Here is a 288,358-nt window from a genome sequence, read left to right on the forward strand (position 1 = left end):
TCCTGTTGGAACAGCAAGTTCCTTTGCCGGTCTAGGAATGGTAGAACGATGGGTTCGATGACGGTTTGGATGTACCGTGCACTATTCAGTGTCCCCTCGACGATCACCAGTGGTGTACGGCCAGTGTAGGAGATCGCTCCCCACACCATGATGCCGGGTGTTGGCCCTGTGTGCCTCGGTCGTATGCAGTCCTGATTGTGGCGCTCACCTGCACGGCGCCAAACACGCATACGACCATCATTGGCACCAAGGCAGAAGCGACTCTCATCGCTGAAGACGACACGTCTCCATTCGTCCCTCCATTCACGCCTGTCGCGACACCATTGGAGGCGGGCTGCACGATGTTGGGGCGTGAGCGGAAGACGGCCTAACGGTGTGCGGGACCGTAGCCCAGCTTCATGGAGACGGTTGCGAATGGTCCTCGCCGATACCCCAGGAGCAACAGTGTCCCTAATTTGCTGGGAAGTGGCGGTGCGGTCCCCTACGGCACTGCGTAGGATCCTACGGTCTTGGCGTGCATCCGTGCGTCGCTGCGGTCCGGTCCCAGGTCGACGGGGACGTGCACCTTCCGCCGACCACTGGCGACAACATCGATGTACTGTGGAGACCTCACGCCCCACGTGTTGAGCAATTCGGCGGTGCGTCCACCCGGCCTCCCGCATGCCCATTATACGCCCTCGCTCAAAGTCCGTCAACTGCACATACGGTTCACGTCCACGCTGTCGCGGCATGCTACCAGTGTTAAAGACTGCGATGGAGCTCCGTATGCCACGGCAAACTGGCTGACACTGACGGCGGCGGTGCACAAATGCTGCGCAGCTAGCGCCATTCGACGGCCAACACCGCGGTTCCTGGTGTGTCCGCTGTGCCGTGCGTGTGATCATTGCTTGTACAGCCCTCTCGCAGTGTCCGGAGCAAGTATGGTGGGTCTGACACACCGGTGTCAATGTGTTCTTTTTTCCATTTCCAGGAGTGTACATTGATTGATCTCTATCAAAATCTTTCATTTGCTAGCTATGTCTATTAGTAGTTAGTGCCTTCAGTAGTTTGAATCTTTTATTTAGATGGCAGTAGCGGCGCTTCATGTATTGCAGTAGTTCGAGGAACGACGATTTTTGGTGAGGTAAGTGATTTGTGAAAGGTATAGGTTAATGTTAGTCAGGGCCATTCTTTTGTAGGGATTTTTGAAAGTCAGATTGCGTTGCGCTAAAAATATTGTGTGTCAGTTTAAACACAGTCATGTATAATTTTTCTAAGGGGACGTTTCAAACACTGTCACCGTTCCCTTGCCAGTTGACTGACTTCCTTTTTCGGTAATGGTGAGTCCACATGATGCCACAGCTTGCTTTGCTCTTTTGTCCATGGGTCATTGTGACACACTCTACCCTTGTCCATGGTACTAACGAAAACGTCTAGTTCGGCCCAAGGGAGTTGAAACATTTTTGCCACTGCCTTAGTTCAGCAGGCTTTTTAAGCAGCTGTTAGCAATCATGATACATGGAGCAATCATGATAGATGGAGATCATTGTACTAATGTCGCGCAAGACGTTGAAAGCTGATCCACGACTGAATTTCAGCCCTTCTATTGTCGGTTAGATTCTGATATGATGATATTCGAGCACCAAGGCTCCCCCTTTTCTTGTGATTCTCTGATCTTCGTAGATAGATGGTCTGCCGTTTAATTTCTCGTCGTCAGACTTGTTTGACAACAATGAAAGCGTCTGCGCCACCTAACACTTTGTCATATGGTGGTGCATTCATGCTGTTGACTGCCCTTACTGCAGCACTGTGACGCGAGGATTTCAAGCTGTACCAGGGTTGCAAACATGTACTTGCAAACAGTTACGTCATTAAATCTTCATTATCACCACTCGAAGTGCCATCATTTGGGTCCATCTGCATTAACTGTCCATTCGAACTAAATACTCTCAGTAGACTAAATACTCTCAGTAGACTAATTACGAGAGGATCCCCATATGCGACACTGATAGGTTATGTCTACATTTTCAAATGGTGCTATATAGCCTCACTCCACACAGAGATGATTCTATTGAGCCTTCTCATATCCTCGTCGGGTAATGTACGTCACATTTAAAGATCCCCATATACTCTCCGATAGGTCCGTCAGTTATGCCTGAACAGTGTCGGAAGACCTGGAGCCGGAACGTGTGTGAGGTCCGGCTGGTCTGTGCAGGTCGACCGATCCGGCGGCCAGGGAATCAACAGCAACTCTTGCGTTCATCCAGCCGAACAAAATGGTTCAAATGGCTCTGAGCACTATGGGACTTAACTGCTGTGGTCATCAGTCCCCTAGAACTTAGAACTACTTAAACCTAAGCACATCACACACATCCATGCCCGAGGCAGGATTCGAACCTGCGACCGTAGCGGTCACGCGGTTCCAGACTGTAGCGCCTAGAACCATATGGCCACTCCGGCCGGCTCCAGCCGAACTGGACAGTCCGCAGGCACCCAGGAGCGTGTGTGGGTAGTGACAGGGTGAGAGGCTGGCAGGTTGCCTGCCCTCTTTTGAAACGTCCCCTTTGAACAATTATACAAGACTGTCCTTAAACTGACACACAATATTTTTAGCGCAACGCAATCCGACTTTCAAAATTTCCTACTAAAGAATGGCCCTGACAAACATTAAACTATACCTTTCACAAATCACTTACCTCACAAAAATCTTCGCTGCTCAAGCTACTGCAATACAGCGAGCGCCACTACTGCCAGCTAAATAAAAGATTCAAACTACTGAAGGCACTAACTACTGATAGGGATAGTTAGCAAATGAAAGATATTAATAGAGAACAAACAATGTATTTACCTTGATATCATCATATATAAATATATCAGTTCATGAAAAATTACAAAACTCCGCCATCTCTCTCCCCACATCCACCACTGCTGGCGGCTCACCTCCAACTGCGCAACGCTACGCGCTGTTCACAGCCAGCTGCCTAACACTACAATGGCGAGTATTACAACAATGCAAAGCAGACACAGACTGCCCACAGCACAGCCAGTGATTGTCATACAGAGGTGGCGTTACCAATAAAAAACCTAAACAGCCTACTTACATAGAGAAAACATAAACAGCCTACTTACATAGCCCCCATGCTCCCCACAAAAATTTTTACAAATGGTGTTGGGCACTGGCCAATACAGATTTGACAAAAATTTTTCACAATTACAGTAACAAAGATATAAAATGCACACACTTATTAATATTATGTTGGTCAAAAGCTAAAATTTCTCACAGTCCATAAAGACAGTCCACATTGTTCATTACGGTAATCACAGGTTTTTTTTTTTTTTTTTTTTTTTTTTTTTTTTTTTTTACAAAGTCTCATTAGTAAAAGAAAATGCACACGGAAGTAGTGGATTTCCATGCAGTCTTGAAGAAGTAGTGTTGTCCTTCCAATGGAAAGACAGTGCTGACTCGACATGCAGACAGGTAATGGGCCACAATGGAGCAAACCCACAGCAGAGTCATTCGAAGTTTTGAAGAGTATTGGTAGGTAGGTCATCACAGAGCAGACCCACTGGAGTCCTGGTAGAGATTGTGGTATTGGTGGGCCACCAGAGGTGCAGACCCACTGCAGTCCTTGTAGAAATAATGGCGTTGGTAGGTCATTATAGATGCAGACCCACTGTAGTCCTTGTAGAGATAATGGTATTGGTGGGCCACCAGAGGTGCAGACCCACTGGAGTCCTTGTAGAGACGGCCAGCAGCCATCTGTTGCGACTGTGCAGGTGCACAATCACCCTCGAAGAGTCTTGCGGAGAATATAGCAAGTCCATAAACCACCACTTGTGCACTCACAAAGTTTTTGGAATTGTCCTTAGAACGAGCAATGCTGTTATCCAGTCCCTTGCTGAATTATCAACACACGTGCAAACACTAACAGTCCCTACTTCTCACATATTGTCCATATACTATGACCAACAGAAACGTGTGCAGTGAAATGTAACTTACAAATTACTTAATTTGATGAACTGGTGTCAATTACAATTTTATAACATAAGAATACAATTACAAAGGTACAAAATACATCATTAAAGAACATAACAATACAGATAACATTTGTAGTACAGGCTTTACAAAAGAATAGATATAGACATATACATCAGTGTTACAGGAATTATGACATGAGTACATACATAGAAGATCCGAATAATTACTGAAACATCAACTTCACACATGAGCATTTAAACAGAATAAATAATGTGTAAGCATATTTATAAGGTAAATAACATATTATGAATGCCAATTATATTTGAGGATAACAGTATTCCTCATCATAGTGAATGTAGCTTAATATTAATAGAAGAAAAAATTCTATGAAACTGCACAGAGACAGGAAGAAAACAAATACACAAGGGTACACAAACATATAGTGGGATAACACCAATAGGAAAGGACAGGGTTCGTTTTCAGTGTAACATTTGGTACTGCAGTCCAACCCAAAACTTCATATATCTTTCCTCTTATTTCATCCTTTGTTTCCACCAAAAAAATCCTATCCAAGCATGCTTTCTGTATTCTGTTCATATTTCTTTCAAAATAATTATTTCTGATTGTACAATACTCATTTGGGCCCAAATCCTTTTTATATAACTTCGCAATGCATTCTTTACCTATTCTCCATAGTCAGTTTCTCATATAGTCTACCCCCTCTTAAGCAAACTTAAATCTACTGAGCTCAGATGCTAAACTAAGGAACGAGGCAATGCAGCAGCACAAAACAATTAATATAAACAGCAATGAAAAAAATGGAAAATTGCAAAGCAAGCTACAGTATAAATTAGCAAAAGTCAAATTCAATAACACTATGCCTGGCAAACAGCAGCAACTTATACCTAAACATGATGACATAGCGCAAGCAGAAAAAATATTACAGTAAAAACAACAATGCAGATAGGGGAAATGTGTATTCACATCTTAATATCTATGTAATTAAAGTGGTGCACCACAACAACTTATTGTAAAAGAAATATTACCATGTACTTGAAAAGAAAATTATGTGTTACTGTTACTAGTTCCTTCTTATTGTTCTTTCCTTTCCAAGTGCTCCTTTTTTAAAGAATGTGGATCATAAAATAATTATTTAATAGATCTGTTGACAGAAAGTGTTCACATTAGCAAATGCATTTTATTTTATAAAAGCAATGCTGCAACACAGCTGGAAAACAGATGTCAAATGAAATAAGCAATTATGAAAAGCAAAGCATAAAAATATCATTCAGTAGTCATGTGACATTTCATAAGTTAGTAGCTCTCAACTCTCGTAGAAAGACGCTTGTCGTAATCAGGTGTGCAGATGTAAAAATATTTCTTGTCATTTTATTAGGCATTTCAGTAAATATCGTAAATTAAGAGCTAGTGTAATCATATGTTTTCAAGTTCGACCGTGTCGTTTTTGCATCTCTAAAGGGATGACAATGGCCAGGATAATGGCCTTCCCTTTCTTTTTTTTTCTTTCTTCCTGTGCTCTGAAAGGCACGCGCTAATGACTTTTTCTCCAGGGGTCTGACACAGCTGGGTGCCCGCGACGCATTACGTGCAGGTGGTCACTTAACTTTCGTACGGAAATATTTACGACAGCAATTTTCGCTAAAGTGACAGTCTCACATAAAAATACTTCACAGGTCAAGAATTAGCGTTGCAAATCTGTAGAAACAAAATCCTATAAATATAAGTGTCCAAAAAAAATATTCGTCAGCATTGTGATACAGTCACACATTTCATAACTCTTAAAGTACGATTCTTGGTTTCCAACAACCTTTTCCACAAATCAGAGTCCCTAATCACTACTCATTATTCCTTACCTTATTACACATATACATATTCGTATTCATCAACACATAATAACTACATAGCATAATCGGATTCCTCATATAACATCAGCTTAGTGACCATAAACATACCTCAACAGCATAGTGCACATCGTCGTCGTAAAAATAACATCATTACACCTCAGTCAAATCTCAAAAACGTCGTAGCTTTCTGCAATAATTTCAAACCCTAAAAAATTCTCTGCTCATGTCAAAAGTGTCATCTGCCTCAAACGTACTTTAAAAATCATGAATCCATACCAAATACATCATTCAAAGCTCTCATAGTATCACAATGGTTCCAAAAAAATATGAAGAGTTCACACAGTACAGACAAAATACAATTTCATAAGTTTGAAGTTACCCAACTGTGTAATTGCGTAAACCTCTGTCACTGATATAGTAAAAATAAATGTTTGTCTCTCTCAGTTAAATGATCGGATAGCTGTGTAATTTGTGTGTTAGAGAAATATGGTACCGATGTGTAAAGTTGTATAAGCAAATACCATATTAGCTAGGGTTCCTTGTGGTAGCCACACACATGGTACACAAAGTAAACGTGTACCCCCCTGAGGATAAATGTAATTATGCCCTCAGGTGTTACAAATTACAGCAATGGAATGAAATGTATCACGGAAAACTTTCTTTGTAATTAAAAAATCTTTAAAAATAAATGTTTCAAGTACAAAATTAATCACTCAAATACGTGTACTGTAGCGCTAAATGTGCGTCTTGTTGCAACATAATCTGTGTGGAAGTGTCGTAGTTATCGTCCTCTGAAAGCTAAGTGATTGTCATACAGAGGTGGCGTTACCAATAAAAAACCTAAACAGCCTACTTACATAGAGAAAACATAAACAGCCTACTTACACTTTCAGTATGGATTCTTCAGTTGTTTGACTTGTTTTAACGATTGTTAAGGATCATTTCAAGCAACACGACAAACCAGAAGAATGTTTCGAAGTGTTATGGAATGTCGCTATGAAACTCTGCAATTTAGATGCCAGCCGACTATGGTTTGCTGAGAAATTGATTAAAGATGTGTTGTTTAAAGCCTTCCACCAAATATTACCGCACGTTTCTCCAGTTCTCTCACATCTTTACGTCAACTTATGCTTCTCCGAACTAAATGAGTCCACAACAGTCCGTGGCCATCACCACGCCAGACAAACTCAGTACGTTCAGAATTCTCTCTCTGTAAGTTAAACCAAGACAGTTCTCATAACGAACAGCACCAAAGAAACTGAAGGGGCTTTACACCTTTATGTCTGCATACAATTTTTTTTTCTTTCAAATTTGTATTTTTCTTTTTGTCATCATGTCAAAATAAAAAATGGACAGGATGATTATATATGCATTTCCTTACTAGCAAGTGATAGTTATGTCATCATCATTAGTCGATTGTTGTGTGTCGTGATGTCTTTCTTCATTCATTTCTTACGTAACGTCACAAAAATCTTCAGTTTTTCTTAATATATCGTGAAGACGTAGATCTTCGTTTGATCCAACCATCTTCTTTCTCGTGGTCTTCTGCCTTCAGTTTTGCCTTGTAATTTTTTTGCTCTAAATTATCCCCTTTCATTCTCGGTTCTTGTCACTAACTTTCGCCGTCCAGGTCTCGCAGCCGTGTAAGAAAACAGGGAGCACCAATGTTAACACGGAGCGCATATTCGTCGTTCTCGATATTTCCCGGTTCTTCCAGATCTTATCTTAATGGTCAACGACGATTCGTCGTTTTATTTATTGTAGAATCATCACAATCATTTACTACTTCCATACCATTTAAGTAACCTTTAAGTTGAATTCATTCTAAACATTGACGAACAATAACCATCAATTTGGTCTTTTTAATTATCTCTAGAACGATATTTGAACTAATGGTCTTCACACTGCAGAAAGCAACAAGAAGTTTTTTCTGCAACGAGGGTAGTATATTCGAAGCGTAGATTGTTGATATCCCTACCGCCATTGAAATCCATCATCCAAGCTATCCAGTGCTCCCCTGATGACACCCGCTTCATACATGCTGTCATGCAGAGATGACAATGTATGTAGAACATCGAAAATTGTTTCACGTTTTAGGTATAGTTTTTCCAAGTGCCACGGTCAATATGAGTGTAGAAAACTTCAGATTTTCATATCTCCCCGTAGTTGCTGGAAGTCGACCATAAGGAGATTGGGACCAAACAGTGAGGTCATCGGTCCCATTGGGTTAGGTGAGGATAGGGAGGGAAATCGGCCGTTTCGTTTCAAAGGAACCATCCCGACATTTGCCTGAAGCGATTTAGGGAAATCACAGAAAACCTAATTCAGGATGTCCGCACGCGGCTTTGAAACGTCGTCCTCCCGAATGGGAGTCCAGTGTACTAACCACTGCGCCTCCTCGCTCGGTCCATGACGAGAGATCACATTTCTCATCAGCGTGGTTTTCCTATCAGACTAACTAGAAAAGTTCTACATATGTACTTTCGTCCTTTCTAAGATAACTGTGCCAGTCTTTCGGAGCCACTTTCAGTTCCTTGAGCAAACTCACGTGTTTGATGATGATTTTTGGTTAGTGGGGCGCTCAACTGTGCGGTCATCAACACCCGTAGAAAGTCCCAATTGTGACACAGTCTAATTTTCTCACAGTCCATTCAAGCTACTGCCACAAATGATGGTGATGAAATGATGATAACAAACACCCAGTCCCCGGGCAGAGAAAATCCCCAACCCGGCCGGGAATCGAATCCGGGCACAACTACTTCCATTTTTTCTCCAGTTGTTTCTTTACTTAGCAAAGAAATTAGAGCGTCTTCATTGCTGGAGGACATACTGATAGACGATATCGCCAGCTTGCCGGCAGGTTGCACTCAAGGTGCACGGTGCTTTGACTCCATTCAGCTGCTTACCTTCCGGTGAAATGTTCAGGCGCAACTGACGCTCCTAAGGACACTACGGGAGAGTGAAACTTCACTTCCGCTATTAGTCTTCGGAGAAAATGGCAGGCGCCTGACCTCCTGAGCTGATACAGACTGTGGACAACCTCCCCAGTGTGCTCTTGCATCCGGCGTTTGGCGCGGAACTTTCTGCCAGCTCGTATCGGCGCCTGAAATCTGAGATAGCCAGCCAGCCGCCAGTAAATCTCGGCGCGGCGGCGGGGGACATATTTTTACATAATTCCTCGCTGAACGGCGCGGCCGGTCTGTAAACACACGTAATAGGCCCTGCAGGTGGCGACGCACCGAACCCACGCCGCCGCCTGTGTCACCGCCGCCTCCGGGGCGAGCCTCTTTATTGAAGGTCGCGCTTTTAACAAAATGTTTAAACGCGTCCCCTTCCCGGGACGGACGTTTATCGCCGAGAAAAATGAGCGGACGTTGTTACGACGCGAAACTACGATCCGAAACGACTTGTTCTGTCCCGCCTCAGTACCGTCCCGCGTTTTATGCCACGAGCCGAGAGAGAGTCGAGCTGGCATCCACGGCCTATCGTTCTGCTCACTCTCTTCGCACACCTGACTCGAAGTGTTAGCAAGTCGTCGCTACCCGGAACAAGATAGCGTTCTTCGTGGAACTCTGCTTAGGTTTCGAAAACGTTGATCATGGAAAAACTCAGCTTGTGGCACTTTGTTTCCAAAATGGTTGCCTGACACTGTCTAAAAAGTAATGTAAATGTACAAACTGCTACATACAAGGTCTTCCGCCGACCACTGGAGGATCGCTTCCCATGTGACACTGTGGATACAGGTTTTACAGTGCACGTTACTATTGTACATTGATGGCAACAAGTTGTGGTCCGAGGAAAAATGTAACTCATATGCACATACCAAAAAAAGTTCTGAATCATCTCGGTTCCGAGAGTTCCGGAATCTGTACAGAAAACTGGAATGTTCCGAGAGTTCCGTAATCTGTACAGAAAACTGGAATTGAGACCAAGATAAACATCATTTCAGCCCGTTTTATTGCTCATGAAAACCACACATTGCATGTTGTACCACCATACAACTAGACCTTCAGAGATGGTGGTCCAGGTTGCTGTACACACCGGTACCTTCAATACATAGTAGCACGTCCTTTTGCACTGTTGCATGCCTGTATTCGTCATGGCAAACTATCTACAAGTTCATCAATGTACTGTTGGTCCAGATTGTCCCACTCCTCAAGGGCGATTCGGCGGTGATCCCTCAGAGTGCTTGGTGGGTCACGTCGTCTATAAACAGCTCTTTTCATTCTATCCGAGGCATGTTCGATAGGGTTCATGTCTGGAGAACATGCTGGCCACTCTATTCGAGCGAGGTCGTTATCCTGAATGAAGCCATTCACATGCACGATGGGGGCGCGAATTGTCGTCCATGAAGGCGAATGCCTCAGTAGTATGCTCCCGATATGGTTGCCCCATCGGTCGGAGGATGGCATTCACGTATCGTACAGCCGTTACAGCACCTTCCATGACCACCAGCGGCGTACGTCGGCCCCACATAATGCCATCCCAAAACATTAGGGAACCTCCACCTTGCTGCACTCGCTGAACAGTGTGAATACAGCTACAGGTCGCCGTGTTAAGACTCAAACTGTACGCAGTAGGATGGTTGAAGGCTATGCGACACTCATCGGAGAGAAAGTTATGCCAGCCCCTGCGGTCCATCCGGCACGTTGTTGGGTCCATCTGTACCGCGCTGCATGGTGTCGTGGTCACAAAGATGGACCTCGCCATGGACGTCGGGTGTGAATTTGCGCATCATGCAGCCTATTGCGTGCAGCGTATGGCGTCCTGTAGCTGTATTAAACACATTGGCGTTGCTGTCAGGGTTTCTCCGAGCCATAATCCGTAGGTATCGGTCATCCACTGTAGTAGTAGCCCTTGGGCGGCCTGAGCGAGGCATGTCCTTGACAGTTCCTGTCTCTCTGTATCTCCTCCATGTCCGAACAACATCGCTTTGGTTCACTCCGAGACGCTTGGACACTTCCCTTGTTGAGAGACCTTCCTGGCACAAAGTAACAATGCGGCCGCTATCGAACTGCTGTATTGACCGTCTAGGCTTGGCTGAACTACAGACAACACGAGTCGTGTACCTCCTTCCTGATGGAATGACTGGAACTGACCGGCTGTCGGACCCCATCCGTCTTAGGCGCTGCTCATGCGTGGTTGGGTTGTTTTCATCTTTGGGCGGGTTTAGCGACGTCTCTGAACAGCCGAAGGGACTGTGTCTGTGATTCAATCAATCTCCACAGTCAAAGTCTATCTTCAAGAGTTCTGGGAACCGGGGTGATGAAAAACTTTTTTTGATTTGTGTAAAACATTATGAATATCGTAAAATACGAGATTAAATGAGGTGGCGTTTCGGGCGCATGACACGGTAAGGAAAATGTAGTAGAGCAGAGACTAAGAGGGAACCATTCTAACGATGGTAAGGTCCACAAATGGGGAAATCCACCGACATTAGCGAGTTCGACATAGGGCATATTGCTACGGCCTGGCGCCAGGGAACTAGCATTTCGGGAACGGCGAAGCTGCTCAGTTGTTCGCGTGCCGCTATCTCGAACGTCTATGGAAACTTGTTGAAGGACGATGAAACAAAGGCGACAAGCTGAACGTCTGCGCCTCACCGCGGGATGTGGAGGTCTGAGGCTTTGCCGATCTGTAAAGCGGGTTAGGCAGCGATCTGTGGTTGACCTGATCACAGTGTACAATACCGGTGCACATACAAATGTTTTGGAGCCATGCATTCAGCGCACTCTGTCGATCATGAAGCTCCACAACAGAGGACCCGTCTGTGTTCCCATGCTGACATCGTCAGTTACTATGGAGAGAGCAGAGGATCATCGACATTCGATCATCGATCAATGAAACGTGTCCCCTTGTTGGATAAGACAAGTTTCTCGTTGCGCCAGTCGATGGCTGTGTCCTTATAGGCTGTCATCCAGGCGGACCGTTTCTAGATACATGCACCACGCCACGGACGCAGACTGGTGGAGGCAGGTATTAAGCTACGGAGGGCATTTACCTGCATCATTGGGTCCTGTGGTAGTAACTGAAGGCACCACGACAGCTGTGGACTAAATGTAGACCGAAGCGACGAATGAAAATTTGTATCAAGGCCGGGATTCGAAGCTAGGTCTCCTGATCATTAGACAGATTCGCTAATCTCTATGCCTCAGCTGCATGGACTGCTCTAGAACGTCTCGCTCCTCAATCCAAAATACCCTTAACGCCTCAGTTCACGTGGTATTCCACCTAAACTCGAAAAGCTTTGCAGAGGCTCTCCTGTTCTATTGGAATAGCGCCTTGACATCTAACGTAACGGGAGATTCTGCCTGAAATCGAGGCGTAGATGCTTTAATCAAGTAAACCTATATGGTTCCAGAGACCTTTCAAGACTCAGACCTCTATGACGTCCATATTCAAACTGAAGCGACGCATGAAAATATGTACCATGGCTGGATCTCGAACCCTGGTCTCCTGCTCACTGGCCAGATGCACTAACCACTACGCCACCCTGGCACAGTGACTTTGCTCAGCTGCACGGGCCATCCTAACATCTTTCCCTCCCCAGTCCAATTACTCGTCCGTCTGATTATTCCAGACGCCTTGAATCTCTTCATCCTTGATGTCTTTCCCAACGGCGATGGTATCTTCTAGCTGATTGACTGTGCTCATGTTACGAGACCAGAATCGTGCTATAGTGAGGAGCATTGTAGTGAATTCATGTTGACGTCTTGGACACCAGATCTCCAGATCTGAACCCGACGGAACACGCCTATGACGACGATATCGGGCCACAGATCCACGCCCACAAACTACCTACCCGTAATTTAGGGAATTACATCAGCTGTGCGTAGACATTTAGTGTCCCCTACGTCCGAAAACATACCAAGGACGTCGAATCCAATCCACGCAGTATCGCTGCTGTATTTAGTTGCAAAGGCGAGCCAACGCGCTACTAAACAGGTGGTCATAATGTTTTGGCTCATTAGTTTATATTTGTTTATAGACGTTTGTGACGTTTCTGGTCCTTACAGCCCAAAAGTGTTAAATTACGGACCTGGAATAATTGCGCCAGTCAGTAGGAGATATATTCTACCAGTGATGTACAATATTATTCAGTTTCTCTGCAATAGGGAGGCTTCCATTGGGGATACCTCACCATATTAAACAGTCACAGAACTAGAGTTTTTTTAAACCTTGAACAATGGTATCAACATTTAACCAATGTTGCTCAGCTGCACGGACCATCCTAGCATCTTTCCCTCCTCATTTGATTATTCCAGACGCCTTGAATATCTTCATGCTTGATGTCTTTCCCATGGCGATTGTATCTTCCAGCTGATTGACTCTGCCCATGTCACAAGACCAGAACCGTATTATAGGGAGTATAGTCAACACATCAGGGTAATATTGCCAGCATCGTTTTTTTGAATCTGCCCCTCAATAACTGAGCTCAGGTGCTCTCCAACTCGACTGATATTCTTCCATGAGCACTGTGCTCATGTGAACGCGGTGAGCCGTCATCGATCTGTAGCAAGAATTGATGTTCTCCTTTAGCGCGCACTTGTTCTGCAGTCGTAACGCCGTTATTTAAGGCGGACGGCGAGTAGCGCTGGCAGAGTAATGCTCTCGTACACCGGCTATTTACAAGCTGCCGCGGCCCGTATACGGCCAAACTGCTGCTACTATGCCGGGTGTCCCACCGTGGTTTGAGCTGGATTTTAGTTAAGTTTTTCAGATTGCGCTCACTGTTAACGAGCTCTGCTTGCAACCTGCGCACGGTGCTTTCATTGATTTAATAATTACTGCGCGGTTAGCGTTATTTCTCGCTCAAGACTGCTGTTTTCTCTAAAAGAAAACAGCAGACGGTACAGGTAGTTTTATTGAGCGGACAAGGCACTTTTCAATGGCCGAATGCTACTGCTCTTGGAATGTAAGAGAGCCGTCCTCTTTTGGAGTACTGCTGCGCGATGTGGGCTACTTACCAGATAGGATTAACGGAGTACATCGAGAAAGTTCAAAGGAGGGTAGTTTTGTATTACCGAGAAATAGGGGGAAGAGTGTCTCGGACGTGATACTGGATTTGAGGCGGAAATCATTAAACCAAAGAAATTTCAGTCACCAGCTTTCTTCTCCGAATGTGAAAATACTTTGTTGACGACGATCTACATAGGGAGAAACGATCATAATGAAATGTGGGAAATCAGAGCTCGCATGGCAAGGTGTAGCAGTTCGTTTTTTATTTACGTGCGGTTCGAGAGTTAGTGCGAAGCTGGTTCGATGAACACTACGTCGTACGAACACTCATCAGTCGTTCACACGACAGAGATATACACTATACACTTCATAAGAGGTGAGAAAACGCAATGGTAAACCACCTCCACTACGATCTTATTAAGGACGGGGAGGGATGATTCCTGCATTTGCTCCCCTACCCTCATTCCCAGGGTATGAGAGTACTTTGGCGTTATGTATCTTTCTGAATGTTTCTTCTCTTTAACAGCTTGTTGCTCAACCGCGACAAGTTTGCGCTGAGCTGTCAATACGGCTCAGTTATATTCATATTACGTGGATTTTCTGTGATATGAACAAATTAGCTTTATGACCATAGTATATCATTTCAGCGGAAAATATGTCAACATGGTGTCCATTAACTAATTTCTTATTTCTAATGTTTTGTCACATGCATACATCGATTTGTAATGCGCTATGTTTAGTGACTCTCTCTCTCTCTCTCTCTCTCTCTCTCTCTTTGTTCTCCCTTGTTTCTTAAACACACACACACACACACACACACACACACACACGACACACACACACACACACAGAGAGGACATTTATGTAGTTGATAACAAACTTCATAATGGAGTAAATGCACTGTTACGCTATTGTCGATATGTCAACTGTTTAAAGAACTGTCTAAAAGAGATTGTATATCTAGAAGGTGTAGCACAAACTATCCTTATTACACGCTCCTGTGGAAGAAACACATGTTTCCTAAATGAAGGGTTATCCCAGAATTTGACACCACAAGACAATAGTGAATGAATATGTCTTCCACTGCAGATTACAGACATCTAAGAATTTAGAATATTTTGTTTCAGTGGTAGATTTTCTCTCGTGCATTATTTCTTATGATGTGGTCAGACCTTGTGCAGTACCAAGTTTCATGTGTTGTGTTTTATATAAATTCAGTGAGAGCCGATTTGCAGAGAACTCACTTATTAATTTTCAAGAAAATGTTATATACATACTCGTGAGTTGAATTTATTCCGATAGGCATGATTCGTAAAACACTGCCATCATCAGGAAATTATTTCTGCTTCTTGGATACATAATGTAAGATCATATATGTATAACAACAATAAGAATAGACCCAATATCGAACCTTGCGGTACACCTTAGTGGTTATTCCCCATACCGAAGATATCCCTCTGTTTACACTCCGTGCGTTACCTAATGCAGTATTCTGCATCATTTTATTTAGACAGGATGAAAACCCGATACCAGCGAGAACTCTGATGCCATAATATTAGAACTTCTCTAGGAGAATTAACAGTCAGATGTTGTTGACAAAACAACAATAGATAAGAAGATAGTTTCTTCTTGAGACTCACCAACTAAAAGAGAAACAGGTGCTTGTAGCAGCCTGTTAGCTGATTGTGTGAACATGTTCCACTACACACGCGGGCAAAATTGAAGTGCAACTTAAGACAGGCAAACCAACTTACATTGTGGGCGCTAGATGCGGATGTTGTAAAAGGGGTCGCCTATCTTAAAGTGCTTAAATATGCTCTGGACTAGTTTCATTTCATTCACCCTGTACTTAAACGCCGGCCGCGGTGGTCTCGCGGTTCTAGGCGCGCAGTCCGGAACGGCGCGACTGCTACGGTCGCAGGTTCGAATCCTGCCTCCGGCATGGATGTGTGTGATGTCCTTAGGTTAGTTAGGTTTAAGTAGTTCTAAGTTCTAGGGGACTGATGACCACAGATGTTAAGTCCCATAGTGCTCAGAGCCATTTGAACCATTTTTTTGTACTTAAACCGTGTAATTAATGAAGAGCGTGAATAGGAGATTTTCTCATAGAACGTGTTGCGAAAATCATCTGACGGTATTGGAACAGGTAATCGCACCTCAGTCGGCGCCAGCAAATGCTGTTGAGTGGGACTGTACCTCGAGTAATTTAAAACATCATTCACTATTAAAGGGAACCACAGCTTTATTTCACACTCAGAGTTTAAAAGGATTGACATCTACCATTTCTGACTTTAAGAAAGTTTAAAAAAAATGTTTTGCCTTACTGTACAAGAAACACGGAGTAGATTCAACTTTAAGCAGCCTGAAATTACATGGCGAACCTTTTAACTGCCCACGTGAACAATAGATGGAATCGAATTTATAACAACTCGAAATTACATAAAACAATAATTGAGTCCTAATAAAGCCGCACAAAATAAATTAACCATATTGAACAATGAAAATACTAATCCGTGAAGAAAAGCAGTCTGTAAAACTCGAACGAGTGCAAGAACCACAGAAACAGTCTTAAAATTACAAGAGTTTTAAAACTGATGATGTCATAACAATAGAGCAGCCAAAAAATAATAATTTGCACAATACATGCAGTCCAAGTTGCCTGAAACGATGGATGACCCTACTGTTACATTTGATGCCTGTGCCCAAACATGAAGGTGTTGGTCTAAACTGGATGGTAGCACAAAATGTCGACGGTTTTTGAGAAACAAAATCCAGTGCTGAGACAGGTGAAAACACAGCAACAGCATAACCTTTATCAAGTCTCTAAATAACAAATGCACGCCCAGGTGCACTTATAGTACTAAAAAGACTATTAGTTAACATATAATGATTATTCAGTACCAGAGTCGATACGAAATTCTGAGTAGAATTGTCTGGTTTCAAGAAAATCAATTAAAGAAATCTGCAAATAGTTTAAATAAAGTAGCTTTAAAATTTACTCCCTACCTTTCAGTACTGTGACAATAGCTCATTAACCACATTTATGGCCGAATTAAGATAAAATGTATCAGTTAGAGTTGGCCTAAGTACAAGCTGCACCTTGAATGAGCTGTTAATGACACATATCATCATATAATACACATAACAGTTGTGCACTGTAAAAATCTATGGCCTCGGCGACAAAATAAACCAACGAAAGCGATTTGATACAATAGATAAAGACGGGTACACAAAGCAAACACACCTAATGATAGTATTGGTTAAAAACAGTGTTGGTTTCAATTTTATTTTTTTATTTTTCAACGACGCGTTTCGCCTTATTTAGGTATCTTTAGGTTATCTTAATTTGGTATTTCTTAGAAGAATCCTTTAGTCAGTGTAGCCAAAAGGGCATCGTCGAATACATCAGGCCAACATCGCCTTCGATAAACTCAATGAAAACTTTTCTTACTGAGTTTAACGAAGGGGATGTTGGCCTGATATATTTGACGATGCCCTTTTGGCTACACTGACTAAAGGATTCTTCTAAGAAATACCAAATTAAGATAACCTGAAGATGCCTAAATAAGGCAAAACGCGTCGTTGAAAACTAAAAAAACTAAAATTGCAACCTAGACTGTTTTCAACCAATATTGTTAAGCACTGGTTTGCTGTATGCCACAAATGGATTGGAAGAACCTCTAATGATACTAGCGCTGCGAACTAGAGTTCACCTTCAGAGGACCTAAAACACTGAAATTGAAATAAATAGCATTTAAATAGCCAAAGGCACATAGAGGCATGCTACTTTTAATGCCAAGATTGTTTACAGTTTTCAGCGCGCTTACTTTCACCCAATCCACGGTCGGGTACAAACAAACACATGTACAAATCATCAAACGCCGCAATCGGATCGCGCCCCAGTACGCGGCGATTCTTAGCGGCGCTCGTAGAAAAAAAAAAACTGCTACTAAGACGCATTAAAGTTTATAAGGAGAGGTGACATATATCAAAGTTGGAACCTCATGTAACAACTTAAAATGGCCCTTTCCAAATCACTCAAGTTACAGCACCACAAGTAAAAGCAATTCCGCCGCGCGGGATTAGCCGAGCGGTCTTTGGCGCTGCAGTCATGAACTGTGCTGCTGGTCCCGGCGGAGGTTCGAGTCCTCCTTCGGGCATGGGTGTGTGTGTTTGTCTTTAGGATAATTTAGGTTAAGTAGTGTGTAAGCTTAGGGACTGGTGACCTTAGCAGTTAAGTCCCGTAAAATTTCACACACATTTGAACATTTGAAAACCAATTCTAAATCATGGAGTGAGAGAGTACCTACATAATAGTCCGCCAGCTTTCCAATACGAAACACTTGACTTTCTGTCTAGCAAAGAAGGCGGAACCAAGCCATCTTCCACGACTCGGGAACGCTCAAAAAGGCGCTACGGCAGGACCACTGCTAGCCCGGGCACATCACAAATCCAAGAAAACGCCAATTACAACTGTCCAGCCCTAGGGAGAAGCACTCCATATCTCTACGCACTAGGCGTCCACTCTACTCACTAGCCGCCCGTACTCGACATAACACTCCTTCCGCCGCCGCGCTCCATCTACTCGGGCAGCCGGAGACACAAGAGCGCTACTCGTATTAGACTCTATACGAGCCGCCATAGTACAAGCATATTTTCAGAAAATAAATTGAATATCTTTTTAACAAAGGTAGCTAAAAAAAATACATATAGCTTAGAAGATGAATTAAAAGTATTAAGACTTAAGCTAGATACAGTTAAAAACTGAAACCAAACACTAATGACTGTTTCGGCCTTAGGGCTGTTCTGATGGGCTGACTGTTGTCTGAGATTCAGTTCGAGGAATAATCTATGATACTGCGACATGAGGTCAGCATGTCGCCAATCTCTGCAGCTGTTACTGCCAGAGAATGAATCCTGGCGATGCTGCTGTCTCTTTATTCAAGCAGCTCTTCATTTGGCCTCACAGAGGCTGAGCGGATTCCGTACGAAATACAACTGCTTCAAAAAAATCTGAGGAAACTCCAGAAACTGAACCCGGGGCTTTCCGCAACGAAGGTAGGAACGCTAACTATTCATCTGCAGAAGCGGTTTGCTAAATAAAATTACATTCACGAAAAAAATACAATTGGATTTCATTTTAAAGAAGAAAGTCTGTCTTGCCTTAACATACAAAATACTTATAAATGAAATTTATTCATTTTTCTGGGCCCTGATATTCCATTGGCCCTGTGATATTAGCTGTTTTTGGCTTCATTAAAACAGCAAATAGTTAACATTTTCAGCCAGAGGGCGAATACTTGTTTATAAAGAATGATTAATGTGTATCAAGGCGTCGCATAGCGACGTTGGGATTTCCTAAATAACGTAATTCGTCGTCTTTGGGCGGCTATATAAACAGAAGAATACGGATCGATATGCGATCCTTCACTATTTTGTTCGCTGGAGAACAAATGAAGCCTTCACCGCTAAACACTTGTACTGTGTAAAGAGAAGAACTGTTATTACTTAGCCGGCCGCGGTGGTCTCGCGGTTCTAGGCGCGCAGTCCGGAACCGCGCGACTGCTACGGTCGCAGGTTCGAATCCTGCCTCGGGCATGGATGTGTGTGATGTCCTTAGGTTAGTTAGGTTTAAGTAGTTCTAAGTTCTAGGGGACTGATGACCACAGCTGTTAAGTCCCATAGTGCTCAGAGCCATTTTTTTGTTATTACTTATCATGACGACGCTCGTGCTACTCAATAGGACAATGGCTATATAAAAGAGCGCTCAATGGACATGAAACGGACATAAAAATCTACCGTCATTGCTGTACTAAGCATAAGGTATAATAAATATTTGTTATGGAAATATTGAATCATTTAGCAGTGCTTATTTCTATGATCTTCTCAGTATTATTTTCATTTTAATTATGCATTTTGCTAAGATTACAGACACCAAGATCAGCAGTCCAGTGTGCATGTTATACTAAAAAAAATATATTTGATCGTCCTCTTGCAGCAGCTTTAATATTAAATTCCCCTTTTGTGTGATGTTACAGTTGTTTTTGCGCCCTTAAGAACTTTCTGGTCCCTTAGGAAATTGTTTTCTCATAACAATAACTTCACGACCGGGTACGGTCGTATCTACGATCATGAAGTATTAAGAAGGACGATAATGCAATTTCTTAATCAGTAGCACTGCTTCAAGCCACGCGAAACTGAAAGTAAACACTACTCACATTTCATAATGCAATATCATATGACAATGGTCAATCCATGATTCTTAGGCCAAATATGATTGATAAAACAGTAAACGAAATCTCAAATTCCAACTTTTCCATTGAATAACAACATCACTATTATTATATTACGTCACAGCCCAAATATTAATGAAGCAGTATCAAACTATTCACAATTTCTTCCCCTATCACGTGGCTGAACTGACCTTGGTACGCGTGAAATTCTTGGCAGTATTCTAGATGGAGCCAGTGTGTACAATCTGACAGTCTCGCTGAACTTATATTTGTGAGAAGGGTCACACAGTCATCGTAGAACGAAACAATGACGTCATAAGTGCCGCCGTAGACACAATGTTCAGTACCGGCCGTTGCGAACGGAAACTGCCGCATCTTACGCTCCTGTAAACGGGTAATGAGTCATTTGTCGTTCGGTTGTGAAATATCGCACGCTGCGAGGCAGGAGCGAGTAAAAAGGAGCGAGCTCATAGCTCGTTAGTGTCTGGCGGATTTATGTGTTTGATCCTAATACCGGAGGATCACTTTGGCACCCGGCGGACAGCAGGTCTGCGTCGCGAGGTAACAACCACTTAGTGCGGCAGCCGCGCGGCTTACTCGCGGCTTAACTGCAGGAGGTTGACGATGCGGCTTTATGCGCTCTGGAAATTAATTGGGAAGCCCGGCTGTATATGAGCGAGTTCATCAGGGCTCGTAAATCTAGCGCGCGGCCGGCGCGGAGATTTATCGGCTGTGGCGGTGCCTGCTGCAGCGCGGCCGTTACGCGCGGCCAAGCGCCCACGGAGGGAGTCAGCCCGCTCCCACGTACCTCCGCGCCGCTTTCTAGCCGCGGAAGAAAGGCCGCGACTTTCGTGTGTGTGCGTGGAGTCTGTGACTGGTGTAAGCTTCGCTCTGTGAGTGCTTAAGAAGGAAATGCTACTGTCCGAGTGTGGTGTAGAGCAGGCGGAAGCAATCTGTCTTCCGGTGAACTAGGCTTTTAATAAGGCATGAGCAATACGGGCTCCACCCTAGAGTGGTATATTTAGGGGTGTCACATTTTGGGAAAATGAGTGAAACGCGTCATCGTCATGATCCTCATTCTCATCTTCTTCTTCACCACCATCATCATCATCACCATCATCATCATCACCATCATCATCATCATCATCATCATCATCATCACCATAATCATCACCATAATCATCATCATCATCATCATCACCATCTTCATCACCACCATTACTATCATCTTCTTCGCTATTTTCGTCCACGATACCTAGACAGCAGCAGATACCAGCACCCAGGCTGATGCCTTCTTGACTTCCAGAAGGCGTTCGACACAGTTGTTCACTTTTACCTAGTGAACAAAATACGGGCGTATAGAACATGATCGGACTGAACAGTTCCTAGAAAACAGAACAAAGCGTGTCATTCTCAGCGGAGAGAAATCTTCAAATGTAAAAGTAAATTCGGTGTACCCGATGCCGGTGTGACTGGCATCCCTTCTGACACCCCTTAGATTTCGCAGGCTATGGTTCAAATGGCTCTGAGCATTATGGGACTTAACATCCGAGGTCATCAGTTCCCTAGAACTTAGAATAGTTAAACCTAACTAGCCTAAGGACATCACACACTTCCATGCCCGAGGCAGGATTCGAACCTGCGACCGTAGCAGCAGCGCGGTTCCGGACTGGAACGCCTAGAACCGCTCGGCCACACCGGCCGGCCGCCCGCTATGTCAGCGACATAGTGCCACTAAATAGAGCGTGAGGCATCAGGGAATCGCTGTCTCTGTACAGGGGCATTTTTAAAGTGCCCATCAATGGTACCAAGGTGGCGGTGGTATCGAGAGCGTTGCAGAACTGCAGAAGGGTGGGGGAGGGGGGGGGGGGGTTCTAGGCGCTTCAGTTTGGAACCTCACTGCTGCTACGATAGCAAGTTCGAATCTTGCTCGGGCGTGGATGTGTGTCCTGTCCTTAGGTTAGTTAGGTTTAAGTAGTTCTAAGTCTAGGGGACTGATGACCTAAGATGTTAAGTCCCATAGTGCTTAGAGCCAAACTGGGGGGGGGGGGGGGGAGGGATCGCACAGGAATTCGGTCCCAGGTTCCATTTTATTCACACCAGAGGAGGGCCAGAAAAAGCACACCCTTTGCTGCTTCGTATCACTTTCAAATTTCGTATACCAGAGCAAAAACTGAGGGCGTCATTTTTAACAAGGAAAACTCCCCCAAAGCACCCGTCTCCGATTTTGTGGTAAGATGGGCCAATAGAATGGCTGTTGGACACTGAACACAGATTAAGCATTAAAACAGGAAGAAGCTGCACTGAACTGTGAAAAAAGAAGCAAAATAGACACAGTGAACGGTCAAGGTCAAGATGTGCAAAATTGAGCGAAATTGAATATCCACGTCGTCGTGGTTGTGTGGTCATCGTGTTGGAGTGCGAAGGGGGAGATGAGCGTTCAAACCTGTCCCGTGCCCCACTTTTTTTTTTTCTTCACAAAATTATGAACTTTCCGTCCGGTCATTGACGTGTCTGTTATTTTTCTGTAGTCTTTGCGATTGTCATAGTATACATTGATTATAGAAAATGAATCATGTGGTAAGAATTTATTACCGTTGCAAGTAAATGTTGTAAACAGTGAGAGCATGTGAGATGCTGCGCAGGCCTCTCACAGAAATTAAAATAATAAATAAACGGGTGTGAATTATGTTACAAAAATGATTGCAAGAGGCAAAACAATCAAAACGAGACGCGAGAGTCATAACATGTGGTAGTTGTGTAGAACAAATAGGAGGTACGTATCGTCAGGAAGTCACTTTCTTACAACTCGCTGTTGCAGATGGACATTACACCACGACACAGACACAAATCTGAATACAGCGAACAGACACGTCAATGACCGGACGGTCAGTTCATAATTTCTCGTAAAAGAAAAAGAATAAATAAATAAATAAATAAATAATAGCGGGGCACAAAGGAGATTTGAACACAGATCTCCTCCTTCGGAGTCCAACAGCGTGACCACACAACAACGATGCCAATTCTTGCAATTCACTCGCTGTAGCAGATCTTGAGTCTGGACCATTCACTGTTTCTATTTTGTTTCTTTTTTCACAGTTTAGTACACCTTCTTCCTGTTTTCATGCTTGATCTATGTTCAGTTTTTCACGGGCTGTCCACGGCACCATCTTACCAAAAAATCTGAGAGGGGGTGCGATGGTGAGTTTCCCTCGTTAGAATTGCCCGGGGGGGGGGGGGGGGGGGAGGGAGGATGGGCGGAAAGAGAGAATCAGCAGTGTCAAAGGTTGTCAACAATTTCACCTTCTTGCTCATCGTACTGTGTCGTTTCCAACCGTGAAATTTGTTACCGACACCCGAAATGAATGAAAATTGACAGCTTCATCCCACCTGCAGAGATTGAAACATCCCCTTGAAAAATTATGAATGACTGTGCTGGTAAACTTCTACGTTATTAGATTTTCAAACAGCTGAGCAAAACTCAACGTACTCAAACAGTTTTCTCTTTACTTATTCTGATCATCGCTAAACTGACAGGCAGTATTTTATAGCGCAATGCAATCTGACTTTCAATAGTCCCTACAAAAGAATGGCCCTGACTAACACTAACCTATACCTTTCATGAATTACTTATCTCACAAAAATCGCAAACGTGCATTCTGTGGCTGGTTGGGCTCATTGTTGAAATATTCACTATTGGAGTGTTGAGAAGTTCAATGTGAAAAGCGCGTAGCGTTTGGCTGTTGGAAGTGAGCCGCCAGCGGTGGTGGATGTGGAGAGAGAGTTGCCAGAGTTTTGAGAGGTTTCTATAAGTAGACGACCTGGACGTGTGTCCGCCAGAAAAAGGAAATTTGTGAAGATGGTTGTCATGAATTGATAGATATATATGATGAATTTTGAACATTATTAAGGTAAAGACATTGTTTGTTCTCTGTCAAAATCTTTCATTTGCTAACTATGCCTATCACTAGTTAGTGTCTTCAGTAGTTGGAATCTTTTATTTAGCTGGCAGTAACGAAGATTTTGGTGAGGTACGTGATTCATGAAAGGTATAGTTTTGCTCAGCTGTTTGAAAATAAGATAACGTAGAAGTTTACCAGCACAGTCATTCATAATTTTTCAAGGGGCTGTTTCAAGATCTTTTCGTGTCGGATCAGAACATCGCTGCGTCTGGAGTTATTTCCTCGACCACCCGTAAGAAAACCGCGTGGTTTCAGTACTGGGCCTCCGTACCAGAGGCGCCGAAAGAAGGGTTGAACTCTGGGTAAGAAGGGCTACGACGACGCTCCCATCGTATGACACGCCCACAGTTGCGCTGGGTAAAATTGTGGTAAAAACGACATCATCAACCCAAATGGGTCAAATGACTCTCAGCACTATGGGACTTAACATCTGAGGTCAGCAGTCCCCTAGAACTTAGAACTACTTAAACCTAACTAACCTAAGGACATCACACACATCCATGCCCAAGGCTGGATTCGAACCTGCGACCGTTGCAGTCGCGCGGTTCACGACTGAAGTGCCTAGAATCGTTCGGCCACCACGGCCGGCCATCATTAACCCACATCATACGTCACATAAATTACTCATCTCTGGCTTTTTTTTCGCAAGTGTCGAGACCTTGCTGTTTGAAGGGTCGTCAGGCCAGGGGGTGTCGCCTTTGACTGTAACACTCTGTACGTAGGGCAGTCGAAGCATCCCATGTTGAATAAGGCAGACTGTGCGACTGTTTAAAATCGTTATTCAAAGGCACAATCGATTTTGAAGACTATATTTGCATCATCAGGTGCTTATCTGTATACAAATATGTAAAATAGTTTTTCAAAATTTTGTTAATGGCACGTAATGGAAAATAAAAGCGATTAGATGTATGTGTACTTAGTCATTCCATAAAAGCGGTCTGTTTAAAAGCCGGGAAAAGAACATTCACCAACAATCTTACCAGAGTATTTAAAACTTTTAACTCGCTAATGTGCAAACGTCTATAAATAAGAAATAGGAGCTAAGACCACCCCGAAGCCCTGATAAGAACGCGGTAAAAACGTCAAGAGCAGATATAAATTTAATTGCTTATAAAGATATTCTGCAAAAGAACAGCATTTTAACCAATGATGGCCAGCCGGGTTGGCCGAGCGGTTGTATTCGCTAGAGTCTGGAACCGCGTGACCACTACGGTCGCAGGTTCGAATCCTGCCTCGGGCATGGATGTGTGTGATGTCCTTAGGTTGGTTAAGTTTAAGTAGTTCTAAGTTCTAGGGGATTGATGACCTCAGAAGTTAAGTTCAGATGGTTCAAATGGCTCTGAGCACTATGGGACATAACAGCTGAGGTCATCAGTCCCCTAGAACTTAGAAGTACTTAAACCTAACTAACCTAAAGACATCACACGACACCCAGACATCACGAGGCAGAGAAAATCCCTGAGAAGTTAAGTCCCATAGTGCTCAGAGTCATTTGAACCAATGATGAATAAACCACTGTTAGGATAATGTCACAATTTACTTCCAACGTAGACGATCTGGGGAGGAGTTTCCTGTGTTAAACCAACCGTAAGCTGTACGGTGCGGTCTATGGGGAAAGCACGAGGAGCACAGTGTTGCAAACTAGATGTAACTAGGTTACCCCGACTGAAATGTTGGAGACTGGACGTATAATAATTTGGACATAAGCGACGCAAATAGAATATAGTGTTTCTAATCACTATAGTTTATTTTTGAAAAGGTAGTGCCAGCTCCTGACATTTGGTACATGGCGGAGGGCACCTTGTACCACTACTAATTTCCTTTCCCGTTCCACTCGCAAAAAGAGCGTGGGAAAAACGACTGTCTGTACACCTCCATAATTTCTCTTATCTTAGTGGTTCTTATACGAAATATACGTTAGCGTCAGTAGTATTGTAACTCAAAATACCCTCAAGAGTTCTGCTGCAAACCGATGAAAAGGATATTGGCCCGCAATTCTACAGGTCCGTTCTTATATACAGGAGTCACCTGCCCTTTCTTCCAGTCGCTTGGAAGTTTGATCTGTGCGAGAGATTGCCAATAAATGCACGTTCATACATTATTCCACACAGCTCTTTCCTTCTCGACTAGATTAAACACTTCTTCATTAGTCATCCTATCTATGCATCTTATCTACAGCAATCTCCAGAAGTTTCAATCGTCTTCTTATCCGTTCTGCTTATCATACCCGTTTCATTTTCATATAACATTGCTGCCCAGAGATGTACTTCCAGAAACTATCACTAACTCTTACAATTCGATGTTAATATACTTGTGTCTATGTGAGTACAGGCAAAAAAATAAATCCGTTCAAGGGTATGGGAACGGAAGCGTGATTATTTAGTTTGACGAGAAAACGAAAGAATTCCAATTCAGACGAGCGTGGTGGGAAAAATTGTGAATCAGAATAATTAGGTCAACTTGTGAGTGACTTGTTACGAAATAAAGTGATGGATGGTATTGCTAGCCTTCATTTTCTACAGCACACTGTAGACGCAAAAGAGTATAAACTACAGCAAACTGCTTCGTGTGTTTACTTCAGCCCGTCTGTCCATCTGCACTATGCCTCGTAACGTATAGGGAGTGTTACAATTTAAAATCCAGATTTTGGCGTGTCCCGACCATTTTGTCGGCGGCGTTTTCTCTCTTGTGTCGTCTGTTTTATGAACCACTATTTTCATACTACCCAACTTTAAAGTTTTCCAACTGACATGTTATTGAGTAGACCGTGAAGTTAAATGCTTTTAGGAGTAGATAAATCCTGATGGGCTCTAAAGAAACGGATGACATCGTCGTATTCAGATTATGTAGTCAATGGCTTTCTATGCATTTAATATCCGCAATAAACTTCTGAGACATGCCACAAAATTACAACAGTACGAACGTTGGCGCAGTAATAAAAAAGCTGGATAACGATCAGAAATTATAGAGAACGAGTCAGAAAACTGAATATTACAATAAAAAAAAAGAGAATAGTTACGCCACTTTCGTAGTATAAAGTTTCATTTCGGCTGTTTTTTTTAAATTTATTGCTAAAATGCAGTTGAACATACTGCTACACATAGCTTACTGTTTTTATTAGTTTTATAAAATACTATCAATGACTAAATAAAAAACAACTGTACACTGTATGCCATTATTGGCTGATATGTCGCTTAAGGGTTCAACCGTCTAAATTAGTTAGTAGGTCACTTTCAGTCATCTCAGCAGTAATGACCTCCAGATAATTGAATGGTTCAGGCTCCGGCAGTTGACCCGCAACGTAAATAAATGTAACATATTTCGCATATATATGAAAAGAAATACAATACTATATAGCTATACTATTGAAGACAAACCGCTGGAAGCAGTATCTCCCGTAAATTATCTAGGAGTAACTATCCAGAGCGCCCTTAAGTGGAATGACTACATAAAACAAATAGCGGAAGATGCGGATGCCAGACTCAGATTGAGAGGGAGAATCTTAAGGAAATGTAACTCATCCAGGAAGGAAGTCGCTCATAAGGGATTGATCTACCAGTTCTTGAGTATTGTTCATCTGTCTGGGATCCCTACCTGATAGGACAGACAGAAGAGATAGAGAAGATCTAAGGAAGAGAGGCACGTTTCGTCACGGGAGTGACGAGAGTCGGTACGAGAGTGTTACGAAGATGCTCAACAAACTCCCTTGGCACACGTTACAAGGCAGGCGTTGTGGATCACGGAGATATTTACTAATGAAGTTTCGAGAGAGCACTTTCCTGGAAGAATCGGACAAGATATTACATACACCCACATACGTCTTGCGTAATGACCATGAGGAGAAAATTCGAGAAATTATAGGTAATACAGAGACTTACCGACAATCATTCTTTCTACGCGCTATTCGCGAATGGAACAGGGTTAGGGCTCAGTTAGCCATTAAGTTTGCTTGCGGAGTACGATGTAGATGTAGATGTCAATTTTGACCATACGAACGTAAGGACAACACAATAGCCAGACCCCGAGGGAAGGAAATCTCCGACCCTGTCGGGATTCCGTTAAACCATGCCATGAGTCTCACTACAGCTACCGAAGGTAATACAAATATAAACGTGTACCATATGAGTGAACAGTGTCGAAGATTAATTTTCAACATCTGTCGTAATAAGATGCTTTGGTGTCCTGAAACTTATTGCAGCGTTCGGTGAGTTAAGGTGGGACTTGGTCATACCTTTGAACAAACTTCTGGTTTATCTTTTACTATGGGTCACGGTTTTTCTCGGGTATCATCCTGGTGAAGCTGTTATACAGAGAAATTTAAAGCTGATGAAATGGCGTTCAGTATTTTTCTAAATTCTCTCTGGTTACAGAATATTTAACAAGACACGTTTGTCTTGCGGAATACTGAAAGTATGCTGCCAATATTTCATTTCTTATTTGCTTATTGTAGTATAACAGGTCTTAATATATTTGTACCGTCAAAGTTTAGGCGCGTATAATTAAATCGTAATGCAATTTCTGTTAATAAAGTGAGTTGTTAACTGATGTATTGAAGTATTTTCATAATAATTTTTTGTGTGTTGCGAAGAGAAAGAGATAGAGTAAGAGGTAGAGAAAGAGAAAGTGATAGAGAAACAGATAGAGAAAGAGAAGAAGATAGAAAAGAAGATAGAGCAAGAGAAGGAGAGAAATTAGATAATATATTTCTTTGGGTATAGAAATATTTTTGAGTGATGTTACTACTCTCAATTTATGGTTATTAATTTTCACTATAATGGTGATGACAGATATGTAAGAAGGATGTCGGCGTGAGCTCAAGGAAACCGCTACTGGGAAGAAATTGGTGTATATGATCGTGAATGGCAGCGTAACATATTTGTAAAGTTCCTTCGTAACTCGCTAGTAAAACTAACCTAACATTCTGTAGAAGCGTTCATTGACGGTGCAAAAGGAAGTAACGCCAATGGCATGCTTTTTTATGGCAGGGACCATTCTTTAAATAGGACCCAAGCGGATCACACATTCTCACATTTCTTGTTTCTCTGGAGCAGCCAACACGTAACTTCTGCGTCGTACAGTCACTGTTCATCACAAAGGACCTCATTCTGCGCAACATGTGGCCAAAAGTCTTGTATTGCGAGCTCACGCACTCAGAGGAGTAGAAAGAGCCAACTAGTATAATAAAGTGTTCATCGTTCAACAGGTGGAAATTACCTTCGTGGTTTACGCTATCGCAAGATGAATCACATACCCTTTACTTTACTAAAACGACCAGATATTACGTCGTGCACACTTGGTACCATGCCGTCATGTCCCAGAGTTGTTTCTCATTGCTCACATGTAAATCTTTCTTTCGTCTCAATCCTGTAGAACCTGTAATTCATTTATAAATATCAGAAGATATACACTTTGAAACGTTTTCTTAGCTGCTGTTGTAATTATGCAATGATATTTGACAGCCACGACTTTTTTTCGTATAATTGTAACGCAAATTATTTGTTGTAGATATCATTGGTGTAAAACATCTCTTAATTATCGAGTATAATTTGGACTTGGTATGTTTTCTGATTGGGTACGGCCTTTTTCACCACATCCTCAGAATTATCCTTGATTAATCAATTTACCAATTGGCTGCTTGATTCACACTTGTAAGTTGGCTCCTGAGGCAATAGGGAATGGAATCACTCTTTGGGTTTAATTTGTTGGTGGAATTGGTGATTAAGTTGAGTGCTCTCCTATAATATCTCCATCCTATTAGTTTATAAAATCCTTTTGCTGTTTCCCTGAAATATATCATATACATTCACTGTACCAATTACATTTAATAAAATTAGTACATTACAATGGTTATTTTCAAAGTTTCATTTTCGGTACAAAGATTCATCAGTTTCCTGCTCCATTCCATGAAAATCCACAGTCCCTACACACAATTTGTATCTTAGATGTCTAATGTACCTATATTAACTACTCAGGTCGCTAAACGGAACCGGATTGAGTTACGGAGATTCTGTCTTCTTTTTCGTGATCCTTCAAGGGTCAGGCTTTTTCCTGTTGGCTTCTCTTATTACATGCCTCATTTACAAGTGATTAGCTGCTTTTTCGGTTTCTCTCTCCCTTTCTTAATCTAGAAAATGATATTCTCCTTGTAGATCGATAATTCATTTTCTTTCGTCTTTGTGATCTGATAAAGTGTCTCACGTGATTAACAAAAGTGGTACAGTCGGTACTAGTCTTTTCTATTATGAGCTGGTACCAACAAACAACAATAAAAACAAAAATTTACAATTAAAAGTGAATACTTGCGGGTTTCTTCTTCCGTTTAATAATTTTCTCATAAAACTTCGCCATGTAACTAGCAATCCACTCAACCAGGGTTTACCACAATTTTGAATTTAAAACAGAGCACATTACTGGTATGCGCCGCAAACCGTCTGTTCAACCGTAGAAGACGGTGCACGACATCCTTTTAACATAAAGACTATAGTAGTCAGTGTTCGAATAGAAATATTGCATAGCCTTTCAGTGAAATTTCCTTTCGTAGTCTGATTAGATAATACAAAAATTGTAACCGTTTCGCAAATAAAAGTAAAATTAAGCTTTACTTTGTCTTAAACATTAATAGATAGGAGAAACATTCAGAAGCTATGCATTTAATTGACTATACTACGCTTTTCAATTAACTACAAAGGGCGTTAAAACAGTTTTGCACAGCCGTCTCTATTTTTTTTTATTTTTTGCAGGAAGAGAATGAAATTTTTTGCGAACATATTTCGAACATTTAGTTATACACTGAGCCTAATCAATGCAGCCTCCATCAGCTGTGACACATCTGGCCCGACGTTCTTTCCATGATGTAAATGCACTTTAGTAAAATTCTGGGGATTGAATTTTGCATCATCGCTTGACACAGTGAGAAAGATCTTATTTCCTATCAAATGTTTTACCGTGCAGGTGAGCCTTCAGACGAGCAAAGAGGTAAAAGTCAGACGGAGCTAAGTCCGGGCTGTAGGGAGGATGAGGAACAATTTTCCAACCAATTTCCCTGATTTTCTCCTGCGCCATAAGGTCTGTATGGGGCTTGGCATTGTCATGGTGTAGTCTGATGAGAACTTCGCATAACTTGTATTAAGCTACAGCTAAAGGGTCTACAAATCATTATACTAACACGTTATTTCAGTACAACCAATAATTCGAGAAATATAGACGTTCAAAGCCCACAGTTTCTCTTTAGACTATCGAAAAAGAAATAGTCACCTAAACAAAGTGTCAACCAAAACCAAAAGTTTCACCACGTGCCGGCAGAGAAAGTCAGGTTAAAACAACAAGATAGGGGTGAAAAATGCGGCGTTACTGACAACCTCGCTTAGAACGATGCTGACAATGTAAAATACAGAAAACCTCTTCCTCAATATTAAATAATTATTTTTTTATAAATACAGCAACCGACCACTTTGTTACACATTTTTAATCAAGCTAATATGGGTTTCGGGTTTTCAGCCATCTTCAGTTAGCTTAACACATATGTTTGAGTCTTAAGCCAGTTCATAGTTAACACATCGCCAGCAATTTGGATGCTATAGCTGCCCTGTGCAAAATAACGATTTTGTTTCGCTACTACATTCCTTGAGTTGTATCTCTACGGTGTATTACTGTTTAGGTGTTCTTACATTGTACTCTGATGTTAAGCCGATTTTCACCTTATGAGTCAATGGCTGCTTGGTTCAGTGACCGTCTATAAATTAAAGACGAACTAAATAAGCCCTCGGACACAATTTTTAGTCTTTTTGACCAGGTTTCAACACTTCTATGAGTGCCTTCATCAAAAATTAAACATTTAAAGTGGCCTAAACATAAGTACAAATTTATGGGAAAAATTGTTTATACAAAAGTGTACGTACTGACTAACAGTACAAGAAAGAGACAGTACTTACATGTCATGTATAAAATAAATATCAAGCCATGAAACCTTTCTGGCTAGAGATTTCACTTGTCAGCTGGAATTGGTTTGTATTTTCTTTCTCTTTTTGCTTTGAAACTCCTTGTGTAGCTTTTTCTACGATGAATCACTTGCTGAACTTCTCGGTGAAGTGACCAACAGTAGTCCCCCATCATGTTGGTGTTCCAGAGGCCTTGCTAGCGTTTTTCCATCACTTTAATGTCCTGGTGAAAATGCTCTCATTGGTCCTCACTAACATCTCCCATATCGTTCGAGAACTAATCAAGGTGACTGCTCAAAAATGAAATTTCAGGCTAAAGTTTTAAACTTCTTTGTAGCTATAACAGAAACATGCTGGATCCAGAAAGAGAATTTCACTCTGCAGCGGAGTGTGCGCTGACATGAAACTTCCTGACAGATTAAAACTGTGTGCCGTTCCGAGTAGCACTTGCCGGCGAAAGGCAAAGGTCCCGAGTTCGAGTCTCGGTCTGGCACACAGTTTTAATCTGTCAGGAAGTTTCATATTCTGGGTCTTTTTCATGTCCTAATAACTTTGTATCGACTTGCTTATATGATACCCATGCTTCTGTCTCATTTAAGGTGATTGTGGATTCAAAGTTGACATCAAAAGTCAATTTTCTAATGTCAAGTCCGACAAAGACGCCTTCTTTTAGTTTAGCTTCTGAAAGGTGTGGAAACATTTGGCAATGATACTTAAAACATGGTCCATCTTTAGGCAAAGCCTTTACAAACTGTTTCATTAGGCCTAACTTTATATGTAGAGGTGGTAGGAGTACTTCTTTTGCATCTACAATGTTTTTGCGCAGAATGTTCTTCTCACTGGGTTTTAAAGACTCTCTCACAGGCCAGTTCTTCCTGTACCAGTGTTGATCCCTAGCCCTACTGTCCCATTCACACAAGAAACATGGAAATTTGGTAAAACCATCTTGCAAGGCCGGCCGGTGTGGCCGTGCGGTTAAAGGCGCTTCAGTCTGGAACCGCGTGACCGCTACGGTCGCAGGTTCGAATCCTGCCTCGGGCATGGATGTGTGTGATGTCCTTAGGTTAGTTAGGTTTAAGTAGTTCTAAGTTCTAGGGGACTGATGACCACAGCAGTTAAGTCCCATAGTGCTCAGAGCCATTTTTTGAACCATCTTGCAAGGGGCTTACATGTTACTTCTAGATCGCCACATATCATCCAACCATGAGCAGAATAGCCTATATTATTTAGCACTATTTCTAGGTTTTCATAGCTTTCTTTTATATGTACAGAATGACCAACAGATGGAGATGCATACATGTCACCATTATGTAGTGAAACAGCCTTTAAAGTAGTTATGGGTGAATCAATAAACAGCCTCCAGTCTTCCTTGCTGTTTTCAATACCAAACTCATTCATCAGACTGGGAACGTCTGAACAGTACACTAAGTCACCTTCTTGTTGAAAAAACGTGGAAAATTGCTGCTCTCTCTTTCTATACTTGTATATGCTGGTTACAACTGCCAATAAGTTCTTTTCCTTTTATCTAGAGCCACGCAATTCAGCTTTTTCTTTCGTTAAGACCAGATCCCTAACAAAATCGTTAAGCTCGGTCTGACTAAACAATTTGGGTTCTAGACTTTCTGTATTACAATGGAATTCACCATCATATGGTTCATGTAAAACAGATTGTACATCAGAAAATACGTGTATTGGAATAGAATTTAAATCATCTGTTGGTTCAGGAACCGGCAAATCTACACCATATCCTACTGGTCGGACAGCGGACAGAAGGTTAGGGTAGCTTATTACCTTCTTGTTTTTCTGATATTATGACCAGTAATGTCAACACTGCAAAGGTAGCAACCATCGGAATGAATTCTTGGCTCCCTGCATATCATAGGACCAGCAAATCTAAAGGCTTTTTTCTCCTTTTTGGAGCATTTTCTCAGATCTTCAACGCACACGTAACATACCGTATGTGGCGCCCAAGATTAGTCTTGATCACCAAGTTTAGTTCCAAAGTATGATAGATAAACATTTTCACAAAGTCTGTAGTGTTTCTTTGGTGATTTTTTTAATCACAAAGTCACCACAAATATAACAAAAACTATCAGCAGAGCTTTTACAACCACGATTAGACATTGTACTGAGCACATATGCAGGAAATGTGAAAGTGAGGTTAGTTTGACAGTAAACGAAACATCATCTGTTAACACAAAAATACTCTACCTTTTTTTGCCAGCAAATGTTTTTCAGCAGTGCTACCAACATCATCTACATTCATTACACCTCCTTTTTAAATTATTTTAACTATATAAAAACTGTTAAATTCTTTTAAAAAATCGCTTAATTTAATAAATTTAGGTGTACAATGTGAAGAAATGGTGGGTGATACAGTTTTTTAAGTATCATATTTGGATTTCCCACCCTAAAAAAGACATAAGAATAATATATATTCAGCAAAAACGTTTTTCCATCGTTACCCTGTGTTACTGGATGTCCATCCTATTGCATGGACGAGGGTCTTCAACTGATGATATGTATGAGAAAAAGTACCTCCACAGCTGTATCTTGAGAATGTCTTTGCTGTATCATACGACTAGTTTCGGCGGCACATTACCGCCATCCTCAGGCCCCACCAATGCCAAAAGAGTGTTCGATTTTCTTGGCGCATTTATTATGGAGTCCTTGTTACTAGTACACATGGGCTAGCTTTCCTCAGGAGTCTCTATTTGACACCGTGTTCGTTCGAACACTTGAGGATAGAGATAATGTGCCGTCAAAACTAGTTGCGTTAGAGAATAAAGATATTCTCAAGGCACAGCTATTGTAGTAAATTTCCTCACGGATAAGTTATTGTTAACATTAACTAAACATAAACTGCTAAAGTTATCGAGAGGGTTGTATATGCAAGGTTACTGCAGCATTTAAATTCACATAATTTGCTGTCAAATGTACAGTTTGGTTTTAGAAATGGCTTAACAACTGAAAATGCTATAGTCTCATTCCTCTGTGAGGTTTTGGACGGATTAAATAAAAGGTTGCGAACGTTAGGTGTTTTCTTTGATTTAACGAAGGCTTTTGACTGTGTTGACCACAAAATATTACTGCAGAAGTTGGACCATTACGCAGTAAGGGGAGTAGCTTACAATTGATTCGCCTCTTACTTTAAGAACAGAAAGCAGAGGGTAATTCTCCGCAATATTGAGAGTGGTAGTGGTGTTCAGTCCCAATGGGGCACTGTTATGTGGGGCGTTCCCCAAGGGTCGGTGCTGGGGCCACTGCTGTTTCTTATTTATATAAATGATATGCCTTCTAGTATTACAGGTGATTCAAAAATATTTCTGTTTGCTGATGACACCAGCTTGGTAGTGAAGGATCTTGTGTGTAATATTGAAACATTATCAAATAATGTAGTTCATGAAATAAGTTCGTGGCTTGTGGAAAATAATTTGATGCTAAATCACAGACTCAGTTTTTACAGTTTCTAACTCACAATTCAACAAGAGCTGATATTTTAATCAGACAGAATGGGCATGTTATAAGCGAGGCGGAATAGTTCAAGTTCCTAGGCGTACGGATAGATAGTAAGCTGTTGTGGAAAGCCCATGTTCAGGATCTTGTTCAGAAACTAAATGCTGCTTTATGTACCATTAGAACAGTATCTGAAATAAATGACATTTCAACACGAAAAGTAGTCTACTTCGCATATTTTCATACGCTTATGTCATATGCTATTATTTTTTGGGGTAATTCTTCTGATTCAAAAAGGGTATTTTTGGCTCAGAAACGGGCTGTTCGAGCTATGTGTGGTTTAAGTTCGAAAACCTCTTGTCGACCCCTATTCAATAGTCTGGGAATTTTGACATTGCCCTCACAGTATATATTTTCCTTAATGTCGTTTGTTGTTAGCAATATTAGCCTATTCCCAAGAGTTAGCAGCTTTCACTCAGTTAATACTAGGCAGAAATCAAATCTGCATGTGGAATGCACTTCCTTGACTCTTGTGCAGAAAGGAGTGCAGTATTCTGGTGCATCCATTTTCAATAAGCTACCACAAGAACTCAAAAATCTTAGCAGTAGCCCAAACGCTTTTAAGTCTAAACTGAAGAGTTTCCTCATGGCTCACTCCTTCTATTCTGTCGAGGAGCTCCTGGAAGAGCTAAAAAATTAAGCAAATTTCAGTGTTACATTCTTGATTTTCTTTATTTAAACTAACGACGTGTCGCCTGAATATGTTTCTTATATTTCATTTTATCTGTTTCTACAATCGTGTTATAATTTCATGTATTGACTCGTTCCATGACCATGGAGACTTCTCCTTAATGTGGTCCCACGGAACAATAAATAAATAAATAAAATTTCCTTCCTCTTCTTCTGCATCTTTCCTGAAATAGTGAAGCCTTTGGAAATACTTGTAGCTGTGTTTTCCTCCTCTTCCTTCATTATCTTTATTGTGCACCTGGAATAGAGTCGTTTAAAGCACGCCATTTAATGAGATTTCCGCATCCTCGTTTGACTCTTGCGACATAAATTTAACGCTGTGGCATATAATCATTTGTATGTGACTATGAGGTATTACCCTGTACCTAAGGTGCCCGAAGACTGCGGTGTCATGCTGTGTAGTAAAGACGTTGCAACAAGAAAATGCACCGCTCGGCAGATCCTTCTGAACAGGATACACTTGCCCAAGGGCCAATAGGAGAATGCATTTTCATTCAGAAACCTTCGTTTCTCTATGGCATATTTTATAGACCTTTCTCCACGTCCTTTTAGCCGTCTTCTCTTCCGTTGATTGGGATTAATGTGTCGGCGTTTTTAAATCTTCTCTTTGTCTTTGTTTTCTACAGTTCTGATATGGGCGCGTATGACCCTAGTTGTTTTTGCGACCTAAAACAAAACAAACAAATTATTTAGGGACCAAATGGTTTTGCACGAGTTCTGCGAAGAAGAATCATTGAGAATTAGCGATAGTAAAGCCAAGAAGCAAAAGAGCGATAGGGAATAGCTGCTTATGGATGGAAGCAACTTAAGAGAAACTATTCTCTCACCCAAAATTAAGTATATGGCGTCACATGTGGGGAAGTAAGTAAAGGCAAGAAAATACCTGAGTACAGCTGAAAGGAGAATAAAAGACGAAGGCTAACGTTGCATAGTACTGCATAACTTCGATCTACAGATTGTTGCTTGTATGATAATTTATAAGACTAACACGGAATTTATTATGTAATGTACAGAAGCCTTAGAAACTCGCTGTGTATTTCCCTTTCACATTATGAAAGTTGCGAATTTAATACGCGAAGAGGCAGATTGAAAATAAAATTGCATATCTAACTAAAGATTGGAAAAAATCTCTAGGTTCCTTTTTCAAAAATGGTTCAAATGGCTCTGAGCAATATGGGACTCAACTTCTGAGGTCATTAGTCCCCTAGAACTTAGAACTAGTTAAACCTAACTAACCTAAGGACATCACAAACATCCATGCCCGAGGCAGGATTCGAACCTGCGACCGTAGCGGTCTTGCGGTTCCAGACTGCAGCGCCTTTAACCGCACGGCCACTTCGGCCGGGTGGTTCCTTTTTGACGAGTACGAATAAATTATACATCTGAGTTAGTATTTCAGATCCCAGCGAAATATTTAACTGGCTAAAAATTTAATAGAAATTAAAACAAGCCTCAGGTTTATGTGCCGGCCGGAGTGGCCGTGCGTTTCTAGGCGCTACAGTCTGGAACTGCGTGACTGCTACGGTCGCAGGTTCGAATCCTGCCTCGGGCATGGATGTGTGTGACGTCCTTAGGTTAGGTTTAAGTAGTTCTAAGTTCTAGGGGACTGATGACCACAGCAGTTAAGTCCCATAGTGCTCAGAGCCATTTGAACCATTTGAACCCGGTTTATGTAACAAACATCATATTTCCTTTAAAATACCACAGTCTTTAGTCTAATCGTAAGTTTGAATTCCCTAAATGTCCAAATCGCTTCCACTGACGCCCGAGAAGCACCCTTCTCCGATCATATTTCGAAATCGTTGGCCACGTTGTAACAGTCGATATTACATTTAGGTAAGACAACTAATGACGTCAGCTCCGTATGTACCAGATAGACGTGCATGTGTCAACACAAGACGAGCTGTCGTACGCTTTTGTGAGTGCATTGTGATCTTCTTGATGTGTTGTTAAATAATTGGTGCATTTAAGGTGAGAAAATTGTGAGAAAATAAAGTGTTGACCAAAGAATAAAACTGAGGACGACGATTCCAGACATTATGATCCTACATTTATTCATACATAAAAATAAAATGTAAAAAACAGAAAAATAGAATATTCTAAACAAAACAAAGGCAAATGAGACTATTGGTTCAAATGGCTCTGAGCACTATGGGACTTAACATCTATGGTCATCAGTCCCCTAGAACTTAGAACTACTTAAACCTAACTAACCTAAGGACAGCACACAACACCCAGCCATCACGAGGCAGAGAAAATCCCTGACCCCGCCGGGAATCGAACCCGGGAACCCGAGCGTGGGAAGAGAGAACGCTACCGCACGACCACGAGATGCGGGCAAATGAGACTATTCTAAAATTTAAAATAGACTATACGAATAACTCTACTTGTCAGTATGAAAACAGTGGAGGGAAGCTCTGCTAGGATGATTTAAATGAAAACATTAAATAGTTATCGAATAAAGTGTATCACGAGTGTATCATTTTCCGACATAGCGTCCCTGGCTTTCAACACACTTTTCCACCGCACAGGAAATGCGAGGATTCTGCAGGAAAAAAATCTTGCGATTGTTTGCGCTACCACTCTAACACCACCTGGTGCACCTCTTCTTCGGAACGAAATTCTTTCCTCCCAAGTCTCATTTGAGCGGTATAAACATCTGGTAATCATTAGAGGCCAGGTCTTGACGTGGAGGAGCATTAAAATGAAATCAACAATAATTGCAACTGCTTCACGGTCAGTATAAGATCTAGCATTGTCTTGTTGGAAAATAAAACCACCAGATTGGCGTCAACGTCGATTTGATCTGACTGCAGGCCAAAGAAGATTATTCAACAGATCAGGATTGGATGCACTGATGACTGTTTCTCCTAGGTTTACAGAGTACTACGACAATGCCTCGTTCATCCAAAAGAAGGTTCAAAATAATCTCCCCTGCAGACGGCTGCGCCCGGAATTTCTTGGGTTTTGGTTGTGGGAATACCTTGATTGCCCTCTTGGTTTCAGGTTACAGGTAGTGGCCGAGGGTTTCATCTCATGTGGTGATTCTCACAGGGAAGCCACCGTCTTCTGCTCAAACACACCAGAAAAATTTTCACAGATATCAGTGCGACGCTCTTCCTCTTCTGGTGTGATTCTATGGCACCTACCTTACAGGCATTTCGTGAAATCTAAGCATATCATGAACAACGTGCTGAGTCATAACTAATGTTCATATATGGGGCAATTTGATCCACCGTAACAGGACGATTGTCTATTACAATGACTTCATCTGCTGCAATAGATTCTGGTGCCACAAAGCAGTGTGTTTGACCTGGGCAGGGAATATCTGCCACAGAAGTTGCGCAGTTTTCTGAAGTGTCGTATACTTGCCGCAGTGATAAACATGCTTCACCACACTGCGCTTCCTTTCTCCGTTGAATTTTGATAGATTTCTTAATACACTACTGGCCATTAAAAATGCTACACCAAGAAGAAATGCAGATGATAAACGGGTATTCATTGGACAAATATATTATACTAGATCTGACATGTGATTACATTTTCATGCAATTTGGGTGCATAGATCCTGAGAAATCCGTACGCAGAACAACCACCTCTAGCCCTAATAACGGCCTTGATACTCCTGGGCATTGAGTCCAACAGAGCTTGGATGGCGTGTGCAGGTACAGATGCCCATGGAGCTTCAACCCGATACCACAGTCCATCAAGAGTAGTGACTGGCTTATTGTGACGAGCCAGTTGCTCGGCCACCATTGACCAGACGTTTTCAGTTAATGAGCGATCTGGAGAATGTGCTGGCCAGGGCAGCAGTCGAACATTTTCTGTATCCAGAAAGGTCCGTCCAGGACCTGCAACATGCGGTCGTGCATTATCCTGCTGAAATGTAGGGTTTCGCAGGGATCGAATGAAGGGTAGAGCCACGGGTCGTAACACATCTGAAATGTAACGTCCACTGTTCAGAGTGCCGTCAATTCGAACAAGAGGTGACAGAGACGTGTAACCAATGGCACCTCATACCATCACGCCGGGTGATACACCAGTATGGCGATGACGAATACACGCTTCCAGTGTGCGTTCACCGCGATGTCGCCAAACACGGATGCGAACATCATGATGCTGTAAACAGAACCTGGATTCATCCGAAAAAATGACGTTTTTTCCATTCGTGCACCCAGGTTCGTCGTTGAGTACACCATCGCAGGCGCTCCGGTCTGTAATGGAGCGTCAAGGGTAACCGCAACCACGGTCTCCGAGCTGATAGTCCATGCTGCTGCAAACGTCGTCGAACTGTTCGCGCAGACGGTTGTTGTCTTGCAAACGTGCCCTTCTGTCGACTCAGGGATCGAGACGTGGCTGCACAATCCGTTACAGCGATGCGGATAAGATGTAAAAAATGGTTCAAATGGCTCTGAGCACTATGGGACTTAACATCTTTGGTCATCAGTCCCCTAGAACTTAGAACTACTTAAACCTAACTAACCTAAGGACATCACACACATCCATGCCCGAGGCAGGATTCGAACCTGCGACCGTAGCAGTCGCACGGTTCCGGACTGAGCGCCTAGAACCGCTAGACCACCATGGCCGAGGATAAGATGCCTGTCATCTCGACTGCTAGTGATACGAGGCCGTTGGGATCCAGCACGGTTTTCCGTATTACCCTCCTGAACCCACCGATTCCATATTCTGCTTACAGTCATTGGATCTCGACCAACGCGAGCAGCAATGTCGCGATACGATAAACCGCAATCGTGATAGGCTACAATCCGACCTTTATCAAAATCGGAAACGCGATGGTACGCATTTCTCCTCCTTACACGAGGCATCACAATGTTTCACCAGGCAACGCCGGTCAACTGCTGTTTGTGTATGAGAAATCGGTTGGAAACTTTCCTCATGTCAGCACGTTGTAGGTGTCGCCACCGGCGCCAACCTTGTGTGAATGCTCTGAAAAGCTAATCATTAGCATATCACAGCGTCTTCTTCCTGTCGGGTAAATTTCACGTCTGTAGCACGTCATCTTTGTGGTGTAGCAATTTTAATGGCCAGTAGTGTATAATGCTCTGAAAACGAGTGACAGAACGCTGAGCTCCACTGGCTGTAGTATCCTGTTGGGCATTCTATACAGCAGATATGACTGTAATGCCAATTTAAAGAATAATGCAGAAAATCAAATGTTTATTACGTTTTCTACGGTTGTAATTTGAGTCCCTCGTATACTTCGATTTTCATTTGCCGTAAGCAGAATGTGACTGACATAAGATGCAGGCCTTTTGGTTTGTAGATGTTTTCTTGTTGATGAGTAAACAGATTATCTTTGAAGCCACCAGGAACAGTACAATATGTAAACCAAAAGAAATGGAAGCACATGAATGTGGATGTTCACATTATGTGAATACGATAGAATCGTCATATGTATGGCGGTAAAATACGAGGGGCGTTCAGAAAGTAAGCTCCGATCGGTCGCGAAATGGAAACGACTATGAAAATCCGATAAAGCTTTGCACAGATGTGTTGGGTAGTGTCTCTAGTATAACCCCAGTTAGCATCACGTCGCTCTTCTCATTTCTGAGCTCGCAGTGAGTGCGTAAAGATGTCTAGAAAATAGTGTCTGCCGCCAAGTACGAGGGCCTGGTGAGAAATTTCGCCTGAAGCTACGCAGCTAACATTGCATAACTGTCGTGCTGTTTCTTCTTCAAGACCATTCTCAGCCGCATTCTGCAGGGGCAATGAAGATGCTCCTGCATCGTTTTCAAATGGAAATGTGAGATTACCCGCAATACAGTCCGCAATTGTCTCCCCCTGGGTTTCATGTTTCATCTCTGGTCACATGAACCGCTGTCTTTGAAGACAACATTTTGACACAGACAACGAGGTGTAGGCCAGCGTGGAGAATTGGCGGAAAGCACTGGCGGCTGCCTTCTATGATGAGGCTATTAAAAGTTGGTACAACGCTATGACAGAAGTCTAAGTCAGAACGGCGACTACGTAGAGAAGTATCTGAAAGGTGTAGCTAATTGTTACAAGTAAAACATTTCTGATGTTCACTGTGGTTTCAATTTGGCAATCAATCGGAGCTTACTTTCTGAACAGGCCTCGTAGTTTGTTATTTATGCAGCTAAATACTCTGTAATGGCTGAGAATCTAGTTGTGTAACGAGGATGAGGTCTAATTAACACAGTGGTAATGGAAAAATGGCGTCATCATCTTACAAGTTCATGTCTATGGTGTGCAGTACGAAGAAAATGTAAAATTTGACAACGAATTTCTACGTGCATTACGCTCTGGTATGTGCTGTCTTGTGTTTCCTGCATGTATTCTAATGATTCAAATGGCTCTGAGCACTATGGGACTTAATATCTGAGGTTATGGCTCTGAGCACTATGGGACTTAATATCTGAGGTTATCAATCTCCTAGAACTTAGAACTACTTAAACCTAACTAACCTAAGGACATCACACACATTCATGCCCGAGGCAGGATTCGATCCTGCGACCGTAGCGGTCGCGCGGTTCCAGACCGAAGCGCCTAGAACCACTCCGCCACACCGTCCAGCTGTATTCTAATGTCAATTATCGACCTTCCATCGGGTCGTCGCCTTTATGGTACTAGGTAGTTTAGTAAATTCAGTGCGTCCATCTGAGGTTTCCATAAAATCACTCCGGCAACAAGAATATCCAGAGTCCCTCCCACAAAAAAATGGTAGTTATACCCTCGGGTTCTCTTCTGGACTGATGGTGTGCGGACGTTTGCCACGCCGGAAATTTGCCACGTCGGACATTTACCACGATTTTACCTGCTCCGAAGGGTTGGGTCCCTTGTCTCCCCCTCCTCCACTTTATCGCTGTCGCGCAGTAAAGGTACTTACTGAGCCTTTCCGCTGGTTTACTTAACATAGGACCAGAATCTCTTTGGATTTTCTGCCACATTTTTAGAGTGTCTTTGGTTGTGGAAAATATTAAATGCATCTCGCATTGAAATCCGCACCAAATTTCGAGCCTTAGTAAAACTTCGGCAATCTTGGAGATTTTGCGTTCGTCTAAATTATACGTGCCTTTTTCGGTGCTCCTGTAGCAGCTTTGTGACGTGTTTAGTGTAGCATGGGGGATTACTTCCGCCTGTTACTAATTTATTTGGTATTAATCTCTCGAGTGCTGTTAATACTATTTCTTTGAACTTAAGCCATATATGGTCTTCACTTATACAGTTTGGAAGGATTTCTCTTACAAAGACGTCAACCGAATTCTTAGCTGCTTTTATAAATAGATATATTTCGTGTTTAGTTTTGGTGAATTTCTTTGTTACGGAATTGAGTATCGCTCGACTGTGTGTTCACTAATCCCTGTATCCGTCGTGATGCTCAGGATTATTTGTGGCTAAGAGGTCAAGTGTGTTTTCGTAACCATTTACAATTTCAATGACCTCATGAACTAATAGTTCACTAGTTTTAAAAAAGCATTTATAACAATTACGGGAGTTGTTTTCTATCTACAATAGGGTCTGAAAATGTATTTTTGTCAACATAGGGAAGGTATATTGAAGTCACTGCCAACTATAATTGTATGAGTAGCGTACCTATTTGTGATGAGATTCAAGTTTTCTTTGAAATGTTCAGCAAATGTTTCATCTGAGACCAGTAGTCGGTAAAAGGAGCCAGTTATTAATTTATTCCGGTTGTCGAATATAACCTCTGTCCATACTAAGTCACAGGAACTATCTGCTTCAATGTCTCTTGTGAGCTGAAACACACATTACATTATTTTTCCTTAAGTTGTGTTTCTTGTTTCTGTTGTAGTGCAGATCATTGCAATTACTGCTTTTCCCTCCAAAACCCGGGATGTGACCCTGTAAATACCAGAGCTGAACAATGTAGAACAACAACGTACGTTACAAGCATAGCATTCTGTATTACTTCACTTCCTTATTTCTAACATTTTGAAATTGTACGTCGACTTTGGATAACATGTCAATCATAGATGTTCTTATCTCTATTTAGTGAACGTATTTTCAGTCATGTTTTGAACATTGTCACGCTACACATTATTAACTAATGTTTCGCAGCAAGGGATATCGGATTTTAGAGAGTAAATTAATATGGATTATGTCGTTCTTCTTTTCAAACATTCACATTCCCACTTCTTCTTTCCATATTGTCTTTTGGTCATGCAGTTGTAGTAATTAAAGTAGCCACAAACGCAGTGATCAAAAAGAAATGATTAGCTTACATTTGCATTCTCTTTACATCGTTCCTTTCTTGTTGCTGCCATGCCGATGGACTGTTTCTATCGCAATCAGTAAGCGTGAAAGGAAGCTACCCTACAGACAGAGGAATCTATATTTATAATTGGCAGAACTAATTACATACTGACATAACCGTCGGTATTGCTTTCGTTTCTGAAAAGTTATAAATATTTCTATTTCGGAAAAGAAGCTCTGCATTTCTCCAAGATGTCGAAGAAGGAGGTCCCTTACGTACTGGTTGTATCGAGTAAGATGTGGAGACGGCGGTTTGAAAGAAGACAGAAGTACGAGGAAGGGCGTCCCTTACCTGAGGGATCGCTACCTGGTGAAGGGGCAAGTGTGGCAAATGTCCGGCGTGGCAAATGTCCGGGATTAGGACTGATGGCTGTGGCACACTGTGAACAGACTTTGTACGGGCTTGGGACATTCAAAACAATCTGTGAGCATATGGGGTTCCAGAGACACTGATAAACGTGAACACGGTGGATTTCAAAACGTGACGCACCGTCTGAAGTGATCGTTAGCGCACGCGCGCAGAAACTGCACTCAGGAGGACCTTATGAAATACAATGACACTGCTCCAATATACACTGTTTTCTGAGCGAGCGAAATATACCTTTTTAGCGGTTACACATACATTGTATGTTTTACGTTTGATTATTTTTCCCATAAGACACGTATATTTCACATAGAAATGCAAATATTTTTTTTTACATAATTCGTGAGTTATGTTTTTCCTATATGTCAGTTATGCTGTGGTAAAATACATACTACACTTTTTATATGAATCTTTGGTTCTGCTGTTATATTTTTAAGATCTGGTCTGCACACGATTAATTTCAAAGAGCAACTGACCTACGTAAGTATAGAGCAACAGAAATATTGGCTGTTTCTGCCTGTGTGTCACATAATGGAAAAAAGGGCAGGTTGCCCTTTATTACTGATGTAATATATTTCTTTGAAGAGCCAAAACGAATCGTGGAATGCTACTCGTGGTAAAGAAGGAGAAAGAGTAAAATATATGTATTCTCTGTAAGGAAACAGAACGGGTCATGGAACACCACTCGTCTCTTGTGGCTAAGAACTAGTATTGTTACAGTAATCGGAAGTTTTTGCTATTAAGCAGTTGTCTCCTGAAAGACTTAGACCAGTGAGCCATAGGTTAAAACCACATCTCCCATGTGTAAAATATATATCTAAAATAAATTGGACAGCTGTGAAAACAATACCTGTTTATACCCCCCCCCCCCCCCCGCCAAGCTTCTTACGGCATTATGAAAGGGCCACCCAGAATTCATTGTAGCTCAAGTCTTGCCTGCAGCAAACGGAGACGCGACGGTGGCACTGACGTATTGTTATTCAGTATACTAATGCTTTCAATACTAATGCTTTGTTTTTCGCGCACTGTTAAAATGTATTTTGCTGTCCCTTATTTCAAAGATTTCTCATTTTTAAGCTGTACATTTTTCGTTTTAAGCCGGACTTTTTGTACTAATGACAAAGCCCAAAATATATGTTAAGTACCATTCCAATAGATTACTTTAGCAGTGAGTGAGCCTAACAGTTGCTGCACCGGCACATTGCTGCTCTCACTTACGAGTGTCAGTCAGCGTGTACCACGTCAGCGGGATCTACATTGCACTAAGTAGTGCGACATCGCTTAAAGAGCGCGTTAACAACGAGTGTCGTCATTAATAAGCATGAGCTTGTCTTCACTTAACATACAATACATTTAAGCTCCCCTGCGCCGCCTATGATTTGTGAGCTTTCCGAGATGGAGCTGATAAGTAAATGAGATACCAAAGCGCTGTTAGCTGTATTGTCCGTCACACAAATTCTAGAGCGGAGAAGGCACTTTCGCTGTTAAACTAGTGCGTCATGTTTACAAATAGGAAATATAGAGGGTGAGAGGCACAACGGACAATAAGCGATCTTAATATTTACCGAAAGGATAATTATAGGACACAGATAATTGGTGTGGCTGCCTTGTTTGGTACTCTCAGACGCTCACCATATGACACGAATTTTAGTATTTTGAAAACGTTGCGGTGCAGCCAGTAAGAAAAACTTCCCCTGTTTTTGAAACAGGCAGGCGAGCGGAAGCTGATAACTACGAATATGTGACAACCGTGCTTCAACTTCTTCCTATTTACTTCGGATATCCGTCAGGCATAGCACTTTCTGGAGAAAGAGGAAGGAGACTTGAACCGCTCGCACTTAATCTGCTGTTTCTTCTAAGCACAGTGCGGCGCACCCCCGTCGGAGGTTCGAGTCCCTAGCATGAGATAGTTTACGTCAGATTAAGTAGTGTGTAAGCTTAGGGACCGATGACCTCAGCAGTTTGGTCCCATAGAACTTACTACAAGTTTCCTAAAAAAACTTCTAGGCACAGAAAAACAGGTTACAGCAAAATCCTTCGAAAACAGTGCCCTTCAGAACACGGACTCTACTTTTGCTGTGCAACGAAGATAACTCAAATACGCAAAGCCTTTTTGGATTTTATAGAAGGTGGTGGACAAGATAGTTGATTGTGGCGAAAATTCGAAACGAAAGGGATGGAATAAAAGGACGACGAAAAATGGATGGTATCGAATGAAAAACAGCCCACAGCTGCACTAAATTATGTTTATTTTTCAAACCTTGACCATGGTTTCTGCAATAATAATACAGCCTTCTTCAGAAGTCATACACACTAATGAATGAAAAATGTCTGAGCCCAGCGGCTGCGTCAACACCAATAAAATAACTTCAACAGACATAAGCCTGTTTCGAACATAAATAAAAGTTACTTATGTTCGAAACAGGCTTATGTCTGTTATTTTATTGGTCTTGACGCAGCCGCTGGGCTCAGACATTTTTCATTCATTAGTGTGTATGACTGCTGAAGAAGACTGTATTATTATTGCAGAAACCATGGTCAAGGTTTAAAATAAAGATAATTTAGTGCAGCTGTGGGCTGTGTTTCATTCGAGACAATTTGTAACGGTTGCTGTTGCCGCTGCCATGATGAAAATAATGAAAAAATGGATGGATTAATGAGGTGGTTCCCACAGAATAGGCTGTGAATGGACATATACAGCAGTACGGAGAACACTGACAAGGTGAAGAAAAAGGATGATAAGCCATGTGTTGGGACATCGCGAAATAGCTTCCATGATTTTTGAGTGAGCTGTGGCGGTAAAAACTGTAGTAGAAGGGAAAAATAGGAGTATATACAAAAAATACTGTACGTCGTATGGTATAAGCGCTAATCGAGGATGAAGTCTGTGTCACTGGAGAGGAAGTCTTGGCGGGCCACATCAAACCAGTCAGATGACTGATGAACCCACCTCAAAACAAGGTAATAGTGTTAGTCTATGAAATTTTGCTAACAGCTGGTTTTGTGACAGGATTATACTTTGCCTGACAAATAAGGAGACTCCCAAAAGACATGGTGAGATGCCAGTGTAACTTAATACACACACACACACACACACACACACACACACACACATATACATATATATATATCATCAGTGAGTATGTAGATATTTAGAGACGCAGCTCTTTGTACGGTACAGAAAGGTCAACACAATGCAATAGTGTTTAGTGTTGTTAAAGGGCCTGGTATGGTATATAAGGTGCGTGTGCAGCGTCAGATAATGATGTCTCACTGTGGAGGTCGCGGAGCTGCCGCATACTCGTGCGATACAGCGTTATCAGCACCTGACAAGTCCGAAAGAGGCCTCATCGTGGCTCTTCATTTGGCCGGCTGGTCGAATTGTGCAGTGTTTGTGGGGCATTTCGATGTGACAGTGCCTAGTGCCTGATGGAGTTATGGGAACGCGTGATCAGACACAGTCGTCGTCAAGGTTTCAGTTAGTTACGAGGGAGACTCGCCGTTTAGTGCACCAAGCACATCGGAACCGATCCACATCAGTGCCTGCCATCAAGAACGAGTAGTACAACGTTCTGTGTCATCCCGCAACACTCTCCTGCGACAAGCAGCAGCCGGACTAGGAAAATATCGTACAGTGCGTGGGCTGTGATTATAACGATAACACAGACTGCGTTTAGAGTGATGCCGTGATGGGGGCTTGGGCACCTGATGAACACCGTTGACACTGTGATCAGAGATGAATTGCTGGTCTGCTCTACCTCTGATGATGACGAGAATAACGGCGATCAGGGGAGAAATTTTGTACTTCTAATGCTTAGGCGAGGCACAGTGGTCTTAGTCCTGGCGTCATGTGTTTGGACGACTTTACGTCACGGCAAGTGATGATTCAGGGAACTAAGATGTTGCATCTGTACGTCACGGCCATTCTGCGTCATGTATTACGACTCAAGCAACAGTATCGTGGTGCCCTTTTCAACAGAATAATGCTCTTGCACACGTGGCACACGTCTCTATGACTGTCTGCTTAACGCTGAGATACTCCAGTGGCCAGCAAGGTTAACAGGTCTGTCAGCAATAAACACGTGTGGGACCATTTCGGCTGCCAACCATGTCCCAGTGTCAGTATCCAAGATATCATGGTTCAAATGGCTCTGAGCACTATGGGACTTAACATCTGTGGTCATCAGTCCCATAGAACTTAGAACTACTTAAACCTAACTAACCTAAGGACATCACACACATCCATACCCGAGCCAGGATTCGAACCTGCGACCCTAGCAGTCGCGCGGTTCCAGGCTGAGCGCCTAGAACCGCTCGGCCACCGAGGCCGGCCAAGATATCAAGGATCAGTTACAATAGTTGCGGGCCAGGTTGCCTCAAGAGGGTACGCAACAGCTTTATGACACATAATCAGCGAATACATCTAGGTAAAATAGGTTGCAACGTCATAGTCATAAAAGGGCTCATCTACTATATACTTCGTAAATCTCACAAGATTTTGTAATCACTGAAGTTTTTTGTATTAGGCAGTACGGTCAAGGTGAATACTGTAGTATAATAAATCATTCTTATAGTCTTTATACAATGATCAGCCAGAACATTATAACCACCTACCCAATAGCCGACGTGTCCGCCTTTGGCACGGATAGTAGCGGCAACGCCTCGTGGTATGGAAGCAATGAGGCCTTGGTGGATCGCTGGAGGAAGTTGTCACCACATCTGCACACACAAGTCATCTGATTCCCGTAAATTCCAGGGTAGGGTGGGGGTGGGGGTGGGGGTGGTGGTGGTGGTGGTGGTGGTGGGGGGGGATGAACTCTGACGCTGCATTGTCGCATGTGTTGGATCAGGTTCAGATCTGACGAGTTGGGGGGGGGGGGGGGGGCAGCACATCAATTAGATCTGGCCACTGTGTTCCTCGAACCTCTCCAACACATTGTTGGCCTGGAAACAGTGTCGTCAAGAAGGGGTGTACGTGGTTTGCAACCAGAGCACTATACACCATGCCCGTCAAGGTGCCTTGCACGGGCTCCACTGGACCCAAACATGCCTACGAGACTGCTCCCCAGAGTAGCTGCTGCCACCTTTTGTCCGTCGTGTGGTACGGCTGTCAAAGACCTTTCCCCTTGCAAGACGACGGATTCGCGTCCCCCCATGGTCAAGACGAAAAAGGTATCGGGATTCATCATACCATGCAACGCTCTCCCACTGCGCCAACGTCCAGTGCCGATGGTCACGTGACCATTTAAGTCGTAGTTGCCAAACTCGTGGTGTTAACATTGGCACATGCATGAGCCGTTGGCTGCGGAGGTCCATCTTTAGGAGTGTTCGGTGCACTGTGTGTCTAGACACACTGGTACTCTGCCCAGCATTAAAATCTGATGTTAATTCCGCCACAGTTGGCCGCCTGTCCTGTTTCACCAGCATTCCCGGCCTACGACTTCCGGGACCTGTAATGAGAGGTGGACGTCCAACTCCACCACGTCTGGACGTATTTCCACCTCAGTTTTGCCACGTATTGAAGACACTCACCACACAACTCCTCGAACACCAGACAAATCTTGCAGTGTCCGAAATGTTCGTGCCGAGGTTCCGGGAAATTGCAATCTGACCTCTGTCAAACACAGACAGACCGCGCGTCTTCGCAATTCTACACACAGGCACCACGCCCACTGATACTACACGCAACGTGCCTGTGTCTGGTTAGCAATCATTTCGCCCCGAATGACGCTACCATCGCCAGGACGGTCTGATATCGACAGCATGTCAGTAGTCATAATGTTGTGGCTGATCTGTGTATTGTTATTCTGGTCATTAAACATAATTATTGGTACAAACAAGTGAAAGAAAGTATTACCAAAGTACACCACTCTTGACCAAAATCTTCTATCTTCAGTTGCACCCAGCGTCGCAAGCAGATCATCTTCTGCTCTGGATGTGGGACATAGTTGTCAATCCAGTAGGTGCTCCTCTCAGTCACAGATCATGATATCCACAGGGGAAGTGTCATTTCTAGAGGAGATTCCTGGATCTTACAGTCTTGCAACTCTAGAACGAAGACAGCTGAGTGAAGTTCACACGGTGCAGTTCTGTTCATGATCAGGTGGGGGGTTTCCGGTCATGGGCTGTGCGGCTGGTCCCAGAGGAGGTTCGAGTCCTCCCTCGGGAATGGGTGTGTGTGTTTGTCCTTAGGATAATTTAGGTTAAGTAGGGTGTAAGCTTAGGGACTGATCACCTTAGCAGTTAAGTCCCATAAGATTTCACACACATTTGAACATTTTTTGGGTTTCCGGAGACAGACGCCATGAAGAGTTATTCCTGAGAGATCAACAGTGGTTTTCTTGCTGTTGTTCGCAAGACTCATGTGGCCTTGAGAACACGTCTTCTGGACCTCAGCCATGGGACTGCTGAAACGTGTTTTCCAGATAAGCCTGATTTGTTCTCTACATGTTGGCACCTACTTCACGACGAATATCTGATGATGTTATGGCAGCGAGTTGGTAGAGTTTTATAAGTGGCATGGTTTTAAGACAACCTGTATTAAGCCTACACATTTCATTTAGAACCTTGTCCACTGTGTTTGCAAGGGCTGTTTGTACCAAACTGGGCACGTATACTCTGAAACACTTAAACATGTAATTTCTCTGTATATGTGTTTCTGTATTTGAATGTAGTTATTTGTGTATTTGAACCAATTTTCTCTACGTAAGTCATCATTCCCAAGTGCTCCTTTAGAGACAGAAAGTGTTGACCATTCAACAGTAGCAGAGTCCCAAATGATGCGTCGGTCTCACAGGAAAGTTTGCACTTGGCGTGGAGTGAGGGAATTCCAACGGGTAGTCACCCGGCCAGGGCACGCGCAGCGCTAGCGGGTATCGCGTGACGGAGAGCGGCTATCGGGTGTCTATTAGCGGCCACCACGCCACGCCACACGTACGGCCCGGCGCTCCACGGTGGAGCAGAGATAGCCATCACGCCCGAGCGCCCGCCCCAGGCGCTGCGGCCGTCGACGGCGACGACTCCCGTCAAGGGCCCCTCTCGCTTTATCTCCGCTGTTCATCGCTATGCCGCTACTGCCCATCTGCATACATTGCTGACGAGCCGGTAAACGGATGAAGTTATTACGTACACTCCCACCCTATCTCACTTTGCGCTCAGCGGATTCCGTACATCAAACTCGGCAGTTGCCTGGCTCTGCTCTCGTGGAATTCTGTATTGCGCACGGTGCATACTATCGCTACTGCAGAAGCTAAAGGTCTGATAAAAAGTCGTTCTATTATACACTACTGGCCATTAAAATTGCTACACCAAGAAGCAATGCAGATCATAAACGGGTATTCATTGGACAAATATATTATACCAGAACTGACATCTGATTACATTTTCACGCAATTTGGGTGCATAGATCCTGAGAAATCAGTACCCGGAACAACCATCTCTGGCAGTAATAACGGCCTTGATACGTCTGGGCATTGAGTCAAACAGAGCTTGGATGGCGTGTACAGGTACGGCTGCCCATGCGGCTTCAACACGATACCCCAGTTCATCAAAAGTAGTGACTGGCGTATCGTGACGAGCCAGTTGCTCGGACATCATTGATCAGACGTTTCCAATTGGTGACAGATCTGGAGTATGTGCAGTCAAACGTTTTCTGTATTCAGAAAGGCCCGTACAGGACCTGCAACATGCGGTCGTGCATTATCCTGCTGAAATGTATGATTTCGCAGGGATCCAATGAAGGGTAGAGCCATGGGTCGTAACACATCTGAAATGTAACGTCCACTGTTAAAAGTGCCGTCAATGCGAACAAGAGGTGACCGAGACGTGTAACCAATGGCACCCCATACCATCACGCCGGGTGATACGCCAGTATGGCGATGACGAATGCGCGCTTCTACTGTGCTTTCACCGCGATGTCGCCAAACACGGATGCTGATAGTCCATGCTGCTGCAAACGTCGTCGAACTGTTCGTGCAGATGGTGTTTGTCTTGCATCTGTTGACACAGGGATCGAGACGTGGCTGCACGATCCATTACAGCCATGCGGATAAGATGCCTGTCATCTTGACTGCTAGTGATACGAGGCCGTTGGGGTCCAGCAAGGCGTTCCGTATTGCCCTCCTGAACCCACCGATTCCATATTCTGCTTACAGTCATTGGATCTCGACCAACGCGAGCAGCAATGTCACGATACGGTAACCCGCAATCGCGATAGGCTACAATCCGACCTTTATCAAAGTCGGAAACGTGATGGTACGCATTTCTCTTCCTTGCACGAGGAATCACAACAACGTTTTACCAGGCAACGCCAGTCAGCTGCTGTTTGTGCATGAGAAAACGGTTGGAAACTTTCCTCATGTCAGCACGTTGTAGGTGTCGCCACCGGCGCCAACTTTGTGTGAATGCTCTGAAAAGCTAATCATTTGCATATCCCAGCATCTTCTTCCTGTCAGTTAAATTTCGCGTCTGTAGCACGTCGTCTTCGTAGTGTAGCAATTTTAATGGCCAGTAGTGTATGACCAACTAGCTGTTTATTCGGCCTTACCCGGATATTTACGTGTCACAGTCTTATTTGGTTGCTTCGTTTTGACCCTTTAGCATCACGGGTGATTTACCAGTATGCACGTCACGGCATGCGCACCTAATATGTACCAAAACACCGCAAATAAAAACGGGATTTTCCGGTTCTACTGATGATGAAAAGGTAGGGTCAAGTGTTCTCGGTAGCTCTTGCGCTAGGGACAGTTCGCATACCCAAAATCGTCTTAGTGTCACCATTCCATAGTAGAGGGTGAAAGTATGAATATTACACACTTCCTGCTGCTTAGGCAAATGGAACAAATCGGTAGGTTCTTTTTGCATCTCATGTGGTCTACGGTAGACTTGTTAGAATTTACGGAAGCACCATTAGTTCTTAGGTAGTTCCTCGCAAAATCCTAAAAAAAGTTTATTCACTGTATGTTCGCTGCCGCCAGTGGAGCAAAAAAAAAAAAAAGATTCAAATGGTTCTGAGCACTATGGCACTTAACATCTGAGGTCATCAGTTCCCTAGAACTTAGAACTACTTAAACCTAACTAACCTAAAGACGACACACACATCCATGCCCGAACCTGTGACCGAAGCGGTCGCGCGGTTCCAGACTGAAGCGCCTAGAATCGCACGGCCACTCCGGCCGGCGTGCACCAAAACCCAGCCGAGGATTTCAACACAGCTGTGCACAGGCAAATCGCTGAAATTTTTACCATGTATTACTAAGATTATGATTTCAAACCTATTTGAAAATTTTCTTTTTATATCTTTATGCATTTTCGAGATACAGAGGTTGAATGTTATCCTACGCATACGCGTAAAACTCTGCTTGAGGCGACATCTAAATATTAAATAATCGCAGCAAATTACACAAATTTTAACAGTATATGCATTTATCTAGAGTCATCTTCCCGTTTCCAAAAATTGTTATCCGCTTTCGAGAAACACCCAAAAAACATGCTTTTTGAGTATCAAAATCCAGCCGCGGATTCCGAGATGGTTCTGCACAGCAAAAGATCCCGATCTCTAACAATTCTGAAAATTTTCTTCATGTATTTGACATACAGAAGTTCAAAGTTACCCTATTTGTATACGTAAAATACGTACCTAAAATTTGGTGTGATGCGAAAACGTATTTTATAGATGACGTAGTACTGAGAAATATGCTGTAAGGTATCAAAATCCTGTCTGAAGTTTTAAAGTAGTTTCGCTTTATTTCAATTTCACGTACGTAAATTTTATTGACCAATACATTTCTTTACATACATGTTACAGGCCATGCTGTTCCTGTTTATTTGAAAGAATCTTACTGAAAAGTGATGTACCTGCTGCCGTATTCTACCTTCCTCAGCACCTTTAAAAATTTTAACAAAACGTTTGGCTTGTGAACATTTTTCCGCTTTTTTATGCTGAGAGAGAAGAAAACAGTGACAGAGGCAGAGAGACGGAAAAATATTAAGTACTGGAAGATAGTAGACGACAGTGTGAGAGAAAGAGATGGACACAGTGACAACGAAACATAGTTAACAGTGAGAGAATAGTGCTAGGAAAAGAGTGAAGGAAACAGTACAAGGGTGGGCCGTGTGTGTGTGTGTGTGTGTGGGGTGGGGGGGGGGGGGGGTAGGAATAAAGAGAAAGAAAAAGTGGAAGTAGGTGAGAGCCAGTGATAATGAGAGACAGAGTACATGTCAGTGACAAAGAGGAAGAGAGAGGTAGTAACAGCGAGAAGAGACAGGAGGAGTAGGAAGAACGGAATGAGATATTAGCTGTAAGAGAGTGACAGTGAACGGAAACTATAGAAGTAGGAGAGAACGAAAAGTACTGCGGCTGTGACACAGGAGACATTGACAGCAGGGCACAAAAGAGATAATTACAATGAGCTCGGCTGAGTGAACGAGAGAGAAATGGCAACTGGGAGTGGATGGATATGAGCGACTTACAGCGTTGGAAGCTTAAAAAAAAGTACGAATATATTCGTATGCCAAAATTTTTGGGAAATTTTTTAAAGATGCTGAGGAAGGTAGGCTGAAGCAGCCGGTACCACACTTTTCAGTCAGTCTTTTAAATAAACAGGGTGATATTAGCATTTTTTGTACTCCGATAGTTCATTTCTGCTTTCTTCCCAGTACCTTTTCGCTGCCGCGTTCATCTACTGTCGAGATGTTGATTTTCATTCTGTTATCAGTCGACTTATGATCTCCCCCTGTATCCCTGTAGCTGGACATATCCTGCATTTCTGCGTACGGATTTTTTTTCACTTATTCCAGTCCCTCCTCCGACGTCTTTCATCCATTTGTTCCCTGATTTAAAGAATATTGCTTGCTATATCTTCTTGGTTCAAATGGTTCAAATGGCTCTGAGCACTATGGGACTCAACTGCTGAGGTCATTAGTCCCCTAGAACTTAGAACTAGTTAAACCTAACTAACCTAAGGACATCACAAACATCCATGCCTGAGGCAGGATTCGAACCTGCGACCGTAGCGGTCTTGCGGTTCCAGACTGCAGCGCCTTTAACCGCACGGCCACTTCGGCCGGCTATATCTTCTTGGTCAACGTACTCTCATTTTACCCGGAAAATCTTAGTCTCCTCTACTGTACCACACTTGAAACTGGTTCAGAACTCTTGTACAGCTACTGCCTTGAGCTAAGTCCCCACACTTAACTTTCTTCGTGCATCAGATGTCTATCATGATCTGTCGTCCCTCCTCCTCCAGCCGGATGCAGGTTGCCCAAGGTGGTACAATGCGCCATGACTTAACATTCAGTGTCACTTCGTAGTACTTTAATCATAGGAAACACACACATAAGGAAACTCAGCGCTATGCCGGTGCGACCTGTTCGCATACGTCTTCCATGACGTCCAATGTAGGGCTGTAAACACACGGAAATAACATGTTTATCTCTTTCATGTGCGAGGAAGTGTCGTAAAGTTTGGCCCCGTGGTATGTTAGAAAGCTGGCTAAATGGATGAAAATTTAGCGACCGAAAGATTCTACATACTTATACGGATATGGTGTCCGTTCTTTCGGACACATCCATATAAGTACACTCCTGGAAATGGAAAAAAGAACACATTGACACCGGTGTGTCAGACCCACCATACTTGCTCCGGACACTGCGAGAGGGCTGTACAAGCAATGATCACACGCACGGCACAGCGGACACGCCAGGAACCGCGGTGTTGGCCGTCGAATGGCGCTAGCTGCGCAGCATTTGTGCACCGCCGCCGTCAGTGTCAGCCAGTTTGCCGTGGCATACGGAGCTCCATCGCAGTCTTTAACACTGGTAGCATGCCGTGACAGCGTGGACGTGAACCGTATGTGCGGTTGACGGACTTTGAGCGAGGTCGTATAGTGGGCATGCGGGAGGCCGGGTGGACGTACCGCCGAATTGCTCAACACGTGGGGCGTGAGGTCTCCACAGTACATCCATGTTGTCGCCAGTGGTCGGCGGAAGGTGCACGTGCCTGTCGACCTGGGACCGGACCGCAGCGACGCAAAGGATGCACGCCAAGACCGTAGGATCCTCCGCAGTCCCGTAGGGGACCGCACCGCCACTTCCCAGCAAATTAGGGACACTGTTGCTCCTGGGGTATCGGCGAGGACCATTCGCAACCGTCTCCATGAAGCTGGGCTACGGTCCCGCACACCGTTAGGCCGTCTCCCGCTCACGCCCCAACATCGTGCAGCCCGCCTCCAGTGGTGTCGCGACAGGCGTGAATGGAGGGACGAATGGAGACGTGTCGTCTTCAGCGATGAGAGTCGCTTCTGCCTTGGTGCCAATGATGGTCGTATGCGTGTTTGGCGCCGTGCAGGTGAGCGCCACAATCAGGACTGCATACGACCGAGGCACACAGGGCCAACACCCGGCATCATGGTGTGGGGAGCGATCTCCTACACTGGCCGTACACCACTGGTGATCGTCGAGGGGACACTGAATAGTGCAGGGTACATCCAAACCGTCATCGAACCCATCGTTCTACCATTCCTCGACCGGCAAGGGAACTTGCTGTTCCAACAGGACAATGCACGTCCGCATGTATCCCGTGCCACCCAACGTGCTCTAGAAGGTGTAAGTCAACTACCCTGGCCAGCAAGATCTCCGGATCTGTCCCCCATTGCGCATGTTTGGGACTGGATGAAGCGTCGTCTCACGCGGTCTGCACGTCCAGCACGAACGCTGGTCCAACTGAGGCGCCAGGTGGAAATGGCATGGCAAGCCGTTCCACAGGACTACATCCAGCATCTCTACGATCGTCTCCATGGGAGAATAGCAGCCTGCATAGCTGCGAAAGGTGGATATACACTGTACTAGTGCCGACATTGTGCATGCTCTGTTGCCTGTGTCTATGTGCCTGTGGTTCTGTCAGTGTGATCATGTGATGTATCTGAGCCCAGGAATGTGTCAATAAAGTTTCCGCTTCCTGGGACAATGAATTCACGGTGTTCTTATTTCAATTTCCAGGAGTGTATATAGTTCTGGCAACACCGGCCATGACCTCCTTCTGTGCGAATGTACACACATTCCCCGATCTCTTACGGGACTTGGTAAGAATGTCTTCCACGAGTAATGAGTGTGTTGGGTGGGAACACTACGAATGAAGTGTCTGGACATACAAGGTGAGAATGTGGGTATCGCGGGAGGCGTGCGAGGGATAGTCCCTGCAGTCGCGCTATCCTCTATGCCCTCGGTGGCTCAGATGAACGCCGCCACAGTAGCTCAGCGTGTTCGGTCAGAGAGCTGTTTGGGCTCTGCAATAAAAAAAAACTGAGTGAGAGGATCAACAACAAACTTGAACAGATGTCATGTGACGTCAGAAACGACGAAACAGAACAAAAAGAAAAAAAATGTTCAAATGTGTGTGAAATCTTATGGGACTTAACTGCTAAGGTCATCAGTCCCTAAGCTTACACACTATTTAACCTAAATTATCCTAAGGACAAACACACAAACCCATGCCCGAAGGAGGCCTCGAACCTCCGCCGGGACCAAAAAGGAAAAAGATGGATAGAGCGCCTGCCATGTAAGCAGGAGGTCCCGGGTTCGAGTTCCGGTCGTGGCACACATTTTCACTTGTCCCCGTTGTTAGCAGCTGAAGGTATTAATATAATTCTAATTTCGAAAGATTCTACAGTTGGAGCACAGTCGTGACACGGAGTACTGCGAAAATAGTTACTATACGCCAGCTGGAGGGACACTGGGGCCTCAATCGTCCAGAAAGTCTTGACTTTGTGTTTCTAAGTAATTTACGGTTTATTAAACCTTTTCATCCAGAACATGAATGAATATAAGACAAATAAAGCAGGGCCAAAATAACAAACTACGTCTTTGTGTGGAAATACTTGTGTCCTTCGCTTTATCCTCATGTTTTTCCTTTGCTATCATGATCGGACGTAAGTGTTTTTAGCGCTAGTCCAATATTTTTTGAAATATACTTATCTTTATGCATTAGTTTCTATGATTTTTCTGTGACTTTGCTTGCCACAGAATAATTTTGGATGAAGTGTGGTGGTTTGCACATTCTTTTGTCTATGACCTGTACTCGTATATCCATTGTGTATATTCCCGTACAGGTGAGACAATTTATTTGAAAGTCGCTTGCTCCGTGTCGGCGGATAAATTCGATATTGCAGAGCCTGTGTTAATCTGAATACGATACAGTATTCCTTTGGACACGCATACATGTCGAAAGGAACTTTACATCGTAAGTAGAGTTACACAGGCACTGTAGTATCGTATTTATCTGCCGATACCGGGCAAGCGCCTTTCAAGTACAGTGTCTGACCTGTACGGGAATGTATGTATGAGCACAGGTCGTAGACGCGTGGTTGACGACTTATGGAAGTTTGGGTCGGGTCGTGAGTCGTGCACGGGTAGCCAAATGGTAGGGCGAGAGGTCACGATAACCGGGAAATCTGGGTTCGAGTCCCGGTCCGGTACAAATTTTCATTGTCGTCACACCATTCTTCAGCTGGTGGTTGCCCTTATTCGCAATTGCGAATTCATTTAATGTGTGTTTAAGTTAATGATGTTCATTGGTTTGATTTTTCTGGCTCTGTTGTAACAATAATTATTGAATTGATTACTATCGTTTTGGGAAGCAGTTTTATTGCCGATATTCTTCACGGGTTTGCAGCCGAATCATGTCGTCGTCCAGACACAATATTTCGGCGGACCAGCTAGGCCGTCGTCTTCAGGTGAGTTAATGCTCGTGCACTGCCTCGCCGGAACTGAATTCCAGCCACAACGACGGAAACCTTTATACACAAACGGACAGAGCACCGCGCGTGCGTGAGGTGATGGGCAGCGCCGGTGAGAGAAGACGGCAGAAACGATGAATCGCAACAGCACTAGTTTGAAGAACCCAATGATTGAAAAGAAGACCGTTGTTGTTTAATGTCGGACAAAATCGAATTCCATATCTTACTTAGAGGAAAACTTTTATCCCTGTTAATAATGATACTTGATAATCTAATTTCAATGGATTCTTTAAGAACACAATCCCAATAGCGAGAAGCAGGAGAGATCAATTGTGTCTTGTCATACATCACCCTGAGTCCTTCGTTAAGGCGGTACTCCGCCACTGCCGACTTCTCAGGCTGGAACAACCGAGTGTGCCGATGATGTTCCACACACAGGTCCTGAATAGTTCGAGCAGTTTGACCAATATACTTCTTTCCACAGTGACACGGAATTTCATAAACCCCGGGCATCCTCAAGCCCATATTATCTTTGACTGAGCCAAGAAGGGCTCTAGTCTTGGCAGCCGAAATATTTTGTCTGGACGACGACATGATCCGCTGAAAACACGTGAAGAATATCAGCAGTTATTACTCTGGGAAAGTCAACGAAATCAGTTTTATTGCTTTTCGCATTTTGTTATTACGGGCGTTTGGTACTTCTATTTTAAGAGATTTTTGGCAGCTTATTTGTCACATTAAGTAATGTAGGTCTAGGTACAGCATTCTATACCAGTCTCCTAATTTTGGCTTTCATGAAGTTGTTTTTCTTTAAGGTTATGGAACAAAGCTCCACATAATTGTGTAGGCGTATGCAGTTTTCCTGCAAAACCTCATGTTTTCTCCAACTTTATAACCAGCTTGTGTTCCTCAAATGAAACGTTAAGCGCCATTAAACGTCGATAGGTTACTTCCTTCTTTCCAATCCGGTGCTCTTTATCTAGCCAGTGACGAGTCAAGACTGGTACAGCGCTTCCCCAATTTCACGAAGATACAAACATATTCCGAAATAGTCTACTATTACGATGGGGTCGCCATTCACAAAGGGATTTAATAGCTACTGCCAGCTTCCACCAGGAGAGAAATTTATACTGATACGGATGTGGTGTCTGTTCTTTCGGACATGTCCATATAAGAATAAAGTTCTGGCAACACCGGCCATGACCTCCTCCTTCTGTACTGATACACACATGTTCCCCGAACTCTTACGGGACTTGCTAAGTATATCTTCCAGGAGTAATGAGTGTGTTGGGGTGGAACACTACGAAGGTAGTGTGTGGATATACAAGGTGAGAATGAGGGTCCCGCGGGAGGCGTGCGCGAGATATTCCGTGCAGTCGCTCTATCCTCTATGCCCTCGTTGGCTCAGATGGATAGAGCGTCTGCCATGTAAGTAAGAGATCCCGGGTTCGAGTCTCGGTCGGGGCACACATTTTCACCTGTCCCCGTTGATATAGATCAACGCCCGTTAGCAGCTGAAGGTATAGGTATTAATATAATTCTAATTTCGTTGCAGGGAAATCTGTGTATTCCTTCTGTCTCCGTGAATCGACTTGGTCAAATACAATACAGTTTCTCGAAGTGTTTTTCCATCGTGCATCTGAAGCGGGACGTGGCAACCAGTTCAGTATTTGCCTTGTTGGATGTGGAAAACCACAGAAAAGCCACATTTCATCAGGCCGGTACACCGGCCTTGCCGTTAATCTAGGAGACGGATCCGATACGGGGTCGGCGCGCCTCCCCGTGTTCCAGAAGCGGACACTTTAAGGCGCTCGTCTATCCGGCGGGTCTGTAGGTTACTACAGAATCGGAATGTGATGTTTCATGCCTTTGTCGTTTCTAAGAACTGACAATTCTGATGTTTCCTTTCCGGTATTGCTGCAAGGTCATTGCACTACACACGGTAACTTTTGTAAAACTGTGTTACAAATGAGTACACTACTGGCCACTAAAATTGCTGCACCACGAAAATGACGTGCTACAGACGCGAAATTCAACCGACAGGATGAAGATGCTGTGATATGCAAATGATTAGTTTTTCAGAGCATTTACACAAGGTTCTCGCCGTTGGCGACACCTACAACGTGCTGACATGAGGAAAGCTTACAACCGCTTTCTCATACACAAACAGCAGTTGACCGGCGTTGCCTGGTGAAACGTTGTGATGCCTCGTGTAAGGAGAAGAAATGCGTACCATCACGTTTCCGACTTTGATAAATGTCAGGTTGTAGCCTATCGCGATTGCGGTTTATCGTGTCGCGACATTTCTGCTCATGTTGGTCGAGATCCAATGACTGTTAGCAGAATATGGAATCGGTGGATTCACGAGGGTAATACGGAACGCCGTGCTGGATCCCAACTGCCTCGTATGACTAGCAGTCGAGATGACAGGCATCTTATCCGCATGGCTGTAAGGGATCGTGCAGGCACGTCTCGATCCCTGAGTCAACAGATTAGGACGTTTGCAAGACGACAACCATCTGCACCAACAGTTCGACGACGTTTGCAGCAGCATGGACTATCAGCTCGGAGACCGTGGCTGCGGTTACCCTTGACGCTGCATCAGAGACAGGAGCGCCTGCGATGGTTTACTCAACGACGAACCTGGGTGCGCGAATAGCAAAACGTCATTTTTTCGTATGAATCCAGGTTCTAAGAACCTTCAACATCGCAGCGCGTCAGCAATCGTTGGTTAATATATTATGGCAGTTTATGGCGATCTTGGTCCATCGAACATAGGCCGGTGTAAGCTGCAGGTTACACCATTAAGTTAAGTAACGGTTTAGACTTTGTACATATGTACTGTTTGTGTTTCCCTTTTTATAAATGTATAGCAATGGTGATCTTTTAATCATTGACAAAGGTCTTTTTAGGCACTTGTGGGGTTTATTGTTCTGAAGAAGGTGTAGTTATCTACGCCGAAGCCTAGGTTAACACTAGGTGCTTTTCTCGCAATAGAGGCGGGTTTATAGTTTTTTAATAAATCCAGGTTCTGTTTACAGCATCATGATGGTCGCATCCGCCTTTGGCGACATCGCGGTGAACGCACATTGGAAGCGTGTATTCGTCATCGCCATACTGGCGTATCACCCGGAGTGATGGTATGGGGTGCCATTGGTTACACGTCTCGGTCACCTCGTGTTCGCATCGACGGCACTTTGAACAGTGGACGTTACATTTCAGATGTGTTACGACCCGCGGCTCTACCCTTCATTCGATCTCTGCGAAACCCTACATTTCAGCAGGATAATGCACGACCGCATGTTGCAGGTCCCGTACGGGCCTTTCTGGATACAGACAATGTTCGACTGCTGCCCTGGGCAGCACATTTTCCAGATCTCTCACCAATCGAAAACGTCTGGTCAATGGTGGCCGAGCAACTGGCTCGTTACAATACGCCAGTCACTACTGTTGATGAATTGTGGTATCGTGTTGAAAAAAATGGTGCAAATGGCTCTGAGCACTATGGGACTTAACTTCTGAGGTCATCAGTCACCTAGAACTTAGAACTACTTAAACCTAACTAACCTAAGGACATCACACACATCCATGCCCGAGGCAGGATTCGAACTTGCGACCGTGGCGGTCTCGCGGTTCCAGACTGTAGCACCTAGAACCGCTCGGCCACTCCGGCCGGCTATCGTGTTGAAGCTGCAAGGGCAGCTGTACCTGTACACGCCATCCAAGCTCTGTTTGACTCAATGCCCAGACGTATCAAGGCCGTTATTACGGCCAGAGGTTGTTGTTCTGGTTACTGATTTCTCAGGATCTATACACCCAAATTGCGTGAAAATGTAGTCATATGTCAGTACTAGCATAATATATTTATCCAACGAATACCCGTTTATCATCTGCATTTCTTCTTGGCGAAGTAATTTTAATGGCCAGTAGTGTATAAATGATATTATTCAACAGTGTCGCTTTATGGACATTTGGGGCGATGGTGTTGGAGTATGATTACCGATGACGTCTCCTAGATTTCATCCTGATCAGTATTGTCAATGGCGTTCATAGTTTCCTTGCCGATTAAATCTAAAATAAAGGAAACTGGAGAAGATCCCCCAGAGGACGAAAGTGATGGCAATGTGACTTTCTATCTTGCCTTTGTGTTGCCGACGCGGTAGGAGGCAGAATGGCGCGTCCTTAAAGGCGTTGCCAAACGCCGCCTTCCGGCATCGCTTTTCTGCACGGCCGCGTCGCGTCATCACGGCTTCCGACGGATATTCCGTCAGCGCCCGTCTGCTTCGCGGCCGCTTCCGTCCCTGCCAGACGCGCCCGCCAGACGGCGTCCTACCGCTGCGTCACCGCCCCCACGTCCTTGTTTAGAATTCTGTCTGAGACGGCGAAGCTACTGGAACATCAGCTGAACGAAGGGGGGTAGCGTCTTGTAAAGAAGGTTGTAAGACGAACAAAAAAAAAAAACATGGGTAATGTAGTGCAATCTAATAAAGTCAGGCATGTTGAAGGAACTAGATTAGGAAATGTGAAACTAAAGGTATTAGATGAGTCTTGCTACGTGGGCAGCAAAATAGCTGATGAAGGGTGAAGTAGAGAGCATGCAAAAAGCAAACTGGCAATGGGGAGAAAAACATTTCTGAAAAACTGAAATTTTGAAAGACAGTTGTACGATTATTTTTATTAAGCTTCTCACGCTCGCAGAGCAATCCAGTGAAATGGGGGATATGCACAGGATGTATTTCCTAAAAGCCGTCAGTCGCGTTTTCTCTGGTGTTTCGGCAGAAATGTACAGTTTTGTGTTTTTAGTGTGTGGCTGGAATCAGCCCAAAGTGGTGTTTATTGTCTGCAGAATGAGATTTTCACTCTGCAGCGGAGTGCGCGCTGATATGAAACTTCTTGGCAGGTCCAAATGGCTCTGAGCACTATGGGACTTAACTTCTGAGGTCATCAGTCCCCTAGACTTAGAACTACTTAAACCTAACTAACCTAAGGACATCACACACATCCATGCCCGAGGCAGGATTCGAACCTGCGACCGCAGCGGTCTCGCGGTTCCAGACTGTAGCGCCTAGAACCGCACGGCCACTCCGGCCGGCCTTCCTGGAAGATTAAAACTGTGTGCTGGACCGAGACTCGAACTCGGGACAGGCTAGCAGAGCAGTTTCATATCAGTGCACACTCTGTTGCAGAGTGAAATATCTCATTCTGGAAACATCCCCCAGGCTGTGGCTAAGTCATGTCTCGACAATATTCTTTCTTTCAGGAGTGCTATTTCTGCAAGGTTAGCAGGAGAGCTTTCTGTAAGGTTTGGAAGGTAGGAGACAGGTACTGGCAGAAGTGAAGCTGTGAGGACGGGGTGTGAGTCGTGCATGGGTAGCTCAGTTGGTAGAGCACTTGATCGCGAAAGGCAAAGGTCCCGATTTAGTCTCGGTCCGGCACACTTTTTTAATCTGCGAGGAAGTATCATACCACTTGTCTGGTCTTTCATGCGTTTTTAAAACGGAATTTTACATGCCAGTTCGATAAAGCGGTCCCAAATTAGTCTACTGTGATGAACAGGGACAGCAAAACTCGAAAACAACGAGTACTCCAGCAGTGAAAGCTTTGCTCTGGCCTACGCTGCTGGGGTAGGTCACTCGTCGTGGTACCTCTTAATACATATCTATAAAAAATATCACAGTGGACTAATTTGGGACCGCTTTATCGAAATGGGTAGTAAAATCCGATTTTAAAAATAGTTTTATTTGTAACTTGGAACAAATCGACGCTTTCCGACGACGCTGAGCCTCGCATGAAAGACGGGGTGAGGAGTGTTCGTTTTGGCTGCAAACAAGAAATTACAGATATTTGCCAAAGCACCACAGAAGGTGGGTCTCAGGCCTCTTAGGAGAGAGACTCTGTGCATATATAACTTTTGCTGCTGTTCGACAATAAGCTTATTCATACTCGCTGTGCAAACAACGAACGGTGCTGACGCACTCCATGTCCTACGCACCCCAGTGAAAAGAGTGCTTACTGATGTGCAATGTACTTAACCACATGGATGGGAAGGTGCAAATTACAAAGACAAACCTATTAAAAACATCAATTCAGGCATTCATTCTACAGATACACAAAATACGTAAATACTAAAAGCAGAACCAGAAGCTTTGATGCATGGGAGAAAGGCATGGGAACGACAGCCCGCATCACACGTTAACATGCCTGAACATGAGTAAATTTCGCTCTTTAATTTTCGTTTGAGAATTGGGATAGAACCTTACTTTTAAGATTAGTAGCGTCAGTCTGATCTGAGGGCTAACTGTGAGAAAACACGTGTTAACTAAGATGAACAAAACACGTGGGTTGCAAACTCAGAAAACTGCTATCAGTCACATTTTGGAATATTTGTTTATTTCCTTAAAGCGGTTTACGATATTTTCTGGTTCATCTTCACATTGTCGATAACTATATTGCCTGACGAAAGAGAAAAAAAAAAAAATAAGCAAGCCGACGGGGTATGTAAATGATTAGATCACATTTTCCTGTGACAGATGGAACGGACACCAGAGTGGACCAGCGTGGTTGGTGTCTAATGTTGTTACCTGACTAATGCGTACATAAGTGGCGTGAACAGTGTCACACGTTGAGTGATCACTATGAAGATGACGGAGATGGAGCGAACTCCTGTGAGACAGGGGCTCCAAAGGGGCTCCAAAGGGGCCTCATCGTGGGTACCCATTTGCCAGGCTTGCTGGATTGTACGATATTCCAATTAGTAGGGCTTTCGGATGTGACGAATGTGAGGGTAGGCACATTCGTCACCAAGGTTGCGGTCGATCACGTCTGACCACAACATGAAAGGATCGCCCTCTTTTGCGCCAAGCATGTTGTAACCCCTTCACATTTATCTGCCATTCGAGAACAAATAAGATTGCCTGTAACATTCCGCATCACTGTTCTGACACTGGCAGCATCCGGACTGAGGAATCAACTACCCGTGCGTAGACTGCCGTCAGCATCAAAATACGTGCAAACGGCTGCGTTTGGAGAGGTGCCGAGACAATGAAGCATGGACTGTTGATGAATGGAGGCACAAGGTGTTCAACGATGAATCGCGGCGCTACGGTACCCCGGATGCTCGTTGCCGAGTACGGCAGCGGCCTGGGAGGTGGTGTCATTCTACCGTTTGCAGAGGCACCAGAGGTGTTATTCCTGACGTCACTGTGTGGGAATCCAACAGGTACGATTTCGGGTCATTGCTGGCAGTGATCGAGGGAACTCTGATGGTACACCAGTATGTCACGAACATTCTGCGCCCGTGTTACCGCTCATTAGGTGATATCGTGATGACATTTTTCAGCAGGACAACGCTCGTCCGCACGTGGCACCTCTGTATATGACTTGTGTGGGTGATGGTGAGGTACTCTCAAGCCCAACAAGATTCCCATACCTGTCCCCTATACAATGTGTATGTGATCTGCTCAAACGTCAACTCTGTTTCAGTGCAAGTATCCGGGGTATCAAGAATCAGGTACAGTATTTATGTGCCAGCTTACCTCAGGAGTGGATACAGCGAATTTGACATCCTTCTCAACCGAATCAGTGCACGCATCCAAACCAGAGGGGTTTCAGCGTCAGAGAGATGAGTCGGCTTATATTGCCAAGTTCGTCCTAAATATGACTCGATTTTATAATCACCGAAATAACATCAGATACCCTTTCAAGACGTGAGGTTTCATTTCATTTCCTGCTCTACATCTGGGTGCTTCACTTTTATTTTGTCAGGCAATGTAGTTTACGGATCGCAGCTTGCTGTATTTGTTTTCATTTACACTGAAGAGTCAAAGAAACTGATTCATCTGCCTAATATCGTATAGGGCCCCGCTCGAGCAAGCAGAAGTGCCGCGACACGACGTGGCATAGACTCGACTGATATCTGAAGTAGCGCTGGAGGCAATTGACACAATGAATCTTGCAGGGCTGTCCATAAATCCTTAAGAGTACGAAGGGATGGAGGTTTCTTCTGAACAACACGTTGCAAGCCATTCCAGATTTGCTCAATAATGTTAATGTCTGGGGAGTTTCTTGACCAACGGAAGTTTTGAAACTCAGAAGAGTGTTCCTGGAGCCACTCTCCAACAATTATGGATGTGTGGGGTGTCGCATTGTCCTGCTGGAATTGCCCAAGTCCGTCGCAATGCACAATGGACTTCAATGGATGCAGGTGATCAGACAGGATGCTTACGTACGTGTCACCTATCATAGTCTTACCTAGACGTATCAGGAGTCTCGTACCACTCCAACTACGCACTCTCCAGATCATTACAGAGCCTCCACCAGCTTGAACAGTCCCCTGCTGACATGCAGAGTCCGTAGATTCATGAGGTACAGATTCATCCGCTCGATACAATTTGAAACGAGGCTCCTCCGACCAGGCAACATGTTTCCAGTCATAAACAGTCCAGTGACGCTATTGACGGGCCCAGGCGAGGCGTAAAGCTTTGTGTCGTGTAGTCATCAAGGGTACACGAGTGGACCTTCGGCTTCGAAAGCCCATATCGATGATGTTTCGTTGCATGGTTCTCACGCTGACACTTGTTGATGGCCCAGCATTGAAATCGGCAGCAATTTGTAGTTGGGTTGTACTTATGTCAAGTTGAACTATTCTCTTCAGTCGTCGTTTGTACCGTTCTCGCCGCAGCGATGTCGGATTCCTAATATTCACGGTACACCTCACTTAATCGCAACCTCGAAGTGCTGTGTTCCATCGCTCGTGCGTCGACTATAACACCACGTTCAAACGCACTTAAATCTTGATAACCTGCCATTATAGCAGCAACTGCGCCAGACCCTTGTTGTCGACTGCAGCTCCGTATTCTGCTCGTTCACATATCTCTGCATTTGAATACGCATGCCTATACCAGTTTCTTTGGCGCTCCAGTGTAATACAGTCACATATTCTAAAATATCTGTAATCAATAATCCTGAAAAAATTGGAAATGGCTCTTGTAAGCCCAGCATGTACTACCGAGAAACAGAGCTTTCGTTTGTGAAGAAACCGTACCAGTGTTGCACTCGTTTGCAAGTGGAGCATTCCAAGCGGAACAGGAGTGGGTAATTTATGTGGTACAGATCTCCTTCGGCTATCTGCGTATTCTTGGCGTACTTGCAGGTTTCCAAGTAATTCATCTTCATTATCACAGTTGTACGTGTACGTGTGATAAAAAAATGTAAGGTGTTGAAACAATCTCGCTCCCAACATTGTTCTCGCATTAGCGCTGCCTCGTCTCATTATCTCCTTTTCCAGACATTGACATATACTTATAGCTGAATTATCTCTCGTGCTGGAAGGAGATGCAACAAAAAAATAGTAATAATAACTATAATAATAATAATAATAATAATGGAAATATGTGGTTTTATTTCATCAAAATTATATAGACAGAAACGCTGATTGTTTATTTGCTAGTCACTTAAAGGGCACAGGAAATTTACATCTTAATTCCAATGCAAAATATGTTCTCATTTCGGTGCATTGTTAAGCCGTTATCTTTAATTTTAAAATTAAATAATTTTATGCTACAGCAATGCATGAAATTACGCAAATCATTAATCCGTAATGTAACATTCTTCAAACTCTTCGACATAATAATGGCAAAGTTCAGAAGCTTTCTATGATAGCTAACGTATTTGTCAGATAAGAGTTGCAAAAAATGATTTATTTTTCCCAAATTTAGAGTGACCAACGCACGTGGTACTCTCTGATATGGTTCAAATGGCTCTGAGCACTATGGGACTTAACATCTTAGGTCATCAGTCCCCTAGAACTCAGAACTACTTAAACCTAAGGACATCACACACATCCATTCCCGAGGCAGGATTCGAACCTGCGACCGTAGCAGTCCCGCGGTTACGGACTGCAGCGCCTAGAACCGCACGGCCACAGCGGCCGTCACGCTCTGATAATACACAACTTGGCAGTTTTCATATAGTCTCACTGTACGTACAGTTTATACATAAATGTAAAGCATTAATACATCTTTCCGTGCAGTAATTAACGTTGTTTCACCAATAGTGTCAAAATGATATTGCATGAGCATACCAGTACCGAAAACCACGGTGTGAATTGTTTGAATTTCATTTCATAATTGATGTGTGACTATGAAATGTGCAGGTTAGGTTTACATTATTTACCACATGTTACACGAAACAGTCAAAGATCTGAACCTGGTTGCGCTGCAGCAATTGTGCGTCAAGGAGCTGCAATGCATTCGAAATAACAGCCAATCACTTGCATAATACAGGTTTATTAAACTTTGAACATGAGTTCGACGGATTAACCCTTTCAGTCATGGCGTCCTCATATAAGGACACAACTAAATAAATGCTTAGTACATTAAAATTCGTTAAATTCAACCATTTGTAATTGTTGTCCTCAAATTGTCACAAGGAGAGAGTTTATTTGAGAACGGTGTCGACATTTCCTGTTAATCTGTAGTACCACAAAACAAAACTGAATGTGTACATTTGCATGGTCGCTTCCCAGTAATGTTTGTACCTCCCGTCAGCCGGTTAGTATCTTCTGAGTCTAGGTAAAAAAAAATTATTTGTGCGTAGAAAGGTGCGTTCTTGAAGGTGAAAACTAAAAGTGTCTTTTAGAACGAAAGGTAAGTGACATATTTATAACTTTATACATGTCTCCAAATGAGGACATTGTGATTGAAAGGTTGTAATAGCATAGAAATTTAGGGCATTATTTCGCTTTCTTTTTAGCCACCTTACGGTGATTTCACAATGCCCCGTGTCCAAGATAGAGGAAGGCCACTTATACAAGAAGTTACAGAGCTCCTTAATTCATCTGAAACTGACAGTCCATCTGATAAGCCTGCGGATAATTTTGAACAAGAGGACGATGATGGAGGTAATGTTAGGCGTTTTATACCATTCGGTATATCGAAAGCTGAGTAGCCTAGACGCAAAGCCCGCTAACAGCATGATAAGTGAGATAATCACCAAACACCCGTCCTATTTAAACGACAATGCATTGGCAGCAAGAATGTTATTGTTGCCTAAGATTTTGTTACAGCGCAGTCAACCTAAAGCGGAATAAGAAAAATGTCCATACTAATCGTAACAGAGTAAAAGGTAGCTTTGATTGTCCAGATTAGCAAGTCTGATGTCTGTTCACGTGATTTGTATCAGGACATGGCAAGGCGACAGCCACGCCTATTGCACATTTAGCAAGCTTTGCACCCGAAGACAACAAACAGATGGCTGCTTTTGAAACCGAACACGATTTTCAACAGCCATTTTCGACGGTTTAGAGCCGGTTGTGCAACCTGAAAGTGGATGCATGTTTGCTCATGCAATTGATATTTCACGTGTAAGCGCATGGATCGAGTACAAAAAAAAATGCATCAGAATTAGCTGCTCCTAAAAATAAGACTCCTGACGTGCTTCACTTTAGGGCAAGTGTGGCCAAAGTCTTGACAAAAATAGATCAGCCAGCTGCCAGGAAAAGGGGGCATCCCACTAGTGAGAGTCCAACAAGTACTTCAAAACGAGCCAACGCAGAAGTTCGTCCAGAATCTGAAGTTCGTTTGGACAACGTTGGGCATCTTCCAGTAGTTAGTAAAAAATAAAAAAATTGACAGGCGCAGGAAATCGGCTTGCAAAGGCAAAACTATAGCTTTAGTCACAATGGGAGTCGTTGACTGTCTAGTACATGTCATCCACTATGAAAATACCGTACATTACGTAATAGTAGTAGTCGTCTGCTATACGGCTTTTTACAAATATTCGATATTTTTTTTAAAAAAATCAAAGTTTTAAGACAGAGGCCCACAGCATATAGCCAATACTTTTATGTAATATATTTAAATGTCACTAAGTGGATGATAAGTAGTAGACAGAGTCCACGCTCTCACTTTGACTACAGATAATGTGGTTTTACGTCCTACATATTCTGAAGAGGATGGTTTTAAAGACGTCTTAAACATGTTCAAGGTTTAATGAAGCCATGCGTTGCAACTGGTGGGCTGCAATTTCGAATGCACTGAAGCACAAATTAGAGCATTATAGACGAAAATTATGAAGTATTTTAAGTTGAAAAGCTGTTTAAGTTCGTACATGGCACTCACTCGGATAATATAATGTGCAAAGGGAACGAAACACTTGACATTTATGCTCAGCTCTCCAAAAGCGACTTAGTTTACATGGGAGTGAAATTATATTAAAATATATGTGTCACCATTGTGTTATGGGAGCTATGCAAACAGGAACCATCCTCAGTTGTTTCCTGAAAAAGGAAATAGGTTCGAAACGTCTGACGGATTTCAACCACTAATGAGGGAGTGTTAAGCCTCTGTGTCTAGGAGAAAATCTTAAATGTAGGTTGAACATTTGAAAAATATCGTTTAAACTATATCTCTGTAAAGGCAAGAAATGGGAAAGCGTATCAGAGTTATACACTGAAGTTCCAAATAAACTGGTACACCTGCTACTATCTTGTAGTGTCCCTAAGAGCAACCAGAAGTGACACAAAACGACGTGGTGTGGCTTCGACTAATGTCTGAAGTAGTGCTAGAGGGAACTGATGCCATGAAACCTGCAGGGCTGTCCATAAATCAGCAAGAGTACTAGGGGGTGGAGATCTCTCCTGAACAACACGTTGCAATGCTTTCCAGATATGCTCAATAACGTTCTTGCTTGGGGAGTTCGGTGGCCATTGGAAGTGTTTATACTAAGAAGAGTGTTCCTGGAGCCACTCTGTAGCATTCTGGACGTGCGGGTGTCGCATTGTCCTACTCGAAATGCCCAAGTCAGTAAGAATGCACAATGGACATGGATGGGTGCAGGTGATCAGATAGGATGCTTAAGTATGTGTCACCTCCCAGAGTCGTATCTAGACGTATCAGGGGTCCCATATCACTTCAACTGCACACCCCATACGCCATGCAGGGTCCATCGATTCATGAGGTTGTCTCCATAGTCGTACACATCCATCCACTCGATATAACTTGGAACGAGTCTCGTCCGAGAAGGCTACATGTTTCCAATCATCAACAGTCCAATGTCGGTGTTGATGGGCTCAGGGGAGGCGTCAAGTTTTGTGCTGAGCAGTCATCAAGGGTATACGAGTGGGCCTTCGGCTCCAAAAGCCCATATCGATGATGTTTCGTTGAATGGTTCTCTCGCTGACACTTGTTGATGGCCCAACCTTGAAATCTGCAGCACATTTCGGAAGGTTGCTTATCTGTTACTTTCAACGATTCTCTTCAGTCGTCGTTGGTGCAGTTCTTGCAGTATATTTTTCCGGGCGCAGCGATGTCTGAGATTTGATGTTTCACCGGAGTCCTGATATTCACGGTACACTCGTCAAATGGTCGTACAGGAAATTCCCCAGTTGATTTCTATCTCGCAGATGGTGTGTCCCATCGCTAGTGCGCCGACTATAACACCACGTTCAAACTCACTTAATCTTGATAACCTTCCATTGTAGCAGCAGTAACCGATCTAACAACTGCGACAGTTGTTGTCTTGTATAGGCGTTGCCGACTGCAGTGCCATATTGTGGCTGTTTACATCTCTCTGTATTTGAATACGCATGCGTATCCCAGTTACTTTGACGCTTCAGTGAAGGTTTGTTGCGACCGGGAGGCAGCAACTCGTTTCGCGGCGTACGCTATCTGATCAAAAGTATCCGGACACCTGTTAGTGGACATCAAAATTGGGTGACCACCTTTCGCCTTTATGACGGCACGAAATTTCCTGGGAATTCTTTGAGTGAGCTGTCAGAAGGTCTGTGGGGGAACGACAGCCCATTCTTCCTTAAGAGCCGAAACAAGAGAACGGAGTGTTGTTGGAAGCTGGTGTCTGTGGCGAAGTCAACATCCAGGCTCATCCTAAAGATGTTCCATTGCATTCAAGTCGGCAATATGGGAAGGTCAGTCCATTTCTGAAATGATGTTGTCAGCAGACCATTGCCTCACATCTACATCTACAGGTACATGGATAATCTGAAACTCTCACTGAAGATCCTGGGAGGAGATGCATCGAACCACCTTCACAGTAATTCTCTATTATACCAATATCAAATATTCTAATATGATGATCGTTTCTCCCGATGTAGGTCGGTGTGACCAAAATATTTTCGTAGTCGCAGGAGATAGAAATTGAGAAGCGTCTTACTTTTAATGATGTTTTAATGGCTCTGAGCACTATGGGACTTAACATATGAGGTCATCAGTCCCCTAGACTTATAACTACTTAAACCTGACTAACCTAAGGACATCACACGCGTCCATGCCCGAGGCAGGATTCGGACCTGCGACCGTAGCAGCAGCGCGGTTCCGGACAGAAGCGACTAGAACCGCTCGGCCACAACGGCCGGCTTTAAGGATGTCCACCGCAAATACTGTATCATGTCTGTGTCACTCTCTCCCATATTTCTCGATAATTTGAAACGTGCTGCGCTTCTTGAAACTTTCTTGATGTACTCCGGTAAACTTACCTTCTAAGGATCTCGCACCGAGCAGGAGTACTCCGAAAGAGGGCGCACAAGAGTAATGTAGACAGGCAGTAGATCTGTTAAATTTGCTACGTGTTCTGCCAATAAAACGCAGTCTTTGGTTTGCCTTCCCCACTGTTTTTTTCGATTTAAGTAGTGCGTAATTGTAATTTCCAGGCATTTAGTTCAATTTATGGCCTTTAGATTTAACTGATTTATTGTGTATTATCGTGAAATTATTCAGGTAGTGAAGGGAGACGAAAATTTAATAGTCATGGGTGACTGGAATTCGAGAGTAGGAAAAGGGAGAGAAGGAAACATAGTAGGAGAGTATGGATTGGGGGAAAAGTGAAAGAGGAAGCCGTCCGGTAAAATTTTGCACAGAGCATAACTTAATCATAGCTAACACTTGGTTCAAGAATCATAAAAGAAGGGTGTACACATGGAAGAATCCTCGAAATAATAGAAAGTATCAGATAGATTATATAATGGTAGACAGAGATTTAGGAACCAGGTATTAAATTGTAAGACATTTCCAGGGGCAGATGTGGACTGACCACAATCTATTGGTTATGAGCTGTAGATTAAAACTGAAGAAACTGCGAAAAGGTGGGAATTTAAGAAGATGGGATCTGGACAAACTGACAAAACCAGAGGTTGTACAGAGTTTCAGGAAGAGCACAAGGGAACAGTTGTCACAAACGGGGGAAAGAAATATAGTAGAAGAAGAATGGGTAGCTCTGAGGGATGAAGTAGTGAAGGCAGCAGAGGATACAGTAGGTAAAAAGACGAGGGATAGTAGAAATCCTTGGGTAACAGAAGAAATATTGAATTTAATTAATGAAAGGAGAAAATATAAAAATGCGGTAAATGAAGCAGGCAAAAAGGAATACAAATGTCTCAAAAATGAGATCGACAGGAAGTGCAAAATGGCTAAGCAGGGATGGCTAGAGGAAAAATGTAAGGATGTAGAGGCTAATCTCACTAGGGGTAAGATAGATACTGCCTACAGAAAAATTAAAGACATCTTTGAAGGAAAGAGAGCCACTGATATGAATATCAGATGGTAACCCAGTTCTAAGCAAATCAGGGAAAGCAGAAAGGTGGAAGGAGTAAATAGAGGGTCTCTACGAGGGCGAAGTACTTGAGGACAATATTCCAGAAATGGAAGAGAATGTAGATGAAGACGAAATGGAAGATACAATACTGCGTGAAGAGTTTGACAGAGCACTGAAAGGCCTGAGTCGAAACAAGGCCCCGGGAGTAGACAATATTCCATTAGAACTACTGACGGCCTTGGGAGTGCCAGTCCTGACAAAACTCTACCATCTGGTGAGCAAGATGTATGAGACAGGTGAAATATCCTCAGACTTCGTGAAGAATATAACTATTCCAATCCCAAAGAACGCAGGTGTTGACAGATGCGAAAAATACCGAACAATCAGTTTAATAAGCCACAGCTGCAAAATACTAACTCGAATTCTTTACAGACGAATGGAAAAACTAGTAGAAGCCAACCTTGGGGAAGATCAGTTTGCATTCCGTAGAAATATTGGAACACGTGAGGCAATACTGGCCTTACGACTTATCTTAGAAGAAAGAGTAAGGAAAGGCAAACCTACGTTTCTAGCACTTGTAGACTTAGAGAAAGCATTTGACAGTGTTGACTGGAATACTCTCTTTCAAATTTTAAAGGTGGCAGGGGTAAAATACAGGGAGCGAAAGGCTATTTACAATTTGTACAGAAGCCACATGGCAGTTATAACCCCAGTCGAGGGACATGAAAGGGAAGCAGCAGTTGGGAAGGGAGTGAGACAGGGTTGTAGCCTCTCCCCGATGTTATTCAATGTATATTGAGCAAGCAGTAAAGGAAACAAAAGAAAAATTCGGAGTAGGTATTAAAATCCATGGAGAAGAAATAAAAACTTTGAGGTTCGCCGATGACATTGTAATTCTGCCAGAGACAGCAAAGGACTTGGAAGAGCAGTTGAACGGAATGGACAGTGTCTTGAAGGGAGGATATAAGATGAACATCAACAAAAGCAAAACGAGGATAATGGAATGTAGTCGAATTAAGTCGGGTGATGTTGAGGGTATAAGATTAGGAAATGAGACACTTAAAGTAGTAAAGGAGTTTTGCTATTTGGGGAGCAAAATAACTGATGATGGTCGAAGTAGAGAGGATATAAAATGTAGACTGTCAATGGCAAGAAAGGCGTTTCTGAAGAAGAGAAATATGTTAAAATCGAGTATAGATTTAAGTGTCAGGACGTCGTTTCTGAAAGTATTTGTATGGAGTGTAGCCATGTATGGAAGTGAAACATGGACGATAAATAGTTTGGGCAAGAAGAGAATAGAAGCTTTCGAAATGTGGTGCTACAGAAGAATGCTGAAGATTAGATGGTTATATCACATAACTAATGAGGAGTTATTGAATAGAATTGGGGAGAAGATGAGTTTGTGGCACAACTTGACAAGAAGAAGGGACCGGTTGGTAGGACATGTTCTGAGGGATCACAAATTTAGCATTGGAGGGCAGTGTGGAGGGTAAAAACCACAGAGGGAGACCAAGAGATGAATACACTAAGCAGATTCAGAGGGATGTAGGTTGCAGTAAGTACTGGGAGATGAAGAAGCTTGAACAGGATAGAGTAGCATGGAGAGCTGCATCAAACCAGTCTCAGGACTGAAGACCACAACAACAACAACAACAACATCGTGTATCCAAAGTTCAACGAATTCCCTTTAGTACTCACACTTCTCATTATTTTAGAGTCAACTGCCAATTTTTGCACCAAACAGTTATAGTTTCCAAATCATTTTGTAATTTGTTTTGACCTTCTGATGACTTTACTAGACGATAAACGACAACATCATTCTTTAAACAATCTAAGGCGGTTGCTCAGACTGTCACCTAAATCGTTTATCCAGATAAGGAACAGCAGTGGGCCTATAACACTATCTTGTGGAACGCCAGAAATCACTTCTGTTTCACCCGATGACTTTCCGTCAATCGCTAGGAACTGTGACCTCTCTGACACGAAATTACGAATCCAGTCACATAACCGAGACGATATTCCATACGCACGCAATTTGACTAAAAGCTGCTTGTGAGGTTGGTTGGTTGGTTTGGGGAAAGAGACCAGACAGCGAGGTCATCGGTCTCATCGGATTAGGGAAGGACGGGGAAGGAAGTCGGCCGTGCCCTTTTGAAAGGAACCATCCCGGCATTTGCCTGGAGCGATTTAGGGAAATCACGGAAAACCTAAATCAGGGTGGCCGGACGCGGGATTGAACCGTCGTCCTCCCGAATGCGAGTCCAGTGTCTAACCACTGCGCCACCTCGCTCGGTGCTTGTGAGGTACAGTGTCAAAACCATTCTGTAAATCTAGAAATACGGTATCCATTTGAGATTCCTTGTCAACAGCACTCAAAAGTTCGAGAGAGGAGAAAGGTAGTTGTTTCATAAGAGGGATGTTTTCTAAATCCGTGTTGACTGTGTGTCAATAGACCGTTCTCTTCTAGGTAATTCATTGTGTTCGAACACAATATATATTGCAAAAGCCTGCTACATATCGACGTTAATAATGTGGGCCTCTAATTTAGTGGATTACTGTTAGTGCCTTTCTTGAATACTGGTGTGACCTGTGCAACTTTCCATTCTTTGGGTACGGATCCTTCGTTGAGTGAGCGGTTGTACATGATTGCTAAATATGGAGCTATTGCATCAGCATACTCTGAAAGGAACCTAATTGGGATACAGTCTGGACCAGAAGACTTACACACATGTGCTTTATGACATGGTTCATAGTCATAATCTCGCTGTTGTTCCTCTATTCGACGCAGTAAACAATACCGTAAAATGAGTTAGTATCCTTCCTCTTTTAGCGTTTTATGAAGCACAATAAAAGTACCATCCCCGTACCGTCACATCACTTACTCTGTACTTCACTTGTGCCAGTACATAAAACGGCAAGTAACGTTCTCCACGCATTCGCCAAAACCAAAGCATTCCATCGGACTGCCACGAGGTATCGCCGTTTGCACCATCTCAAGCGTAGCTTAGCAGTGACTATAGAAACGAGGAGTTGCTCTATCATTGTACCCCCCCCCCCTTGTTTTTAACTGCTTACGCACAGTCATTGTGCTAGATGGACTGCCGGTAGCACTGCGGAACTCACGATGTATTCTTGCGATTTCTTTTTCAACCAACCTTCGCAGTGATCGACGGTCCCTGTCCATGCACAGGGTGTTCAGAAGTATTCCATATTTTGACATGTGTTAGTAAGCGCCAAAACAAGACAAAAGTCTACAGTAAATATGGATTTAAAATGCGTACCTTAAGAACTATGAGTACTTCGATACAGGGAAACACATCTCATTTATTCATATCTCTAAAGGTATGAATTTTAGAGCGCGTGTTTAGTGGACTTTTTGATTGTTTTTGTCCGTACTTTCACCTCAAAAAACACTGAATCCTGTCTTTAAACACTCTGTATGAATATTATACCATGTGGCAATTGAATTCAAATCGTAACTAGACATTTAGTACGATGATGTACCTCAATAAACAGTGCATAAGGCACGACGACACGTAGGATGTCAGGGAGTAAAGCTGAACCATGTGCTATATCACGGATTGCGGCTGTATAGAGTGAAGCAGAAACTGAAGAGCCAAAAAATTATTTTGGCTAAACTGGCTACAAGGTGACTCCCTCTCCTCCTGTGACTATGGGCAGTTGCATTATGTGGAACACTTACTGCAATGACCACAGATGAATTGGACAAAGACCTATCGCACTTGCACAACTGCACAAGCGCTACACTGGAGTGACTAGAAAAATTAATAGAAAGATAGTGTAAAATTAGGTATCTCTTTTTATTGTATCCCATAACAGAACAGTCAGCGGATTTGCGTGCCATGTCAAGAGCTCAGTTTCGACTCCTGCTAATACCGAAGAGTTTTCTTTGGTGGTAAGATTTGGAAAGCTGATAATTACGGGAGAGCTGTATGCTGACTCTATGTCCATACACAGTGGATTCCAAATGGCACATTGACAAAGGAAGAGTCTGCGACCGGTCGGCAACTTCCGGCTCGCATATAGCGTTTGAGATTCCTCACTTCGCGCTGGTAACCCCGGCGTTGAGCATCCGTAAGCTCCTCCTACAAACACTTGAGTTCTCTTCTGTTCCGGTTTTCCTACAGTCCGTCATACACTGCCGCACAGTACTGTGCTTCAAACGTACATTCTCAGAAATTTCTTCCTCAAATTAAGACCTAGTTTTTATATTAATAGACTTCTTTTGGCTGGGAATTCCCTTTTTGCCTGTGCTTGTCTGCTTTCCATGTCGTCCTTGCTTCGTCCGTCATGGGTTATTTTGCTGCGTAGGTAACAGAATAACCTTAACTTCGTCTGCTTTGTGATCAACTGATATTAACTTTCTCGCTACTCTCATTTCTGCTTCTTTCTTCTCCGACGGTATATAATCTCTACCCGTTAGACTATTCAGCCTTCTGAACAAATCTTGCAGCTCTCCTTCACTTTCATTGAGAATGGCAATGTCATGGACAAATCTTATCATTAATATCCTATCACCCTGAATTTTAATCTCATTCTTGAACCTTTCTTTTATTTCCATCATAACTTCTTCGATGTATAGACTGAACAGCAGGGACCGAAGACTGCATCCCTGCCTTATCCTCTTCTTAAACCGAGAACCTAGTTCTTAGTCTTTTAGTCTTATTCTCCTCTTGGTTCTTGCAAATATTGTATGTTAATCATCATTCCCTATAATTTACTCCTGTTTTATCATAATTTTGTTATTACACTGTAAATTATGTTTTTGCTTTTGTGATACTGTTGGACTAAATAAATAAAAACTGTTATTTAATTAAGCTGGGAGAAACATAACCCACATCTCGGCTAAACATAATTCGTGTTCTCTGTTGTTTCAGGTAAGACTCGACGGATAGTCACCCTGACACCCTAATGAATCAACGGGCAATGACGGAATTACTCTACAAACCCAGAGACAGCATCTGTACACAGTAAGTTATTAATTTATGGGAACAACACAACGGTTCGCTGTGTGTGATTCAATGGCTTCAGAGGTATCAGTGTGGTGACTGCAACATGTAGGAGAATTCCAGTTCGAGTAAGTCAGTCAACTGTCACAACGGATGAAAAAATATTCACATATTAATGAACACACCCAAATTTACGGGCAGATCACTGAGCTAATGGGTATGTCGAAAGGACATGTGTTAAACGCTAACGGAACAATTGTGGTTTCAGGCATTCTCACGCAGACGAAAGGTGTGCTGTCTCAGACAGCAAGAGGCAGTCTGAAGGGATTGTAATTCACCACACGACTGACGCAACAAATTAGTGGCGACGTCCTTTCGGGACAGCTGGGAAGAAACTATCTTAGAACTAATCGAGTGCGGAACAACCTTTATGGGAAATTGTATTGTTTGTGTCTGGGAAAGCTGCGGCGTATCGTATGAACGAAAACATCGGAGCTACGAAAAAAGTTGTACCACGGAAAAGCAAAAAGCCCTATGCCATGTAAGTGGTAATTTGTAAGATAGGCATTGCCAACGTCATTACAGAGCGGCGCCACAATCCTGACCTATTGCTATCTGAGATCTGTTTGTACACCAAGCCACGCCGTCGCGAAGGAAGTCAGTAGAGAGGGGCACAAGCACGGGTAGGGGGAAGAACCACTGTTCTCATGACGTTTGGGAAAACCACGAAAAACAATATATATTAATGACCAGACGGTGATTCGAACAGCCATATCCCGGAATGTGAGTCAAGGCCTGGTCGGTCGGTCGGTTTATAACTTCAACAATTAAATTAAAAAAAAACTGTTATGGTGTTAGGAAATACAAATTTAACCGCAGTGAAGCAACTGAAACAGCTCGTTATTTTGAAACGACGCAGCGACTCCTCCACATCTACAATTATTTTAGTTTCATTTATTATTATTATTATTATTATTATTATTATTATTTTTATTTTACAATTACCTATGAGGTGTATGGCGAAGGGTACACATACATACATACACTGCACCAGAATCATAATTTACTGAAGATCCTTGAAGACCATTCGGTCGATGTTCTCATTTTACAAGGGAGACACATGTAAACGGTTAAGGGTTTACAGTTAATGAAAATAAAAATGCGATCAAGACGGAAAATTACGTTAAGAATTCCATCCCATGACACTCTAAGCCTTCCGGAAGTGAAGAGAAACAACATAAATATGCGATCAGGTACCTGCAGCTTTCTGTACCTCGCCAACTTGCACAACAAGCTAGCTTCATTTGATCAGTGCTTTTGGAGTCAGAGTTCTAGATCTACATCAACAACAAGGTGTCCCAGGAGAAATGGTCAGTATTCAAGGATATGGCAGGAACGCTCATTCGAAGCAAAAAATTCCATGTCGACATATGCCCTGTTCCGAATGGTTTCCGAGACAGAACACATTTAAAGTGTATTGTCATTTATTTTCCGTATTATTCAATACATTGTTATGTTTATTCAGGTAAGACAGTTACTGAACATTAGGACATGTGTTTTACAAGGTATCAATTGAAAAATACGCATAATTTCCATATCCACCTTTAAGGATTATCATACATGTCAAATTACAGCTGTTGTACAATTCACAATAAATATTCGGATATCTGACACTCAGCTCCAGTGCCTTTCCGCACACATCGGAGAACATGTTCCGTTGCCTGTCTTAGTGGCTCAGCACGTTGCGTAATGAGGGCAGCAGTGTCCATGATGCGACCAAGAAATTCATCTCACGTATTCACCTTCGTTTGTGTCCACCACCGGTAGGTGAGTGGTCAGCGTGACAGAATGTCAATCCTAAGGGCCCGGATTCGATTCCCGGAGGGGTCGGAGAGTTTCTCCGCTCAGGGACTGGATGTTGTGTTGTCCTAATCATCATTTTGTCCCCATCGACGCGCAAGTCACCGAAGTGGCGTCAACTCGAAAGACTTGCACCCGGCGAACGGTCTACCCGAAAGGGGTCCTAGTCACATGACATTTGTTTACCTTCCTCTGTACATACCAGATTTCATCCAACAACACCAACAAAATCTAATGACGTAACGTCTGGAATTCTTGGTGGGCAGTTAGTTGTAATATGGAGAAATCACAAAGGGAGTCCCAAGGGGCTCAATTTTGGGTCCACTCATATTCTTCACGTACGTGTTGTATGTCGGTAACCATTCGGAATAGGGAATATGTCCCTATGTTTTGCTTCAATGTAGCCTTCTTGTCATATTCCTGAAAATTGACCATTACTCCTGGGACATCTAGTACACAATTCTCAAGTCACTGTACAGTGCTTGGTGGAGTTACCTATATTCTCTTCTATTCAGAGCAAGGCAGAGGATATATCGTAACAATATTATCGATTTTCTTTCCAGTTCTGTCCACTTACTGAGCGAGAGAAAAATTATCGGCATGTCTCTTGTATGCGCCCTGATTTCTGTTGTCTTATTCTCACGACCCATACGCGGGATGAACGGTGGTGCCAGCGTAATGGTCGCACAGTATTCTTCGACTAAAGGCTCTCCAATTTTACGCAACGAGCTCTTGCGAGAATTTTTTCCAAGGATTCCTGTTTATATTCTCCGACCATTTCTGCTACACTTCCGTATCGGCTACAGTGACCTAGCGGCGAGCACCGACTATGGCAGTGAAGTGGTTAGCACGCTGGACTCGTATCCTAGAGGACGACGGTTCAGACCCCTGTCTGGCCATCCACATTTACCTATTTTGTGATTTCCCTAATTTCCGCAGGCAAATGGAGGGATGGTTCCCTTGAAAAGGGCACTGCCGATATCATTTCCCATCCTTCACTACCCTAGACTTCGTGCTCCGTCTCTAATGCCCTTGTAGTCAATTGCACATAAACTCCCTTCCCTCCTACCAGGGCATGTCTGGATTCGTCCGAAGTTAATTGCACAGCTTGCTAGGTAAGGGTTGCAGAGGCTGTAATTGTGCTTTAGCGTCCTGGATGTGATTTCCTTTGTAGATGCACTGGATTTTCCCAATATCATACACGAAATCTGAGTCTACCGTTAGCCTTCCCTAAAACTGATTTTAAATGCTGCTCCAGTTTTATATAACGTTGCATTGACGTCTCAATATAAATATACCATGTGACGTGCTAAAAGCCGGTCGCGGTGGCCGTGTCGTTCTAGGCGCTTCAGTCCGGAACCGCGCGACCGCTACAGTCGCAGGTTCGAATCCTGCCTCGAGCATGGATATGTGTGATGTCCGTAGCTTAGTTAGGTTTAAGTAGTTCTAAGTACCAGGGGACTGATGACCTAAGATGTTAAGTCCCATAGAGCTGAGAGCCATTTGAACCATTTTTGACATGCTAAAGATGTTCACCATTAATTTCGTAATAAGACCTCTTCGCTATAGAATTTCCGCACGTTCGCCGACACTTACGGACAACGGCCCTTCATTACAGCAACAGAAAATTTCCCCAAGTCTTTTTGCAGTTTCTTACTATCGTCCAACGACGATAACTTCATCTACACATCGGCAACGTCTGTCAGAGATCTTAATAGTCTTGCTGATCCTATCTGATAAATCGTTTATGTATACTGCAATCATTAGAGGTGCTGTTTAACTTCCTTCAGGCGCATTGGATGTTACTTTCCGTGGAACATTCAATGTGTGGAATGATGAACAGGGTTCTGTCAGTCACGCATTCCTCTAACCAGTCACCTATTTGCAAAGTTATTCCGTATGATCGTATTTTGGTCAGTAGTCGACGATGGAGTACAGCACAGGACGCCTTTCGGAAATTGATAAGTCTGTGTCTTTCTCCTGAGATGCATTTCCAAACGACTGGCGAAACCAAAATTTCGTTTCCCTATTGGTTACCATTAATGAGTTACAGTTGGTGGTGCGTCACTCATTGACGGACGTTTGTGCGCGTCCTAATTGCCCTGCTGGAGGCAGCGGTGACGTTGCAACACGCCGATAGGGGGCGAGACCTGCGCCGGCGTGGGCGACGCGACACCTAAGGAGGCGGTCCGCCTCACTTCTCACTCCATTAGCCTCGCTTCACACGCGTCTGCTAGCGCCCGCCACTGTACCTCTGCACACTCTAAACTTTCCAGCAGCGTAAACATCACAGACAGTACTTCCTACCTTTGGACTGTTTGTGCGTTGCTCATGCAGTTATGCTGAATCTGACACAAATTACTGGTTACTGAAATTGCAGCACCGTGAAGCTGACAGGCAGAAGACGACAAACGGGCAGGCTTGGATAAGCGTTTCAGACAACCACAGGAAATTGGTGGGCGTGACGCTTTCTACACTCTGCACATAAAGAAAAATTACACTGCGGGTTTCTCGTTCAGAAATAACATTTGGATGTTGTTTGTCCGAGATGTCATGCCACGTTTAAGGAGTTGAGACGTCTAGCAACACGGGTTGGGTTTCGACAGCTGCTGGATGGTGACTTATCGATAATGCTTTGATCGGATTCCCGCGAGTGTCAAGCACGTACGAAATCGATGGTTTTTTGGTACCCATACACAACAGCAAACACGATTTTAGTGGTCCCAAGCGACTCGAGAGGACAGGATATTGTTGTTTCGGCCATGCAGGTTGTTCAGCCAAGTCAGACACCCTGAGCCTGGTCTTGTCACATCAAGGAAAGTATCGGCGCAGTGCAATGTCTGCAGCACCTCGGAATGTCGGTGATAATTGTTTGCCGCTTCCCTTGATGTGGCAGCATAGAGGCATCCTGATAGAGGTATGCTTAGCAACACTGTAACTCAGTGGTACCACGTCGTCTTTTCAGGAGAGTGCCTTTTCTGCTTACAGATTCAAGGTAGATGTATAAGTTTGTTAATGTTACAAGGAGAACGAACGTTGAGTAGCACGTAAACAGTAATCTGCCGCTGCAGTTTAGTTCAAAAAATGGCTCTGAGCACTATGGGACTTAACCGAGCGAGGTGGCGCAGTGGTTAACACACTGGACTCGCATTCGGGAGGACGACGGTTCAATCCCACGTCCGGCCATCCTGATTTAGGTTTTCCGTGATTTTCCTACATCACTTCAGGCAAATGCCGGGGTGGTTCCTTTGAAAGGGCACGGCCGATTTCCTTCCCCATCCTTCCCTAATCCGAGCTTGTGCTCCGTCTCTAATGACCTCGTTGTCGACGGGACGTTAAACACTAATTTCCTCCTCCTCCATTATGGGACTTAACATCTGAGGTCATCAGTCCCCTAGAACTTAGAACTACTGTAACCTAACTAACCTAAGGACATCACGCACATCCATGCCCGAGGCAGGAGTCGAACCTGCGACCGTAGCGATCGCGAGGCTCAAGACTGAAGCGCCTGGAACCGCTCGGCCACCCCGGCCGGCGCTGCAGTTCAGTGCATAAATGACTAGTGATGGGCTAACGAACATGAGTGTCTACAGAGTATCGTGTTTTACGACATGTGGATATGTGTGCTAGCAATATGTAATAGCGTCACGAATGTATTTAATAGTAATGACAACGACATAAAATTGTATCAGCTCATTTTAAGTTGACATGGCTTAAAGCCACAAAAATCTGCACTTGGTAATGGCCCAAGGCCGAAATTCCAATCGTGAAATAAATAAAATGTTACAGTCATTGGCGTGAATATGTCTTTTATCAAGTTTCCAGGTTTCATTTTTCATCATTACACTGGTCCAGTACCTGGTATTACGGTATTGGGTGTCGTTGCGGACACAACACTATCACCTTTAGTTCGCATACTTGGTTATTTGGTAACTTTTTATGTAAGACTCACCGCCTGATCTAAATTGGGATGTTATTGGCCTCTTAGGTGCTGCGTGTGTCCGCCGAGGAGCGCCTAAGAGGCCAATAAAGGCCCACTATGAGAAATTAGGCTGGTTGGTTGATTTGGGGGAAGAGGACCAATCAGCAAGGTCATCGGTCCCACCGCGTTACGGGAAGGATGGGGAAGAAGTCGGACGTACCCTTTCAATGGAACCATTCCAGCATTTGCTTGAAGTGATTTAGGGAAATAATGGGATACCTGAATCAGGATGGCCGGACGCGGGTTTGAACAGTCGTCTTCCTGAATGCGAGTCCAGTATGCCAACCACTGCGTCACCTAGCTCGAGAAATTAGGCAATTGATCTTATAACGAGCAGCAAATGCCCAAATAACCATCTATGCGAAGCAAAGATGATTGTGTTGTGCGTGCAATAACATTCTATAGAATCATTCTAGGTGCTGGACCGGTATAGCAATGATTAATGCAATCTGGCAATGTTCGTTCTCCTTCGAACCTCCACATACTCATAGTCATCAATAAACCCATCGGTTTATTGAACAACAGGCGTCAATTTTCAATGTGTGAAGTCTGGTCAACTTGTTTTGCAGGGTCTACACATGTGGATGGGCATGGCTGTGGGAAGTTTCAAATGAACAGTGTAGGGGAAGAGAGAGAGATAGGGTGAGGGGGGTTGAGGATGAGATGGACAGAGAACAAGAGGAGGAAGAGATGGACCGAGAGTGGAGGGAACAGCGGAGGAAATTGTCAGTGAGATGAGTGAGGATGTAGAGAGGAGGAGGAGGAGGAGATCTACAAAGAGAGGAGAGGGGAACAGATGGAGAGAGAGGGCGGGGAAGGAGGAGATGTACAGAGAGAGCGGGAGGAGATGGTTAGATAGAGGGGGAAGAGAAGATGGACAGAGAGAAGAGGTAGGAGGGAGATGCTGATGTAGAAGGCTAGTGGGCAGGTGGGCAAGGAAGAGAGGAATGAGGAGATGGACAGACAGATACGTGAGGACGAGGTGGACAGCGAGACGAGAGAGGAAGAACTGTACACAGATAGATAGGAGGGGATATCTACAGCATATGTTCACTAGCGAAACAGCAGGGACCAAACTAGTGTATTAATGATGGCAGTCTGAATGTCCACATCTGTGAATTCAAAATCAGCTATCACATACCATTCAATGGGAGACTTCCTCCACTGTGTGAATTGACACATGCGTGGATCTTCCTGGATGTGCTGATCGGGAGCGACACTTTGCTGCCCGACTCTTCGATGGAGGCCCTCCTGAGGTCATGCACTATGTGAGGGTAGGGAAGGGGGGTTTCTGCAGCGGTGCACTGTAGGTTTTGGAGGTCCCAAGCATATTCAAATGGGTTCTTGTGCCCTTCCGCAGCTCATTCGATTTGCTTCATTCGTACCTCTTTGATGAAGATGCATGCCGTGTGCTAATGCATTGTCATGTTGAAAACCCATCTCCGAAATGTTGACTTTAGGGCAGGATAGCAGGTTGGGACGCTGAACCCCGGAGCTGTACAATCCTCAAATTACCCATGATAGTAATGAGAGACCTCAGATATCCATATATAATACCAGCCCAATAATAGGTTACCACATCGACGCTGAAAGCATGGGACTACATACTTATGTATCATATTTGTCCGCCACCATACTCCTCTACGAAGATAATTCGTCGTTAGAGAAATTCTGCATCCAACAATATTGATCACGGTTCCATTCCAGGTGTTGCATTGCCCACCTTCTTCACGCACAATACTGCTGGAGTGTGGGAAGGAAGCCGTACTATTGTTCCTTTTGGACGTCTGGAGACTATATGGATCGTCTGAAGACGGTATAATACTGCATAAAATACTGCATAAATCAACACAGCCTCCCATTTACCGCTAAACAGGAAGCGCACAGTTCTGTTGCATCCTCTTACGGCTGCATACGAGCCGTAATTCATAGGCCGTGATTAGTGGTGTTGATCGATGCAGACGAGGCAGATCAATTTCTCACGGTCCATCTCGACTGCATGGATTTGTTAACTGTTTTCGGTTCAACAAAAACCACCCTCAGGTATGGGGTTACAAGAGTAGCCCCTCCAACTATCAGCAAAAATATAGTTTTGCCTTTTTACGTAGTATGTACTGCAATGGATTTTCACTCTTGGACCGTGACTCGAACCTGAAAGCTTTCTTTCGCTGGCAAGTGCCGTACTGACTAAGCTATCCGAGGACGGCTCAGCGCACTCACCACTGCAGAGCGAAAATGCATTTTGGACACTTCCTCCAAAGCTCTTGTTAAATCATGCCGCTTTGTCCTGTTTTCGACGAGTGCTAGTACCGCAAGGTTTGCAGGAGAATTTTAGTGAACTTCGGAAGGCAGAGGAGAGGTACTGGCGAAAGGGAAGCTGAGACGGCAGGTACGTGAGTCGTGTCTGGAAAGTGCAGTCGGTAGAGCACATTGCCTGCGAAAGGCAAATCTTCAAGGCTTTTGTTTGTAATAATCCGGGAATAGAAAAGGAAGATTTCGCTACTCACCTCGTTTGTGGTTATTCAAGCGAAAACTTTTCAGTTTTTATTACAACGATTTTCTTGTGGTTGTTGCCGTGTCCGTAATTGGAAGCAAACCAATACTACCTCTGCCATTGTCATTGTAATTGGCAGCGGCCTCAGGGCTCTGTCTTGCAACCTATTATGCGCAGACAGCCGAGCGCGGCGAAGGTGTTCGTGCCTGGAGCGTATTATATTCCTTGAGAAGCAGTTAACAGGGACCCTGCACGCGCTTGTCTTTCCGCAGCCGTGCAGGCAACCTGTGCCAGAGTTGGATCGAACAAAACACTGCACTAACCACTCATGTAAACAAATTACTATATTACAGTATTTTATGTTTTGTTGAACAAAGCAGAGACACAGGACTGTGGTGAGTGGAGCGAATTAGTGGTATACTAGAAGCCAAAAGAAACTTAAACAGTTTACTGACAATCATTAGCCAACACACAAAAACAATATTATCTAAATAGTCACACCGTGTTCTACCAAGATAACTGATACTTTGAAAGAAAGCTGCTCAAAATCAGTTAACGGCATTGTATAATATGTGACTTTGAAAGGTTCCTTCTGTTTAGTTATGCATCGTTACCTTTTTGTATCTCTCTTCCTCTGTTTCCTTCTGTCTATGGTAGAGCGTGCCGGACGTGCGTGTGGCCAAGTCGCCTCATTGACACGTGCTTGCCCGCTTGATACATTGCCCCCAAGGATTGAATTTAAGGGGCCGGCCCGACGTTTAGTTAAATGATCTCATGATTATTATGTTAATATTGCGCAACGGATAACGCGGGGGAGGGTTCAAACAACCAAGTGGGCAAGACAGTAAAGGCCACGCTCTATCATGATTTATAAGGACACCACTTTGTTGGTAACATTGCTCTCTGCACAGGACTGGGGTTTGTAATGATCATTAAATTCATGACATTGCTCTCGACTGGACTGAGGTTTGTAATCACCACTAAATGCATGACATCCAGTTTATAGGTCATTTATTGTCTAGATCCCAGAAATTTTACAAACTTAATATGACATTATCTATATTCCCCAAAACTTTACAAATTTAATAATTGCAGCAAACAAGTCAAGTCAAATATCTTATAGTTTTGTCTCGCACTGAAGTTGCTTAAACTAACAGGCATCTCGTTTCTACTTAAGCACTGGGAAAGAGGATGGGACTACGTTGCTGCCCTTGTGGTCAGTCTACTGGGACAGTGATCGAAATTCGCCCCCAAGACTGAATAACAAAAATTCTCTTTGGTGGAAAAACGGGGGAACAAAGCAGACACAAACATCTCCCATATTCACAAAAGAAAGCAAATTCTTAAAAAAATTAAACATCCTGTGAAATACAACACACGCAAATAATCAATTAACAGCACGCGTAAGCATCCTCACCTTAACTAATTTGCAATAACGAACTGGTAGCTCGCTGGTAGTGCAATTCGGCACCATGTGGGTGACCGATACAAATAGCTAATTTCTTTGTACTCACCCCTCTGTTCGTTCTTGCTTTCCAAACTATACAATCATTCACACGCTCAACCTATTTTTATCAAAGTAGTTAGGACGTGCTGCTTGCAAATCCCTCTGTTCGTTCTTGCTTTCCAAACTATACAATCATTCACACGCTCAACCTATTTTTATCAAAGTAGTTAGGACGTGCTGCTTGCAAATGGTGGTTAAAAAGGAACCGTGAACAAAATTTATGAAATGGTCTAGAAAAATTTTACGTCACACGCTTACAACCTTAAGTATGTCACACACCCATCTCCTACCAGCTTTCACACGGAATCGTCATCCAAATTACTCATCAGCCGTTACGACCACGTGTCACTTAAGCAGGGTGAGGCCCCAGGTTCTTTAACATCGCAAAAAAATGCTGCTTCTAAAAGTGAAACCACACAATTTTTTAGAGCTATTGCTGCTCTCGTTTGCTGAAGGCACCAAGTGATTGCAGCACTACAAAGGGATAACGCGAGCCCCCATGCTCGCCTCTGAAAAAGAAACCCTTACTGAAAACTTTAATTGTAAAGGCAAAATTCTATAAAAAAATGCATGAATGACCGTAACGACACGCCAACTATCTCAATCCTGAAAAAGAGCGGATTAGTAACAGTGTAAAACACAATACCTCCTCCCACGATGAAATTGGCGGCAAAGACGGAGATTGCCCTCGATTCCGACCGCTCAGTTCAGCCGCTACCCCAAGAGTGACTATCATCATGGCGGCTCTCAACGGCCGTTCCCTTACATGGAGGGGAGGGGGACCTGTTACCCACCCCGAACTACACCCTGGCAGACAGGTGCATCATCTGTCTTTACTCCAGGCTTAGGTTGGGACTAACCGACCTACAGGGTGACCACATCTCTGCCTTGGCAGACGAACTCTTAATACAAACCCCAAACTTAATCAACTCAAGGCAACGTAGATGGATTAGGGAAAGGAAGTGTTTTTATGTAATTATGAATTGAATTAAATAAACAGGTAGTCCACTTCTTCACTCGAGATAGCACACTATTTAAACTAAAAAAATGTTGAACGTATAATGCAACAAAAATTAATTGTAATGAGATGGAAAAAACTGTTCCCCCTCAACTTCTTTGATCACGAAAATTTAAATTAAGTTCAAGACCCTTTAAACAATTTTCGACAAATATGAATATTTAAAATGTTGAACAGTCCTGATATGGATACCTCTGGGTAAATATTTAATAGTCGCTAGACCTAAGGCAACGGTTTTATTGACGTATTTCCAATACACTCATCTCTCGTTACGCTTTGGAATATCTCATGACCCCCATACTGCCTGTACTGTTTTTCCTGACTTGAACGTCTGAATATAAACGTATTCAAAAAGTGTCTATATAGTAATTGTCTTAGATGTAGTGACTATTAAATAGTAGTCCAGCGTATGTATCAGCTCTGACCAACATTTTAAATATCGTAAAATGGGCGCATACCTCTTGCCTGTCTACATGTCACACATTAGAGATCCGAATATGGAGCCTTCTACTACCAATGTAAATACACTTAATATTTACTCAATGTCCGTTATAACGTTGTGCGCTCAAAGTTTTCCAGCTTTTTAAAATTACAAAAAAAAAAAAAAAAAAAAAAAAAAAATCCTTTTAAAATTACAAAAAATTAAATTGCAGATAGTAATTTGAGGAAAATTGTTCAAGTAAGATAGAATTCATTAAGAACAGGTACTATTTACAGCTCGACAATTGTTGTACAGCGAACCAATTTACAACTACTTATATAGTTTCTTACGTTCTGCTTTGGTATGTCCCATTAGTTTCATTATTTACTCCCGGGGACGAACAAATAATTACTTCCAGTCATCCACTACTTTGACCGGTCAGGTCCCAAAATTACATCTCGCGACCTCTGGCTGGCCTCAACATCAACACGGTGTCTTTAGCAATAGATCGCAAATACAAAACAGCTCACCGTATCGCGAAGTGTCATCAGATTGAAAGTTGTCCAAACGACCGCCCCATTTGCTTGAAACATCTTGATTCTAACAGAAACACATTCATAGGAGTTCTACCGCGCTTTTCCAACGTGATCATTTCCTACACCTGGACTTGAACTCCGAACCCTCTGTTCGGATGCCCACAATGTCTCAAAAGTTCCAAAAATCGAGAAACCGCACATTAGCCCAATGCAGTCTTCTTCATCAACGATGAGGCCCCTCGATCCATGTAGCTTCCTTGACAAACCACTGACCAGTTATTGCCACCCGCACGGACTCCAAACACTGCCACGTCGCGTCCGCCTTGCTTGAAGGCCCACTCCACACTCTTTGCTCGTTGCACTTGCAGCGGAACTCTCCGGCACTGACAGAGGGGAATCTCACCAATCTGACAGATCTCTCTCCTCGTTCGAGCCTTAATCCAGCGGTCTCAGCAATAATAAAAAAATAATCGACCGTATACAGGTAAATGGTTCGGTTTTATTGTTACTATAAAATTCTAGGTGTCGTGGAACGCTAGTTGTCAGGCTGCTGCAAAATTATATTTTTCACACGATGAGTTAGAGAAAGAGAGAGACAAAAAAAAAAAAAAAAAAAAAAAAAACTGTGAGCCCCTCCACTCCCCCCCCCCCCCCCCCCCCCCCCCCAAGAATAGAATCCGGATCCGCGCAGGTCAGTGAGAGGAACGAGGAACGAATGCAGATGTGTATGGACTCAATTGCTCTTACTTTTAGGCGACCAGCATGATTGAATGTATTTAGAGAGTACATAGATTTGCTATATTTACGTCGTATAATTTGTGCCAAATTCGTAAAAGCATTTTCCGGTGAACACGCCTGTGATAAACGGCAGGTCCGTATCAAAAAATTTCTAAGCGAGCATTGCTAAGGGAATTACATGGAAGCGACATTTTGGCTGGGGTTCCACGGAAAAGGCGAATACTCACATAGGCACACACAACTATACTTTTTCAGTGAGTCAAACGATATGGAATCTAGAAAGTGACTTGGGCGATTAGCGTGGTCAGAGTTCTGTCTTTTGAAACGGTGCAAGGCGTCAAATGCACGGACGTTCCAATGAAGCACATAACCAGCGGTCTGTGGAGGGTGTTGTTCGGGCCGGAGGATAGATATAATCAAAAACGGCTTCCCTCGAAGCATCTGAGGACTGCAAACACCAGATACGTCCTCAGGGGTTATATGGTTCCCTGATGATCTCAAAAACTGCGAGGTCTGGAAATCTCCTTCACAGATGGAAGACAGAAACAACAAGATTAAAAACGTGACCCCTACACTGTCTAACTTACGCAGATGTGGTGAGGTCCACACAGTAACTCATGTGTCCGTGTTCTTGTTGCCCCATCCAGTGCAGCCCACCTGCATCTATCCCAACGGCTACGGCAGGATAGCGGTCTCTGTCACACGTGAATCGTGCTAAAGTTGTGTGCGGAAGATGACAGAGAACCAATGTTGACGTGTTCACACAAAATTCTAACCCCGACAGCATATGTCTGCACAAACCAGCGACTCGTAAGGTACGGGAATTGTGCTACCTGTACGTAGACAACTGGTCCCACTTATCTCCGGTAATCCACCAAGGGCTTGTCGATTCCATATCACGCAGAATCACTGCTATATTACGTTCCAAAGGTGGGCTATCACACCATTAAGCAATTTATTTTGTCTCGTTAGTGTGTCATAAGCGCTTTACTGTACTTGTGTTTCACATTCTCACAACTTGCTTTCCCAGTTTTTCTTTTAATTTGCAATGTGATGCATCTGACACGAATGAAAAGAATTCCAAGAGCAGATGATGTTGTTGGCAGGCACAGCTGGGGTATTTCAACATAGATTGCACAAGGCCTTGCAAGCAAAACCATCTCCAGCAGAACAGCCGCCGTTTCTCAGTATTGTGCCAGTCAATCGCAGCAGTTTATTTTGCATACAAATGTAGCTCTGTGATCGTTCAATTAGACACAGTAACGCCCTCAGGAAGTGTTGCAACTGCTGCAAAAAGCGCTCTCATAGTGTGTAAGCCAGCCTCGTCTCTTACCGGATGAGATAATGTCTTCTCATTTCGACAGCATACGCTGCCTGACAACAAAAGTAAAGTACCCAGAAGACATGTTCGAACGTTAAAATAACTTTTAACAGTTAAAACCATCGGCTGGTGTAGTCCTCAGTTCGTGGTCTAATGGCTAGCGTTGCTACCTCTGTATCACGGGGTCCCGTGTTCGATTCCCGGCCAGGTTGGGGATTTTCTCTGCCCGGGAACTGGGTGTTTGTGTTGTCCTCATCATTTCATCATCATCGTCATTCATGACATTGGTTGGATTGGAATGTGAAGAAATTGAACTGTGTGAAAATTGGGACTTTGTACGCGCAGTTGAGCGCCCCACAAACCAAACATCATCATCATCATCGGCTGGTGTGTAATTCACTGTGATACAACAACGACCAGAATGCTGTGTCGTTAGTATTTAATACTGTTACCAGGCCTGAGAGGACATATAAGGGACGTGATGTTTAGTGATCATTATGAAGCACGCAGAGATGCCGCGTACTCGTGTGGGATAGTCTGAAAGTTGCCTCATTTTCAATGTCCATTTGGCCAGCCGGTCGAGTCGTGCAATATGCAGATTTATGGGGTATTCGAATGTGAAAGTGCCCGATGTTGGACAGCTTGGGAACGTGAAGGCAGACATATTAGTTGTCAAGGTTCCATTTGACCACGTCTGACCATCACAAGGAAAGATCGCCGTAGTCTGCGTCAAAACGCAACCCCTTCAAATCTGCACCCTCCACTGTGTTGATCAGAGACAAGCAGCAGCCGTATTAGGGAATTGCGGTCCCGTGCGTAGGCTGCCGGTAATACCGCAGGCGACTGCGATTGAAATGGTGGCGTGTCCTGTAACGTAGATTGATGATGAATGGCGTCGTATGATCAGCGATGAACCGCCGTTTTGCACTACCACGGATGATCATCGTCGGCGAGTATGACTGCAGCCTGGGGAGTGGACCCACTCTTTCAATGTTTTGCAGAGACACAGCGGCGTTAGTCGTGGTGCGGGGAGCCAGCGTGTATGGCGTCAGGTCACGGTTGTCGGCAGACCTCTGACAGCACAACAGTACGTCACGGGCATCCTGTGCCTTCGTGTTTTCCCATGTGGCAGTATCGTGGTGCCGTTTTCCAACAGGACAAAGCTCGTGCACACATGACATGTGTCTCTGAACTCTCTCTGTAATAAGAGCATATGTGGCACCCGCATAGTCGTCAGCTCCGTCCTAGTGTCGTACCCAGAATATCAACATTTGTGGATGACCTCAGGCGACAATACAATGGCTTTACTGGCATCCTACCATATCGAGTCAGCACATGCATCCAGGTAAGAGGAAATGCAGTGTCTACTGATAAGTAGGTTCATATGGCCAAGTATTTCCAAATTTGGCCCGATTTTTTGGTATCTGAAATAACATCGTATACCCTCTCAACCTGTGAAGTTTCTTTAGTTTCATATACCCTCGTAACCCGTGAAGTTACGTTCGTTTCATATACCTTCTTGACCTCTTCCAACTTTGGGTGCTTCACTCTTTCTTGTCAGGCAGTGTATTTTGTGGTTTCTAGTGGTTTATTGGCAATGATGTAACCGACACAACCATACCACAAGCTATGTATTGGGGCTGCTGGTAAGATCCGCCACCTATCTGAGGGACGTCTTCTTGGTCTTCTGTGGCCCGCCAATGGGTATGTGGTCATACAGGGAGAGGTGTTGATCCTCTGTGATGTGCTTCCTTTCATGTCGACCTGATTCTGGTGGATTTCCGGAGGCAATTCGATGGCAAAGGTGTGTTTATGTAGGGGTACTGGTCTCACAAGGGAAACTCCCCATCGCACCACATCAGATTTAGTGGTAAAGAGGCCCAGTAGATAGTCAGTCAAAAACTGGACACAATCAAGCACGAAACTAGAAAGAAGGTGTATTTAACTGTAAAAAAAAAGCATAATCGAAACAGTGAAAGGTCCAAGCTCAAGATGTGGAACATCGACCGAATTGACAGAATCACGACATCGTGGCTATGTGGTCACGGTGTTTGACTGCAAAGCGACAGATCCGTGTTAAAATCTTTGTTGTTAATTATTTTTTTTCACAAAACTATGAACTTTCTGTCCGGTGTTTGACTGCAAAGCGGCAGATCCGTGTTAAAATCTTTGTTGTGAATTATCTTTTTCCACAAAACTATGAACTTTCTGTCCGGTCATTGACGTGTCTATTCTCCTTCTATAGTCTTGGCAATTGTCGTACTATGCATTGCTAATAGCATGAGTCACATAATAAGAATATATTTGCGTCGCAAGCAAATGTGATCAATAGTGAGAGCAGGCGAGACGCCGCATAGAGCTCTCACAGAAATGCAGAGTCAAAAGTTCCAATACCGAATGCAAGAATTATAACATGTGCTATAAGAGATACTTACGTCTGGAGGTCCCTGTCTTACAACTCAATGGTGCAAACGGACATTACATTGTAGTCTGTTTCCCACATACCACTACGTGAATACGGGCTGGTACCCAAGATTCACCTCATTTCCACGACTCTTGTGCACACGTTCCTTGATTCGTAGCATCACTATGTTTCCTGAACGTCAGGCTACAGTCGAGAACTAGGCCGACTCTGTGAGACACTACCAAGGTATCAGCCATTCTAAGCGTTAACAGAACAGATATCTTTTATCAATGGTAAAGTACATCGTCTTCCTAAGTTTCTGAAAGGCGGTGAAGAATCCCCATGTTTCCACTGCCATCGTATGTACTCCAGATTAGGCTACTAACGAAGTCATCTAGATCGGTCCGACACAGAGCTGCAACGTTACTACTGCTACGGGGTTGGACGGAATATTTGCTTAGGTGCGAGCTGTTGAGGAAACCAGAGGGGGATGAAGAGATGTTTAATCTGCGACACAAAATGGCACAGGGGACCGGCAAATATCTACATCTACATGATTACTCTGCAATTCACATTTACGTGCTTGGCAGAGGGTTCATCGAACCACAATCATACTATCTCCCTACCATTCCACTCCCGAAAAGCGCGCGGGAAAAACGAACACCTAAACCTTTCTGTTCGAGCTCTGATTTCTCTTATTTTATTTTGATGATCATTCCTACCTATGTAGGTTGGGCTCAACAAAATATTTTCGCATTCGGAAGAGAAAGTTGGTGACTGAAATTTCGTAAATAGACCTCGCCGCGACGAAAAACGTCTTTGCTTTAATGACTTCCATCCCAATTCGCATATCATATCTGCCACACTCTCTCCCCTATTACGTGATAATACAAAATGAGCTGCCCTTTTTTGCACCCTTTCGATGTCCTCCGTCAATCCCACCTGGTAAGGATCCCACACCGCGCAGCAATATTCTAACAGAGGACGAACGAGTGTAGTGTAAGCTGTCTCTTTAGTGGACTTGTTGCATCTTCTAAGTGTCCTGCCAATGAAACGCAGCCTTTGGCTCCCCTTCCCCACAATATTGTCTATGTGGTCTTTCCAACTGAAGTTGTTCGTAATTTTAACACCCAGGTACTTAGTTGAATTGACAGCCCTGAGAATTGTACTATTTATCGAGTAATCGAATTCCAACGGATTTCTTTTGGAACTCATGTGGATCACCTCACACTTTTCGTTATTTAGCGTCAACTGCCACCTGCCACACCACACAGCAATCTTTTCTAAATCACTTTGCAACTGATACTGGTCTTCGGATGACCTTACTAGACGGTAAATTACAGCATCATCTGCGAACAACCTAAGAGAACTGCTGAGATTGTCACCCAGGTAATTTATATAGATCAGGAACAGCAGAGGTCCCAGGACGCTTTCCTGGGGAACATCTGATTTCACTTCAGTTTTACTCGATGATTTGCCGTTTATTACTACGAACTGCGACCTTCCTGACAGGAAATAACGAATCCAGTCGCACAACTGAGACGATATCCCATAGGCCCGCAACTTGATTAGAAGTCGCTGGTGAGGAACGGTCTCAAAAGCTTTCCGGAAATCTAGAAATACGGAATCAACTTGAAATCCCCTGTCGATAGCGGCCATTACTTCGTGCGAATAAAGAGCTAGCTGCGTTGCACAAGAACGATGTTTTCTGAAACCATGCTGATTACGTATCAATAGTTCGTTCGCTTCGAGGTGATTCATAATGTTTGAATACAGTATATGCTCCAAAACCCTACTGCAAACCGACGTCAATGATGTAGGTCTATAGTTCGATGGATTACTCCTACTACCCTTCTTAAACACTGGTGCGACCTGCGCAAGTTTCCAGTCTGCAGGTACAGATCTACCGGTGAGCGAGCGGTTCTATATGATTGCTAAGTAGGGAGCTATTGTATCAGCGTAATCTGAAAGGAACCTAATCGGTGTACAATCTGGACCTGAAGACTTGCCCGTATCAAGCGATTTGAGCTGCTTCGCAACCCCTAAGGTATCTACTTCTAAGAAACTCATGCTAGCAGCTGTTCGTGTTTCAAATTCTGGAATATTCCATTCGTCCTCCCTGATGAAGGAATTTCGGAAAACTGCGTTCAATAACTCCGCTTTAGCGGCACAGTCGTCGGTAACAGTACCATCGGTACTGCGCAGCGAAGGGATTGACTGCGTCTTGCCGCTTGTGTACTTTACATAAGACCAGAATTTCTTCTGATTTTCTACCAAATTTCGAGACTATGTTTCGTTGTGGAACCTATTAAAGGCATCTCGCATTGAAGTCCGTGCCAAATTTCACGCGTCTGTAAATATACGATTAACTGAGCGCGCCCAAAACAAATAGCTAACTAACGAGACTCTACTTGTTGCAGAAACAGCGATGTGTTTCGGGTATGACCTATCATCAGAAGCAAATGGAACATCGGAAATGTTGAACAAGTACCAGCGACCCTTCCTGGACGGGGAAGTGCGCTAGCCCTGAATCCCTGAATCGAATCCGCTCGGCGAATTAATTACGAGAGTTGGTGTGCCTGCCAGCCTGGATGCGGTTTGTAGTCTGTTTCCCACATACCACTAGGTGAATACGGGCTGGTACCCAAGTTTCACCTCATTTCCTCGACTCGCAAACATACAGAAAACTGTAGCTCATTGTTACATGAATAACACTACACAGAGAAAATTGGAGAACACGTATTCCGTCCCGGGGGGTAACAGTACTGAAAGGAACGGCATCCAGCCACCCCTTAAATTAACCACACTAGATCCGTTCCTAATCATGCCGACAAATGTACAAGAAGAAGTAGAAGAAGGAGAAGAAGAAAAAGAAGAAGAAGAACTGCCAGACAAGCACGAATTACAGACGACACAGTGAATGAAAAATCACAAAAATACAAGGATGAGGCATTTGGATACCAGATATAGACTTGATGCAAAGAATCGTGTCAAGCGGCAACCATCGTAATATCGCTACTCAAATGACAGCTACCCATTAGTGTACCGACAGCTTTCATTTTTGAATCCAAAGTCAAACTAGGATCAAAAAATGCAAGGTGACATATTGAAGAGACTGGTAAAGTAAATGGCTTTCCGGTCTGTATAAAGCAACACGAGAAATATCAATATCGACTATCTGATATTTATAAAACTAGGAAAGAATCCTGATATTCATAGACGGCGCTTTGACTGCAGAAGGGGCAGAGAACTGCCCTTCGACATGGATACCTGCAAGGAAAACACCCTTCTTGTGGTAGAGATTCAAATTAAGATAAGGACAGATATATTTTCAAGCAATAAGTGGCTTTCGCCATCCACCTTGCGTGATGGATAGCAACTGGAACACGGACCGATAGAAAGTCATTGCAGCTTGACGCCTTCATCTCTTTTCGACTTATGGCGATGGAATTTGAGACAGTTATCAGTTGATGTTCCTAGCGTTGCTGAAAGTCAAGTAACCCTGAGTCAGCTCTACTGTATCTTGAAATCACCAATTGGGCTAGTAGGTCTGAGAAAAAATCGTTACAAAGATCGAAACGGTATCAAGTTAATAGGTTAAATATGAGTAAAATTAACAACCCTGAATGACGAGTGTGTTTTTATTCACTTATTTTTGAATGTATTTATTTATTTATTTATTACATTTATGCTATAAATTCGTAAATAAATGATTTAGAGTTGTTGAATTTCGTGTTATCTTCGCTCTCGCCTCTTTCCAGCTGCCTCTGCTCTCTCAGATGGTCTCCTCTATTTCTCAAGGAACTGCTAATCGATGTCATGCCCGTACCCTGACCGGTCTTTAAACTTTACGTTGATCGAAACCTGTTTATCTTATTCAATAATCATTACACACTGAAGCGGCATGGAAACTGGTATAGACATGGGTAATCAAATACAGAGATATGTAAACAGGCAGAATACGGTGCTGCGGTCGGCAACGCCTATATAAGACAACACGTGTCTGGGACAGTACTTACAAGGGAACCTCCCCATCGCACACCCCTCAGATTTAGTTATAAGTTGCCACGGTGGATAGACCCTGAAAAACTGAACACAGATCAATCGAGCAAACAGGAAGAAGTTGTGTGGAACTATGAAAAAATAAGCAAAATATACAAACTGAGTAGTCCATGTGCAAGATAAACAGTTTTCAGCACAGACAGACCTCATAAGCGCCGTGGTCCCGTGGTTAGCGTGAGCAGCTGCGGAACGAGAGGTCCTTGGTTCAAGTCTTCCTTCGAGCAAAAATTTTAATTTTTTATTTTCAGACAATTATCAAAGTTCAGGCACTCACACATAATCAACTTCGCTCTCCGAAATTCCAGGATATGTTCAGATTGGCTTGGACATATGCAGGATTTGACGGTCTACACACGGAGAAATTTGAAAACGTTAAAAACGTATGTTTTGACACAGCACAGGGAAAAGTGTGCGACTGTGAGACTTTTGGATTCATTTGTTGCAGTTTATGTGACAAACTCTTATGTTTTCATCAGTTTTTTGGTAGTGATTATCACATCGACAAGAAAACCTAAATCGGGCAAGGTAGAAGATTCTTTTTACCCATTCGCCAAGTGTACAAGTTAGGTGGGTCGACAACATATTCCTGTCATGTGACGCACATGCCGTTACCAGTGTCGTATAGAATATATGAGACGTGTTTTCCAGTGGAGGAATCGGTTGACCTATCACCTTGCGATCAAATGTTTTCGGTTCCCATTGGAGAGGCACGTCCTTTCGTCTACTAATCGCACGGTTTTGCGGTGTGGTCGCAAAACACAGACACTAAACTTATTACAGTGAACAGAGACGTCAATGAACGAATGGACAGATCATAGCTTTGCGAAAATAAAGAAAAAAGGTGCTCACGCTAACGACGGGACCACGGCGCTCCTGATTTAAGATTATCTTTGATGTTGCCTAGGATCGCGTGGACTACTCAGTTTGTATATTTTGCTTATTTTTTATAGTTCCACACAACTTCTTCCTGTTTTCTCGATTGATCTGTGTTCAGTTTTTCAACGCGTATCCACTGTGCCAACTTGTAACTAAATCTGAGGGGGGTGCGATGGGGAGGTTCCCTTCTTAGATCGATTACTGCTGCTACAATGGAAGGTTATCAAGATTGAGTTTTAACGTGCTTTTATGGACGGTGCACGAGCGATGGGACATACTATCTCCGAGGCATAAATGAACTGGGGATTTTCCTGTACTACCATTTGACGAGTGTACCGTTAATATCAGGAATCCGGTAAAATATCAAATCTCCGACATCGCTGCGGCCGGAAAAAGATCCTGCAAGGACAGGACCAACGACGACTGAAGAGTCGTTCAGCGTGACAGAAGGGCAACCCCTCCGCAAATTGCTGCAGATTTCCCTGCTGGGCCATCAAAAAGTGTCAGCGTGCGAGCCATTCAACGAAACATCATCAATATGGGCTTTCGGAGCCTCTTGTGTACTCTTGATGACTTCACAACACAAAGCTTTACGCCGGTCAATACCGAGATTGGGCTGTTGATGACTGGGAACATGGTGCCTGGTCGGACGATTCTCGTTTCAAATTGTATCGAGCGGATGGGCGTGCGTGTACGGATATGGCGACAACCTCATGAATCTATGAACCCTGCATGTCAGCAGGGGACTGTTAAAGCTGGCGGAGGCTCTGTAATGTTGTGGAGTGGGACGTTTGGAATTTGAGTGATATGGGACCCCTGATACGTCTAGATACGACTCTGACAGGTGACACGTAGTAAATATCCTGTCGGATCACCTGCATCCATTCATGTCCATTGTGCATTCCGATGCTCTTTGTCAATTCCAGGAGGACAATTCGACACCCCACACGTCCAGAATTGCTACAGAGTGGCTCCAGGAACACTCTTTTGAGTTTAAACACTTTCGCTGGCCACCAAATTCCCCAGACATGAACATTATTGATTATATCTGGGATGCCTTGCAACGAGCTGTTCAGGAGAGATCTCCATCTCCTGGTACTCTTAAGGATTTATGGACAGCCCTGCAGGATTCATAGTATCAGTTCCCTCCAGCACTACTTCAGGCATTAGTCGAGTCCATGCCACGTGGTGTTGCGGCGCTTCCACGTGCTCGCGGGTGCCCTATTCGATATCCTTTGGTGTATTTAAGGCATTAGGTTGTGTTGAAATTATATTTAAGTTGTGTTTTATCTATATCTATTTCTTTTCGGTTGTCAACGATGTATCTGTAATTGCCTTCGGTGTTGATACAAAGCTTCTAATTTGATGTTGTACTTCGACGTACAGTTAATGTACACATCAGTAAATTGTAGAAGGAATGCCTTAACGTTTGTTTCATGGATAATCTGCTGTCAATTATTTCATGAGAGTCATACTAGACTAAATAAATTTTCCCTGAAAACGAACTGAAGCGGAAGATATTGTCCTTGGTGTTACAGGATTGGACAAAATATTGAAACATCGTGAGAAACGTAAATGCAGATGTGAGCCACGCCTGCAGATTGCGCTCTTATATTTGACCACGAACGGCACCTGTGCGATAGTCTCAGTACGCTGGAAGTGACAGTCCAGGTCAGAACGGTGTTTTGTGCAGTTGTGACTACATTATGTCGGAACTATGTCACTTCAAATGTGTGCACGTACGGTAGATGCTTCAGTAATCAATGTCGCCGAAGTTTACGGTGTTTCTAGAGCCACCATATCGAAGATTTATACCGCGTGCAGGAAAAGTGGAAAAACATCATCTGCTGTCATAACGCGGACAAAAGTATGTTTGAGTGACAGGGACACACGGTCACTGAAGACGACTGTGACGAAAAATAAGAGGACGACAGCTGCGAAAGTCGCTGCAAACTGAATCTCTCTTTTGCGAAACATATCAGCGACAAAACAAACACAAAGGAAGCTCCATAAGCAGGGAATTTTAGAGAGGGCTCGAATTCCAAAGAAATTCATTAGTGACGCACATGTCTGTAATAGGAGTACAGTGAGCCGAAGCCATAATATCTGGACTACGGAGCAATGAAAGAACATCGCTTAATCGGATGAGTCTTGTTGCACACTGTTTTTAACATCTTGCCGAGTTTACGTCCAAAGAGTGAAACATGGCGGGGGTCATGTGAAGATTAGGGCAGCACTTGGGGTATTCCATGCGCTCCATGCTTACTTTGCAAGGTCACATTACTGTCAATGGTTACATGACCATCTTGGCTGATACGGACCATCCAGTGGTACAGTGTTGGTTCCCCAGCGGTGATACTGTGTTACAAGAAGAATTGTCGCATCTCCTCTGGCCACAACAGTCAACAGCTCTCGATATCATTGAGTCTTGAGGTCTACTTTGGAGAGAAGGGTGCGCGATGAATATCCACTTCCATCATCCTTACCTGAATTTGTCACTATTTTGCAGGAAGCCGGCCGGAGTGGCCGTGCGGTTCTGGGCGCTACAGTCTGGAACCGAGCGACCGCTACGGTCGCAGGTTCGAATCCTGCCTCGGGCATGGATGTGTATGCTGTCCTTAGGTTAGTTAGGTTTAATTAGTTCTAAGTTCTAGGCGACTGATCACCTCAGAAGTTAAGTCGCATAGTGCTCAGAGCCATTTGAACCATTTTTTTTTTTTTGCAGGAAGAATGGTATAACATTCCATTGAAAACAATGCAGAACCTCTGTTTATTCACTGCGAGACGAATGCCAATGGTCTTTCTGTACTGTGTTGGGCATGGTACTATGTTTTGATATGGTGTATTGATATTTTTGTCCACCTCCTTACCTACAGGAACCCTCGAAAATGAAACACTGCTGGGCTGATCCAGGTTAGATCATGAAGAGGAAATGTCTTGGCTCATTGTAATCTCTCTGTAACTGTCTTGGGGCCACTGACACATCACAGGACCAAACCATTAATATCACTAATATAAGAACGTATTCAGTTAACGAGACAGAAATAACAAAATGACCTTCTGATTAACTCGTCACGATCGGGGTTCACGGTTATGTAGAATTTTTATTTTTACTTCTTAAAGGACATCATATTTGCTGTGGTCAGTGGAAATTATTTTTTTCACGATTTCAATTTCGGGCTTTGGGCCATTTTCAAATGGTACTGCAAAAGCGGAAATAATACGAAGATAAAGCACATGGTGTATATACGGAACTACTCAAAAGTGTCATGTAGCCAGTAGTAAAATGGTCGGCTTTGTAACTGTGAAATAAATAATTTCTACAGTCAACGGCAAATACTATGTCCTTTAAAAATGGCCTTCATTCTGTAAATAATGGATTTTTCATGTAGTACTAATATTTTGCGAAGTTGGTGGATTTTTATGGAATTTATAGTTTTTAAGGCCCCTCTTTCCCCTTATCGTATTAACGAGGAGAACACGCCAAGTGCCATAATCGAACTTAGCGAAAGATTCGCTCTGTGGAAGGGGAGGAGGCAAAATATGCGAACACAATCGAATATTCTTGATAAGCTTGTTTCGGCCCCTCTTTCACTAAGAGAAGTTTGTGGGAAATAGAGTTATGGCACTTGTCGTATTCTCCAAATTTCACACAGTTCATATTTACGCGGTAAAGAACCAAATTGGAGGGCATCACATGAAACATTGTAAAGAAATTAACAACGTGCTAAATAAGAGCTACCCTACTGCAGACATATAGCTACGAAACACTTATTATGTACTCTTGTTTTGTAAAGGTGGCAACTAGAATTTGATGTCGACTGATAGTAGTACACACAGGTGTGGCGAGCAAGCACGCAGCGTAAGAAGGTGACCCCGTTGAGTCGACCGCAGCTCGCCGGCTCGCCGAAGAAAAGCGTCGCGAGAAGTACGGCGGGTAATTCTGCCGGCGCGGCCGTAATTTCACGGCTACGCGCGGCGCCGTGTGCGCGCACGCCTCGGCGCGCCGCCGGCCGGAGGGATATTGTGCGCACACAATTGCCTCTTCACGCCTCCTACTGCGCCATGCATATTGGCTGCCCTCGCGAGTGCACGACCGTCGGAATAAATTCCCCGCCTCGGGTGCGCTCGGCGCTGCGTGCGGCTACTCCGCCACGCTGCACTGGGCGGCGGGCAGGTAGGTGGGCGTCGGCCACAGACCGGCGCCGGTCGATAGCGTCGCGCCGGCCGACGCTTTACAGCCGCGCGGCACGCGACGCCCATCGCGATGGATTACCGCGCCGCTGCCGCTGCCGGCTCGCCTCGTGCCGAAACCGACGTCAAGAAACGCTTCTGCACAAGAGCTGAGCAGCACCGGACGTCACCGCGACGCAATGTCACATCAACGTAGAGCTACGTCACGAGCCTTGAAGCAGAAGCGAATCCAAGGGGGGGGGGGGGGTCATCAGGGTCACGATCTGCTCCGAAGACCAATTTACTAAACCCATCTATGCACTGTTCAAAAGAATTAGGGGACCATGTGTATCAACGTCTGATATATTAAATCCGCGAGGGTCACTCCAAAATAAATGGACACTATTTTTGTAAAAATACAGCTTTCATTCTGCATGTGTGAAAGTTTTACAGAGTGTAGATATGTCCTTCCCGTTTCTTTTCAAACTTAGTTCGATCTGTTCCCGTGAGTGGCGCCGTCACAGCATGTCTTCAAGACGGCTGCTACACTTGATGTTCGTCAGAAGCAACGTGCTGTCATAGAATTCTTGTGCTGTGAAAACGAGACAGTGGGAAACATCCACAAAAGGTTGAAAAAGATGTATTGAGATGCTGCTGTCGATCCCAGTACAGTTAGTCGGTGGGCAAGCAGGTTACGTGATGAAAGCGGGCACGGCAGTGTTGAGGATTGTTCTCGCAGCGGCAGGCCTCGTACTGCACACACTCCCCACAATGTGCAGAGAGTTTACGAATTGGTGACTGCTGACAGACGCATCACAGTGAACGAATTGTCACGCCTCGTTCGGATAGGGGATGGAAGTATTTGCAGAATACTAAAAGTGTTGGCGTTAAAAAAGGTTTGTGCCAGGTGGGTTCCTAGGATGTTGACAGTGTCACACAAAGAAACAAGAAATACGGTATGCAGCGAACTTTTCGATTAGTACGAGAATGGTGGAGATGAATTTCTTGGAAGAATTGTGACAAGTGATGAAACATGGCTCCTCATTTTTCACCAGAGAAGAAGAGGCAATCAATGGAGTGGCATCCTGCAAATTCACATAAGAAAAAAAAATTCAAAACCATACCTTCTGCTGGAAAAGTTATAGCTAAGGTGTTTTTCGATTTCGAAGGACCCTGGCTTGTGGACATCATGCCAAGTGGAACCACCATAAATTCTCATGGATATGTGACGACACTGAAGTAACTTCAAGCTCGACTGAGTCGTGTTCGACCACATCGGCAAAAGCAGGATGTTTTGCTGTTGCAAGACAATGCACGACAACATGTCAGTCTAAAAACCATGGAAGCGACCATAAAACTCGGATGGACAACACTGAAACACCTGCCTTATAGTCCTGACCTGGTACCATGTGACTATCATCTCTTTGGGAAGCTGAAACATTCCCCTCGTGGAACAAGGTTAGAAAATGATGACTCCCTTGTGAACGCTGTCATACAGTGGCTCCAACAGGATGGTCAAGAATTTTACCGTGCGGGTATACAGGCGCTGGTTCCAAAATGGCTTAAGGCAGGTGAGAGGGATGTAAATTATGTGGAGAAATGGAAATATTGTTCCTAAAGGTCGTATCTACAAACTGTAAAACTTTCAAACACGTAGAATAAAAGATGGATTTAAAAAAAAATAGTTTGCGTTTCTTTTGGAGTGACCCTCGTACACTTATGCTCATAAATTAAGGATAACTGCAAAATGTGGCGCCACACAGCGTGGCACTACCTAAAACTGGCGCTAATAGCATAGGCACACAGGGAGCACACACGACACAGATCTGTAAGTCCACGGTACTGGTGATAAGTTGAGAAAACCGTCCCGAAACACATTTGCTACAAAACGCCATTTTTTCTTGCGCATGTACCAAGACATCAGTATGGGATATGATCACTATGCACACGTACGCAGGCCGCGCAACGGGTTGGCATACTCTGGATCAGGTGGTAGAGCAGCTGCTGGGGTATAGCCTCCCATTCTTGCACCAGTGCCTGTCCGAGCTCCTGATGTCTCCTAGGGGTTTGAAGACGTGCACCGATACGTCGACCGAGAGCATTCCAGACGTTCTCGATGGGGTTTAGATCTGGTGAACTGGCAGGCCACTCCATTCGCCTGATATCTTCTGTTTCAAGGTGGCAGCTCGGTTTGGCCGTGTGTTATCATCAATCAGGAGGAATGTGGGACCCACTGCATCCCTGAAAAGACGGAAATACTGGTACAAAATGACGTCCCTATACACCTGACCTCTTATAGTTCCTCTGTTAAAGACATGTAGGGGTGTACTTGCACCAATCATAATCCCACCCCACACCATCGAACCACGATCTCCATACAGGTCCCTTTCAAGGACATTAAGGGCTTGGTATCTGGTTCCTGGTTCACGCCAGATGAAAATCCGGCGAGAATCACTGTTCAGACTATACCTGGACTCGCCCGTAACATAACCTGGGACCACTGTTCCAATTACCAGGTACTGTGTTCTTGACACCAGGCTTTACGGGCTCTCCTGTAATCAGGGGTCAGTGGAATGGGCCTTGCCTGTCTCCGGGCGAATAAACCATGTCTGTTCAGTCATCTGTAGACTGTGTGTCTGGAGACAACTGTTCCAGTGGCTGCAGTAGGTCCGAGCAAAGCTACCTGCAGTACTCCGTGGGTCTGCTGGCACTGATGGTGAGATATCGGTCTTCTTACGGTGTTGTACACTGTAAACGTCCCGTACTGTAGCGCCTGGACACGTTTCCTGTCTGCTGGAATCGTTGCCATAATCTTGAGATCACACTTTGTGGGACACGGAGGGCCCTTGCTACGACCTGCTGCGTTTGACCAGCCTCCAGTCGCCCTAGTATTCTACCCCTCATAACGTCATCAATATGTGTTCTTTGAGCCATTTTCAACACACAGTCACCATAACCACGTCTGGAAACGTTTGCACACTTACTGGCTGTACCGTACTCTGACATTCACCAACACACCTCTGCGTATGTGGACTGTTGCCAGCGCCACCGTACGAAGACCGCGGGTCAAATGCACTGCATGGTCATACCCCGAGGTGATTTAAACCCGAAAATCGCCCACCAGAGCGTTGTTTCACGATGTGTCAGCATTATCCTTAATTTATGAGCATGGGTGTACTGTGTTATAGGTAGTGACTGTGGTTTTATTGCATAGCTTGAGATATGCACTCTCAATGTAGGTGACAACTAAAATAATTCATTGTGTTACGCATTATAGTGTCAGGTGACCCCTTAGAAGCAAATGAGTACCGGTGTGAGGTGCACAGATGGAAGTTGCCATTTGTGGACGTTGTATTCAACCAAGCACAAGCAGTGCAACATCTTAGTGCAGAGCAAGTTGCAAGGGCTGTCTGTTTGATCCAGAAAAGGATTGACTTTCGATCGTGTTGCTGCAGATACCAGTGCCTGTCCATGTGTCATCCTTAGGCTGTGGACACGCTACAGGGAGACAGGCGAGTGCACACGACGAATTGGGAATGGTCGCTTGAAAATCGATATCTGGCCATCCCTGCGATGCGAAGTCGTGCGCGTACCACCAAAGCACTGTCAAGACGATCTCACAAGGGGCACTGGAGCAGCTGTGACCGATCACAGTTTAATAAACAGGTTACAAGAAAGGACCTTACGACCCAGACTTCTTGTTCGAATTCACTGCTCGACATATAACATCTTGCAGCTCGTCTTCAGTTCCGCCGTTCCTATGTCAACTGGCGACTTCGTCACTGGAGGAACCTATTATTCATAGACAAATTGAGATACCCTCCGATTACAACGTGATAGACATGTTCGTGTGCGGAGACCCGTGGTGAGCGGTACCTGCCAAATGTTGTCCAGGAAATCGACAGATTTACGAGGTTCTGTGATGTTGTGGGAAGACTTCAGTGTTGACAGCCAACGGATCTTATCGCTGTCCAGGTCGCCTTACTGCATCGAACAGGTACTGTTAGAAGACGTGGTAGCTGCTGCATACGCTGGTGGTCCTGAGTTTCTTCTAATGCCAGGGCCTATGGGGGGGGGGGGGGGGCGGCAGCAGAGATGACTTGCGAAGCCTGTAAATTGAACTAATGGAACGACCTGCGGTGAATCCTGACCTAAACTCCATCGCGCGTATGTGGAACATGCTTCACAGACGTGTTCGTGGTCGCACTGTGCCACCACAATCTCTCGAAGAACTCGGAGGAGGGGTGGTGTGGCGCCATTGCTCTTCTGCTCCCGATTTGAAGTGATGAAGACGTTTCATCATCTGTGACGATGTTAGATAAAAATTGTCGCGATCAGTCTCGTAACGTGCAAGAAATTCCAGGCGGATAGCCCGTCGATGCTTTTTATAGCCTTCTGCTAGTGGCGAGAAAGCCAGCGGGCACACACCTATGAGTACCTCAATTGGTGGACTGGTACGTCAGAATTACCAACAAAAGTGTCAACACAGCGAGGTGTTTGATTGTGATCCGTCAATCACCTCGAATGAGGGTGTCTGAGCGTTCCAGCATTGCAGGAGTCACGACTGTGTGCAGCCGGCAGACACACGGGAGTTCGGACAGGTTTGCGTCACCTTGTTGTTATGCTGGCAGATGCCTCGCCTCACCAGTCTCCGTTCTTTTGTTCACTGCCCGGTTTCCCTAGACATTCTGAGATGCTCGTGTTTTCCGGCAAAAGAAACACTATGACAGCTCTCTGCTTCGAACTCACCTCCGTTAAAAATGTCATTTTGAAGGCTACGTGTAGGGCCGCCAACGTATCGGAATTTCATGAGAGTATAGAGGCTAAAGCTGGAATATTTCACGATGCTCCGCAACAAATTCTGCACTTTTTTCAACTAAAACTGGCCGAGAAAAAGATATGTTGCATTAGCTATTGAAAGCCCCAGGTAATATTGTACGAAGTTATTATTTATGTCTTAATTTATACTAAACATATATATTATTACGTTCTAAGAGTGAAAAATCTTTTGTTTACAAGGAAATCTAACAAAAAAATAACATCGTTGGGACTGCTTCAAGATTTTTCGCACAAAAACTTCCTTTCCATCGGAAACAGGACAATAAGTTAATGTATTTATAATACTGCGTGCTGTGGCGATACCTTCTGTTCATATGTTTTCAGTCTTACACTTTTTCTGAGGTTAAACTTCTGAACGATGAAAATTATTCGGTATGTTCTAGGAGTGCCTCCAAAATAAGCAACACCCCTCTTCTGAAAGTATTATGTAAATCGGTAGTGAGCGCAGGTGTGAAGACATATGTATTTTCTGACCTTCCTCGAGGGGTCGATGGAAATTGTGTTTATGATTGCTGCGAATACATCGTGCGAACGCATCGTGATCTTGGCGGTAAGTGATGTGAATCTATCTGCATGTCTGAGATGGTAGTGCATGCGTCATTGCTTTTACTGGAGATCTAGGATGGGAGCTGGTGCTACAGCTACTGCAATTGAGATAGTAAACTCACGACGCACCTTCACTTTTTCAGAGAATGGAAAAGGCTGCATTTTTAAATTTTTACTTGACTTCGTAGATTCTTATTATTCGCGACTCACTTACATAGAAGGGCTAAATACACATATTATAAAATAGATCTTGATATTTTGCAATATAGTAGAACATTCTAGGATATCGCTTGATGATCATACATACAAATTGCCAATGAAAGCCAGATTTTGCGGTCTCCTACACTCATGCATGGATATTTAAGGACTGACGAGGACGAGCTCTGTAATTTGGTTAAAGTCACTTACTGATCGACGTTTCGAAGAGTGGAGCGTTAGCCCCCAGACGCTAGTCGATCACAGTTCAATAATTATGTAGTAACGATAACAACACCAGCTTCTAACAACCCTACCACAACAAAGGTAAAATTTAATTATGATTGTAGTGTTGCTCACGCTGTTAAATATTACATTTTCGGGCAACAACAAAGTTACATTACGTGGCAGGTGTCATTAGAGCACAGTTAATAAAGTCATTTCATGAAATAATGGATAAACTAGGCACTCATATTTTCGTGTTTCCCATGCTGGTCTCGTTGTGAACTCATGGCTCAATCGTCGAAAATCTAGGTAGTGATGATTCCAAGCTCGGATGCAAAGAGGCCTAGGTGTTATTCTGCGATATTCAAAAGTTTTATAGATGTTTCATAAACCATTCTTGAAGATTAAACTTTTGCAAGTTAGGACAATGGTGATGTAAAAAAGTAATCAGCACTCCGAATTTAAGTTACACTTCTTTTTTATTACTTTTGTTGCACCATCACTTCACAATGTAAAACGTACTTGAAAATATCTTCCTCACTGCTAAAGTTCACATTTTATAAACTGACTACAATTTGCGCCTTTTCAACATGACGACCAGGACTTGACTCTCCAATAACCGCTCACGCGCCCAAAAATCAGAGTTACAAGTACGTCAAAGATCATAGTGACAAACAAAAAACAGAATACACATAAGAATAATATAATTGCACTATAAACATATCGATGTATCAAAGCACCTCTACGTTAATGAAATCAAATCTGAATGTTGTCACAAAAATATGTTAACTATTTTACAGAAACACAGTAGAATATTGCTCGTATCGAGAGGTTGAGGTGAGGTACCGTAATGGTTACGTAATTCATGTACCATTACAAGCTGGTGTGTTTATTGGTGCTGTTTCTATGCAGTCGGTTTCGGTGTTGCAATACACTCCCATAAGGCCCCTCTATGACCATGGGTGATCACGTTTGCCACCATACATTTTGTAGAATGTCCAGAAACTACCGGCATCAGCAGAAATTGTTTATGATCTTTGTTAAGGGGAGGTTTACTATCTTTGGCCCGAAAAAACCGGTTCTTTGAGAATTTTTTTCTCGAGATATGTTATAGATATCAATGTCAAATTTGGTCAAAATGTTTGATATTTTCCTTACAAATTGGAATTTTTTCGATCGGAAATGTCGAAGAGCAAAGGCGGAAGTGCCGTCGGAACGAAACAAAAAATCGATGTAGATCTCCACGCGCGTTATGTCACAGGTCAGCTGGCTCGTCTGAAATCAAAACTGAGTTGACTTCAGCGACGTATATAAGATTCTTTAGGAGTTGTACCTCGCTTAAGTTATTTGGACCATAGGAAACAAAATGGCGGCCATATGAAAAAATAGGGTTTCTTTCATAGATTTTTCGACTTCGTCGGCCAAGTAAAATTATTTATAGTTGATGGATCGGAATAAAAATGGTACAACTCCTAGACAATTTAGTGAGCTTCATCGGAAATAAAGAATCATGCCAATCGGTTCCGTAGATTTGAAGTTACCACACGGCGCAATAAAAAGAGTCATTTCGAGGAAAACGCGTTTGAAGTTTTGACTGCATGTATATGCAATATTATGCAACTTACGTTCAATCTGCTTTTCCGGGTCCATAAACTAGTCCTTCCTCTTCATCACAGAGGGCGTTCTCGATCTGGGCCATCCTGCGCTGCTCCAGAGCCGCTCGTACGGCCGGTAACAAGCGGTTTTCTGCCGCTTGAATCCGGTGGTCAACCGAATGCTTGGTGAACTGCGTCGAATAGAGTCCCGGGGTGACGTCCATCGTTGTCATAGTCTTCAGAATTACTGAATCCCCTTCGTTGAAGATGCTCACTGCCGGGAAAGTCGCAATCTCCACAGTCTTCGCACCAGAATGCAAATGCTTGGGGGCTAATTTCCAAACACACACGTTCAAACTTTCATTTGAATTTTGTGTGTTTCCTCCCAAGCACCGGCACAATAACTCGTCCTCCGAAAGAAAAAACCTGGTGCCTAAAAAAAGGCCGATTTCAGGCAGGTGCACTTTTTTGTTCAACCGCGAATAACAAACATTTCCGTCCCGTATTCGGAAAAACCGTTTCAGGGGTGGATTCCAAACACTTTTATGGATCTAAAAATGCAATTAAAAAAAAGTCAATTTTTTGAACCAAAAGATAGTAAACCTGCCCTTAAGAAGTTTAGTGCGCGCCAATGGTTTCTCGACCTCCTACAAAAAGATACTGTAATGATTCCGGTTGTAAACGTGGTTACCCAAGCTTGAAGATGGCGAATTGTAAAAATGAAACCGGCAGCGAGTAAATAAAACCAATAAATACAGCTGATGGTGTTTTCATTACTATAGTATAAGTGTAACAGCTGTCGTCCATCAGAAGATGGAGCGCCACGTGCTTCCTGTGTTGTCTGTTTTATTGGTGTATGCAGCACTTTCTGAATCGTAGCTGTCTGCATGGCCCCTACCACTGCTATCTGTCCGTCATAAAATTATTTCACTCGAACGGTAGTCTGTTTGCTTCTAGGAGCGTCACATACCACATAACGCCAGAAACGTGTGTGTTGTGAATTTCAGAACATAATGTGGAAGCATGTTCAAAGAAGTGGGTTCTTAACTGCTGCAGCTCAGTTTATTTATTTCCTACATCTACATAGATACTCTGCAAATTACATTTAAGTGCCTGGCAGAGGATTCATCGAACCACTTTCACAATAATTCTCTGTTACTCCAATCTCGCAAAGCGCGCGTAAAAATACGAAACCAGTATATTTCAGTGCGACCTCGGATTTCCATTATTGTATTATGATGATGGTTTCTCCCTCTGTAGGTCGGCGTCAACAAAATGTTTTCGCATTCTGAGGAGGAAGTTGGTGACTGAAATTTCGCGAGAAGATTCCGCCGCAACGAGAAACGCCTTTGCTTTAATGATGTCCACCCCAAATCCTGTATCATTTCAGTGACACTCTCTCCCCTATTTGGCGATAAGACAAAACGTGCTGCCATTCTTTGAAATTTCTCGATGTCAGTCATAACTGGTAAGGATCCCACATCGTGCAGCAGTATTCTAAAAGAGGACGGACAAGCGTAGCGTAGGCATTCGCTTTAATAGATTTGTTACATCCTCCCAATAAAACGCAGTCTTTGCTTAGTCTTTCCCACAATATTTTCTGCGTTTTCCTTCCAATTCATTCGTAATTGTAATTCCTAGGTATTTAGTTGAATTTACGACTGATTTATCGTGTAACCGAAATTTAACAGTTTCCTTTTAGCACTCATGTGGATGAACTCACATTTTTCGTGCCAGTTTTCGCACCACACGGATATCTTTTCTAAATGGTGTTTCAATTTGTTTTGATCTTCTGATGACTTTCGGAGTCTATAAACGACAGCATCATCTGCAAACAAACTAAGACCGCTGCTCAGGCTGTGATCAAAGAAGTCGTGAATAGCAAATCCAACTTTCAAACCAACAACTCAGTCCACATAATCAAGGCATAAGAAAAAACTGCACAAGGTTTGAAATACAAATACTTCGGTCTAGAAAGGCGTCCGTTACTCACGAATAGCCAGTTACCATTTCTGTGTAAACAGCCTCGCCTTGGCAGACCATCCTGTCGGGCAGGCCGTCACCCGTTAGCCGGATAAAGAGAAGCTCCTGTCACTCACAACAGAGACCAGCACTCGTCGAACATCGTGTCCCGGAAATGATCCGTTACAAGAACTATGCAGAAGTAGGTTCAAATGGTTCAGATGGCGCTTAGCACTACGGGTCTTATCATCTGAGCTCATCAGTCCCCTAGAACTTAGAACTGCTTAAACCTAACTAACATAAGGACATCATACACATCCATGCCCGAGGCAGGATTCAAACCTGCGACCGTAGCGGTCGCGCGGTTCCAGACTGAAGCGCCAACAACCGCTCGGCCACGGCGATCGACACAGAAGTATGCTTCACTCTTAATTGAATGGAGTGAATGGAACAAGTTTGATCTCAAAAGTCAAAGTGCACAGCGTTGACATTAGCAATGTTCTGAATATATTTCCGGTGTTATACAGAGATGAAGGGGGATAAGAAATCAAATGAAATGCAATTACTCTGTAGCGAGCTACTGGAGACCTCGGGCCATTCGCAGCAGAATTCGCAGAAAATATCCCTAAACAGCCTCCGAAATGTCATCGGCGTAGTTCAGGTATCCGTCACATAGTGAGAGTAATATACAATAACGTTAGTTGCATGTTGTTTCTGATTCCTGCATGTTCCCAGTCTAGTAAAGTGAAAGTATAAGTAGTGTTGTGAAGTGTTTTGATTTGACAGAGCGTTGGCTACAATGGCCTAGCAATCATGTTACACAAGTTAGTATATAGAAATTTACATGTGTGGAAACCTTTGTGTTGTGTACATGAAATAGAGGTATGGGAAGGAAAGGGAAAAGGTGGGTGGGAAAGTAGACACTTCTAGCCGCACAGGGCATTGTGGAAATGCAATGGCGAACATCTATTTACCCCTTCTCATGAGCGGTTCCCTTAACCATTTCGGCCTGCGAACACGGTCCCTGACTGAATTTCCAACTCACCGGGCACTTCACGTCCCTCGTCCATTAACGCCCTACTCGCAAATTATTGATTTCTGTAGGAGTTCGATATTATTGCATCCGCATGGAAGGTAAAGCCACGGAGCCGTCACGCTATCACAGAAATGCACAGTGAGGTGGCAAGTCATTTGATAGCGATATGCACATTAAGAGATGGCGGTAGTATCGCTGTCATTTTTACTCAGGTGATTGATGTAAACAGGTTACGGACGTGCTTATGGTGACGCGACTGGAATTAACAGACTTTGACCGCGAAATGGTAATTGGAGCTAGACGGATGGGAGATTCGATTTCGGAAATCGTTAGGGAATTTAATAATACGAGATTGACAGAGTCAGTAGTGTTCCGAGAATAGCAAATTTCGGGCATTACCTCTCACCACGGACAACGCAATGGCCGACGGTCTCCACTTAACGACCGAGAGCAGCGGCGTTTTCGTAGAATTGTCACTGCTAACAGACAAGCAATACTGCGTGAAATAACCGTAGCAGTCGATGTGCAACGTACGACGAACATATCTGTCACGACAATGCGGCGAAGTTTGGTGTTAATTGGCTATGGAAGAAGAAGACCGATGCAAGTGCCTTTGCTAACAGCGCGACATCGCCTGCAGCGTCTTTCTGTTCTCGTGATCATATCGGTTGGTCCCTAGACGACTGGCAATACGTGGCTGGTAAGATGAGTCCAGATTTTAGTTAGTAAGAGCTAATGGTAGGATTCAAGTGTGGTGCAGAGCCGGCCACTGTAGCCGAGCGGTTCAAGGCGCTTCAGTCCGGAACCACGCGGCTGCTACGGTCGCAGGTTCGAATCCTGCCTCGGGCATGGATGTGTGTGATGTCCTTAGGTTAGTTAGGTTTAAGTAGTTCTAAGTTCTAGGGTACTGATGACATCAAATGTTAAGTCCCATAGTGCTTGAGCCATTTGATTTGTGGCGCAGAGCCTACGAAGCCATGGACCCCACTTATCAACAGAGCACTGTGCAAGCTTGTGGTGGCTCCATAATGGTGAGGGCCGTGTTTACATGGAACGGACTGGGTCTTCTGGTCCATCTGAATCGATCATTGACTAGAAATGATTATGTTCGGCTATCTGGAGACCAACTGCAACCATCATGGACTTCATCATCCCAAACACTGTTGGAATTGTCACTGGCCCACAACCGTTCGCTATTGGTTTGAAGAATATTCCGGACGTTTCAAGCAAAGTATTTGGTCATCCAGATCGCCCGACATGAATCCCACCGCACATTTATGGGACATAATCGGGAGGTCAGTACTTGCATAAATCATTCACCGGAAACTCTTCAATTGTAGACGGCTATAGAGACAGTACTTCTGCGGGGGCTTCCATCGTCTTTTTGAGTCCATGCCTCGTCGAGTTACTGCAGTACGCCTGCGCAAAGGAGGCCCGACACGATATTAATATTTCTACATCTACATCTATATGATTACTCTGCAATTCACATTTATGTGCTTGGCAGAGGGTTCATCGAACCACAATCATACTATCTCCCTACCATTCCACTCCCGAACAGAGCGCGTGAAAAACGAACCTAAACCTTTCTGTTCGAGCTCTGATTTCTCTTATTTTATTTTGATGATCGTTCCTACCTATGTAGGTTGGGCTCAACAAAATATTTTCGCATTCGGAAGAGAAAGTTGGTGACTGAAATTTCGTAAATAGACCTCGCCGCGACGAAAAACTTCTTTGCTTTAATGACTTCCATCCCAACACGCGTATCGTATCTGCCACACTCTCTCCCCTATTACGTGATAATACAAAATGAGCTGCCCTTTTTTGCACCCTTTCGATGTCCTCCGTCAATCCCACCTGGTAAGGATCCCACACTGCGCAGCAATATTCTAACAGAGGACGAACGAGTGTAGTGTAAGCTGTCTCTTTAGTGGACTTGTTGCATCTTCTAAGTGTCCTGCCAATGAAACGCAGCCTTTGGCTCCCCTTCCCCACAAATTGTCTATGTGGTCTTTCCAACTGAAGTTGTTCGTAATTTTAACACCCAGGTACTTAGTTGAATTGACAGCCCTGAGAATTGTACTATTTATCGAGTAATCGAATTCCAACGGATTTCTTTTGGAACTCATGTGGATCACCTCACACTTTTCGTTATTTAGCGTCAACTGCCACCTGCCACACCAACCAGTAATCTTTTCTAAATCGCTTTGCAACTGATACTGGTCTTCGGATGACCCTACTAGACGGTAAATTACAGCATCATCTGCGAACAACCTAAGAGAACTGCTCAGATTGTCACCGAGGTCATTTATATAGATCAGGAACAGCAGAGGTCACAGGACGCTTCCCTGCGGAACACCTGATATCACTTCAGTTTTACTCGATGATTTGCCGTCTATTACTACGAACTGCGACCTTCCTGACAGGAAATGACGAATTCAGTCGCACAACTGAGACGATACCCCATAGGCCCGCAGCTTGATTAGAAGTTGCTTGTGAGGAACGGTGTCAAAAGCTTTCCGGAAATCTAGAAATACGGAATCAACTTGAGATCCCCTGTCGCCTCATTGTACAACCCACTTTTGTCCGCACTTTGTTAGCCCATACTTCGATGTGCACTACAAACGGCTCGAAGTGCTTACAGTAGAGATTTTCCTCCCAAAAAATTTCTACGTTAATGCTTTAGAAATCCCTGCTCCTCTTGTCTAGACACCCACACACGTACACAGAGATGAAGGTGATGCGATACTTTACTTTTTCGGGTGTTTATTTTTTTCTTTATGGCGACCAGTATTTCTGGATGTAGGGAATGTGAAAAATGCGCCAGGGCAGCGGTTAGTTTTGCTGCGAGGCGGTGTTGGCACAGTAACCTGTATCGGGGCCGCGCAGGCGCTGTTCTCAGCAGGTGCGAGGCTGTCGGCGGCCTTTGTGTCGGTCACAAAGCGCGCGCCGCCGTAGGTAGCGCCCCCCGTGGCGCCGGCGGCACCTTGTTACACCAGAGCTCCCTGCTCGCTGCTCTTCCCACAGGGATCACCGCAGCCACGGCAACTGCACTGGCCTCAACACGTCACTGTCCATCCCTTCCTACTCGCTGCGTCTTATCAACGCAAGCCCCGCTACCTCAACAATAATAGTACGCCGGAACGAGGTCAGCCTCTCAGTGGAAACGGTATTCACTTCTTCCCCGACGCACAAGGCCCGCTCGTGGCAATAGCTTTGCTCGATGAAGACGAGAGAACTAGTGACGAGGACTCTATGGAATGCGTGCTTATCAGTATGCAGAGTGGGTGTCTCGTAAGCCACTGCTTGAATACTGCTCAGCAGTGTGGGATCCGTACCAGATAGGGTTCATAGAAGAGAGAGAAGATCCAACGGAGAGCAGCGCGCTTCGTTACAGGATCATTTAGTAATCGCGAAAGCGTTACGGACATGATAGATTAACTCCAGTGGAAGACTCTGCAGGAGAGACGCTCAGTAGCTCGGTACCGGGCTTTGTTGAAGTTTCGAGGAGTCAAGCAGTATATTGCTCCTTCCTACGTATATCTCGCGAAGAGACCATGAGGATAAAATCAGAGAGATTAGAGCCCACACAGAGGCATACCGACAATCATTCTTTCCACGAACAATACGAGACTGGAATAGAAGGGGGAACGGAAAGAGGTACTCAAGGTACCCTCCGCCACACACCGTCAGGTGTGGTTGCGGAGTATGGATGTAGATGTAGGTGTAGATGTAGATGTTAGTCCGAAGCCATTAGTCTGATGGCATAAAAAATTTGTGACCATAGATGTGAAGTGAGGGAAATTTATTCTATTTTCATGGCCACTGTCGAATTCATGACCACGTCGCAGTTTATGATAAAGTTGATGTAACAGCCACAGTGGAAGATGGCTATGCATGCAAATACGCTAAGGAAATTATTGACTAGAATTAATAACTGATTATACTAAAGCAATGTAAGATCACCGCACAAAAAATTTCTCATCCCTACATAAATCATTACAAGCATCGTTTACTACCGAATAATTCCGCCTCTGGACTTCATAACCGCCTTGGTTCGGTTAGTACGTGATTACACAAGTTTGTGCAGTTACGTCGCATCCGTGTTGAGCTACTTTTTAAGGATCTGATCGCCTGATTCCATCAAATTTCGACGGTGCTGATTTCGGCCTGTACCCGCTGTTCCAACGTGTCCCACAGATTTTGTATGGGGGTTAGTCAGGTGACTTTGCAGGCCAGTCGACATTTAATAGGATGGGAAAGTGTTCAGAAAACCAGTCACACACTCTTTCAGCAGCCAGGTGAACTGTGTTTGTTGTACGGTATTTATGTGCCTGGATAAGCAATGGCGTCTTGCATGGTGACAGGCTCCAAATTTTCATTGCAATCAGTTCACGTCGCATTATTCCCATGCTAACTGCGATGGATCTTTGTAAGTAGGCTGTTTAGGTTTTTATGTTGGTAACGTCACGTAGCGCTTGGCCAGTTGGCTGTTAACAGCGCTTAGCGTTGCGCAGTTGGAGGCGAGCCGCCAGCGGTGGTGGATGTGGCGAGAGAGATGGCGGAGTTTTGAGAGCGGATGATCTGGACGTGTGTCCATCAGAGACAGTAAATCTGTAAGACTGGATGTCATGAACTGATATATATATAAAATGACTTTTGAACACTATTAAGGTAAATACATTGTTTCTTCTTTACCAAAATCTTTCATATGCTAACTATGCCTATCAGTAGTTAGTGACTTCAGTAGTTAGAATCTTTTATTTAGCTGGCAGTAGTGGCGCTCGCTGTATTGCAGTGGGTCGAGTAACGAAGATTTTTGTGAGGTAAGTGATTCATGAAAGGTATAGGTTTTGTTAGTCAGGGCCATTCTTTTGTAGGGATTTTTGAAAATCAGATTGCGTTGCGCTAAAAATATTGTGTCAGTTTAAGCACAGTCATTTATAATTTTTCTGCCCGCATCTCGTGGTCGTGTGGTAGCGTTCTCGCTTCCCACGCCCGGGTTCCCGGGTTCGATTCCCGGCGGGGTCAGGGATTTTCTCTGCCTCGTGATGGCTGGGTGTTGTGTGCTGTCCTTAGGTTAGTTAGGTTTAAGTAGTTCTAAGTTCTAGGGGACTTATGACCACAGCAGTTGAGTCCCATAGTGCTCAGAGCCATTTTTTATAATTTTTCTAAGGGGACGTTTAATCTTCATTCACTGACTGCAGCAATTCCTGTCGGCTTTGATAGAGACTTTGGTTGACATGCCGCAAGCAGCGTCTCTGGTCGATCTCTTCAGTATGGTTTTCCGACCACAATACTGATGCATTACGTGGCCACGTGTGTTACACCAATACTAGCAGACGCGTTGAACATTCCGACGCGAAACGCCAACAAATCTAGCACACCGTATGCTCATGGGCACGGCCAAACACGATTGCACCGTTTTGCCACGCTGCCACATTCTTATAATTACCCATGTTTAGGTTCAGTGTCCGCTTGAAACATAGATGTCTCACTGATCGCTGCTGCCTTATGCTCATGTAGAGGGAACGTGGTTGAGTACATAGCTCTACCACCGCGCCACCTAAAAGCCTTAACGATTCAGCTACGCCTGCGCTCTGGAGTGACATTTTGTGACTGGCGAGCTTGAAACGTTCCCTTAGAAAAAATTATTTGATTTTCAAACAGCCGAGCAAAACTGAACGTACTCAGACATTACTCTCTTTACTTATTCTGATCAACACTAAACTGACACACAATATTTTTAGCGCAACGCAGTCTGACTTCTAATAATCGCTACAAAAGAATGGCCCTGACTAACAATAACCTACACCTTTCATGAATCACTTACCTCACAAAAATCTTCGTTACTAGAACTACTGCAACATAGCGAGCGCCAATACTGCCAGCTAAATAAAAGATTCTAACTACTGAAGGCACTAACTACTGATAGGCATAGTTAGTAAATGAAATATTTTGATAAAGAACAAACAATGTATTTACCTTAATAGTGTTCATGACATCCAGTCTTACAAATTTACTGTCTCTGATGGACACACGTCCAGATCATCCGCTCTCGAAACTCCGCCATCTCTCTCCCCACATCCACCACTGCTGGCGGCTCACCTCCAACTGCGCAACGCTACGCACTGTTAACAGCCAACTGCCCAACACTACAATAGCGAATATTACAACAATGCTAACCAGCCACAGACTGCACACAGCACAACCAGTGATTTTCATACAGAGCGCTCCGTGGCGTTACCAATATAAAATCCTAAACAGCCTACTTACAAGCTTACTAAAGAAGTGCATTAATAGTGCATTTGTCAGTAAAAATTTGTATAAGGTGAATTTTGACATCTAGGTAGCACTGTATATCTAATGGTGTGTATCTGTTAGGCCATAATTTCTTCGTAACATGCCGGGCTGGGGAGGTCGGCAACCGGCAGTCGGTTACTGCAGCTGTACGCCAGACAGCAGCGTGACGTCACGACGGCGGTGCAGCGAACTTCTGGGGAGCAGTTCATCACAGATGTGGAAATGGACATCGGTGGAGAACTCGTTCTGATCGTTCAGCAGTTTATCCAGTTTCCTTCTTGAAAAATAAATCACAATGTCTTCTAAAACGTCTTTTACATGGAAGACATTTAATCATACCGTTGCACACGCTCTGTACACTCAGTCGAACTGGTCGCGAGAACGAGGTTTAAGAAGGTCCTTGCTGATGAGATGCAACCACTCGTTCGGATGCAGAAGTCGCCGAATGTTTCTTTACAAGCTTTCACGCAGTCCGTTTCTCAGCGAGTCGAATCGGACATAAATTTACTGCAGACCGCAATTGAAAGTCGTGTGTTGGCGCGCGCAGCCTCGCGGACCCCCGCCCGTTCCGATGCCAACTGCAGCCGCCGGCGCGTAAATCTTGCCCCGAGTGTAGCTTCAGCAGCTGCCAGCCTCATTCTATTACCCTCTAATTAGCTGCCATTCGATGCAAGTTCAGTGGCTGGCGTGACAGCGCAGAATGTGATCGCAGTGTCTGCGCGGGCAGAGGCGAGCAGAAAAGCGCTCTGCTACTCCCACGGCCGGTGCGGTTTCTCCGGCGACGTCTCTGATTTGTTGGGACGGCTTCCTTCTGGGAAGGTGGCCGGCTTTTCCACTCAAACTGCGTCGCGCCGTCGCACTAAATGCGTCTGACGACCGCCATTCCTCTCTCCCGCCTTTCTCTGCCATCGTCAGTTAACCTCGTACGGCGACGCGGCTCGGTTCAAATATGAGGAGAGATGCAGCGTCGTAATAGTTCATACGTCTCTTCTACTATGTTGCGTGACGGGAACGCTGATGTTTCTTTGTCCACGCCGTGGGCGTGTAATGAGCATCCACTTGTCGTGGTTTCCTTGGCAGACTTTATTATAGTGCCTGATATTGTGGCAGCTGCTCGCTGCAGTACTTTAACCTCTAACGGACTCCACTCTGTCACTTCGGATATATTATAACTCTACAGGGACTGCTTTTGAAACGATATGAATGCAACAACGTGAATGCTTCTGAGGTTTTAATTCAGGTTTTATCGCAACAGCTGAATGAATTCCAGGCTATCGTGAAACCTCGGTTCATCTGATGTTCTTGGGGCCTTCAATACGAAGACTACTTTAACGCGGGTCTCTATAACAGTCCATCCTGTACAAACCTATTCGTATTTGCATTACAGATGATACCTACACTATCTGATTAAAAGTATCCAGGTAACTATGTGATGTGGAATTGACCACTAGATGTCACGACCTAACAATAAAAAAGTTGGCGGGGAATAAAGTATTGTGAGCAGAGAAACAGCGACAACAGACTGTCTCGATCAGGAAAGTTCAGTGACTCTGAATGTCGACTAGTCACTGGATGTCACCTGTGTAACAAATCCAGTGGGGACATTTGAACCTTTCTGTAGCTGCCCAACTCAACGGTTGGTGATGGTGATTGTGAAGTGGAAACACGAATGAACAACTACAGACAACCCAAGAATAGTCACACCTCATGCACTGTCGGACAGCGACCGTCGAGTATAGCGGACGGTGGCTGTAAAAAATCGAACCAAGTCAAAGGAAGACTGAATTTAAAATCTTCTGGGTTATTAGGCAGTGTCATGTTTCTTCTAAAATGATCGACGTTTCGACTCCTCTGCTGGTATCTTCCTCAGGATCTTCTGGTCTCCACTACTGCTAGAACACTATCAGAGACGAGTGTCGCGACCTCTTATGAAGGGGGAGTTTTCACGCGTTCGTGCTGGAGAAGTGATAGTATTGGTTAAAATTCATATGGGTACCATTGGTGGACCAAAATCATAGGCCAATATTCCCGCTCTGATACAGAAGAAGGGGCATTGTTAGCTAATCTCCTATGGATACCATTGGCGGCCCATCGTCATTGGATAGAAAGGTACTATTCCACGCTTACGCTAGAAAAGGGTTATTGGTTGGAATTCCTGCTACCGCCATTGGTTGGTCGTCACCATTGGCTAGATTCGAAACGGACAGAGCAAGAGAGGGTGAATGTTTACCCAAAATATTATTGTCTGCCGAGGTGACTTGCAGCGCGTTGTTTATGCCGCCTCACACACGGGAGCCGCATATTTACTTCGCGGCAAAGTGTGTACAGGCGAAACGGGAAGAACTGTTAAAGAACGCATTAAGGAATACGAACGGCACATGCGGCTAAAACAAAGTGCAAAATCGGCAGTAGCGGAACATCATGAGAACTGTGGCTCTGATATCGATTTTAATAACGTACGTGTACTGGCTAAAGAAACAAACATTTATAGAAGAAAGGTCCGAGAAGCCTTTGAAATTTCTAAGAATGCAACTAATTTCAATAGAGAGTGCGGCTATAGGCTTCCAGCATAGTGGCTCCCGGTCATCAAGGAAGTAAATACGCTGCTGCGGTGTGTGAGCGGCATAAACAACGCGCTGCAAGTCACCTCGGCGGACAATAATATTTTGGGTAAACATTCCCCCTCTCTTGCTGGGTGTCCGTTTCGAATCTAGCCACTGATGATGACCAACCAATAACCCTTCTTCAGCGTAAGTGTGGAATAGTGCCTTTCTATCCAATGACGATGGGCCGCCAATGGTATCTACATGAGATTAGCCATCAGAGCGGGAGTATTAGCCTATGATTATGGGCCACCTATGGTAGCCATATGAATTTTAACCAATACTATCACTTCTCTAGCACGAACGCGTGAAAACTCCCCCTTTATAAGAGGAAGCGACACTCGTCTCTGACAGCGTTCTAGCAGTAGTGGACACTAGAAGATCCTGAGGAAGATCCCACCAGAGGGGTCGAAACGTCGATCATTTTAGAAGAAACATGACGCGGCTTAATAACCTAGACGACTTTAACTTCAGTGACAACGGCCATGAAAGCCTGGAGACTTACATCAAAGGGAGAATGCCAGCACTTGTAAGTTCCGAAGTGGTGCTAACAGTCCAACTGGCACGATGACAGTGCGTGGCAGGGTGCAATGGTCGAGCAGCTTCTGATAAGCCGACATTCTGTTGTCGCTGTTTCTCTGCTCACAATACTTTATTCCCCGTCAACTTTTTTATTGTTGGGTCGTGACATCTAGTTGTCAATTCCACATCACATAGTTACCTGGATACTTTTGATCAGATAGTGTAGGTATCATCTGTAATGCAAATATGAATAGGCTTGCACAGGATGGACTGTTATAGAGACCTGCGTTAAAGTAGTCTTCGTATTGCAGGCCCCAAGAACATCAGATGAAACGAGGTTTCACGATAGCCTGGAATTCATTCAGCTGTTGCGATTAAACCTGAATTGAAACCTCAGAAGCATTCACGTTGTTGCATTCATATCGTTTCAAAAGCAGTCCCTGTAGAGTTATATATCTGTTCTCAGTTGTAAGCGAGGCTTGGGTGATGTAAAGAGCGATGCCACTAAACAGTGGATAACTGGATACTAGCGACTTGGACTGGTCAGTCACGTTGTGGCAATATGATTGAAGAGTCTGGATTTGGTGCACGCCTGGAGAACGTTACCTGAGTTACGTGTAGTGTCAACAGTGAAGTATGGAGAAGGTGGTGTTACGGTATTGGGATGTTTTCGTGGTGGGGTGTGGTCCCTTTATTGCACTTATAGGAAGGATATGAAGACATTTTGGAGCTTTGTGTGCTGTATACAAAAGAGGGAAAGTTCGCAGTCGAGGACTGAATCAGTGCACCCAGTCATAACACATCATCCGTGGGAGATTGATTGTAGACAATAATATTCCTGAAATGGACTACCCACACTAGAGACCCGACCTGAAGACCACCTGGGTGACACAGAACGTCAAATTCGCTAATGATCCCAGCGTCTGATGTCAGTACTTTCTCTCTTTCAGCTCTTGAGAAAGAATGAGTTTCTCTTCCTCCACAGACATTCAGACACCTGACCCAAATGCCCACAGCAGAATTCAAGCCGTCACATTGGCGATGGATTTATACATGCTAAATTAATGTCCACTTGAACGTGTTTGGGAATTCCTGCTTGGGTACCTGAACTTAACGACCCCCCCCCCCCCCCACACACACACGCACGCATGCACACCTACACTCCTTCGGCCCCCATTGCTTCTGTTAGCAAACTGACTGTAAACTACATTTAAAATAATTTTTTCATAATGCGGGGCCACAGTCATAATATATTTCTTTAAAGTCAATACCGCCATTAGACTGTTGTTTATTTGCAGTGTTGCATTTACACTTACACTATCATGATTTAGGCTTCAAAGTGCCATTATCAAGTGTTTTAAGTCTCATACAGTGCCTAAAATGGCATACTCTCGTATTTAAAATACACTATTAGACACATTGTCTAAGGGTCAATATTTCTGGTAAAGCCTATCGCTTTGTTTCATCACTGCTACGTAGATAATGTAGCAGAAGGAAACAAGTGATGGCTGAAGAAGGGGAAATTAATGTTCTTGCTGCTGTTGCAGTTGATCCGAACATTAGCTCCCCGGAAATCACACGAGGAAGTGAAATGAGCCACACTTATGTCCTACGCATTCTCCATCGAATTTGGTTCCATCCCTATCACATCTCTCTCCATCAAGAGCTGCATGGAAACGATTACGAGAATCCTGTTAACTTCTGTACATGGAATTAGGAGAGGATACTTCAGATGCGTCATGCATTTAGTTTAGGGATGAAATATTTAGAAATCATGTCCAGGTAGAGCGCCGAAGCAAGCAGTATTCGTCTGATGACAAACTTTTCTCTCGTCAGGTGGAACGTCAGCGTCCGTGGAGTGTAAACGTGTGGTGTGGGACCGTTAATCATCAGCTCTTGGACACGTTTTTCATAGACGGAACACTGAACGCGCACAAGGATCGCAGCCTCCTAACAGACCATCTTTCACGGATGCTAGAAGACGTTCCCCTACAGGAAGGAGGAAACTCTGTTACCAACATGATGTCTGTTCAACCCATAGTGCACGGAGTAGTATAGCATTTCTTCACGAATTGTTTCCAAATTGTTGGACTGGACGCCGAGGACCAGCATCTTTGAGGGTCGATTCTCCGGATTCCACGCCTGTAGGCTTTTTTCTGTGGGGGCAGCTGAAAGGCTCTGCCTACAAGGACATATCACCTACACCCAATGATGTGCAACGACGTATTACTGCAACCTAATCGTACATCTCCGCTGAAATGCTATCACGCATGCAGCGGTAGTTACATACCAGACTGGAAGAGTGTGTTGCTGCTGCCTGTGGTTATTTTGAACACAATCTGTGATGGTCAATTGTCTAGTTACTGCACAGAGAGCACATGTCTAGTGTATGCACTTTTGCTGGTCTTTAATGTGTGCAGTAACAGGTATTGTACAAGTGTCAGTGTGGGAACTTTCAGAATGCGATATCTCGTAAACGACTCGCACTAGAGTCTTGCATCAAACACTATTGACATCCTTATTCATCCTACTTTTAGTCTGTTAATGTAAAAGGGTATTGCTCTGTTTAAAAACTGTGTATTTGCACAAATAGTACACTTCCTGAGAGTTACTGTAATCTGTTTTTTGGCTAACAATAAGAGCCCCTGACAACCAATCTTATCTGTGAAAACCGCACGTCAATGGCACTTTTCGTTTCTACAGTATCTGTGGTACAAGTTTTAGGTAATTCACCGTGTTATATATATTAAATAATTAGGTGACAAAACACGCCTGTATTACAATAAAACATTGTGTCAAAATTTCAAAGCAATCAGTCAATAACTTTCAAAGATTAACGAATCTGAACAACCAATATTTTCATATTTATGACGTTTCCCCTTTTATTAAACATGTATTTTGTTCCAGTAGGTATATAAAAACACGTGAGTATTCGAATGCAATGTTGTGCGAAACTTTTAGTGGAATCCGTGAAGAACTTTTGGAATTTGATATTGTGAAAAAACAAATTATATATATATATATATATATATATATATATATATATATATATATATATAATCTGCTCATATAGAAAATACAAATATTCCTAATCGCAAGTCTCCGAGAAGTTTTGACCGAGTGCTTTGAAATTTTGACACAAAGTATATTTTTTTAAATTTAATATGGAGGAGGAGCTTAGTGTTTAACGTCCCGTCGACAACGAGGTCATTAGAGACGGAGCGCAAGCTCGGGTGAGGGAAGGATGGGGAAGGAAATCGGCCGTGCCCTTTCAAAGGAACCATCCCGGCATTTGCCTGAAGCGATTTAGGGAAATCACGGAAAACCTAAATCAGGATGGCCGGAGACGGGATTGAACCGTCGTCCTCCCGAATGCGAGTCCAGTGTGCTAACCACTGCGCCACCACGCTCGGTTAAATTTAATATATATAATATTAAATATATATATAATATATAATATATATAAAACAGGTACCTAAAAGCTCGCCTGAATTTGAAAGAAACATTGTGTCAAAAATTTCAAAGTAATCGATCAAGAACTTTCAGACATATGCGATTTTGAATAAATGAACATTTACATTTTTATTTATGTAGTTATACGGGTTAATAAACTTCAGTTTCTCAGAAACGTTTTTTCTTTTTATTGTCATTGTGCATTTTATAGCTCCACCCATCGTCATCTATTTTCTGCACAAATAGCAATAACCATCTACTAATTTTAGTGTCTCATTTACTAATGTATTTCCTTCAGTGCTGGTTCCACTCCATTTTGACTGACTTGCAGCGACTAATTAAGAATATTTTGGAATGAAGAGAAGTCTCTATTGCATTAAAGTCCTATCCTCAACATCGCCTGATCCAATTCCACTATTCCGTTACCCTCATTTTACTGTCGTTGAAGTAAATTTTTAACCTCTTTTTCAAGATACTATTCATTCCGTTTATGTGCTGTTACAAGTAATTTGACGTCTCTGGATTAGAATGTTACCAGAAAAACACAAAGTTTTTATATTTTCTCCTTGAGTCTGTTTCAATATTTCTCCTTCGTTTCCTTCACAGTTTTCTCAAAGTATATATTGAATAACATCGGTGTTACGTCGTCAGAATTCTTTCATTTTCACTCCTGAGCGTTCCGCTATACAGCATCTTCAGATCTTAATCGATAAATCGTATTGCATAAATATCGACAAGCTAATAAGGCTGCACTTGGTCGTGTTTAGAATATTTCTCACATTTGGTGAAATATTATAATGTTGCTAATCGAACGTGAGAAGTAGTCGAAGGAGGCTCTTCTTCTTCTTTCGATTTCGGCCATCTTTGGACCACGTTCAACAATTCACTTGCCCGGCTTTTTGATCTTTTTTCTCTCTTCCCAATATTTCCTCATCATTTTCGAGTGGTTCCTCCTCCGCTCTTCCGACCATTTCCTGTTATTATTCTTTAGTTTCGTTTCTTCTGGAAAACAATTTCGTTCACTATTTGTCTAAACTTTTCCCTGTCCCTGATTGACTCACGGGTGACATTAAAATAGGCCAAATCCTTTTTCACCATCTGTATCCATTTATTGTTGGTTTTTTCGTTCCTGTTACTATGTTCAAACACTTTTCTTGTTAGTCTGTTTCCATCCATCCTCGACAGGTGACCATAAAACGTTAGTCTGCGTTTACGCATTGCCTCACTCACTTTCTCAATAGTTTTGTATATTTCCTTATTACTCTTTAGCTTGTACTCTTCTCCAATCTTTCTCGGTCCTAATATTTTTCTCAAAATTTTCCTTTCTTTCTTTTCCATGTTTTCTATTTCCCCCTTTTTGTTAAGAGTTAGGCACTCCGATGCATACAGGCATTCTGGTCTAATGACAGTTTTATAATGTCTTAATTTAGCTTGAATCGAAATGTTTTTTTTTTGTTATATATGTCTTTGGTTTTTTGAAAAGCAAATTCCATTTTCCTTGCTCTCGCCTGGTTTGCACTCTTGTCTAAACCATTCACTTGAATTATTTCACCTAAATACTTAAATTTTTCTACTCTCTTAATATTGCCGTATTTAGTAATAAGATTTTTCTTGTTATTTCTATGATTAGACATATACACGGTTTTTTCAAATGAAATCTGCAGTCCAGCTCTGGCCGAAACTTCTTGTAGTTTCTCCAGGTAGTTCTGAGCTATTTCTTCGTTTTCTGTAATTATTGCCAGATCGTCTGCAAAAGCTAAACAGTCCACTTCTATTTTTTCTTTTTTTGTTCCAATTCTGATGTCATTCTTGGTGCCTTTGAGTTCTTCTTTCCATATTCTCAATATCTTTTCCAGTACGCAGTTGAAGAGGATTGGGGATAAACCATCACCTTGTCTAACACCTGTTTTAATTTCGAACTTCCTTGAAATTTCACCCATAAATTTAACTTTGGCCTTACTGTTTGTTAGCGTCTGTTTGATAATTTGAATTGTTTTCGTATCGACCCCAAATTCTTCCAATACTTTCAGTAATGTTTCTCTATCTACCGAGTCGTATGCTTTTTTGAAATCTACAAATACTATTGCAAATCTCTGGCCTCTTGAGATTCTGTAACGAATTAGTGTTTTCAGGTTAAATATTTGTTCAACACAGGATCTACCTTGTCTAAAACCTGCTTGATATTCACCTATTTTTTTATCCAGAACTGGCTCCACGATTTGAAGTAATTTCCTTGACAAAATTTTGTATCCTACTGGTAGTAGCGAGATCCCTCTATAATTATTAACATTCATCTTATCCCCCTTTTTGTGTAGTGGGTGTATCAGGGCACACTGCCAGTCTTCAGGAATTCTTTCTTCGTCCCAGATCTTCTTAAACATATGTTCCAAAACTTGTGGGAGGTTGGTATCCATTATTTTTAGGATTTCTGGTACTATGGAGTCTTCACCTGGGGCTTTATTGTTTTTTAGACTGTGTATTATGTGTTTTATTTCTTCAGCGTCTGGAGGTTTTGACTCGGTATTAGTATTTCGGTGGTTTTCAAAACTCATTTTATCTTTGGGTGGTTCACAATTTAGTAGATTCTCGAAATAGTTTGCTAATATTGGCTCTGTTGATACAAAACATCTAAATTATGATTTCATACGATACTTAACTCTCTCCGCTGTGTTCCTGTGTGACGCTGTCATTGCTGACGAAGGAAGGAAGGAAGGAAGGAAGTTGAGGACATAGGATACCTTCGAGGATGGACTCATTAGAAAGAGAGCTCATGTTTAGTTTGGGGATGGTGGTGGGAGGAAATCAGCCGTGACATTTTTTAAGGGATGGTCACTCTGTTAGACTTCAGCGATTTAGGGAAACGACGGAAGAGGTGAACCTACATGTTCAGACAGAGATCTCCCGAATTGAATCCATTGCTTTGAACATGGCATCGTATCTCTGGGTACCCTGATAGAGTGTGCGCGATTAGTCGTTTGGTTCACGATGCTGTTCAGCGTGTACTACCCTTGGCTGCACCTGGAAAACCAATCGGTGAAAGGATGTCGATGGTTCGTATTTTGTGCTGAAATTTATCAGACTTCGCAAAGGCAAGCAGACGGCGCATGAATGATGAGCGGTCCCAGGAGGTTATTGCAGGCTTTAACTGCAATCGGAGAATCCAGAACTGCTGGCGAATAAATAATGGTGGGCTGTAGAATCAAGATGGAAGGAGTGCTATGTTAGACGATGAACTAATTAGGGTCACACAATACAAGCTCAGACAGAGGAACGATGGAGAACAAGATCAGCCTCGTCCTCTTCAAAGGCATCACCGCAAAATTTGCCTTAAGCGAAATCCAAATCTGGATGTCCGATTAGCTATTTGTATCACCATCCTCTCTCCTGGCAATACGACTGCAGAGTGTCAATCGGTTACCTCATTCGGCACAGAAACTTGAGGTAGTATTGAGGAGCAGCCACTGTGTTGAGTCAAAAAACTACAGATGAGAGAAAGATTTCTTACGGGTCTGTGTCAGCGGAACGCAGTGACCCCGATTCGCTCCCAGGGCACGTCCCATCGCCTCGCTCCAGGGAGAGAATTCGTTACTTGTGAGCCACTTTTCCGGAATTTTTGTGCCACTAATGTTAATCGTGGCACGCAGGGCCGCGGATATTGTAAGCTAATACTGCGGCGACGGCGGACAGAGGAGAAACCCGAGACAAAGCGACTGGTGAAAGCGGCTTCGTGTCCGCTGGACGCTAGGCCGCACGTGAGACGGAGCGCGGCCGCAGCATCTCAAAGGAGAGCCGTGGTCTAGTGCTGGGTGGAGGGTCGTTCACCCTAGCCGTGGATGTGCAGAATGCCGTTGCTCTGTGCGTGCTGCCAACATTAAATCTATGTAGTTAAGGAAGCCTCCAATATGACACCTACTCTGCGTCAAGAAACGCCCATTGGAAACGTTGGTAAATAATGGGGCATTCACACCTTTTTTTAGTCATCAGTCTTTCGACTGGTGTAAGACTTCCCTCCGCCTTTTCCTATGCTGTGCTAATCTTTTCATCTCTACCAAACGATTACAACATCGAATCTTCGCGACAGATTAAAAGTGCTATACCTGAACTTGAAACTGGAACCTTTGCCTTTCGCAGGCAAGCCAGCCGCAGTGGCCGTGCGGTTCTAGGCACTACAGTCTGGAACCGCGAGACCACTACGGTCGCAGGTTCGAATCCTGCCTCGGGCATGGCTGTGTGTGATGTCCTTAGGTTAATTAGGTTTAAGTAGTTCTATGTTCTAGGGGACTGATGACCTCGGAAGTTAAGTCCCATAGTGCTCGGAGCCATTTGAACCATTTTTTTTCGCATGGAAAAGCTTCTAGGTTCGTTTCCCGATCCGGCAACCAGTTTTAACCTGCCAGCAAGTTTCAGATCAGCATACAATCCGCTGCAGAGCGAAAAACTCCAGATTACGCAAGTAAGTTCTTACGTGATCTGGATGTAAACAGTTCCCTCCTGTGACTCAACATTTTATCTGTAATATACATTCTTCCAGGACAGCTAGTCCTGAAAGTTAGTCGGACGTTGTTTCCGAGCGGTTCTAGGCGATTCAGTCCGGTATCACGCTGCTGCTACGGCCGCAGGTTCGAATCCTGCCTCGGGCATGGATGTGTGTGATGTTCTTAGGTTAGTTACGTTTAAGTAGTTCTAAGTTCAAGGGGACTGATGACCTCAGCAGTTAAGTCCAATAGTGCTCAGAGCCATTTGAGCCATTTTTTTGAACCTGAAAGTTATTCAAGAGAACGTCTGTAAAGTTTGGAAGGTAGGAAACAAGAACTGTCTGTGAGGGCGTGTGTCTTGCTCGCATAGAACGAAACAGTGAAAATTCATTCTTGGTACAACAATCATATTTCGAAATTTTATTTTTTGTCCGCTTCCCCTTACTATCTGTGAGGCTGCCAGACTGTAGATCAAAACGTTCAGGGGTCGATACTACGGTCGCAGGTTCGAATCCTGCCTCGGGCATGGATGTGTGTGATGTCCTTAGGTTAGTTAGGTTTAAGTAGTTCTAAGTTCTAGGGGACTGATGACCTAAGATGTTAAGTCCCATAGTGCTCAGAGCCATTTGAACCATTTTAAGGGTTCGATACTGGGTCAGGCGTAGTAGTTACTCTGTAGGGGCCCGATGGTCTCTAGGGGCTAGGCAATGACAAATTCAATGAAGTTAAGCCTGATATCAGTTGATTTATTTACAGTCAACAAACATCTTGTCCCAACGTCCGGCATGTGGAAGTGGACGTCGAATCCGCAGTCCTGGGTGCCGACACACTCTCATGTAATCGCCTGTGGCCACCACGCTCAGCATGTCTCGAAAACAGAGTGACCTCGCATTGTAGGCATTCCAGGCCTCTGACAGAGCTGCATGTGTTGCTGTCGCTTTGGTCAGGCACCACTATGCTGCTAGTAAGACGGGCTGGACCCTTGCCTGACGGAAGCGTAGACCTTCGGAGAGCCAATCCTGACCACAAGGTGTTGCTGATCCAGCAGAAGGTGGGTGACCGATGATGGATCCTCGGTCTCATGTGGTAGCCAGGTACACGATGGTAGCCTGTTCGATGCTTCTGGACGGCCGGTGTTAAACGCCTTAGGGTCGGGCGGGTTGGTAAGCAAGCACCCCAGCAGTGACGTAGGTCTATTACCGCGACACTGCCAAAGCATCTTGGATTACGACAATAACGCAGTTATCGCGCAAGCAGTTGTGCCGTTGCACCTGAGCAGATATGATGGCGAAATGCTGCGCAAGTTAAGGAGGAACGACAGGATGATGGTCGAAAAAACTCGAAAGTTTTTATAAATGTATATCATTTTCTCTCCAAAATATTATGGGCGAACTCGAAAAAGTAAAGATTCTGTGAGCGTTTGAAACTGAATCTCCAATTTTGTGACCGAGGGCTGTAATTGCTTTAAGTTTGATTTGTAAACGGTCACTGAACTGAGCAGCCATGTTTATAACTTTAAATATGTAAACATGTTGGAGCTGTATGCGGCCGGTCGGAGTTGCCGTGCGGTTCTAGGCGCTACAGTCTAGAGCCGAGCGACCGCTACGGTCGCAGGTTCGAATCCTGCCTCGGGCATAGATGTGTGTGATGTCCTTGGGTTGGTTAGGTTTAATTAGTTGTAAGTTGTAGGCGACTGATGACCTCAGAAGTTAAGTCGAATAGTGCCCAGAGCCATTTTTTTGAGCTGTATGCTGTACCACTACTTGATCATGAGGCGATCTTTCAACAAAATAGCGCACTATTCAATTTTGCGGATATCGTAAGGGATTTCTTAGATTATGTGTTCCCAGCTCGCTGTTTGGGCAGAGGGAGTGTATCGATTGCTTGGAACCCTATAAGTCCAGACATTATGCCACCTTTTTTTCTGTGGAGTCTATCAAGAACGAAGTGCAGCAGGCACCAGTTCGCGATCTAACAGATCTGAGCCGTAGCATTTGTGCAGCTATGGTAAATATTTCGCATGCAATGCTGGAAGACACTTTGAGAAGTGTAAAATACGGATTAGATGTCTGCTGCGCAACTAATGATGCACATATCGAGGTGCTTTAGGTGTGTTAAATATTTTGACTTTCCATAGTTGTAGAAATATACCAATAAATATTGCAATTACTTCTCAGATTATTACATTTTATACTATTATTTCTTTAAACTAGGCCGAGCGGTCTAGGGCGCTGCAATCATGGACTGTGGGGCTGGTCCCGGCGGAGGTTTGAGTCCTCCCTCGGGCAAGGGTGTGTGTGTTTGTCCTTAGGATAATTTAGGTTAAGTACTGCGTAAGCTAAGGGACTGATGACCTTAGCAATTAAGCCCCATAAGATTTCACACACATTTGAACATTTGTTTAACCTAGACATACTATATTTTCCGGAATATGGTAGATTCTTCGCTGAGGATCAGATATTTGGGGAAGATAAGCCTTGATATTCTGGTAGAAGTTGGAAGCTGAAGAAGTGAATTAAAATTTGTGCTGCGGCCGGGACTCGAACCTGGGTCTTCTTGCTTACTAGGCAGATATTCTGACCATTTTTTTTCTATTTTTTTCGTGGGAGATGGATCAGGTAGTGGGGTGTTGGAGGCAAGGTGGGCAGGGGTCGCCTGGCCACGATGTCTCCTCCCACCCATCCTGGGGATGTGGTGCAAAGGATGCAGTTGTGTATTATTGTGAATTTTTTTATTGTTTTATTTATTCATTTATTCATTTATTTATTTTTAATTTTTTAATTTTTGTATTTTGTAACAGTAACGAACTTAAAACTAGTAAGTGCACTCGTTGCGTCGAGTTGTGGACGCACATAACTAAAAACATACTAGTAGTTGTAGAAAAAGGCATAAAGAAAGAGAGCAAAGTGCGGGGCTAAGGAAACCATGAATCGAAGGGTGGAATCCATACCACCATTAACCAGTGCTACATCTTGCACCAAATGGGAAACAAAAACTACGGAGACCTACCATTAAACCACCACAGCATTATGGTCAACATAGCTGCACAAACTACCCAAGTCAAGTACCCTCCCCAAAACAGACTCCACATCTATTGCCAGTGCTCTCCGGCATTGGAACAGTACCCCAGCATTGGACTTCATGGGGAAGTGCTGTACTACATGTGATCGTATAGATCGTAAATTAAATTTTCCCTGAGACATTTAGGTCTCTAATTTATCTACGATAACGTTGGAAGCTGAAGAAGTGAATTAAAATATGTGCTGCGGCCGGGACTTTTTTTTGTGTTTGGTCGTTGCGGACGTCACATGACATCTTTTCAAGTTCGTTTGTTGATCCACTCAGTTTTTTTATTACAGAGGCCAACCAGCTCTCTGACCGAACACGCTGAGCTACCTTGCCGACAGACTCGAACCTCGGTCTTCTTGCTTGCTAGGCACATACGCTGACTACTACACCACAGCATTATGGTCAACATAGCAGCACGAACTACCCAAGTCAAGCAAGAAGAGCCAGGTTTGTGTCCCGGCCGCAACACAAATTTTAATTCCCTTCTTCAACTTCTAACGTTATCGTAGATAAATAAGAGACTTAAATGCCTCAGGGAAAATTTCTTTTAGATGTCTCCAAAAATCACTGGATGATATAATCAAAGTACTTCCGTATCCCTGAATTTCCCATGCTCTGAAGCTTCTGCTGGACCACTTCCACTGTGGTGTTCGCTGTGAGGTTTCTATGAGCCACGCACCATTTTAAAGCTGTGTGAATCACTGCGTCCAGTGTGGATTCAAATACAGCGGAACTATTGAAGAAAATAAATTGATGCATCATCTGTTTCATTCTTTTATAGTTACCTCTGACTCCAAACTCTGGTATAGATCAGCACGGAATGAGTCTTGGCACTGTCTTAAGTCAGTTCCCAACTGTGCGCCGTGACATTATTCAGTAACTGTGGACGATAGCAGTCCATCTGAGTGAGTAAAATTGTAACCAGCAGACCTTTCGCAAAGACCGTATCGCAGAAACAGTGCGGGTTTGTTGCCTGTTCCGAACGTCCGTGATGCTCGTAGTTGGCGGACAGCATTCCAGAGCCGTCGTGCTCTATCACTACGGCAGCTTCCAGCAGCTCGCGGCAGCGACGCGTCAACAACACGGAGATACTTGCAGATACGACACAGCTGCTGATAGCTTCGCACTGGCGAGCGGTAGCTTGTCTGGATATCGCCAGAGTGTACCGTTCCACAAAATGAAGGCCAACTGCTATCTCCACTCACGGAAATGAGAGGTATCATTAGTGGCCAAGCCGTAAGGAGACGGTGAGTTACGACGTCCCTCGTTGCTTCTTGACAAATAGGAACAAGGTCTGTTGGCCAAGCAGTCGGTTGATGGACCATGTGAACATACACCGATGAGCGAAAACACTATGACCAGCTGCTTAAGAGTGTGTTGGTCCACATTTGGAACGCAATACGGCAGCGATTTTGGCATACACTGATTTAACAAGTCCTTGACACGTTTCTGGAGGTACCAGGGGATTATAAATAATGCGCAGCTAATCACAGATGTCCCGTTTGGGCTGCACTTATGCTATGGCAGCGAAACTTGGTAGATACGCTAATGCGCTGACGCGGAACCGATTTACGATGTAAAAAAAATTAGTTCCAACGTTGGCCACCAGATGTTAATCTGACGGATTACAGCATCTCGTCGACTTCTCCAACGTATAAGCGGCGGTTAATAATAAAATCGACATTATGCCTTTCTGACCCATTACATATGGAGAAATTTCCACACGTGCTTCACAGGGACAGTTTTGCACATGGTGGCCGAAATGGAAACTATTTTTTTCCAGCATAAGTCTGTTTCGCGTTAACACATTAGCGTAGCTAGGAAGCTTCGCTGGCATGGGACGATAACAGCCCGTCCAGGAACAGCTGCAGTTTAATTATAATAATAGCTCAACTTGTAAACAGAAAAATAGATATTAATTTCTATGGAAGCTTCTCTCATGTTATGTGCAACTTTATTCCAGTGAAAACTTAGCATTGCCAAAAATGTGAAACTACGTAGTAAATTTTATACGAGTTCGAAAATTGCTCTCTCTAATTCCTCTCATGTGCCAACATATTCATCCCAGAGTAGCACTGGCACCGTCCGTCCTCAATTATTTTTTGCATTTATTCCAGTTTCTTTCTTCCCCTGTACTTTTTACTCTTTGACTCCATGAAGTACCATCAAACTTATTCCTTGATGTCTTAACACATCTCAATCCAGGCAAATGCCGGGATGGTTCCTCTGAAAGGGCACGGCCGACTTCCTTCCCCATCCTTCCCTAATCCGATGAGACCGATGACCACGCTGTCTGGTCTCCTTCCCCAAACCAACCAACCAACCAATCTTAACACATCTCCTATCATTCTGTCTCTTCTTCTTGTCAATGTTTTCCACATGTTCCTCTCCCCGCCAGTTCTGCGGAGAACCTCCTCCTTTCTTATCCATCCACCCAATTTTGAACATTTATCGATTGCAGCACGTCTCAAACGCTTCGATTCTCTTTTTTTACTGTTCCCCATAGCCCACGATTCACTCTCATACAATGCGGTGCAAATTAAGGCCGACGTTTGGTACCAGTAGTCTTATTTTGGCCAAAAATGTCCACTTTGGCTGATTTAGTCTGCTTTTTTACGTCTTCCTCACTTCACCCATCAGGTGTAACTTTGCTTGCAAGACAGCACAATTCCCTCACTTCACTACTTCGAGATCCCCAGTATTGACGTTAATATACCGCAAATCTCATTTCTACTACTCTTCATCACTTTCGACTTTCTTCGGTTTACTCTCGGTCCATAGTGTCTATACATCATAAATACGGCCCTGTGTGTCGTGTAGGAAATCGGATCCTTAGTTGTCCCTGGATATCTCAATCGGTTACAGCTCTGGCTGCGGAAGGCAAGTTTCTGGGTTTTATTTCCACTTCGAGGTACTAGGAAAAATTGTGAACAGTGCACCGTACGTTGCAAAATGAGAGATTCATTTTGTGAACAGCATTTAGGCTGTGACTCAGATGTTTCTGTCGAAATTTAGCGCGGACTTCAATGCGAGATGCTTATAACAGTTTCCACAACGAAACTTTGTCTCGAAACCTGACAGAAAATATTCTGGTCTTATGACAAGGCACAATCGATGACTTCTCTGCGCGATAGCAGTGGAAATACTATCGTCGACAGTGGTGCTATAGCAGAGTTACCAAACACCGCCTTCCGAAATTCCTTCACCAAAAAAGACGACCTATATATATTTCAGAATTATATTCAAGAACAGATGCCACTATGAGTAACTTCTAAGTAGATATCCCCGGAGCAGTGAAGCAACGTAAACCACTTAATAGAAGCAAGTCTTCCGGTCCAGACTGTATACCAATTAAGTTCCTTTCAGAGGATGCTGATACAATAGCTCCATGCTTAATAATCATATACGTAAATCACAACTAGCTCTTTACTCGCACAAAGTGTTGAGTGCTATTGACAAGGGATTTCAAACTGATTCCGTATTTCTAGATTTCCAAGCTTCTTTTGACACGGTAGCTCACCAGCGGATTGCAGTTGGATTCCGTGCTAATGGAATGACGTTATGTGACTGGATGTGTGATTTCCCGTTAGAGAGGTCACAGTTCGTAGTAACTGACGGAAGGCCTTGAGTAAAACAGAAGTGATTTCTGGCATTCCCCAGGATAGTGTTCCTCGTCTGTATAAACGATTTAGGAGACAATCTGTTTGCAGAGGATTATGTCGTTTATCGTCTAGTAAAGTCATCATAAGGTCAAAATTATTGCAATGCTATAGAAAAGATATCTATATGGTACGAAAATTGGCAATTGACCCTAAATAATGAAAAGTACGAGGTCATCCACATGTGGTACAAGGAAACCTTTACAATTCGGTTATACGATAAAGCAGACGAATCTAAAGGCCTTAAATTCAAAAAAATACCTATTAATTACAATTACGAACTACTTAAATTGGAAAGAACACATAGGAAATGTTGTGGGGAAGGAAAACCAAAGACTGCGTTCTATCGGTAGAACACTTAAAAGATGCAACTGATCTACTAAAGAAACTGCCTACTTACCATTCCCCGTCCTCTTTTGGAGTACTGCTGCGCGGTGTGGGATCGTTACCAGATAGATTTGACGGAGCACATTAAGAAAGTTCAAAGAAGGGCAGCACCTTTTGTATTGTCGCGAAGTAGGGGAGAGAGTGTCACTGAAATGATACAGGATTTACAATGGACATCGTTAAAGGAAAAGCGTTTTTCGTTGCGGCGGAATCTTCTTACGAAATTTCAGTCACCATCTTCCTCCTCCGAATGCGAAAATATTTTGTTGACATAGGGACAAACGATCTCCGTAATAAAATAACAGAAATCAGAGCGTGCTGTTAGAGAATGGACTAATGGAGAGTTATTGTTTGTTCGATGAACCCACTGCCAGGAATTTAAGTGTGATTTGCAGAGTATCGATGTATATGTAGATATTATTTCCGTAAACAGTATTAGTCTTGCAAGGTATGTAGTTTTTGTAAAGTTTAGGAAGTAGGCAAGAATTACTGATACAACAGCAGATCTGAAGACGAGTCGTGAATCGTACTTGGATACTTAGTCGGTAAGAGCCAACCGATTCTAGACGCTTCAGTCTTGAACCGCGCTACCACTACGGTCGCAGGTTCGAATCCTGCCTCGGGCATGGATGTGTGTGACGTCTTTAGGTTAGTTAGGTTTAAGTAGATCTAAGTTCTAGGGGACTGATGACCTCAGATGTTAAGTCCCACAGTGCTCAGAGCCATTTGAACTTAGTCGGTAAGAACAACGCCAGCGAGAAAGAAATTTATAGTAGTCATGCTTCCCTTCCTTACAGACGTCTTCCAGAATTACCCACTACCTAATCCTTGGTGTTGTTCGCAAAAAGTAATGAAGATGGAGGCTGAACCTACAGGACACCGCAACATGTAAAGAACCTACTTTGATTGTAATTTCCGTCGCAATCCGGAAAGTTGTTGCCTACATAAATTCGCAGAGTTTTGACTAAAATGGTTGAGTGGAAATTGGAAGATAGTCATTACAATTGTAGTGGGACTAGGGCTTACTGTCTCTTCCAGTGACCTCGTCTGAGTCAGGTACGAAGCTGCGACGTCCGTCAGATTCAGTGGAAAACACATCGGGTTAGTGACTCGGCGGTGCTGCTCCGTTAGGCCGGTGGCCGCTATCCATACGGCACTGACCACCCACACTACCAACTGCGGGCGCGCCAGCAGATCAATCATTCCTGAAAGCCGCAGACACGAACCAGTTTGGCCGGAGACGGAAGCTGACACACTCATTACGTGCGCTACGAATAGACACACACGTCAAGCTCGTGCGTGACCGACTACATATGGTGGAAGCTCGATCTTTAAATTGAACAATACGTCTACGCAGAAAGGGCACCCACTAATTTATCCAGCAGATACATCCCCAACTACCGGAAGTGGCACCGGCTCTAAACTTCATCGTTTGACTGAACACTAATTTCTTTGGTACTGATAGTGAGTGATAGAAACCCAGGAGGGAATACACATATAGGTCAAGGTCTTTCTCATTACTAAAAGTGGGGCCCTACCAAGCTTTAACCAACCGATACATATTCTTAACGCACTCCATCTAGGAATTCTTAGGACGTGTAGGTATATAAGGCATTTAATAGGATGCCAGGATACGCTCTGTAATGTTTGCTTGATATCTCAGTATCTGCATATAGGAACGTACAATTAAAATAATGTTTTTTATCTTATCACGTCTGCTAGTTGACTACCCGAATTACTTCTGTTTATGCCAACAATGTCCTTTGGTAACCGTGTTGGTGGTCCTCGAAGAAATATTTGGTGTGCAATGTGTCACTTGAGTGCCGTAAGTTTTACTTGTATCTTAACAATAGCTTTCTTATACCATTATCGCCTTAGTTAATTGTGTCTTGTGGAGGGGGGAGGGCTGTTTGTAGTGCAATACATTGATGTACACTACTGGCCATTAAAATTGATACACCAAGAAGAAATGCAGATGATAAACGGGTACTCACTGGACAAATATATTGTACTAGAACTGGCATGTGATTACATTTTCACGCAGTTTGGGTGCATAGATCCTGGGAAATCACTACCCAGAAAAACCACCACTGGCCGTAATAACGGCCTTGATACGCCTGCACGTTGAGTCAAGCAGAGCTTGGATGGCGTGAACGGGTACAGCTGCCCGTGCAGCTTCAACACGATACCACAATTTATCAAGAATAGTGACAGGCGTATTGTCACGAGCCAGTTGCCCGGGCACCATTGACCAGATGTTTCCAGTTGGTGAGAGATCTGGAGAATGTGCTAGCCAGGGCAGCAGTCGAACATTTTCTGTATCCAGAAAGGTCCGTACAGGACCTGCAACATGCGCTCGTGCATTATGCTGCTGAAATGTAGGGTTTCGCAGGGATCGAATGAAGGGTAGAGCCACGGGTCGTAACACATCTGAAATGTAACGTCCACTGTTCAAAGTGCCGTCAGTGCGAACAAGAGGTCAGAGAGACGTGTAACCAATGGCACCCCATACCATCACTCCGGGTGATACGCCAGTATGACGATGACGAATACACGCTTCCAATGTGTGTTCACCGCGATGTCGCCAAAGGCGGATGCGACCATCATGATGCTGTAAACAGAACCTGGATTCATCCGAAAAAATGACGTTTTGCCATTCGTGCACCAAGGTTCGTCGTTGAGTACACCATCGCAGCCGCTCCTGTCTGTGATGCAGCGTCAAGTGTAACCGCAGCCATGGTCTCCAAGCTGAGAGTCCATGCTACGGCAAACGTCGTCGAACTGTTCGTGCAGATGGTTGTTGTCTTGCAAACGTCCCCATCTATTGACTTAGGGATCGAGACGTGGCTGCACGATCCGTTACAGCCATGCGGATAAGATGCCTGTCATCTTGACTGCTAGTGATACGAGGCCTTTGGGATCCAGCACGGCGTTCAATATTACCCTCCTGAATTCACCGATTCCATATTCTGCTAACAGTCGTTCGATCTCGATCAATGCGAGCAGCAATGTTGCGATACGATAAACCGCAATCGCGATAGGCTACAATCCGACGTTTATCAAAGTCGGAAACGTGATGTTACGCATTTCTCCTCCTCACACGAGGCATCACAACACCGTTTCACCAGGCAACGCCGGTCAACTGCTGTTTGTGTATGAGAAATCGGTTGGAAACTTTCCTCGTGTCAGCATGTTGTAGGTGTCACCACCGGCGTCAACCATGTGTGAATGCTATGAAAATCTAATCATTTGCATATCACAGCATCTGCTTCCTGTCGGTTAATTTTCGCGACTGTAGCACGCCGTCTGCGTGGTGCAGCAATTTTAATGGCTAGTAGTGAATATTTAATGTGAATCAGAACGCCACTTGTAAAATTTAGGAGGTTATCCAAAGATACTTTCTAGTAATTTTGTATAAGAGTCTCGTCGTCTTTGATGGTTAATTAAAGAGTAATAACGTCAGTATAATTCATACGGTTTGCTGCCCCCACGACCATTGTTTGAGTGAAAACACCTTCACGACAGAGAAAAATCCTGTAATACAGAGTGGTTATAATCAGACTTTCGCTAACTGAGCCAGTGTTGACGGAAAACTATTTTCCGTATGGGTATCCAACTATATAGGAATGATGACCAGACCGTGCGCTGCAAGATGTACATTGTAGCGGTAATGCCATGACTTGCCGTTAGGCGGCGGTACTGGTACCGCGGCGTAGGATTGAAACACAAGGATCAAGGTTCATTGCAGTTGCAGACAGTCAACATGGATCTGGACAAGGTGAGTTGGGCTTTACTCGTAGACATGTTTTATCAAAACAATAGTGCTGCTGCTTTTCGGGAGTACCGATGCGTTAAAGCAATACGGAGAGGTCCCCGCATCGTGGTTTGAGAACATGATTCGGAAGTTTGAATTACCTGGCTATTTGTGCATTGCTCCTGGGAGAGGTTGATGGCCAATTGTGCCACAAATTGTTGAAGTAGGTACTGCTGTCATGGCTTAGAACGCTGGATTCAATAAGCGATCTTCAAGCAGTGCATCAGCTGTGTCACGACAGCTGAACATTCCGTGGCGTCACAATAATTGAACATTCTGTTGTCCACTGTTCGAAGAGTGCTGCGAACAATAGTCAAATGGTATCCGTACAAACTTCACATTACTCGCCAATTTCCGTCTTGTAACGTTTATGTCATGGAACGTAAACGTGACACGCAATTAATAAACGTTACCCTCTCATGTGGAAATTGAAATGTATTTATTTCGTCGATTTATTCGTTATTTTTCTTCCGTGTGTCCTTTGTCCTTACAAATGTTTCCACAAAGCTTCATTATCCTACGACTGTCGTTTTCGAAGTGGATCCCTTCTAGTAACGGAAGTTTAATCCTAACCACCTCTCCTAACAGCCTGGTCGACTTCTTCCCGGTCGTCTCGCCGTGAGGAAGTAATGTTAGCTCAATTGCAGATAAGGCACTGCCGCTTTAGTCACCACCACTTGAATGGCGACCCTGCACCCAGCTGTCCTATCTGTAGCCAGCCAGTAACAGTTAGACGTTTCCTCATCCTCTGCCCCTATCTTAGCCACCTATGTCTCAGGGTCGGGCTGCCGCCCGTTTTGCCGGACATTTTAGCAGATGACGTGCGAGCTGTGGCTCGCGTTTGAAGTCTTTTTTAAAAAGCAATAATGTGACAAAAGAGATTTGATTTCTACCTGGTGACCAAGGTGTCTTGTCGACGTGTTTTCGATACTCTTCCGTAACATCTTCTACATCTACATCTACATCCATACTCCGCAAGCCACCTGACGGTGTGTGGCGGAGGGTACCTTGAGTACCTCTATCGGTTCTCCCTTCTATTCTAGTCTCGTATTGTTCGTGGAAAGAAGGATTATCGGTATGCCTCTGTGTGGGCTATAATCTCTCTGATTTTATCCTCATGGTCTCTTCGCGAGATATGCGTAGGAGGGAGCAATATACTGCTTGACTCTTCGGTGAAGGTATGTTCTCGAAGCTTCAACAAAAGCCCATACCGAGCTACTGAGCGTCTCTCCTGCAGAGTCTTCCACTGGAGTTTACCTATCATCTCCGTAACGCTTTCGCGATTACTAAATGATCCTGTAACGAAGCGCGCTGCCTTCCATTGGATCTTCTCCATCTCTTCTATCAACCCTATCTGGTACGGATCCCACACTGCTGAGCAGTATTCAAGCAGTGGGCGAACAAGCGTACTGTAACCTACTTCCTTTGTTTTCGGATTGCATTTCCTTAGGATTCTTCCAATGAATCTCAGTCTGGCATCTGCTTTACCAACGATCAACTTTATATGATCATTCCATTTTAAATCACTCCTAATGCCCACTCCCAGATAATTTATGGAATTAACTGCTTCCAGTTGCTGACCTGCTATATTGTAGGTAAATGATAAGGCATCTTTATTTCTATGTATTCGCAGCACATTACACTTGTCTACATTGAAATTCAATTGCCATTCCCTGCACAATGCGTCAATTCGCTGCAGATCCTCCTGCATTTCAGTACAATTTTCCATTGTTACAACCTCTCGATATACCACAGCATCATCCGCAAAAAGCCTCAGTGAACTTCCGATGTCATCCACAAGGTCATTTATGTATATTGTGAATAGCAACGGTCCTACGACACTCCCCTGCGGCACACTTGAAATCACTCTTACTTTCTCTCCATTGAGAATGACATGCTGCGTTCTGTTATCTAGGAACTCTTCTATCCAATCACACAATTGGTCTGATAGTCCATTGCTCTTACTTTGTTCATTAAACGACTGTGGGGAACTGTATCGAACGCCTTGCGGAAGTCGAGAAACACGGCATCTACCTGTGAACCCGTGTCTATGGCCCTCTGGGTCTCGTGGACGAATAGCGCGAGCTGGTTTTCACACGACTGTCTTTTTCGATTCCTACAGAGTAGATTTCTAGTCCCCAGAAAAGTCATTATACTCGAACATAATACGTGTTCCAAAATTCTACAACTTAACATCTGTGGTCATCAGTCCCCTAGAACTTAGAACTTCTTAATCCTAACTAACCTAAGGGCATCACACACATCCATGCCCGAGGCAGGATTCGAACCTGCGACCGTAGCAGTCGCGCGGTTCCGGACTGAGCGCCTAGATCGACGTTAGAGATATAGGTCTATAGTTCTGCACAACTGTTCGACGTCCCTTCTTGAAAACGGGGATAACCTGTGCCATTTTCCAATCCTTTGGAACGCTACGCTCTTCTAGAGACCTACGGTACACTGCTGCAAGAAGGGGGGCAAGTTCCTTCGCGTACTCTGTGTAAAATCGAACTGGTATCCCATCAGGTCCAGCGGCCTTTCCTCTTTTAAGCGATTTTAATTGTTTCTCTATCCCTCTGTCATCTATTTCTATATCTACCATTTTGTCATCTGTGCGACAATCTATAGAAGGAACTACAGTGCAGTCTTCCTCTGTGAATCAACTTTGGAAAAAGACATTTAGTATTTCGGCCTTTAGTCTGTCATCCTTTGTTTCAGTACCATTTTGGTCACAGGGTGTCTGGACATTTTGTTTTGATCCACCTACCACTTTGACATAAGACCAAAATTTCTTAGGATTTTCTGCCAAGTCAGTACAAAGAACTTTACTTTCGAATTCATTGAACGCCTCTCGCATAGCCCTCCTCACACTACATTTCGCTTCGCGTAATTTTTGTTTGTCTGCAAGGCTTCGGCTATGTTTATGTTTGCTGTGAAGTTCCCTTTGCTTCCGCAGCAGTTTTCTAACTCGGTTGTTGTCCCACGGTGGCTCTTTTCCATCTCTTACGATCTTGCTTGGCACATACTCATCTAACGCATATTGTACGATGGTTTTGAACTTTGACCACTGATCCACAACACTATCTGTACTTGAGACAAAACTTTTGTGTTGAGCCGTCAGGTACTCTGTAATCTGCTTTTTGTCACTGTTGCTAAACAGAAAAATCTTCCTACCTTTCTTTAATATTTCTATTTACGGCTGAAATCATCGATGCAGTAACCGCTTTATGATCGCTGATTCCCTGTTCTGCATTAACTGTTTCAAATAGTTCGGGTCTGTTTGTCACTAGAAGGCGATATGTTATCGCCACGAGTCGGTTCTCTGTTTAACTGCTCAAGGTAGTATTCAGATAAAGCACTTAAAAAAATTTCACTGGATTCTTTGTCCCTGCCACCCGTTATGAACGTTTGAGTCTCCCAGTCTATATCCGGCAAATTAAAATCTCCACCCAGAACTATAACATGGTGGGGAAATCTACTCGAAATATTTTTCAAATTATCCTTCAGGTGCTCAGCCACAACAGCTGCTGAGCCATGGGGCCTATAGAGACATCCAATTACCATGTCTGAGCCTGCTTTAACCGTGACCTTCACCGAAATTATTTCACACTTCGGATCTCCGTCAATTTCTTTCGATACTATTGCACTTCTTATCGATATAAACACGCCTCCCCCTTCACTGTCCAGCCTGTCTCTCCGGTATACATTCCAATCTGAGTGTAGGATTTCATTACTGTTTACGTCTGGTTTCAGCCAACTTTCTGTCCCTAGTACTATGTGGGCATTGTGACCGTTTATTAATGAGAGCACTTGTGGGACCCTTCTATAGACGCTCCTGCAGTTTACTATTAACAGATTAATATTGTTATTCCCTGTTGCATTTTGCCTACTCCTACCTTGCCCCGTCTCAGAAGACGTCTTGTCGGGCCTAGGGAGGGAATTCGCTAACCTAAAAAACCCACATGTGCACTCCACACATACTCCGCTACCCTTGTAGCCGCTTCCTGTGTGTAGTGCACGCCTGACCTATTCAGGGGGACCCTACATTTCTCCACCTGATAGCGGAGGTCGAGAAATTTGCACCCCAGATCTCCGCAGAATCGTCTGAGCCTCTGGTTTAAGCCTTCTACTCGGCTCCAAACCAGAGGACCGCGATCGGTTCTGGGAACGATACTACAAATAATTAGCTCAGATTCCACCCCGCGAGCGAGGCTTTCCGCCTTCACCAACTCCGCCAACGGCCTGATGTTTTCGATTTGTTTTTTCTTCCTTTTTGCATTGGACCTCGCAACGGTTTTTACCCTCGCGGTCCCAGCATTCTATGGTTCTCTACTGGGCGCTTATGACCTTAGATGTTTTACGCTCTAAAACCCCACAAGAAAACCACCCTCTACATAATCACGAAAACGAGCAATACGAAATACAGAATTATGAAATAATTCTCATATGCTGTGATGTGGTTGCCGACGCTGTGGGAATAGCTCAGCATAGTATCGTCCTGCTCTTCCATAGCATTCAGTGAACCCATACACGGGGTGTATATCGGTTAACCGTTCATGAGTATACCTGTCCACATGGCTGGGTATGGTTGGCTCTGAGCACTATGGGACTTAACTGCTGAGGTCATCAGTCCCCTAGAACATAGAACTACTTAAACCTAACCTAAGGACATCACACACATCCATGCCCGAGGCAGGATTCGAACCTGCGACCGTAGCGGTCGCGCGTTTCCAGACTGTAGCGCCTAGAACCGCAAAGCCACTCCGGCCGGCTATATGGTTGGGTATCAATGTTAAAGTGCAGTCAACTCTAACGCAACAGCAGGTCACGTGAGTCAGTGGAACAAGTTTATTTCCTAACAAGGCACACCGTCGACATACGTACTTTTGTAAAGATGAGGTATTCCCAGCTGAATGCAGATGCAGAGATGAGTGGGACTAAGAAAAGAAACGGAATGCAATTACTTTGTAACGATTCACCAGATGCCACCGGTCTCTTACACCAAAACTTTTAAACATCAGTACACAAACCCCGAATTGTTTTTGGTGGAGTTCGAGACCTTGTTGTACTTGCTGCAGCAGCATGGCAATTGTACATTTCCTGAGGCATGTTCCTGTTGTCGTCTTCTATTCGACAACATTTATGTGTGCTGTCCTGAGTGGTTAAGTTAGCCACCTATCTAGTAGTGTACCACATTCTTTCGGCTTGAAGACGGAGGACACACGTGGTGGCGTGAACTCCAAGAGACATCGAAATCGTTCAGGAGCTATCCTTGACCATAACCACTCACAGCCGTCCACAGACCCCGGGTATTGGTTATTGCGACTGCATCTCGCTCACTGTCAGCCAAGGCGCGCTTGAGAGACAGGAAGGGGCTCCCACAAGCCTCGTGGAGAGTCACTCAGATCACTCGGACACTATTATGTAACGATGGGTTGGTGCATTGTCTTGTTGGAAGTACTTGTCTGCTAAAACGTACTGTGAGCATACAAACTGCGGTGAATCATTGAAGTATATTTTCTTATATCGTTCCGTGGTGAGATGGGGGGATTCGTAACAGTATACATGTATGACACCAAGAAAACATCCTCCACACGAAAATAATGCCCAGGTATAAGTGCTCCCCTTCGTTTTTAATACGAATATTCAATCATAGGAAACCATAATTATCTTTAAAAAGTACAACATATGTTGAAAATGGATACCATTCACCTTTGTACATTTTTGTGACGGTGAAATCACATCGAAATTGACTACACAATTACAATGATGGTTTTCTCAATAGTCAGGCGCATGCTTTCCTTCACTTGGCACGCCGGCCCCGGTGGCCGAGTGGTTGTAGGCGCTTCAGTCCCGAACCGCGCGACTGCTACGGTCGCAGGTTCGATGATGATGATGAGGATTAGTGTTTTAGGGCGCACAACAACGAGGTTATCAGCGCCCGTTCCCAAAAGAAATGTTGACGAGTGCAGCCGAGATCTGTTAAACAAAGATCAATTCAGAGCCGATCGTTGCGGGAATTGGAAATGTTCAAATTGCAAGATTGGACACAGCACATCAAAACAGGTAGATAAAACTAAAAATAAAATACCAGTAAAGAACAGGCAAAAATAATTAACTGTGGCTGGGATGACCACTTACAAATAATGGGTGACCAAACCACTGTACAGCACATTAAGACCTCAGTCCCAATATTTTGGGAAGAAGGCCAGACATCACACGTAAACGTAAAACTCTAGCCACACTCGCCTCATTATTAGTTAAAAGAGAGGGCAGGTCTGATGGGAAACGGAAATCTTCCCTCAAACCCGCATATAAAACACACTCAGTTAAAATATGTCATATCGAAAGCTGTGTCCCACATGTCTGACACGTTGGTGGCTCCTCACGACGTAACAGAAAACCATGTGTCAACGGACAATGTCCTATTCTAAGCCGTGTAAGGGCTACTTCCTCAGCTCGTCGTTGTCGGAAGGAGGTGAGCCACGGTCGGACAGAATTCTTCCCCGCTCGTAACTTATTATCCCTCACTTCCAGCCACTGAGCCTCCCACCAACGCATGATTTTCCGAGTCACGAAAGATGTTATTGCCTGCAGAGGGACGGAACAGCGAGCAGGAGGTGGCATGGAGCAAGCCTCCTTGGCAGCCGCATCCGCAAGTTCATTTCCAGGAATCCCTATGTGCCCTGGAACCCAGCAGAAAATTACATCCTTACCCTGATTTTGCAAGAGCAGGCGTGCGTCCTGCACTTCTTGCACCATCCGATCTGCTGGATACATCTGTTCAAGAGCGTGTAGAGCACTTTGGGAATCGGAGCAGATGATGAATTTCGTGCCATGATGTCGTCGCATATGCTCTAATGCTTTCAGAATGGCAAACAGTTCTGCATAGTAAACTGAGAACTGCTCTGCGAGCCTTGTCCTACGGACAGTATCGGGAAACACAGCAGAGCAGCCCATAAAATCCCCCTGTTTAGACGCATCCGTGTAAGCAGTAATAAAATCTGAATGGCGGTCTAAAATCTCAGTAAGTTTAATTTTAAAAAGATGGTCCGGGGTACAATACTTCTTGTAAGCAGCCAGATCAAGAAGTAATTTTGGCCTTTGTAGTAGCCAGGGAGATCCCCTACTCCATCCCTGGTGGAGGACCTTAATGCCCTCCAGGTGTACTGACTCGAGACTCTCCTTTGCACGGATGCCAAACGGCTTTGTTGCCTTCGGACGGTGGCGGAAGAGACGCTCCAGTGGCGGCTGGGGAAAGGTGTTGGACGCCAACGAAAGAGGAGTGGACTTGGCCCTGTATGCTTGCCAAACCACGAGGAGAAGACGCCGAATGGACAGCGGAGGCTCTCCCGCCTCCACACGTAGACTAGCAACTGGACTCGTGCGATAAGCCCCCGTTGAAAGCCTAATACCCTCACGGTGAATCACATCCAACATTTTGAGGTACGAAGATCTTTCAGATCCATAAGCTTGACATCCGTATTCCAGTCGAGGTCGCACAAAGACCTTATAAAGTTGGAGCAGACGTGCACTGTCAGCGCCCCAGGACCTATGACTGACGTATTTAAGAACGTTTAAAGCCTTGAAACAGCGGACTTTTAGATCCTTTAGGTGTGGCAACCACTTGAGCTTCTCATCAAAAATAAGGCCGAGATATTTCACTTTTTCCACAAAGGTGAGAACAGTGTCTCCTAGTTTTAAAACAGGGAGATTAAAAAGAGAACGGGAACGGTTAAAATCTACACAAACAGTCTTCTCCAAAGAGAATTTAAAGCTGTAATTGGCGTGTAGCAGCTGTGAGGGAGGAAGACGCACAGAAAATGGAGAAATCGTCCACAAACAGGGAGCTCTGCACAGGCCGTCGTATTGTGGACGCAATACTATTGATGGCAATTGCGAAAGCTGTCACACTGAGGACACTTCCTTGAGGGACACCGTTCTCCTGCTTAAAACGGTCAGACAGGACAGTCACAATCTTATACCTAAAATGCCTGTCCGACAGAAAGGATCTAATGACTGTGGGTAAACGCCCACGGAAACCCCACCCATAAAGCTGCCGCAAAATGTTATGCCTCCAGGTAGTATCGTACGCCCTCTCCAGGTCGAAGAAAACCCCGATAAGGTGTTGCTTACGTAGGTAAGCATCTTGTATCGCTGTTTCGAGTAGGATCAGGCTATCTAGGGTGGAATGATACCTCCTGAACCCACACTAGCAGCGGGTAAGTAAGGATCGGGATTCGAGAACCCACACCAGCCGCCTATTGACCATACGCTCAAATGTTTTTCCTACGCAGCTCGTGAGACTAACGCTACGAAAACTACTGAGTTCGGACCGATCCTTTCCTGGTTTTAAAAGTGGAATTAAAATCGATTCTTTCCACGAACTAGGAAAGTCACCTGTCTTCCAAATTTCATTAAAAAGTTGAAGGAGGACTTCCTTTGACCGCAGATCCAACTGCTGCAGCATGCTATACGATATCAGGTCTGGACCAGGTGCAGTATTCCGAGATACTGACAGTGCAGAGTCCAACTCCCACAAAGAGAAAGGCTGGTTGTATTCCTCAGTGTTGTTTGAACGGAAATCAAAACCAGCCCCTCCTTTGTACCCCGATAGTGAAGAAATTCTGGGTCCTGCCTAGAATCGGCCGTAATAGTTTGAAATGCTTCTGCCATCGCCCAGGCGATGTCTCTTGGAGATGCTGGGAGACATCCCCGCTCACGTATAGCTGCTATTGGCGGTCGAGAGTATCGCCTTGAGATCCTCTTAATGGCTTCCCATACTTTGCTTGAAGATGTGGACCTATTGATGGAGTTCAGGAACTCACGCCAAGACCTCCGTTTACTCTCCCTAACGATTCTTCTCGCCCGCGTCCGTGCTATGCGGAAAGTTGCCAGATTCGCATCAGTGGGGCACCGATGGAATCCTCTCAAAGCCGCCCTTCTGTCTCTGATTGCGGTACGACAGTCGTCATTCCACCAAGGGACAGGCTGCCTCACAGGTGTTCCCTTTGACTTTGGTACGGATGCATCAGCGGCACGGTGCATCACCACCATAGTGTGATCCACCCAATCCTGGACGTCTTCATACTGTTCAAAAACAGCCAACTGCCAGTAGAGCGTCCAGTTTCCCTTCCGGAACAACCATTTCGATGGCTGTTCGGCACGACCCATTTCAACTGGCAGATGGATCCAGATAGGATAATGGTCGCTGCCATGAAGGTCGTCGTCTACGACCCACTGAGCAATGTCCACAAGCACAGGCGAACAAATAGAGCGGTCTATGGCAGAGGACGAACCTGAAGCGGTGCTAAAGTGCGTGGCCTGACCTGTGTTCAGCAGTATGATGTCGGAAGTCCTGATCAACTGCTCAATCATCTGGCCTCTGGGGCAGGTTTTGTTTGAACCCCATAATGCATTATGAGCATTAAAATCTCCTAAAATGAGAAAGGGACGGGGTAGCTGATCAATGAGCTGTGCGAGGGCTTCACTGTCAATGAGCTCAGCGGGTGGTAAATACAAGGAGCACACTGTGACATTAACCTCGGCCAGGATCCGAGCTGCTACCGCTTGTAGCGTTGTGGTTAAGGGCACAGTTGATGAGTGGAATGTGTCCTTAATGAACACTGCCACCCCACCCTGCGCTCTATTACCAGTCAGGTCGTCTTTCCTGTACATGTGATACCCTGTAAGTACAGGCGTGTCAGTCTCTCTAAAATGTCTCTCTTGCAAAGAGATGCAAAAGGGGTTTTCCTGTACTAACAGCCGCAATTCTTCAAAGCGAGGTCGGATTCCATTCAGATTCCACTGAAGTATGGGAGCCATATCAGCGTTTCCCCCTGTCTTTGCGCCGCGCTGGTGAGGCTCTTGTGGAGCGAGTGGCAGCAGAGGGGCTGCCAGGTTCTGGGCAAGAGGTATCAAACTCCATGACGATTTCCTCGTCAGGGATGCCATGACTACATCCGATGGTGCCTTTGGCAGGTTTCACGTCAAACGTCGTGCCCCTTTCCCTGGTCCCGTTTTCTTTGTGGAAGTCGGGGATGGGGGAGGTGGAGAGGCACTCTGTTTCTGGAGGGCCTTCGAAGGCTTCACTGTAGCTTTCTCTGCAATAGCGTTTGGTGCAGTCGGAGCAGCCTGAATAGCTATATCTTTATTGGTTGTGCTCTGGCAGGTACAAACGCAGGTACAGGTAGTGGTGGAGGATACTGCTACACTGGACATGGTCTGCGTTGAAGCGTCTACTTTTGACGCACTATTGTGCACCAAGGAGGCATAGGATGTCGCAAAGACAGGGGGTTTTGTCGCCTTATACTCTTTTTTGGCTTCCACATAAGGTAGCCTCTTTGTCACCTTAATCTCCTGAATTTTCCTTTCCTCCGCAAAGATGGGGCAGTCTCTGCTCCAGACGGGATGGCTCCCAGAGCAGTTGATACACAGCGCTGGAGACGTGCAGTTGGTCCCAGATTCATGAGCTGCCTTGCCACATATACCGCAGGTCGGTTCACCTCCACAGCTCATTGTCGTATGGCCAAATCGCTGACATTTGAAACATCGCATCGGGTTAGGTACATAAGGCCTAACCCTAAGTTAGAGGAAATCAGCCAGAACGTATTCAGGTAAGACAGGCGAATTGAATGTCACAATGAAGGTGGCAGATTTCTCAACAACGCCATTATTTTGACGTGTCCGTTGTTCCACGTCTACAATCCCCTGTGTTGCCCATTCTTGCTTCGGCTCTTCTACCTCGATATCCATTAAATCACGGCAGATGACAACGCCTTTACTGGAGTTGAGGGAATTGTGCAACTCGACAGTAATATCATACTCACCTAATTTGGTTGACTTTCGAAGCAGCTCCACTTGCTTTGCCCTAGTAGTCTCAACTAACAGGATACCATTCCTCAGGCGTTTGATAGATTTCAGTGTACCTGCGAGTCCTTCTAAACCTTTATGTATGTAGAAAGGAGACACTTTTTGAAATGAGCCCTCCTTCCTCTTAATCACGATGAAAACATTGTCATTTATGACTCCATGAGCCCTGTTACTCTGTTCTGTCGCCTTATCTGGAGGACTAGCCTCCCTCATGCACTTTACAGATTGCGAAGTTAGTGAAGGGAAATACGTGGTTGCCATGTGCGTCCCACGAGCAGCTAGGGAACTAAACGTCCGGCCAGACAGAGCCCCGCATGCCTGGGTAAGCCTTATGCAACTGAGGTGCGGCAGGTTCCTCAGAGGTCGCCCGCTAGCGACCACAACAGCCATACATCTTATCGGCGCGCAGCACACCTTAAGATTGAAGGGTTGTTTATAGAGGTACGTACCATCCTCGCGATCCAGGCAATCAAGCCAAGATCCCCGGTCCCTGCGACGCTCAACGTTCCACCGTTGCGCCACACGGTGGTCGCTGAAGCATGCCCAGAGCTTACTGTGTCAGAGAACTGGCGGCGCACTCCAGTCCACAGCTCGGAGACCCCGGGTTCGCCAAGCCCGTACCCAGCAAAGGAATGCTGAGTCCCCTGAGGGGTCGCAGGCCGTTGTGGCCGAGCGATTCTAGGCGCTTCAGTCCGGAGCCGCGCGACCGCTACGGTCGCAGGTTCGAAACCTGCCTCGGGCATGCATGTGTGTGATCTCCTTAGGTTAGTTAGGTTTAAGTTGTTCTAAGTTCTAGGGGGACTGATGACCTCAGATGTTAAGTCCCATAGTCCTCAGAGCCATTTGAACCATTTGAACCTTCACTTGGCCTACCGTTCCAGTAATTTTATCGTACTTATCCTGTCAGTCATCCCCAGGAATGCACGTCACAAGCAGACAAATGGACAAACGAGGCGACAGAAATCTTTGCTCATTGCGCTTTCTTATGTGAAGGTTTCATAGTCGAGTATTAATTTAGACTAAAACTGAGCAAATGAAACAAAAAATATTTTAATGAATTTGGAATCTCGGCGTCAAAATGTATTTCAAACAAATTCGCTCTGTGAAAAACAAAACAATATATAATATAGTCAACGTCTACAAGAACATTGGTACGACTACGGCCAAAACATAAGATTTCTCCCAGATGTGTAAATTAACTGCATAAAAATTTATTTCCTTAGGATATGCATGGAGAGAATTTTATAGTTAGGAAGAACGGGGATGTAACAAGTTCCAAACGAAGTGATTTTGCGGAAGCAACTTTTCTATAGTGACAGCTGAACGGCACATGATTCGAATGTACATGGGTTTAACCTGAATATTGTGCTGGTATTCGGCGGCAGTTTTGAGCTAATACGCAGTTGGAGGAAATTCTGGTCGAAAAAACAGACTTTGCCAGTTTGAAAAAAATTCTTTTGAGAATTAGGCCATGTCGTTTTGAAACTAAAGTCACTGTTAAAACCGATGTTTCTACAGTCTTCGAGCAACCCTCATCGCATTGAATTTATGTCCGCACTTACAGATCTTGCGCGACCTGTTAAAATGGAAATAAATCCCATTGTTTCCAATGATACTGAAGGGTTTGATCGTTGTGTGATTACGTGATATTTACATCTCTTAGCTTTTAGCCTATGACTCTTGAGATTGCCAAGGACCTTGTAAAGAAACGGTTGGAGGTTAGACGGACAATATTAGCTTTGCATGTTAACAGCCAGTGATGAGATCTAGGAATTTATTTGAATGCAATCAGATTGCTACAGGAAATTGAACAGTTCTGTCATAGAGGTATGACCTTGTCTCGCAATGAGAGGCTGTTGCAGTAGTATAGTGGCGCTGTAAGTTGTCAGCATCCAAGGGTACTCCGACAAAGCTGCAATTACGACGGAATGCTGAAAAGTAAGGCCTCAACATTTTATATGTAAAATTCAGAACATTTGTTTTGAACAGAAGGCAGATTTTGTTAACATTCTACGTCTTTGTACTGCATGTCTACGTATTTATTTCTTGAGATAGTCATCCTGGCGACGAACACATTTCGCCCAATGAGAGACCAGTTCGTTGATGTAGCTACAATCTGACTTCTGTTTGTACCGGTTCGTCGCTATCAAAGTGAAGTCCTCGAAGGTGTTCATTGAGTTATGGAAACAGACGAAAATCGGGATTTTACGGAGGAAGATCGATGTCAGAGAACCCAGAGCATCGGATCGTTGTATGTGTTCTGGCGTTGTCACGCTGAATGTGCCCTAAAAAAAATGGTTCAAATGGCTCTGAGCACTATGGGACTCAACTTCTGAGGTCATTAGACCCCTAGAACTTAAAACTAGTTAAACCTAACCAAAATAAGGACATCACACACATCCATGCCTGAGGCAGGATTCGAACCTGCGACCGTAGCGGTCTCGCGGTTCCAGACTGCAGCGCCTAGAACCGCACGGCCACTTCGGCCGGCGAAATGTGCCCTAAGTCGTGCTTTTTACGCAGTACGTTTCAGAGTTTATGGTGGTGCCTTTCGGCATGAATTCTAAATGCACCAACCCGTGAACATCCCAGAACGCTCTGAGCGCGACTTCGAGTGCTGACAGCATATTCTTGAATTTTTTTGTGTCGGTGATCATTTGTGGCGGAATGACATTGATGATCTCTGGTTTTCGGGGTCAAAATGGTCAGCACTGTCACAATGTTTCAAGGAACCAATCATCCTCACGCTCAAAACGCAGAAGAAATTGTTGACATACGTCCAATCTTCTCTATTTCATGTCAGGAACTCGAGACTCCCACCGTGTACATAGTTTTCGGTACCGAAGCTCTGCAATGATGGCCTGTACATGCTGTGGTGATATGCCTCACTTACCTGAGATCTGTGTCTGTGTAATCCGACGATTTTCTACGATGAGTTCATTGACTCACCTAGGTTGCCGTTCGCGTTCGTCCACTCCCAGCCCTGCCACACTCGTTGAGGTCAGCACCACCGTTCCCTTCATTACGAGCACGAATAACCCGAAGTAGCGCATTACTGATGTCGAAACAATCATCATCCTACCCAGCTTTCAGTTTTCTATGGATTTCAATCGGAGGCACATTTTCTGCGGTTAGAAATTCGTTTATAGCACCGTGTTTCTCACGCACCGATATAGTTCGGTAACACACGCAACAATCCGGAGCCCTCTAGCGGACGGAGCGAGGTGGCGCAGTGGTTAGCACACAGGACTCGTATTCGGGAGGACGACGGTTCAATCCCGCGTCCGGCCATCCTGATTTAGGTTTCCCGTGATTTCCCTAAATCGCTCCAGGCAAATGTCGGGATGGTTCCTATGGAAGGGCACGGCCGACTTCCTTCCCCGTCCTTCCCTGATCCGATGAGACCGATGACCTCGCTGTTTGGTCTCTTCCCCGAAACAACCCAATCAACCCAACCCTCTAGCGGCAGAAGGTTGCAACTTGCGACAGCCGAGCGGGAAAGTCGACCGAGTAATACGCGTGACATACCATACTTCACCCGACACTGAGAACAAAATAAAAGATTCGGAGACATTTCTTTCCAGCACGCGCTCGCACTTCGCGTACAGGGATCTGCCAAAGAACCAAAAGTCTTAGAGCTTTTATCCTGCGCCAACAAGGAGACAAACGAGTCACTTCAGAACTCAGTTTGAAGGGATCCGGTGGATAGCAATGTGCGGCTTTTTGCTGATGATGCTGTGGTACACGGGAAGATGTCGTCGTTGAGTGACTGTAGGAGGATACAAGATTACTTGGACAGGAGTTGTGATTGGTGTAAAGAATCTAAATATAGATAAATGTAAATTAATGCAGATGAATAGGAAAAAGAATCCCGTAATGTTCGAATACTCCATTAGTAGTGTAGCGCTTGACACAGTCACGTCGATTAAATATTTGGGCGTAACATTGCAGAGCGGTATGAAGTTGGACAAGCATGTAATGGGAGTTGTGGGGAAGGCAGATAGTCGTCTTCGGTTCATTGGTAGAATTTTGGGAAGATGCGGATCATCTGTAAAGGAGATCGCTTATAAACACTAATACGACCTGTTCTTGAGTACTGCTCGAGCGTTTGTCATCCCTATCAGGTCGGATTGAGGGAGGACATAGAAGCAATTCAGAGGCGGGCTGCTAGATTTGTTACTGGTAGGTTTGATCATCACGCGAGAGTTACGGAAATGCTTCAGGAACTCGGGTGGGAGTCTCTGGAGGAAGGGAGGCGCTCTTTTCGTGAATCGCTACTGAGGAAATTTAGAGAACCAGCATTTGAAGCTGATTGCAGTACAATTTCGCTGCCGCCAACTTATATTTCGCGGAAAGACCACAAAGATAAGATAAGAGAGATTAGGGCTCGTACAGAGGCATATAGGCAGTCATTTTTCCCTCGAGCTGTTTGAGAGTAGAACAGGGAGAGATGATGCCAGTTGTAGTACGAGGTACCCTCCGCCACGCACCGTATGGTGGATTGCGGAGTATGCATGTAGATGTAGATGTGCTTTCGCTACATAGCATTGTTATTACTGCTATAAACTAACATACGAAGGATATGCACACGATTTCCACACAGATTGTATTCAATGACTTTCATTCGATGTAACATAGTGCCGGAAATATTGTTTGATGATAGATCATGGGCTCTCCACCATCTACTACATCTACAAATCTATATATGTACTCCGCAGGTCTCCGTAGGTTACCACAAATAGTCACTTCCTTTTCTGTTCCACTTCCAAATAGAGCGAAAATGTCTTTATGTATCTCTCCTTACCAGCCCTAACCTCTCTAATCTTATATTCATGGTTCTTACACGAAATATAAGTTGGCAACTGTGGAATCGATCTTTAGTCAGCCTCAAATGCCGTTTCTCTGAGTTTTCTCAATAGTGCTCCTCAAAAAGAAATCGCCTTCCTCCAGTGGTTACCATTTCAGTTCCCGATGCATCTCAGTAATACTTGTCTGTTCTTAGAACCTACCGGTTACAAATCTAGCAGCCCGCTTCTAAATTGCTTTGGTGTCTTCTTTTAATCCTACTTAATGTGGATCCGAAATACTCGAACGCTACTCAAGAATGGGCCGCAGTAGCGTCCTATTTACGGTCTCCTTTACTGATGAACCACACCTACCTAAAATTCTCCCAATAAACCGAAGTCGACCATTCGCCTTCTATGCTACCGTCCTTACACACTCATTACATTTCATATTGCTTTGCAGCGTTACGCCTAGATATTTCGTCGGCGTGACTATATGATGAGGCACACTACTAATACTGTCGAACATTATAGGTTTGTTTCTCTTATTCATCTACATTAACTTTCATTTTTCTACATTTAGAGACATTGGCCATTGATCACACGAATTAAAAATTTTATCTAAGTAATCTCGTATCCTCCTAAAATCAGTCAACGATGACACTTTCCCATACACCACAGCACCATCAACAAACAGCCACAGACTGCTACTTACACTGTCCGCCAGATAACTTTGGTATATAGAAGATAATAAAGGTCCTGTCAACCTTCCCTGGGGCACCCCTGACGATAGCCTTATCTCTGATGGACAGCCAAATTGTTCAAATGGCTCTAAGCACCATGGGACTGAGGTCATCAGTCCCCTAGACTTAGAACTACTTAAACCTAACTAACCAAAGGACATCACACACAGCCATGCCAGAGGCAGGATTCGAACCTGCGACCGTAGCAGCAGCGCGGCTCCAGACTGAAGCGGCTAGAACCGCACGGCCACTCCGGCCGGCCTTCCTGGAAGATTAAAACTGTGTGCTGGACCGAGACTCGGTCACAGCGGCCGGCGATGGACAGTCGTCTTTGAGGACAGCATATTTGGTTCTTTTATCTAAGATTTCTTCGAGCCACTCACATACCTGGGAACCCAACCCATACGCCTGTACCTTCGTTACTAGTCGGTAGTGTCGTACCGCTTTATGGAAATCTAGGAATATGGAATCCACCTGTTGCCCTTGATCCATGGTTGGAAAGATCCTATGTGAGAAAGAGCAAGCTGCGTTTCGCACGAGCATTGCTTTGTAACGTCTTGCTGATTTGTGGACAGAAGCTTTTCCCTCTCAAGGAAACTTACTATACTGGAAGTATGAATTAAAAATAGCCACCAGTCACATATTTTCGTGTTTTATTCAATACACAATCCATTTAGGACCCAATAGGTCCATCATCAGGTGTAAATCATCTTAATACACGATTTATTTTTGCTCTTGAATGAGGTGACATGCATGTTCCATACAAACCAGGAAAACCATTTTTAACTTTTTAACACTATCAATTGATTTTTCCATCCAGTTCATGCACATCACTTTAATCAAGAGGCAAATGTGTATACACATTTTTGTAAACGCTTTGCAGATCTGTGAAGCGTGGAGAAACCAATGTATGGTAGTGTTAAAAAGTTAAAAAAGTTTTTCTTGGATTGTGTGGAACATGTATTTCACCTTATTCAAGAGCAAAAATAAAAGACGTATTAAGACGATTTACACCTGATGGTGGACCCACAGGGTCAGAAATGCATCCCAACACGAAAATTTGTGACTGAAGGCGTTATTTAGTTCACACTTCCAATGTATTGAATACAGTCGCGTTTGCAGCTGCAAAATGTGGATAATATTAAATTGAGGCCTGTTATATTAGAAATCAGAATACGCTCAAGACTTCTGCAGCAAACCGATATTACGGATTTTGGTCTGTAATTCTGCGGGTCCGTTCTTTTACACTAATTACATAAATACAGTCGCGTTTGCAGCTGCAAAATGTGGATAATATTAAATTGAGGCCTGTTATATTAGAAATGAGAATACGCTCAAGACTTCTGCAGCAAACCGACATTACGGATTTTGGTCTGTAATTCTGCGGGTCCGTTCTTTTACACTAATTACAAAAAGGAGTCACCTGCACTTTCTTCCAGTCGCTTGGGACTTTGCACCGTGTGAGAGATTTGCGGTGAATGCAAGCTAAATAAGGGGCCAATCGACAGTGTAATGCAAGGAAAAGTACACGTGAAGGTAACTGACTTATTGGAGAAAAGTGTGTTGCTGGTTTAGTGCCACGGCCCAGCACAGTGGAGTGTCTAGCAGTTTCCGTGCCCCACATAACGCTGTGTGGCAGAAGCCAGCGGCCATTGTCTTCGGCGGCCTTGGCTGCTGAATGGCCCTCCTCATTCGCCGAGGCCAGACGGAAGTCGAACTTTGCACAGCGAGTTAGTGAGGGCGCTCCACTTTACACCGGCCACGTACATTTTAAGAAGCAATTCACTCCGCAACTCTAACGGAAACCTGTTAAACGAGGCTGGCGGTGCTTCTCCCCGAGTATTCCGAACAACTTCCCGCGCTCTGGAAATGAATATTTTTCGCTGGCATGGGCATCCGACGCGGGAGGAAAGTTACACTTGCCTGAGAAGGGCTCCTATTCATTTCAAGCCAACCTACGCAAGTAGTTGCTCTAAAATCAGTTCCCGTAGTTGTAAGGCGAATGCCGGAACAAGTAATCCCCCATCCCCTATCTATAAAAAATGGCTCTGAGCAATATGCGACTTAACTTCTGAGGTCATCAGTCGCCTAGAACTTAGAACTAATTAAACCGAACTAACCTAAGGACATCACATACATCCATGCCCGAGGCAGGATTCGAACCTGCGACCGTAGCGGTCGCTCGGCTCCAGACTGTAGCGCCTAGAACCGCACGACCATCCTATCTATATTACTAGGCCTCTAGCGCTTATCTAAGGGTTAGCAGGCCACAACAAAAATTTGATTCTCAATATTTCGCGTGATTCTTGACCGAATTTAAAATACTGGCGTAATCTTTTCATTAAGGACTACAATAATATGTTAAGTGTTTAATAGAAGAAAACAATCATGACAGTTAAAAACGGTTTGTTTTGAGGCAGCGCAACCGACAGCGCGCGAATACCAGGACTCAAGCGCTTGATAATGAGAGCATTTAGCGACATCCAACACACTTTACACAAAATTTCGAACCTTAACAAAGCTTTTTGTTCCTTACCCCCGACACGCAATGATGAAAGGAAAAATGTTTAGCTTTTGCTACATTTCCGCTATTACTGCAGTAAGACTTCAGGGTCAGACATGGAGTTTTAATATACTGTGGTGTATTGTATTGAACTGGGGACCTATAAACGACGGAGAGGCTTCGCCCCCGCTGTAACCCTCAGTGGTTCACTGCCCCACAACATGCTACAGCAGTCCACTCACCCCATCGCCGCTCCACACCGAACCCACGGTAATTGTGCGGTTCGGCCCCCAGTGGACCTCCCCGGAAACGTCTCACACCAGACGAGTGTAACCCCAATGTTTGCGTCGTAGAGTAATTATGGTGTACGCGTACGTGGTGAAAGTGTTTGCGCAGCAATTTCCGGAATAGTGTAACTGAGGCGGAATAAGGGGAACCAGCCCACATTCGCCGAGACAAATGGAAAACTGCCTTAAAAACTATCCACAGATTGGCCGGCACACCGGTTTAATGTATTACCTTCAGCTGCCGACTCTATTTGCAACACAGTTTGCAGATGGTATCGACATACACAACTGAATGTACAAATTGTATTACTGTACGGTACATAGTTAGGAAGATATGACATCATAAACGTAGAAATGCGTGAAAACTTTCCTTTGCTTAAAATGGAGCGCAGATTACCCGGAGTATATTCATCCAGTGTTTCATAATGAGAACACTTTTTGTCGTCAAACAAACGTCATGTATAGCTTCAAACCTTTTCTAATCTTTTCTCACTTACGTGCTTTACGCAGTATTTAAGACATCAACTCATTTGTGAAGTAATCACGCTTCTGAAGTTATTTTATACGCGGAAGTTCGATTCTTTAAGGAATCGGGTCTTTACTGGTCTGTTTCTAACTGGGAAGTTCTCTCACCTGGTATCTGACTGAAAATGTTTAATTTGAGACTCTGCTGTAATCAGATCTCGAACAGCTCGCTTGGAATAGAGAAGAAAAGATTGAATAGGCAACAGTTTATCCTCTCTCCCTCCCGCCCTCAGTGCCTCGCCCCCCCTCTCTTCCTCTCTCTCTCTCTCTCTCTCTCTCTCTCTCTCTCACACACACACACACACACACACACACACACAGTTTCTTGGAAGCCATATTAAAGGGGCATATACTGATTTGCCAGAACACTGTAACCACAGACCTACTGTCAATATAAATCCGTCCAGGCGATACCAGCGTCATCTGTCGAGAAATGACTACTAGTAAGACACCCGTACTGTGGATGTAAAATCAGTGGGCGTGCTGTCCGTGTGTAGAATGGGGAAGGCGCGCTATCTATCGGATTTTGACCAATGGTAGACTGTGATGGTGGCGATACCAAGGTGAACCAACGTCCAGAGGCCGTTGGGACGGGCGGCCACCAATCATTACAGATGTCAGATGTCGTAGGCTGGTCAGACGGGTAAAACAGGACACACAGCGGACTATGGCGGAGCTAACATCAGACGTCGAAGTTGGACAGAGTGCAAATGTGTCTGAACACACAGTGCACCGAATACTCCTAACGAAGGGCCTCCGCAGCCGATGCACGTGCCAACGTTAAGGCCATGACATCGGCAACTACAACCGAAATGGGCACATGACCATCGGTACTGGACGATGGTGCAGTGGCAGAGCGTTGCATGGTCTGATGAATTCCGATACCTTCTTCATCATGCCGATGGGAGGGGGCGAATTCGGAGAACAGTTCTATGACACCTATACTGCGGGACGGAGACAAGCTGGCGGCGGCTCCATTATGCTCTGGGGAACATTCACGAGGGCATCCATGGGTCTATTGAAGCTCGTGGAAGGCTCAATGACGGCTAAGGAGTATCGTACACTGGTCGCAGACCACGTACACGCCTTCAAGGCTACCATGTTTACCGACGGCAGTGGAATTTTTCAACAAGATGATGCGCCAAGCCACAAGGTCAGGAGTGTGATAGAATGGTTCGAGAAACACAGTACTGGCCCCCCAACTCACCAGACCTGAACTCGATGGAACACATCTGGAATGTGACTGAACATGGCATCAGAGATCGTCGCCCCCCCCCCCCCCCATCCCCCTCCTCGGAATTTACTGGAATTAAGTGACTTGTGTGTGCGTATGTGGTGCCAACTCCCTCCAGTGACCTACCATGATGTCACTGTTTCCATGCCACGGCGCATCGCCGCTGTTCCTCATGCCCAAGGTGCACATATTCGCTATTGAGTAGATGGCCATACGTTCTGGCTGATCAGTGTATTAAGCACTGATGTAAACAAATTATTTCTATTACTGTCAGTACATTAAAATATCTATTGCACACAAGAACTGTCGGACAGAAAGCTATATTCGGGAAGAGGAAGGGCAGGGCAGATACAAATCGCGACACCCTCGCATACGGCAAACCTCCACCCCGGAGAACCAACCCTGGGTCCGTTGTGCATGAAAACCCACCATAAACTGAAGTGGATCTTGTTAGGGTCTTAGCTGCCTCGTCACTTTGCACAGTTGTTATAAGTTTGCCTGTTGCTATATGGTGGTAGTTGTTTACGTCTAGAAAACTAAATATTCATTTCCAACTACTAGTTCCTTGTCTTAAACGCTCTGTTTAGGATGCTCTGGAATATGTATAATTGCGAACTCACAGCTTTGTGACACCCACTATGACAGTACTTTTATCCGGAAAGAGAAAAGAAGAAAGTTTACGTTTAACATCTAGTAGGCGACATCATTATAACAGCTGAAGCCCAAGCTCAGGTTGGACAAGGAAATCGTCCACGTATATTTTAAAGGAACCATCCAGCCTTTCTCTGTAATGAATGGATTTAGGAAAACCATGAGAAAAATAAAGCTGGGAGCCTGGATGTGAATTTGATTCCTACTCCTCCTGTAATAGGATTCCAGTGCCCTGCTTGACCCGTGTCCCGGTTGCTTCCTTCTACTAAATGGAGTGAGGGGATGTTATTTATGGCCAGGACATCCGATCTATATTTGTTCCACCCTTCCTATTTGTCACCACTTAGGCGATTTGCGCGTCTTTTCGATGGAAGTGAGATTAGATGTGATTAGTACAATTGCAAACACACAGTCGCGGAGGGAATAAAATTGCTGTCCTCCGGGAATCGAACCTGGGACCCCGAGATTTACTAGCAGAGATGCTAACCACTAGATCAAGAGTTGCTGACTTCCACCCTCTGATTTCATGCGATTGTTTACAACCGCCCTACGCAATGGTCTGCCGTCCCTCTCCGTCAATACATAGCGTTTCCTTGTTCTCGGTTAGCTGCGGATGTTCCTTCGCATTTCCGCTTCATAGTCAGATCAGACTAGGGCAGCTTTAGAAGGATTGAAATGTCCCTGTTTGATTTAGTTATTCAGGTCGATATCGAATGACTAATCCAAGGTCGGAGTCACTGAGCACTCCTAACCGACTCATATGCTGTTACCACTTCTCCATTGACACACAATACTCCTCGCCTTCTTTTATAATGGAAGGTTTCCCTCTCGTGACAATTCCACAATGCGTAGATTGATTAGACAATATAGGATGACAAGTACGCCGATTCCGCTGGAGAACGCCTTGATGCTAGATACTACAATTTAACTACTATAAACTTCGCACTTGGCACAGACACAACTGGATGGATAACTGAGTATTGTGAAAAATTCAGTATCTGTATTAATTTTTGTATCAGCTGTGCTAAAGCATTCTCTCAGGGAACGAGCAGTCAAGCTAGCGCTTAAGATATACAGGGTGTCTCAAAAAGATTGATCCAATTTTAGGACTTTTATTTTGAAAAGAAGCATCCAATTGTACAATGGTATATCGTATCGTGGGGTACTTTTTATGTTGAAGAACATTCATTTCCTTCCACTAATGTTCATTGCGGAATTGGAAAACCGGCAACCAGAAGCGGATTTCCAGAGTCCATGTTGGCCGGCCGGTGTGGCCGAGCGGTTCTAGGCGCTACAGTCTGGAAAAACGCGACCACTACGGTCGCAGGTTCGAATCCTGCCTTGGGCATGGATGTGTGTGATGTCCTTAGGTTAGTTAGGTTTAAGTAGTTCTAAGTTCTAGGGGACTGATGACCTCAGAAGTTAAGTCCCATAGTGCTCAGAGCCATTTGAACCATTTTTGAACCAGAGTCCATGCTAAAGTGTTTTCATGACCACCCACAAGCAGTATTGGGAATTAGGGATCCCCATTTGAACAGGGTGATTGTAACTCTGGAGACTTCGGTACTACCGAGATGCGTATGAGGAGCAGCATGCTTGATGTTAGCCGTGCAATGGTCCTCGTATACTACTTAATGAACCTCTATGGCGAAGAAGTTTACCATAGCTGAATTAACTGACGTTTTGTCACAAAACTCAATCCTTTTATAGAAAAACTCGTAAAGTTTTGTATTGTTGCAGCCGCAAGTCAGATTTCTACCACGAGAGTGCGGCAGTGAGCAGTTAGGCAAGATGGTGACAGGCGCCATGAAAGCGTACGTTGTGCTTGAAATGCGTTTGCATTAGTCTGCTGTAACAACACAACGACACTTCAGAACGAAGTTCGACAATTTCTTCTACGAACAGGATCGCGCTCCACCTCTCTTCTCCCACGATGTTCGTGAATTCTTAAAAGGAAACTGAGAAATCGATTGATTGGTCGTGGTCGGGTCGATGATCAACAATTCGAGCCGTACCCCCCCCCCCCCCCCCCCCGAAGTCCTCCCCCCCTCCCCCCGACCTAACCCTGTGTGATTTTGTGTGGGGTTACGTGAATGAGTCAGTGTTCACACCTCCTCTACCAATAAACATACTAGAACACTAACATTGCAAGCTGTCACCAATAGTGCAATTGAATAGATCGCTAGGGACATGCTGTGCTGAGCATGAGACGAACTTTATTATCGACCTGAGGAAATGAATTTTTTATGTGGATGGAAAGCTCTGTGACAGTATCTCAAATAATAGAGCTACAGCAAATCTGTGAATAGCTTTAATCATTTGTACTAATCTTGTAGCGTGTTGCGGAACGAGGTTTTAACTTAGACCGTGGACTTTTACTGGCAGTGCCTTTACCAATAATACTTAAAAACGTTTCCATTGGTCTTCCCCTACTGAAAAGACATTTGATGTTCTGAATAAAAACATTACAAGGCTTTTCTGTAATGCCGAATCAGTTCTTGCAGCCCTATGTATGGATATTTACGGAGCTGTAACTCGAAGTGTACGACGAGAGTGCAATAAACAGTCTTGCTGCAACCGGTTCTCGAAGCGAAATGGCCCAAGAGACGTGTGAACATTTATTTCCGTTGGTAAAAGTGAGTGCAGAGTTATCACTTAGAATGCAGTTCTCTCCATGAACCACCACAAATTATCTTAGATGTCTGTAGTGTTACTTAACAGCTATGTAATTGTGTCGTAAACCTGTTCCAATACAGGAAAGATGGTTGTTTGGAAAGCGTAAATACTACAATGTAATGGGAAGTTGTATGTTACACTGGATGAGAAACTGAGAAGAGGTAGCACAAGGGGAGGGGAACGGAGGGGGGGGGGGAGGGGAGGGGAGGGGAGAGGCAGACACATACACACACACACACACACACACACACACACACACACACACACACACACACAGAGAGAGAGAGAGAGAGAGAGAGAGAGAGAGAGAGAGAGAGAGAGAGGAGAATTAATATTTGAACTCCTCAAGTCTCTGTCTCTGTCTCTCTCTCTCTCTCTCTCTCTCTCTCTCTCTCTCTCCCAGTTCTCCGTAATTCGCGTGACTTCAAAATAAGAAACAATGAATTGCGTGAAACAGGTAAGTGTTAATAGCGTATAACGGTAATATGCAACGCCAAGAAAGTGAAATAAAATAAAATAACGGGACTGAAATAGGCTATAGTGCACAGATATCACACTTATGTTTATTTATTTGTCGACAAATTACGCAGGTGGCAACGCCTGTTTCATCATTGAACTGAAATTTATTGAAGTGTGGGAGGTTTCATTCGACTTCCTCCTCCTCCTCCTCCTCCTCCTCCTCCTCCCCGCACTCCTCCCACTCGCAATTTCCCCCCCCCCCCTTCTACCCGCCACCCTATTCTCAACTTTGTGGAGCTCCAGCTGTTGTTGCATTTATTTATTTATTTTTACACTTGTGGGAAAAATTACACAGGTGTTAAAAAGAACAGAATTTTTCTATGTCTCTGTTTTCCAACTCTGAAATTACTACTCTAACTAGTATCGTTGAAGAGACTGCCGCATATTTTCTACATTTTTAAGTCTGCAAAATAAATTTCTCGATCTGTTCAGTTAATATCATTTTCGCAATACGTTCCTTATATTTTTTCCTTGCGGTTCGAAACCGCAAGGGGTGTAGTTGTAACACAATGGACGCATGTTCGGTACTATCCCGCGCCGCGCTGTCTGCTACATGTCGCTCCTGGAGTACCACTTAAACTTCGTGTTTTTCTGTCTCCGTTCGACAGAGCACAGTCCTTACCCCACTCACCTTGAACGACTCGACCTCAGGCAGAGACGAGTGCAAAGACGAAGGAACTCCAGAGCACATTGGGTTTCACTGCACATTATTGCAGATCTTTACGCACGATATCCCTTAACACCAGATTTATACAAGACTATAAGAGATCCCGAGAAATTGCTTATAATTAGTGAACTTACAAATGAAATCAGAGACAGTCACTGAGGGAAAGATGTTCCCGCGTTCTTAGCCGGGTGCCACGCATACAAAACTGGGAGCAGGACCCCGCAGTGAATAAACTCGTCCAAGTTCTGGTCAGCCTCCCGTCGCCTTACCGGAACTAAACCCTCCCCCTACTATCCTCTTCTCCATGATGATCATCCCGCGTCCGGCCATCCTGATTTAGGTTTTCCGTGATTTCCCTAAATAGCTCCAGGCAAATGCGGGGATGATTCCTTTCAAAGGGCACGGCCGACTTCCTTTCCCGTCCTTCCCTAATCCGATGAGACCGATGACCTCGCCGTCTGGTCTCCTTCCCCGAAACAACCAACCAACCAACCATCCATGATGATCACCCCTTCCCTGACACCCCTAGTAAGGCCAATCACTTTGCCTCCTACCTTGCTGATGTCTTTTCCATCCCCAATGATCCCCAGTTCGATTACTCCCTCTTCCCAGATGTCCGCGATCGAACTGACACCTCTGTCCCTCCCCTCGCTCCTGGTTTCCGGTACTTGGACAAAATTGCACACACGGAACTCAATTCCCCTATCACTACACAGGATCTCATTGCTACACTCCCCACAAAACACAACACCGCTCCTGGTCACGATCGTGTCACCAGGCTCTACAATGTAGTCCCGTCCACCGGCTACTGCCCCGACCTGTGGAGAACCTCCCGTATCCTGATGTTCCTTAAACCCGGCAAACCGCCGTCCGCCGTCTCCTCCTACCGTCCCATCAGCCTTACCTCGGTCTTCAGCAAGGTCCTGGAATCCATCCTCACCCGACGCATCCACCAGCATCTCCGCCAGCACCGCCTCCTTCCCATTACCCAGTGTGGCTTTCAGTCGTCCTGCTCTTCCGATGACCTTCTCCTTCACATCACTCATCTCCACTCCGAACAGCTTAATTCCCGTCGCTCTGCAATCTTCCTCTCCCTGGACCTCGAACGTGCCTATGACCGCGTATGGCATTCCGGTCTCCTCTTCAAGCTCCAAACCTTCGCCCTTCCCCATTAACTGCATCCGTCCGGCTCCTTTCTCTCCCACCGTCCTTCCTACGTCACCATCCATAACACGGATTCCTACACCTTTTTTCCCTCCACTGGTGTGCCCCAAGGCTCCGTCCTCTCCCCCCTTCTGTACCTTTTGAATACGGTGGACATGCCACCGCCGTCACCCCTCCATCCACCTTCTCCAGTTTGCCGATGACACCGCCTTCCTTGACCTTGTCCCCACCCTGCAGCATTCCCAACACCTTCTCCAATCTCATCTTGATTGGTTCACCGTGGTTGCTTGAGGTCAATCCCTCCAAAACCCAGGCGATCATTGTAGCCAAAACGATCCCTTCCTTCCGCCTCCTCGATTTCTATCTAACCATCTCTGGCCGTCCTATCGCCCTCACCCCCACCCTTAAGTACCTTGGCGTTACCCTCGACCGTCACCTCTCCTGGGCCCCCCATCTCCGGACTATTCAAGCCCAGGCACGCTCCCGCATCCGTCTCCTCAAGCTCCTTTCCAGCCGTACGTGGGGTCTTGACGCCTTCACCATCCTCCACACCTACAGGTATAAATCCCTCATGCGCCCTATCCTCTGTTACGCCCATCCTGCCTGGATCTCCACCCCCCCCCCCCACCTACCTTTTACAAATCCCTTCAGATCCTTGAACGCTATGCTCTCCGTCTCACCTATCGCATCCGTCTTCCCTCCCCCACGTGGATCCTGTACAACCTCATTCCATTCCCCCACCTCCTCCTTTTCCTTGAAAGGATACAGATCCTCTACACCTCCCGTAAACTCGATCCTCCTCACCCGCTTGTCTCCCCCATCCTCTCCAACTCCCGCCCACTGCCGCGCCTGTATTCCCACATCCCACCCGGTCTGTCTCTCCACCCTCCTTACCCTCTCCCAAGGTGGCTTCCGCTAGCTCCCCCTCCCTGATGATGCCCTCCTCCCCTCCATCTACCCCTCCTACCAACTTTGATCCTCCCTCCCTCTTCCTGTGTTTGTTCCTTTGGGCACCCTCCCACCCTTCTCTCCCCCTTCCCTCCCTCCTCCATTTCTCCCCACTCCTCCCCTGGGCTTCCCCTCCCCTGTCCCTCTACTCCTCCTCCCATCTCCTCTGCCATTGGCATCTTTGTTCTCCCCTCTCCCTCCCCCCCCCCACCTCACCCTTCTTCCTCTCTTGGCAGGTCCCCGGACTCGCACACGCTATGTGGACATTCACACGCCAGAGATCATCGCCATCAGTGTCTCGTGTGTACCGTCATGTTTTGTGTTCAGTGTTCACCGTCACACTCCATCGTTCACCTGTGCCATCGACATCTTCAGTGTTTGTGCGTCGTGTCAACAGTTTGTAGTGTGGATTATCGTAGAGTGTGAACGGCTCCGTGTTTGTATTTATGTGTCTACTGTTTATTACCCGCCATTATGTAACCTACATGTATTCTTTCTGTTTTTTCTCATTGTCTATTCTATGGCTGAAGAGCAGCGTAGAATGCTGCTGACAGCCTGCCTGTTGTACAGGTTTTAAACTAACAATAAAGAAACCCGCAGTGAATGTTAAGTGGAAGCGTAAGGAGCGAAAGTTAAATGATCGCTCACAATATTATGGGTATGGGCGCAAAACCTTTATTTTCAGAGGAGGTGGAGGAAGAGATTATTATTTAATGTCCTGTCAACAACGAGGTCATTTGAGACGGTTCATTATCAGATGTCTAGTTATAGTTTTACAGTGCTGCATAATGTCCAAAGTGGACAATTAAAATAGCTCTGCAAGGGAAAAAGGCTCTAGATAATCCGAGCGTGAGCTATATTTGCAAAACTGCGTAGCAATGGAAAAATTATTAGACCTTTTGCAACTAACAGTGGGGTGTAGACTAGTTTTCAAAGACCACAACCTCCGGCTGCTGACTTACTTACATCTCTTCCTTTTTTCTGTTCTTTCTTTCCTCTTACTGTGTTTTAGTTAGATGTCTTCCACATTTCTGCATACTTTTAGATTAAGTACTCATAGACTGCACATTTAACAATTGTATCCAACGTCTTCGATAATTTGTCGGCTGCGTTCCAAGCTGTCTTCTACAGATTTTGCCGTCTACAGCTCCCTCTAAGAGTAGGATGGACGCCGTTCTTTTATTCGCTATTTCCCCCATCTTACTTTCCTCGTCGACATTTTTTGGGACGACAAGTATGCCAATGTATTCCTGCGACCACGAGTGTCACATGAAATATATGATAAGTAGGTATTGTACCCGTGGTCTAGGGGTAACGTCTTTGATTCATAATCAAAACGTCTTTGGTCCCGGGTTCGATCCCCGCCACTGCCTAAATTTTGATAAAAAATCAGCATTGGCGGCCGAAGACTTCCGGCATAAGAAGTCAGCCTCATTCTGCCAACGGCCTTGTCAAAGAGGGCGGAGGAGCGGATAGAGGTTCAGGGCACTCTCTTGTCCTAGGGGTGAGAAATTGCCCCTAAAGGCGGAAGAATCAGCAATGATCAACGACATGAGGATGCAGAAGGCAATGGAAACCATTGCATTAAAGACACGTAACGTGTATCCACAGGACATGTGGCCTGTATTTGAAGAAGTGTCATGATGATCTCTCCATTGGCAAAAGATTCCGGAATAGTCCCCCATTCGGATCTCCGGGAGGGGACTGCCAAGGGGGAGGTTACCATGAGAAAAAGATTGAATAATCAACGAAAGGATAACGTTCTGCGAGTCGGGGCGTGGAATGTCAGAAGCTTGAACGTGGTAGGGAAACTAGAAAATCTGAAAAGGGAAATGCAAAGGCTCAATCTAGATATAGTAGGGGGTCAGTGAAGTGAAGGAAGACAAGGATTTCTGGTCAGATGAGTATCGGGTAATATCAACAGCAGCAGAAAATGGTATAACAGGTGTAGGATTCGTTATGAGTAGGAAGGTAGGGCAGAGGGTGTGTTACTGTGAACAGTTCAGTGACCGCGTTGTTCTAATCAGAATCGACAGCAGACCAACACAGACAGCGATAGTTCAGGTATACATGCCGACCTCGCAAGCTGCAGATGAACAGATAGAGAAAGTGTATGAGGATATTGAAAGGGTAATGCAGTATGTAAAGGGGGACGAAAATCTAATAGTCATGGGCGACTGGAATGCAGTTGTAGAGGAAGGAGTAGAAGAAAAGGTTACAGGAGAATATGGGCTTGGGACAAGGAATGAAAGAGGAGAAAGACTAATTGAGTTCTGTAACAAGTTTCAGCTAGGAATAGCGAATACCCTGTTCAAGAATCACAAGAGGAGGAGGTATACTTGGAAAAGGCCGGAGATACGGGAAGATTTCAATTAGATTACATCATGGTCAGACAGAGATTCCGAAATCAGATACTGGATTGTAAGGCGTACCCAGGAGCAGATACAGACTCAGATCACAATATAGTAGTGATGAAGAGTAGTCTGAAGTTCAAGACATTAGTCAGGAAGCATCAATACGCAAAGAAGTGGTATACGGAAGTACTAAGGAATGACGAGATTCGTTTGAAGTTCTCTATCGCTATAGATACAGCAATAAGGAATAGCGCAGTAGGCAGTACAGTTGAAGAGGAATGGACATCTCTAAAAAGGGCCATCACAGAAGTTGGGAAGGAAAACATAGGTACAAAGAAGGTAGCTGCGAAGAAACCATGGGTAACAGAAGAAATACTTCAGTTGATTGATGAAAGGAGGAAGTACAAACATGTTTCGGGAAAATCAGGAATACAGAAATACAAGTCGCTGAGGAATGAAATAAATAGGAACTGCAGGGAAGCTAAGACGAAATGGCTGCAGGAAAAATGTGAAGACATCGAAAAAGATATGATTGTCGGAAGGACAGACTCAGCATACAGGAAAATGAAAACAACCTTTGGTGACATTAAAAGCAACGGTGGTAACATTACGAGTGCAACGGGAATTCCACTGTTAAATGCAGAGGAGAGAGCAGATAGGTGGAAAGAATACATTGAAAGCCTCTATGAGGGTGAAGATTTGTCTGATGTGATAGATGAAGAAACAGGAGTCGATTTAGAAGCGATAGGGGATCTAGTATTAGAATCGGAATTTAAAAGAGCTTTGGAGGACTTACGGTCAAATAAGGCAGAAGGGATAGATAACATTCCATCAGAATTTCTAAAATCATTGGGGGAAGTGGCAATAAACCGACTATTCACGTTGGTGTGTAGAATATATGAGTCTGGCGATATACCATCTGACTTTCGGAAAAGCATCATCCACACAATTCCGCAGACGGCAAGAGCTGACAAGTGCGAGAATCATCGCACAATCAGCTTAACAGCTCATGCATCAAAGCTGATTACAAGAATAATATACAGAAGAATGGAAAAGAAAATTGAGAATGCGCTAGGTGATGATCAGTTTGGCTTTAGGAAAAGTAAAGGGTTGAGAGAGGCAAATCTGACGTTACGGTTAATAATGGAAGGTAGGCTAAAGAAAAATCAGGACACTTACATAGGATTTCTCGATCTGGAAAAAGCGTTCGTCAATATAAAATGGTGCAAGCTGTTCGAGATTCTGAAAAAAGTAGGGGTAAGCTATAGGGAGAGACGGGTCATATACAATATGTACAATAACCAAGAGGGAATATTAAGAGTGGACGATCAAGAACGAAGTGCTCGTATTAAGAAGGGTGTAAGACAAGGCTGTAGCCTTTCGCCCCTACTCTTCAATCTGTACATCGAGGAAGCAATGATGGAAATAAAAGAAAGGTTCAGGAGTGGAATTAAAATACAAGGTGAAAGGATATCAATGATACGATTCGCTGATGACATTGCTATCCTGAGTGAAAGTGAAGAAGAATTAAATGATCTGCTGAACGGAATGAACAGTCTAATGAGTACACAATATGGTTTGAGAGTAAATCGGAGAAAGACGAAGGTAATGAGAAGTAGTAGAAACGAGAACAGCGAGAAACTTAACATCAGGATTGATGGTCACGAAGTCAATGAAGTTAAGGAATTCTGCTACCTAGGCAGTAAAATAACCAACGACGGACGGAGCAAAGAGGACATCAAAAGCAGACTCGCTATGGCAAAAAAGGCATTTCTGGCCAAGAAAAGTCTGCTAATATCAAATACCGGCCTTAATTTGAGGAAGAAATTTCTGAGGATGTACGTCTGGGGTACAGCATTGTATGGTAGTGAAACATGGACTGTGGGAAAACCGGAACAGAAGAGAATCGAAGCATTTGAGATGTGGTGCAATAGACGAATGTTGAAAATTAGGTGGACTGATAAGGTAAGGAATGAGCAGGTTCTACGCAGAATCGGAGAGGAAAGGAATGTGTGGAAAACACTGATAAGGAGAAGGGACAGGATGATAGGACATCTGCTAAGACATGAGGGAATGACTTCCATGGTACTAGAGGGAGCTGTAGAGGGCAAAAACTGTAGGGGAAGACAGAGATTGGAATATGTCAAGCAAATAATTTGAGGACGTAGGTTGCAAGTGGTACTCTGAGATGAAGAGGTTAGCACAGGAAAGGAATTCGTGGCGGGCTGCATCAAACCAGTCAGTAGACTGATGACAAAAAACAAAAAAAGAGGTATTCTTTTGGCTGACTCCATGTACAAACAGCAGATACGAAATACCTGCCGAAACACCAGAGAAAATGCGTCGGACGACTCTTTGGGGAGATCAGATACTGGAGACGGATATGTGATACACAAGGTTTGTCACAATTCCTATTACAGGCTTCTAGGAGCTTTAGAAGGGACGTAGTAAATAAAGCTTTGATCTGAATCTACATGGATACTCTGCAAATCACATTTAAGTGCCTGGCAGAGGGTTCATCGAGCCACCTTCACAATTCTCTATTATTCCAATCTCGTATAGCGCGCGGAAAGAAGGAAAACCTGTATCTTTCCGTACCGACTCTGGTTTCCCTTATTTTATCGTGATGATCGTTTCTTCCTATGTAGGTCGGTGTCAACAAAATATTTTTGCACTCGGAGGATAAAGTTGGTGATAGGAATTTCGCGAGCGGATTCCGTCGCAACGAAAAACGCCTTTCTTTTAATGATGTCCAGCCCAAATCCTGTATCATTTCTGTGACATTCTCTCCCACATTTCGCGATAATGCAAAATGTGCTGCCCTTTTTTGAACTTTTTCGATGTACTCCGTCAGTTCTATCTGGTAAGGATCCCACATCGCGCAGCAGTATTCTAAAAGAGGACGTACAAGCATAGTGTAGGTCTCCTTAGTAGACCTGTTAAGTTTTTTAAGTGTCCTGCCAATAAAACGCAGTCTTTGAGTTGCCTTCCCCACAACATTTTCTATGTGTTCCTTCCAATTTAAGTTGTTCATAATTATAATACATAGGTATTTAGTTGCATTTACGGCTTTTACATTAGACTGATTTATCATTTGGATGTAGAATAACGCTGAAGATGGGATCACTTTCAAATCTCCGGCTTCACGGTACGCTCACAGGCTTAGAAGAGGACACCGTCGTCAATTCCTGTTATAATTGTGACATCACATACCACTTTCCTCCAATAACAACAGTTGCAAGGAACTGGTACGTTGGCAACGCTTAACTGTGGTGTTGCATGGTCGAACCGCGACCTCGATTTTGTAGAGAACGTCCTTCGTTACGTAGAAGAGAATCCGACGAAGAGTACGCCAGGCCTTGTTCATTCCATGGACTACTGTAAAACACACAAATTTCATTGTCTCCGCTGTGTGCACACCGTGAAGAGTGAGATATGTGTGCGTGCCATGAAGTGGGATATTCTAAAGTGACCAGATCTTGAAACTTATTTTACACCCACATCGGTTTCCGAAGAAACTTTTATCTACCAAGTCCCTTCGATAACCTCTAGAAGCGTGTAACAGAAATTGCGAAACCCCTAGCGTGCCAACAATGGTTGGTAGTGAAACTATGCACGCAGCGTAGATCTGATGACTGCTGTTTACGCGTAGTGTGGAGTTTTACAGCCACACAATCATTTAGGAACAGCATACGGTGCGCAGATGATGTGGCTACAGTCTACATTTAGTAATCACTGTAAGATGCCGACTATGGCCAGCAAGCTCAAGCCTTGTCAGGTATGTGACGGTATGTACTGCAAGTTTTCAGCACGATAAGAATATTGAAACAAGACGCAGTTAGTGACATGCAGACTCCAACTAGTAAAAGGGAACAGCTATGCTGTAAATAAAGCTCGTTCAGAACACGGCACGTGTAGGAGCTGTGGAGAGCGCGGGGCAGATGCTGGGTGGGAGTCCTGGCAGCAGACGGCCGGCGAGAGGTGATGGCTGTCTGGTCGCGCCACCTGTAATTAAAGGTCGGAATGTTAATAAGAAGGGGACGAGGAGCGGAGGGCAGAGGGCAGTGATAGGCGGCCCAGACTAAACAACGGCCAGCCGGCACAGCTGTCTGCCTCTTCACTCCACTCCGCTACAGCATTCGGGCTACGACGCCCCCATATTTCTTCTGCGTTCGTTACCTGTAACTCGACGTGATATTGAGGCCCGTCGCCTCGTTGGGAGCTGTCGTGACCTGCGGCAATAGTCGGCAGGCCGGCCGGAGTGGCCAAGCGGTTCTAGGCGCTACAGTCTGGAGCCGCGCGACCGCTACGGTCCCAGGTTCTAATCCTGCCTCGGACATGGATGTGTGTGATGTCCTTAGATTAGTTAGTTTTAAGTAGTTCTAAGTTCTAGGGGACTGATGACCTCAGATGTTAAGTCCCATAGTGCTCAGAACCATTTGAACCATTTTGAACCAACTTTTCCATTGAATAACAACATCACTATTATTACCTCACAGCCCAAATGTTAATGACGCAATATCGAACTATTCTGTAGTGCTCAGAGCCATATTTGAACAGTTGGCAGTGGTTAACATGGGAGAAACAGAGCGACGAACCGAAAAGCGAGAACTCGTACGAATGAATAAACTCTAGAAAAGCACAAGCTCTTTGTGTGAGTCGTCCTAATAGAGTTGTCTTCCTTGAAACTGCCCTGTTGAGTCGCTCTGCCGGAACCTCTGAAGACCAATGTTGGACACAGCTTTGTAATGACGCAGAAGAACCAGTCTTCCTGTGAGCACGTGGTTGCTGGCTTCCACTTGTGCGAATTCATAAGTCAGAAGTCTTCTATACTTCGGAACGTTGACCAGAGGCAATCAAGCAGCGGTCACCACCCTGGCAAAGCATAACTAACAGGAGTCAGCCACGCTACCATAAAATACCGTACAGGCTAAAATTGTCAGTATTATTTGTACTCATATGGGATGGATAACTCCCTCGCTGCCACATACAAAGGGAGACGATCCACTTCCGACAGTTGCGTGCTAATCTTAGAAATCCTCCACATGGGAATGACCGAGTGAAACGACCTTACGGAAAAACGAAGAAGAGCAGTCCCAGTCTATAAAACCTCACGTTTCTTGAATAGACAGTTCTCTCTGCGTCAGCTCGAAATCTACTGAGGTGCTGGGGACTTCTGATGTGATTTTTTGTTGGCCGTTTTTACATGGTACTGACACTGTTTTCTTATTGATTTCTACGTAGTGGTGAGGGGTTTGATTCCAGAAGCAACTGATGGAACCACCCAGAACTAATTTGATTCTAGAGACGCACTCTAAGTTTGAGACATCTGCCTAGTGCACTGGCCCTCCATGTGACTGAGAAACGGGGCGGGGCTACAGATTTTATGGCTTGTCAGCGTGTGATTCCCCACTGGTTAAGCTTGTCATTTACGGTTATTCTAGAATAGAATTCCTTTCTGTATACTGGACAGAAATATGGAAAACTGTGACCAGTCATTTTTTGAAACAATTTTCCCATGAGCTAGTTTTTGAGCATTTGCAGGTTTATCTTCAGATGGCACACACAGAACTTACATCTTTAAATCCGTAGCGTCATGCTGGTTACTGGATCGGTGACAGTAGTGTTATATGGCCACCTTTACTTCCTCCGGCATCGTAGTTACTATACATCTGGATGGCCAGTAGGCAATTAAAATGGGACCTGCCAGAAGAATAATAAATACAATGCCACACTTACGGTCGCCGTAAATAAAAATTTCGTTTTTCGATAGAACTCGACATACAGTGATTGCAAGTCAAACATCCAGAAGGGGAGGAGGAAACAAAATTATACTTCAAGGGATTGAGAGGGTATGTAATGTTATTTCAGTGATTACAGTATCGAGACAAATTCACAAAGAACTAGGCTGTACGAGTCCGCTTATTAGCGTGACGCTGCACCCGCTCTGCCTGGGATGCATCCATTGATTTGGTTGGGAAGCTTGTCAAAGCTGTTGTACCCTATCCTGAGGCAAGCTGGCCCACGAGAGTTGTAGCTGCTCCCTGATATCCTGGGGTAGCGTTGACGTCCGAAATGGTCTTAGACATGTTATTTTGGGTATAGGTATGGGAATATTGCTGGCCAAGGGAGTATCTCGACACCTCGCAAACAGCTGATAGACACATATGTCATGCGGACGAGCAATATCCTGTTGAAAAACGGCACTACGATGCCGTCACATGAGAGGTAATGCATGAAGACGCAGGATATCCATGACGCGTCACTGTTCCGTCAGAGTTGCCTCAGATGCTACTAGCTATGATCTGAATTCATACCTGATGCCCGTGCCCCCACCCCCCACCATAAAGGCTGGGTGCCTCTCCAAAACATTGGAAAGATTGTATCTCTCTCCTGGTCGCCACCATACTGGCCGAATATGGTCATCTGGGGTAGGGCAGAACCACGATTCAACGCTGAACACAATGCGATGCCATTCATTAGCAGTCCATGCTTCCCGATCACAGCATCTCTTCAAGCACAGATGTGACATTGACGACAGCCTACAAATGGGACCATAGTTACCCACTGCTGTTGCTGCTAGTCTCCGAAAGACGTTATGGGATCTCATAGAATGTTGCAGGGAATCCATTACTTGTTCTCGGATGACAGGAGCAGATGTGGAGGCTTTACTGTTTGCTTGGTACAGAATACTTCCCATAGTATACTACTGCACGATATGATCAGCTGGCCAAGTTGGAGAACCACGATGACACCACTTCCAAAGGCTGTATATCACAAGAACGTAGCATCGCCGTGTCCTTCAATCACCACTCAACGTCTAATGCTGTTCGCGCCTCCTATATGCCCTACCAGACCCGATAACAACACTAATGAACAGTTAATTAAATTTTTCTGGTTTTGTGACCGCATTGTCAATATGTAAAACTACCGACTTTTCGGTCACTGCTGCAAGTGACCTTCCTCAGGGTGTTTTTGTCTACCCTGAAGGAAGCTACTTTCAACGATGACCGAAAAGTTTGTAGTTTTACATATTGACAATGCGGTCACAAACGCAGAAAAACTTTACTGACTGTGATAATAGCCGCGGAAGCCTACGTTTATACAGTATCTAACACTAACCAATTTTGTGCGTGTGGCTAGCGCCATCTGTTGGGTGCTCTGTCGCCTGACGCGAGCTTTTTTAGTTGACGCCGCTTCGGTGACTTGCGTGTCGATGAGGATGAAATGATGATGAAGACAGCACAACACTCAGTTTCCGAGAGGAGAAAATCTCCGACCCGGCCGGGAATCGAACCAGGGCTCATCGCATAGCATTCTGCCGTGGTGACCACTCAGCTATGGAGGGAGACATTAAAGCACAGTGGTGGCTGTTGTACCTGGCAGAAGGACTTTCAGCCTTAAGTCATTTAAATAAAAGCCTGTGGCGTGTGCGTGTACGGAGTTAAGTTGACATCTGGCTATGTCTTCTGGATGCTACACTAATTTTTCAGGCACCATATAATATCACTCCTGGCGATACATTAACGTTTTTCCTATCTTCTCACAGCCCAGTACCCAGCACCACACTAAGAAAATAAAGATGCAACTTCTACGCGCATCATCTGAAGTTGAGCCTTAAAAGGCTCGAGAATTAGTGCATGGAATAAAAAAATATTCCAGTTTTCGCTGCACTGGTTACCTGGAACCATTTATCGTTATCAGTGGCATCGGACGCAGCGCAGTTTGCTTTTGTGGTAGGTTACATTATCAGTCACATTATAGCACGGTTAATTATTTTTTTTTTTTTTTACTTTTTAGTTATTCCTCGTGTATTCCTCTATACTTGAGTGTTGTGTCTGGAAAAGTTTGACTTCTAATATTAGGTCACGACCTGCTTTAGGCGCCATTTCGTGGATCAATACATACACTAATCAATACATACAGTAATAAATACATAAATAAAAATATCACAGAAGTTGACACAATTTGAGCCGTTCCTCTCTGCGTATGTATTACTTACCTGTGTCTACAGTACTGCGCTCCTCGGAGGCACTCGTTTCGAAAGAATTCACTTTAAAGTCTTGTAATAGGGGGCACTTCGTCACCACAGTATTACCTTATTTGGTGGCGATGAGAAGTTATACACGTAGAGCGTCTGTGACTGCGGCGGCGAGATGTAGGCAACCTGCGCTACAGGTACACTTGTTGACCCCTTTCCCTCCTCCTTCCCACTGGAAATAAAATCTGACAAGGGGACCCTCCATACTGTAGATCACGGATTTTAATGCTCTTCAAATATATTGTAGAGGCACTTAACCTCAGTACCTGGGTATCCGGTTTTATAGCGACGGGCCTTGGTTTTTGAGAAAATCGATTTTGAAGTTCATTGCGTGCTTTCTATAACCGTAAAATTACATGTATTTCGAGCAAGTCAGCGTAGCGTAGCGGTAAAAGTTCACGGCTACCGCGCTGGAGGTACTGTGTTCGAATCCTGCTCGAGTACTTTTTATTTTCAAAATCCATAGAATTTTTCAATTCATTTCAAAGAATATCAACGAACCGTGTAAGGTGTGCGAAATTATGAAGATGTATTCAGTTATTAATTTTTTCCAATATTCATTCCGTTTATGGTAATGTTACGGATATACAAAGCGTGCAATAAACTTCAAAATCGATTTTCTCAAAAACCGAGGCCCTTCGCTAGAAAACCGGATAGCCAGATACTCAGAGTAAGTGTCTCTACAACATATTTGAAGCGCATCAAAATCCGTGATTTACAATGTGGAGGTTGCCCTTGCGAAATGCTGGAAACATCCACTTGTGCTAGATAAAATTGGCGGCATTATTTTCTAATATTGGTGATGGATCCCATGTGTGCTGCACAAGACTTGCGTTCAGACCCTGCCAATGCAGTTTCACGCCTGATAATTTTTGAATATGAGACGCCGTAAGTGAATTTTCCATAAATTTTAGGACTGTTACTTCCCGCTATTTTAGCAACTTCTGAATATTGCTAGAGCGCCTCAGCATTTCTCTCTAGGTCACTAGTTTAACACACATGAGTTGTAGTTTCCACAAATTTTGCAGTCTCTCTCTTTTTTGTGAATTTAATAGTTCTCCATTACCTCTAGCAACCCGTTGTGTAACTAATATTGCAACATAAATATAATAAAGTGTCAGGCAACGTATTTAAAGAAAGACGAGAGTTCAGATTCTTCTAAAGTATTATTGTGAGTACCTTTTTCACAATTGTAGGCCTTGTTTTTTTATTTTCTTTCACTGTATCACAATTCGTTCTTCGCTGAACGTATTAGCTAATGTCACGGCGATATTTTAAATGTTACTTCTAAAGTTTCGCATCAGTCCTCGATTGATCGTTAAGTATCAAACGTGTAACGCGACATTCTATTACTGAATAAGTATGCCACTAACCTGTACAGCTGGATGCTGCTTAGATTTACGTCATTTATAAAGTTGCAGCCTCAATATAACCAGTCAGTGGAAGTTTTTAATTTATCACGTTTCGTGCAAGAAGTGGTCATAAGTCATGGCAGTTATGGATATATGTACGTTACTTTCGAAAAAAAAAGCCTCGTCTTATTTCTAAGCGTAGATTGTTACCATGTTTTGATATCGAGAAATTGCGGTTAATGGAACGCAAGGTGACACTGAATCTGTATTAACAATTTCCAAAATTTAATTTTTTATGGTAGCAGTTGAGAGAAAAGCGCACTGAATCCCTGAGTTCTACTTTGGCGAATGCGCCACTCGAAAAGCAGTCCGTGGAAACTGGTTATTGGAACATTTTTTGTGTTAATAGACTGGATTTATCGAAATGCTCGCTTATTTCCAAACCATATTTGTGTAGGGTATAGTTATACGTGGAAGAGGAGAAAAAGTTGTAATACTGAAAAATATAGTGACTATTAAAGTCGCCCGAAAAGTGAGAAATTATTGAATAGCGTAAAATTTTATTTACGTTAATAGCCACAACATAGACTCACGCCTGACGCCGTGTGCCTGGCGGTGAACATCCATTACTGTGCGTGCCGCAGTGAACGTGTTAACTATAGAGAATTATGACCTTCGATACATAATTACTATGGAACTCGGCAGTTGTTACAGACAAATTACCTTTCAGTTGTCGAATTTCAATTCGATCAGCGCGCTAATTGTCATTCGAGTAAAAACATATCGAATTTCCTCAGACCTTTGGTGACAGCGGTCTGTATTGATTCAACTGTGCATTCCAGAAGTTTATAGTTCGCATGTACGGCTATCTTGATTCACACTATGGAAATTATCTGGTTGCTTGAAAATGTAATGTTTTCTTTGAAATACAGACAACAATGAAAAGCTTAAATTCATCCATATAGTATAGAACTGGTCGAGGTAAGCGCCTATACTATAAATTTACGAAATATTATTTCCTGTTTCAGTCACTCACATTTTACTAATATTTATTAGTACGATGGGTTTCGGTAACTCAGTGCCATCGTCAGATGCATTACTGTTACGTATACATTAATGTGAAGTGTGATGAGGTTTATTTTTTGAGAGTACCAGTGACACCGTGTATTGAAATTAAACTAGTTTTGCTGGTATGTATTTGTCTGGTACACAGAGTACAGAAAACAAGGCAACACAATCACTTAACACTTTCATATTCAGTCGTTTATTTTTCAACCATTTAAAAGGCTCTTTACTGAAAATTATTACTGTGCTACGTGTGTCAGATAAATTCATATCAAGCAAAAATGGCTTGTTTTCAAAACATAACCTCACGGGCAAACCCAGAAAACAAACCTTATCACACTCCAGATTAATGTAATATACATGCTGCTGAAATGCGCTGTGCTAAATAATATTCGTAAAAAGTAACTGAAGCACAGTGAAAAGAAAAATATTTTCCTGCAGTTGAATGACTCGCTTGAGTGCGAACAGTGAAGAAACAGATTGTATTATAAAAGCGATTGTCAGCCACTAACTTGAAGACTTATTCTTCAACACGTTTTATTTTTCCATGCCATTACCCTTTTCGAACTTTTGTCGTATTATAGGACGAACTACTTATCAGACGTTGGTGGTTTTGCTTGCCATAGTGCCCTGTCATAATAATGAATTAACTGATAAATATTCATAAAGGAAATGAAGATAAATGAAATTTGTAAATGATATAATGGCTGTTTAGCAACAGTTTTCACTGTAAGTACCAAACAGCCATTATACAGTTATCAAAATTCATTTATCTTCATTTCCTTTATGAATATTTATCAGTTTATACAAATTCACGATAGGGCACCATGGCAAAGGAAACAACCAACGTCGGATTAGCAGTTCTTACTGTAATATAGCCATCGGACGATGAATAAAACTTCGAAACCGATAATGGCACGAAAAAATAAATTTGTTGAAAAAACCGTGTATAAATTTCTAGCTATAACATACATAATAAAACAACTACAGAACTCTCAGAGCGGCAATTAAGGACAAAATAGAACTACATTAAATAGACTGGAAGAGAAATAAGTCTGTGGAAGACCTTTACCAGGGGAATGGACAAGTTAGTAGGACATCTACGGCGTTCATTAATAGTTTATCTCGGTTCTTAGATGGGCTGTAGACGGGAGGAAGGGGATAAGGGAATAGACAAAGACTAGAATCCAAAACAATCTTATCCATTAGTATGAAGATGACAGTGAGTGTGCTAACTTAGTAGAATGTATATATGAATAACGCGTTCGGTCAGAATATAATTTTATTTAAATTATGCGCTGTGGCATTTTTAAGTTGCTTCTTTCTTGCAGTGTCTACATTTATCTTTTTTGCTTGTTAACCAAATCAATGTTATGCACTGTAAACACGAAGAATCGAAGAACATTACGATAAAAACAGGTCGTTGTTATGGAAAGAAGCATTTATTATTAGTGTGAAAGCGTAAACTCGCTCCAGAAACAGAAAAATCCGTACAGTGTAAGATAATAACATAGCAATTTCAGGACGCTACATGATATAAACACCAACTAATGAGGATATTTAGATTACTATGACATTATGATACAACTATTCTCTGTATTTAAAGATAAAAAGTTACTGAGGATACTAGATTGTTACTTATTACTGTGCATACATTCCTGTTTGTTTAAGAGATCATATCTTGCTCTTTATCCAGAATAGTTAGATATTTAGCGAAAGTACATCTGAAAAGCTGCTGGAAAAATCATGCTTGTGGAATTCAGTCTTCTCAGCCACCAAATAGCCGGCTGCTTAAAATTTGGAACTAGATTTCCAGCTCATCTAGCAAATCGAGATCGAGCATTTATTCGTAGCTGTGGTATGCGTTATGATATTTGCCGGTTTCGTGCTTTTTATAACCTGGGTACCACATGTGTGACGCTATGATGATTTATTGAAATGGATCAGATTAAATGCGTCAAGATGTAAAACAGATTAAAGTGGTTTTGGTGCAGTATCTACCTAAGATAAGCAAAAAAATGGCTCTGAGTACTATACGACTTAACTTCTGAGGTCAACAGTCGCCTATAACTTAGAACTAATTAAACCTAACTAACCTAAGGTTATGCCACACATCAATTCCCGAGGCAGGATTCGAACCTGCGACCGCAGCGGTGACTCGGCTCCATACTGTAGCGCCTAGAACCGCACGGCCACTCAGGCCGGCAAGATAAGCAAAAGCTAGGAATTGATCAGGTATCAAACCAATCGAAAGACTCACGACTGAAAACACAGAAAAAAATAATCTCTAAGATCCTTTAAAAGACATTTTTATATATAACCATCCCAAAGGTTTAAGTAGTTCTAAGTTCTAGAGGACTGATGACCTCAGAAGTTAAGTCTCATAGTGCTCAGAGCCATTTGAACCATTTGTTTTTGTTCTTATTTCTTTGTTTCTGCTATAATAAGCGTAATAAACATGCTTTCTCACCCTCTTCGTGTTCTTCCTGTCTTGTGTTTCGTGTTGTCACTACGGCACCAGAAAAGCTATTGAGATTTTCCATCGTTTAGATATACTCTGTCACTCCTGAAGGCTTGTGACCGCTGCACTGAAACAGCCTGTGTATCAGTTTCAAAATAAATTTCAAAATTTTTAAATAAATGTAGCCATATCTTGTAAAGTCCTAGAAATTTCCCTAAGAACTGAGAGTTGGTTGTACGGCATTCAGGAGAAACTAGAAAAAAATTCCTGGAGAGTCGTGTTCGAGGATGAGACGTATTAAATTACAGTACACCCTTACCTCTATATCCATTTAAATCTAAATTGCATCCACACCCACATCCTCGCGATTACTCTGCATTTCACTCTTAAGTACTTCGCAGAGCGTCGATAGAACTACCTTCAAACTATGTTTCGAAACACATGTTGACGTCATTACTATGTTATATATTATATGGCAATCTGTTTCGATGCTTCAAAGCGCCACCTTCACGCCTTAACAGAGGGGTATTAACTCCAATCATTCATCAGTGGCCATCATCTGTGAAATGGTTTTCACGGATACATGTAACAACGAAGTTGTGTCTCCAACCATCAACTACCAACTGACTAGAGAAACACGATTGGCGTGCTTTGGTGTAAGAACACGATCCGTGTAAGGACGGCGTGAGTTACAGAGACAGGATAGGAGCTGGGGCACTGTGTTATTCGTATGTGTGAGTACAGCGCGCGGGGTAGGCAGAGGCGGCGCGGCGGAGCGTGTGAGCTGCCGCTATCAACATGTGGGTCGCGTGACTGGAAGCGGCGAGGAGGCCTCTGCTTTTGGGCGCCGTGCGTGACCCCTGCGGCTGCTCTCGCCGATGAATAAGCCAGCCGCCGCCGCCGGCACTACACTACACGGCGGATTGGATGGATGCCGACCAGCGGCGTTCCTTGCTGCACGCACTGCCACCGCACTGTGGCTGCGCTCTACTCGATGCTTCTGAGGGGTGCTAACCAGCCTGTCGAGATGAGGGTACAAGTACTATTGTCTGCTCAGAATCTACGAGAGGCGTTCAGTAAGTAATGCAACACTTTTTTGTCACCGAATTTCGCTTGAAAAAAATGTGAAAGTTTTGTGGGACATCGTGGAATATTCCAGCCCCAGTCCTTACAGTTTCATGAAGTTCCGATAAACGCCAGCGCTATACGTAGCCTTCAAAATGGCGTGTGGAACAGAAGTGCATTGCAAGCAGAGCGCCGTCATTGCTTTTTTTTTTGCGGAAAAACAGAATCGCAGATATTCATAGACTCTTGCAGAACATCTACGAAGACCTGGCAGTGAACAAAAGCACAATGAGTCGTTGGACGCGACGTATGTCATTATTGCAAGAAGGTGGAACGAACCTGTCAGATCTCCCGCGTGCCGATCGGCCGCATACCGCTGACTCCTGCTGTGTTCGAACGTGCGGACACTCTCATTTGAGGTGATCGATGGATCATATTCAAACATCTCCCTACTCAACTGGACATCTGTGTTAGAGATGAGCTCACAAAACTTCATTGGATTGCTCCTGCTCGTCTATTGGACTGTTCTTCCTCTTCTGCCCTACAGCCGAGATATGCACATACCGGCTTCCATCTGTTTGGCCCATTTAAGTGTGCACTCCACGGGTAGAAGTGTGTAGATGATGGGGAAGTTATTGATGCAGCAAGCCGTTGGCTTCGATGTTAATCAGCGGAGTGGTACGATGTGGACGTACAGACTCTCCCAGTAAGGTGGCTTAAAGTCGTTGCATTGAACGGAGATTATGATGAAAAATCGGATTTTGTGTTCATAACAGTGGGGAATAATATGATGTATTGGAATAATGAATAAAACCAACCTGCTTTCAGAAAATAAATGGTTTGCATTACTTCTTAAATGCCTCTCGTGTATTACTCAACAGCAAACCCGGGGCACCGTACCAGTTGTATGTTGCCTTTCTAACGGTTTGCCGTGGCAACACCAATTTGATCCTCACTGTTTCATACAGTTATTAACTGAATTATAAAATTTAAAATGTTTCCACAATCTGCTAACTAACAGCCATAAACTTACGTTAAATACAGCTAGAAACTGTGTATATGTCTTTTACGCAGACTATATTGATACAGTATTTCAGAATGAAACCAGTTAGAGACTTACAACAAACTTTAAACATAATTTCGAACCTTTACCAAACCTTTACTCTCTAACACCACCTCCCCTCCCCACACCCCCTCCTCTCCACCACCAGCCACAAAATCATGGAAGGAAAAAAGTTTATCGATAATTACTTTTCCGCTGTTCAAACAGTAAAAACTCAGCATCAGGCATGGCATTTTAACTCACTACTTTTCTACTACTAACTTTATTCGCCACATATTTTGCAGACAGTAACATCATGTGTCACGCATTGTACCTTCAAAATTATATCACTGTACAAAGCATAGTGGTCCCATACTTCAGATAAATATTATAATTTAAATTATTCCAAACAACTTCAATCAGATAAATACCAGTTATCTTTGGACCAAACTGGTAATTTCAATCTTTTGGAGTAGGACAAGAAATGTTAAGTACTGTTTAAAGAGACTTACTAATTTACTAAATACTCACATTCTGGTAATCTCAAATCAGAATTACTGACATCTGTTGGCCTCTAGGCCAGGGCTTAACAACTGGCCGGTTTTGAGCGCGAGTACTCGCGTCTGCTCAGGCACGGGCTCGCGAGCAGGTGCAAGGTCGCGGAGTAGGGAGGGAGGGGAAATGCGCGCGCACGTTTGAATGTGATCTCGCGTTCTTAGCAGATTTAACTAGCCATCTGAATTCTTTGAACATTTTACTACAAGGTAAAGATCTGCTAATTACTCATTTCATAGATCGAATACGAGCTTTTAAAATGAAATTGACACTTTGGGTGATTCAGCTGGGAACAGGAAACCTAGCTCATTTTCCTAAATTATCATCCATGCAAGATGTTCACAAAGACTGTGAACGTTATTCACATAGTTTAGTTGATCAGCGCTTTCAAGATCTGACAGCACTAGACAGTGATTTTGATCTGTTCTCTCCATATTCAGCGAATATTTAAGAAATTCGTCCTGAACTGCAGCAAGAAACTATTGACCTGCAGTGTGACAGAGAATACAGAGACAAATTTCAGAACAAGAAAAACATTTTGGAATTCTACAGACACTTCCCTCAGGATAGATTTCCTCGTTTGCACAAACTGGCGGCTACAATAATATCAATGTTCGGTTCCACGTATGTTTGTGAACAACTGTTCTCTGCAATGAAATGTAACAAGACGCGCCTGAGAAACGCATTGTCTGATCGAAATTTAAACTGCACGCTGCGCCTAAAATGCACAAGAACAATTATTCCGAACATAGACGCAATTGTAAAGGGCAAAAAGTACAAGATAACCGAGAATCCCACACTTCAGTGACACCTTTTATTGTGTAACAGTTCACAAATTAATGCGAATATAGAGGTATACACTAAGCTAATAAAATTATGTGGCATGTGTACATTCTCCTTTATTTGTTTCATTTGTCGCAGTAATAATTCGTGAGTGATATCTCTGCAGGTGGCCACGGATTTACATTGACTGGTGGCAGCTGTTGTGTGCCCCACGTGACTTTCCCCACTCTCCGCTCTGGTCCGGTAGTGGGGGTAGCGTGCTCGCGCTGCTCCGTGCTCGCGCCTTGCTGGTCACAGCTTGCTCCGCGAGCACGTATGTTGTGAAGCCCTGCTCTAGGCCAAGCTTCCTTTTATTCACAGTACCATGAACTTTTATTTACGCAAGACCTCGCAACAAAACTAAATCACGAAAAATTTTAATAATTTTGCAATATATTAAAACATCAACTTTAAAACTTAAGAGCTCTCGTCAGTTTTATAAGTTTCTTTATGTAAACTTTACAACAAATTTTTAAGAAAACAAATATCCACAACCGTCAACGAATCAAATCACTTGAAAGATAAAAAATGCAGTGGAAAGTAGGCCATTCCCTTTAACAGTAAATAAACATCAGGCGCCTCGTTTTCAGAAAAGTTTCGCCTACACGGCCGATTAACTTTAGATTGAATGGTCAACTGCTATCACTCGTATGTGCCACCACTATGATTGTTAGCTTCGCCCGACGTCAACACAATTTTCACTGATAGTAATAACAGCTCCCGCTACACAGCTGTTAAGCACTTATAATAAGCAAGCAATGTAAATGAAATATCTTATCACTTAATAACATCAGAGCTTGGCATAGTTAGATGATTTAAAGACAAGTCTTTAAGTTTCAAAAAATGGTTCAAATGGCTCTGAGTACTATGGGACTTAACTGCAGTGGTCATCAGTCCCCTGCAACTTAGAACTACTTAAACCTAACTAATCTAAGGACATCACACACATCCATGCCCGAGGCAGGATTCGAACCTGCGACCGTAGCGGTCTCGCGGTTCCAGGCTGCAGCGCCTAGAACCGCACGGCCACTTCGGCAGGCTCTTTAAGTTTACCTGCCAAACCGATCGACAAATTTAAATATTATAAACAAATAAAGAACCTTAATTACTTAGTACAAGTTAACAACAAAATGCTTAACAAGAAAAAAACTAGGCAAACTCAACTGTCAACTTTAAATAACAGGATGTGTGTTTAGCCGGCCGCGGTGGTCTAGCGGTTCTGGCGCTGCAGTCCGGAACCGCGGGGCTGCTACGGTCGCAGGTTCGAATCCTGCCTCGGGCATGGGTGTGTGTGATGTCCTTAGGTTAGTTAGGTTTAAGTAGTTCTAAGTTCTAGGGGACTGATGACCACAGCAGTTAAGTCCCATAGTGCTGAGAGCCATTTGAACCATTTTTATAGTCAATATTGCTCCACTTCCTTGGCTGATACCTGCGATTATTCTTACAAATAGTTCGAATGACTTTTGGTGGGTGCTTTTTACCGCCTTTCTAGCAACGTTTCTCTTCTGTTTGTAAATCTGGTGATTTTCACTGTCGGGTTGTTAAGGAAATTGAGATTCACCTTATGGTTGAGCTTTTGAGTCGCCTTCGCGTCGTATTTTCATCTTATTGTACAGTGCTTCATCAGCAGCCTTCGATATTGTTTTTGCGCTCACTGTCTTCTAGTACCTCTGTTTGCTGCTATTTAAGTATTCAATGCACAAAGATGGAACTAGTATCAGTATACGCCGTACAAGCTGCACTAAGTTTTCATTTTATATTTACGACGACAAATTTTAATTAGATATACGGAAAGTTTACGAGAATGGATTGTCTGATGACGATACCGAAGTTTCGACAAGATTAATAACTCGTCTCTACACTAGCACTTATAAACACAAATCTTGCTGCCGCCAGCGCTGCCAACATCAGGATGCAGAATGAATAACACATGAAAATGCTACAAGCATAGGCGTGCAAATGTTTCGCAAGCTAACGGGGAACATTTCGCTGCACGTGAAAAAGCAAATGATTGTGGCAGGATGCCGCATAATAGTATGAGGCAAGAAGAGCTAAATACGTTTTAATTTTGAACCTGTTGAAAGAGGATGCGACGCAGTGATAAGACTCTTGAAGGTGACCCATTTCAACGTATATTATTAGCATGTGTGACGACTAAATGAGAATTTAGTGTTGTCTGTCACTCAGTTACATGGTCTCCCGAAAATCGATGAGGTTCATTAGTGCGTTTCGCATGAAGCTAGCAAATAACATCTCGTTTTACGGAAGAGTAAAGATTGTAATACACCGATAACCCCTGTCGCTGCTCTGCCCAAATTCTAAGCGCTATAAGAGTAGATATTTAGAATTCCTGGTTGATAATGATTCCTGCAAAGTAAGGTAACTCCACGTATAATAAATACGTATCACGATAGACTCAGTAAAAACTGCCGTTTACACAGCGAGATTGTTTCCTTACTTTCTACACTAATCACACGTAAAAAGACGCACCAGTAAAGCTCTTCGAAAATCGCCTTTCGGAAATACGAGGCAACTTCAGACAGTAAGATACACTTTATTATGGCACGACAGGCAACTTTTATCGAACGCTGCACTACAAAGTGACACGGATATACACTGAAGAGCCAAAGAAACCGGTACACCTGCCTAATATCGTATAGGACCCCAGCGAGCACGCAGAAGTGTCGCAACACGACGTGGCCTGGACTCGGCTAACGTCTTTAGTGCTGTAGGGAACTGACACCGTGAATCCTGCAGGGCTGTCCATAAATCAGCAAGAGTACAAGGGGGTGGAGATCTCATCTGAACAGCACGTTGCAAGGCATCCCAGGTATTCTCAATAATGTTCATGTCTCGGGGGTTTGGTGGCCAGCGGGAATGTTTAAATTCAGAAGAGTGTCCTTGGAGCCACTCTGTAGAAATTCTGGACGTGTGGGGCCTCACATTGCCCTGCTAGAATTTCCTACGTCCGTCGGAACTCACAATGTACATGAATGGCTGTAGGTGATCAGACAGGATGCTTACGTACGTGTCACTTGTCAGAGTCGCATCTGGACATATCAGAGGCCCCACATCACTCCAACTGCACACAGCCCACTCCATTGCAGAGCCTCCACCAGCTTGAACAGCCCCTTGCCGACATGCAGGATTCATGGATTCATGAAGTTGTCAGCATGCTCGTACACTTCCATCCGTTCGAAACAATTTGAAACAAGACGTGTCCCAACAGACAACATGTTCCCGGACATCAACAGCCCAGTGTCGGATTTGACGGACCTAGGTGAAGAGTAAAGCTTTGTGTCATGCAGTCATCAAGGGTACACGAGTGGGCCTTCAGCTCCGTAAGTCCACATCGATGATGTTTCGTTGAATGGTTCGCACGCTGACACTTGTCGATGGCCCAGCGTTGAAATCTATAGCAATTCGTAGAATGGTTGGATTTCTGTTATGTTGAATGATTCTCTTCAGTCGTCGTTGGTCCCGTTCTTGCAGGATCTTTTTCCGGCCGCAGCGATGTCGGAGATTTGATGTTTTACTGGGTTCCTGATATTCACGGTACAGTAGTGAAATGGTCTACGGGAAAATCCCCACTTCGTGCTACCTCAGAGATGCTATGTCCCATCAGTCGTGCGCCGACTATAACACCACGTTCAAACTCAATTAAATCTTAATAACCTGCCGTTGTAGCAGCAGTAACCGATCTAATAACAGCGCCAGACACTTGCTGTCTTACATAGGCGTTGCCGACCGCAGCGCCGTATTATGCTTGTTTACATATCTCTGTAGTTTAATACGCATGGCATATAGCACTTTCTTTGGCGCTTCAGTGTATGACACTATTCTTCTGCATAGTCACCAGGTATCTGTAAAGGACGCTCGAAATATTCTATCGTTAGCTCAATTCCTCGACGGTAGAAATCTGCTCCTAGATGAATTAGCCATTCGAGAACCTCTGTGTGAACGTCGGAATATCTGCGGTGCCTACAAATCATTTCCTGAAAAGGAAGGAAGGAAGGAAAGAAGGAACATACATTCGTATTTAACGCTTTATCAACATCGAGGAGCCGCGCGGTGTAGAAGCGTGGTCTAGGGCGACTTGCCACGGTTCGCGCGACTCTCCCCCGTCGGAGGTTCGAATCCTCCTTCGGGCATGGGTGTGTGTGTGTTGTCCTTAGGGTAAGTTAGTTTCACTTAGTTTAAGTAGTGTGCCAGCTTAGGTACCGATGGTTCAAATGGTTCTAAGCACTATGGGACTCAACATCTGAGGGACCGATGACCTCAGTAGTTTAATCCCACAGAACTTACCACAAATTTTCGTTTTTTCCACATCGAGGTTATTAGAGGCGGGGCATACGTTCCTTTTGTTTCAAGGACGTGGAAGGAAATCGGCCATGCCCTTTTAAAAGGAACCTTCCGGACATTTGTCTTGATCCATTTAGGGATATTGCGGGAGACCAAATCTGTATGGCCGGACGTAGATCTGAACCGTAGTCTTCCCGAATGGGAGTCAACTTCGCTCGATTGCCTGGACACTGTCGCCTGTGATCGATGAAGCAGCCCACGTCTGTGGGGCCTTGGTGAAATTATTGGCATCGTTTCACTACGGCTGGACGCAACGTAGCATCTGGTCCATGTTTAACCAAAATTCCACGGTGAAACTGTGTGTAATTTAGATGTTTTTCTCCCAATAATGTTACTGTCCCGTGTGGTTAAACTTTTGAATATGTTTACAGTTGCAACACCAGTTCATTCCCACACTGTGGCGCACCTCTTGACCGTACTACATCAGAACTTTGTCTGCAGAAAGTGCATATCGTGTATTCTCTCTTGACAATGTGCGCTCTTATAGCATAATGGTGTAAGCCAGGAACGACGTATGTAACTTCATTTCTAAAGCCCTCTCGTCGTTTACCATGTGAATGACATTAATGCAAAAATAAATCTGTCTTCTGTAATGTATAACCACCAAAAAGTTGCTAAAATCTTTATTGTTCTGCACCTGTTTCATCATGTGCCAGCCTTCAGAATTTTAAAATGCTGTATACCACATATCCATGATTTATAAATGTGTTTTGTAGCTACTTCTTTTATCTTCACAGCATTAAATAGATGTATAACATACTTCTGAATTATGGACATGTGGTATATACCATTTTCAATATTTTAAATGCTGCCAGATCATGAAATAATATCTCAATAAGTTGTAGAGCTATACAGATTTTGGCAAGTTTGTGGTGGTTATACAGGTTGTGACTTGGCAAGACAGCCAAGCCACTAGGAGAGGAAGTCGAAAGGCACGCGTTTAAGCTCACGCAGGCTGGCGTGAGGTCTGGAACAGGTAAGGGAATTTATAATAGCAAAGAATGTAAGTAACTACTGGAATACTTAACTTTAATTCATAATTGGTGAACATCGGTCTGACGGTACATGTATCACAAGATAAATAGCAAATGATAATGGCGCCTTGCTAGGTCGTAGCAAATGACGTAGCTGAAGGCTATGCTAACTATCGTCTCGGCAAATGAGAGCGTAATTTGTCAGTGAACCATCGCTAGCAAAGTCGGCTGTACAACTGGGGCGAGTGCTAGGACGTCTCTCTAGACCTGCCGTGTGGCGGCGCTCGGTCTGCAATCACTGACAGTGGCGACACGCGGGTCCGACGTATACTAACGGACCGCGGCCGATTTAAAGGCTACCACCTAGCAAGTGTGGTGTCTGGCGGTGACACCACAATACATACTAACGTCTTTTACGAAAGCTATGGAATAGAACATAAAGATTTTGCAGGACTAGGTCATTGAGGCGGTCAGTCTCAGTAACGTATGTCAGTAACTCAGGCAGCCGTTACTGAGACGGCACTTCGTGTGGGAGTTTGAACTGGAATTCAGATGACTGAAGAATTTGGCCTATAGCCGAAGGAATATTGGTGGTCTACAATTTACAAATAGCCGTATTGTGTGTGAATGTTCTATTTTAAATCACGGAAACCCTTTCCAGTGAGTATTTTATAGCACCAGTTACGGGTCTTTTTTCCTTGTTAATGTTATATTTGATGCCATGTTCTAAACTTGACATGCATGACCTGTGTCATCTTTTTCATACATTCTGGTTTTCCTTAATGAACAGGGTTTTGGTTTTATTTTTATGTAATTAATGGCAGAACTTGAGGTTTTCCTATTGTTCTTAAAAATGTGCTCACTGAAAACTACGTATAAATTTTTATGTGTAGAAGTGGTGCAGCAGAACTGTCGATTTAAAAAAGTTGTCGGGACTGTGCAGTACCTGAACCTGAAATCTGGTTTCGCAGGACAGAGCGGATCAGGTTATGGTTATGGTTGTGGCTCTGGCTCTGAGCACTATGGGACTTAGCATCTATGGTCATGAGTCCCCTAGAACTTAGAACTACTTAAACCTAACTAACCTAAGGACATCACAGAACACCCAGTCATCACGAGGCAGAGAAAATCCCTGACCCCGCCGGGAATCGAACCCGGGAACCCGGGCGTGGGAAGCGAGAACCCTACCGCACGACCACGAGATGCGGACTATGGTTGTGGAAAGGGGCCCAAATCAATTAGTGTTAGTTGCACAAAACACACAAACTTTATTTCTTGAAAACACTGAATAACACATGCCCTCAAAAGGATTCAAAACTATACGGCTGAAAGCCCGAACACAAGTTATTACAACTGCTTTAAGGAATACACGCGGCTGAAAGCCTTACTTAAAAAAGAAAATCCTATGTAAAGTTCGGCTGAATGCCAAATACTGAACATAGAACAACTCAAGGCTTAAGGCCTGGATATTAGTAAAGATTTCTAATGGGCAAAATCCCATTAAAAAAATTAGTTTAAACTAGAATCGTCAAAGTTTTAATTTAAGACGGCTGAAGACTTTATCTTAACATTAAAACAATACTTGAGACTAAAAGAAAATCACAATCTAAAACAAGAGAACAGTGGTACACAGAAGTGCTCCAAAGGTCGGCCTGGGTATGTAACTCTAACGTAACGTTACGTGAGACAGGCAGCCAAAAGTAAGATTAAATAATCGGATGGGAACCCGACCCGGGGACGGCTGAAGAACCGACCAACAATTTAATCAATTCCGTTCCGGCCGACCAACGGCACGATAACGGACAATGTCAGCGAGGATGAAGATACCAGCAGCACTACATCTTCAAATATTAGCGTCTAAATAGAGCCAAGGCACAACAACCCCTGAAAAATGTGAACAAACACCAAGGGTTGTCGAACTACACGCTGTGCCGGTCAGCGTGAACACGGCGAGGAAAAACACTCTGCGGAACACTACGTTAATGCCCTCGCCGCCGAGACTTCCTCGCTGCTCTGTCCCAACCGACCGACTGCCTATTCCAGTACGCAGACAGCATTAAAATAGCTGCTCAGTCCAAATCACACAAGCGAGACACAGTTCCACGAAAACACTTCCACAAGAACTCGAACAATCCTAAAAGCAATCACTGTGGAACAAACAAGGACGAATCACAAATCGACGCACACAGCGAACCCATAGACGGTCGACGACCAAATACACGACGTCCGATGAGACGACGGACCGAACGACCAAACAAGGTCGTCCCCACTGAAGTCACGTGTGCCGGCAACGGTCGGGCTAATCTTGGCTGCCCGGACCTCACTGGCGCTCCCTCCCAACTCAACTCCCGACACATCACGACCCGGAAATACTAGCGGTCGCTCCGGAGATAGTACGACATTGCACTTATCAATAAGCGCTGCTACTGCCACTCACGAGCAGGCAAGCCAGCAACTTAGTGATGCCAGCAAATCGAATAAGAAACGAGGCGGCAGTACCGCAAAGACAATATGACAAGCAACAAACGGCATGAACGCGAGCCGCGCATGGCAGAGAACCCTACACTGAATGTAACGCTCTGATGGACATCTTTCAAACGTTTTTGGTGACAGAAAGAGGTCCAGCTACAATGAGACGGAGATATGTATGAGGGGTTGTGCGCTTGGAATTACATGGCTGACAACGTCACCTGCAACTTCATTACCACGGTCTTCCTGTAATGCGTCGACTTCGTACAGTCTCCTGGACAGGGACTGGCTTTGAATAATATGTAATTTATGAAGGTACTGACTAAGACATGTGGTCTTTACATTATTTTACAGAACCTAGTAGACAGTTTCAGTTTTGTGTGACAGAAATCTAATGTTTTATGCCCTACAGAGAAGCCTATCCAAAAATGAAAGGAAACAGCAGCATTACACGTAATCCATTTGCTTCACAAGTTCGAGCATTTACTACATATCTGATGATCTCGTCGAAGGGACATGAAAACCGCTTGGTCCGGTAAAATCTCCTCTTCGAGACTGGGATTTCGGCCCTCAACTTTCACTTATACTCTCCAGTAAATGTTTCTTTTTGAATCTCGTTACTATGGCACCGTGCAATGCGGTGCAGTGTTAAGACACTGTAATCAATCCGGGAAGTCGGGAGTTCAAGTCTCCGTCCGCTAATCAGGTTTACTTTTTTCGTGATTTCCTTCAATCAGTTAAAGAAAATGTCGAGATGAATCCTTCTAAAGGGTTCTGCCCTTCTTCATCCTTTCCCTTTTCGAGCTTGTGCTGTGTCTCTAACCACCTCGCTGCCGATGGAATCTTCTCCCTCTCTTGCTGCTTTGTACTAACACTCATCACACTCGACAATATTTACAGATATCTCATTGACGTGCATCACTGAGGGAGTAATGGCAACTCACTGAGGAAATAATGGCAACCTTACTTCAGTATTTAAATATATTCCACAAACACCAGTCCAAATGGGTTCAGCTACAAAATCGTTAGCCTGTATCAGTTATGTCGATTTATCTTTGCTTTGAAGATTCACTAGAGACATTTAATGTAAAACAGTCCGATATACGGAGAATAACTAATATAATTGGAGGGAGAAATTCTTTTAATACGAGATATTTTCTTATCGAAGATTTAGTTCGTCTAACAAATGAAAGCGGATACTACTTAACATTACCGAACTCTGTTAACACTACCGGACTGCAAGAGATATACAGCATGTCCCTCAAAACTGTTTACCCTCTTTAAACTTCAATAATTTCGAAGGTGTTAATAATAACCTGATCCAATCGTGATTAAATGGTGTAGCTATTCATTTGTTTTTCCTTTGCTTGTTTGCAGTTGCCAGTAACTACACTTAAATAACAAGATGGCTGGGAACTTGTCCGTGGAGCAATAGAAGCGGATATTAAAGTGTTACTGGAAATGTCGAAACACGAAAGAAGCGCAGAGACTATGGTGGGCAGAATTTGATAGTGTGCTGCCGTCACGTGTCACAGTAACGAAATTACGCGACAGATTTGAGGGGGAATGATGTGTGGGTGATCTGAAATAGGGACGGTGTGGCAGGAAGAAATCAGTAGTGGACAAAAGAGGAGTGGATGCAGTGCTACAGGCTTCCGTAAGATCCCGAAAGAAATCCATACGGCAAGCAAATTACATGTTCATTTGATTTTAAAGCAAGCAAAGTGAAAACCCTATATTTTCATGTTGCTTCAAGCGATGAATGAAGACGATCCGGATAGGCCCCTGGAATTTAGTGGATGCATTTGCGACGATGAACGGTTGACTGATGCCATTATTTGGTCTGATGAGGTGACGAATAAGTTGAATGGAACCATCAATCGTCGTAAGTATATGTAGTCGGCAAGAAGGAGTCCCCATATCACGGATGAATGAGCTGTCGATCTTCCTGGATTATCTGTGTAGTGTGGCATGTCTGAAGCTTGTAGGGTCATAATACACAAATCCTTCTGTTCCACGAACACCCGCCCATACGAGTATCTAGTTCAGCCACAAGTTACCTTCCATTAGGAATGTAGAATGTACTCAACTGGGCTCACGAATAGTACTATTCTGTTGAGGAACAGTAATTATCGTTGGCTTGTGTCAATTGCATCGATTTATCTTTGTTTTTTAGATTCGCAACAGACATTTAATGCAAAATAATCCAGCAGATGTCGAATAATTGGAATAACTGTTGAGAGAGATTATTTTGCTATGAGATAGCTATCGTAATTTGGCCTAAAGAATGGAACCAGGTACTAATTAACATTTCCGAACTTTACTAACACTGCTGGGTTGCATATACAGATGTATATATAATAGATGCAACTGACTGTTTCCGAACGGTTCTATCGTTATTGTTTCATGGTGATTCTTTGTTCTCATTTGTGGAGAAGCATCACGTAGATCATGATCCGTGCCAGACTCCTGAAAATTAGGCCAACAAGGAAACGACTACAGCACTACCGTTTGCCTGTCGTATCTGATGATGTACATATCACTACTGTTCCACGACAGCAGCCCTGAAGTAATGATACAATCATATGAGTAACGTCATCTGTCTAAGCATTGTGAACCAGGAATCCACAAAAGATTTTCAAACTCCGCTGCGACATCTATCATGACGTCTATAGTGTATTTCTTATAAGTACCTTCAACGATTGTAATCGCCTGATATACAGCATCGTCAGCTCGACTTCTTGTTTCAATAACATCTACGTGCTATGAAAAAGGATAGTGTTTCACGAAAAATCTCAGTTTTCTTAATTTTTTACCTGCACATGTTTGATGATGTAACGCTGTCATCAATGGGTTCCCTTCTTCTTTCATAACAAAAATGGTTCAAATGGCTCTGAGAACTATGGGACTTAACATCTGAGGTCATCAGTCCCCTAGAACTTAGAACTATTTAAACCTAACTAACCTAAGGACATAACACACATCCACGCCCGAGGCAGGATTCGAACCTGCGACCGTAGCGGTCGCGCGGTTCCAGACTGAAGCGCCTAGAACCACTCGGCCATCTCGTCCGGCTTCTTTCATAACAGCACATCCTGTGTTTGATGTACATGTCTGTTATCTGCACTAAAGCCAATATTTATATTCAGTCGGCAACAGTATCTTTTGTGGTTTGCATGATGGACGAGAGTAAGGTTTCGTAGTGTGGACACCGCAGCAACCTCCAAAATCGGCATGTAAGATAGTGTACCGAGACACCAATAAAACTGCAGATGACAGGCAGCTATATACACTATCTGCTATTAAATAAAATGAGGAGAGCCCAACCATGATAGTCAAACGTGTGCTTGGAAAAAAGAAGAGAATTGTGACTCCCTAAGTCGGATTCACTTTCCAATTAATTCCGCCTAATGTTTCAACCTAATGTGAGTTATTACAAATTCTAACAGCCTTCATCGAATATAATCCAATAATAAAAGATAGCAACAGGTTTCCGTTGACCGGTAACCATTCTATATATACGGAAAAAAACTGCCTTTCGGTTTGGTAACAGCAAGTGAAAAAATCCAAAATATTTTTAAAATACATTTTTAGTACTTAAACATAAAGTAAAACAAAACAACAACCGTAATTCCACTGCAGTTAGTAGTTAAGACTTCAGATAGAACTACCCACCCAAAAATCGTCGCTAAGAGCAACTTGTCATAGTATCCAGTAAATGACCAGAAGACGTCCGTCTACAAACCCCGAATGAAACTGATTGTTGCTCTTGTCTAGTCGTGGTTTACTAATAGCAACCAACTAATGTTCCTCGCCGGCCGGAGTGGCCGAGCGGTTCTAGGTGCTAAAGTCCGGAGCTGAGTGACTGCTACGGTCGCAGGTTCGAATCCTGCCTCGGACATGGATGTGTGTGATGTCCATAGGTTAGTTAGGTTTAAGTAGTTCTAAGTTCTAGGGGACTGATGACCTCAGAAATTAACTCCCATAGTGCTCAGAGCCATTTGAACCATTTTGAACCAACTATTGTTGTATAGACACGCAGTTACACATTTCAGTTTCTTCCGCAGGTCATCATCTAGATATTATTTGCTTGTAGTGCAATTAGGACTACTAAAATCTGTAGTAAGTAATCCTTCAGTTGCTGAGGTCAGGTATCGGAAATAATGTGGTTCCTGATATCGCGCAAGATTTAAGAGTAATGAAGAAAGGTTCACAAGGTTTGTAGAAATGTTAAAAAGATGTTCGACAATCTAAAATGACTGTAGGACGAGATGGATAATTTGCAACAGCCAGGAGGGAAAATAAAAACGGAATAACAAGAAAAAGCGTTTCGATTAAAAAGGATATAAGACAGCTAAGCAGCCTTTATCGCCTTTCGTATAGTCTTTACATCAAGGAAGTCAGATGAATGTAAAAGAAAGTTTCAGGTGTGAAGATATCAAGGAATATAACCAAGACTGGAATACATCCAACAAATTTGGTGTCCTCAGTGAAAGTGAGGCCTTGAAGGGAATGAACAGTCTGTTAAGAACACACTATGAATTGTGAGTAAATGGAAGAAAGACGAGATAATTAGGAGTAGCAGATAAGCGATGAAAACACAAAAATTGAGGCACGCAAGTGGAAAAAATCACGAATGGTGGTCGAAGCGAGAAGGGCTAAAAAAGGCGACCAGCACAGCACAGACCACTCCCGGTCAAAAGAAGTCTACTCCAATTCCAAACTTCGGTCTTAATTTGAGGAAGAAATTTCTGAGAATATACTTCTGATGCACAATATTGTGTGGAAGTGAAATGTAGATGGCGGGAAAACTTCGGAAAAAAGAGAAATCAAGTTTTTAGTATGTGTTGCGATGAGCGGATGTTAAAAATTAAGGCCGCGCGGGATTAGCCGAGCGGTCTCAGGCGCTGCAGTCGTGGACTGTGTGGCTCCTCCCGGCGGAGGTTCGAGTCCTCCCTCGGGCATGGGTGTGTGTGTTTGTCCTTAGGATAATTTAGGTTAAGTAGTGAGTAAGCTTAGGGACTGATGACCTTAGCAGTTAAGTCCCATAAGATTTCGCACACATTTGAAATTTTTTTTTTATTTAGATGGACAAATAGCATAAGAAATGAGTATATGTACAACATTGACAAGAAGAAGAGGCAGGATGGAGGGCGTGTGCTAAGATATCAAGGAATAAGACCAAGATTGGAATACATCCAACAAATAATTGAAGACGTGATGTACAAGTGCTACTGTGAGCTGAAGAGGTAGTTGGAGGAGAGGAAGTTGCGTCAGGATGGGTCAAACCAGTCAGAAGTTGACCCACTCCCCAAATCCCCAACCTTGGGTTGGTAAGCTATTGCCTGAGGGTGATCTAAAGTTTAACCTGAAATCCAAACCACGGCGCCATGTTTCTCATAATAAAGGAAATAGTGAAGATAAATTCTAATAAAAGCTTTTGTCTTGCCCGGGGCTCAAACTCCAAATATTTGCATCTACAGACTGACTCCAGTGCGGTGCAGCCAAGCGGCCGCACGTGCTCGCTTTGCTCTCGTCGCTGTTGGGATCACTGGACGAGGTACATGTTTATTTTAGCATAAAATTAGCCGGAACGATGTTTCGTCTACGGAGCGCTGCCCCTGGACAAACAGTACCTGAGAGCCCTCCAGCCGGTAGCTGTAGAGGATGCAGCGGTGGGTTCTCAGGAAGGGCTTTCAAAGAGAGCAGCAGCGCGCCCTCGGCCCTCGGCCCTCGGCCCTCGGCCCTGCACCCGTCCCTTTTATACGGCTTAATTAACTGGATGCGCAAAGAAATAACATGCAACCCGATAATTGGCATTTATGAGGGAGCGCCATTGAGTGGCGGGTCCATTGAAGGCCCGAGCGAGGGGTGCTGACCGCCCTTCGCCCCTCGCCCCACGCCTGGTCAGCCTGGGAGTTCATTACGGGGGCTTGCGCCCATTCAGCGGCCACCCCGCGCCCTGCACCCTCCCCAGAGGTCAATGGGTTATTGTGGCGCATTCACGCAGCCACCGCATAAAGCTGTTTCTGCCGGACACGGATGCCGCCGCGGGGGTCTTCAGATTAGCCGTGCAGCCTTCTGTACAGTCGCGGCCCCTCACCGGCAGACACACCAGGTCAAGAGCACGTATCGTCAGCGGACCAGTAGAGTAGTTAGTAAAATTCAATTTCAATTTAGGAGGCGTTTCCACTTATGTTCAGTTGCCTATTCTGAGATGTCACAAATTTCTCAAGCAACTCAAATCGCTTGATACGGGCAAGTCTTCAGGTCCAGTTTGTATACGGATTAGATTCCTTTCAGATTACGCTGATACAATAGCTCCCTACTTAGCAATCACATACAACCGCTCGCTCACCGATAGATCTGTACCTACAGATTGGAAAATTCGGCAGGTCGCACCAGTGTTTAGGAAGGGTAGTAGGAGTAATCCATCGAACTACAGACCTATTTCATTGACGTCGGTTTGCAGTAGGGTTTTGGAGCACATACTGTATTCAAACATTATGAATCACCTCGAAGGGAACGATCTATTGATACGTAATCAGCATGGTTTCAGAAAACATCGTTCATGTGCAACGCAGCTAGCTCTTTATTCGCACGAAGTAATGGCCCCTATCGACAGGGGATCTCAAGTTGTTTCCGTATTTCTGGATTTCCGGAAGGCTTTTGACACCGTCCCTCACAAGCGACTTCTGTCTATGGGGTATCGTCTCTGTTGTGCGACTGGATTCGTGATTTCCTGTCAGGAAGGTCGCAATTCGTAGTAATAGACGGCAAATCATCGAGTAAAACTGAAGTGATATCAGGTGTTCCCTAGGGAAGCGTCCTGTGACCTCATCTGTTCCTGATCTATATAAATGACCTGGGTGACAATCTCAGCAGTTCTCTTAGGTTGTTTGCAGATGATGCTGTAATTTACCGTCTAGTAAGGTCATTCGAAGACTAGTATAGTTGCAAAGCGATTTAGAAAAGATTGCTTAATGGTGTGGCAGGTGGCAGTTGACGAATAATAACGAAAAATGTGAGGTGATCCACATGAGTTCCAAAAGAAATCCGTTGGAATTCGATTACTCGATAAATAGTACAGTTCTCGAGGCTGTCAATTCAACTAAGAACCTGGGTGTTAAAATTACGAACAACCTCAGTTGGAAAGACCACATAGATAATATTGTGGGGAAGGCGAGCCAAAGGTTGCGTTTCATTGGCAGGACACTTAGAAGATGGAACAAGTCCACTAAAGAGACAGCTTACAGTACACTCGTTCGCCCTCTGTTAGAATATTGCTGCGCGGTCTGGGATCCTTACCAGATGGGATTGACGGAGGACATCGAAAGGGTGCAAAAAAGGGCAGCTCGTTTTGTATTATCACGTAACAGGGGAGAGAGTGTGGCAGATATGATATGCGAGTTGGGATGGAAGTCATTAAAGCAAAGCCGTTTTTTGTCGCAGCGAGATCTATTTACGAAATTTCAGTCACCAACTTTCTCTTCCGAATACGAAAATATTTTGTTGAGCCCAACCTACATAGGTAGGGATGATCATCAAAATAAAATAAGAGAAATCAGAGCTCGAACAGAAAGGTTTAGGTGTTCGTTTTTCCCGCGCGCTGTTCGGGAGTGGAATGGTAGAGAGATAGTATGATTGTGGTTCGATGAACCCTCTGCCAAGCACTTAAATGTGAATTGCAGATTAATCATGTAGATGTAGATGTCTATCTTGTCAGTCTTTTTCCGATAGACCTCTTTTTTCCGTAGCTCTGGCAATAGTTAACCACCACGTCGCCCTTTGCCTCCCTTGGCTTCTTCTCCCTGGAAGAGACCATCTGAGCAAACACTGCGGTCATAGTTGTGATTGCATCCGTCGGACACGTCCATACCGCATCAGCACTGGAGCATCCATCCTATCTGCGACTGGTTCCACAGCATCCATCTCCATTTTTTTATATTCATTCCTCATTTGATCCGAGTGATCGCTGTCACCGTCAATTTCGACAGCCTCAGTTTTCTCCCTTTATCTCTCGTTCAGTGTCCAAGACTCCGAATCATACGTCACAATGCTTTCATCCACAGCACGTAACACTACTTTCATTGTTCGCCTGGATGTATGCAGACTCTAAAAGATACCCTTTAATGATCTAACAGTCACTCTCGCTTGACTTACCCTATGGGATGTCTCCAAGTGAAACTGTCCAGACTTATCGACTAGTGAGCAGATAGCTGTAAACTCTGTGATGACTCTACCAGAAGAAAGACGTAATCAGCAAAATCCAGACCCATAAGCGTAGACTGCTAATTCCAGCGTATTCCATTGTCGGATTTGTCCGTAGCTTTTCTTATAGTGAAATCTACTCTTTTGTCTTTCTCAGAACAATTTTTTTTTTCAGAGTAGGATGCCCCATTCAAAGGCAAGACTGTTCTTGTCGCAGTCCAGAATCTGTTGCTTCTTGTACCTTTTTCAGAACAACGAGGCAACAAACTTTGCCTGGCACCAATATGTACATTCGGTTAATTTTCTTTTTATCCAGGGCCTCCAGTCTACTTGAACTTGTCTTGTTTGCCAACAGGTATTGTTGTTGTTGTTGTTGTTGTTGTCTTCAGTCCAGAGACTGGTTTGAGGCAGCTCTCCATGCTACTCTATCCTGTGCAAGCTTCTTCATTTCCCAGTACCAACTGCAACCTACAACCTTCTGAATCTGTTTAGTGTATTCATCTCTTGGTCTCCCTCTACGATTTTTACCCTCCACGTTGCCCTTCAGTACTAAATTGGTGATCCCTCGATGTCTCAGAACATGTCCTACCAACCTATCCCTTCTTCTGGTCAATTTGTGCCACAAACTCCTCTTCTCCCCAATTCTATTCAATACCTCCTCATTAGTTATGTGATCTACCCATATAATGTTCAGCATCCTTCTGTAGCACCACATTTCGAAAGCTTCTATTCTCTTTTTGTCTAAACTATTTATCGTCCACGTTTCACTTCCGTACATGGCTACACTCCATACAAATACTTTCAGAAACGGCTTCCTGACATTTAAATCTGTACTCGATGTTAACAAATTTCTCTTCTTCAGAAACGCCTTCCTTGCCATTGCCAGTCTACATTTTATATCCTCTCTACTTCGACCATCATCAGTTATCTTGCTCCCCAAACAGCAGAACTCATTTACTACTTTCAGCGTCTCATTTCCTAATGTAATACACTCAGCGTCACCCGACTTAATTCGACTACATTCCATTATCCTCGTTTTGCTTTTGTTGATGTTCATCTTATATCCTCCTTTCAAGACACTATCCGTTCCGTTTAGCTGCTCTTCCACGTCCTTTACTGTCTCTGACGGAATTACGATGTCATCAGCGAACCTCAAAGTTTTAATTTCTTCTCCATGGATTTGTATATTGTATTGCATTGTACAGTTTAGTTCAGTGATGAATTTAGCAGGGATCTTCATATCTCAGAGTTGCGGCTAAGATTTAATCCAAAACAACTACTTTAACATTTTCAAATGCTGTGATTGCTGCGCAAACTTGTGTTTCTATGATGTTTTTCATATCTGCATGCTGAAAATAGCTAATTAAGTATCGTAGTCATTTATTGGAATGATTGCTTTCAACCTGTAAGCGCCACTTGTACGTTACTTTTCGTAGTATTGGACAGTGTAGGCCTTAGGTCGTTTACAAGTATCTGGACATTTGTAGACAATACACTTGTTAAAAGTTGGTGATGTCATAGTAGACACATCTGCAAGACACCAGTACAGCACAATGTGCTATCGCTGACTTTTGCCAGAAGTATCGACTACAGATGTCCTGATACTTTGACAACGGCCTAAGGTTCTCTCAAACTGTACCATTGTGAAACACATGAAGTAAACTAGTTGTAGGCAGGATGCAATCATTTAAACAATTTGTCATACGTGTGGACCCAAGTCCAATAAAAATCTTAGTTATTTATTTTGAGCTTTCTTTGCTATTCCCGTTTCAAGGCTCGATAAATGCTTGTTTTCCTCTTGTAGGGAAAGGATTACACAACCTGAAGTGGTGCAAGTTGTTTGATATCCCTAGAAAATTATGGGTAAGCTAGACCAAAAGCGAGGTTTCATTGTGAACACGACAGGTAATGGAAGATCCAATCTGACTTTATACAAGGCATCAGAAAAGTAAGAATGGGAGTTTTCATAAAAAAAAAAAACACTAAATTAAAGATTGTTGCGTAACATTGAGGATATTCAGCCCAGTTGTCAATCATGCGATTATTGCCGCAACAAGTTTCGGGACAACATTGTTTCATTTTAGAATGGTTAACATATTTTATGCCATTAGGCGATTTTTTTGAGCACTAGAAAATGGCATAATTTTGTGCCTAAAAATGACGTGGCAATAATCACATGATTGACATCTGGGCTGAAAATCCTCAGTATTGCTTGAATAACGGTTGAATGATGGCTTCACATCAGTTATCCTGCTTATTGTGGGTGTCCCCACGGCATAGAACTAATACATCTCTCGCTATAGAAAAAATTACTTACCGTACACCCTGTTGAATTTTAAACCATAATATCGCCATAATTTCATATCGCTGTCCAGTCGGCTTTAATGCTCTCTGTATCTGCTACAAGCTTTCCCCCCTCTCCCTATCCCGCCATCCTATTCCGGTTAGCAGCCTGATCCTTCTCCAAGCGGAGCTTGTGCTGCGTCTCTACCGATCTAATCTTCCCTTTTTGTCTTCCAGTATCTAATAAACTTATACTGTCTTACCCAAAAATACTGTAACAGTTAAGTAGGTCTAAAATAGTTATTAACACGGTAAATGTAGTTGCGATCAAATTGAAATGAAAAGGAAACTAAAAGAAAAGCATTTTTGAGATGTTGAAGAGGTGATATGATCACTTAAATAGCACTCCAACGCAACTGAAGCTCCCATTCTGTAGAAGGTTGATCAGTTGATTCGAAAAAGAAGTTAAGTAGAAGGAAAGAACGATTTGTGGAAGGAAACAGCCGTGTTACTTGCGTTAAGCAATTTCTGGAACCCATGAAAAATGTTAAACTGGATGGCCGACAGGTATTAGAGAAGTCATCCTCCGAATGCGAATTCTGCGTCTGCGCTACCTCTCGACGAATTTATTAGTGAAAGCTCGCCCTGCTACTTTTACTCTTCCGTTAACAAGCAAGACATTGTAGCTACTTTTCGGACTGAGCACGAGTGAATAATTGTTTTAACAATCACCTTGAGTCGCCGTCTGCAGAATGACTTTATTAATACAATATACCGGACAAGTGTGCCGTGATGGGGTGAGAGGGGAGAAACGGATCGACCAGCAGTGGCAGAAGATGCTTTGCGATCAGAAGACCATCAGATTCGATTTTTTAAAACTAAGATTCCTGGCTACCAAGAGCGGATACTGCGATAGGCTACACATTGAGGCGAAAGAGATTATTAAACAGGCCAATAATATCTGTCTGAATGAGGAGGTTGTAGAACAGGATGGTACTTGGTTTTCGGTGCTGAAGATGTTATGAAACAGTTCTCAACAGAAAACGGGCGGCCAGCCACGAATTCTTCTCCCGTACTAACCTCTTCACTGCAGGGTAGCTCTTACATCTTCCGTATTCAGTTATTTGCGGAATCCATTCCAATCTCTGCCTTCCCATGCAGTTTTTACCCTCCACACTTTCCTCTAGTACCATTGAAATTATTCCCCAATTTCTTACAACATATCCTACTATCCCGTCCCTCCTTGTTTTCATTGTTTTCGTTATGTTCCTTTCTTCGCCGAATCTTCGAAGAAACTCCTGATTCCTGTCTTATCAGTCCACCTAATTTTCAACGTCGTTGTGCAGCAGCATCTCTCTCTCAAGCGCTTCGATTCTCTTCTTTTTCCGATTTTCTCGCTACCCATATTTCGCTACCAGACGACACTGCGCTCAAAACATACATTTTCGTAAAAGTAAATAAATGTAAATGTCGTGTGACTAGGGCCTCCTGTTGGGTAGACCGTTCGCCGGCTGCAAGTCTTTCGATTTGACGCCACTTCGGCGACCTGCGTGTCGATGGGGATGAAATGATGATGATCAGGACAACACCCAGTCCCTGAGCGGAGAAAATCTCCAACCCAGCCGAGAATCGAACCCGGGCACGTAGGACTGACATTGTCACGCTGACCACTCAGCTACCGCGGGTGGACTTCGCAAACGTCTTAGTCAGATTAAGGTCGATGTTTAATACTAGCACACGCTTGTTGGTCGGGAATTTCCTCTTTGTTTGTGCTGATCCGCTTTTTATGTCCTCCGTCCTTCGTCAGTCATGCGTTATTAAGTTCCTACTACAAGAATTCCTTAACTTTCTCTACTTCGTAGTCCTCAGTTTTAATGTTAAACTTATTTATAATCTCATTGTTTCTACTCGTCATTATTTTCCTCTTTCTTCTATTTACTCTCAGTGAAGGTTCTGTGTTAAATAGACTGATTATTCCATTCAACAGACCCTGTAATTCTCCTTCACTTTAACTGAGAACGGCAGTGCCATGGGTGACTATTACACTGAAGCACCAAATAGACTGGTATGGGCACGAGTATTCAAAGACAGAGATATGTAAACAGGCAGAATACGGCGCTGCGGTTGGCAACGCCTATATAAGACAACAAGTGTCTCGCGCAGCCGTTAGATCGGTTACTGCTGTTACAATGGCAGGTAAACAAGATTTAAGTGAGTTTGAACGTGGTGTTATAGTCGGCGCACAGTCTCCGACGTCGCTGCGGCTGGAAGAAGATCCTGCAGGAACAGAACCAACGACGACTGAAGAGAATCGTTCAACGTGACAGAAGTGCAACCTTTCCTCAAGTTGTTGCAGATTTCAATACTGGGCCATTAACAACAACGTGCGAACCATTCAATGAAACATCATCGATACGGCGTTTCGAAGCCGTAGGCCCACTCCTGTACCTTTGATAACTGCACGTCACAAAGCTCTACTCCTCGCCTGGGCCTGTCAACACCGACACTGCACTGTTGATGATCGAAAACACGTTGCCTGGTCGGACGAGTCTCGTTTCAAATTGTATCAAGTGGATGGACGTGTACGGGTACGGAGACAGCCTCATAAATACATGGACACTGTGTGTCAGTAGGGGACTTTTAAGGCTGGTGGAGTCCGAAAGAACAGATACCATCTTCATATACGAGTAGTTAAGGCTAAACGGCCATTGACCTCCTCCTCCTGCGCTGGATGCACACGCATTGTACCGAGCGAGGTGGCGCAGTGGTTAGCACACTGGACTCGTATTCGGGAGGACGACGGTTCAATCCTGACTCCAGCCATCCTGATTTAGGTTTTCCGTGATTTTCCTAAATCGTTTCAGGCAAATGCCGGGATGGTTCCTTCGAAAGGGCACGGCCGATTTCCTTCCCAATCCTTCCCTAACCCGAGCTTGCGCTCCGTCTCTAATGACCTCGTTGTCGACGGGACGTTAAACATTAACCACCACCACCACCATACGCATTGCCCGAACTCTTACGCGACTCGGTAAGATTGTCTGCCGCGAGTATTGTGTGGACATTAAGTTGGGAATGTGGGTCTCACGGGGAGCGTGCAAGGGATAAATCGCTGCAGTCGCACTATCCTCTGTACCCTCAGTGGCTCAGATGGATAGAGCGTCTGCCATGTAAGCAGGAGATCCCGGATTCGAGTCCCGGTCGGGGTCGCATTTTCAACTGTCCCCGTTGATGTATATCAACGCCTGTCGACAGCCTAGGGTCTTGATTTAATTATCATTGCATCCATTTATGTCCATTGTGCATTCCGACTGACTTGGCCAATTCCAGCAGGACAATGTGACACCCCACACGACCAGAATTGCTACAGAGTGGCTCCAGGAACACTCTTTTGAGTTTAAACACTTCCGCTGGCCACCAACTCCCCAGACATGAACATTATTGACTCAATAATGACTTGCTCTGGGATGCCTTGCTACGTGCTGTTCAGATGAGATCTCCACTCCGTTGTACTGTTAAGGATTTCTGGAGAGCCCTGCACGATTCAAGTGTCAGTTCCCTCCAGCACTGCTGCAGACATCAGTGGAGTCCATGCCACGTCGAGCTGCGGCGCATCTGCTTGCTCGCTGGGGCCCTACACGATATTAGGCAGGTGTACAAGTTTCTTTGGCTCTCCAGCGTATTACTGATATGTTTCCGCCCTTACTTCCTTCGTTGCCTCTTCGATGTATAGAGTGAACGGTAGAGGTGATAGTAGTAGTGGACGATAGCAACGACAACAGCAAATGTGCTCGACTTCTGAAAATATCTGACGTCACAGGTCTGTGGAAATGAATTAATACTGCTGTCAATACAGGGCCAAGGTCTGATTACATTCGTAGAAGCTACAACTCCACCGTAGAAGTCCTCCATAGATCGGGATAAAACGTTAGTTCAAGAAATTCATTTGACGGCAGCATAATAGCCCGGGTAATTGTAGTAAGTGTGATTTATCCGGCCTGAATATTAGACTTCACCGACTGGTTATGCCAGCCGTCCTCTAATAAGGAAGCTGCGACTGTACTGTTGGGTACAGGCTACCTGTGACTGCCCTTCGCCAGCAGCTCCCGTGAGTCGGCGTAGCGGAGACGTGACCATCGCACAGCTAGCTGGCAGTCTGCTGGTAGCGTAAAAAGATGAGAAGCTTGGAGGCGGCGGTTGCGGCCTCGGCCTCCTCGTGGCGGTAGCGGAGACAGCCCGGCTGACCTTAGCGACATCGATCTGGCGCGCAGTCGATAGTCGGCGCCGACCTTTGGCGTAACAGGTCCGGCGGCAGGTGGCGCCCAGTCCAAGCACCGCGCTAATGGCCACGTGTTTTGTCGTAGCTCTGTCTCTACTGTCGCAGCTGGCACCGAAACACAACTACAAAATACAAATAACTGTTACGAAAATACAGTTGTAACAAACACTGAGGATAACCAGAGCACACTGCTTAGGCATTTTCCCCTTTTTATTTTCCTCACAACTTTTTCATCAATATGAATTAAACTTAGCATTGATTAGCAACCTTTTCGGAATTTATTGCTCTCCACATCTGGTCAATAGCCTTTTAATTGATTTTACGCAAAGAAAGCAGTGATATGTGTGTCATTTAATATGACAGGATCTGAAATCAGTTCTGTCGCAAAGTATAGAGGTTGACATGTATGTTACTGCTGTCAAATCTTAGGCAGTCACAATTCTTGATCGGGCGGCAACTCCCACCGTAGGTTCGAGTCCTCCCTCGGTCATGGGTGTGTGTGTTGTCCTTAGCGTAAGTTAGTTTAAGTAGTGTGTAAGTCTAGGGACCGATGACCTCAGCAATTTTGTCCCATAGAAATTCACACACATTTGAACACAATTCTTGATAACATTTGACGTAACTGTTTTGTAGTGTAAACATGTAACTGACAGGTCTGTCATGTATTTTTTCTATGATCATGTTTACCTATATCTGTGACATGGATTCGTATACGTAAATTACAATTTTTCAGACCGGAACCTCGCGACTGCTATGGTCGCAGGTTCGAATCCTGCCTCGGGCATGGATGTCTGTAATGTTCTTAGGTTGGTTAGGTTTCAGTAGTTCTAACTTCTAGGGGACCTCAGATGTTAAGTCCCATAGTGCTCAGAGCCATTTTTTTTTTTTTTTACAATTTTTCGACAAATGGTATGTGAGTAAAATATACAAATGTACAAATTTCCAAAATAATCCAACGTAGCACGTCAAATTAGAGAATTTTACATGCAGGAAATAAACTTAAACCAAAATTATTCGGTTCAAACACTGTTGAAATGTTCTATATACATCCTATTCCGTAACTCTCTTTGTTCATTAAGTATGTTGTCCTGTAATTTTGGAATATGGGTGTATATTTAAATTTCGTCTACAATTTTTAAAAATCTGCGTTTTTCTGTTTTGTGGAGAGTGGTGATATAGACTCTTTGACGTATCAGTTCCATGTTTACACTATATGACGTCAAACGTTAACAAGAACTGTCACTCACTAAAATTTGACAGCAGTAACATACATGACAACCTGTATACCACATGAAGGATTTCAAATCGTATCATAGTAACTGAAATGCATGTAAGTGCTGTAGAGATACATAATGTAAGTAGACAGACTGCTGCTACATATACAGAGATGTCATTTGATAGAAATTGGCGTACGGACAGTAGTTTGTTCCTCTGCTTCCGGTGCTACTGATCATGGGCTATAAACCTGAAATCCGGTTTTGACAAACATTTCTAGTGTAGCTCATGGTGTACAGAAGATGTACTTTGATAAATATCCGAAAGCCGTGGAGCATCAAGCATTCAAGATTTTAAAACCTTACCTTCATTTACATTGAAGAATTGAGAGAAACAAAGAAATCTAAATCAGACTATACAGTTTAAACCAGTTAATGTTCACAGAATTTTTATTATACTCACCATACCAACCCCGACTTTTCAGTCATTACAAGTTACCCATAATGTTTACAGTCTACGTCAGAATAGGACGAACATTTCCATGCGGACTCTCTTAGAATACTCTAGTGGGAGTCTAGAGGATACTTTCGTTCCTACTACGCTCGTGGTAGAGGATTTTTGTAGCAGCCTTGAGGATCTATTCACTTCTACCAAACTCCAACCGGTCGTCTAATAGGTGTACGTTAGGAAAGAACATACACGTAAGGCTTCTAACAGATTTCCTTAACAGGGATCTCATACGTTCATCCTTTGTTCATCGTTACTCTGACGCAGGCAGGAAACCATTTTGTAATACTGATTAGTGGCTGAAAAGTCAACACCGATATAGCCAGTAATAATAAAAATTTTGCGAAGATTGACTGGAGTAGACAAAGTTAATGAGTTTACGGAAACTCTCCGCCAACAACATGGAAAATATGAACTAAGTCAGAAGGTCCGCTTGAGAATTTCAACCCTGTACCTTAGAAACTAGATTCCACTGACGTATCAACTGGTCTGCCTAGATTAGCTTCCCAAATTCAAAACAAAAATTGCGATTATAAATCTTCTAACGTTTAATATCATTTGCTTGTAACAGTTCTTTTAAATGGCTGGGATGAACCATTAGACTCGGCGAAAGGACATGAACAGATGGGTTTGAAAGGTATTTTATGATACAGACGCTCAAGGTACCTTGGACTTGAAAAACATACTGCACGAACTAGTTGAGGCACACCAGCAGCGGAATGTCATAAAAGGAAGAGATACACCTGGAAGACAAAATGTTTAATGTAAGCGTTTCGTACAACTTTGTTATGGAAATGGAAAGTCCAGGTAGAATTTAAATAACTGGCCGAACAGGAGAGATGTGAAGCTGTCGACAGGCACGTAAAACAAGACTGATGACTTTCCTGGCTTTCCGTCGAGTTCTTTTTCGAGCTGGAATACACACACACACACACACACACACACACACACACACACACACACACACACGGCTACATCGTGGCGGCCTGAATACATTGTGCCGAGTACGTTTGTTTATGTGTTTTCTCTAATTCCAAACAGAATTCGTTGTTTACGTTTAGGACGCAACACCTCTACTGTTCGATGAATTGCTACTTTTATTCACAAAAGAATTTTTTATAAAATTTTTAAACATCTGTTCTTATCTAACAAACTGAAATTACTTCTGACACATTTTGTGCTTCAGAAATATGAAGCTAATTAAACAAATCGCAATCGCTTTTGTAAGGGTTATCAAAGCAACAGTGTTGCCTTGCGTAGTAGGAAGTAACAGCGCGTGGCATGAGCCCGTGAAGCGAGCGCCGAAAGAGCTCTCATGATGCTGTTTCCTCACGAAAGGTCTTCCACGATTGGGACGCGTATTCGAGCAATCTTCGCCAAGTCATACCTCTATATCATTGCGTTTTGTAATAAATTTCATGATGATTTTATCTCCAACCAAATTTTTTATTTGTCAAGTTCGTGACCTCACATTGCTGGTACTCTTGCATTTTGAAGCAAATTCCTTCAGGTACTCTGTCTTTTCACAAAATTCCTTAAAAAGAAATTTTGCAACATGAAAGTGCTGACGCTTAAAGTTAAGCGAACATTAGCTCACAATGAAGCAGGTAAGTTTACAGAGGACAAATTTTGCACGTATTTTATTGGCATCTGTTGTTCATGAGTTTTGCTTCGTCTACGGCGTTGTAAAAGGAATCAGCTTTGCTCTGCCGCTATATCAAACATTACTCACCTGTACTGTACATGATACGTTACCTACGATTTAGAAAAGGCAATGTTTTGGTGACAAGACTGAGTAAGGCTTATCTACGAGAGAAAACTTATAGTATAAAATGGATGTACGTTCGGTAGCGCCTGCCACTGTATTGCGTCTGTTCACAAACCTTGTTAGATCTATTGCGCAGTAAGTAGTTTGTCTGTTTCCCCCAACTTCATTGATCTGCGTTTCAATTACCAGTAGCATAATGCGATATATTCCTTACAGTTTGTAATGAATTTGACGTAGGTCACAGATGCCGCTCGTAAGTTGAATTGTAAACTTTGCGTCGTTACTCAATTACGATTTAGCCGCTGCCTGATTTAGCTACCGACCGTGTTATGGTCCAACTTTTGGCTCGACAATATCTCAAGCATTCCTCCCTTGTAATTTCAAATTTCTTCGTACTTTTAAGTTGGACGCGTCCAGTCGGTTTTTTCGATCAAGAGGGTGGAACTGCATAACCTCCCGAATGTGGTGTTAAAATTTGATGACTCCTAAGTATAGTTACTCCGCAGACATTTGATAAACGCACTCAGGTCGTTACATCGCAAGTGGGATACAAACGACTCACAGCATATACGGGGATTCTGAATAGACTGGCCGTTCTTGTCTGACCAGAGAGAGATTAAGTACTGTTGTTATATCTCGTAAAGAGATAAGGGCCCAGAACGAAAACTAGAGACGATGTTGATTCTATTTTCTACAGCCGTTAGGGCGTTCATTCAGAAACTGAGACAAACACAATTTTAGATCAGAAGGAACGAACCTAGTTGTGAACAACTTCTCACTGATCAAGTACCGTTGCGCGAGGGAGACCCCTATCGCAGAAATGCACGTCTCTGGCGTCCATCCGCTATTTAATAGTCCCTAAATGTGGAGTAATGCACGGTAACTAAAATTACTCCAAATTACTTCGGTACTTTCGTCATGCAGCGAGATAACTGTTGTCATTAGCTCTCATTGGGAAAACAGATGTAATAGGCAACCTGAGGGATCGATAATTTATAGTTTATCTGTTTCCTGGATCGTATTTCTTAATGAACGTGACTTCCTCACGGTCGACTACGTTTTGAGGGTAACTCTGTACGTCTGTTCCCGAGGCTTCAGAGAATTATCTTGAAGACGCAGAAAATGCATGGAATTCTGAATGCATTTGCAAGCGGTACTGCGAAACCTTCCACAACGATGCATTCCTACACGCTGTATCATAAGACTGCCTGACTCAAGGCAACGGAGCGCTCAGCCTTGCCCCCTACTGTCTCTACCGCACCTACTCACAACAATCACCGCCTCGGACGACGTCTCGTGTCCTCACCATGTCGCGCTTCTATCCTCCTAACGTACGTAATTTTTATTCAAGCAGATATTGGACAAAGGCAAACTTATGATAACGAGTGAAATACGGAGCTATTCTTTAAATCAGGCAGTTCGAATCACCTCACTCGTATGTACAGATGCCAGGAAAAACAAGAAACAACTAGCCAGAATGAATTTTCATCCAACAGTAGAAGATGCACCGATCAGAAACTTCCTGTTCGATTAAAACTGTGTGCTGTACTGGTATTAGAACCTAAGCAATACTCCTCTTCTACACCGAGCTATCCAAGCATGACTCACGATTCGGCGCCTCTCAGCTTAAATTCCCAGTAAATATTTCCTACCTGCGAAACTTCATGGAATTTCTCTTGTATATCATGACAATTACACTCTGCTACCAAAATTTTGTGACGCACGTAAGTACGCGCACTGGAGCCCAAGTAAATTTATTTAACAGGTTATACTCTGTAATTTTTCTTCGTATTCTGTCCGCTAAGTGTGGTGTCACCGCCAGACACCACACTTGCTAGGTGGTAGTTTTAAATCGGCCGCGGTCCATTAGTACATGTCGGACCCGCGTGTCGCCACTGTGTGATCGCAGACCGAGCGCCACCACAAGGCAGGTCTCGAGATACGGACTAGGACTCGCCCCAGTTGTACGGACGACGTAGCTAGCGATGCACACTGACGAAGCCTCGCTCATTTGCAGAGCAGATAGTTAGAATAGCCTTCAGCTAAGTCCATGGCTACGACCCAGCAAGGCGCCATTAGTAACATTGCATGTATCTAAAGAGTCTCACTTGTATCGCCACAATCTCCAGATGTACCAAAAGGATGGACTAAAGTTAAGTATTCCAGAAGCTACGTACTTTTCTTTATAGCATTCATTACGTATCCTGTTTCAGACCTCACGCCATCCTGCTTTAGCTTAGCGCGTGCCTTTCGGCTTCCTCTCATTGTGTCTAGGCTGTCTTGTCTAGACACAACACTAAACAACCAATGGTTGCTGTAAGGTTTCTATTTTAATTACCTTATATCTAGTACGTATTCGAACAGTTACACAGCTGAAATTACATAGTAGTTAACAATATGAAATAAAAGGACAGATTAATCCCTACAGTAACATTCAGTACTGCAAGCTGGTACCATTCAAGAAATTTATGAAGGTTGTGGATCCTCTTGTAACTAAAATCGTATACTACTGCTGACGCCGACAAATCGTATACATAAGAGGGTTGTTGAGCAAGTAAAGCCCCACATTCTTTTAAAAAGCTATTAATATACATAGACAAGCGTCCTTGTTGGTGATTCACGTTTGAGGTTTGTTCTGTGCGCTGGTGAAGTTTCGAACCGTGCTGGCAGATGGCAGGGCGGTAGTACAGCGTTAAAATGGCGTCTACATACGATTGACGTTACAAGCACCGTACTGTTATTGAATTCTTGTGTGTGCAAAAAGAGACCGTGGTAAACATCCATAGACGTTTATTTGCATTGTATGGCGATGTTGCAGTTGATAGGAGCACAGTTGGACGATGGGTAAAGAAAGTTACAGCCTCTGGAAATGCAGAGCTCCATGATAAGCCACGCTCAGGATATCCTGTCACAGCCACTAGACATCGTTGCCTCATCCAACCTACAGCCCAGACCTGGCACCCTCGGACTTCCATCTCCTTGGGCCGCTTAAAGATTCTCTACGGGGAACATACTATGAAGATGACAAGAGTGTCAGTCATGCAGTGAAAACATTGATACGCCTACAGGACAAGAGCCTTTACTAACAGGGAATACATGCTCTTCCACAACGTTGGCAAACGGCCATAGAACGTCATGGATACTGCGTAGAAAAGCAGGACATGGACAAGACATGTTGATGTACATTGTCACAAAATTCTGTATCTTAACAATAAATATGATCTGAGAAAAAAATGTGGGCCATTACTTATTGAACGACCCTCGTACAACGAAAGCGTTGAAGATCCTCCTATCCTTCCTAGATACGGGACCGATGATAATTTCATTTCTACAGAGCATTGCCATCCAGTATAATGTACTGCTTTCTGTCAGTCAAATATTCATCATGTCAATCACACATTTCTGAAGGTAGTCCCTAAGGTATTTTCTGTCTTCCGTTGAACAATAATTGAGAAATGATTATTATGCAAATGAATAACTTTTGCATTGGAAGACAGTGGTTTCATAACCCACGCGATTTACCAATCAGCTCAGAGTATTGAACTGAACGCGACTGAATGTTACTGTAGTACTACACGATACAATTTCGTGCCTTAGCCCAAAGATGGTTGTCTGTCCTTCACATCATGAACAGTGGGTTCAGTTTTGTCATATAAAATGTCTGTTAGAGTGGAATCTTTAATGATGGCAGCAGGTACACTTACGTCTTACGCAACACCTGGACAAGTAATAATTCAGTGAGGCAACTTTGCACAGAAATTAAGAAGATCCGGGACAGCACTTTGTGGTGCGATGTGATACATTGGACTAAAACGTTTTACATTGTCTAAAGACACTGACAGATTAGCTGTGTCGACATTTTAACCAATGAAGAAGTTGTTTAGGAAATAAGGCAAGCAAAATCTTCGGTTCTGCTACTTTTAAAAAGTAAACAAAACATTTTAATTAGTTACTTATGAATGACACTTCGTAACGAATAGGTTTCAAGGAAGAATTTAGAGTATTAAAAGGAAAGCGGGGTGGGCACAGTACAGAATAATAGATGTTCTTCAGAAATTCAAAACTTTCAAGAAAGAAAGAAAGAAAGAAAGAGAATAGCACCAAATAGAATAGTCGCAGTTATATGACAATCATGCAAAATAAGTGAAGAATGAAAAACTCCTGTTGACTGAGACAGAGCTTTCGCTACGCAGTAAGGCAGAAGAAGAACTCTCGAGGGGCGCTCAGGAAAACTCAGTTTCCTCTTCGTGGATCGATGCGTTTGTTTGACTCTCGACCGTCACGCAAACATTGAGCTGTTTGAAATACTGGGGTCAGGAATAAAACGCGACGTTTTCTACCACAGGCTGTTCTCGGTTTTAAAAGGAGGGTAGCAATGAAGTTCAGCGGAGCCCCGTATATTGCAACATCGATATTACAAATTACACGCTCTCTAGCCGCCCAAGGATGTGAATCAACATTATTGTCTGCACGGCCTCAAAGTCCGTAAGTACTAAAATATTGGCCTCATGTGGTGTTTATAAGTTTGATCATGTGTGTGGAAGGAGTTTTGCTCGGTTTCTGGTGTGGCTATTTTGATTTTAGGCTGCAACGGTTCTACAAATTAGTGCAAATGAACTTCAGGATGCAATTTTCAATAGGACTTTATCCTGCCCACTGCCTAACAGGTTTTGACAGTACGTGTAAAAGATAGAATCTGTCGATTCTTGTCAGACACAACATCTGAGCTCTGTACTATGTGAATTTAGGAATACTCTTAGCAGAAGTAGTTTTAGAAGCTGGTATAAAATCATAATAGTTTAAAGAAAGATTGTCTACAGAACTATTTCACCAAGCACGCTGCACCCGTTAGAGACTCTGAAGTCATGTGGTGGGAGACGAGTCGCTGGCGTTGTAATAGAGAGTGAGTTGTTATTTTGTCATGGAACGGATGATGATGAAGCACCTGAAACCGGAACGAGGAATCATTCACTTTGTAATAGGCACGGAACTTTGTCCCATGTACCAACACAGGATAAAGCAAAACAACGAAGCAAGTTTCAGGTTCGATGCAGCTGATATTCCTGAACACGCAATACACTGTTGGAGGCAAAAGGACTGCAGTCACAGTCACGAAATGAACTGCACACTACCAACAGTGAAAATGTTTAGGAACAAGATGTCTTCTGCAAGTTCACAAAAAGTCGACGATAAACATTCATTGACTGAGAACATTATTTAAATCTCTAAGCAAGAATGCAATGCGAGATACAATGCGCAAATGAGCATTGTGAAGTGCAGTAGATGAAGAACTGCTTAGATATTACGAAGAACGAAACGGATGATTAGGCTTGAATTGGTTGTCGGCGACGAGGTCATTAGAGATGGAGCACAAGCGTGGAGTCCCAAAGGGCGGGAAGAAAATAGACTGAATTCCTTTGAAGAGAATCATCTCCTCATTCGACTTAAGTGATTCAGTAAAATCATGGAAAACACAAATCTGGATGTCCGGATGAGGATTTGAATACGAGTCCAGTGTCTCACCACAGCAATTTCTGGATCTGTTTAAACATAACACTCTAGACCAGGGTTTCCCAAACTTTTCCTCTGACGGAACACTAAGAATACTGGTAATTTGAAGATTAATAAAATACAAAAATCAGAAAAAATGTTTTATTCAGTGGTTACCTCCATTTTAAATCATAACTAATAATGCTGAAATCATAATAAAATAAAGAAAAACGGGATGTTACTAACAGTTTTTCGCGGTGCACTAATTCACGTGTTGACTTCTGAATTGTGGTCCAAAAAGTGGGAGCTGTTCTCCGCTTTGGATGCTATTTAAAACTTCGGCTCCCAAGGGAAACCGGAGAATGATCAAAGTGACACTACTTCTTTCCGCCAACATAACTGTCTTTTGCAGCAGTTCTGGAAGGACGCTTTAAATTGCCAGGTACTAACGTTTCTTAACGGCCAACTGCGCCTTCATTGTTTATTCAATTCTTCCAAGGGGGAAACGTTCATACAAGGACTTGGCTTTAAGGGAAATAGCAATTTTGACGATATGTAGTACTTTTCCATGCAATAAGCACACACACTTCATTATGTATTAAAGTGTGTGTGTGTGTGTGTGTGTGTGTGTGTGTGTGTGTGTGTGTGTGTGTGTGCGTGTATCATTATATAACATCTCTCGCCCGCCATCGGATGACACATGAAAAACTGGTTCCCAAATTCTTCACGCTCTTCAATTACTGAAGTTGCTGTATTATTGTTTAGCCTCAAGTGATTCATATTCTTTCATCTAAGAATTGATAAAATTTTTTGAGTATATTGCATCACACAAGGATGACGATGCTGCACGGAAATATTTACTTTGTGAGAAGGGCTCTGTTTTTTCATTTTCTTTTTTAGAAGATTTTGGATTATAAAATTTTTATGTTTCAATACTTTCAGTACTTTAGTTACCAAGAAGTGTACAAGCACGTTCAACATCTTTTTTTTTAAAAAAAAAAAAAAGAAGAAAAATGTCGGTAGCAGCATTGTACACAGAAGGAGACTTTCTAGGTGCTACTAGCACACTGTTTTAATCTCTCAGGAAGTTTCACCAGTTCATATCCTTTTTTATCAGTTTACGTCTCACAAACGCGGAACTTCCCTGCAAAAAGTCGCCGTTGCTGCAGGTGCAGCCGACTAGTCACGCTGGCTGGCTTCGTTGCGTCAGAAGCTGGAGGCGGCTTAGAGCATAGAGCAATGTATCCTGGCTGTTGCGCACACCTTTCGCCTTGGATAAGACGTTACGTTGCACTGTTTTCTTGACGGTCGCTCTGCTGCCGCGGGAGCAAACTGGTTTGTGAATCAAAGCTGTGGGAATGCCTCGGCCTGTCGTCAGAATTTCCCGATAACGGGACGCTTGTTCCACCGGCGAACAAGTTCAGCTTACAGGGCCGGTTTCGATTAAACGAACGCGATAGCATTTCCACTAGGTTTCTTATAAGCGCTGCCCGGCAGTGTCGTTGTAGCAAAATAGACAACTGCGGAAATCTCCACAGAGGACATCACTCTGTCAAAGATTAGTCGGAAACACGTGCTCCTCTCGCTACTGGGAACTAGTATTGGCCTCCACCGGCTCTGCGAATCCTGTCCTGCAAACACATCTTGTAGATTCTGCAGTGCAGGAAGAGATGGGGACGTCAGCTGCTAACATTTCACGAAGGTGAAAAACAACTGTTTCAACTATTTATTCTTTATTTTTCTTTCGAAATCCAAACAGGTGTATTAACTAGGCGAAACAAATTTTTAGCCTATTATTGCTGTACGCCCCCGGTTTCAAGTTATAAGCGCATTTTCTAGCAGACAACTGATTCCCGAGATGAGTACTAGCCAAGGATAAACATGTCAAATTCTTAATCTATCGATTCTTGATTTATACTATAAAAATTATCTGTGTTGACAAATTTGACACAGCTCAGGTCAGTTTACAAAAATTCTAAATGACAGGATTTACAGTAAGTATGGCTAACCATACACTGGAATGGAGCTATGCACAAGAATGGCATTTTTCTCATTATCTACTCATAAATGAAGGAAGGAAGGTTGTTCTGTTATGCAGAGGTTGTAACATTGTCTGAAAGGAGTGGGTAATTGAATTGTGTTTCCTTGATCAATAATGAATGTAAGGATACATACATCTGTTTCTAATATTTCTAACTGAGCAAGCTTCGCACCCTTTCCAAGTCTGCGTAGGAGTTCTACATAAATTATGTATTTGTGGATTTCATTTAAGCAGCGTTCGGCGAAGGATGGATCTGCTTTCTTTAATCTTAGGTAGTCCAGTTTTAACTCCCGTCTCACTCAGCGTGGAATATCAGAAATGAAGAAACAGATGTGTGTATCCCCACGTTTATTAATAAAAGGGCAAATTCAGCTTAGTTATTCGCCCCTTCTGGACAATATTATAACCTCTGCATGGGAGAAGAACCTTGGTGCCTTTCTTGATGAGCAGAGAATGACAAATAATCCGTTCCTGTGCATAGTTCTACTCCATGCTATGTTTAGTCATTAGGACAGCATATACATAAGCTGTTCTAATGAATTTTGTAAATCCGTATGTAACTGAGTTCACACGCTCATCTTTGCTTGGTTCTCATCTTTAGGGTCAGTTGCGTACTAGAATATTGGCTTATAACCCAAAACGTACATTACTAAGAAAGCTGATGAAACAAAGCTAAAAAGACGCGTCGTTTACTTAATACAATATATGGTGATCAGAAAAAACATTATGACAACCCCCTAATAATCGGTGTGGCTATCTCTGGCACTGATAACAGCGGTGAAGCGTCGTGGCATTGAAGTAATGAGGCCTTAGTAGGTCGCTAAGGGGAGTTGGCAGCACATCTGCACACATAAGCTACGTAACTCCCGTAAATTCCTGGAAATGGGCGATGAACTCTGACGCCACATTGAATAACATCGCAGATGTGTTTGATCGGGTTCAGATCTGGTGAGTTCAGGGACCAGCAAATCAACTGGAACTCGCCACTCTCTCTCTCTCTCTCTCTCTCTCTCTCTCTCTCTCTCTCTCTCCTGCCCTTGTGATATGGGGCGTTATCTTGCTGAAAAATGCCACTACCGTCAGGGGACGTGATCGTCATGAAGAGTGTATGTGGTCTTGCAGGAGCTCGACTGGACCCATGGATTCCCACATGAATGCTCCGCAGTGTAAGAGCCGCTGCCAGTTTGTCTCTGTTCCACAGTACAGGTATCATAGAGCTGTTCTCCTGGAAGCTGACGCATTTGCGACCTCCCATGGCACGATGACAGAGGTATCAGGATTCATCAGACCATGCAACGCTCTGCCACTACGCCAAAGTCCTATGCCGATGGTCATGTGTCCAATTCTGTCGTGGTTGCCGATGCCATGGTGTTACCATTGGCACATGGACTGATCGTTGGGTGTGGAGGCCCATTGCTAGGAGCGTTTGGTGCACTATGTTTTGAGACTCACTTTTATTCTGACCTTCATTAAGCTCTGATGTTAATTCCGCCACAGTTCACTGCCTGTACTGTTTTACCAGTCTGCCCAACCTACGAGATCCGACATATATGGTATAATGAGAGGTGACCGCCTAGCCCCACGACGTCTGGACGTGATTTCACCTTTGTTTCGCCACGTGTTGACACACTCACCATAGCACTCCTCGAACATTCTGTTACCTTCCATTCAGAAAGCTGTTGCACTCCGTGACTGTTATATTGACTTGTAAATTATAGATTGCAGCGATCAGTCGTTTTTTTTTTTTTTTTTTTTTTTTAATTTCATTGTGCAGATCTAGATTTCGGCTAGAAGCTAGGCATTCTCAATGCACTATTATCTTCGCTCAATGCATGTTATGCTTGTTAGTCGGGCTTCATCCACAGTTCATTGAATTCAAGGAACTGTGGATGAAGCCCGACCAACAGGCATTACATCCATTGAGCGAAGATAATAGTGCATTCAGAATTTCAGAATGGCTAGCTTCTAGCCGAAATCTAGATCTGCACAATAAAATTTAAAAAAAGACGACTGATCGCTGCAATCTATAATTTACAACTACTCGAACACCCGACAAGTCGTGCAGTTTCCGAAATAATCGTGCCGAGCCTCCGAGCCATCACAATCCGCTCTCCGTCAAACTGAGATATATCGCGCACCTTCCTAAATCTACACATCGGCAGCACTCTCATTGATGATACATGCACCGGGCATGTGTCTGAGTAGCAGTCATTCCTCTCTAGGTTGTGCTGTTATCGCCTGGACGGGCTTATATCGGTAGTAGGTCGGTGGTCACAAACTTTTCGCCGATCAATGTGCTACACTTCACGAAGAACCAACAGGTGAATCAGTTAAACTGACTAAACCGCTGTATTTATCGCCTTCCACTTTTAAAAGTGATCTGTTTCGAAGCCACAAGGCATATGCCCTGAAAATCCATGCTGCCCATTAAGTGGCGCCGCGCGGGATTAGCCGAGCGTTCTGGGGAGATTCGAGTCCTCCCTCGGGCATGGGTGTGTGTGTTTCTCCTTAGGGTAATTTAGGTTAAGTAGTGTGTAAGCTTACGGACTGATGACCTTAGCAGTTAAGTCCCATAAGATTTCACACACATTTGAACATTTTTTGAACATTTAGTGGCACGCAACAAAGCTCAAATCAGTATCAAGTATCTACATAATTAAATATTCAAATGATGAGCATTTAAAACCAACTACTCAGAGTGACTACGAGTAAGGCTACCTAAGGCATCCGAATATTGTTTGTTAGTGATATGATCGTTTTATGTATGCCTCGTATAAGAGGGCGTAACGTCTAACAGCAAAAAAAAAAAAAAAATAATAATAATAAAATAAAATAAAATAAAAATAAAAATAAAAAAGGTTCAAATGGCTCTAAGCACTATGGGACTTAACTCCTGAGGTCATCAGTCCCCTAGAACTTAGAGCTACGTACACCTTACTAACCTAAGGACATCACACACATCCATGACCGAGGCAGGATTCGAACCCGCGACCGTAGCGGTCGCGCGGTTCCAGATTGTACCGCTTAGAACCGCACGGGTCTACCAGCATGCGTCGTGGTCGGTTGACGCTGAGGCTCATCATTCTGCTACAATATTGCTCGATTTTGTTGCGATGCCACGACTGCCAAACCAATATGGAATCTACGGATTCAGGATACACTCAACGCCATGGCGGATGTCAACGGTCCCACGTGACTAATATCCGAGAGGGCAGACATGCTGATCGCTCAGGCGTGATCTTGAGTAGGGAAATGAGTTTGTTTGTACAAGAGACACATTCACAAAGACGTAGGGACAATGTGTGGAGCACTAAAGACTTTAAGCACGGCACCCAATGTTGTGGCTTCCTTTACGTGTCAGCAGAAGCAGGCGCACACACTAAACACTGGACACAGAAATGGCACCTTTTCGCCTTTTTTATACGAGGCACAGTTGCGCATGCAGCGCCACATTGGATGTTTTGCATGACTGCCAACTATTATGGATTGTCCGTAATTGTTTCACCGTAATTACAGAGTTATGAGAAGTTACTAAAAATTACGGAAATAGACATTTTATTATTTGATGTTGAAAAAATCGCTAAAGGTACTGTGTAAATTTTGACAGTCATACGCCATTACTCGTAAAATGTTGTAACGTTTTCCATTCTGAGTAGGTAGTATATGTATCTGTGAATGATTTCGTCACCATAGATTACTATGGTAGGTCATGGTGACTGATGGAAAATTTTTGTTCTGGACGTGTCAGCTTAAAGAATGGAATAAAACTGCTTTCGAAGCAAGGGGCATCACCTGGTTCAAGGAATTCATCTGTAAGCTGCTACGGTTTTTCTAACCAGTTGACGTTTTTAATCTTTTGAGTGAAAAGCTCCTAAGAAGACGAATTCCCCGGAAAAATATAATTTCATCCGTATGTAATAATGGAAATACAATAGTGATAAATAAGAAAGCAGTTGCTGTTTTTTCAAGAACGTTCATCGACGCAAAAGGATACAACTTGTTTCTGTCACTTGCATCGTTTAGCTGCACAAACAGGTGCGCAAAGCCTCAAATACTTTGTTGCTGAAAAATCTCTCATAGAACTTTTCAACTTTCCTGAAAAACGTTCAAAAAGACACTACTTTAAACTGTGTCAAAATATATATGGCACTAAACTCCATAAAATACTGAAGTACGTTTGCACAAAATGCCTCTCTTTGCTTCAGTGAATATAAAGACTAATTTAACAATAGGAACCTCTGGTGAAATTTTTCAAGAGGAAGCTTAAAAAGATGTAAACAACTCTCACCTAACTAGAATAAACCTTATTGTAAATGATCCAGTTGCTAACCTATATCTCCTTTTTTCGCATGATACTCTTTCGTTATTTACCAAAGCAAATGCACTCCTTCAGAACGAAGAAACTGTAATCGATAGACTTCGTAGCATCTTAAATATCTTATTAACAAATTTCACTGTGAGATCTATCAAACTTTCTGCAGTATCTACTTTTGCCTGCCTGCTGGAATTGAAATTTCAAAAAATAAATATCAGAAAAAGAATGAAGATATTGTCATTAGTGTAGACTCTAGAAACTACATTCATCATACCAGGTTTGAAAAATTTGATGTTATGAAATTTTATGAAGATATCAGACATTACTTTATCGGCTCGTCTAATTACATCAAAGAAAAATTCCCACTCTATGATTTCTTACAAAGCATAGAAAATATAGATACTAGATGTGGGATAAGTAAATCTTTTTCACCAGTTGCAAAGTTGAATGAGCTATTTCCTTAAGTTCTGAGTGAATACGCAAATATGTAATGGAATTCGAGTTTTCACGATATTAGTTTCACGACTTCCGCCATTAACCTGCGTTTTTCATGTACAATTGGTTTTATTCTTGGAAAATCTTCTTTATTTACGGTCGGAAAGTGAAGTATTGCTTTTAAAGGCCTAATAAGGATTCTAATTTTGAAATTTTTTCCCCGGATCCTCCACCATATTTTCCACTGATTACTGACAGCCTCTACTCAAGACTGGCAGTTATGGTATTGTGTGGAGGCTCCTAAGAGACCGAACGCCTGATCTGATGGCATAGGACGCCACTAAGTATACAGCTTATCACCACTGATAGGAATAACTAGTAGCTGGAGATCAGGCGTCGTATTTTCCGACGTGTTAAGGCTGTTCCCTTTCTTCTAGGTCTCCCTGACGCACATTTTCTGTTCCCTTTCTTCGAGGTCTCCCTGACGTTACATTTTGGTAAGATGACGCAAGGCGGCATGTGTTCCCCCCTTTACATCGATATGCGAGGCGTTCGATTTTTTTCCCTGGGCAGGATATTTTCCTGGTGTCTCCCCCACTGATAACACTAGTCATGGATTCCCTAGAGACTGGCACACTACAACTGACCAGCCACTCCGGCTTGGAGTTGAAACTACGTGGAATGACCTACCAAGCTCAGTTGGTGCCTAGCTAGGTTGCTGTTTTAGGGCCATTGTTGCCGCAGAGGTCGCTGCTCTGTGTACTGAACTCGGCACGTTGTATTCCCAAATCACCAACAAAGAACCATATATTCTTTCTAATAAGCTGTACACGCGCCTTAAGCATAATTTCGTTGTTATCCTTCTTGGTCTTATAATTTTAGCGGTCAGTTATGTATGTTTTGATGATGATAATATACTTGCGGATGTGCTGCATACCGATTCCTGTATTTTGTGCCAGAAGGTGTAAACTTATGGCTACTAATTCTATTGTGATTAAAGTAGAAAGCAATTAATACAGCTATTGTTTATTTTCGACCATGCAGACGTTCTTTTCCCGCTTTTATAGCGTTTTCTTTGGCAACTGCTTTGTTCTCTACGTAATACCCCACAACAGAGATAGCTTTTTGCGACTGTCTTCGTCTTCTATCGCACAATGGGATCAGCATTTTTCTGTAGATGGAATTAATTTTCTGGACTGAAAATCTTATCGAATGCTTTGGCACTGTTCATTAGCAGCCTGAATAATAGGCGCAGAGAACGGGCAGATATTATCTTTTCACAATAAGGCAGTATCTCTTTCCAGCGAAGGTCTAGGCGCCTTCCTTCATTATTAAAGCATAATGGACGTCACTGTGCATTTGTGGACCGTCGCATAATTGAAAACCAGAACGCTTTGGAGTGTGCTCCTGCTTCCTGGAAGATTTGTACGTGCTGAGAAAGTCGTCTTTGTTTGCAAAAGGTGAGGCGTTCATTGCATGCACCTCTCTTCTGGCAAGCTTGTAAGCTCTTTTCTTCTTAAAAATGATTGTTAGCCTGAAAGAGTATTCAATATCTTTTTAAGTGTCACAAGTCATGCGTGTAAATAGTTGACCAGAATAATACGCACAAGTGTAGAAACAAAAATTGAAAATGGGTTTGGTTTCAGGAACAGGAACTAGGGAAGAAATTCGGCCACTGTGCTTGTTAATGGAAGGCAGACTAAGGAAATATCACGATACGTTTCTAGGAATTGTAGACCTAAGAAGAAGCCTTCCACAATGTAGTGACGAATGATATGTTCATAATCATTAGAAGATTGGGGCTAAGGTACAGAGACTGAAGAAAAATGCAAGTGGAAGTCGTGTAACTGAAAGGTTAAAAGGCAGGGTCGCATTAAGAAACGTGTAAGTAAGGGTTACACCTTATTACTTTTGTTGTTCAACATTTGCGTCGAAGAAGCAATGCAAGAAGTGTGAGAGGGTTTAGGGAGAGAAAAGAAAAACTTACTTTACTGAGATTGGCAGAGCACATTATCTGACCGGTTTTAAGGAAAGAATCCTTGACTTGAATGATCGTCATGGTGTACACAGAACATGGCTTAAGGATAGAGACGTATGTGTGGTTCCAACTGGGAGGGGGCGGACTGGTTCTTGGACGTAATGACATCGCCTCTCTAAAACATTTTGGTAAAAGCGTTTATACAGGGTGCTTAGAAAATATCTGAAGCGCTTGTAGACCATTTGCAGCTATTCACGGAATTTTTATGAATAACAATGCGCTAGGTCACCGGCCCGTATTAGTTCGCTGTTGGTTTGAAGATTATTCTGAACTATTAGATCGAATGGTTTAGCTATTTAGATCGCCGACATTAAACTCATGGAAGATTTATGATACATAATCGAGAGGTCAGTTCATGGACAAAATCCCGCACCAGCAACACTTTCGCAAATATGGACGCCTATAGAGGAAGTATGGCTCAGTATTTCTGCAGGGACTTCAAAGGACATGTTGAGTCGATGCCAAGTCGAATTGTTTTACTATCCCGGGTAGAAGGAAGTCCACCACGATACTAGGAGATATTCCATGACTTTTGTCACCTTAGTATAGTTGACTGCGGTGAACGATGACTGCGGAATAGTGTACAGGCTGACAGACGTGCAACTTTTGAGTAGAATGAAATTTTTACTCTACAGCGGAAACTTCCTTGCATTTTAAAATGCGTCCCACACCGAGACTCGAACTCGGTTCCTTTGCTTTTCGCTGCAAGTGCTCCACCGACCGAGCAACCTTAACAGCCTTACTTCCGCCAGTAGCTCGACTCCTACCTTCCAAGCTTCGTAGAAGTTCTCCCGTGAAACCGTGAAACTTGCAATACTAGCACTCCTGAAAGAAAGGACGTTGAGGAGACATAGCCACAGCGTGGGGGATGTTTGCAGAACTAAATTTTCACTCTACAATTGGAGTGTGCGCTGATACGTAACTTCTTGACAGATTGAAACTGAGTGCCGGACTGAGACTAGATCTCTGCCAGAAAGCTTCATATTAGCTCAAGCTCTGCTGTAAAGCGAAAATTTCATTCAGCAAACATCCCCCAGGCTGCGGCTAAACACGTCTCCGCAATAAAATTTCTTCCTGGAGTGCTAGCCTTGCAAGTTTCGCAGAAGTCCTGTGAAGTTTGGGAGGTAGGAGAGTAGGTAATGGCGGAAGTAAAGCTGCGAGGACAGGTCGCGAGTCGTACTTAGGTAACCCAGTCGTAAGAGCGCTTGTCTGCCGAACGGAAGAGGACGCAAGTTCCAGTGCGAAGTGAGCCGATCTTCCAGGAAGTTTGAACTGTTGAGTAACTACCACCCAGACGATCCAATGGGCCACCTACAGTGTCTCCTCAACCATAGTTCAGCGAACTATGGTTGCTGCGTATGGGTCTCCGCAGCAGGCGCCTGGTTCAGGCACCCACACTGACTGCTGATCACCGGCGACGAACGCTGGATTTTGCACGCCAATACCTCAATACGACAAGTGATATTTTCAGATGAAGAACGTTTTATGCTCCATCGGACAGATGACCATTGGCATGTAGGCGTGTAACGTCTGAACGCAAACCCAGCTACAATCGTCGATAGGGACCAGGCCACAGGTGAGATGTGGTCTGGGGAATTTTTTCATGCCATTCCTTGGGTATTCTCGTCATTCTGTAACGCACAATGGATCAACACAAGTATGCACCTCTCCTTGGGGAGCATGTCCGTCCCTACGTGCAGCTTGTTTTTCCTCGATGGAATCTACCAGTAGGACAACGTGCAACGCAGCTCTCTCTGTACGTTCGTGGTTCGAAGATCACCAAGACGAGTTTACCATACTCCCCTGACTATCATATTCCCCGGATTTAAACCAAATCGCCGGCCGTTGTGGCCGAGCGATTCTAGGCGCTTCAGTCCGGAGCCGGGCGACCGCTACGGACGCAGGTTCGAATCCTGCCTCGGACATGGATGTGTGTGATGTCCTTCGGTTGGTTAGGTTTATGTAGTTCTAAGTTCTAGGGGACTGATGACCTCAGATGTTAAGTCCCGTAGTGCTCAGAGCCATTTGAGCCATTTTTTAAACCAAATCGAGAATCTGTGGTACTATTTCGATAGACCTCTTTGTGTCATGGGCCATCAACCGAAAAAACTAGCGCATCGGTTACGGCGCCGAACTCGGAATGGCTCCACACCCTTGTCGGTAACTTTCAGAACCTCAGTGACTCGCTTGCAGCACGTCTCGCCGCAATCTTCATTGCAAAAGTTTGTTATTCAGGGTTTTGGAAGGAGGTCACTTTAATGTGACTTGACAGTGTATAATCATAGAGTGACCTTACATGGCATGGTACGTGGGTCCGCAGTTGAAAAATACTACATTTGCTGAATGAAAAACACAGAAAAATTGTTTTCACGAACGTGTGCGGAAACGACTGAAAGAGACAGTATTCTACCCATTTATCTACATCTGCGTCAACATTTACATCCATGTTCTGCAAACCACTATGTAGTGCATGGCAGAGGGTACTTCCCATTGCACCACGTAGTAGGAATTCTTCCCGTTCCATTCAGGTATGAACCGCTGCAGGAATGACCAAATGCCTCTGAGCGGGCTTTAGTTTAATTTGGTTCTCACGAACTTTACTGGAGCGATATACAGTGGGTTGTAGTATATTCTTTGAGTCCCCATATACAGCCGGTTCTTTAAATTTGGTTTTCAGGCTTGTGCCTTTCCTCAGTCGTCTGCCAGTTCAATTTCCTCAGCATCTGCGTGACACTCTCCCAAAGGCCAGACAAACCCGTGACCATTCGTGTTGCCCTTCTCTGTATACGTTCAATATCCCTATTAGTCGTATTTGCTGCAGGCACCACAAACTTTAGTAATACTGTAGGATGGGTCATACGAGGGATTTTTAGGCAATCTCTTTTGTGTACCGGTTGTATATCAATAAATCGAAGTCTCAACTGTTTTGCCTGCGCCTGAGCCCATAGAATTGTTCTGCTTAATATTCTTACAAAGTGTTACACTGAAATATTTGTTTGAGTTGACCGATTCCATTTGTGCCTCGTTAATAGTGTAGCAGTAGGATATTACGATTTTTTCGTTTTGCAAAGTGCACAACTTTACAACATGTTCGCAATGCCATGGTTTGCAGACCTGTGTTGACAGTTACAGTGCATACTGAAATACTGATAACAATGAATACACACTACTATGTTATGTCGCCAAAAGTATCATGTTGCCGAAGGTGTGAGAATTTGCGGCTATTTTTGTTTCTGAGTTAATTACATGGCACATGAATTTCTCAAAATTTGGAATGAATGATTCTCAAATGCTGTACTTCGCTGAATGACGATTTCTTGAAACTTACTGAGGTAGTAAACACAGATATAAATAAATATATTCTATTTTAAATTGAAACGCTTTATCTAATTTATTTTACTTAAAAAGTTTATTATTATTAAAATCGTTTTTCTTATGTGGTACGAAGAAAGTAATTCTCCCCCCCCCCCCCCCCCCCCCTCCCGTCGCTAAGCCCTCCGGGGCGGATCTCTGGATCAGCGGCTGGGAAAAGAGTGTTTGAATGGAACATCGAAACTGTGAACCACGCAGTAGTTGAGGAAAACATTGCTATCCCGGAAGCAAAAATACACAGTATGACTGAAGCAACGGAGATATGGAAAGTAGGCCTGGCATAGGTGAGGGAACCTTCCTGAAAATATGCGTCTGAATCCCAGAGTGAATACCTACTGTTGTCCAGAGAAATTATGCTAGTTTGAATTAAAATTTTTGAAACAAGTGTTTCCCCGATCTCAGCCATTTTTCAGCCATGGTTTCTTCACAACGCAAAGTGATTCGGAAATTTTAATGATAACTGTGCTGCCTTCACAAGCGAAATAGGAAATTTATTGAAAGGTTCTGCAGGAAACAGAGTAATAAATTTTAATCAGGGATAACGTTGCATTCATGAATCTGCATACACATCCGCATACATGAGGGTCATCTTCTAGACGAAACTTTTAGACCGAATTGCTCTTGAATAATGTTGGTTCAGAATAAATTCTCTTATGGCGTATTTGTTGAAATTATAACGAAATAATTAAAAGCAGGACTCGCTTGAGATCAGTTCAGAACCATGTGGCCTCTCTCTCTTTGTCTAACTTGTGTAAGGCAATGCACTGCCTTTTCTACGTTCGGAAAGTAGGCATTCAAGACAAGAACTTTCAAATTCGAACAAATAATCAAGAAGTTACTGTGAAGAGATAGGTCTGATAAGGTTGCTGCTCCGATTTGCGTGCATCAGCAAGTTGCTTCACGTCAAATTACTTGATAGCTGTAAATGTTGCAAAATACAACGTAAGACTGCGTGGCAAGGTAAGGAAAGAGCATTTCGTATTGAAGTAAGACGGTTAAAAAGGGACAGGTACCATCAGGAAACCAGTTACTAGTGCAAACATGTAAAGCCACGCTCAGACAAAGAAAATCTTTTAATACAAGGAAAACAACGCAAATTGTGGCAGAAAGATATTCTAATGTCCAAAAAGATTATTTACTGGATAGACGACGTCACGTATGTGGTTGAAGTTCATGTCAAACATCGAAAAATATTCTTCAGTGGCTTAGTTATTTAACAAATCCAAAAATATTACAAAGAAAGCGTTATTTCCATTGAAATTTTAGCTAAAAGATGTAGGGGAGGTGATTATATATATACATAAAAGAGAGAGAGAAAGAAAGAGTCTCACTGGATACCTCCACCTACTTGGCCACATGGTTCTGAATGGATCACATGCTGAAACCGCAGATCTGCATCTTCCATTTGGAAACTATCACCAGTGTGTCCCCACAATATGAAATCTGAGCCCAGAGTGGGATGCAATTGCGACATGTTCTCTCAAATTGAAATTTTCGCGACGAGCGCTCTGATTGGTTCCTGCAGTCCAAAATGCCTGAATACGCGGCTAAACACCGCCTGGCAGTACAACCTTTCAGAACTTCTATACTCTGGAAGGAAACAGAAGACTGGCGAGCGTCACGGTTACGCACCAAGTCGGCACTGATAGCCGACGCGTTGCAAGCATAATATTGACGTGAAATGACCATCGGAAATCCAGAGAAGAAGATATCTAAAGCGTTTGAAATGTGGAATTATAGAAGAATCTTCAAAATTATATGCAAAGATAAAGTACCAAATAAACGAAGAGATCAAGATCGAAGTTTATAAATGTCCTTACCAGAAAGGCAAATCAGTGGGGTGCCTGCTGATGTTCCAGGAAGGAAATGGGAAAAATAGAAGAACAGACAAAAATTGAAATATACAGAAACAGACGACAGAGGATAGATGTAGTACTGGCAGTTGCAAAAACGAGCTCCTCGTCCAGGGCCTGAAGAATGAATTGCGTCGTCCGACCGCCGTGTCATTCTCTGTGATGCGGACAGGAATGGAGGGACATAAGGTCAACACACCGCTCCCCTGCCGTTTTGCCGATTTTAAAGACTGTGGAACCGCTACTACTCAGTCAGGTAGTTCCTCAATTGGTATCACGAGGCTAAGTACACCTTATACAAGTCCCCGCAATGAGGAAAAGTCCTTGGCAGCATCGGGAATCGAACTCGATTACTCCAGATGGCAGCTACCTACCCCGACCACTCAGCTGCAGAGGCGGACACATAGTTGCAAAGATTAGCGAACTATAGGAAAAGATGTGAGACAGCTATAAACCAGTCGAAAAATTGATGAATTAAAAAGAAATAAAACGAGTTACACGTTAGGAAAAAAATCGCTAACGTAGAAGTTGCGAGGCTTCAACTACCCGGTTTCCTCATCTGCTGCTTTTACCACTACAATTTAAGTAATTTTTGCTACCTGTTTTGGTAAAACACTGGATGCGATAGCTTTCCAGCGCGAGTGGCGGACGAGCTTTTACACTGACCAGTCCAATATGCGATGTTATGGAATTAAAGAAAATCAGTGGATGTGGTGCATTTACCTTTGATGATCTGGTAGAATGTTTCATAATAGCTAGTCACATCCATTGTACAAAATTACGCGAACACGATATTAGCTCTTCATAACTAGAGGGTGATCACTAACGAAATTGACAATCTGACTGGAAATGGAGGAAAAAGGGTCCCAAGACGTCCTACGAACATGTGTCCAGAAAGGCATCGTTACCATGATAGATGGCGCTGACGAATGAAAGTTCCTCTGACCACGTACCATGTATTCCTTGTATGTTGCCGGTTTTGTGATTGACGCAGCGTACTCTAAGAAGCAGAATGACCTGATGTTCATGTCGGGAACAAACCGAGATGGTGTTTGTGTACGGCCAAGGAAATCGAAACAGATGAGAGGCAGCACTGCTACACCAAAACAAGTACCCTCACAGACACCAACCACATCACACAAGATGTCAAGCACTTTTTGGACGTTTGTGTGACCATGAGTTTTTAGACAGGCAAACGTGCAAGGAGGTTACGGACTGTGCGTATACTACATATGGAGAACCGGGTTCTACAGGATATTGAGAGCAGCCCTAGTACAAGCTCCAGGCAAATGGCCCGCTTACATGGTACTTGCCAAAACACGGTCATGTGTATCCTACATGACAACCGCTGCCATCCCGACTAGCTGGGATGGGTCAGAGGAACTTTCATTTATCAGAGCCTTCTAACGTGGCAACGATGCATTTCCGGACACATGTTCAGAGGACCTTTCTTCCTCCACTTCTACGCAGGAATCTGTCCCTGCAGTTTGTCGGTTTTATTAATGTTCAAACCGTACAGTTAGTAATCTCAGTAAACAAAGCAGGTTATTTTACAGCAATACGAACCAGACAGTTCAGTAACACTAGTTTCTGATATTAAATATAGAAGGGTTCTAAATATAGAAGGTAATATAGAAGGCTTATAGAAGGGGAAGTATTCCAGGATTATGGTTGCTATTTATAGAGATGAGCTTAAAATCATTATCACTGGCAAATTTTGGATTTATGTAGACTATTTGAACAGTCAGAGGAACCGTAGGTTTGGTACGTGTGAATCCGGTTACAGATAGTGTAGAAATATGTGCTCATTGGGAGCAAGAAGCCAGGTCTAACTTTTTTCTTTTGTACATCTTTCAAATATTCGTTCCTATTCTACCTGGATTCGGGCCACTGCAGCGCTCATTTCACTATAACAAAATCTCAGTTCAGAACTGAAGGTTAGAAATATTTTACAAATTTTCTTTCTTGTACAGGAACGGAAATAGTATTACTTGGAGTATGCGATGATTTATAGCTTTCAAATATTTTTAAAAAATCATGGTTTTGCACAACAGCCATGTATCATATCTTTAAAACGCTACCGGTTTCGGTAAAAAAATCAGACTATACTCAGGGTAAAGAATGATAATAATTACATGGCAACACGCACACGCACGCATACACACACACACACACACACACACACACACACACACACACACACGAGTCGAACCAACTTCCATATGCCAGAAAAGTGAACAACGCTTTAGTTTTATAGCCATTTATGCCACACACATTTACGTACAGCTCTCCTGATTACCTCGATTGTTGAAAGGACATTTTGACAATCTTGAGCAGCACTACATCCCTTAGGCGACTGTAGCGTGTGCGTGACATTGTGGTATATTTGGTTCTTAACAAGCAACACAGCTCGAATCGTTTCTTGAGTACTGAGTTGTGGAGTTACATAATGAAGCAACAGGGATCTAGAAAACAGCAAACACGCAGAGTGCGTGGAAAATTACTTAGCGTGTGCTAATCCGTACTGGAATGTTCTGAAGTATGTGGGGGAACTCCCCTTAGCTGAAGTGCTAATCTATGTAACTGGTGGGTGCACCTTTGGAAGATTTGAGATCGAATAAGGCAAAAAAGATCGACAACATTCCATCGGAATTTCTAAAATCATTGAGGGAAGTGGCAATAAAACGACTATTCACATTGGTGCGTAGAATGTATGAGCCTGGCGATATACCACTACGTCAACTACACAATTTCCAAGATTGTAAGAATCAGTTTAAAAGCTCATACATCCACGTTGTTGGGCAAGATTTATATACAGAAGAACGGAAATAAAACTGAGGATGTATTAGAGGACGATCAATTTGGCTTTAGGAGAAGTAAAGGCACCAGATGGTTCAAATGGCTCTGAGCACTATGGGACTTGACTTCTGAGGTCATCAGTCCCCTAGAACTTAGAACTACTTAAATCTAACTAACCTAAGGACATCACACTCATCCATGCCCGAGGCAGGATTCGAACCTGCGACCGTAGCGGTCGCGCGGTTCCAGACTGTAGCGTCTAGAACCGCTCGGACACCTCGGCCGGCAAGGCACCAGAGAGATAGTTCTTACGTTGAGATTGATAAGGGAAGCAAGGCTAAAGAAAAATCAAGACACATTCATAGAATTTGTCTATATGGGAAAAAGCGCTCGACAATGTAAAATGGTGCAAGATGCCAGAAATTTTGAGAAAAACGGAGGATAAGCTATAGGGAAAGACGGATAATATACAATGTGTACAAAGGCCAAAAGAGAACAATAAAAGTTGAGAGCCAGAACGAAGGGCTCGGGAAAAAAGGATGTAGGACAGGGATGTAGTCTTTTGCCCCTGATGTTCAATCTGCACATTGAAGAAGCAATGACGGATGTAAAAGAAGGGTTCAAGGATGGTTTTAAAATTCAAAGTTAAAGGATATAAATGATAAGATTGTCTGATCACATTGCTATCCTGAGTGAAAGTGAAGTGTTACAAGGTCTGTTGAATGGAATGAACAATCAAATGAGTGCAGAACATGGCTTGAGAGTAAATCGAAGAAAGACGAAAGTAATGAGAAACAGCAGAAATGAGAATAGGGAGAAACTTAACATCGGGATTGGTGATCACGAGGAAGATGAAGAGATTCTGCTACCTAGGCAGCAAAAAAAAAAACCGTAACGGAAGGAGAAAGGAGGACATAAAAAACCCACAGGCAAAAAGGGCATACCTAGTCAGGAGAAGTCTACCAGTATCGAACGTAGGCATTAATTTGAGGAAGAAATTTCTGAGAATTTACGTTTCGAGCACAGCATTGGATGGTAGTGAAACATGGACTATGGGGAAATTCGGAACAGAAGACAATAGAAGCATTTTAGATGTGGTGCTACAGAAGAACGTCGACTGTAAGGTAAGGAATGAGGAGGTTCTGTGCAGAATCAGAGAGGAAAGGAATCTTTGGAAAACACTGACAACGTGAAGAGAGGATGGTAGGACATCTGTTAAGGCATCACGGAATAACTTCCATGGTACTAGAGGGAACTGTGGACAGTAAAAATTGTAGAGGAGATCAGAGATTTTGATACATCCAGCAAGTAATTAATAGCGTAGGTTGGAAGTGCTACTCTGAGATGAGGAAGTTGGCACAGGAGAGGAATTCGTGGCGGGCAGCATCAAACCAGTCAGAAAGCTGATGACTCAAAATAAAAAAGGCCAGTACAGTATACTGAGACTTTTGTTCACAACATAACTTGTGTTCCATTGAACTACCCATTTCGGGAACAAACGGAAACGTAGAAATCTCTGAAGCGGTGATACAATCGTCGCCAACATGCGTCCAACGATACTCAAACGAGTGCGCCTTTGGTACTGTTAAAAACTGTGTTAGTGTTCGCAAACTCAGAGGAACTATAGACTGTTTCGAGGCTGGTCTTGCCACAACCACATCACTGAGGCAATAAGGTTACTGTCTTAAACAGTTCAGAAGAAAAGGGAAGAGAGATTTTCGTGTGTAATTAATTTGTAGTTTCTGCCGGTGACGTTCCCGTACGCAAAAAAAGAAAAAAAAGTCAGGCTGTACATACCTCTTGAATTCCTGAACGGAGTTCCCAGACGTCATTCTACGTCATTGCATTTAATCCACGTCATCCTCATTTGCTCCATTATTTTCATTTCAACAAGCTTAAGGCAGTTTATGTATACCCGTGTGATAGATAGAATCACGCATGAAATGAACTCGCCTATTAGTGTTAGCATAAAGGGTCAAAAATCAACACGTGGAAGGGAGACCCATCAGATAGTTAATCGTTTTCACCAAATTAACATTTATTTAAGATAGCCGGCCGGAGTGGCCGAGTGGTTCAACGCGCTACAGTCTGGAACCGCGCGACCGCTACGGTTGCAGGTTCGAATCATGCCTCGGGCATGGATGTGTGTGATATCGTTAGATTAGCTAGGTTTAAGTAGTTCTAAGTTCTAGGGACTGATGATCTTAGAAGCTAAGTCCCATAGTGCTCAGAGCCATTTATTTAAGATAACACACTGATCAATTAAATTCCAGCTTAATAACAACATGAAAACCATCAGAATTATAGTGACATATAAAGTGACAAACTACTGACATTTACCGATTTAAGCAAAAGGAAGCAGTGTTCAATAAACACAAAGCATCTGAGTTTATGGACAGTAAGAATGCAATTTGAGTCGTTCAGTAAAGGGAAACTACATCTACCAAATACGGAGCACGTCTCATTTCATGAAGAACAATTAGTACAGAATTTGAACACTCTTCTTCTATGAACAGTAAGATGATCAACAGCTTGCTTACAATTTACAAGAGTTCATAAGTTAATCCCGCTGAACTCCACAGTGTAAAACCCTGGAGTCAGTCGCTCAACCCAGTTTTAGCTCCAAGGAACAAGACAATTACTCAAAGTTTGCTAGGTATGACAGACGACAAAGCGCTCCCGCTTAGACCTCGTGCGTTGGGAAGGATGCCGCCAGGGTACGGGCAGAAGTCACGGCTGCAAACACCAAGGTAGACTCGCGTGTTTCGCAGTCAACTGTGAACATAAATCACACGCGAGGCAGTACCCTCAAACAATAACAGAATATATACTAACAAATGATGAGACTCGTTTTAGCAAGATAAATACAATTTGCAACCTCAGATAAAACAAACAGGGCTTTTAATCAGCTCAGGGGAAACTCACGAAGATTGACAGAGGTAATTAGAATGGATTTGTCGAACACAATAAATACTTACGCCCCAGTCTAGGTAAGATGATAAGCGAGCACATACGAGTATAACTGACAAGGTGCAGGCACAAACAGAGCAGTTGCAGTTAAACCCCCTGAGGCATGAATAAGTATTGCTTACTTTAGGAAACACTAGTTAAGGTGAGCTTAAGCAAAGCAGAGAATTTCACTCTGTAGAAGGCCTACGTAATTCAGTTATGACTAAAACACATCAACTTACGTTAGAATAAGTACACCTTACTGAATCACAATTATATTTCAAATTCATACCCAGTACCTGATACAGTACTATGACATTGCCATCGGGTACAGTACCACTCACCGTTGTTACCACTTCAATTCATAACATCGCATCCCAAGCGGGTGCACACAAGCGGTTTACCAATTAACAGAATCACGTGGCTTTACAGAAGACGCACTGTGATAACTACTGGCCACTCTCAAGCCAAGGCTATCTGCAGAGTAAACAAATACATATTATTCCCTGAACAAGACACAATAATATTGCGCCAATTTTCCTTTAAACAACAAAATCAAAGGCCCAGAAAATAGAAAGTACGTTAAGGTGCACTCTCCCCACCGTCAGTTACCCTTTTAACTCCTTTTCAAATAACAGGAGGAGGCTCCTTTGTCACCTTTAGCGGCTGACCAACATTCGACAAGTCGCTCAGCGATAAGGCTGGGTACACGCGTTGTCAAACCCAGATCGGCCCAGTCAAACCCCGCCGCCAGACACTGCTGCCCCAGCCCTCCTCCTTCCGTCACCACTCTGCCTCCTTGTCGAGATTCCACACATCAACCAGGAAAACCAAAGATAATTCATAAGGGAGGTGACTATCGATACCCGTGCCAGAGGTAGTTTGGCCAGCAAACCGAGTCGCCATGGCACAGTATGTAATAGAAGGAAAAATCAGTAACAATTAAAATTCTAAACAGTCCTGGAATCGTGCTCAGGACGCTGGAAGTGAATTCGTAGGACATGAATGGCTTGGAGACTCTCAAGAGGGACACGAAGTGCTACCCAAAATTTTCGGGACTGGTGCTGCCATCTGTTGAAAACTTTACCTTTGGACTAATGGTGACCATCACCCTCGAAGTAGTTCCCATCCGCATGTACACACCGGTCCCAGCGCTTCTGCCACTGGTCAAACGTTTTCTAGAAGTCTTGTTCTTTGAGTGTGTTCATCACCGCCAGAGATGCTTCTTGAATCCTCTCTGGAGTGTCGAAACGACGGCCTTTCAACTTGAGTTTCAGTTTTGCGAATAGCGCGAAGGTGCAAGGTGCCAAATCTGACGAGTACGGTGGGTGGGGTGTAACCGCCATGTTGTTTTTTTGCCATAAAGGTACCGGTGAGCAAAGACGTGTGACAGGGCGCGTTGTTGTGAAGCAGCAGCCAGTTATATTGACGCCAAAGTTCGGGCTGTCGTCGCCGCACGTTTTTCCGGAGCCATCGCAAAACGTCACAGTAGTACGCGCAGTTCACTGTTTGGTTGGGTCGAACGAGTTCTTTGTGCGCAATTCCCTCGGTACCAAAGAAAACGATGCTGAAGCTGTTCATTTTGCTCTTCACCTGTCTCGCTTTTTTGGATCTTGGAGAGCCTGGGCTGTTCCACTCAAACACACGCGTACGGCTCATGCTCTGCCCCCTCAAACACTTGTTGAATCATTGCAAGGGTCTCCGTAGCACTTTTCCCGAGATCCGCACAGAATTTGATACACACGCGCTGTTCTGTTCGCCGATCCATAGCAAAATCGCCACACACCAAACACAGAGTACTACGGAAATCACTGTGGACACACAACACGCTTTCTCAGCGGAGTGCCACTCCGCACACTGACTCGTCAGATATGCAGCTCTCGCCACCTAGCGGTGCTAAATCTACTAGTCGTACTTTCCAGATGGCAGCACCAGTCCCGAAAACTAAGGATTCCGCTTCGTATGATGTCGCCTGTTTGCAAGTTCTTTGCACTGGACGCTACTTGTACGCCCTTAACATATCCCACTAATCCAGCCAGGGAATCGAACCAGTTGTCGTTCTTGGCATATATTCAAATCATTGAGAGGTGAAGGCGGTTGGAAAGGGAGACTGCAAAATTCAGGCATGTGGGATTCGATCCCGCGACCTGACAGTGTCTAGGCTTGCACTCTACCGCCTCCATCACCACCACCCCCCAACCCTCCTCCAATTTGAAGGCGCTGCCAGGAGCACGAGAGCCGCTCTCGCCTCGTGTACTGCAGGTCAGCTGGGAGACAGAACTCCGTCCCGCTCGCCAGCTGAGCCGGCTCGGCGTAACCGGCTGCTGTTCGGCCTTGCGGTGTGGAGCTGGCCGCCTCAGACTGCGCGGCGCGCCGCGGCAATGCTCTGTGGCCAGCCACACTTACGTAAGCGAAACTCCAACCGCGGGCTGCGGCGAAGAAGGCGAGATGCTCCAAACATGTCTGCAGTCTTCACTCGGCTCCAGTCAGGTAGAGCCTGCTCTCTCGACTACGACAGAACCTCCAGTCGCGGAGCTACGCATACGACGTACATCACACACTCTAAAGCAGGGCTGGCCACGGGTACCAAACTTCATACGTGCACGTCCGCCCCCGGTAGCTGAGTGGTCAGCGCGACAGAATGTCAATACTACGGGCCCCGGTTCGATTCCCGGCTGGGTCGGAGATTTTCTCCGCTCAGGGACTGGGTGTTACGTTGTCCCTATCATCATCATCATTTCATCCCCATCGACGCGCAAGTCGCCGAAGTAGCGTCAAATCGAAAGACTGCACCAGGCGAAAGGCCTACCCGACGGGAGGCCCTAGTCACACGACATTTATTTGTTTTTCATACGTGCACCGTGCGCTGGCCGACTGCGGATTTTGTGTCACACGGTTTTGCTCGGCCCTTGTCGGAAGTAAACTGAACAGTGCGACATTTCATTTAGCATTTATCAATGCGGCACAACTCTGTCAATTTGGTAGATTAGTGGTGTCAGCGCTGTTTGGCATTCGCTATTTTTTCGTGGGATAAAGCACGTTCACAGGTTCAGTGGCTGTTTGCACAGATAGGGGCAGTCTTGAGGTCTATCGAATCTACAGAAACCAAGACGCACTCGAGCGATCTGCGGTGGGCATACGTTGCTGACGACCGCTTAAATTTTTCTAAGAACTAAATCGTATAGTCGTAACTACGCTGTTTACGTGGATAATAGACTCTCTTTGTACGCCAAGGCATCTAGCAATTACTTAGATTAGTATTGTAGTTAATCGGAGCTCCTGATTTACAAAATCCATGGCACAGATTAGCAAATGCTAAATACATTCCCTGAAAAGACTCACCACGAAGGAAGAATTCGAATGTATGCGGCGGAAATCGGTAGAGGCGACGTACATTAAAAGACAAATGATTACAATTTTAGAAAAAAATGTATGATTTATTTAAACCCTACATTTCAGCAGGATAATGCACGACCGCATGTTGCAGGTCCTGTACGGGCCTTTCTGGATACAGAAAATGTTCGACTGCTGCCCTTGCCAGCACATTCTCCAGATCTCTCACCAATTGAAAACGTCTGGACAATGGTGGCCGAGCAACTGGCTCGTCACGATACGCCAGTCACTACTCTTGATGAACTGTGGTATCGTGTTGAAGCTGGATGGGCAGCTGTACCTGTACACGCCATTGACTCAATGCCCAGGCGTATCAAGGCCGTTATTACGGCCAGAGGTGGTTATTTCAGCGAAAGAGCATGTCAGTAACGCATTGAGCCACCTCAGGGCCTTATGCAAACAGTTGTTTGACTCCTCCTAAGGGACACCTTGTCAAATTCTGCCCAGTTAACGCGTTAGATGGGCAAGATCCCGAGTTGGTTAGAGGGTCGTGACCTAATGGATCCATACGTTCTGAACTGAGGACAGATCCTGTGACCTTGCTGGCACGAAGACAGGCAGTAGAAACTTTCGCCACATGCGGCCGTGCATTATCTTGCTGAAATGTCAGCCCAGGATGGCTTGGATTGAAGGACAACAAAATTGAACGTTGAATATCGTCGACGTAGCGCTGAGCTGTAAGGGTGCCACATATGACAATCATAGTGGTCTTACTGTGAAGTGAAATGGCACCCCAGCCTAGCACTCCTGGTTGTCCTGCCTTATAGCTGGCCACAGTCGGACTGGTATCCCACCTCTGTCGGGGGCATCTTCAGACACGTCTTCGCTGGTCTTCAGGACTCAATTCAAAGCGGGACACATCAGTGAAGGCAATTCTACTCCAGTCAGTGAGAATCCAGGCCGATAACACTACAAATGGGCATGTTGTTGTACAGATATCAACTGGAGTCGGAGCGATGATGATGATGATGAATCCGGGACTCTAAGTGCCTCTTTGATGACTGCTCGGTCCTCACGTTCCCTAGGTCCACTACTTCCTTCCTGATACTGTTTCCAGCGACGGTTCACCCATTCCTACCAACGTCGTCGAATAGTGGCATCGCTCCTATTTTAATGTCGAGGCATTCTCCGATTATCCAGCCAGCTTCTCTGAGTCCAACTACACGTCCTCTATCTCAAATGTTGATATCTGTGTACATTATTCACGCGCCTATCTACTAAGCACGGTTCCTGTCTAAATAAGAACGCGGAATGAAACCCGCAGAAACTTTATGCCCTGGTATCTACGTGTCCCCTGTTTACCACCCTTCTCAACTGAACGGTGGAATTGCGCTGCAGTGTCACCCATCACGCATCGGTCACCGTAGTTTATAATTTTTCATTTGCCGTCAATACTTGTATTGAAACATCCCCTTAGAAAAATTTGTGAATTACACTGCACTTCACACGAAGCTGGGTAATTTGGTGCGGCAACATTGAAACGTCCCCTCAGAAATATTATTGAATTACTGTGCTGATAAACCTCTACGTTATTTGATTTTCAAACAGCTGAGCAGAACTGAACGTACTCAGACATTTCTCTCTTTACGTATTCTGATCAACACTATACTGACACACAATACTTTTAGCTCAACGCAATCTGACTTTCAATAATCAAAATGGTTCAAATGGCTCTCAGCACTATGGGACTTAACATCTTAGGTCATCAGTCCCCTAGAACTTAGGACTACGTAAACCTAACTAACCTAAAGACATCACACACATCCATGCCCGAGGCAGGATTCGAACCTGCGACCGTAGCAGTCCCGTGGTTCCGGACTGAAGCGCCTAGAACCGCACGGTCACCACGGCCGAAACTTTCAATAATCCCTACCAAAGATTGGCCCTGACTAACAATAAGCTATACCTTTCGTGAATCACTTACCTCACAAAAATCTTCGTTACTCGAACTGCTGCAATACAGCGAGCGCCAATACTGCCAGCTAAATAAAAGATTCTAACTGCTGAAGGCACTAAGTACTGATAGGCATAGTTAGCAAATGAAAGATTTTGATAGAGAACAACCAATGTATTTACCTTAATAATATTCAAAGGTCATCATGCATATATATATATATATATATATATATATATATATATATATATATATACACTCCTGGAAATGGAAAAAAGAACACATTGACACCGGTGTGTCAGACCCACCATACTTGCTCCGGACACTGCGAGAGGGCTGTACAAGCAATGATCACACGCACGGCACAGCGGACACACCAGGAACCGCGGTGTTGGCCGTCGAATGGCGCTAGCTGCGCAGCATTTGTGCACCGCCGCCGTCAGTGTCAGCCAGTTTGCCGTGGCATACGGAGCTCCATCGCAGTCTTTAACACTGGTAGCATGCCGCGACAGCGTGGACGTGAACCGTATGTGCAGTTGACGGACTTTGAGCGAGGGCGTATAGTGGGCATGCGGGAGGCCGGGCGGACGTACCGCCGAATTGCTCAACACGTGGGGCGTGAGGTCTCCACAGTACATCGATGTTGTCGCCAGTGGTCGGCGGAAGGTGCACGTGCCCGTCGACCTGGGACCGGACCGCAGCGACGCACGGATGCACGCCAAGACCGTAGGATCCTACGCAGTGCCGTAGGGGACCGCACCGCCACTTCCCAGCAAATTAGGGACACTGTTGCTCCTGGGGTATCGGCGAGGACCATTCGCAACCGTCTCCATGAAGCTGGGCTACGGTCCCGCACACCGTTAGGCCGTCTTCCGCTCACGCCCCAACATCGTGCAGCCCGCCTCCAGTGGTGTCGCGACAGGCGTGAATGGAGGGACGAATGGAGACGTGTCGTCTTCAGCGATGAGAGTCGCTTCTGCCATGGTGCCAATGATGGTCGTATGCGTGTTTGGCGCCGTGCAGATGAGCGCCACAATCAGGACTGCATACGACCGAGGCACACAGGGCCAACATCCGGCATCATGGTGTGGGGAGCGATCTCCTACACTGGCCGTACACCACTGGTGATCGTCGAGGGGACACTGAATAGTGCACGGTACATCCAAACCGTCATCGAACCCATCGTTCTACCATTCTTAGACCGGCAAGGGAATTTGCTGTTCCAACAGGACAATGCACGTCCGCATGTATCCCGTGCCACCCAACGTGCTCTAGAAGGTGTAAGTCAACTACCCTGGCCAGCAAGATCTCCGGATCTGTCCCCCATTGAGCATGTTTGGGACTGGATGAAGCGTCGTCTCACGCGGTCTGCACGTCCAGCACGAACGCTGGTCCAACTGAGGCGCCAGGTGGAAATGGCATGGCAAGCCGTTCCACAGGACTACATCCAGCATCTCTACGATCGTCTCCATGGGAGAATAGCAGCCTGCATTGCTGCGAAAGGTGGATATACACTGTACTAGTGCCGACATTGTGCATGCTCTGTTGCCTGTGTCTATGTGCCTGTGGTTCTGTCAGTGTGATCATGTGATGTATCTGACCCCAGGAATGTGTCAATAAAGTTTCCCCTTCCTGGGACAATGAATTCACGGTGTTCTTATTTCAATTTCCAGGAGTGTATATATATATATCAGTTCATGATATCAAGTATTACAAATTTATTCTTTCTGATGGACACACGTCCAGATCGTCCGCTCTCAAAATTCTGCCATCTCTCTCCCCACATCCACCACTGCTGGCGGCTCACCTCCAACTGCGCAACGCTACGCGCTGTTCACATCCAACTGCCCAACACTACAATAGCAAAAATTCCAACAATGCAAACCAGCCACAGACTGCACACAGCAAAGTCAGTGATTTTCATAGAGAGCGCTAGGTGGCGTTACCAACATAAAAACCAAAACAGCCTACCTGCAGAATGAAGTTCCATATCAGGCCAATTTGCCAAACCCCTTCGTGGTGAGATGTTTTTTGGACCTTGAGTGTAATGCTTCAGCGTTTTCGAAGTATTTTATTTTATATATCAACAGGTAGAAACGGAGAAGGAAGACCTGGAAAGCTCTTAAAGCCCTATCGATTAAGTGAAGAAGACATTTTTGTAGAATGATACAAGAAAGAAACCATATGCTTACTAGGCCACTAATCCTTTCATTCGTTCGTAACATGAAAACACGCCGTATGCTTGAGAGCAACAGCATGTAGCAGGCACAGTGAGTCATGAGGAGGGAGTGTAATTTGTCACTGCGGCCTGACGTCGGAATTTGTCGGAGCTGCCTCCGGTCGGCGGCGGTGCGGAGGCGTGTTTTGATTGATTGCCAGCCGGAATCATTGCCGCAGATATCACAGTCAGCACTTCACGGCTGCGCTGTGCGATAATGTCAGCTAATGCGGCTCCTGCGAAGCGCCAGTTGCGGCGCGACGGTGACGGGTCGCAGCGCGCGTTTCCGTCCACGGTGTGACAGGCAGTAGCTGACGTTATCCACATACGTACGTTTAGAGGTAGCACATTTATTCACGTACTCTGTCGAGAAGGGGTTATCAGAAGGGTTAAATTCGTGTACGACGACACACCCAGTGAGAAAGCCTGGAAATGCAACTTGGCCTTGCCACCAACTTCAAATATAGACTTAACTCTCGACCATTTTTCATGAGTTGATAGTTCAATGCTGAATGCTGTTTTGATTCTTAACACTCCTGTACTGTAAGTGCATAAGACTAACAGTTCCTAACAATGTAGAATTACTCGTTTCAGACAAATGAAAAGCAACAGAAATAAAACCAACAATCTGGATGAACGATATTTATGAGTTTACATCATATGGAAAATATGAGTACTGATAATGGTAAACGTGAAGCAAGCAGGTAGACAACTAACACATGTAATATGGGTGAAAAAAATTACGAGAAAACGCTGTAAGTAAACGGAAATCTTTTCAATATTCCAATCCATCTTTTTCATCTCTAAATGAACAAATACTAAAGCAACGAAATTGTAAAAAAATCTATGTTTTATATTTGTGACACTGTTTTAACAGCAGAAACGGAAACATGTATAAAGCATTGACAACTATTTGAATACTAATATAGCTCGATATACAGTACATTTCAGATGTATAACAAGCACTCCGTCTTCAGGTCACGAGTGGCCTACCGGGACCATCCGACCGCCGTGTCATCCTCAGTGGAGGTTGCGGATAGGAGGGGCGTGGGGTCAGCACACCTCTCTTCCGCTCGTTACGATGGTATTCTTGACCGAAGCCGGTACTATTCGGTCGAGTAGCTCCTCAATTGGCATCGCGAAGCTGAGTGCACCCCGAAAAATGGCAACAGCTCATGGCAGTCTGGATGGTCACCCATCCAAGTGCCGACCACTCCCGATAGCGCTTAACTTCGGTGATCTCACGGGAACCGGTGTAGCCACTGCGGCAAGGCCGTTGCCATGATGTATAAGAAGGCTCTTGTTAATTATTTATCTTTGATACAGTTGATTTGTAAAACTTATTTTTTCAAATCTAATGTATCAACTGCAAGTATACGATAAATATTTTGATTTTACGAAGCGAAACAAATTACACCATGCCTCAAACACGTAAATTATCTCATAGCTGATTTAGATGTGACAGAACTAAACATATATATTAATAGAAGTGCCGGTAAAAAAGAAAACAGTCGAACTGAAACCTTAATGTTACGAAAATCACAGGATCAACTAAACAATACCACAACAATAGTCAAAAGAACGGACACAGAGAAGCGAAATCCCATACTCCAGGAAACATTATATCAAACTTCTTGATACAGTCCTAAACCCCAAATACTGTCCTTAGAACACGGTTTCAATACTTGTTCCAGTTACCTGACCGCCCCAAATCAACTCTAGACCAGTATTACCCTGCCATATATAAATACTCAACCTTTTATATTGTCCCACATACCACGATCTTCCTTTCCAACCTGTAAAGAACTTTCAGAAGCTTGCATGCGTGAACTCGTCACAAGAACATCAGCTATACCATAGCACCAGTAACACCTCGCTCCGTCTACATCTAGGTACTACGTTGACACACAGAAGCCACCTTACTGTGTATGCCAGAGAATGCTTCTTGTTACACTGTTACTTCCTCACCGTCCAGTTCTAGTCGCGAATAGTGCGTAGCAAACGTCTGTGTGAACTCCAGTATATCTAATTTCACCTTTATGATTTTGTCGTGCTATGTACATAGTAATAAACAATATATTGGTTGATTCTTGCAGGAACAAATTTTAAAAGTAAAGCATATCGTAACGCACAACGCCTGTCTTACAGGTTCTGCTGCAGCAACTGGCTGAGCGTCTCTATAAAGTCTTCACGCTTCCTAAGCGAACTTACGACGAAACATGCTGCTCTATGATCCTCTTGGGAACTCTCTCTCTCTCTCTCTCTCCAAGGGTGACAAACTATTATCCCCATATCAGAATTAGATTAAATGAAGATTAAAAAGCCTTTGAGGCTACCAGCGACGCTAATAAATTTTTAATATAATATTATTTTAGAATTTTATTTTTTGTGTGTGTTGTGAGGGCAAACGAGAGACACCAAATAGGCAGTAATCATGCCACAGTATATTGTCCATATCTTGTTACTAATCGTAAGCAACAAATTCAGAAGTTAGTAATTATCATAAGGATTGCTTTTTCCGTTGTAAGGGAGCTCTGTGCTGTTTGAACGATCCTTCACGAATGAATACATAGGAGGCGCCAGAGAATCGTCTTTTTTATGTTTTATTTACTTTTTTCCTTCAAAAGGTCGGGTTGTTATATAATCCCCACAGTAATAACTCTGCCCCCCGTGGACCAGAGTTCTCCTGCAGTCAGCGAGCGTTTCCGTGGCGGTGAGTCTGTAACTAGACAATATGACCATACGCTCCATGTTGAGACAGTTTAAACAATTGAAGTAAGCACCAAAATAGTAAGTAAAATATTGTCGGTTACTTGGAGAAGGAATGATATTGTTGCTCGCTAGTTGCGACTTTCAGAATATCCCGGATTACGATAGCGACTTTACGATCGCCTCACGACCACATCTGCTTCCAAGCTGCCCTGAGGTAATCTGCCACGTTCTGCTGCCATCTGTCATCATTAGTATCTCTTGTTCGCCCTCAAGTACGTGTCTCATTTCTTCACTGAGTGGTTGCCCGAGAATATATTTATTCCACCCTTCTATTAGTCCATCTCCTCCTTCTCTCGCTGTCGCGCGTCCTCCCCCCCCCCTCCCTCTCTCTCTCTCTCTCTCTCTCCCCTCTCTCTCCCCTCCCCCCCCCCTCTCTCTCTCTCTCTCTCTCTCTCTCTCTCTCTCTCTCTCTCTCTCTCTCTCTCTGTCTATCTATCTCTCTGTCAGTCTCCTCCTCCCCCTGACCCTGTCCATATCCGCTCCCCCCTCCCCCTCCCCACCGTCTATCGACCTCCTCCACCCACCACTCCCTCCTCATCACCTTATGAGGCTCTCTGTAGTACATCTGCTCCTACCACCCTGTCTCATTTCATCTGCCCTAAGCCCCCTCTTTCATTCCACCTTCTCCTCCCATCTGTCCATATGCTCCTTCCCCTTCATTCCACTTCATCCTCCCCTTCAAATTCCCTTTTTTCATCCCCTTTCATCTCTTCGTCACATAAGCCCTTCTCGTCCTCCTCTTTTGGCCATCTCCTCCTCCCCCACTCTCCATCAACCTCTTCCACTCCCCCCCCTCCCACTCTCTTCCAGTATCCTTCTGTCCCTCTGTGTGATCCATCTGCTCCTTCCCCTCTGTCTTTCCCCTCTTTCATTCCGTCTGCTCCTCCCCCTCCCCCCACTCTCTCTCTCTTCATCTGCTCCTTGACAGTCTCTGTCTATCCAAATACTCCTCGACCTTTCCTCTTAGCATTATCACCGCCCCCTTAGTTAGGGGTTATCGGTTCTTACTCTCGTCTGTGGCTCTTTCTAGACGGTAAGTGGTATGTGTACCAAGTTTGGTTGATATTGATCCAATTGTTTAGAAGGAGCTGTGGAACATACATAGTACATACATACATACTTTCATAATATGTATGGATTTTGTGTCTTGTCATGCTGGTTGTTTTTTCCTTGGTTGAACTATTGTCTGCCACTCAAGCACTAACGTTATGGTGTACAGGAAATTTTGCCACCTATTTCATTGCCTATTTCATTAGATCGGTGAGTTCACTGTTAATATGCTTGTGGTTCTTAATGGAAATGTATTTAACTGTTTCTGTGGTCAACTTTTAAGTAGAGGCCACTGTGACTTTGAGGACAAGGTCAGATCACGCCTGTAGTAGGAGACCAATTGAATACTTTAGGCTTGTCAGAGCAGTGTGGAAGGAAAACTGGAAATTTGTGGTAAGTTCTATGGAACCAAACTGCTGAGGTTATCGGTCCCCAGGCTTACACACTACTTAATCTAACTTAAACTAACTTACGCTAAGGACAACACACACATCCATGCCCAAGGAAGGACTCACACCTCCGACGGGGGAGCCGCGCGAATCGTAGCAAGGCGCCCTAGACCGCACGGCAGTGTGGAAAGATTTTAGTTGCTCGTTTACCCAAGCCACACAGCAGGGAACGCGGTTACATCATTTGGCATCCTCATTTTCGTCTATCAGGCCTATACGGCACGCGCCTCAGAATGATGCGCAGTATTTAAGTATTCCAGTTCGGTCTAACGAGGGTATGTAAGTTACCTCCTTCGTTGATGGAGTACATTTTTTTTTTGTGGATTCTTCCAAAAAAACAGTTTGACATTGTCCTCTCGCCGATGATGCTCCCTGCAGGCTGCTCTGTGGTCTAGCGGTTCTAGGCGCGCAGTCCGGAACCGCGCGACTGCTACGGTCGCAGGTTCGAATCCTGCCTCGGGCATGGATGTGTGTGATGTCCTTAGGTTAGTTAGGTTTAAGTAGTTCTAAGTTCTAGGGGACTGATGACCATAGATGTTAAGTCCCGTAGTGCTCAGAGCCATTTGAAGTAAAATCTATGGAATCTAGGAACGTGGCGTGAGCTATCGATCTATGGGGCACTTAGTATTTTTAATGTAGACTGGAACCTATACAACAAGTAAATTTCAGTGGTTTATGAATAATGCATCTTACATTATTGAAATGATGATGATGCCATATTTTTATTCAATAAACTAAAATTACGTCCTCATACAATTAAATCTAAGGTATCTAACACGTTATGAAATACAAGGCTGAAAAAGCTTCACAAAAAGATCGTATTTCGATAATGTCGGGTTGAAACTGAAAATAGTGAATAGTCCTATAAAATAGAAGAGAAAATTCTCTTCGATACAAATAAACACGATCAACAAGTAATGTACTGTTAATAATCTTCAGAGTGGAGAAACAGAGAATAAACTTTTAAGGAGTCTTTATGACGAGGCACTGGCAGAATTGAAGCTGTGAGGGCGAGTCGTGAGTCGAAGTTGGGCAGCTCAGTTGGTAGAGCACTTGCTCGCGAAAGGGTTCGAGTCTCGGTCCAGCAAACGTTTTAATCTGCCAGGAAGTTCCAGTCTTTGTGAAGTCTAATGGCCTCTACAACTCTTTGTTTGCTTACAACGCTTCATCTCTTAGCGGATTTATTACAATGCATTCATGGGTTACACTTTTTAATGATGACTGACACAACTAACGGTGAACAAAGCGTTTCTGTAACTCTACATTTCTGGGGTTGATTAAGTACAGTTTTGGCTCAGGGCAGTATAGGACTAGGACTATAGAAATAACTAACTCTAAATACCTATGGAAAAGGACATCTTTTCCATCATACAATTAGACACTTTTCTCCCATATAGCATTTTCTATTTCCAGTGATGCAATTTGACCGATAGATTAAGGAAAGATGTACACATCAACAATATTCCATGACTATGTTATTTAGTGTGTGTCAGCCAACAGCAGTCTTTTTTTTTTTTCGACAGGAAAATGGTAAACTGCTGTTGTGCATCCGATCATGGGGCGTTCTTCTAGGACTTAGGGACGAATGAGGGGCACGTGTAGACTGCTGAACGTTCTTGCTGTGCTAGGGTTCTGCACCTCAGCATGTTGGATCGGTTCCTTCCTGCAGTTCATAATGTCTCTTACGAGAAGAGCGACAGAAAAGATTGTTGGATCCCTGTGTGTGCAGCGACCGTTGAGAATTTCAGTACTAGGAAAGGACGGCAATCAGTCGCAAAATCGGTCGTTAGTTGGAGCAAATCTATATTTCGACTGTACAGACGTTGCAGGCCCTTGTCATGTATTAGTTCAAATGGCTCTGAGCACTATGGGACTTAACATCTGTGGTCATGAGTCCCCTCGAACTTAGAACTACTTAAACCTAACTAACCTAAGGACATCACACACATCCATGCCCGAGGCAGGATTCGAACCTGCGACCGTAGCAGTCGCGCGGTTCCTGACTGAGCGCCTAGAACCGCTAGACCACCGCGGCCGGCCATGTATTAGTGTTTACACCCCGACACAATGGTACGTATGTCACTTGTTGCTTGCATCACCGCAAGCGGCATGGACATACATTGTCGAGGGTCTGTGGAGTACACACTGATAAGTCAACACACAATGACCGCAGCCCAACGCAACGTTGGAGGCAGCCTGGGGGCGTTTCCGGCACGTGACGCGCTAGCAGAAGCATGTAATCGGAGCAGACTCGGACGGGGGATCACTCTATCGAAGATGTAGGCTGCAAATGGGAAAATCCACTGACTTTGACAGAGGGCAGATTGTTATTACGCAGAGCATGTGAGTAAGTATCTCTTAAACGGTGAAACTGGTCGAATGTTCACGTGCTACTGTCGTGAGCATGTACGAGAAGAGTAAAAGGACAGTAAATTTTGATTTGACGTCTACAACTATTCACAGAAATTGGGGTTCGGAGACTTGTCTGCTTTGTTAAATAGGATAGATCGTGCTCTGTGGCATCTGTCCCGAAAGAGGACAATGACTGAGCACGCGCAAGTGTTTCGGAGCGCAGCGTTCATTTTACATTGTCGAACGTGGAGCTCCACAGCAGACCGCCCCATCGTGTTCGCATGTTGACCCAACGACATCGTCAAGTACGATTTCAAGGACTCGGTACCATCGGGATTCGACCGTCGATCAATGGAAACGCGTCGGTGCTTCGGGTGAATCACACTTTCGCCACACTAGGTTGAAAGTTGTCTCCACAAACGCTGTTATGAGCCGAAAGGCGGCTCGAAACGTGCAACGCGCTACTGACGCAGACTGGTGAGAGCAGTATTATGCTTTTAGAGACCTCCTGCGCAACAGTACAACTGTCCGTGTCCCGGAGCCAGGACCGAGCTACAGTGGTTTGAGGAACATTATAGTGAACTCGCGTTGATGTCTCTCCGACCAAATTCTTCTTCTTCAGTAGCTCTACAGCCCTTGGTGAGCCTTGGCTTCTTCAACAATAATCCTCCACACTTCTCGGTAATTTGCTGCTCTTTTCCACCCCCGGACTCCCATATTGCTGATATCCATTATTACCTCATCGATCCATCTTCTTCTAGGTCTCCCTTTCCGCCTAACCGAATGGATCATACCTTTCATCATTTTCTTTGGAATTCTATCCTCTGTCATTCTCTCCAAGTGTCCTAGCCATCGTATTCGGTGTGATTTCACAAATTTTACTATGTCCCTGCCTTGTATTAACTCTTGTAATTCGACATTGTAGCGTATTCTTCAGCCTTCTTCCTCCCTTATTGGCCCATAGATTTTGTGTAGTATTTTCCACTTAATGCTTCTTAGAGCATTTTTATCGTATTCTGTCAACGTCCATACCTCTGAGCCGTATGTGATAACTGGGCGGACTAGGGAATTATATATTAGCAGTTTAGTTTTTCTTGTAACAAGGCTATTTTTGAAAAGCTGCATATTTGCAAAGTAAGCTCTGTTTCCTGCTTGTATTCTTTCCCTTATAGCCTTTCCAATACTGTTATCATTTGTTATTAGGGCACCCAAGTAGTTAAAAAAGGACACTCCATTGAAGCATTTCCTATTGATGTTCAGGTTTTTAGGGGTTCTTCTGGCGTCAGATTGTGACATTACCATATATTTTGTTTTGTTTTCATTTACTATGAGACCAATTTTAAGGCTTCTGTTTCCATTGCCCTGTATGTTTCTAGGAGTGTATTGGTATTTCTTCCTACTATAGCAATGTCATCAGCGTTTGCACATATCTGGCTAGTTTTCATAAATATGGTGCCTCTTTTGTTGATTTTATTTACTGCACTATGCAGGGCTATGTTGAATAGGACAGTGGAGAGACTATACCCTTGCTTCACACCTTTATTAAAGTCAAAGCTTTCACCTGTTCTGCTAAGGACCTTTACTTTTGCTCTTGTCTCTGTCATTGTCATTCTGATTAGTCTTATTAATTTAGCACATATACCAACTTCTTTCAGTACTCTGTATAGTTCTTGCCGATTTATGCTGTCAAAGGCTTGTTTGAAATCGATGAATAAGAAATGCAGATCTATATCATATTCATAGAACTTTTCCATCATTTTCCTTATCACAAATTTTCGATCAGTTGTTCCTCTGCCTGGTCGAAAGCCACTCTGATATTCCTCTAGTATGCCTTCTGCACACTTCCGTATCCTTTCATTTAATATACTTGTGAAGATCTTATAAGCTGTACTTAGGAGTGTTACACCTTTATTGTTCGCCTGATGTAAATCCTATGGAACCCATCTAGGTCGCTATCGGGTGCCATCTCCGCGTACGCAAATCAGCGGCCCGTTATTACATGACCTGTGCATAGACATCTAATGCCACATAGTTACGCAAAGCTACGAACGAACTGTCGGATCCCTGATACGCATAATCGGGAACGTATTTCGTTCCAAAGACGGACAAACAAGCTATTAAGGAGGTGGTCATAATGTTTTGGTTCATCAGTGTAACTATACATCGAAAACTTTTTTTGTTTTAATATTTGTAAAAATAATTTTTGTAATAAAATCATAGCTGATAAGTGGATCTTATGAAAGTGTGTATCTAGAGTTTAAAAATTAATAGGAAATGTGTGATCCATAAAAAAACATACAGCCATTTACATGTGAGTGAAGACATAAGAACATGCAGCGTCCCTTATAGAAATCAGAGTACAACAACAGCGTGATGCGTTTCATATTGAGACTAATGGATTAGAATAAGCACACAGTAATAGCATGGAGAGCTGCATCAAACCAGTCTCAGGACTGAAGACCACAACAACAACAGCAACAACAATAGTTTCAAAGTATGTGAAGATGCTTACATCTATTTAAAACTCTAGAATTGGGTGATAATTTGCGTCATTAAAAGTATATTTAAGTTTTTACGCAACTGTCAGTAGGTATGAACAAACGTAGTGAGTAAAATATGACATATAAAACAGTGGAGCACATAATGCAGTGACATAGAGGCCTTAAGGCACCCTCAGTGAGCTTAGCTGTGAATAAAATATTCTGAAGAAAATCTTTGAACAAATGTACATTATCATATTAAAAAGAAAGAAAGGAACATCGTCCGAACAGAACATCGTCCGAACAGTCCTAAAAGGCCCAACAGTACCGACCGGCCGCCGTGTCATCCTCAGAACATAGGCGTCGCCGGATGCGGATACGGGATCGCATGTGGCCATCACGCGACTCTACCGGCCGTTGTCAGGTTTCGTGACCGGTATCCCTATCGTATTCATGCCTCTAATCAGGGGCCACACCGTAACAAAGAGTAACTGTAAATTTAGCACACAGTATTTGTTTTGCTACACAGCGCTTCTTTGATTAGCACCACACTGCTTTGTAAGGACAGAGAGGGCATCTCATGTCCCATACGGTACGGTTTTACATTATTTTACCTCACTATATATATTCCAGATTCTTAAATGGTACCGAGCGGGGTGGCGCAGTGGTTAGACACTGCACTCGCATTCGGGAGGACGACGGTTCAATCCCGCGTCCGGCCATCCTGATTTAGGTTTTCCGTGATTTCCCTAAATCCCTCCAGGCAAATGCCGGGATGGTTCCTCTGAAAGGGCACGGCCGACTTCCTTCCCAATCTTTCCCTAATACGATGAGACCGATGACCACGCTGTCTGGTCTCCTTCCCCAAACCAACCAACCAACCATCTTAAATGGTTCTAAGCATCTTCACATACTCAAAATAAATTATTGCATGAATTTTTGTGAAGTTATTATAATCCATCAGTCTTAATATTACGTGTAAATGGATCACGTATTTGCATACACTGATTTCTATGCAGGACACTCCATGTTCTTATGTCTTTGTTCGCATGTAAAGTGGATTATGAATTATCTACAAATTTGTTAATCCTAGACGTACACTTTTATAACATCTACTTATCAGTTATGTTATTATTACAAAAATTATTTAAAAAATATTACAATAAAAAAGTTTTCGATGTATAGGTGCACTCCACCATAGGCCCTCGACGATACATGTTCATTCCATTTGCGATGACGTGAGCAAAGGCCTTAGTTCTCTGTCAGTCAGATACTCGTTAACATCTGTTAGTGTTCATACTCCGAAACATCTGTTGGCAACTGGTCTGTTATTGCTACGTACTGACTTATGGATTCCTGTACCTGTGGTTTTCGGCATTTACCGAAGCTCTAAAGAAACTGGTATAGGCATGCGTACTCAAATGCAGAGATATGTAAGCAGGCAGAATACGGCGCTGCTCTCAGAAACGCCTATATAAGACAAAGTGCCTGGCGCACTTCTTAGATCGGTTACTGCTGCTGAAATAGCGGGTTATCAAGATTTAAGTGAGTCTAAACGTGGTGTTACAGCCAGCGCACGAGCGATGGGACACGGCGTCTCCGAGGCAGCGATGACGTGGGGATTTTCCCGTAAGACCATTACACTAGTGTACCGTAAATAACAGGACTGAGGTAAAACATCAAATCTCCGACATCGCTGCGACCAGAAAAAGATCCTGCAAGAACGAGACCAACGACGAATGAAGAAAAGCGTTCAGCTTGACGGAAGTGCAACCCTTAGGCAAATTGCTGCAGATTTCAATGCTGGGCCATCAACAAGTGTCAGCATGCGAACCTTTCAACGAAACATCATCGATATGAGCTTTCGGATCCGAAGGCCCACTCGTGTACCCTTGATGACTGCACGACACAAAGCTTTACGCCTCGCCTGGGACCGCCATCTGCGACATTGGACTGTTGATGATTGGAAACATGTTGCCTGGTCGGACGAGTTTCGTTTCAAACTGTATCGAGCTGATGGACGTGTACGGGTATGGAGACAACCTCATGAATCCATAGACCCTACATGCCAGCAGGGGACTGTTCAAGCTGGTGGACGGTCTGCAATGGGGTGGAGCGTATGCAGCTGGAGTGATTGGGACCCCTGAAACGTCTAGATACGACTCTGGCAGGTGACACGCACGTAAGCATCCCGTATCAACACCTGCATCCATTCATGTCTATTGTGCACTCCGACGGACTTGGGCAATTTCAGCAGGACAATGCTACATCCCACACGTCTGGAACTGTTACAGAGTGGCTCCAGGAACACTCTTCTGAGTTTAAACTTTTTCACTGCCAGGCATGAACATTATTGAGCTTATCTGGGATGCCTTGCAACGTACTGTTCAGAAATCTCCACCCCCTGATTCTCTTATGGATTTATTGACAGCCGGGCAGGATTCATGGTGTCAGTTCCCTCCAGCACTACTTCAGACATTAGTCGAGTCCATGCCATGCCGTGTTGCGGCACTTCTGCGTGCCGGTAGGGACGCTACACGATATTAGGCCGGTGTACCAGTTTCTTTGGATCTTCAGAGTATATTGCATTGATGGTTGATTCAACATGTCTTTGTATTTTTTATCACCGATGATGCATACGTAATAGTCGAATTTTGATCTGCTACGGTAAAAGACGGGTTTTGCGACCGATTGCCGTCCTTTCCTTAAAATTGTAAGACTGATTACACTATTTCGCCACTCTTCTGTAGAGGTTCCCAACCATTTTGACTGCACAAGAGCGCCCAAAACCCCCGCCGCTCCAGTGAATCAGCATCATTTCCCGTGAACAGCAAGGAAAAAAAAAAAAGAAAAAAAGAAAAAGAGACAAGGTATGTTGTGATTCTTATCACAAGGTTTCCCATCGCTTTCGGCGATGTTAAGTCGTCACTTTAGTAGCATCAGAGACAATAATTGCTAAAAATTCGTGAAAATTCTCCAATGAATGAAATGGTCTATATCCTCAGGTTCTAGGAGGGGGCATGCCTCCTCTTGCACCCACGCCACCCAACTCCCACTTACGATTGAGGGGAAACAGCCAATACCTGCTCTAAGTGTTATCATTGCTCTGCTTTTAAAACAATTATCTACTGTTATGACTTTACTATAAACAACAGCATCGTCTTCAAACTGCTGCATGGATCTTCCGACGTTATCAGTTAGGTCACTTATACACGTAGTGAATTCCTTGATCCTGTAACACTTCATTAGGGTACTCCCGAAGTTACTTTTATGCCTGAAGATTTATCTTCGTTATGAATGACATCCGAGTGTGTTCTCTTTGGTTAGGCAACAGTGCGGAACTATCGAACGTCTTCTAGAAGTGAAAAACATGGAATCCATCTGGGAGCCGATATCTATTGCCTACAAGGTCTCGTCAACGATCATAGTGATCACACTATCGCTGCTTGCAGAACCAATGTTGATTCCTACAGACTGCAGAGGAGAGTTGGTCTTCAGAAAGGTCATAATTCTATAACATGCATTTGCGTTGCGATCTCTCTCTCTCTCTCTCTCTCTCTCTCTCTCTTTCTCTCTCTCTGTGTGTGTGTGTGTGTGTGTGTGTGTGTGTGTGTGTGTGTGTGTGTGTGTGTGTGTGTGAAGGGGTGGAGTAGGTATTGAAAAACCAGCAGTAGTCAATTTGGTTCTGGCTTTTCTGTTCTGATGGATGGGTCAAGGGTAGAAAAAAGAGAGGACGAGCGCAATGTGATGCAGCACTTGACGGATGAAGTGGACAAATGTTATACTATGTAAATGGGACTTGCTGCTGGGAGCTGAGCCACCCGTGCGTTATCTCCCAAAGAGAATCGAAAGGAGAAATCTGATCCCCCCCGCAGCAAGGCAGCAATCGCCGTGCTGCACGCCGGGACCTCTACGTTACATATCAGGCGCTGTCTTCATAAAGCTAGCGGCTTCTTATCGCCTCGCAGACAGTTAACTGACGTTCACGTAGCTGCGCGCTGTCCTACAAGATAACCGAGACCCCTCCTACATTCCCCTCGTTACAGGTGTCGCAGCTATCTGCACCCTCATCTCTTTTTATCGGTGAACTGCTCCTACACGGAGCGCCGGCAAGTAATCGACAAGGTAATCGACTCCAGTGCGCATTACTCGCCTTTCTTATTCTTCTTTATACTTGCAGCAAGTAGCGACAGTTACTTCTTTATGCAGCAGCAGAAACGACGCCTTCAGCTGTATTTTACTTCAAAATAAAATAAGACCTATAAATATACCCGAAAGTTTCATCCACGCAACAAAAAAATTTAGCGCGGCGGCCGTCCTACGATCTATTTGTAACAGTGTGGAACACTTTCATACAAGGATAACAAAGTTATATATTTGTTTTATTCATTTGTACGCACTGTAAACTGCGTAAATAAATGTGTTCATGTTTTAACCGTTTAATAAATGTCGAAGTGTCTATGCCACCTCATTTACTTCCGGAAACAAGAGTTACTTTTCACATTCTTGCGGGAAGAACTGCGTAAGGGCTTACGATCTGCCAGCTAATGTTCGTTCCAGCCAGAAAAAGACGGACGTTCAGAAGCTGATTGTACCTGCTGTCACTAACTAATCTGATACGGTTCGTGAGTTAACAAATAAAGCTGTAAAATTACAAAAAGTTGAGTGATGGGAGACAGGAATGAAAGACCTTCCACTAAGCGGAAAAGATAACAGAAATTCTTACTTCCCCAGCGTAGGCGCCGGCCGTGGTGGCCGAGCGGTTCTAGGCGCTTCAGTCTGGAACAGCTCGACCACTACGGTCGCAGGCTCGAATCCTGCCTCGGGCATGGATGTGTGTGATGTCCTTATGTTAGTTAGGTTTAAGTAGTTCTAAGTTCTAGGGGACTGATGACCTCAGATGTTAAGTCCCATAGTGCTCAGAGCCATTTGAACCATTTTGAACCCAACGTAGGCGGAAATAACTGAACTAAATAGCATTCCTCTGATTTACACTCTCGCACTGGAATGTGCGAAGGCCTGTATTCATAGTCGTAGTGCTAAATGAAACAGACACTTCGATTTTTTGTTGTATAAATTAAGAGATAAATGCGACAACTATGGCACAATCAGTTTAAGTGGTCAAACATCCAAGTTGTTGGTAGGAGAAATATACAGAAGAATGGAAGAGAAAATTGACAATCTGTTAATAGAATAAAGAAATCTGCTTCAGTTGCCAGTGATTCGTTATTTTTCGAACTACTGCTTTCGAAGGCTAATGATTTATCTTACGGTGCGACCAAATAATTAGTCCCTTCCGTGTCGAGTTGTCGACGGGGCCGCTGCGACTGCTGGTCCTACGCTCCCATGCGTTTGTCTGACATTTATGTCACTCCCTATGACTGACTGGCCCGCCCGCCACGTACTTATGTTCCATTGTTTGGTGGCACCTGAAGAAGAAGCTGTAGATTCGCAACCGTTCGTGCAATAAACAAGGAATTACTGGCAACTGAAGCGCATTTTTTATTGTATTAATTTGTTCCTCAGTTAAGGATGTTCATCTGATCAAATATTTTGGACGATCTGTTAAATGACGATCACTTTGGCTTCAGGAAGGTAAAAGCACCAGAGAGGCAGTTCTGACGTTGCGCTTAAGACTGAAGAAAACTCGAGGCAGGTTCACAGGATCTGCCAAAGTCGAAAAATCGTTTGACAACGTAGAATGATGCTAGATGCCCGAAACTCTCAGGAAAATAGGTGTAAGCTGCAGGAAAAAACGGGTAATATTCTGTAAGTATAAGAACCAAGTGGAAATGGGGGACCAAGAACGTAATGCTTGGATTAGAACGGGTCTACCATTCAAACTACACATCAAATAAGCAATTACAGAAATAAAGAAAACTTCAGGATTAGTATTAAAGTTCACTGTGAAAGGATATTAATGAAAAGATTTGCTAATGACATTGGTAACCTTAGTAAAAGTAAGCAAAGTGGACAACAGCTGCTGGACCTGTTGAATGGAATGAACAACCACTGTGAACTGGTTCAAATGGCTCTGAGCACTATGGGACTTAACATCTATGGTCATCAGTCCTCTAGAACTTAGAACTACTTAAACCTAACTAACCTAAGGACAGCACACAACACCCAGTCATCACGAGGCAGAGAAAATCCCTGACCCCGCCGGGAATCGAACCCGGGAACCCGGGCGCGGGAAGCGAGAACGCTACCGCACGACCACGACCACGACTGTGAACTGTAAGTAAACCGAAAAAAAAACTAAAGCAATAAATAGCAGAAGTAAGATTTGCGATACCCTTAAGATCCAAATTGGGGACCGTGAAGTAGTCTATGAGATGGAATTCTGTTACCTTAGAAAGAAATAACACATGGCGGACGAAGTACGGACGACATACACCGAAGAGCCAACGAAGCTCGTACGCTTGCCTAATATCGTGTAGGGAACCCACGATCACAAAGAAGTGCCGTAACACGGCGCGGCATGGACTCGAATAATGTCCGAAGTAGTGCTGGAGGAAACTGACACCGCGAGTCCTGCAGAGCTGTCCATAACTCCGTAAGAGTACAAGGGGGTAGAGATCTCTTCTGAACAGCACGTTGTAAGGCATCCCAGATATTCTCAAGATAGAGAAGATCCAAAGAAGAGCGGCGCGTTTCGTCACAGGGTTATTTGGTAATCGTGATAGCGTTACGGAGATGTTTAGCAAACTCAAGTGGCAGACTCTGCAAGAGAAGCGCTCTGCATCGCGGTGTAGCTTGCTGTCCACTCCTGGGAAGTTTTCTGGACAGCAGAAATGTTCAAACTCAGAAGAGGATTCCTGGAGCCACCCCGTAGCAATTATGGACGTGTGGGATGTCGCATTGTCTTGCTGGAACTGACCAAATCCGTAGGAACGCACAATGGGCATGAATGGATGCAGATGATCAGACACGATGGTTACGTACGTGTCACATGTCAGAGTCGTATCTAGACGCATCAGGGGTCCCATATCACTCCAACTGCACAAACCCCACACCATTACTGAGCCTCCACCAACTATAAGAGTCCCCTGCTGACATCGAGGGTCAGGGATTCATGAGGTTGTCTTCATATCCGTACACGTCCTTCCGCTCGATAGTACACTACTGGACATTAAAATTGCTACACCAAGAAGAAATGCAGATGATAAACGGGTATTCATTGGACAAATATATTATACTACAACTGACATGTGATTACATTTTCACGCAATTTGGGTGCATAGATCCTGAGAAATCAGTACCCAGTACAACCACCTCTGGCCTTAATAACGGCCTCGATACGTCTGGGCATTGAGTCAAACAGAGCTTGGATGGCGTGTACAGGTACAGTTGCCCATGCACCTTCAACATGATACCACAGTTCATCAAGAAAAGTGACTGGCGTATTGTGACGAGCCAGTTGCTCGGCCACCATTGACCAGACGTTTTCAATTGGTGAGAGATCTGGAGAATGTGCTGGCCAGGGCAGCAGTCGAACATTTTCTGTAACCAGAAGGCCCGTACAGGACCTGCAACATGCGGTCATGTATTATCCTGCAGGAATCGAATGAAGGGTAGAGACACGGGTCGTAACACATCTGAAATGTAACGTCCACTGTTCAAAGTGCCATCAATGCGAACAAGAGGTCACCGAGACGTGTAACCAATGGCACCCCGAACCATCACGCCGGGTGATACGCCAGTAAGGCGATGACGAATACACGCTTCCAATGTGCATTCACCGCGATGTCGCCAAACACGGATGCGACCATCATGATGCTGTAAACAGAACCTGGATTCATCCGAGAAAATGACGTTTTGCCATTCGTGCACCCAGATTCGTCGTTGAGTACAGCATCGCAGGCGCTCCTGTCTGTGATGCAGCGTCAAGGGTAACCGCAGCCATGGTCTCCGAGCTGATGGTCCATGCTGCTGCAAACGTCGTCGAACTGTTCGTGCAGATGGTTGTTGTCTTGCAAACGTCCCCCATCTGTTGACTCAGGGATCGAGACGTGGCTGCACGATGCATTACAGCCATGCGGATAAGATGCCTGTCAACTCGACTGCTAGTGATACGAGGCCGTTGGGATCCAGCACGGCGTTCCGTATTACCCTCCTGAACCCACCGATTCCATATTCTGCTAACAGTCATTGGATCTAGACGAACGCGAGCTGCAATGTCGCGATACGATAAACCGCAATCGCGATAGGCTACAATCCGACCTTTATCAAAGTCGGAAACGTGATGGTACGCATTTCTTCTCCGTACACGAGGCATCACAACAACGTTTCATCAGGCAACGCCGGTCAACTGCTGTTTGTGTATGAGAAATCGGTTGGAAACTTTCCTCATGTCAGCACGTTGTAGGTGTCGCCACCGGCGCCAGCCTTGTTTGAATGCTCTGAAAAGCTACTCATTTGCATATCACAGCATCTTCTTCCTGTCGGTTAAATTCCGCGTCTGTAGCACGTCATCTTCGTGGTGTAGCAATTTTAATGCCGAGTAGTGTATTTGAAACTAGACTCGTCCTTCCAGGCAACATGTTTCCAGTCCAGTGTCGATGTTGACGGGCGAAGGCGAGGCACAAAGCTTTGAGGTGTGCAGTCATCAAGTGAGGATCTTCGCAGCGCCGTAGTCTGCCTGTTTACATGCCTCTGTATTTGAATACGCATGACTATACCGCTTTCTTTGGCGCTTCAGTGCATACATTAAAAAACCATTGGATCGGTTCAATATAAAAATAACGACTGGGTTGAAGAGACAGACGGGGAGTAACAGACTCTCTCATACCTGTATCCACACCTGGCGTAAAGAATGAGTGGATTCCATTGCAGACTAGGACGGGATGTAACTCCACGTTACGTATGAAAGGGAGGGTGAGGGAGGGAGCGTTTCGCTTCAGTCCGGAGTCGTGTGGCAGCCGGCACGCCGCCCCTGGCTGTCAGAGAGTAGCGAGTGCCTGTGGCTGGTGACTGGCCGCCGGCTCTGCGTAGCTAGCCGGGCGTCTGGCTGGCGGCAACCTGTTTGGGCGCGAGGTGGTTGCCCCGGAGCCGTGCGGCCGCGCCGGCCAGCTGCTCGCCTGCTCAGCTGTTCCGCCGCTCCGCTCAGGAACAAGCCGCACTAAACTTCTCCGCGCCGGCGTCAGGGTACTTAGATTTTACTGCTATGCAATCGGAGCCCCGCAGGGCCTGTGGACTACTGCCCGTGTAAAAGCCAGTCGCTTGTCAGGTGCGTCGGAGTGTGCTTTGTTTTAAAATTACTGACTCCGTGTGCCATGCGTGCGGGAAAGTGGCCATCTACATCTACATTTATACTCCGCAAGCCACCCAACGGTGTGTGGCGAAGGGCACTTTACGTGCCACTGTCAATACCTCCCTTTCCTGTTCCAGTGGCGTATGGTTCGCGGGAAGAACGACTGTCGAAAGCCTGCGTGCGCGCTCGAATCTAATTTTACATTCGTGATCTCCTCGGGAGGTATAAGTAGGGGGCAAGCGATATATTCGATACCTCATCCAGAAACGCACCATCTCGAAGCCTGGACAGCAAGCTACACCGCGATGCAGAGAGCTTCTCTTGCAGAGTCTGCTACTTGAGTTTGCTAAACATCTCCATAACGCTATCACGATTACCAAATAACCCTGTGACGAAACGCGCCGCTCTTCTTTGGATCTTCTCTATCTCCTCTGTCAACCCGATATGGTACGAATCCCACACTGATGAGCAATACTCAAGTATAGGTCGAACGAGTGTTTTGTAAGGCACCTCCTTTGTTGATGGACTACATTTTCTAAGGACTCTCCCAATGAATCTCAACCTGGCACCCGCCTTACCAGCAATTAATTTTATATGATCATTCCACTTTAAATCGATCCGCACGCATTTTCCCAGATATTTTACAGAAGTAACTGCTACCAGTGTTTGTTCCGCTATCGTATAATCATACAATAATGGACCCTTCTTTCTATGTATTCGCAATACATTACATTTGTCTATGTTAAGGGTCAGTTGCCACTCCCTGCAGCAAGTGTCTATCCGCTGCGGATCTTACTGCATTTCGCTGCAATTTTCGCTATATGTATACCTCCTTGCACTCCGTAATCTTTATTAGTCTCATTCTCATTATTCCTGCGGGAGGTGTACGACGGAAACAGCAGATTCATGACATTGTCTGTAATACTGCTTGTAATACAACTAGAGTAACGATCATTTTCTTCGTATAGGGTATCGCAGCCGTGAATTTTTTGAAGGACAGGGTCATGCTTCCACCTTGCCTGTTACTTAATTGACATGCATTTAATTTATTACATTTCGCAAGTCGTAATATACCTGATAAATTACAGGTACTTTAATCACTTGAGAATGGCCTCTAAGGCTGAAATTGGCCAGTCGTGAGAATCGTAATAAATACTTATCATTTAAGCAACAGCCAAGGTGGACTTGCTTAATATCAAAATTGCCGAGGATACTATTGATCAAGATTTGAAAGATCACAGTTACTCAGGAGTACCGATGCAAAAAAGATATCAGTTGTTGATTCTCAGCCGGCCTCTGTAGCGGAGCTGTTCTAGTCTCTTCAGTCCGGAAACGAGCTGCTGCTACGGTCGCAGGTTCGAATCCTGCCTCGAGCATGGTTGTATGTGATGTCCTTAGGTTAGTTAGGTTTGAGTAGTTCCAAGTCAGGGGGACTGATGACCTCAGATATTAAGTCCATAATGCTTAAACACATTTGAACCATTTTGTAGAGTCTCATAAGGAGCGAAAATTTGTTTAGTAATTGTGTTCTACTAGTGAAAGTGTACTCCTCCGAAGCAGAGACGTCACCGCAGCTGACTGCCACGTGGGGGCACCCGGGTTCGATTTCTGCTACTGCCAAGGATTCTCCCTTAGTAGGAGAACTGGTACAGGGTGCACTCAGCCTCATGAGGCCAACTGAGGAGAAACTGGACCGATTAGTAGCGTTTCTAACGAGAACATGGCAAGTGCCGTAACCAGATTTCCCAGAAAATTCGCCCTGTGGAAGAGGAGTCAAAGTAAGTAATCAATGCCCGCCCTGTTGGCCGTGCGGTCTAACGCACGGCTTTCCGGGCGGGAAGGAGCGCCTGGTCCCCGGCACGAATCCGCCCTGCGGCATTGTGTCGAGGTCCGGTGAACCGGCCAATCTGTGGATGGTTTTTAGGCGGTTTTCCATCTGCCTTGGCGAATGCGGGCTAGTGCCCCTTATCCCGCCTCAGTTACACTATGTCGACGACTGCTGCGGAAACAAGTTCTCCACGTACGCGTACACCACCATTACTCTACCACGCAAACATAGGGGTTACACTCGTCTGGTGTGAAACGTTCCCTGGGGGGTCCACCGGGGGCCGAACCGCACAATAAAACTGGGTTCGGTGTGGGGCGGCGGAGGGATGAAGTGGACTGCGGTAGTCGTCGTGGGGTTGTGTACCCCTGCGGCTGCGGCGGGGACGGAGCATCTCCGTCGTTTCTAGGTCCTCGGTTAACATACATTACATTACAATACAATACAATACAAGTAATCAATTGTCTCAGCTTGTCCGTAGATACTTGTTTCTGAGAGAACGAGCTGGCCGCTGTGACCGAGCGGTTCTAGGCGCTTCAGTCCGGAAGCGCGCTGCTGCTACGGTCGCAGGTTCGAATCCTGCCTCGAGCATGGTTGTATGTGATGTCCTTAGGTTAGTTAGGTTTATATAGTTCTAAGTCTAGGGGACTGATGACCTCAGGTGGTAAGTCCTTAGTAAGTGCTTAGAGCCATTTGAACCATTTGAGGAAACGACTGTGGATGTTTTAAATGAAATTTAGATACTTTTTCAGCGCGCGATACGCGAACTGTTGGTACCGTGGCTAGCTTCGCATCCTCTCACTTCTACGTCTCGTGTTCGAAACCGGATTTCTTTATTTATTTATTTTCATCCATCTACCCACGCCATTTTAAGGTATCTACACGAATATTTCCTATCAAGCCAGAGGATGAGGGGCGTTATATTAAAAATTACAACTGGCGTTCACAGTAAGTGTCATTCATTTCTTATACACTGGCGTGACGAAAGTCATTGGACGCCTCGTAGTATCGTGTCGGACCTCCTTCCACCGCAGTAGTGGTCTCAACAAGTCGTTGGAAGTCCCCTGCAGAAATATTTTGCGCCATCCTGCCTATATAAACATCCATAATTGACCGATGCTGGATTTTGTGCGCGAACTGACGTCTGGGTTATGCCGTATTAATACTCGATGGGATTCATGTTGGGCGACTTGGGTGGCCAAACCATTCGCTCGAATTGTCCAGAGTGTTCTCCAAACGAATAGCTAACTGTTGCGGCCCGGTAACACGGCGCTTTGTCAGCCAAAAAATGAAGTTCATGAATGGCTCAAATACTCTCCTAGTAGCCGAACATAACCAATTTCCAGTCAATGACTGGTATAGTTGGACCAGAAAACCCAGTTCATACCATCTAAACACAGTCAGCACAATTACGGAGCCACCACCAGCTTGCACATTCCTTGTTGAAAAATTAGTCCATGGCTTCGTGACTGCGTTACACTCGAACCGTACCATCAGCTCTTACTAACTGAAATCGTGACTCATCTGAACAGGCCACGGTTTTCTAGCCGTCTAGGGTCCAACCGATATGCTCACGAGCTCAGGATAGGCGCAGCAGCCTATGTCGAGCTGTTAGCAAAGGCACTCGCGTCGGTCGTCTGCTACCATAGTTCGTTAACGGCAAATTTCGCCGCACTGTCCTGACGGATATGTTCGTTTGCATCCCACATTGATTTCCGTGGTTGTTTCACGCAGTGTTGGTTGTCTTTTAGCACTCACAACTCTATACAAACACCGTAGCTCTCGGTCGTATGTGAAGGCCGTCGGCAACTGCATTGTGTGGTGAGAAGCAATGCCTGAAATTTGATACCCTCGCAACGCTTTTAACACTGTGGATCTCGGAATATTGAATTCCCTAACGATTTCCGAAACAGAATGTCCCCTGCGTCCAGCTCCAACCACCATTCCGCGTTCTAAGTTTGTTAATTCACGTCGTGCGACCACGATCCCGTCGGAAACCTTTTCACAACAATCACCTAAGTACAAAAGAGAGCCGGGTTCGATTCCCGGCGGGGTCAGGGATTTTCTCTGCCTCGTGATGGCTGGGTGTTGTGTGATGTCCTTAGGTTAGCTAGGTTTAAGTAGTTCTAAGTTCTAGGGGACTGATGATCATAGATGTTAAGTCCCATAGTGCTCAGAGCCATTGGAACAAATGAGAGCTCTACCAATACACTGCCCTTTTATATATTGTGTACGTGATACTGCCGTCATCAGTATACGTGCATATCGCTTTTCCATTACTTTCAGGGTATAATATATGTGTGTACGTGTGGTATTTGCAAGAGTTACATCTTTTTAAATTTTCATTCTCTTCCCTCACTCCAAGAGACACTGATGATATGTTTGGAATTGAATGCAGGAATACAAGAAATGTATTCGTAGTTGTGGATTCTAATAACCATCATCTTTTAAGGGAATGACAACGAAAATTTGTGCTGGACCGGGTCTCGAACCCGGGTTTCCTGCTTTACACGGACGGTCTCCTTAACCGCTTTGGCTATCCGTACACGACGCACGACGCCTCTGCGTCACGACCTGTACTGGTAGACACATTTTCTAATTCCTGTACACGAGAGGACTTTTAATTGAAAGTCGCTGCCCGGTACGGCGGATCAGTACGATATTCCAGTGTCTGGGTTTTTAAGAAGAACGATGTAATCCAGAATGAGGTTTCCACTCTGCAGCGGAGTGTGCGCTGGTATGAAACTTTCCTGGCAGATTAAAACTGTGTGCCGGACCGAGACTCGAACTCGGGACCTTTGCCTTTCGCGGGCAAGTGCTCTACTGGCTGAGCTACCCAAGCACGACTCACGCTCCGTCCTCACAGCTTTGCTTCTGCCCGTACCTCGTCTCCCACCATCCAAACTTCATAGAAGCTCTCCTGCGAAACTTGCAGAACTAGCACTCCTGGAAGAAAGGATATTGCGGAGACATGGCTTAGCCACAACCTCGGGAATGTTTCCAGAATGAGGACAGGGCGTGAGTCGCGCTTGGGTAACTCAGTTGGTAGAGCACTTGCCAACGAAAAGCAAAGGTCCCGAGTTTGAGTCTCTATCCGGCACACAGTTGTAATCTGCCAGGAAGTTTCATAATAGCGCACACTCTGCTGCAGAGTGAAAATCTCATTCTGGAAACATCCCCCAGGCTGTGCGTAAGCCATGTCTCCGCGATATCCTTTCTTCCAGGAGTGCTAGTTCTGTAAGTTTCTCAGGAGAGCATCTGTGAAGTTTGGAAGGTAGGAGACGAGATACTGGCAGAAGTAAAGCTGTGAGTACCGGGCGTGTGTCGTGCTTGGGTAACTCAGTTGGTAGAGCACTTGCTCGCGAAAGGCAAAGGTCCCGAGTTCGAGTCTCGGGCCGGCACACAGTTTTAATCTGTCATGAAGTTTCAAGAACGACGTTTTTTCGAATATGCATGCCTGTCCGAAGGATATTGCATCGTTTTTCTTAAGAACACAGCTATTGCAATATGGTATTAATCCAGGGAATTAGCGATCACCATGCCTCGAAATGCAAAGTGAAAGCACCAACAACTCATGCATACATATACTATCACCGGCCAAATCCGACGTTGCTTAAAATCGATGATCTGTCAGTAACCTGAGTGTTCAACGAGGCAAGGCCGTTGGCAGGTCTGCTGGTGTCAGATATTGATGCAGAAACAAGGATGAAGTTCCTGAAACTGTGCGTCTCGAGCACTTCCCTCTATGGTAGTAAAATGTGGTCCATCGTAGAAGAAGAAACACGGAGAATTTAAAGTTTGGTGCCGTGAAAGAATTACAAGAATTTATTGGTCAGTTATTGGACCCGTCTGGTGGAGAAGTAATAAATTAATTGTAGCTATGGCTGCGATAATAAATGGTAATGCAAAATAAAATATAAGCAATCGATTTAACGTTGCAGCCCGGCAGAGTGGCAGAGCGGTTCTAGGCGCTACAGTCTGGAACCGCGCGACCGCTACGGTCGCAGGTTCGAATCCTGCCTCGGGCATGGATGTGTGTGATGTCCTTAGGTTAGTTAGGTTTAACTAGTTCTAAGTTCTAGGGGACTGATGACTTCAGCAGTTAAGTCCCATAGTGCTCAGAGCCATTTGAACCATTTTTTAACGTTGCGTTATCTACAGCAAAGCTTCCTCACGTTCCTGATGATTAAATTTTTGCACTTTCTTAACATAGGCCTACAATGTGTAAAATAGTATGGAATACTAGCGAAATAAAAAGTAGACAAAATGAAAAAGTACTACGTACAAATGAAAAACTACTAAATACAAATGAAAAAGTACTGAAAAGGATGGGCGTGAAATGGTCTGTGGAATACCCTTACCACAAGAAGGGACAAGCCAGCGGGACATCTGTCACAGTTTTCAAGAAAAGTTAACGGGACAGTGGATGGAGCAGTATAGGGGAGAAATGGTATGGGTTGGCAAGGACTAAAATAAGCGAAATAGAATACAGAGGAAGTTGAGTTACGTAGATACGAAAGATTAGAAAAGATGCGTCGCAGCGCCGAACCAGTTGAAACACTGTTGAGTTATGAAAAACATTTCTCTAAACTTACCCAACAGGTTTGTGAGAGAACCGTGAGCTGCTCGCGTATCTTAACTCACAAAGCGTAATCTTACGACACGAGGAGTAGAACCAGACCCGAACCGAATCCACGCGACACTTATCATCTAGTTATTACATTACACTGCAGCCAAGAAAATTACAACGTGTAATAAACAAGCTGCACGTGGCCACGCTTTGCTGTGGCTCACTGTGGTTAAATGAAAACCATAGAACCCACTCTTCTGGACATCTCTTCTTTCCTCTCCACCTTTAACTTGAGCCTTGTTCATTGTTATTGCAATTTCAGATTCCATTGCAGTAGTCTAAACATAAGCCGGTAAGTCAGAAATGCCGCACGGTGTAGCCGCGCGGTCCTGGCGTCTTGACACGGTCCGCACGGCTTTCCCCGCCGTAGGTTCGAGTCCTCCCTCTGGCATGGGTGTGTGTGTCGCCCTTAGCGTAAGTTAGTTAGATTAAATAGTGTGTAAGCTTAGGGACCGATGACCTCAGCAGTTTGGTCCCATTTCCAATTTTCAAGTCAGAAATAAAACTTCCCTGTTTTCTGTAAAAACCGTCAGTGAGGAAAAGAACATTACATTGTTTTACACAACAATTATGTTTGAAAATATACATAATGGGAAAGAATATGGATAGGAGACAAATTTGCCAAATGGTTTAAATGCCCCACTAAGTTAAAACTGGCGGTCGCTAAGGAAACGAAATCGCATATTGTCACAGCAGAGCATTGTCTTTCACGCAGTCGGTTTTAACAGAAAACCCGTTCATTGATGTTAAAAAAAATTTAGTCTATTTCCATCTGAATGTTTACTAGAATATTGTTTGAAATTTGATGTAAATCGGACAATTTTTTGTGAGTTTTGGTTTCTCTCTTACATATTACATAGCCGGCCGCGGTGGTCTAGCGGTTCTAGGCGCGCAGTCCGGTACCGCGCGACTGCTACGGTCGCAGGTTCGAATCCTGCCTCGGGCATGGATGTGTGTGATGTCCTTAGGTTAGTTAGGTTTAAGTAGTTCTAAGTTCTAGGGGACTGATGACCACGGTAGTTAAGTCCAATAGTGCTCAGAGCCATATATTACATATTTATTTATATATTTTATATATATTTAAAAATAGGTATATAAAAGCAGGTTCGTATTCACCTGGACTGTGTCAAAGTTTCAAAGCAATGTTTCGAGTTTTGCGAGAACAGGCACACGCAGGCTGAATTGTTATACTTGTGTATAAAGATTCTACAGATCGCTGTCTTCCTCACCTACGTTAGGGCGTACAAATAATGTACAATTAAATAAACTTTTTTTCTCGTTTCTGACCGCATTGTCAACATGTAAAACTACCGACATTTCGGTCACTGTTGCAAGTGACCAACAGTGCGTTTTTGTTTACCCTGAAGAAAGTCGCTTGCAACAGTGACCGAAACGTCGGTAGTTTTACACACTGACAATGCAGTCAGATACCGAGATAAATTTTATTAACCGTTACAATGGCCGCGGAAGCCTACTTTTAAACATGTACAAGTTTGACTTTCAATTTCACTGTGTTCGATATTTCCTGACACTGCCATTCCGGAGTAAAAGTCTTATATTTTTATACCATTTTATTAACACAAGTTTGCCGTCGTAGCTGAGTAGTCAGTGCGGCTGGCTGCCATGCGGAATACCCGGGATCGATTCGGGTACTGCCAGGACTTCCTCTTGAAAACGGGAATTGGGTGCACTCAACTTCGTGATGGCAGTTGAGGAGCTACTTGACCGAACAGTAGGGGCTCTAGGTTACGAAAACCGACAATGATCGAGAGAGCTGTGTGCCAACCCCGCTCCCCTCCTTACCACATTCAATGACGCCACTGACAGAGTGTGACGCGTCGATCGGTCGGCGCCGTGGGTGGAGTTAATCTTAATAGCGCAAACCTAACAAACCTATCGGATCATAATAGAATGAAGCTAGTAATCAAATGAGATAGTAACGAATTTCTTGCAATAAAATACTGATACTTATTATACCAATTGAAAGAAGTGTTATGGTAAAGCTGGAAACGTGAGGTAGATCTCTTGGCGGATTTCTTGGCTAGGTATAGGATATGGAGAATGTGTATGTGAAAGAGGACGTCTTGGTTAAAGGTCGTAAGAGTTGCTACTGAGGGGTGAAACGATTAGCTGTAGACGGTAAAAATTGTAGAGGAAGACACAGATTGGAATACATTCAGCAAGTAGTTAAGAACATAGGTTGTAACTGCTACTCTGAACATAGGGTGCAAGTGCTACTCTGAGATGAAAAGGTTAGCACAGGAGATGAATTCGTGGTTGGCCGCATCTAACCATTCAGAAGACTGGTGACTCAAAAAATATCCCGATTGTGAAGACAATCACCATGAGTGTCTAATAAATCGAAAGGAAGAGTCCAGGAATTGCGAATCTTGCGAAATAAAATAAACGCATAAATAAAACTGGTGTCATTCCGTGCTGGGCACCTAAAACATCTACATTTACGTCTACATCTACGTGATTACTCTGCTGTTCACAATAAAGTGCCTGGCAGAGGGTTCAATGAACCACCTTCATGCTGTCTGTCTACCGTTCCACTCTCGAACAGCACGCAGGAAAAACGAGCCCTTTCTCTTATTTTATCGTGATAATCATTTCTCCCTATGCAGGTGGGTGCCAACAGAATGTTTTCGCAATCAGAGGAGAAAACTGCTCATATAAATTTCATGAGAAGGTCCCGTCACAAAGAAAATCGCCTTTGTTTTAATGATTGCCTCTCCAGTTCACGTATCATGTCTGTGACACTATCTCCCCTATTTCGCGGTAATACAAAATTAGCTGCCCTTCTTTGTACTTTTTCGATGTCGTCCGTCAGTTTCATCTGATGCGGATCCCACACCGCACAGCAATACTCCAGAATAGGGCGGACAAGCGTAGTGTAAGCAGTCTCTTTGGTAGTGTAAGCAGTCTCAACCGGTTAAGAATTTATTTTTATGAGAGAGACAGTCACATATCAAATTTCTTCCATAGACCGGCCGGAGTGGCCGAGCGGTTCTAGGCGCTACAGTCTGGAACCATGCGACCGCTACGGTCGCAGGTTCGAATCCTGCCTCGGGCATGGATGTGTGTGATGTCCTTAGGTTAGTTAGGTTTAAGTAGTTCTAAGTTCTAGGGGACTGATGACGTCAGAAGTTAAGTCCCATAGTGCTCAGAGCCATTTGAATTTTTTACTTCCATAGAAACCAGAAAACAGAGAGAATTGCTATGGGCACACATTGTGAAGCACGTCTTATTAATAATTATTTTGTGACTAGGCTTCTAAGCATTTTGTGAGCACTTTTCGCAGCATTGTGTGCTGTGGACCCTCTCCTCCTGTTTGTCTGTCTGTCTGTCTGTCTGTCTGTCTTCCTGCCTGCCTGTCTATCTGACAGTCTATCTATCACAAATCTACCTATCTATCATTGTGTCATCCATCTCGGTTAGCGCAGACACCCGGGGCCTGGTCTCGTTCCCGGACGTTTCAAATGACTCTAAGCACTCTGGGGCTAAAATCTGAGGTCATTAGTCCCCTAGACTCAGAACTACTTAAACCTAACTAACCTAAGGACATCACACACATCCATGCCCGAGGCAGGGCTCGAACCTGCGACCGTAGCAGCCGTGGGGTTCCGGAATGAAGCACCTAGAACCGCTCGGTCTCAGCAGCCGGCCATTTCCGGCCGGGAAAGAGATTTTCTGCTCTTGGGGGACTGAGTGTTGTGCTGTCCTTACTTTCGTGTCGTCAATAATTGACATTCCACTACTGAGATGGAACTACGGGTACGTCCCGAAAGCATTTTAAAAAAATGCTTGTTACTGTACGTTTAGAAGAATTTTACATCTCTTTGATGACGTGCTAGGGAACTATTCAAGCATCAGACGTTAATATATACGGAACTGCTTGGAAAAATAAGGGATTAACGTTCTGTTGACGACGGAGTTAGTAAAGACAGAGAACAAACTCGGACAGGGAAGGAAACTTACCGTGTCATTTCAGAGGAATCATTGTAACATTCCCCTTATGCTATCTAGGGAACTCACAAAAACCGGAGTCATGGATTAACACCGGCTATTTGAACAGTAGTCTTCACAAATAAGAGTCCAGTGTCTTACCGCAGTACCTGAGAAAATAAATCCTCGCTGTACGGCATGGGGTCCTGATATAGAACGGTGGTTAGTCTTGGGTAAGGCCACACCGCACTTCAGTAACTGGTTACTCGAAACACTTAGCTACAGTGGTGGAAACATGTTGTAAGTAGGCTGTTTAGGTTTTTTTATTGGTAACGCCACGTAGCGCTCTGTATGAAAATCACTGGCTGTGCTGTGTGCAGTCTGTGGCTGGTTTGCATTGTTGTTGGCTATTGTAGTGTTGGGCATTTGGCTGTTACCAGCGCGTAGCGTTGCGCAGTTGGAGGTGAGCCGCCAGCAGTGGTGGATGTGGGGAGAGAGATGGCGGAGTTTTGAGAGCGGATGATCTGGACGTGTGTCCATCAGAGACAGTAAATTTGTAAGACTGGATGTCATGAACTGATATATATTATGACTTTTGCACACTGTTAAGGTAAATACATCGTTTGTTCTCTATCAAAATCTTTCATTTGCTAACTATGCCTATCAGTAGTTAGTGTCTTCAGTAGTTAGAATCTTTTATTTAGCTGGCAGTGTTGACGCTCGCTGTGTTGCAGTACTTTGAGTAACGAAGATTTTTATGAGGTCAGTGATTCATGAAAGGTATAGGTTATTGTTAGTCAGGGCCATTCTTTTGTAGGGATTATTAAAAGTCAGATTGGGTTGCGCTAAAAATATTGTGTGTCAGTTTAGTGATGATCAGAATAACTAAAGACCGTAATATCTCAGTACGTTCAGTTCTGCTCAGCTGTTTGAAAATCAAATTATGTAAGAGGTTTATCAGCACAGTAATTAAAATTTATAATACATTGTATGTGGTCCTTCATTTATTAATTATGCAACTGCTTTGTGTATTTTGTAGTTAGGGAATATATATGTCATTTAATGTGTCGTACACTGAAATTACTTTAGACAGATTTGTATAAAAATTAGTTTTTAATATTAATTGCGTTAAAATAATCTATTAAAGCTATTAAATTTTTTTTATAATTAATGACCGATTGTTCAGAATTCTGTAGAATTACATTGTCTAAATGGTCTCATTTACACAGCAAGACTGGACGTGTCATTCAAAATACTAAATATGTTGCCAACTTGCCACTTAAACTTCACACACATGCAAATAAGAAAGAAAAATTTAACAGTTATTTTCACAAAATCGCTACTAAAACGGGTTTTTGTTTTCGTTCAGCGCCATTATGTTTCATGTTTTCCGACACTGCCGTTCACGGCTACAATAAATATACAAATGAAAAGCTTTTCCACTCGAACTGTTATTAAATTTATTTATTTACAATTTTAAACGAAATGCTGCATGTCCTTGAGCGCAGGGAAACACAAAATAGTTTTAACAACCTTCTTTCTGTACCATTTTATCTATGCAGAACGATACGGGGTCACGACTTACGAATATAATAATCAAATAAAATATTCAAACTCTATCAGGCCATTCTCTGTATCGCTGTAACCTGTATCGTCACTCTTCATGCCAGGGCCCAACTTCTCTCTACCATTCTATTCCGTTCGGTTTCTTCTTCCCATCTTTGCTAGTCCACTTTCTTCCCAAAAGACTCTCCCACTGTGAACTTCAACAACTATCAACTAGTTCTTTTTGAAATCAACAAATTTTCTACCCGTACCTACTCCCTAATAGTCACAAGTCACCATTATGCCAACAAACACGAGGTGGTGAGGTCAGTTTTGTTTATGTGCACTCGTTCATCTATTAATAAAAACTCTAAGGAACTCCTAAATAGTCCACCCTTTAAACCTTATATATTTTTAAACTTCTGAATGTTTTTAAAAACACGCTTGTGCATTTTATTTCCTGCTCACTGAAGAGCGAATACAAGTGTTGCGGCTTGGCAGTCCACCCCCCCCCCCCCCCCCCCGCACTTCCCCTCCCCCCAAGCCGCCCCACTCCTTGTGCCCATCTGACGCTCACCTTGTCCCTCTCCCACCTTAAAAATAAAGAAGAATATTTTTGTTCGGTAAAAAATTCCTTTTCCATGTAACACATCTGACGAAAGGTGACGCATTCGGGAGGACGACGGTTCAATCCCGTCTCCGGCCATCCGATTTAGGTTTTCCGTGATTTCCCTAAATCGTTTCAGGCGAATGCCGAGATGGTTCCTTTGAAAGGGCACGGCCGATTTCCTTCCCAATCCTTCCCTAACCCGAGCTTGCGCTCCGTCTCTAATGACCTCGTTGTCGACGGGGCGTTAAACACTAACCACCACCACCACCACGAAAAGTGACGTTGATGTAAATACAGTATGTATTCGAAATTGGCCAAGGATGGAAGATGGCTAGTAACGCAAAATAAATGAACAACAGGCTCACCTTGTGTGAATAAATTAAAGTTATCTGCGGACAAAGTGGTTTTGTCTTTCAGAAAATGTGTGTGTTTTGTAGGTAATGTTCCTACCCGCTTTCTCTACAAAAAATTTCGTAGAGTCACACTTTACTTTGCTATTTCCCGTAAGGTATCTTGCTAAATAACGCCAGTCTTCAGTGGCTACATCACTCTCAGGCTTCTTAGCTGGGTCAGAAATACACAAAATTTACAGATTCCCAAAAGCATTACTTGAAAACACAACTCTTCCGCTACCACCCCACTACGTACATTTAACTAAAAAGAGAGAAGTGCTACACTAAACTGAAAAAGGGAACTAAAGAATATCATGCCAACTTCTCCTTCCGTGGAGCATGATTCACGATTTTTCTTATTTCTCAAGGTAAACTCAAGCAAACCGTGAACTTTCACCGTCAGTTTTTGTAGGACCAAGTAAATTCTGCTTTTCTGAATGCTATCTCACCTGTTTGAATTCATACAGCTTCCTTCTTTAGCGTGCCTGTCTAGAGTATTCCAACGAAGAGTAAAAGAATCATATATTTTGCTTTTTACTTGCCGATGGAATTTCACAACACTGCACAAACGACAGTGTTATCTAAATTTAATAGCGAGTCTACTTCGGTCTGTTTTTTTTGTCTTCCAGAAAATATGCATGTCGGCGCCAGACTAGTATCGTGTAAGTCACTGATTCTAGTATCGCTGACAATATCAAATAACGTTTGGGAATTATTGACGGGCCCGTCACTTCGAGCCCGGCGAGAACAATAGAAACACGAAGCGGTCGCTCTGGCTTCTTTATAGATTAGAGTCGTTCAGTCGATATATGGAGGTGATCAACAGAAGACACAGGACAAACTCTAGTGGAAGGGAAAGACACGCCAGACCTCGAGTCGTTTCTACTCCACTGCGTCGCTGTGCATCAGTAATTGCTGGATGTTATCGGTTTACTTGTGTGGCAACATGCCGAGGTTTCCTGTGAGAGCTTCCATAATCCAGTCATCAGTGCTAGTATACGTAAGATTTTGTAATGCCTTCACCTGCTTACAGTTATTAATGCTATCAGCTTACCCCATTGACGAAAATCGAGATCACGCTAAAGGTCCTAACAAATGGATAAGAACGGACTACTAGCTTACACAAACTCGACGACAACCATTGCTGGCACCTAGTTGTCTGTGAGTGAGATATTTATTTCATGGGTGTTGCAGTATTTATATCTTCCAATTGTACTTCAAGAGATTAAGAAATCTTTAGTCACATCTGGAAAATGTAGTGCAATAATCAGAATGAATTTTTCATTCTGCAATAAAATGTGCTCTGTATAGAAACTTCATAGTAGATTAAAACTGCTTGTTTGACTGGGACTCGAATCCGGGACGTCTGACTTTCGCGGACAGTGCTCCAGGCTCGATTCACGACCCGTTTCGCAACTTCTTCCAGGATATTACTCCAGTAATTTCTGAATAACTCAGAAAGAATTCAGGAGAGTGTTAGTTTACATTAGCGTTTCACTATAATGTAGCGGGGTTTTTCCACAATAAGGTGTACGTGTGCAGTCTGGCCTATTATAGCGTAACGAATGTGACATAACGTATGTTCTTTCCTTGCTGCTTATTAACACCTTGTATCAGAATCTTGATTAACACAGTAAACACGAGGTACGGAGTTAACGAGCATTGTTCAATAGAACAATTTAAGAATACCAGCAAACAGGTTTAAAAAAAGCTATTGAATTTATTGTGGCGAACATTGGCTATGAATGCAGAAGCTTGTTTTAACAGCTTTCTTAAGCTTCGCAGCCTTGTTCTGAACAGAGGCTTAGAATAATAGCTTTAATATGCAAATGAATGTGTAGTGTCCTTAACAAACGGTGAATTAACATATTAAATCCTAGAAGACAGGCAGGAAGGTAGTTATTTCAGCGAAATCATTGTTGACAGAAAAAAAAATCGACAAGTTAATACAAAGGAAAATTTAAATTGCAAATAAGTATCAGATCAGTAAACACTTGGTTTGAAGACCGGTACGACGTATCTATTGAGGGTCACAAAAAGTTTACTTCTATTGGCTGTTGCTGTACACTGCTAGGTTACGTTACACGTTGTATGGCTCCACCAAAGACTAGAAGTAACAGTCTTGCATATGTTGTTTTTTGCATTTAAATTGTTTCAGTTCATTATTTTACGTGTATGTAAGTGTTATCATATTATGAAAATGCTGATAAATGCGAGGACGACTCGCCCACCGAAAGTTCCGTACAAACTGAATTATGTATGTATATAGTTTATCCGTACCGACAATCGAGAATTTCCATGATTTTTGCCTATTAACGATATCGGTACTGACAAGTTACCAAAATATGTGACATAAGTGGTCTATCTTTTGATTGCTTTGAAGTAGAAAGTTAAATTTTTTACGCCCCCAAGGGACTACAGTAAGTGACATAAATTTCAACTTGATACGTGAGCCCGTTCCTCGAAAAGATGATTTTTAGCAGTCAGACAGACAGACAGACAGACAGACTTACAGATGGACAATAAGGTGATCTTATAACAATTCCGTTTTTACTGATTGAGGTACAGGAGCCTGAAAGTGACTGGAAAGTGGATATCGTATTTATAAGTTGCCACTAGAATATCTACTCCATTGCATTTACTAAAAGCTTTAAGAAGTTATTATAGAAACACAACAGTCAGTCTAGAAATGATAAATTTCACCTGTTTGTATTTATACAGCTTCCTTCTTTAGCATGCATATCTAGAGTATTCCAGCGAAGAGTAAAAGAATCATATATTTTACTTTTCACACTGTCTCAAGTAACACCAACGCATTAGTAAATATGAAACATCTTACCTTCTCCGCCGGCCGGTCGCAGGTACAAATCCTGCGTCAGGCATGGATGTGTGTGATGTCTTTAGGTTAGTTAGGTTTAAGTAGTCCTAAGTTCTAGTGGACTGATGACCTTAGAAGTTAAGTTCCATAGTGCTCACAGCCATTTTTTTTACCTTCTCCTACAGAAGAAGTGTTAGCAAAAATGGAATAAAAATACATTAAAATATTTATAGAACCAAAAACTAGAGATATAGTTCATCCTGCCCTCTGACAGCCCCATTACAGGAACGTTTCACTGCGTTTACCGTTCATACTTACACATCAGTCTTCCTTCCCTCTTAAAGCATCACGAACTAGAGAAAAACAGTCCTGCTCAAAAATATTTCAAATTGATCTAAGCACTACGGGACTTAACATCTGAGGTGATCAGGCCCCTAGACTTAGACCTATCCCCTAGACTTAGACCTACTTTAACCTAACTAACCTAAGGAGATCACAAACATCCATGCCAAAGGCAGGATTCGAACCTGCGACCGTAGTGGCCGCTTGGTTCCCGACTGAAGCGCCTAGAACCGCCCAGCCACTGCGGCCGGCCTACTAGCTGCTCTCATAGTTGGCCACATGCATGTTATAAACGCTTCTGCAACGTGTATAAGTTGTTGTTGGATGTGGCACACGTTAATGCTTTTAAATCTCCTGACAACTATAAATCCAAAGAAATGAGGATAGGTGAACGATGAGGCTATGTCTTAAACAATTCCGTCAATCGTTAAACTTTTGGTTTTATAGATGGTGTAGTACGAAGTATAGACAGTTGGATAGTATCCCATTTGTGTCTACACCACCTTCATCGTCCTTCTACAAAGGTAACGTTATCAGAGAAAGGTGTAATTTGTTGCCTAAAAATTGATTAACATCACAATTCCGTGTGTTCAGTACAGTTAGACAACCCTAAGAGCCGGTCAGTCACGATGTCTAAACATGCACATGCGAACGTGATGCCGTGTTTCAGTGAACACTCATAACACGTGTACGCCCGAACTTGGGTATAGTGTTAATTCATTTTTCAACAGTGTATTAATTTTATTGTAAGCTTCCTATGAATTACCTAGATCTACATCAATCTCACGGAGTACGTTGAGGGTTGCAGTTATCGTATGGCAGCGAAATATGGTAGATATCCTAATGCATTAATGTGGAACCGGTTTACGCTGGAAAAAAATCAGTCCCAATTTTGGTTACACATGGATATCTGGAGCTGTACACTTTGTATGGCGGTAGGACAACCACTTCATCATCTCAAAGCCATAACGCGAGTGAACATTATGGTTATCAACAACAGAGGCCGTCTGCTGTAGTGTAACTGTTTCATGTGGAAGGCAGCAAACCGGCCGCTGTGGCCAAGCGGTTCTAGGCGCTTCAGTCCGAAACCGCGCTACTGCTACGGTCGCAGGTTCGAATCCTGTGTGATGTCCTTAGGTTAGTTGTGTTTAAGTAGTCCTAAGTCTAGGGGACTGATGACCATAGTGCTTAGAGCCATTTGAACCGTTTTGAAGGCAGCCATTACAGTGTTGCACTGGGAGAATATCACCAAGTGAAGGGTCTGAGGAGATTCCTGATGTCGTCAAATAGTGTAAAGAAGATGATAATGAAATTCGAAAACATCGGTGAGCTTGGTGTGGAACCTGGAAGAGGACGACGTCCTCTTCGAGTGGAAGCTACTGACGAGGTTGCTACTGCTGTTGCTGACCATGCAGCGTGTGCCCTGACTGGTTCTAGTGCTTGTGCAGTGTCAAGAGAATTTTCCACCCCATGGTCAACAGTACAAAAGTTTTTATGTCTACTTTGCACTGGCATCCGTACATGATCTAGACGGTGCAACAGCTGAAGCACCATGATCCGTAGCAACGTTCGGAATTTGATCTTCAGTTTCTGGCATGGATCGAAGTTTGAAGTGTGGCCAGGCAATATTCTGTGGAGTGACGAATAAAATCAGCATTATGCCTTTCTCACTTGTTTGGCATTTTCTACCGACATCTCATTCCTATCCATTACATATGGAAACATTTCTATACATCTTCCCTGCATTCATGAAGCCAGATTTTCACCTGGTGGCCAAAATTGGAACTATTTCTTTTCTAGCGTAAACCTGTTCCGCATTAATGCAGTAGCGTATCGATCTAGTTTCGTTGCCTTACGATAAGTACACTCCACACTGGACCACTGTGAGTAGCTGCCTACATTAGGGCGTCTCTCTGCGTTACGTATGGGGTTGTAGTATACTAACAGATTCATCATTTAAAGCTGGGTTTTGAATCTTTGTAAGCGGCTGCCAGTTCAGTTTCTTCAGCTTTTCTGTGACACGCTCCCACGAGTCAATCAAACAATCGTACTGCCGTTCTCTGTATGCGTTCAATATCAATTGTTTGTCTTATTTGGTCTAGGCCCGACACACTTGTGCAGTATTCTAGGCTGGATCAAACAAGTGATATTCAAGCAATTTCTATCGTGGACTGGTTGCATTTCCCTAGTGCCACTACTCTACAAACAAGCCGAAGTATGCCACCCGCCTTGCATACAACTGAGCCAACCAATGTGATCGTTCCATTTCGAATTCTCAGAAAGCGTTGCACCCAGGTGTTTGTATGAATTTCTAACGTCGCTTCATTCACCTGTCCTAGTAATACTTTTTGGTCATAGCAAAATTGTCGGACTTGTTTTCTACTCTGAAGTATCTATTAAGAACACAGTGAAGAACGAGTAGCTGAATTCATTGTACTTAGCTTGATGAAGCTTGATGATAACTTCTGAGTTTACTTCTTTTTGTACAAAATTGCGAAAATGGGTTCTGGTAACGGGTTTGTGTTTGCCCTTTTCTTTAAATGCTCTTGGCCATGATCTCATGTTTTACCAGATAATTTAGTTTCAGATTTGGATGCTCTTTCACAGTTTATAAGGATGTTCACATATATTAGTGATGATAGATGTTTAGACAGGGATCCTTAACACACATCCGCTTCCTTGCATACCTGACAACCAAGTGGAGCATATGGTACGATGAATCGAAGACCTAGCAAAATCTCAAGGTTCAGGCTGGAGTTACTATCTACTTTTTGTTTACACGCTTTTGAGACAGGTTAATAACATTATAAAAATTAGTAAAATACAGAGCATATAGTTTCTGAATAAGGCTTTAAAATGGCTCTAAGCGCTATGGTTAGTCAGTTTATCAAGGTCCCATCTCTTTAAATACCCACCTTTTTACAGTCTCTTCAGTTTTAATCTACAGTTCATAACCAATATATTGTGGTCAGAGACCACATCTGCCCCTGTAAATGTCTTAAAATTGAGAACCTGGTTCCTAAATCTCTGTCTTACAATTACATAATCTATCTGAAATCTTTTAGTATCTCCAGGGTTATTCCATGTATACAACCTTCTTTCATGATTCTTGAACCAAGTGTTAGCTGTGATTAAGTTATGCTCTGTGCAAAATTCTACTAGGCGGCTTCCTCTTTCATTTCTTAGCCCCAATCCATATTCACCTACTACGTTTCCTTCTCTCCCTTTTCCTACTCTCGAATTCCAGTCACCCATGACTATTAAATTTTCGTCTCCCTTCACTACCTGAATAATTTCTTTTAACTCATCATACATTTAATCAATTTCTTCAGGAATGGGGGGAAAGAAATACAGTAGAAGAAGAATGGGTAGCTTTGAGGAATGAAATAGTGAAGGCAGCAGAGGATCAAGTAGGTAAAAAGACGAGGGCTAGTAGAAATCCTTGAGTAACAGAAGAGATAATGAATTTAATTGATGAATGGAGAAAATATAAAAATGCAGTAAGTGAAGCAGGCAAAAAGGAATACAAATGTCTCAAAAATGAGATTGACAGGAAGTGCAAAATGGCTAAGCAGGGATGGCTAGAGGACAAATGTAAGGATGTAGAGGCTTATCTCACGAGGGGTAAGATAGATATTGCCTACAGGAAAATTAAAGCGACCTTTGGATTAAAGAGAACCACTTGCATGAATATCAAGATCTCAGATGGAAACCCAGTTCTGAGCAAAGAAGGGAAAGCAGAAAGGTGGAAGGAGCATATAGAGGGTCTATACAGGGGCTATGTTCTTGATGACAATATCATGGAAATGGAAGAGGGTGTAGATGAATATGAAATGGGAGATATGATACTGCGTGAAGAGGTTGACAGAGCACTGAAAGACCTAAGTCGAAACAAGGCCCCGGGAATAGACAACATTCCATTCGAACTACTGTCACCCTTGGGAGAACCAAACTCTACCATCTGGTGAGCAAGATGTATGAGACGGGCGAAATTCCCTCAGACTTTAAGAAGAATATAATAATTCCAATCCCAAAGAAAGCAGGTGTGAACAGATCTCATAATTACCGAACTATCAGTTTAAGAAGTCATAGCTGCAAAATACTAATGCAAATTCTTTACAGACGAATGGAAAAACTAGTAGAAGCCGACCTCGGGGAAGATCAGTTTGGATTCCGTAGAAATGTTGGAACACGTGAGGCAATACTGACCCTACGACTTATCTTAGAAGAAAGATTAAGGAAAGGCAAACCTACGTTTCTAGCATTTGTAGACTTAGAGAAAGCTTTTGACAATGTTGACTGGAATACTCTCTTTCAAATTCTGAAGGTGGCAGGGGTAAAAGACAGGGAGCGAAAGGTTATTTACAATTTGTACAGAAACCAGATGGCAGTTATAAGAGTCGAGGGGCACGAAAGGGAAGCAGTAGTTGGGAAGGGAGTGAGACAGGGTTGTAGCCTCTCCCCGATGCTATTCGATCTGTATAATGAGCAAGCAGTAAAGGAAACAAAAGAAAAGTTCGGAGTAGGTATTAAAATCCATGGAGAAGAAATAAAAACTTTGGGGTTCGCCGACGACATTGTAATTCTGTCAGAAACAGCAAAGGACTTGGAAGAGCAGTTGAACGGAATGGACAGTG

Source organism: Schistocerca americana, chromosome 5, assembly GCF_021461395.2.
Source record: "Schistocerca americana isolate TAMUIC-IGC-003095 chromosome 5, iqSchAmer2.1, whole genome shotgun sequence".
Classification (NCBI taxonomy): Eukaryota; Metazoa; Arthropoda; class Insecta; order Orthoptera; family Acrididae; genus Schistocerca; species Schistocerca americana.